Source organism: Heptranchias perlo, chromosome 31 (assembly GCF_035084215.1).
Source record: "Heptranchias perlo isolate sHepPer1 chromosome 31, sHepPer1.hap1, whole genome shotgun sequence".
NCBI lineage: Eukaryota > Metazoa > Chordata > Chondrichthyes > Hexanchiformes > Hexanchidae > Heptranchias > Heptranchias perlo.
The window spans coordinates 30,048,346-30,336,703 of record NC_090355.1 but is presented as its reverse complement, the minus strand read 5'-3'; the positions used below and the strand labels follow the sequence as shown (position 1 = coordinate 30,336,703).

Sequence of the window (288,358 nt, the reverse complement as noted above, 5' to 3'; positions counted from 1 at the left end):
TTTGTCAAATAAATATAGGCATAGAGTACAAAAGCAAGAAAGTTATGCTAAGCCTTTATAAAACGCTGGTTAGGCCTCAGCTGGAGTATTGTGTCCAATTCTGGGCACCACACTTTAGGAAGGATGTCAAGGCCTTGGAGAGGGTGCAGAGGAGATTTACTAGAATGGTACTGGGGATGAGGGACTTCAGTTATGTGGAGAGACTGGAGAGGTTCTGGTGACCGCACTTGCGCAGTCAAACGCGGAAATCAGGAACTTGCTCTTCCTGGTTCACTGGTGACCTGAAAACTTCATGTTAAAGGGACCTCGCGGCTGCAATCAACAGACCTGCGTCAACTTGCTGCACTTCCCAGCTGGAAACGAACTAATCTCGCCACAAAAACAGGTACACTGATTTTTTTTTAAGGTCTAAACAAAGTTTTAACAGCGTGGTGATTGTTAATGACTGCCAAACAACCTTTCTGACATTGAAAATTAAATTTAAAAAATATGGAGTCTCATTCATTGCGATTTTGATAGTTGAAAATTTTTTTTAAAGATTTAAAATGTAAAATTTTTTTTAAAAAACTTTTTCATTCTGTCTCTTTTATCTCTGTCTTTTAATCCGTTATTTCTTACCCTCTCTTTATTTCGCTTTCTGTAATTGTTTTTACAATTGATTGGTCAAGGGGAGATAGCGATCCTTTCGTTGCCCACATAGGTCCTAGGCTCGCGGGAGTTGACGCTGGACTCTTTTCATTGGAGGACGTTCCCGCAGTAAAGACAATATGGGTAAATTAATATTCCGAGTCCCTTGTTTCTGATGCTGACAGCACCGACCTTCATCTCCAGCAGTTTGGTGTTTTATTTCTGCAGTACCTGTTTCCAGCAGCAGATGGCACAGCTGCCCTGCAAAGTAGTGTTTTGCTCTACACAACACCACCATCTGCTGGTCCAAAAATGGTAATGCAGGAATAAATATTGAGAGTTACATTTTAGACTGCCCTTAGGATTAAATTGCATTTATGTAATGCCTTTTGCATCCTTAGGACACCCCAAAGTACTTTGTAGCCAACGAGTCACTTTTTAAACTAGTTCTTACATAGGCAAACGCAGCAGCCAATTTGCACACAAGTAAGGACCTACGAACAGGTCAGATAAATGACCGGTTAATGTGCTTTGATGGTGTTAGTTGAAGAGTGAATGTTGGCCAAGATACCAGGAAAACTGGCTGCTCTTCTCCGGATAGCATGTGCAGCTGAACAGGCAGACTCATTCCAAAGACAGCACTTCCGCTCTCACAGCACTCGCTCAGTGCTGCTCTGAAGTGTCAGTTTAGATTACGTGCTCAAGTCCCAGCGTGAAAACCACGACTTTTGTCTCAGACACGAGTGCCATTAATGAACCGAGGCTGATCCTAATAGAACAGATAGCCATCTCAGACAGTGCAACGTGCAGTGGGCGGACCTGAGTTACACTGTTGGCTGCGCAGTGCTTCCGAGTGACTTTAAAATAAAAATCACTAATGGATAAGAAAAAGGATTTCACTTTTCTCCAAACATTAAAAGTATAATTTCCTTGAAGTAGCAATGTGCCTTCTCGCCAGGCCAGAGTTATACTATACCTGGTGGCCAGCCCAAGTGATGCAGGACAACCTGCTAGAAGCATCATCATTTGTCTTCCTTCAGCGCTCAAGTCAGATTGCTGGCCTGACTCCAGAATTACATTACATTGAATTAACAGCACAGAAACAGGCCGTCCGTGCTGGTGTTTATGCTCCACACGAGCCTCCTCCCTCCCTACTTCATCTAACCCTATCAGCATATCCTTCTAATCCTTTCTCCCTCATAGATTTATCTAGCTTCCCCTTAAATGTATCTATTCCCCTCGACTGCTCCTTGTGATGGCGAGTTCCACATTCTCACCACTCTCTGGATAAAGAAATGTCTCCTGAATTCCTTATTGGATTTACTGGTGACTATCTTGTATTTATGGCCCCGAGTTTTGGACTCCCCCACAAGTGGAAACATCTTCTCTACATCTACCCTATGGACCCAGAAACCCCCTTCATAATTTTAAAGACCTCTATTAGATCACCCCTCAGCCTTCTCTTTGCTAGAGGTCAGATAAATGACCGGTTAAAGAGACACCGCACCTTATGGGGAATCTATTGGCGAAGCTATGACAAGCCCGGATTGAAAACTCGATTTGACATCAGCCTCTATCTTAACCTTCAGATCACACTTCCTGTAACTTCTCAATATACATTTAAGTTGCTAACAGACAGTTTTTTAAAAATTATCTAATTTAACAACAGGTGAAACAGATTCAATAGTAACTTCCAAAAGGGAATTGGATAAAGACTTGAAAAGGAAATAAAAATTGCAGGGCTATGGGGAAAGGGCAGGGGGAGTGGGACTAATTGGGTCGCTCTTTCAAAGAGCCGACACAGGCACGATGGGCCGAATGGCCTCCTTCTGTGCTGTAAGATTCTATGATATGCTTCAATAACATTATTGTGCACGCCTCCGTTTACAAATCTGGGACAGCAGTGAGACCCACACTATTCAAATTCAGTAATCTCTTTTCAATGGCCAACGAAGGGAACGGCAATTCCTCTTTTCTCCTCAGGAGCTGCTTTGCTGGACCATAAATCAGAAATCGATTAGCTTTAGCTAGAGATATTAAGCAAATCAATGGGAGCATGGATTTAAATTTTGTATGTGGCCCCCAAGGCTCCATTAAACGCACCGTATGGGCCATGAAAATAGCTGGAACTCCACCGTCCTTTGTTAATATTGTACCATTAACAAAATTAATTTGCTAGAAGCATTAAACTGCGGCAACAGCTTGTAAATAATTCATTGCTTTTATTATCAGTATGTTATAATTATAACAAGTGAACAGCGAGCAACGAGCAAACCTTGTGCCATCTAAACCTGACAGCAGAGAACCGCCTCTGGATTCAGCATTTCCTCCATCAGACGACTGGATCTGTGGTTCTGTTTAGCTGGGGATGCAGAGTAAAAAAAAGAACTGTCCAATTCACCCAACTGGGTGCCAGGATAAGCAATTGCAGGGCACGGTATTTGTGTTATGTTGGGGCACAGGCAGGTCCTTTGTGGGTACAGGAGTGACACCAGCCAGAAGAAGGGAAGCACTCCTGGATTTGGACAAACTGCTTACATCGGTGAAGGGTTCTGAATACCAGAAGATTGGTATATTATAAATCTGGAAGCTGAGAGTAGAAGGAAAAGTCAAGCAGAACGCTTCCACCCAATGGATAATAAGAGCTGTGGGATCAAGTTGCCAGAGAAAAGCACCGAATTGGACAATACAAATGGGTCCAAGAGATACATTTCTGGAGAGAGAAGGGATTGAGGGATGTGGCAAGAAGTCCAGTCTTGTTGGGCCTTTACTGTTCCGTAAAATTTCTTTGGGTAAAGATAATAAAGAGAAATCACTCTGAATTACAGAAATGTTAGTCTCATTGGACCCATATCCATTTCTGGGGGGGGGGGGGGTTTAGGGGGATGTGAGGAGCGATTATATCACACACAGCTCGAGGTCACCAGTTAAATCCCACCTCAACACGACCTGTCCAACACCGCAGAAAACCTGGTGTGTCGGAGAGGCAATTAACCAGACGTCAGGATCTAAAATTCCTTTCCCCAGCAGGATTATAAACCGCAGAGTGTTCGTCAAAGGGAACAATTCAGTATTACTTTACCGCAAGTAAAACCAACGTATGCAGACAGCGAAATGCTGCTGCTCATTCAAACGGAGTCATTAAAAGTTTACTCCTCACACACACCCAGCGATGAACTTGAAGCTTTATCAAAGGGACAGGGTTCTGAACTGATTAAAAACTTTGGGAGTGAAATTCGTCTTTATCAGAAGCGCAAACTGGGCGCCAGGGCATCACATCACCATTCCATTTTACACTCTGCTCGATTTTCTTTCCCACCGGGAGTGTAAAAGAAACGGCCGAGACTCTGGTGCCCGCTTTGCGCTACTGGCCGAGAGAGATTTTACCCCCGCTGTTCTCACTGTCCACTGATGGTCCGAGAGGGAGGGGAGAAGGAAGGCAAGGGCACTCCTATAATCACATCTCTCGAATATTAGGGTGACCAACGCTCCAGGATTGTCCTGGAATCTCCAGGAATTAAAGATTAATCTCCTGGACACTGATACAAGCAAAACCCGGGAGAAAAATCATAGGGGAATTCAAAATAATTGTACGTGTATCTCATTTTCTCTGAATACTTTTGTTTAATAGTTATAAAAATATTGGAGATGGGGGGGGGATGAAGGCTGTTTGACTGGGCGGGGCAGTTGAGAGGCGGGAGGTCATGTGATGCAACCTCCAGGAATACGTCCCAACCAGAGTTGGCAATCCTACTCAAATGTCTCAAAGTGTGTCATATCTAATGAATTTCATTGAAGTGTTGGAAACCATTCAAAATCATGTTTCATTGATGAATGCCGAAAATAACCCAGTTAACGAGCTGTAATGGTGCAAATAGCTCTCTGCATCTCATCAAACTCCTATACGGTACTCGTTAAACATAAGAAATAGGAGCAGGAGTAGGATTCACAACCCCTCGAGCCTGCTCCACCATTCATTAAGATCACGGCTGATCTTCCACCTCAACTCCACTTTCCCGCCCGATCCCTTGATTCCCTTAGTCTCCAAAAATCTATCGATCTCAGTCGACCTCTTAAAATAAGAGATCTAGGTGAGGGACCAGGGCTCATGGTGCACAGTGCAGCAGAGCACCGAGGTTAGAAGAGTCAGGGAAGGCGACAAGGTGAATCAGGAAGCAGTGAGTAGGTGACACTAAGTTTGGGTTTTAAAAGTTTTAGATTGTACGAGGAAGGGAAGACTAGGGAGGGATTCTACTGTTTTGAGGTGCTGGTAAAAAAAAAAGTAAAGAAAGAAGAACCTGCATTTATATAGGACCTATCACGACCTCAGGATGCTCCAAAGCATTTTTACAACCAACGAAGTGCTTTTGAAGGTGTGGTCACCGTTGTAAGGTTGCGAAACCCACTAGTCAATTTGCGCACAGCAAGATCCCACAAACAGCAATGTGATAATGACCAGGTAATCAATGAGTAATGAACGAGTTAGAGTGGGCCTCTCAATTTCAACACAGCAAAGATGCAGGGAACAGGAAGAGCAAGGTGTAGGAAGGTATATATCCAGCTCAAGAGGCACGAGAGAGGAAAGGGGCCATATTAGTGTTGATTAAAAAGAGAGAAAGACTTCAACAGAGAGCAAGAGGTCGGAGGTTAGAGGTGAGAGAAGGATCAGCTATCAGATAACAAAAAACGTGCTGGTAATTGGGAAAAAAAAAACTAGCCAGACTGGAAGGGAAAGCCAAATTCTAGCAATTTTCTCACAGATCACTAATTGATTTAACTCCTGGTGGACAAATAATATTTCACGGGTTAGTTTAAATTTAGGAAAGTACCCATTTTAAAATTAAAGGCCAGCCTGATGGTGGCTAATTAAAAGTGGTAAATGCTGAATCTACTGTGAGTGATAAATCACGTGGCCTCCCCGCTCTTTGTATGTGGGGTGTCGCTCAGCATATTATGGGATGTTACTGCTGTCGGGTGAGATGCAGCATGACATCGTCAGCACAGCACTTAACGGAGAGCATGGCAAGAACATTCAAGATATTTATTTACTTTTTATACACAAACATTTTAAACATTTGCATTTAATAACGTTGATTATGCCTTTAGTCTGTCACTTAGGCCAGAAGTTACTCGAAAGAATTAATGGAGAAACAATGAATTGACTCATTAAAATGGATTCTCTAAGTACATGTGACACTGCCTTTCAGCCAATCAACATGACATGAATTTTAAACATCGTTAATATACAGTATAAAAATATAGATTATGCACAGTATTCATCTAAAAGGGAAACTTTGGCAAATTTACTCTTAAGCTTTGAAAGCCAAATTTAAAATACTGTGCAAGAGGACTGACGATTTCTTTGCAAGTGAAGAGTTGTCCTCTCTCCCCCAGTAGGGGCTGGTTACCCCTCCTGTACCTCATGTCAAGTGGTCACTCATCACGCCTGAGCCTAAGCGGCAAAGGTCAGCACACTCTGAACCCCCCTCTCCCCCCCCCCCCCCCTCCCAAAACAAGGCAGAGAAAGGAGGCGGGGGAAAGAGAGGTGGAGCAAAGGAGAAGACCACGCCCCAAGTCTGACCCTGTCCTCATCGTTGCATAATTTATCCGTTAGTTACATTTTTCAAGCACAAAACACCTCCTGTTTTGTGCTTGAAAAATGTTTTATTTAAACTGCTTTCAGCAGGCGTTCCCGGATAACATTCAGGGGTGGGAACCTTGGACCGTTCTGTTCAGTCTTCTCCAGTTCAGGGGTGTCCTGACCCACTGAAGCGTTCTGACTGACCCTCCCCAGCCAAGATCAGCTAACCCAGCACTGACCACTGATTGGAAACAGGGACGGAGCCCTCCTTGCTCAGTATCACACCATCCTGTGCATTTTTTTTTTCCAAACTGCTATTTTGAAGGCATCCATTGATGATTCAATCACGATTAGTACGTTCACAGAATGCTTTTGAAGAGGCTTTTCATTGTAATGAGTTTGAAATATGGATAGAGTCACCAATACTCAGAAGACATTTGATAAACTTGCATTAACAGGTTTCTACTAACCATCCATAAGCAGAGGACCATGCTTCTTGATTGAGGGCAATTCACAGAGCTTATAATTACATGGGCTGAAAGCTTGGGAGAAAAGTCCTTCTGGTTTGGACCAATGGCCCCCTCCCTTGCCCAGGGAAACTCCCGCACCCCTCCCGCTCAAGTGATATAAATCTTATTTCCTTACCAAATATTGAAAAACTTGGCATTTCACCATTAAAAACATATTTACCAATGTTCCCTGCATAAGAGTGTTAAAATGCAATTTTTTTTTGCACAATATCCCATGATTACCGTGTCCTATTTAAAAAATTTGGAAACAAACAGATTGCAAAATAGTCAATATCTAAAAATATTTTAAGTAGATGCAACCTTTCCCCATCATGGAGTTTTACCAGAATTGCATTCTTCACTCCAGGCCCATAATCATTTGCAGCGTCCAGCCACCTCACACTAGAACATGACACTAAGCTTATACTTAGTGACCCTTCTACTGGTGCAGTGTCTTGGATTACGCTCAAAGCTGGATCACATCTTCTCTCTGCTGAGTACATACATTGACCATCCTTCTGTCAGAAAAGTATAAAACTCTGTTTGCTGGATTTACTTTTCATTTTAGAAAGGGCACTTCCCACACCGCAGCCTGTGCTGGAAAGGGTTAATTGCGGGGAGTTACAGCAGACCGTGTGTGGGAGGGAATTCTAGTTCAGCTTCCTAAAACGGGCCACTGTGTTTCTCAGAACACAATCAGTGTTGGAAAAAGTTTTTAAAAAATGATTTGCCTGTTAGCATCTGCACAAGAGATATATGGGTGAGGAATTGGCTATAGGGGCTCTCTTAGCTTGCCCATCCTACAGCGCCCCATCACTGCATTCAATTGTTTCTTCAATCTTTCCAAGGTTTTTGTATCTGCTATCCAGGACCTTCCCAATCTGTAATCACGTACAACATACTTTCACTGGAGAAAATAGATCCTCAAAAGGAACAAGATGTAGCTTTGGTACAGGCAAAACGAGTTAGTATGATATTGTATCTAGAGCTGTAACAGGGCACAAAGGATCAGGTAGAACAGGAAATGTGGAACTGAGGGCTGCCATGGGTTTTCAACTCTCTGGGAGCAGATCCAAACCTGGCCCAGGCTAGTGTCAGCCAGTCTTGAGAATCCCAAGTTAATTGAGTTTGAGCATCATGGTGGATACAAGTGCACAGTGGGCACGGGCCCGGGCCCACGATTCACAGTGAATATACGAGTCCACAGCACAAAACTGCCCACAGTGGATCAGTCACTGGCAGTGTCAGAAAGACACAAAGGGTGACGGGCATGCAAGATGTCACACTGGTGCAGTAGAGGATGCCCTTCAGGGATTGGGGATTAAGGCACGTTATTTGGGCAGAATACAGGAAGTTTTACTATGCATCCAGCCCATACTACACCCGACCTAGGAATACTCAATGGACACCACTGTATGTTAAAAAAGTGTTACAGTATTGGCAAAAAAAATAATTCCAAACCAATATAACAGGAAGATCGGAGGGAGAAAAAAAACTTAAAAGTTGCATTGAAGGCAAAAATTTACATCAATGCAAGAGAGAAAATTGTTCCATCTGCGTGCAAAAACTGGAACAAACTCACCCAAGTCCAAAACTGGACAAAAGGCTTGGAGGAGATGGGATTATGGTTGAGTTGTGATCTTTGCCAGTGATGCAAAATTCACTGAAGACCCCACCGTGACATCATGGAGTGGGGAAATAGGATTTCTATTTTAAAATAGTCAAGAACTTTTGGTGGCTGGTTTGCATTTCAGAAATTTGCAGTCTGCCCATTTGAAAAATCGGAACAAGGTGGCAATGCCAGCTGAGAAACGGAGAAGCCCAGGGCCGGGCTCAAATCCAAAAAAAACGGATTCACTGTCATTACAGAGTCTACAATTGGTCATTCTCAGCAACCGGCTCATCAGACTACAAGAGGGAATGGTCACGGTCACGGTCACGGTCACAGCAGACAACAACATTTTGAACCCATCGGCCTTGCATAACTGGAATTGCCCATTACAATCATAGAATGATCCGGAATTGATTTGGGTAGTGATGTCAAAGCGGCAGTGTTACCCAGAGTGCATCTGGTCAGTTGATATGGACTTTCTCACTAATCTAACCTGTTTACATGCGGGGTATATCCTCCCCCATATAAACGTTAGTGAAAACTCAGCCCGAGTATAAAACAGGTGAAGCAGTGCCGTCTAGTTTATCCTTAAACAACAGTCTTGTATCTAAGAACATAAGAAACAGGAGCAGGAGTAGGCCATACAGCCCCTCGAGCCTGCCCCGTCATTCAATAAGATCATGGCTAATCTCCGACCTCAACTCCACTTTCCTGCCCGATCCCCATATCCCTTGATTCCGCTAGAGTCCAAAAATCCATCGGTCTCAGCCTTGAATATACTCAATGACTGAGCATCCACAGCCCTCTGGGGTAGAGAATTCCAAAGATTCACAACCCTCAGTGAAGAAATTCCTCCTCGTCTCAGTCTTAAATGGTGGACCCCTTATCCTGAGACTATGCCCCCTAGTTCTAGACTCTCTAGCCAGGGGAAACAGCCCCTCAGCATCTACTCTGTCAAGCCCCCTCAGAATCTTACATGTTTCAATTAGATCACCTCTCATTCTTCTAAACTCCAGAGAGTATAGGCCCATTCTACTCAATTTCTCATAGGACAACCCTCTCATCCCAGGAATCAATCTAGTGAACCTTCATTGCACCGCCTCCAAGGCAAGTAAGCCCTTCTTTAGATAAGGAGGCCAAAACTGTACACATTACTCCAGGTGAGGTCTCACCAAAGCCCTGTACAATTGTAGCAAGACTTCCTTACTCTTGTACTCCAACCTCCTTGCAATAAAGGGCAACATACCATTTGCCTTCCCAATTGCTTGCTGTACCTGCATGCTAACTTTTTGTCTTTCTTGTACGAGGACACCCAAGTCTCTCTGAACACCAGCATTTAATAGTTTCTCATCATTTAAAAAATATTCTGTTTTTCTATTCTTCCTACCGAAGCGAATAACCTCACATTTCCCCATTCTCCATCTGCCACCTTCTTGCCCACTCATTTAACCTGTTAATCTCTTAAATATGGCTCAGTTTTGGAGGTCCTGACATCCAATGAATACAGCAACTCAAAAATCCCAGCTCCCAATTCAGCCACAAACCGACACCAACGACGACGATACAATGTTGCCCCAATCCTTTGAACAATGTTATCAGACAACTCGATGCCTCTTTCACAGAGGTTTCTTCTTGAAGGAACCTGCAACACCCAGTGAAGAGGAGAGACCAATTATTCAGGGGCAGGTTTATCAGATGTGACGATCAGGAGGTTGGAAAAGCATAAAGCGTATTCTCAGAGGTCAAACACACTTCTAATCCTGCACGATCATTGTTAGGTGGTTCCAGGCGTTCAGTGTTGTCACTAGTCCAGTTGCAGAAACAGTCACCGGATCTAAATAGGAACTCGATGCATTTTGCGAATTAGGCCACAGACTGGTCACTAATGGACAGTTTCACCTTCATGGAAATAGGATTACTAGCCCATACTTTACCTTTCAGAATTTCCTGTTAAACTAACCTTGGGTTAATGTTAAGGACAGACCAGTGCTACTAATCTGGTCTGTTCCAGTTCATTTTATAGTCAGCAGCAGCGCTGTCAGAGTCCAGCAGGGCAACCACAGCCGGAGCTGCAACAACTTCACCCTGCACCTGTGACCCTGGTGTCCAAAGGTACGCTGCAAATGTCCGTGACCCGAGCATCCCCCCCGCCCATCGTCACTACATGTCTGTGAGACGTAGCGTTGCATCGATGTCGGAACAGCTTAGTTTCCAAGCTACGTACGCGGAAGTTCAGAAAACATAAGGGCAGCACAGGTTCAGGGTGTGAGCCCCGAGTAGCAGGAACGCGTCACCAGCTGGGGTTCGAGAAGGAGATGTTGTAGAGTTTCGCCCACTGTGCAAACACGTCCTTCTCGGTGATGAAACGATGGTGATTCCCCTTCCTGGCATTTTCGTTCCCGACGAATGTCATACACTCATCGGGACCTTTCGGCTCATAATAATGATAGGGCATACGCTTGTGGTTAGCTTTCCTATTCATAACAAAAAAAACCCACAAAATTAGTTTTTCAATGTAAACACAAAAATGGCCCATTTTAAATGTTGTTCCCCACCCCCCCCCCCCCAAGTGTTCGGGCCAATAGTTACAGGAGCAAATATATTTTTTACTCCTCCCCAGCCTTGATGAGATACCATTCCATGGGCCTCAGTACCTTTTTCAAGTGGCCATGCATGGGCCCCAAGAGAGAGTGTTGGCTGCCTACTACAACACGAACAGCATCACAGCCAAACCCAGTCCACTCCCCACTCAACCTCTACGCTCGTGCCCTTTGGTACAGGGGTCACGCCAGCATGGGATCACTGGGTGATTTCCACCCCCGCCCCCCACCTCCCTGGCCTAGAGGGAGGGCACTGCGACCCCTTCACTGCTGCTTCAACGGAGATCAGCATCCGAGTGCAGACCAGGGATGGAACCTGGTCCATCCGACTTTGATGGGATAAACACACGACCTGCCATTCCTGGCGCACCACACCGGGAGGAAGCATCACTAAAAGGTAATGTTGATGTGAAAAGACTGGGTTAGGTCATCGCAAGGACCTCCGCTCATTTGCCAGTTCGTGGGGCAAACGGTTTATCACTCAAGACAACCGCACTCTTGCTGCCTCCAGGATGTTTTGATAACAAATTGCGGTCTTGGTCAGCAAATCGTGCCAGTTGCAGGAAGCTTGAAATGTCTGCAATTCATTCGCAGGCGATGCACAAATCACTTCCCCATTAATGGTGTAGGAGGGACGTGTGCAGTAGCTACAGATTAAGGAGTTGCAGTCTACCCAGAGAAATTACCAATTACATTAACGCTCAACTTACTGCCCTCAAATTTCAGCACTCTTACAAGGAAAGGAATGAAGAGAAGTGCTGGCATTGGCCCTTCAAATGAAAAATACTGGTGCTTCGCTGCAGTTATGCTGGTAACGTCACAAGGCTGCGGTAAGTTGCCACCTTGCAAAAGGACTTTCATTTATATAGTGCTTTTCACAACCTCAGGACGTCCCAAAGCGCTTTACAGCCAATGAAGTATTTTTGAAGTGTAGTCACTGTTGTAATGTTGGAAACACTGCAGCCAATTTGCCCACAGCAAGGTCGCACAAACAGCAATGTGATACCAGATAATCTGTTTTTAAATGATGTTGGTAGGAATAACATCATAGCCTTCTAGGGGTGGGGCAGGAGGGGGGAGGTGGTGGAGGTCTACATGAGGAGAGAGAGAAAGCTGAGGATTTGATGTTAAAATGAATGGGGAGAAATGGCACGCATCTGAGTGACGGGTTAGATTTTCCCGGTTTTAACAAAATCTCAAACATGGGTGAAAAGCACATGTTTTACAATTTCACTACAAAACCAAACAGAAGAAATCTCAGCACCCCCCCTCTCCCATCCAAGAGGTTAATAAGCACGACAGGATGGACACCAGTCACACTCAATCTCTTCCCTGCACCCCCACCCCCCAAGTTTGGTCTCTGCTCCCGGTGTAAAAAGCTCCGAAGTGAAGCACGTACCTGCAATGATTGGAAGAGACCATTCCATACACCTGGATACTGTCGCAATGTTGAATGGCTATCACCATGGTGAACCAGCCCGTGCTCAGCCAGGAATGGGATTTCCGTCTTCACAGCCAAGCAAGAAGGAAAAGGAAAACCCGTTAATAATAACGTGCGAGGTAACTGTATCTAGGGAGCGTCATGAGAGCTTCCCTCCACTAATCACCCGAAATCGCAGCTGTCGAAGAACTGGACGTATTGCAAGAGCAAGCTTGAAGACCAGCGAGCGATCCAACTCCCAACTTCAGCCTCCACCCTCTAATGTACGGGGCTCAATTTAAGAGGGAGCGCAATAGTTTTTTTTTGTATTGTAGACTGTCTCGAGGCATAGGGGGCAATTTTAATCTCACCCGCCCCTCGGGAAACCGATGGGATCGGGTGCAACCCTGGATTCAAAGGAAGTCAACGGGCAGTGACATCGGGCAGAGTGTAAAACCAGCATTCCACCCGGTCGCACGGGCGAGTTAAGATTATCCCCATAGACTCTAGAGGGGTGGTGGGGGGGTGCATGGGGGGAGGGATGGAAAATGGTCAACCCATCAATTCCCTTCGGCTCCATGCTCAGAGAGTCCCCAGCCCTCTCCAAGGCCTCCTGCTGTCCTTCCTCCTCCAGCAAAAATATTTAAAAAGCACTTTTAAATAAAAATTTAAAGTTCTGTAATGGTGCGTAGGAGAGCTCTAAGACCAGGGTTCAAATCTCCGATCTGCACTCAGGAGTTTTAAAAGTAATGTGATTTTGCAGCTTATTATTTTGCCCAGTAATGAGTTATCTCTGGAGGGAAACGGCTATTTTTTTATACATAGAAGTTACTAACAGATCTCTTTGGCATTGCTCAGGGCGAGTATCGAATGCGCTGTTTCACAACATGCGTGTTATGCACAATGCACCATTAGGTCAGTGACTGATGATGACTGAACAAGGCTAATTTTTTTTTGTAGCTGGTATTTTGGAATTTTTAAATAAATTTTTTTGGAATTGAATTCCACAACTGTTCACTTTTCTGTGAAATCTATACACCAGTTGCTTTGATTATTCTTAGATTCATACAAAATAAAATAACTTATTTCAAATGTTCCTTACCTACATATTCAATCTTTATCCCTTACCGTTTTAAAAGCTGGGCAAACACACAATGGGGCACTCGCTATCACATGGAGTAGTTGAGGCGAATAGCATAGATGCAATTAAGGGAAAGCTTGATAAGTACATGAGGGAGAAAGGAATAGAAGGATATGCTGATAGGGTGAGATGACGTAGGGAGGGAGGAGGCTCGCGTGGAGCATAAACACCAGCATAGACCTGTTGGACTGAATGGCCTGTTTCTGTGCGGTAATATTCTATGTAATTCTATGTAATATTATGCACGATGTTCCAGGTTAGAGATAGGTACCTGCTGTTTCGCAGTGCTGAGGAGAGGGGCTCTCGGGGTTTAGCAGCCCTGGGAGCACAGTCCGAAGCTTTGGTAGCACTAGGGTGGGGATCGTGAGACATAGCAGCATTGGGGGGGGGGGGGGGGTGGGGTAGTTCTGCGGTTTATCACGACTGTGTCAGGAACCTGGGGTTCAGCAGAGCCTGGGGGGGTTGGCGGTGGTGGTGGTGGAGAGATGAAACGTGGGGTTTGTCTGATGATGTGCTGAGGTCTGTCAGCAGTGGGGAAAGAAACAAAGGGCAAGTATCTGACCAGCATATTGACCGGGGTGAGGGGGGCGGGGAGATCGAGCATTCCAGGTCTGGTGGAACTAATTTGTAAGTTTATAATGGATCTTTGAAAAACACTGAATTAATTGTTTTGTGATTGGCACCTGGAAAACTACTGTGAAATAAGTATCATAATTGCATAAATAAATTTACAGATTGCTTCCTCTCTCTGTGTCTCCCTCTCGAGATTGGTAAGTAAACACATAGCTGCTTTCATAAAATTGATACTTATTTTCAACGAGCAAAATTCAGTCAGTAATTTTATTCATCTCTTGAAAAATGTGTGGGAGGGGGTTCAGCTTGCGAGAAATCAGCCAGAGTTCCCACTCCTGGGGGGTAATTTTAACCCCGAAGAACGGGTGGGTTGGGGGAGCAGGTTAAGGTGGCAGCTTTAACCCAGATGCATTAGGATGCGCGTGTGCAAGAGAAACCCAGAAGTCCCGTCCCCGACTTAAAGCCGGCGGGCCGATATTTAAAGGCCCAATTCAGGTAGTTGAAACACTTTAGGTACTTAACTTTTTGTGGATTCTGCAATAGGATCGAATTTACTTAATCCCCCGGCTCCTGCAACACACCATTAAAACGGAGGCGAGTTGCAGCCGAAGCTCATTTGGCCCTTGAAACCAGTGATTGACACATCTCAATAAAAGGTGAGATATTGCAGCTGGGCACTCAATTCTCTCAAACGTTTGGCTGGGAGTTTTGTGTTTAGACTGAGGTTTCTTTGTTGAGATTGAGATTTTTTGTGTTCAGACAAATTTACCTACGTTTTGGAGCCCCTCAAACCGACAGGATCAGGAGGAGGAAAATGAAGATGGGGAACCCATCGCCAGAGCAGCCGCGCACTGCTGCCCACGATGCCTGAGATTCCCTCATCACTAACGAGTTCTCGTAATGACTTGGGCTAATTGGTGACTTTGAAATACTCAGGCCACCTAGAACAACTATCATCACCAACCTTACCCCGACTTTGTACAAAACAGTCCTTCAGCCAAACGTACACTCCATTGCACACACACCCAATGGGTGGCATCATGTCTTGGCATTCATGAAGCAAATGAAAGGGCGAATTCACAAAAGGGACTCAATAACAGCCAAGATACGGGAGTGGTGGTGGTAATGATTAAATTTAATGCGCCATAACAAAAAAATATATAAATTAACACCCTTGTGCATACCCTAGGTGAATTACAATTGCTTAGCCTTTCTCTTTCTAGCGCTTCTACATGGTATATCCATTGTGGCTTCATCCGGCCAATTACCGCCCCATCAGTCTACTCTCAATCATCAGCAAAGTGATGGAAGGTGTCGTCGACAGTGCTATCAAGCGGCACTTACTCACCAATAACCTGCTCACCGATGCTCAGTTTGGGTTCCGCCAGGACCACTCGGCTCCAGACCTCATTACAGCCTCGGTCCAAACATGGACAAAAGAGCTGAATTCCAGAGGTGAGGTGAGAGTGACTTCCCTTGACATCAAGGCAGCATTTGACCGAGTGTGGCACCAAGGAGCCCTTGTAAAATTGAAGTCAATCGGAATCGGGGGAAAACTCTCCAGTGGCTGGAGTCATACCTAGCACAAAGGAAGATGGTAGTGGTTGTTGGAGGCCAATCATCTCAGCCCCAGGACATTGCTGCAGGAGTTCCTCAGGGCAGTGTCCTAGGCCCAACCATCTGCAGCTGCTTCATCAATGACCTTCCCTCCATCATAAGGTCAGAAATGGGGATGCTCGCTGATGACTGCACAGTGTTCAGTTCCATTCGCAACCCCTCAAATAATGAAGCAGTCCGAGCCCGCATGCAGCAAGACCTGGACAACATCCAGGCTTGGGCTCATAAGTGGCAAGTAACATTCGCGCCAGACAAGTGCCAGGCAATGACCATCTCCAACAAGAGAGAGTCTAACCACCTCCCCTTGACATTCAACGGCATTACCATCGTCGAATCCCCCACCATCAACATCCTGGGGGGTCACCATTGACCAGAAACTTAACTGGACCAGCCATATAAATACTGTGGCTACCAGAGCAGGTCAGAGGCTGGGTATTCTGCGGCGAGAGACTCACCTCCTGACTCCCCAAAGCCTTTCCACCATCTACAAGGCACAAGTCAGGAGTGTGATGGAATACTCTCCACTTGCTTGGATGAGTGCAGCTCCAACAACACTCCAGAAGCTCGACACAATCCAAGATAAAGCAGCCCGTTTGATTGGCACCCCATCCACCACCCTAAACATTCACTCCCTCCACCACCGGCGCACTGTGGCTGCAGTGTGTACCATCCACAGGATGCACTGCAGCAACTCACCAAGGCTTCTTCGACAGCACCTCCCAAACCCGCGACCTCTACCACCTAGAAGGACAAGAGCAGCAGGCACATAGGAACAACACCACCTGCACGTTCCCCTCCAAGTCACACACCATCCCGACTTGGAAATATATCACCGTTCCTTCATTGTCGCTGGGTCAAAATCCTGGAACTCCCTTCCTAACAGCACTGTGGGAGAACCGTCACCACATGGACTGCAGCAGTTCAAGAAGGCGGCTCACCACCACCTTCTCGAGGGCAATTAGGGATGGGCAATAAATGCTGGCCTCGCCAGCGACGCCCACATCCTGTGAACGAATAAAAAAAAAGCAGAGGTGGTGGCAGATTGCTCAGATCCCTCCCCTAACTGCTGAGATACTCTCGGCCTATGACCTCTGGGTTGTGGAGCCAGTGAGGGCCACGCCAAAGACTGCTCCACCTGCACCCTGTGCAGGGGCAGACTCGGGCCCTCAGGAGAAGAGGCAACACTGTGGGTACCGGTTCAGGAGGGGGCAACGGGTGAGGTATGGGAGCGTTTTGAGTGGAGTTCCCACTTCCATGTCCCCTTTCGCCATCATCCCTCTCCCGGGCCAGCGCAATTATCACTTCCACCACTCTGCTGGACAGCAGGTTGATGAGTAGATGTACCACATTGTACGGCCAAGGCTAAAGTATCTGCCTGCCTGTTGAAAACAGCAGACATGTTGGCATTCAGAGCCCGCACAGCCGTTATCATGGCCTGCATGGACGCATTTGAGAACCGTGACTGAAACTCAATGGAGAATACTATTCTCTCCATCGCAGACATTCTCACACTAACCTGCGCTACCAATCCACTAGCGATGGAGTTGGACTCCTCCATCCTCTCCGCTATTGTGGAGAGTGTGCGTGGCACGTTTTCCACTACCTACCTCGCAAAGTTGCTGCTGCACCTCAATCATTCACCTCAATGATGGCTCCTGGGGTTCAGCATCTAAGTCCAGCTAAGCAGAGCTTGGAGAGGAGTGTGCCCTCCGACACGGACTCTCCACAGCTGCCCCTGCCACCGGTGTCTGTTCGTGCTCACTTGTGAGTGGTGGAATCCCCAGGTGACAACCCAACTAACTGTCCATCAGGACCGATCGAAGTGCGGGTATCTGTGCTGGTGCATGGCTGTATGTCCTGTGACGGTGCACCCTCAAATGGAACGAGCTCCTCTGTGGAATCACTTTCTTCCATTTCTGCTGATTCCTCGTGAAGGCCCTGGAAAACAACAGAAAGCGATCTTAATGTTTCATCGCAAAAGTGACAATCTTTCCAATGACCACACTGAGATCTGGCACGGTTACATCATTGATAAAATCAATTCATCATGTGTGTGAAAGATGTTAACATTCTGTCACCAGCCATCTGCGGGTTGCCAGTCTCTCCATCTCCGATGGATAAGCATGCGACGGTCCGGCTTATTTCCATGGTCTCCTCCTCCACATCTGTCATCTCCACCACATGTGGTGGGCCACCTCCAGTTCTGTTCCTCTCCCTGAGTTTTACGCTCTCTTCCCCTACAAGGGGAGAATGAACAGACATGTGAGTGACTGAAGGTGACATGTTCACCCAATGGATGCATTGCTTGGGGTAAGGCTAACCATGAAGGAGGTGCATCAGAGGGTGACTATCAGACAGATACATCACATTGCATCAGGATTGGCGTGAGTGGCAGTGGTGGGTGAATAAATGGGCAGTAGAGGAATTGCACAGAAGGTGAAGGATGGCTGCTGCTGCTATTTAAGTGGGTGTGAGGAATAATGTGATGGGGTAAGTGTGCCAACATAGAGTGACTGGGGTGGGGGGTGTTGAACAACACAGGATGTGGGTGAATCAGCAATTGTACTCACTTTTCCCGACCTGGTTAGGTCATTAAAATGCTTCTTGCACTGAACCCAAGACCTGGGCACCATGCGCCTGCTGCTCATCTCTTCTGCCACCTCCAGCCAATGCATTTTTGATTACAGAGCCAGGTTTCTTCCGTTGGAAACATTACCTCCCTCCTGGCTCTCACTGCAGCCAACAGTACATCCAGGGAGGCATCATTAAATCTTTGATTTCCTGGACTCCATTTCTCCTGCAAAATCCATTCTCGGACTGGCCCTTTTAAATAGCGGGCTTTAAATCGCGTCATTCGGGTGGGCAATAGGCCCGCATGGAGACGCAAAACCCAGAAGCAAAAATAATTCAAGTTGCGACCGCAGATTGAAACGCGCACGCTTTACTTCTGGGTTCACCACGTGCAAATCCACGTTAAAATCCAGGCCCTGATCACTATGTAGTGCCAATGTGCAGACACTGGGTGACACAGGCTGTGGAACAACCATTGTCTGGCCTCATGCTCAAAGAATGGCCAGTGGGGCAACGGAATCAGGCAAGAGAACAGAGCCTTCAGGAAAATAAGGGGTGAAGATTGTGGAGGGGTTGGGGGAGGGGGGGGCAGATGCACAAATGTATCAGCCACATATTCCTTTTTAATAAATAATTGTTGACTTTACATCGGTACTGTACCTGTCTCTCCCAGTTTCTCTCTGAAATAAATCGTCAAACTGCTGCATTCTCTTAGGAGCAATAATAAACGGAGAGAGGTTTGAGAATGTCAAGCTCACTCGGTGAATCAGTCTGTAAGTGCTCCCTCTTCTGCTCTTCTGCATTTTCTGAGGGGGCCCCCAGAAGATTAAGACCGTTTCCTGGCTTTTGTTGAGGAACTCCTGGGGTTTCCGCAGCAAGCGGAAAATGCTGGAATGGGCCACGACCCTCAACGTTGTTTTGCTGCCTACGTCCTTCTCGTATCCAGTCGTGGGCGCATCGTTCATGCGGATGGTGCACTCGGTCTTGTCGATTTCTGACCCCATCTCACTGCCCAGTAAGTGGCTGGAACTTGTGATGAGAGCGCACTGCCCACAGTGAAGGTGCATTGTCTGAAACAGGAATAGCATTGTGTCATTAAAATTAAAAGCGACAATCGGTACTGTACCTGTCTCTCCAGCTCCCATCATACGAAGGCAAGTGGATTGACCGTTAACATGTGCACGGTCCATGTGATCTCCTGGACTGAATTCAATCACTTGAGGGGGTCGGAGAGGAATTTTCCAGATTTTTTTCCCCCCTTATTGGCCCTGGGAGGTTTATTGCTGATTTTTTTTGCCTCTCCCAGGTGATTACATGGCTGAGGGGGTGGGGGTAGAAAGTGTCTAGTTATGATGCTCCAGGCATCATGAGTTTGGGGGGGGGTGCGGGGCAGGCTTGATGGGCCAGGTAGTCTTTTCCATTATGTTTTTACATGATTTTTTCCCCCATATATTTGTTAGCCCCTCTAGTAGATCAGTGTGGTACAGAGACAGACCTGAAGGGACCTATCCCCAATCCCAGATAGCTGATCTCAGAGTCATACAGCACAGGAGGCCATTTGGCCCATCGTGCCTGTACCAGCTCTTTGCAAGAGCTATTCAATTAGTCCCACACCATTGCCCTTTCCCCACAGCCCTATAAATTTTTCCCGTTCACGAATTTATCCAATTCCCTTTTGAAAGTTATTATTGAATCTGCTCCCACTAACCCTTCAGGCAGTAGATTCCAGCTCATAACTCGCTGCATAAAAAAATTTCTCCTCATCTGGCCTCTGGTTCTTCTGCCAATTATCTCGTCCCCGTTGCTGCTCTGACCATTCCAATTGCCATTAAATGAACCTTGGAAGAGGGGGTTAATACTCAGCCAGGGTTTTTGCTCCTGATGGTTATACTGCTGGAAAGCACGTGTGCCCGTCAGGCGAGGGCAGGATGAGGTGCAGTGACATCGCCCGCCGTCACTCGTACATAGAAATGGTGCTTAGTTGGTGCATTGGAGGCTCCTGGGAACTACTCCCAATGCAAAGGTTTCTTCAGGAGAGGAGAGAAAACTGGGGCAAAATGTAAAATAAGCTATGCAAGTTAAAGATTTAATGACTCACTATTATTAATGTAGTGAAACAGTCTACTGTTTTGAGAGATGAATAACTGAATGTTGTAACACATTAAACATTCTTACAATGCCATCGCTTCCTTGCGCTGCGTGTATTGATGATTTTTGCACAGTAATTGGGTTCTGTCATGCTAAATCAACTCCAGCTCATTCATTTAAAACGAATGTCAAACAGCCAGATTTTTTTTGGTTTATTGCTGAATTAACATTCATGTCCACATTACAACACAATATAAAAGACTGGCAGTGTAATGAATAAAGCCACAGCCCAGCAGAGTGGATGATTTTCAGTCCCACGTAGGGAACAAGCACCAAATCTGAAGCATGAATGGGAGTTGGCGGAGAATAGTTTGCTAAAAGCCCTACCTTTCGACTTCAGAAGCTCCCATCTTATTAGCCTCTTAAATTAACAGGGCGCACCGTTATTCCAATGCAGATGGCAGAGGAACTTCTGGCCACCGCACATGCGCAGTTAAACGTGGAAATACGGAAGTTCCTCTACCAGATGCCCTGCTCCTCCAGAAACTTCCTGGGAAGGACATCTCGCCAGCGGGCTCCCCAGTGAAACAAATGGACCAGCTCGAAGTTGGAAATAAACTAATCTCTCCAGAAAAAGATACACTCAGTTTATTAGGTCTAAGCTAACTTTTAATGGCGTGGTAAGTCCTAATGACTGCCAAACAACCTCTGAAAATTAACTTTTAAAAACGTGTAGTCTCATTCCTTCTGATTTTAATTGCTGTTGGACATTCTAAAAAAAATTTTTAAAATTTTTATTTTTTTTACTTTTTCTTTATCTCATTTATCTGTCTTTTAATTCAGTATTTCTAACCTTCTCTTTATTTCGCTTTCTCTAACTGATTTTATGTTGAATTTACTGTTCTAGCTTGCACTTCCTGGTTCTCGCTCTGGGCGGCTTGTTATGGATGCTTCAATCTGATTGGTTATGGGGACAGACAGTTCCTTGCCCCTGCTCCCCATTGGAGAGATGGCTGAGAACGGCAGGAATGGTACCAGCAATCCCTTGTGGGATTGGACTTGAACTGCAGCCCAGTGGATATATTTGTTCATAGGTGTTAAATCACTTCACAAAATAAAAAAGGGGTAGAAAGGTTTTCTCACCTTGTTTCCAATAGCTGGAAAGTAACTATCGTCGGTAGCCCATTTCTTTAAATTTAATGGTGCCCGACTCAGAACGCTGTCGGCAGAACCCACTTTGTAACCAACAGAGTAATTGACACTGCTGGAGCTGTACAGTATCAACAGAGTTGTCAACACGAAGACCACTGTAGCAACCACATATCTGTCAGCCTGCAAAGAAATTGAGCAAAAGAATGACTTTGACAAGGCGTATATAGAATTCTGGGCGCACAGTTGTAATCAAGGATGACCATTTTTCCCTACAGGCAGATATTCAATTGATCATTGGGCGTGAATTGTTTTAGGGGAAAGTGGCGGGGCGGGGGCTATGTCTGATACAGTCCTCTAATTTCTCTTTCCACCCACACACATGGAAGATTAAGGTTCGTAATCCTCATAAAACCCTCCACATATTAGATTCAAAATAGTAAATTCAGCTCCTTCAGTCTTGAACCTCCATTTCAAAATCTACACAGCTGGTGGTCTGTGAATCTACAAGACTACAACAACTTGCATTTATATAGCGCCTTTAATGTAGTAAATCATCCCAAGGCATTTCACAGGAGCACCATCAAACTAAACATGACATGAGCCACATAGGAGATATTTAGGACAAGTGACCAAAAGCTTGGTCAAAGGGATAGGTTTTAAGGAGGATCTTAAAGGAGGAGAGAGGGGTAGAGAGGCAGAGAGGTTTAGGGAGGGAATTCCAGGAGCTTAGGGCCTAGGCAGCTGAAGGCACGGCCGCCAATGGTGGAGCGACGAAAATTGAGGATGCGCAAGAGACCAGAATTGGAAGCATGCAGAGATCTCGGAGGGTTGTTGGGCTGGAGGAGGTTACACAGGTAGGGAGGGGCAAGGCCACGGAAAGATTTGAAAACAAGGTTGAGAATTTTAATATCGAGGCGTTGCTGGACCGGGAGCCAATGAAGGTCAGCGAGCACAGGGGTGATGGGTGAACGGGACTTGGTGCGAGCTAGGATACGGGCAGCAGAGTTTTGGATGAGCTCGAGTTTACAGAGGCTGCCTAGTGGGAGATTGGCCTGGAATAGTCGAGTCTAGAGGTAACAAAGGCGTGGATGAATTAAAAGGAATATATTCAGAACCATAGAGGATTACTATATTCACAGCATTCATTACTACTTATAAAAATGTTTAGTGACCACCTTAATCACTTGTTCAATTAATACCAGCAATTATAATAGTGAGAAAAAGAATTGTTAATGCAGGAAATCTGAAATAAAAAAACAACTGTTGGCAATACAAAGACCAGCATGTGCAAAACAAGTTAACATAAAACATGAACTTCTCTTTCAGATGACCCGCTGCCTGCATGTAGCTCCAGCAGTTGCTATTTTAGAAGCAGTAAACAGCTCACCGTAGTTTTCATGTCTTTTGAATCTGGCAGCAGCACTAGTTCTGTGAATACTGCATCCTCACTTTAAAACATGCCTGGAATTAAATAAAACAAGGTCTGAATTCACACCACGGAAATTCTGAAGACTTGGCCTACAATTGATTGAATCAAGCAAACAGAGAAAAGGGGAGATAAGGATCAGCCCTCGGTGCAACCCTCCCTCCATTCAGTACACGCTGCAATCTCATTTGGGTAATGAGGAAAGTTCACCAAAGAGTTGCTCAATAGACTAAAGGTACTTCTACCTTAAGCGTCTGTACAAACTTGCATTTAGAAAGTGCCTTTCACGCTCTTGGAATTTTCAAAAGCGCTGCACAGCCAACGAAGCGCTTCTCAGGTTTAGTCACTTCCTTTCTAGGCAAACAAAGGTAGCCAACTTACGCACAAACAACAATGAGATTGGTGGGCAGCTAAATCAGATTTGATGCTGTCGGTTGAGCTATGAAGTTTGGATTGCAGCAGTGGAACATCCGTGCGCTGGCTCTCCGCATTTACACTGGTAAAACATGCTATACCTTATCTCACCAGCAGAATAGTAGACCCACGAAAATGGACTCTGAAAGGACGGTCTAATCTGGAATTTATAGGGCCAAGTTTGAGGATGCATGCTGTCAGGGAACCTTGCGCACATTGAGGACTCGCCATATTAGAATTGCTTCTACTCGATGGAGTTGTGTGTTATGCTGAAGCTCCTGGTGCAATGGAATCCACCCCCATTTACATTGTTGGGCAAATTCCTACGGCAACAGTGGCAACACAAAAACTGCGAGTTGCAGACTTTTCGTGGCCTGATAAAACACTTCAGCACCCGTTACTTCTGGGGTTTTCAGAAATGTAAACCATTCCCCAACCTGGAGCAGGTTAAGATATCACCGCCCCGACAGGCACCGTATTCTGCAAAAGCTGGGATCATTATGGGCAGCTTGTGTTGTATACTCACATCATCAAATCTCAGAACTGGCCTGAAAGAGAAAAATGCACAGAATCCTGGCTCATAATAATTAATTACCTTCTACTTGTAAGCCAAAATTCTCTAGAATGCTTTACAGCCCAACTTCAAACCACAAACTAATAACAATGAGCTTATCCTCTCCAGAAGAGGGGGAGATGCTATAATATCCCTTGGTGACCTAGTTGCTTTCCATGAAGTAAAAGGAATGGAACTCCTCTATATATTGTCTTATTTCAGAAGATAACGCAAATATAAAAAGGTCAGCACTGGACCACAGCACACCAAAGCCCGTGTCATCCATGGCTCAGTTGGCAGCACTCATGCCTCCGAGTCAGAAGGTTGTGGGTTCAAGTCCCACTCCAGAGACTTGAGCACATAACCTAGGCCGACAGCTCAGTACAGTACTGAGGGATTGTCAGAGGTGCTGTCTTTCGGATGAGACCTTAAACCGAGGTCCCATAAAAGATCCCATGGCCACTATTTCAAAGAAGGGCTGGGGAGTTTCTCCCCGGTGTCCTGACCAATATTTATCCCTCAACCGACATCACTAAAAAAGATTATCTGGTCATTATCACATTGTTGTTTGTGGGATCTTGCTGTGTGTAAATTGGCTGCCGCATTACAACAGTGGTTACACTTCAAAAAGTATTTCATTGGCTGTAAAGTGCTTTGGGACGTTCAGAGGTCGTGAAACATGCTAGTTAAATGCACGTCTTTCTTTTTCTGACCATCACTATGCCACATACCGGTTCCTGAGCTCAACTGTTCTATTGAGGGGCGAGCAGAAGCCAAAGCTTCCCCAAGGGAACAGAGGCAGCAAGAACGAGAGGGAAACAAATTGGTCCACTTTTGCACACCCCCTGAACCCAACCGCAGATTCAGTGGGCAAGAGGTAAGACCCCGGCATCTCCTGTCAGGGAAGATCCACAAAAGGAAAAGGGGATTAAAAAAAAATTATTGGAAAACAAATAAAAAAAAGAGAGGACTTCCTCTTTAGAGATGCAAGTGAATAGGGACAACAGACCATTGAGGGTAGGCTGGATAATTAAATAATTAAGGACAAGTCAGTCAGCTGGTAGTCTCAAACGGGCAAAACAATACAAACATGAAGACATTATTGCTTAATTAAAATAAATAACTTTAAGGCTTTTCTTTAAAGGGAATGCTTAGGGTAAACAAAGGGGCTGAACTTGGTCTACTCGAGTAGCGTAAAACAGGCTCATAGACAATCGGCATTGGCGAAGGTTCATTTCGCCCCCAAAATCTCCAGGTTTAAATTTTAGAATCGTCACCATAAATCCAGTGAACTTGATGGTGCAGCACAACCAAGCTGGAAAAGGAAAAAGTTAGCACTCAACGGGTTCGGTTTTGAAAACCACCAAATTAAACCAGTTCAGCGAATTCATGCAGTGATCAAGCAAATCTTTTGTACGCTTTTAACGTGCAAAAGGTTCCATCGGTCTTGGTTTCAGTCCTACTCAAAGTAGACCACACTATAAAGCAAGGTAGACTCAAGAATAACTGATAGTAATGTGCTTGAGTGTCAGCATTGACACACAGTGCTTACAGGTTGAAATCCCGTCCTCACAGCGGTCAAATCCTAGGTGTGGGATTTTCTGTCACAAGACATGTACCAGAGGTGTCCCTTGCATCAAAAAAAAATCCATCAACATGGGTAAAAGCAAATGTTCCCATCACATGGAGGGCAGCCAAGTGCTATCCATGTATTTTTTCTTCCCTTCTCTATCACTTTCCCCCGTCTTTCTCCTCATCTTGTTCCTCTTTCTCTTTGTCCAGCAAAAGATCTACCAGAAATTGCCATACACGTGTGAGATTACAATCCCAAAACAAGATCAGGTTCTCACACAAGACTGTTCATGAATGCGGGAGAGTCGGTAGGCCCACATCCTGCACTTCCTACGTCCGCCACCATAACTAGAAATCTTTCCTCATGAAATACTGTCGCTACGATGTTCCAGGCTATCTCCCTACCCCACATTCTGCCTGCTATGAAATCTCTCTCTCTCTCTCACTTGCTCACAAACACCCTCTTTCTAATGGTCTGTCACTTTCTCCATTGAAGTGTAAGGTCATCCACTTTGGACCTAAGAAAGATAGATCAGAGTGTATTCTAAATGGTGAGAATCTAGGAACTGTGGATGAGCAGAGAGATTTGGGGGTCCAAGTGCAGAAATCACTAAAAGCCAATGGACAGGTACAAAAAATAATTTAAAAGGCTAATGGAATGTTGGCCTTTATCTCAGGAGAGCTGGAAATTATATTACAGCTGAACAGAGCTCTGGTTAGACCCCATCGGGAATACTGCACCTCAGGAAGGATATATTGGCCTTGGAGGGGGTGCAGCACAGTTTCATCAGAATGATACATGTGCTAAAATGGTTAAATTATGAGGACAGGTTGCACAGACTAGGCTTATATTCCCTTGAATATAGAATGATGTGGAGATATAGAAGGTTAAGGAGTGATCTAATTGAAGTGTTTAAGATGATTGAAGGATTTGATAGGGTAGATTGAGAGAAACTATTTCCTCTGGTGGGAAAGTCCAGAACAAGGGGGCATAACCCCTTAAAATTCAAGATAGGCCATTCAGGGATGATGTCAGAAAGCACTTCTTTACACAAAAGGGTAGTGTAAATATGGATCTCTTCCCCCAAAAAGCTGTTGAGACTGGGGGTCAATTGAAAATGTCAAAACTGAGATTGATAGATTTTTGTTAGGCAAGGGTATTAAGGGCTACGGAACCAAGGCGGGTAGATGGAGTTAAGATACAGATCAGCCATGATCTAATTGAATGGCGGAACAGGCTCAAGGGGCTGAATGGCCTACTCCTATGTCCCTATTATCACTTACTGACCTCAGGATTTCTTGACTTTAGCATCTTAGAATCATAAAGAATATTACTGAAAGAGGGCATCAAGAACTGTTTTTCTCCACAAGCTACCTAGTCTAATCCCACTCTCCCGATCGTTCCCCATACCCATAAAAATTCTTATTTTTCAAGCAACTATCTAATTCCCTTCTAAAAGTACTTATGGGTGTTGCTTCAACAACAGTTTGTGGCAGAGATTTTCATATTCTAACCACCCTCTGTTAAAAAATATTTTTTTAACCTCACCGTTTAATTCTTTTTGTGATTATCTTAAAATTTATGCTATTCTGTTATCATTTCGCTGGCCAACGAAAATAATTGGATTATTTATCCAATCACAATCTTGAAGAGGTCCATCAGGTTATTTTTCAATCTTCTCAACGCTAGTATGAAAACCACCAATTTCTCAAGTCTTTTTTCTTAACTGTAATCCTTCACCCTTAGTAACGCCCTCATGCATCTACACTGCATCTTTTCTGCTACTTCCCTGACAACAGTGATATTTCAATGTCCTAACACATTAGATAACAGTTTTCACAAACAGCACATAGTGTTCCTTGGAAAAAATCTCAGGGAATATTTTTTGTAACTTGAAGATAATTGTGCTTGTGTGGGTGTGAGGAGAGAATCATTTTAATGTGTTAGAAAAAGCAAAGTTTCCATAAACGCCTTAATGTAAATAAATCTACACCTATATAAATTCAAAATCATTTTCAGTATCAAGACAGTCACTCTTTAAAAAGCAATGTTTCTTACACACATTTGCTGGAAGAAGGCAAAGTGATGGGATATTCCCACAGCATAATGCTAGGGAGTTTAAAAAAAGAGTGCAGGTCCATGACTGGAGTTATACTGTGCTATCGATCTCAAGTTGGGAGATTTCCCGACATGCAGCCCCTTCTGGGAGCGTAGGATAGCAGAATCACTCTTTATTTTACAGCCTCATAATAGAATTATACAACATAGAACAAGGCCATTCAGTCCATCGTGCCTGTGCCGGCTCTTTGAAAGAGCTATCCAATTAGTCCCACTCTCCCTGCTCTTTCCCCATAGCCCTGCAAATGTTTCTTTTTCAAGTATTATCCAATTCCCATTTGAAAATTACTATTGAATCTGCTTCCACCACCCTTTCAGACTGTACATTCCAGATTATAACAACTTCCTGCATTAAAAAAAAATTCTCCTCATCTCCCCCCTGGTTCTTTTGCCAATTATTTTAAATCTGTGTCCTCTGGTCCTCTGGTCCACCTGCCATTGGAAACAGTTTCTCCCTATCTACCCTATCAAAATGTCTCAATGTAATGAAATAAAAATGGATTATTCCAACAACTCTACTCCCATAACACTAAAAAACATGAACGTCAAACGGGACAAATTGCTATGGACAAATTAGAGTGATCGGAAAAACAAAAAAAATATATATTTATGTACCATAAAATATCAGGTTCTGTGGAGTCAAACATTCTCATAGTTTATGACTTCACTGGAGCACATCATCAGATTTACAGCTCTACAACTTCCTCCACAAAACCCATTAATGTCCACGTACACGGCAATTCCATGATTGAGCTTTTACAAAGCGTCTCATTTTAATCAGAGCTAGCTACAAACCCAGAACAAAGCCTGGCCGGGAAAACCTTAATGCTGCTTGGCTGTTACCATATATTGGGGTACCTGCAAGGCAAGAAAACAACTGAGCTCCACTTACCCGAGGACTCCCTCAAACCTGTGCTAGTGTGAAGCTGAGAATCAGGATTGCAATTAAAATAATTGAAATCTCTTTCAGACAGCATAATCCAAAGGTCGGGACAATTATCCTATTTAATGGCCCAATAAATCCCAAGGATTCATTTAATGCAATAGGCCAATTTAACCCTGGTATAGCACAGCACTTATTTCAAGATCTGATTGCAGTGGGAGGGTAGGGAGTGGGGTAAGAGACTAAACGACTACTTGGAGAAGTTTACCCCAGCAGAAAGCTGAAATGCGCCCCAAAGTTGAAAGTATTTCAACGTGAAGCTAACGCATCCGTACACCTCATAGCAGCTGGTTCAAAGAGGCATTGGCTGAGGACTCAGAGCAGGCCTTCATCCCGTGATAAAAAGCAAAATACTGCGGACGCTGGAAATCTGAAATAGAAAATGCTGGAAATACTCAGCAAGTCAGGCAGCATCTGTGGAGAAAGAAACAGAGTTAACGTTTCAGGTTAACGTTGTCATTTAATCACTCCTGCCCTCCACCCAAATCAGAGGCCTTCCCTCTGTAAATTTTAACTCTGTTTCTTTCCTTCCCTTCCTCTCCCCACTTTCCCTGGCTCTGTACTTGCTTGAAAACTGTTTAATCTTCAACTTCTTCCAGTTCTGACGAAGGGTCATCGATCTGAAACGCTAACTCTCTTTCTTTCTCCACAGATGCTGCCTGACTCGCTGAGTATTTCCAGCATTTTCTGTTTTTTTTTTCCCTTCCTGTGATAAATGGCCCAGGAAAACTGAAGAGAAAATAAAGATTCAGACTCTCAAAAGGAAAAGGAGTTCAGGGTGGGGGGAATGTATTAGCAGAAACTGTATGTAGAAACCTCTTTACTGTATCAGAAGATAAAGCAAGTTTAATTTTTGGTGGTTATGGTGCTTGATTTCCTATGGTGACCACTGCATCTCCACAGATAGCCCACAAGACAAATGGGACTTTTTAAAAAGCAAGTTTCAAATTTACGTTTTACATAGAATTGCACAGAATTTTGCAGCACAGAAACAGGCCATTTGGCCCAACAGGTCTGTGCCGGTGTTTATGCTCCACACGAGTCTCCTCCCACCTTACTTCAACTCACCCTATCAACATATCAATACTCATTTGCTAATTTGGCTGCTGGGAGTTTGGATTCAGTGACATCACTAAAGATCCTGGTCAAATTTAAAATGCAAAGCACTTTAAAAAAAGGCAAAGTTACAATTTCTGAATTTTGTTATCTCAGTCCAAAAAAAACTTAAGATGCTCTTTATGGTCCTGCTCAACTCGGTTTCCTTTTGAGGCTATGAATCTCTATTTTCTCTTCGGTTTCTCTGGGCTATTTATTACAAATGTAAGGAATCTTACAACACCAGGTTATAGTCCAACAGTTTTATTTGAAAATCACAAGCTTTCGGAGGCTTTCTCCTTCGTCAGGTGACGAAGGAGAAAGCCTCCGAAAGCTTGTGATTTTCAAATAAAACTGTTGGACTATAACCTGGTGTTGTAAGATTCCTTACATTTGTACACCCCAGTCCATCACCGGCATCTCCACATCATGGCTATTTATTACAGGCAGGAGACTTGCTCTGAAGCCTCTGCCAATGCCACTTTGAGCCAGCTGATGTGATGTGTATCAGCACAGCTGGGTGGGGGAGGCCTCTGCCTTTGATTATGTCCTCTCCTCCCCTCGTGCCTCTCCATAGCATCATGGCTGAGATCAGGAGCACAGAGTCACAGTAGGTGGGTGTGGAAAGCAGAGAACTGCACATGTATCCCATCACTGCTGTACTGCTGGGATAAACACACAGACGTAAAGATCTAAAGAAAATTGTAAAGAATATTCAGCAGCTCATCCATATCCCTTTATCTCTTTGTTCGCACATATCACAGGAACTCTGGAAGCCCTTTTCAACTTTCAAAGTATTCCCACCTTCTCTTTCATGTAACATCTAAAGCAAAATGATTTCCTGCAGGGGAACAGGCAAAGTGATGGCACATTTCTTAAATCAAAATATTCTACAACTTTACGGGCACAGATGTACGGGGAGGAGCAGAAGGGCAGTGATATTTCACCTACTCCCGAGGGAAATGGGTGTTCCAAATCAAAGTCTCTTCTTTTGAAGGTGTGTATCTCCACTGGTTCAGTAGGTAAATGCACTGCAAGTTGCAGTACTGAGCCATATAGACCAGGAAGGTCTCAGGTTTAATTCCTGATCCTGTTCTGAGGGCAGTGTCGGGCACCACCACTGGCCTCAGTGCCTCTAGGAACTCACACTCACACGCACGTGCGCGCACACACACACACACACACGTGCGCGCGCACACACACGTGCGCACACACACGTGCGCACACACACACACACGTGCGCACACACACACACACGTGCGCACACACACACACACGTGCGCACACACACGTGCGCACACACACACCATGGCTGACCTGCACCTCAACTCCATTTAATCCTGCTTTGCTCCATATCCCTCGATACCCTTACCTAACAAAAATCTCCCAATCTCAGTCTTGAAAGCTCCAAATGTCCCCCAGCATCCACAGCCTTTTGGTCTAAAGAAGAGAGAAAAAGAAAGCAATTAACTTGGGTTCCCACTCCTGATCACCATCCAGCGACCCTCTGGTGAAAAAGCACACACGTGGAGGTCAGATGAGGACAGGATTGAGCTCAGCTCTGATACCTCCCACAGCCAAGAAGCCTGATGACACTGTCATGATCGCAGATGAGGAGTAGGCATTTAGGTGAGGGACCAGAGTGGCTCTCTGTGCCTGTGGGACCATATCCCAGCACGAGTCACTGCTTAGGAGAGAAGATAGAAAATGTTGGGAAGGGGTTATTTTGATATCAAGCTCTGTGGAAAGGATGGGACTCATGGCCTCCTAAATGGCTTAAGTGATTTCTTGAAAATCTGATGCAAAAACCATTCTGCAGTCAAAACGTTAAAGCATCTTTGTGGAAGGAACATGACCTCCCCAGCTCATTGATGTTGGCGTCTATAATACTGATCCAGATTACAGTCTTAATGATTTTATTTCATGCTCATCAAGATGAGAGATATTAATGTAGTAATGGAGGGCATCAACATCCAAAATACTGAATCATGAAGCAGTAAGATCCAACTTCTCTCCCATAATCCCCGCCCCTCCCAAAATGTTGACATTCCAGTCAGGTTAGGATGAGAGCCAGCAGGAGTAAAATGCTTTCCTATGAGGAGGGGGGAAATTCTGCAAGTTATAAACATATACCTAATGAATTATTAATCACCACTGCCCTCAGCCTTTGAAAAAACTGCTACAATCAATTTTCTTCTTTGGAGGTTTTGTATCAGTTTTTTTTTTGCTTTAAAAGTCTCAACTTCTTGAAAGTGGCAGAGAATATTAGAACACTGTCCTTTCCTCTTCTGGGGTCCAAGTTTGAAACCCAGCCAGTCGAATGGGATGCAACTCTCCTCTCTACTGGCTCTAAAGGTCCTCAGTGAAATGACATTGGGTAGTTTTAACCCCAGTTGTAACAAGTACACATGCACACCACAAACCTGTCCTACATTTAACTTTAACTGACACCAACTCAGCAGTCACAAGGACAGCTGGTGTGAGGGAAGGAAATGTCATTGTAGTGCAGTAGGTGGCAGGCACTCTACTGAGACAAAAAGAAAAACTGAAATCAAAACAGAAAATTCTAGAAATGCACATTAGGTCCGTCAGCATTGGAAGGGAAAAGACACGTTAATGTTTCATGGCAAAGACCCTTCATCAGCTGACAGGTGATACGTTGTTGAGGTACAGTGTAGGGAGCTTTACCCTGCATTTGACTACACTACACCCTAATGCCAAAACTGTGCCCAGCGTGGAAATATGCTCAATTCCTCAGCATTGTTATCTCTTTGCCTTGATAAGCAAAAAGCACCAAAAAAGTCTAAATTTAGAAAACTAAAGTTGGATTTTTATATATGTTGTTTACCCAATTTTCGTAAAAGTCCCCACTTTGATATTCTTTCACTTACAGTTTAGAACAAGACACTTTCACTATTTACTTATTGACAATTGCTGTTAAATGATTCCATGTCTGGCAAAGAAGGCTAGATTTGCAGGCCTGCACTGATTTAGTGTGTGTACCCGTGTATGTGCGCACACGTGTGTGTATGTGTGCGCTCGCGTGTATGTGCGCGCCCGCCGTGTGTACCTCTCTCCCTCTACCTCACCCCACTACCAAAGATGAATCATTTCACCACTGCAAGGTCCATCACGCAGGAAACAGTAAACACATGCGCATTATGCAGCCAGATCATCAGAGGGCAGCAGGTTTGAACGCTGAGTTCAATACCCAGCCTGACCTTAGGCTGCAGTGCACCGCTCCAATTCTCAACTCAATTCAATCTTTGTAATGAGTGCATTATGATTAGCTGAGAAAAAAAAATAATGAACAAAAGAGTTTTCACAGAATAATGGAGCTGCACTTTCATTTCAGAGGCAATCATCACACACAACTAACAGGAAATCAAAGGAGCAGGTGGTGCGGAGGAAGGGAGTCTGCAGAAACATGGCTGTCCTGGGATTACTAATGTGGTTATTAAAGGGACAGCACCTCTTTCTATCTCTTTACATTTCCCCATTGTGATGAGCTTGATCTACTTGTTGCTGATTTTGGTCTATAAAATATTAACTACATATAAATGGGCTAGATTTTTTAAAAAAAAATATTTGACTAGATTTATAAAAACAAGCATTTTTTTTTATGAACAGAAAAAGGCAATTAGGTCTAACAAGTCTGAGCGTTTCTTTGGATCAACTAAATCAACCTGCCTTCTCGCCATATCCCTCAGTCAGTCCCTTTACTCTCCAGCAAAATATCTAATGACTCCTTCAACAAATTTATACTGTTGTCTTCAATATTCTTCCATTAACTTATTCCCCAACTGTACTGCAGTTGGGGTGAGAAAGTTCTGCTCGATTACCCCTCCTCCATAGTGAATAATTTGCCAACTTTGTCAATTCTCTTCATAATCTTCGAAACCTCAACTAGATAAACAATACTCTGAAACAAAAAAGCTATTTTCGGTCAAAAGCAACCCCTCCACGTAACACGGTTAGAAAATGTGTTTACAGTTTCTCTCCGAGATTCAAGATTCACACATTTTTGTACTCAACAAGGTAAGGGATGTCAGTGCTGGGAACACCTTGCTATTGTAGACACCCAATATGCATCAAGTGATGGATTACTCTCCACTTGCCTGACTGGGTGCAGCTCAACACCATCCAGGATAAAGCAGTCTGCTTGATCAGCACCGGCTTAAACATCCACTCCCTCTACCAGTGACGGACCATGACTGCAGTGTGTACTATCTACAGGATGCACTGCAGCAAGTTGCCAAGGCTTCTTCGGCAGCACCTCCTAGACCCGTGACCTCCGCCACGTAGAAGGACAAGGCTAGCAGATGCATTGGAACACCATCACCTCCAAGTTCCCCTCCAAGTCACACACCATCCTGACTTGGACATACATCACCGTCCCTTCATCGTCGCTGGGTCAAAATCCAGGAAATCCCTACCTAACGGCACTGAGGGAGTACCTACACCACATGGACGGCAGCGATTCAAGAAGGCGTCCCACCACCACCTTCTCAAGGGCAAATAGCGACGGGCATTGTCAGTGACACCTATATCCCGAGAATGAATATAAAAAAAAGTACTGCCAGGTCAGATGTAGCACAGCCAACCATGGCGTAAAGATACACCTATGCTGCCTTAACAATGATCCCCAGTTTCTGAGGAGCACCAATTTTTTAATATTTGTTTTCAGGATGTGAGCAATGTTGGCAAGGTCATATTAATTGTCCATCCCTAGTTGCCTTGAGGGCATTAGGAGTCAATCCTAATGTGGACAGAATCACGGATAGGCCAGACCCAGGAGGAATTAAAGAGATTAATGAACCTGTTGGGTTTTTAACGATAATATAGCTGCTTTCATGGTCATTTTTCTGGTGCTAGCAGATTTACCATAATTTACCAGATATATTGAACTCAGTTTCATGACTTACCATGCTCGCATTTAAACTCATGACCTCTGAATTGTTGGTGCAGCACACTAACCGATACACTAGTGTCCAAACTTTTTAATTGCACTCGTGCGAATCTTTTCCATTTCCCCAGAACAGCCATGAATATGGCTTCTCTGAGCGAGATTGAGAGAGAGCGAGAGTGCTGAATTCTGGGCAGTTTTACACTGCAAAACTACACCCAATAGAACCTACATTGAGATGGCGGCAAAATCATTTCCATTACAACCAGTGGAGAGAGATGTTAGTTCCCTCAGTCTGGATTTAAACCCATGTATTGGAAGTGAAAGGACAGTGTTCTGACCCACTGCACCATCCATCCCCCTTGTTAATGAACTCTTTCCCCCCCACCCCTCATCACCAATTTTCTCCCCTAATTTTTCTGCCCCTTCCCTCAGGATGGGTACAGTCCACTGGCACCAGTCCCCTCTAGTACCTTGCCTGTTATAATCTAGAGAGCCCAGTGGTGAAGGATAGAACACTACAGCCTGGTCTTCAGTTGCTTCCAAGCCTTTATTCACAGAGCTCCACATTACACACCACACCCTAGATAAGCTCTCTTATAAATGGATACAAGAGAGTCCCCAATTGATACCCACCACCTGAATACAATCAACACTAATTGATATAAATCACATGGATACGATTAACATTGCCCACACAGCCATCATTCATACATGAGCCTTGCCGGTGAATGTTGGCAGGCAGTTTGAGCACCGGGGATTTTACAGCCAAACCCGAACCCATCTTCACACATTCACATTCCCAGCAGGGGCCCTAGTTTTGGTCTCCCCAATAAGTGGAAACATCTTCTCTATGTCTAACATATCAAACCCCTTCATAATTTTAAAGACCTCTATTAGGTCACCCCTCGCCTTCTCTTTTCTAGAGAAAAGAGCCCTAATCGGTTCCACCTTTCTTGATAATTATAGCCTCTCAGTTCTGGTATCATCCTTATAAATCTATTTTGCACCTTCTCCAGTGCATCTATGTAAAAGGCTAATGGAACGTTAGCCTTCATAACTGGAGGGCTAGAATATATAGGGGAGGAAGTTTTGCTACAGCTGTACAAATCCCTGGTTAGACCACATCTGGGAGTACTGTGTGCAGTTCTGGGCACCGCACCTTAGAAAGGATATACTGGACTTGGAAGGAGTGCAACACAGATTCACCAGAATGTTACCAGGGCTCCATGGGTTAGATTATGAGGAGAGATTATATAAACTAGGCTTGTATTCCCTGGAATATAGGTTAGGGGTGATTGGATTGAGGTTTTTAGGATTTTGAAAGGAATCGATAGGATAGATAGATAGAATTTTTTCTGCTGGTGGGGGAGTCTAGGACAAGGGGACTTAAAACCAGAGCCAGGCCATTCAGGAGAGAAGTTGGGAAACACTTCTTCACACAAAGAATGGTAGAAGTGTGGGATTCTCTCCCACAAAAAGCAGTAGATGCTAGCTCAATTAATCATTTTAAATCTGAGATCGATAGATTTTTGCTAGCTAAGGGTATTAAGGAATATGGAGCCAAGGCGCGTAAATGGAGTTAGGATACAGATCAGCCATGATCTCATTGAATGGAAGTACAGGCTTGAGGGGCTGAATGGCCTACTCCTGTTTCTATCCTTTTTTGTAATATGTAGACCAGAACTGTGCATAGTACTCTAATAGTAACTTTTCTCTCCCCAGACAATTGCACCAGACCAGTGCCAGGCAATGACCATCTCCAACAAGAGAGAATCTAACCACCTCCCCTTGACATTCAACAGCATTACCATCGCCGAATCCCCCACCATCAACATCCTGGGGATCACCGTTGGCCAGAAATTTAACTGGACCAGCCATATAAATACTGTGGCTACAAGAGCAGGTCAGAGGCTGGGTATTCTGCGGCGAGTGACTCACCAACTGACTCCCGAAAGCCTTTCCACCATCTACAAGGCAAAAGTCAGGAGTGTGATGGAATATTCTCCACTTGCCTGGATGAGTGCAGCTCCAACAACACTCAAGAAGCTCGAAACCATCCAGGACAAAGCAGCCCGCTTGATTGGCACCCCATCCACCACCCTAAACATTCACTCCCTCCAACATCGGCGCACTGTGGCTGCAATGTGCACCATCCACAGGATGCACTGCAGCAACTCGCCAAGGCTTCTTCGACAGCACCTCCCAAACCCGCGACCTCTACCACCTAAAAGGACAAGGGGAGCAAGCACATGGGAACACCACCACCTGCACGTTCCCCTCCAAATTACATACCATCCCGACTTGGAAATATATCGCCGTTCCTTCATCGTTGCTGGGTCAAAATCCTGGAACTCCCTTCCTAACAGCACTGAGAGAGAACCTTCACCACACGGACTGCGGCGGTTCAAGAAGGCTGCTCACCACCACCTTCTCAAGGGCAATTAGGGATGGGCAATAAATGCTGGCCTCGCCAGTGACACCCACATCCCATGAACGAATAAAAAAAAAGCCTCGCCAGTGACACCCACATCCCATGAACGAATAAAAAAAAAAGACCAGAAGCACTGAGCACCTTCCTGGTCTGGGTGGAGGGAGAAGGAAGCCGTTAATTAACATTTTGTGTTGCAATGCAGACCTGCGATCAATACCCAGGACTAAGAGAGCGAAGCAGTATCAAAAAAGGACACAAATAAACAAACCACATCGATGCCAAATGACTCCAAGTAGAAGCAACAGGAAGCTTTTCTGTGAGACTCGGAAGCGCAGTCCCTCAAGTAATAAACTGAAATAAAGCAAAGCTTTTGCTAATCGATAACAACGCCAGATGTACATACAAAAAAAAATCTGAACTTTAAGCAGCTTATCTTGTTCCAGAGAGAAAGCAAGTTCTGTGGATCAAAAATACTTGTAATACATTCCAGCTCTGGTACGACAGGCAACATCCATATCCAGTTCTCCCCTGACCCAGATTCAATTAAATACCGTGGGCTTCACTCCAAAACTGGAACAAAACAGAGTGGCAAGACAGCTGCTTTGCAAAGTTTGTGAAATTTATACAGTTTGCTCGTATACATATGCATACATTCCTCCTCGGTTACATAAAATATATCGCTACTCAAAGATTTCAATGCACGGGTACTTGGGGGTCAATATCCACAGAACTAAAGCCCCCGCGCTGTGTTGGGGACGGGGGTCAAGCGACAAGCTTCTGCGGTCATGCCGGCGAGAGACCAAGGCCATTTTAACCCCTGGGTCTCATCACCACAATTCAAGTGAGACTCCTGCCCAGAACCCCAGCTGGAATCACTACCTGGCTGACGGGCGAGAGGGGGACTTTGGGTGGCAGGAGGCCGCCGTCAAGGACCCGGGGAACGGTCCCCGGCACTAAGGTAAGTCGCGATCGCGGGGGGGGAAGTGAAAGCCGGCGGCAGGTGACACCAAGATATCCTCATGGAGCCCAAAAGGAGAAATCATGCTTCTCCTGGCCCACAAGGAATCTATGAAAAGTTTACAACATCGTACAACAACAATTTGAATTTATACAGCACCTTAAAAAGGTTGTAAAACCTCCCAATACGCTTCACAGGAGCGATTATCAAACAAAATTTGACACCGAGCCACATTAGGTGATATTAGGACAGGTGACCAAAAGTTTGGTCAAAGAGGTAGGTTTTAAGGAGCATCTTAAAGGAGGAGAGAGAGGCGGAGAGACTTAAGGAGCTTCGGGCCTGGGCAACTGAAGGCACCACTGCCAAGGGTGGAGCGATGAAATTCGGGGACGTGCAACAGGCCAGAATTGGAAGAGTGCCGAGATCAGGAAGGGTCGTAGGGCTGGAGGGGGTGACCTTGCTGGGTTTCTTCTGGACCAGGATTTATTTGGCGACAACTTTCCTCGGCGCGATCGTCACTATGCGCTGCTCGTGTTTAAAACTGTGTCGGGATCCAAAGGAAGTCACTGGACCCCGACTTTTGAATAGTTATGAGGCCCTTGCCACAGGCAAGACATGGCCTCTCACGCCTCCCGAAGCTCAGCTGCTAAAACAGCGGCTGATAAGAGTTCAGCGCGAACTGGGAGGTAAGTATTCTGGCCCCTATTTAAACCACCGTACGCCCCATTCTCATCGGGTGTTGGGGGGGGGGGGGAGGAGTTAAAATCAGGGCTTAAGTCTCCATTGGACACATACATGCCTGGATGCGGTGCTAATCTCCTTTTCCATTGCTAAACAGCCAGGAATGTCTCAGAACGGATACTGGGACATTGGACAAGTACTATGCTCAGTCACTTGCATCCTCCCCACACCCTAAGATGTAGTCTCCCTTTTATCCTACTCAGATGGATAAAAGACTAAGTGAATCCTGTTTGGATTCAAGCCCTTGTGTGGCCATCAACCAATTGCTCAGGTACCTGCGAGAGGGTGGGGGGACCTATACCATCAAGAAAACAGGCGCTCTGATTACTTAACAAGCTCGTTGTTTTACACAGAATAACACACAGGTAAGTAACATCCTTTACCTCAGTAGGAAGCTCTTCTCTATTCGAGCCTTAGGGCTTTGTACGATCACCTCTCCCGAAATCGAACTCATTCATGCAAAACAGATTTCTTCTCTCCTTTTCCTCCTTTGGGCAGAGAATTTGTTTGTACCAATGTCAGCAACGCTGATCTAATAGATTTCTCCTTTCTGGACTCGTATCCTAATTGAATAGAAAATGATAAACCATTCTGATGCATCCCAGGGTTCAGGCATGTTCTTCTGTCCGCAGCACAGATTGAATCAGTCCCAGCTGCTGCTCCCTCGATACAGCAATCCCAAACTCCCTGCATGCAAATTCTGACAGGTCAAGTACTGAGAGTACCAGGCAACCCTGTCACTCTATTATTACATTATCTTTTTGTAAATCTGTTGCTTGGATGTTATCTGATCCCTGGATACTGTGTCAGTTCTGCAGTCTGGATACAAATTTGATTTTTGAGCGTGCGCACATCAGACTGACGTGCACACACTCAATAATCAAATTTGTAGGAAATAGCTGACAAATTGCAGATGCCCCTTCTCTAATCTTACAAAATTCTCTTGATTCAGGAACTGTCCCTCTAGATTGGAAAACTGCACGTCACTCCGCTATTTAATAAAAGGTGAGAGAGGGAAACCAGGGAATTATAGACCAGTTAGCCTAACATCTGTTGTCGGGAAATTACTAGAGTCTATCATTAAGGATAGATTGACTGAACACCTTGAAAATTTTCAGCTGATCAGAGAGAGCCAGCGTGGATTTGTAAAGGGTAGGTCATGCCTGACGAACCTGATTGAATTTTTTTTGAAGAGGTGACTGAAGTAGCGTACAGGGGAATGTCTATGGATGTTGTTTATATGGACTTCCGCAAGGCATTCGATAAAGTCCCTCATATGAGACTGTTAGCTAAAGTTGAAGCTCGTGGAATTGAGGGTTAGGAAATTGGCTGAGTGGCAGCAGACAGAGAGTAGGGATAATGGGCAGGTACTCAAATTGGCAGAATGTGATTAGTGGCGTCCCATAAGGATGTGTATTGGGGCTTCAACTATTCACTGTATTTATTAACGACTTAGACGACGGGATAGAGAGCCACATATATAAGTTTGCCGATGACACAAAGATAGGCAGCATTGCAAGCAGCGTAGATGGAAGCATAAAATTACAGAGCTATTAATAGATTAAGTGAATGGGCAAAACTGTGGCAAATGGATTTCGATGTAGGCAAGTGTGAGGTCATCCACTTTGGACCTAAGAAGGATAGATCAAAGTACTTTCTAAATGGTGAAAAGCTCGAAAGTGAAAAGCTCAAAATAGTTGAGGTCCAAAGAGAGTTAGGGGTCCATGATTCTATGTACATAGATCATTAAAATGTCATGGACAGGTACAGAAAATAATCAAAAAGGCTAATGGAATGCTGGCCTTTATATCTAGAGGACTAGAATACAAGGGGGTAGAACTTATGCTACAGCTATACAAAGCCCTGGTTGGACCACACCTGGAGTACTGTGTTCGGTTCTGGGCACCACGCCTTAGGAAGGATATATTGGCCTGGAGGGAGTACAGCGTAGATATACTAGAATGATACCTGGAATTCAAAGGTTAAATTATGAGGCAAGTTTACACAAATTAGGGTTGGGTTCCCTGGAACTTAGAAGAAGGGAACCCAAGTTTTCAAGATATTAAGGAGAACTGATAGGCTAAATAGACAGAAAGTATTTCCGCTGGTTGGGGAGTCTAGGACTAGGGGACGTAGTCTAAAAATTAGAGCCAGGACTTTCAGGAGTGAAGTTAGGAAACACTTCTACACGCAAAGGGTGGTAGAAGTTTGGAACACTCTTCTGCAAACGGCAGTTGATGCTAGCTCAATTGTTAATTTTAAATCTGCGATTGATAGATTTTTGTTAACCAAAGGTATTAAGGGATATGGGGCTATGGCGGGTATGTGGAGTTAGGTCACAGATCAGCCATGATCTCAGTGAATGGTGGAACAAGCTCAAGGGACTAAACGCCTAATCCTGTTCCTGTTCCTGTTTTCCTATGTTCCTATGTTCAGTGCTTTAGCCATATTAAACTAGAATTGATCGAAGCTGAACCCGGTTAGACTATATTGCAACATTTTCCTCCTCATTCCCCCATTGATGCTTCTGACCCATCTTTACTTTTTTAATATACCTAGTTTATATAGGGTCACAGTGATGAATTAAAAAATGCATCATAGGATTAAAAATAATAACTTGCCTCAATCAGGGTAAAATCAGAGCATTTATCTACATTATTAAAAATCGTGGAGAACTGATCAGTACAGAGATATTATAAACAGATTAAAAACAAACATGTTTAGAGCATCTCTACACAGCAGCTAAAATTATTCTCTCCGCACCCCCCCCCACCCCCCCCCCCCACCACCCCACCAACTTGTGTTGGAAACAATCCCCTAATGAGCCTCTATCACTGCTTACTGATCAATGCCTATCATGACACTACAGGCCAAATGAGGCCAATGGGAGAAAAGTTTCAAGTACCATGATACTTCCCTGTTCCCTCATCCAACTCCTCCATTCTTGTCCCATTAATCCTACACCCCAGCAATTTTATCCATTCTGCCCGACCTCTTCTACACTCCCAAGTTCAGTGTCGTCCTACAATCCACACCCTCCGAAGCTCACTCAACATGACCCTGCCGCAGCAGTCAACCTGTTGTGAAATCCCTGGGATGTCCATTGTAATTGAAGCAACACTTCAGATCAAGGACCATCTTACAGAATAGCCCGCCATGGTTTCCAAGATTGCTGTTGTCTATTGTATGCTCCGTAGCTTTGCTGTACAAAGAGGTATAATCATGGAGGAAGAGGCCAACCCAAAATCAAGGCCAGAGCACGACACAGACACTGTTCAAGAGAATGTAGCTTCAGAAACACTGTGCAGTCAGGCATACATTAAAGATTAACTGTGTAAGTGCCTGAGTTACCCCTTTAAGGACCCGTTCTGTCCACATTAACACTGAAAAAGTGGCTCAAAGCACCTTCTGGAACATTATCCTCTCCACTAACATTAATGATGAGCATTTGGGGTACAACTATGTTATTCTTCTCAGTCAGAAAGATACTCCTTGGATATTTACCAGAATGGTACCAGGGATGAGGGACTTCAGTTATGCGGAGAGACTGGAGAAGCTGGGATTGTTCTCCTTAGAGTAGAGAAGGTTAAGGGAAGATTTAATAGAGTTGTTCAAAATTATGAGGGGTTTTGATGGAGTAAATAAGGAGAAACTGTTTCCACTGGCAGGAGGACACGGATTTGACAGAATTGGCAAAAAGCCAGAGAGGATGGGGAGAAATGTTTTTAAGCAACGAGTTGTTACGATCCGGAATGCAGTGCCTGAAAAGGTGATGGAAGCAGATTCAATAGTAACTTTCAAAAGGGAATTGGATAAATACTTTAAAAGAAAAAATTTGCAGGGCTATGAGGAAAAAGCAGGGGATTGGGATCGTTGGATAACCCTTTCAAAGAGCCGGCACAGGCATAATGGGCCGAATGGCCTCCTTCTGTGCTATATCATTCTAAAGTTCTAAAGCTCCCTGGCATCGCCGATCTCAAGCGTACAAGCCAGCTCCCTGCCCACCGCAAGCTTGACTCGGCTCACAACCCAACCCGACCCGACCCTGACCGCAACACTCGGCTCCCCGGCCAGCCCGACCCCGACGCCGGCCGCAACGCTCGTCTCCCCGCCCAGCCCGACCCCGGCCGCAACGCTCGTCTCCCCGCCCAGCCCGACCCCGGCCGCAACGCTCGTCTCCCCGCCCAGCCCGACCCCGACGCCGGCCGCAACACTCGGCTCCCCGCCCAGCCCGACCCCGACGCCGGCCGCAACACTCGGCTCCCCGCCCAGCCCGACCCCGGCCGCAACGCTCGTCTCCCCGCCCAGCCCGACCCCGACGCCGGCCGCAACGCTCGTCTCCCCGCCCAGCCCGACCCCGGCCGCAACGCTCGTCTCCCCGCCCAGCCCGACCCCGGCCGCAATGCTCGTCTCCCCGCCCAGCCCGACCCTGACCCTGACCGCAACGCTCGTCTCCCCGCCCGACCCTGACCGCAGCGCTCGTCTCCCCGCCGGACCCTGACCGCAGCGCTCGTCTCCCCGCCCGACCCTGACCGCAGCGCTCGTCTCCCCGCCGGACCCTGACCGCAGCGCTCGTCTCCCCGCCCGACCCTGACTGCAATACTCAGCTCACAACCCAACCTGATCCCGGCTGCAGTAGCTGGTTTCCACCCCAACCGAAGCACACGTGGAGCCAGCTTCCTGGTCCCACCCAAAGCCAAGGTAGGCGAGGAATAAACTTTGGGTAAGTAATCTAGACGCTTGTGTTGATTAGTCAAAGTCTTTCGGTGGTGCATTAGGTATTACCGCTGCAATCACGGGATGGCTGCTGGGGGGCAAAGGATACCCTCATCCGATGTGGCTGACGTCAACCCGCTGCAATCCCACGATGCCTGAGCAACACTGAGATAGTCAAAGCCAGGGGACCACCAGGATAATTATTGAGCACACCACAGGGATGCTGAAGAGGTTCAGGTGTCTCGACAGGTCTGGAGGCCTTCCACATGTGCATCACAGCACTATATACTGCACAACCTCGCCATACAGAGGCCTGCATCCCTCCAGCGATGTATCACAAAACCTTGGGGGGGGGGGGGGGGGGGGGGGCAGCCCTCCTACTCATCTGTGCTGCCAAATTATTTTGAAGCGTTCTTCCAGCAAAAATGAAAGCAGGGAATGTGCAACCTCGCTTCAAGAGGCACATCCCAGCTTTACATAGGCCACGGGAGTGGCGCTGGAAATTGTGCACGTCGTATGTGCGGGCTGCCTGACAACCAATGTGATCAGATGGGGCAGCACATCAGTCAAATGGATACGAGGCTCAGGGGTTAATAATGCCTGAGCCTCACGCAGATGATGTCATGGGAACTACTACCTGCCCATTTCAGTGGTTCACGTGAATGCTAAAGATCCCATGGTACTTTTTGAAGAAGAGCATGAGTTCTCCCAGTGTCCTGGCCAACAACAACAACTTGCATTTATATAGCGCCTTTAACATAGTAAAACATCCCAAGGCGCTTCACAGCAGCGTTAGCAAACAAAATTTGTCACCGAGCCACATAAGAAAACATTAGCTCAGGTGACCAAAAGCTTGGTCAAATAGATAGGTTTTAAGGAACATCTTAAAAGGAGAGAGAGGTAGAGAGGTTTAGGGAGGGAATTCCGGAGCTTAGGGCCTAGGCAGCTGAAGGCACGGCCTCCAATGGTGGAGCGAAGAAAATCAAGGATGCGCAAGAGACCAGAACTGGATGAGTGCAGAGATCTCGGAGGGTTGTAGAGCTGGAGGAGGTTAGAGAGATAGGGAGGGCAAGTCCATGGAGGGATTTGAAAATAAGGATGAGAATTTTTAAAATCGAGGTGTTGCCGGACCAGGTGCCAATGTAGGTCGGCGAGCACAAGGTTGGTGGGCGAACAGGACTTGGTGTGAGTTAGTATACGGGCAGCAGAGTTTTGGATCATTCCTCCCTCAAGCAATACTACCAAAAGCAGATGAATTGGTCCTTCATCTCATTGCTGTTTGTGGGACATTGCTGGCACAGAATGGCTGCTGCTTCTGCCTACATAACAACAGTCACTACACGTCCAAGTGTTCCCTTGTATGTGAAATGCTTTGAGATATTTCCCAGATGTGATAAGGTGTAATTTAAATGCAAAGTTTCTTTCATGTAAAATGACAATTATTTTAATGCCATCAACAAATTACTGACGCCTCTTATTCTGCTCTTCCTGGCAAATAAACAGACCCTGTGAGTTTATTGCAAACAAAAAGGAAATCATGCATAATGTCAAGCCACAGTGACTTATTTTTCCATAATAACTGCCCACAGGACATTTCAATTTAACATGCGCATACCATTTAGTGTGGGTTTGATGAGAAAATTATTCATTCTCCTCCTTCCATTCCCCACGTACTGAAATCAAGATTCATGTTGCAGCTTCCTACTTTAACTCATTCTTCCCCAAGACCTCAAAACTGTGGTACTCTATCTTCATCAGTCCATCCTCTTATAATTTACATGCTTTTGAGACCCCAATCTTGGCACCACCTTTACTTTTTGATTCATTCCATTTTCTCCAGCCTTGGTAGCGATGGGCCTTGGTTCTTCTCCCAGGTTTCTCAATGATAAAAAAAAAATGCGGAACGACGATCATTTTGGTGTTGAAGTTGGGAGGTAAGACTCGGGGTAATCTTGACTTTAGACAATAGCGTAAAACGCGAGACATGAGCTCGGCTCGGCCGTTAAACATCTCTCCTGATTTTCCTTTCCATTGAAGTTAATGAAAGCGGAAGAGATGTTTAATGGGCAGCTGAGCCGATAGCTTGCTTTTTACACTATCGTCCAAAGTCAAAATTACCCCCCGAGCCTTTGGGATGAGAGGTAACAGAACAAAGGCAGTTTTCTTTTGCCTAGTCTTATGGCTGATAGCATTGTGTAAGAGATGAAGTTGTCAGTAAATGTACGCATTCCACTAATAGTCCCACTCAAAGTGAAGGTGTGAGGAATTTAGTTGTAAAAATATGTTACTGGTTACAATTTAGAATCACAGAAGTTTACAGCAGAGAAAGAGGCCGTTCGGCCCATCATGTCTGTGCAGGCCCTTTGCTAGAGCAATCCAAAATTAAGCCTCACTGTCTTGCTTTCTTCCCGAGGAACTATACATTATTCTGTTTCAAATATTTATCCAATTTTCCCGTCAAAGAAGCAGTGGTCTCTGCTTCAACCAGTCCCAGTGACAAAGCATTCCATGCTCCAACAAACCCCTGCTTAAAAAAATTCTCCTTGCTTCAATCTTCACTCTCAAAGACCATTTTAATTTGATGTTTAAGACGCTCCTTAAAACCTACCTCTTTGACCAAGCTTTTGATCACCTGTCCTAATATGCGGCTCGGTGTCAAATTTTGTTCGCTAATATTCCTTGGAAGCGCCTTGGGACGTTTTACTATGTTAAAGGTGCTATATAAATGCAAGTTGTTAGTGTTGTTGTTGATGCATTCATCGCAGACTCCCCAACCAGAGCTGTGTTTGTATAGCTGAACTGTACCTTTTTAAATTATTTATGCCAATAGATTATGTCAGATTGTCTGAAGTGATGTTACCATTGGAGCTTAAGGTACTTACAGTTGAACATGATTTACCTAAGTTAGAAATTTTTAGCAAGGTTGTTTGGAAGTTGAGTATTTTGAAACATCAGAGATCATTGGAAAGGTCCAGCTGAAGAACAGAGCAAGTACAATAATATACAAGTAAACGCAAAGTGCTCGAAGACTTTAGTGAAAGGTGATTCACAATGGGCTTGGTCGACACACAAAATGACTCGATAAAGGTGGATCCCCAGAGGCTGAAACCAATGTACTGCAGAAGAGGACTAAAGTCATATGTTTTTATAAGTAACATCACCTAAGTGACTGGAAGGCAACTGAGCTACCTGGCAATAGAGATTACAAAAGTTACCCTTGCCAAGCATATATTTCAATCTTGGAAGTTGAATATAAATCAGTTATACTGTTAAAATGAACCCAAATAATACTGTGTAATTGTTATATTTATTACTGTGCTTTTGATGAGTTAGAGTCTGTTTCTCAATGTTAAGTATCAGTCAGCTTTTTGGAACTAGAAAAATAAACTTGCATTTATATAGCAACTTTCACGACCACAGGACATCCCAAAGAACTCCACAGCCAAATAAGTACTTTTGAATTTTTGACTGTTGTAATGAAGGGAAACGCGGCAGCCAATTTGCGCGCAGCAAGGTCCCACAAACAGCAGTGTTATAAATTAGATGGCCAGGTGGTGAAGGATGGAATACTCGAGCCTGGTCTTCAGTTGCTTCCAAGTCTTTATTCACAGAGATCCACTTACACACACCACACCCTGAATAAGCTCTCATATCAAAAGGATACATGAGCGTCCCCAATTGGCACACACCGCCTGAATACAATTAACACTAATTGCTATAAATCACATGATACAATTAACAAGCAGTGGATAAAAGACCAATTAAGCTGTTCTAATGATACTGATTTAAGCCAGGACACCGGGAAAACTCCTCTGCTGTTCTTCAAATCGGATCTTTTATATCCACTCAAGAGAGCAGATGGGACCTCGGTTTAATGTCTCCTCTGAAAGACAGCACCTTCAACACTTCAGCACAGCACTCCCTCAGTACTGCACTGGAGTGTCAGCTGAGATTATGTGCTCAAGTCCTGGAGTAGAGATTGAACCCATGATCTTCTGATGCGAAAGTGCTACCACTGAGCCAACTATGCTTCTGCAATTCTAAATCTCATGATCAAGAAAGAAAGACAGACTTTTATTTATATAGTGCTATTCAGATCCTGAGGATGCCCCAAATCAATTACTTTTGAAGTGTAGTCACTGTTGTCTTGTAGACAAACTGTTCTGTGCTTTTGGCAGAAAAATTTAAAGAGTCACAGAACACGACCTCCAAAACACTGGTGAAAATCTAGTAAACCCTTGAAATAAAAAAGGAATTTGACTTATTCAGTCACCATTGGCCCTAACTATAAACAGTCCGAATCGCAAAACACTATCCCCAATACATCGATAGAAGTCCCAGAATCCCACGTAATAAAAACAAAGCTTGATTTATTTTGTCACCAATAAAACAGTGGCACTCCCTAATGTGATCGATGTAGTTAAATAAAGCAGTCACTAGTAATATACTAATTGTGTCCTGTCAGTCACTGGTGTCTCTAAAGCGAGCCAAGAGTTAAATGGCACTTCAGCCAATGTTGTGCTGCATTCCTGATGATGCCTGGGCTTTTTAATTTGATTTGTTTCAGTGGGTTGACTCAAAAGCCAACTTAAGCCTCCTGTACATAAACTCTCAACAAACATAAATCCCAACCAAATTTTTCTTCCTGGGTGAAGTGGTCCACAGAATATGTGCAGATAAATCTGGATTAGTTTGAAAACCCAGGGCTGTATCACGTAATCCAAATTCTGGTGAATTTAGAAACATTGTTGTGTTTGTCTATCTCGCCATGACAAAGTTCAAAAATTACCAAAAAGCAAAATACTGCAGATGCTAGAAACCTGAAATAAAAGCTGCACCTGCTTATCTTCCTTCTGCCACATTCCTGGGCCACAGGAGATTTCTCTGCTTTGCCAGATTTTTCCATACATCCCCCCGCACCCATCCCGCCGCCTCCGCCCTCCTCTGCTATTCTGTTGTAACCATTCACACATCCTCTGGACGCTTTTATTTAGCCACTTTCTCTCATTATCGCCTACTTTTATTTTGCACCATCATGACTTCTGTCGTTTAATATCTCCTGTCCTGCACCCAATCACAGACCTTTCCTTTTCCTGCCCCCTTTTTCCCTGGCTTGGTACCTGCTTATAAACCGTTCAACTGTAAAATCTTCCGGTTCGAACAAAAGGTCACTGACCTGAAACGTTAATTCTGTTTTTCTCTCTCCACAGATGCTGTCTGACTGGCTGAGTGTTTAACATTTTCTGTTTTTTTATTTCAAAAAATACCTTACCCCTCAATTCCTTTCTCTGCCAAATATCTATCCAGCTCCCCTTTTAACAACATCACCCACCTCCACTGCCTCCCAGGCACTCTTATGTAAAGTAGTTAAATCTGTTCACCTTCCTTCTTCACATCTGGAGACAGTGATTACTTGTTGTAAAGTATGACAAATATACTAGGGGTCAATTGACTTACACCTATTAGATTTAATAGCTCGATAAGATCCCACCCCCGCTCCCCTACACCCCAAGATTTCTCTTTTCCAGTGATAGTATTCCCAGTTTCCATAGCCACTTCTCATGATTATCAGTTTAGTTACTCTTCACTTTACACTCTCCAGTGCTGGATGTTCCTACTCTACTACACAATACTCCATCTGGGCCAGACCAGTGCTTTCCCTAAGTTCACCAACACTTCATAAGAAATAGGAACAGGACTAGGCCATACAGCCCCTCGAGCCTGCTCCGCCATTCAATAAGATCATGGCTGAACTTCTACCTCAACTCCACTTTCCTGCCTTATCCCTTGATGTCCAAAAACTACTTGATGGCATTCTCCACTTCCTGGTGGCATCCTCGCTCATTCTCTATGTACCCCAAGGTAACAGCCCAAACAATATTTCTCACTTGTGTTCACTTCATTGCTGTAGAAACATATAATTTCCATTCATTCCCCCGGCATCCCCCACCACACTGGAGATCACAATGAAGCAAGTTAGGATAGCATCGATCAGATGCAGAGCATAGCTCTATCTCTGGTCAAAATACTTTACCCCAGCCTCAGAAGAGCACCCAACTACTGCAGTGTAACATTCCCGTTTGAGCAGCAATCTTTGTGACCTTTCTGAGCCAGTCTGACAATTCAGCGCCAGACTTTGACCCAGTTAAGAACAGGACTGGCAATGTTCAAACTAATTTCACGTAAGATTCCTGCAGCTATCAATGAAATGAATATTCATCTCACATCAGCATTTGAAATCATGTGCCACAGAAACAAAAAGATTGAATTTCCAGTCCCCCTTGCTGATTTGTGTACAGTGGGTCAGAAGTTACATATCGCAAAAGGAGTTATGGGAAGGATCTAAATAATTTGGATAAAGATTTGCAAAAGATCTCCTCACGGGTGTACAGGAACTATTCTGCTGCTGGGAGCTGAAACACTCTCATCTCGACATCAAGGTCTAGAACTCACTATGGAGGTGGGGGGGGGGGAATGAACAACAAACATTAAAAATACAACTCAGTAAACAACACCTCTCATCTAGAACACTAAAAATACAACTCAGTAAACACTAGCCCCTCTCATCTAGAACATTAAAAATACAACTCAGTAAACACTAGCCCCTCTCATCTAGAACACTAAATGTACAACTCAGTAAACACTAGCCCCTCTCAGCTAGAACATTAAAAATACAACTCAGTAAACACTAGCCCCTCTCATCTAGAACACTATATGTACAACTCAGTAAACACTAGCCCCTCTCATCTAGAACATTAAAAATACAACTCAGTAAACACTAGCCCCTCTCATCTAGAACACTATATCTACAACTCAGTAAACACTAGCCCCTCTCATCTAGAACACTAAAAACACAACTCAGTAAACACTAGCCCCTCTCATCTAGAACACTAAATGTACAACTCAGTAAACACTAGCCCCTCTCATCTAGAACACTAAATGTACAGCACAGTAAACACTAGCCCCTCTCATCTAGAACACTATATCTACAACTCAGTAAACACTAGCCCCTCTCATCTAGAACACTAAAAACACAACTCAGTAAACACTAGCCCCTCTCATCTAGAACACTAAATGTACAACTCAGTAAACACTAGCCCCTCTCATCTAGAACACTATATCTACAACTCAGTAAACACTAGCCCCTCTCATCTAGAACACTAAATGTACAGCACAGTAAACACTAGCCCCTCTCATCTAGAACACTAAATGTACAGCACAGTAAACACTAGCCCCTCTCATCTAGAACATTAAAAATACAACTCAGTAAACACTAGCCCCTCTCATCTAGAACACTAAATGTACAGCACAGTAAACACTAGCCCCTCTCATCTAGAACACTAAATGTACAGCACAGTAAACACTAGCCCCTCTCATCTAGAACATTAAAAATACAACTCAGTAAACACTAGCCCCTCTCATCTAGAACACTATATCTACAACTCAGTAAACACTAGCCCCTCTCATCTAGAACACTAAAAACACAACTCAGTAAACACTAGCCCCTCTCATCTAGAACACTAAATGTACAACTCAGTAAACACTAGCCCCTCTCATCTAGAACACTATATCTACAACTCAGTAAACACTAGCCCCTCTCATCTAGAACACTAAATGTACAGCACAGTAAACACTAGCCCCTCTCATCTAGAACACTAAATGTACAGCACAGTAAACACTAGCCCCTCTCATCTAGAACATTAAAAATACAACTCAGTAAACACTAGCCCCTCTCATCTAGAACACTAAATGTACAGCACAGTAAACACTAGCCCCTCTCATCTAGAACACTAAATGTACAGCACAGTAAACACTAGCCCCTCTCATCTAGAACATTAAAAATACAACTCAGTAAACACTAGCCCCTCTCATCTAGAACACTAAATGTACAGCACAGTAAACACTAGCCCCTCTCATCTAGAACACTATATCTACAACTCAGTAAACACTAGCCCCTCTCATCTAGAACACTAAATGTACAGCACAGTAAACACTAGCCCCTCTCATCTAGAACATTAAAAATACAACTCAGTAAACACTAGCCCCTCTCATCTAGAACACTATATCTACAACTCAGTAAACACTAGCCCCTCTCATCTAGAACACTAAAAACACAACTCAGTAAACACTAGCCCCTCTCATCTAGAACACTAAATGTACAACTCAGTAAACACTAGCCCCTCTCATCTAGAACACTAAATGTACAGCACAGTAAACACTAGCCCCTCTCATCTAGAACACTAAATGTACAACTCAGTAAACACTAGCCCCTCTCATCTAGAACACTATATCTACAACTCAGTAAACACTAGCCCCTCTCATCTAGAACACTAAATGTACAACTCAGTAAACACTAGCCCCTCTCATCTAGAACACTAAATGTACAACTCAGTAAACACTAGCCCCTCTCATCTAGAACACTATATCTACAACTCAGTAAACACTAGCCCCTCTCATCTAGAACACTAAATGTACAGCACAGTAAACACTAGCCCCTCTCATCTAGAACACTAAATGTACAGCACAGTAAACACTAGCCCCTCTCATCTAGAACATTAAAAATACAACTCAGTAAACACTAGCCCCTCTCATCTAGAACACTAAATGTACAGCACAGTAAACACTAGCCCCTCTCATCTAGAACACTATATCTACAACTCAGTAAACACTAGCCCCTCTCATCTAGAACACTAAATGTACAGCACAGTAAACACTAGCCCCTCTCATCTAGAACACTATATCTACAACTCAGTAAACACTAGCCCCTCTCATCTAGAACACTAAATGTACAACTCAGTAAACACTAGCCCCTCTCATCTAGAACACTAAAAATACAACTCAGTAAACACTAGCCCCTCTCATCTAGAACACTATATCTACAACTCAGTAAACACTAGCCCTCCCATCTAGATGCTAAAAGTAGTCCAGTAATGTGCACTGTGTGCCATGTCAGTCTGGCAGACCGCTGCCCGTGCTTGCGGCTCACCATGCCCGTTGCGAATAGCGGATCAGCTACGGGTCCATCCCCGCTGTTACAATGTATCGTTCCTGTGACTGGCGCCCACCCGCTGGCCGGACGGTTACTGTATCCATTCGCCCGCTTTGTATCTTTTCTCCCTTTCTCAGCTCCTTGGCCCGGCCGCGCGCACTCGCCCCTTTTGCCACCACCGGAGCGATCGACTCGCACCCCCGCGCAGACTCACAGCACCGCTTTCCGCGTGACCGCGCCTCTGCTCGTATCCGGGCAAGCGCGCACTTTGCCCCGCCCCCCCCCAAGCGTGTGGACTTCGCAATGTGCGCACGCGCCTTACCATAGGCATTGGCGAGTAAACCACATCCATTGCAGCAATGTTCTAGGGCATTTGCAACACCTTTACACAGGATGTTATTGACCGAGATGGAACTCATTTAAAAAAATAACTTCTAGAAAAATATTTAATTGGAGGAGGGGTGGATGGACAGTTGCAAATATACCAGCACTTAATTGTTCGTAAACTCGGTGCACTATTTGACCTGGCACTGAGTTTTGACCCCATATCCATTGCATCGCGACAATTGTCTGCTTCCATCTCTGTAATATCGCCCGTCCTCCACCCCTGCCCTAGCCCATCTGCCCTAAAACCCTCAGCCATGCCTTCGTCACCTCCAGACTCAACTATTCCAATGATCTCCTGGTCGGCCTCCCGTCCTCCACTCTCGGTAAACTTCAACTGATTCAAAATTCTGCTGCCTGTGTCCATTTCTACACCAAATCCCGCTCACTCGTCACCCCCGTTCTCGCTGGCCTACATTGGCTTCCAGCCCTCCAATGGCTCAAGTTTTAAAATTCTCATCCTCGTATTGAAATACACCATGGCCTCGCCCCTCCCTATCTCTGTAACCTCCTCGTGCCCTACAACCCACCGAGATCTCTTGTGTTCCTCCAATTCTGGACTCTTGCACATCCCTGATTTTCTTGCCTCCACCATTGGCGGCCTTGCCTTCAGCTGCCTAGTCCCTAAGCTCTAGAATTCCCTCTGTCTCTCTACTTCTCTCCTCTTTTAAGACGCTCCTTAAAACCTGCCTCTTTGACCAAGCTTTTGGTCACCTATCCTAATATCTCCTTTTATGACTCTGTGTCAAATTTTGTTTAATAATTGCTCCAGTGAAGCACCTTGAGACGTTTTACTATGTTAAAGGCGCTATATAAATGGCGGTTGTTGTTGTCGTTGTCAGTATTTTAAGGGAGCAGTACAAAAAGAAGGTCTTAATGAAAAAATTGCTTGTAAATGTATTTCTGCCAGCACATAATGTAAGTTATGTTGAAACACCATTATCGTATCATGTGCACGATAGTATCAGAACAAAAATCAGATTCAGTTCTTCTGACTCTTCTTCCTCAAGCAAAACAGAAGTTTGCCAATTTATTTTGTGCGTGAAGAAATGTTTAATAGAGGTGTTCAAGATGAGGGTAATTGATAGAGTAGATAGGGATAAATTGTTTCCACCGTAGGAGGGTCGGTAACCAGAAGAAACAGATTTAAAAGAATTGGCAAAAAAGCCGGGGGGAGATGAGGAGGAATGTTTTTACTCAGCGAGTTGTTATGGTCTGGAATTCACTGCCTGAACGGGTGGTGGAAGCAGATTCAATAGTAACTTTCAAAAGGGAATTGGATATAAAAAGGAAAGATTTGCTGGGCAGTAGGGAAAGAGCAAGGGAGTGAGGCTAATTGGTAGCTCTTTCAGAGAGCCGACACAAGTACGATGGACAGAATGGCCTTCTTCTTTGCTGTAAGATTCTATGTTTCTCTAAAATCTCCCTCTAAACAAGAGTTAGAGAATTTTGTGAAACTCTTAAGAGCAGCCGACTGTGTAAACACCATTTAAAATCATGCATGTTAGCGACTGGCCAAACTTCATGCCACATCTTGCAGCATTTTTACAATGCTGTTCTCCAACTTTGTTTTTCTATTCCAAACTTAAATCTAGAAATTTCAATTTAATGCCTAAGTTAAAATAACAGACAAAGGAATTTAATGCGAACATGTTAAGCATTCATCCATTATATCCTCCAATTCTTGCCACTTACACATCCCTGATTTTAATCGCTCCGCCATTGGCGGCCATGCTTTCAGCTGCCTAGGCCCTAAGCTCTGGAATTCCCTCCCTAAGCCTCTCCGCCTCTCTACCTCTTTCTCCTCCCTTCAGAAGCTCCTTAAAACCTACCTCTTTGACCAAGCATTTGGTCACCTGTCCTAATATCTCCTTATGTGGCTCGGTGTCAAATTTTGTTTGATAATCGCTCCTGTGAAGCATATTGGGAGGTTTTACTATCTTAAAGGTGCTATATAAATGCAAGTTGTTGTTGTTGTATCGGTAACGATAGGTTTTAAACTTCTAAAGGTACAACAGAAATATATAATTTGGAGCACCAGATGTGGTTACTGGCAAAAATAATTCATCATTGAAATACCTAAGTAAAGGGTCAAGACCCATATGATGTCCTGTACTCCTGATGTCCTGATGGAACCCTCACAGAGATGCTTAACAAGAGGGCAACTCGTAACAAGTCTTCCAAGAGCTTGGTAGCCCTTTGAATCTCGGAAGATTTTATTGTCCTCTCCACCCCATTCCTAACTTAGGTGTGCTTAGTGAAACCTTTGGTCTCATTTTGGCTTTATTACCATACGTTATTTCTTGAAAGGGTTATATGGTTTACGTAGGCATGTGAGTTTGTGTTCATGTGTAACCATAGTTATTGCATACATTTACTGGTTAAAGTGTACACATGCATTTGTCTGAATTTTTCTTTTAAACAGGTTGGTACATTCTTTCCAACTCTGATTAAACAGAGGCATTGCAGTAGGGTTTACACTATTTGTGAGTTGCCAATCACCCCACCCAATTGAATAGAAACCGTATCAGTACCGAGAAATATATATATTGCAGTCATATGAAATACTGCTTCATCTTAAATTTAACCCTGTCTAGTGACAAAGCTGAGCTCCCAGGGCAGCCAGCAAGAGTGATTTGGGTTTTGACCCCAGTGACGACAGCTTGTTGAAAGACAACATTTAGCTGATGAAAGGCAGAACTAGAAGAACAAACTTGAATCTTTCATGCCCTCAAGACATCCCAAAGTGCATCACAACCAATGGGTTACTTTCAAAATCCCAGTGTTGCTATGCAGGCAGCCACTTTGCACACAGCAAGATCTCACAATCAACAATGAGATGAATGATCAGTTAATCTGTTCTTGATGGTGTTGGTTGAGGGATGAATGTTGGCCAAGGACACTGGGAGAACTCTCTGCCCTTCCTCAAAAGAGAGCTATGGCATTCTTTTGTGCCCACGTGAACAGTCGGATGGAGCCTTTGTTTGACATCTCATCTAAAACTCTGATTCTCCCTCAGTACTGCACTGGAGTCAGCCTGGATTATACAAACATACAAAATTGACAGGCGGGAAAAGACCAGCTGGTCCATCAAGCCTGCCCCACACCATGATGGCTGGAGCATCATAACTAAACACTCCCTCCCCTCAACCCCGGCAGCCATGTAATCTCCTGGGAGAGGCAGAAAACACCCAGGGCCAATAAGGGAAAAAATACTCTGGAAAATTCCTCAGGCGATCGAAACCAGTCCAGGAGATCATATGGACCAAATGTTATCTAAAAAGACATTTATCTTCTATATGATACGATCTCTGCCCCAGTCAAGAACCGATCCAGCTCCCTCTTGAAGACATACAGAGATTCAGCACCCACCACACCAGCCGGCAATGTATTCCAGAGGCTCACTGCTCTCTGGGAAAAAGTGCTAGTGTCGTGGAGCCTGAACCCACATCCTTCTGACACAGAGGTAAGAGTGCTACCACTGAACCAAGCTGACTGCGGCTAACAGATCAATTCCAGACAGCCTAGCTGAGAGGAAGGTGCATCACATTCCAATCCTGTGTCGAAGAGGAGACAATACCAATATTAGAAAGCTCATTTCACTTCATTGCAGGAGATTACCCACCACAGCATTGAGATGTTGTGATTGTATATCTCTGAACATTTCAGACTTTGCAAGCCTTGTTATGAGAGAGAACTAAAGAGTTGTGCAGCCAATCTTTGAAATTTACATCCCAGAGGGACACGACAGAAATTATAGAGAAATTATTCGTAATTAAGACCACATTTTATTTCTGCAAAGGGTTTTTATGTGTTTGCTTTGTGTAACCGTAATTACTGTATATCTTTACATAAAAATGAATGCATGCAAACAGTTTGATTATAGAATAATATTTACATTTTTTGCCATGTAAATTTAAGTTGTTAAAAGTTATTTTAATTTGTTACTCAGGAAGAGGAAAGGGAAATTGAGGAAAAGACATAGAAGGATCGGTGAAAAGAGCAAAAGTGTCAGTCAGGAAACACAAGTAGTAGAATGGTATTTATGAACAGTTATTTTAGTTGTCACAGTAAAATTATTGGGATGTGATTTGTCAGTGGGGAGGGCTTAATTTGCAGATGCTGAGGAGAGGGTGAATGGACTCATGGTCAGCGATTGACGCTCCAGTGTCCTGTGATCCGGTGGTTTGATGGAGGTGTTTAAAATTATGAAGGATCCAACAGAATAGATAGAAACAGACCATTTCCATTAACTGAGGAGTCTAGAACGAGAGGACGTAGAAAGAAGATTAAATGTAAAAGATTTGGGACAAAGGGCAGGAGAACGTTTTTACACAGAGGGTTGTGGGGCTGTGGAATGCACTAGTGGACTTAATGATTGAAGCAGAGACTATGTCAACGTTTAAGAATAGGCTAGATCGGTGGTTGAAGGAAAGGGGGATAAAGGGCAGACACATGAGATAAGGACTGCGACTCGTGTGGAGCATAAATACCAACATGGACTGTTTGGGACAAACAGCCTGTTTCCATTGTTGTAAATCTATGATGATAGTCCAGATGAGAATTAATGGCATAGAGAAAAAGCAAGCGAAGGCGCCCAGAGGTAGGGCTGAGCAAGAAAATGAAAGAGGGGATATAAGAGCTATGCATTTTGGGTTATTACAGGTCTTTGCAAAGGGGAGAGAAAACACAAATGGAGCCATGAAGTAGAAAGAGTGGCAAGCTGGTTGGTGTTGGTTTAATAAATAACTGAGTAAATCAGTTTGACACAAAAAAGACAGCTGCATCTAAACAGGATTGGATCAGAAAGCTTAGCTATTTATATAGTGGAAGGAATTGAGATTCATTTGAACTAGATATGGAGGGGATATGACTGTAGTTATAGATAAACAGAATTTGGGGAGTGGGCTACAGGAGGGAGATTAAAGGAAAAAGTTAAGGACATGCATTTATATACCACCTTTCATAACCTCAGGACATCCCAAAGCACTTTTCAGCCAATGAAGTACTTGTTGACGTGTAGACGCTGTTGTAAAGTAGGAAATGCAGCAGCCAATTTGCGCTCATCAAGGTCCCTCAAACAGCAATGAGATAACGACCAGCTAATCTGTTTTCAGTGATTTTGGTTGCGGGATAAATGTTAAAAATTGGATAGCCAAGTGGTGAAGGATAGAATACTAGAGCATGGTCTTCAGTTGCTTCCAAGCCTTTATTCACAGAGATTCCCCTTACACACACGCCACACCTTAGATAAGGTCTCATATGAAAAGGATACATGAGCGTCCCCAATTGACACACACCACCTGAATACAATTAATACTAATTGATATAAATCACATGATACAATTAACCATAAATATTGGAAAGGACAATGGGAGAACTCCCCTGTTCTTCTTCAAATAGTGCCGTGGGATCTTTTACGTCCACCTGAGAGGGCAGACCCAAAAGACGGCATCTCCGACAGTACAGCACTCCTTCGTACTGCACTGAGGTGTCAGCCTGCATTATGTACTCAAGTCTCTGAAGTAGGTCAGAAGATCATGACCCTCTGACTCAGAGGCGAGAGAGCTACCACTGAGCCAAGGCTGTAACATAAGAGAGAGAGTAACATAAAGCAGAAAATAAATCCAGGCAAAATAAACAAACAAGGACACTAAACAAACTAAAACAAAAGTTAGGACTGAAGTTAAGGGGCCGATAGGAATCGTATTCCATGGGTCGCTGCACATGCTGACAGAGTAGAGTGCTAGCTTTTCCAGATATTGCAAGCCTTGCCTAGTTCCCAATGCCACTAGTGCCTTGTACAAGGAGCATGACTGTGTTGAAAGGGAGGAAATCACAAGATGCCGCCACTAAAAAAGAAGTGGCTACATCTGTGACTAAAGAAATAGTGATACTTCTTAAAGGGTGCAAAAAAGCTGCAGCCTTTGGTAAGGCTGGATGCATGGGGCAGGGGTGGGTGAGGGGAGTAGTAATGGGCGAGGCCAAAAGGAAGGAAAAGCACAAAATGGAATCTGTACACAAATGACTGAATTTCACACCTGGAGAAGAGTATGTGGTGCTGCAAGAGCTGGGTGCAAAGTTAACTCTCTTATGCACTCCAGGGCCTCGCCTCCCCCTCCCCTCCACCACCACCCAGAGGTTGGCAGTACACCATGTACAACAAGAAAGACATGGAAGAGGTTGCTACCTCTCGTTGCAGTGTCACATCAGACCAAACTAGCTGGTCTCTCAAAGGACTGGAGAAACACCATGTAGCAGGCAGGATCAGACAGCCTATACATTATGAGATGTGGCGCGAGCAGTTGCAGGACCATCTCGTGAACCTAAACAGAGAGGGACATGTACAGCCTGCCACTGGGGAACACCCAGAAGGAGCAGAAATAGACAGCATGCACTATACAGATTACCAAGGAGGAGAAACATTAGTGGAAGTGAGGAGATAGAATCAGAACTAATGAATGTGGTATAGATGTTTCTTTGACCCAGCATGTTACGGACCCCATTAGAGAGTAATTCCTATCTAGACCTTAGTCTAGAAATTATTGTCAGTGATATTATTGTACGAACATGGTCAAATCAAGCTCCATTCTCTGCTTTTTTACAGAGGCATTAACCCATTTAAAATTTTAATGGATTAACAGCTCCATATAAAATAGCACAAAGAGGAATTTGATATGAACACATTAATCATTCATATGATAGCATCAGTGACAGTCATTTTCAGGCTCCAGTTCTTGCAAGTGACTGGGATAATGTTCATTCTATAGAAGTGGTGGAGCCTTTCAGGAGAGTGGCAACAGAAAATAGTTTAATTTAAGATTACTTGGCAATCAGGACCTGGGCAAAAGTATATAAACTTCGAAGGAATGGAGGATGAGCTGAAAGGAATCAACAGAGAAATACTGCAGAAGGAAAGCGCAGTCTGGACACACTTTTAAACCTGCAATGGTGAACATGGATGTATCCACGAAAAATAAATGTAAAGAGTCTCCAAAATGGGTAAGTCGAGCAATTAAAATGGGAATTTAAAAAAAGATTGTAAAATCTACAAAGAAAGAGAAGGGGGAGAGCTCAGGGAGGAGTACAGAAATTTGCTTCAAAAGGATATTAGAGGTGCAAAAAGATGAACATAGCAAAAGATGTTTAGGGTAATCCTAAAACGTTCTATCAGTGTTGCATTTAAAGAGTAGTTAGAGAGGAAGTTAGAATTCGAAAGGAAATAGCACTGAATATTATAGTAGGGGCCATGTCCTCCTGTCCTCTGGGCACAGATGGTGCTTGAATGTTCGTAATTCTGTAGATGTGTAATAAAAATATCGCCAGGACATGCAGTGACGTTGTTAGAGAATGAAGTGAACGAGCCAAGCACAGTTACTCTCTTTTATATTTGTGCCCAGACTGATTCTGAAGCGTGCAGGCTGAACTGTATTTTTAAAGACTGCACAGAGGTTTCCAGGTACTTCAGCTGCTCATGTCACTTTTACACCAACGCCTGCACCAATGGGAATGCAAATGAGCACAGTTCCAGGAAAGTTGCGTGTACCTCCCTCTATAGACTACCAGCATATGCAACACTTCCTTTTTTAAAGGTGCAACTCATTTTGTGGAAATTCCAGGCCGTGGGTTTGTTTTTGAACTTCACGGTTGGTGGTTTCCGTTAACGCTCCCTACATTCTTGATTATTGCATTCACTAAATGTTCAATTGTGATTTGTTGCTATTTTATCAACATGACATTTGAGCCTATCATGTGCAAGTGGGACACAGAAACTGGCATCTATACGGGAGTGACACCTAAAGTGTGACAGACAAAAAGTGCACTAGATGCAATATTTTTATATATGTCATTAATTCCCAGCCCTCACTTCTACTTTTTCGAGGACTGCTGCAGACCACACACAAGTTAATTAAAACAAACCAAAAAGAATGACAACTTCTAGTCTTAAAGGGACACACACCTACTTTCTAGTTTACATGGCAAAATGTTCCTGTTCTTATAAAACAGCACATCCTCTGACTTACATGAGCTGGGCCTCTGGAGAGTCACTAATCTATAATAGATTAAAAATCTTAAATCTACACAAACTTCCCATCTACAAAATGTTACTTCCTGTTGTCATGTTTTCTGTCTCATTTTTGTGTCAACTTATTTTGATTATAAATACATACGTTCACATTTGTAATGGAATCTGCCACGGTAAACCTGATGCGCTGTAATTACAGCCTCCCACCAATGGCGGTGCTCTCGTGCCTCAATTTTGCATCTCCCAGCTCCTCAACCTGTATTGCAGAGGAACTCCTGTGCTCCAACCAACTCTGTTTCTCTCCTTCCCAAAATGCCATAAGTTTTACTATTTAACTATAAAGGATAATCTGAACTCAAAGTATTTTATAAAATTAGGGGCAGAATGTATGACTTTACAATGAGTCTGTGTGTCCTGGTCCAATTATCCCTTCCCCCTGATACCACGTCAACTGAACACAATACTTGATCTTGACTTCCCATGTGTAATGCCATGGGAGTTCAACTAGTTTTTTAAAATTTGTTTATGGGATGTGGGCATCGCTGGCGAGGCTGGCATTTATTGCCTATTCCTAACTGCCCTAGTAATGTATCAAAAACAGCAGCCTAGAATTTCCACTCTTATTTGGGGTAGATGTCGGGCTTCTCAGGAGTGGAGGGGCTAAAATCTGGGGTGGAACTCTTTCCCACCATGTTTCTGCGTCTTTCTCAGTCCCACAGTAACTTCCAACAGTAGGTGCTTCTTCTGCCCAGACGCCCTCTGTGCCTATGTCATTTTTAAGGAATCTTACAACACCAGGTTATAGTCCAACGGACTATAACCTGGTGTTGTAAGATTCCTTACATTTGTCCACCCCAGTCCATCACCGGCATCTCCATGTTATGTCATTTTTGGGGGCAATGTCCAGCAGGAATTCGGGCTTCCCCAGAAATCCCGAATCTGTGGGTTAAATTCCAGGGAGTAGCAGAAGAAGCAGTTTGAAAACTTCAAGTCTTTGGCCGGACTTGCCCATTCACCGGCCCTACCACCCCCCCACCCACCCCCCATTAGCACTGGAAGGAGTCACTCCAACATCCCCCTAGATCGGTGGGTTGGTTGTCCACCCCTAATATGTAAGTGGCCTCATCCACAGGGTTTGGGATGGGGTCACAGTGGGGACAGACCAGAGGGCAGAAGTTATGACCTGCCGGAATTTCTTACCTCTAGCGCACACTTCCCTGTCTCAAGTGTCCCAAGACATATTTACGTTTCACAGTTTCAAAAAAGTTTAAAGGAACAAAGGCGGATCTGCAATGTGCTGGGCTTCGATAGCACTGGGAGCTGGTTCTGGTTCTGGGTTTTGAAAGAACTGGGGGCATTGGGGAAAGATAGTGGAGTGGAGGATCCTATGGGTTTAACAGTACTGGGAGAATGATCATGTCTGGGAGCAGCATGGATTGGGGCCTCCCATGCCTAGGAGACCAAGGTCTGGGAGTACTGGGGAGAGGGGGGTCTTGAGGTTTCAGAGGGCCCCAGATAAAAGGCAGGTCAGAGGGCACCAGAGTCAGATTCTCCCGGCTTCGCCTCGCTCAAAGCTGCCAAATCCCAAACTTCTCCTCAGCAGGAGACACATAGCAAATGTATTGTTTTTATAACATGATAAATAGATGGATATTAAAAAAAAGGCCTAAAACTGATTCCTAGGATGCAACGATCAGAATCTTTTTCCAGCCAGCTACCATCCACTTATTATTAAGCCAATTATCTACCTAGTAGCACACTTTTCACTGATGCTATGACTCTTCACCTTGACCAGTAATTGCAGCGGTGGAACCTTGTCAAAAGCTTTAAGAAATGACCAAATCATTCACAGGACACAAAGGTACCTTGTGTTGTTAAGGGTGGGGGAGGGGAAAGTTTGTCTGTGGAGATGCAGCAAGAATAGATTGAATCATGAGGATGTTCTGTTTTATAACAGGAATGATTAACGAATGTAGAACTTATTAACATGCGTGAATCCATCCCTTATCAATTGGGTGATTAGATGCACTTACAATGTAAATAACACACACTACCACTGTCAGTCCTAAACATGCTTTGTTTTTGTAAAGATTTTCCGGCAAATTTTGTGCTCATCAAGGTTTGGGATTTTAGCCCTGCGAAACGGAACATTTGCCGATTTCGGGCACCAGCATCAAGCACTCCCGGGTCATTTATATTATACACAGTGCATAGCTCCCTGTACTCTGACTTAATAATGTGTTTTGACCCCTGACTTCAGGTTGCCAACCCTCCAGGATATCCTGGCCTCTCCAGGAATTAAAGATTAATCTCCTGGACACTGCTGCGAGCAACACCTGGGAGAAAAATCATAGGTGCATTAAAAAAAAAATTTTTTTCATTTACTTTGAACACTTTTATTAGGTTATAAAAAATATTGGAGATGGGGGGAAGAAAGGCTGTTTGACTGGGTGGGACGGTTGGAGGCAGGAGATCATGAAACCTCCAGGAAGACATCCAACTAGAGTTGGCAACCCTAGGCAAGCACCCTTTGCTGCACTAGTGTGTTATTTTCCGTCTCCCAAACAGGGATTCTGAATTAAGCATCAGTTTCACACTGTAGGCCTGTACCCACTAGGAACTGGGTTGAGACTACTCAAATTAGGACTCTTACAGCCAGCAGGTAAAGAAGGCTTTTGTTCTATAAGTCTGGACTGGATTTCAACTTAAGTTGCAGAGGTAACAGGCCAGCATCTGACCCACTGTAAAACAGTCCCTACAGCGTGTTCTATATGTTGCAATGCTGCTGAAGACCTGTGCTCCAGAACTAGCCGCGCCTCTAGCCAAGCTGTTCCACGACAGCTACAACACCGGCATCTACCCATCAAAGCAGAAAATTGCCCAGGTTATGTCCTATCCACAAAAAGCAGGGCAAATCCAACTCATTCATATCAGAAACTTGTGTTCTGACATGCCCTGACTGCATGAGGCGCGCAGCTGGTGATCTGACTGAGGAGCTGTGAGTGTCTCTTAATGCAGTACTAGAGACTGTACTGTCCATTAAATGGGAAGAAAAGTCCAGGGAGAGTACTTTAAGGGGTCCTAGACACCACTGGTACTTTAAGGCCATTTCCTTTTACAGGGATTTGAATATTGACCGTACAGTAATAACGATAGATTTTTGGACTCTAGGGGAATCAAGGGATATGGGGATGGGCGTGTAAGTGGAGTTGAGGTCGAAGATCAGCCATGATCTTATTGAATGGCGGAGCAGGCTCCTGGGGCTCTATGACCTACTCCTGCTCCTATTTCTTATGTTCTTATATTCTTATTAACAGTCCTGGTGTACCAAAGGCTTGGCTGCACACATTACTTTTACAGCAATGTAATAACTTTCATTCATACAGAGGCTCTCAGAGCAATAAAACATTTTATTCCATTAATGAATCCATGCCTGAAAATCAAATAGAGCAGAAGGAGGCCATTCAGCCCATTGTGCCTATGGCGGCTCTTTGAAAGAGCTATCCAATTAGTTCCACTGCCCTGCACTATCCCCGTAGCCCTGAAAATTTTTCCTTTTCTCGAATATATCCAATTATCTTTTGAAACTTACTATTGAATCTGCTTCCACCACCCTTTCAGGCAGTCCATTCCAGATCACAACAACCAGCTGTGTAAAAAAGAATTCTCCTCATCTTCCCTCTGGTTCTTTTGCAAATTATCTTAAATCTGTGCCCTCTGGTTACCAACCCTCCTGCCAGTGGAAACAGTTTCTCCTTATTTACTTTATCAAAACCCTTCATAATTTTGAACACCTCTATTAAATCTCCCCTTAACCTCCTCTGCTCCAGCAATCCCAGCTTCTCCAGTCTCTCCAATTGACCTTCATTGTAAAGGTCCCATAACTTGCATTTTTAATAACTCCAATATTTGTTGATATATTTGTCTGATGCTAATTCTGAGAGACCTGCTTAGAAGGAAGCTTCAGTGGCTTTGCTTAATAGGAAAGTATAATTGCAGTTTCAGTTAAAAATTCTTGTAGGTGGCAACCTGGCATTGCTTCAATCTGGCTTCGTGGTGTAAATTTTATCTGTGTAATGTTTGCTTGAGGCCGATGGGAAAAGAGACTTTCTAGTCACTTAATGGAGAAAGATGTCAGAATCAAACAGGCTCAGCATTTATCTACACTAGTCTTTCAGTATCTCATTAGATGACCTTGTTAGGCTGTTATTATGTCTCCCACATACTAACACGGAAGTTGGGACGGGAGGAGAAACAAGCACTTGGACTTTTCTTTTTAATGTAATTTATAAAACAAACAAAATCCGAAACAAAAAGCAAACATTGCAGATGCTGGAAATCTGAAATAAAAACAGTAAGTGCTGGAAATACTCAGCAGGTGAGGCAGCATCTGTGGAGTGAGAAATGTAGGGTTAACGTTTGGTTAGAACAGAAAATTCGAAATACCTCAGTTGTACCTTTAACAAAATCATTGTGTGAATTTGGAAGATGCAATTAGTGGGCATCTCATTGTTGGAAAATATCCACCAATATACAGCTGGTTCCAGAAGGCAGCAATGGTTAAATACAGACAGGAGCAGACTGGAATGACAAAGGAACCTAGTTACCTCACCTCCCATCTAAACCAGACCCACCTGACACATTTCATGTTATAAATCTGTTTGCTGAATTCTCACACTGATTTTGAGAATCTGAACTTTGAAGGTGGTTCAGTGGGTAGCACTCTATCCAGTAGCAGCAGCATGTGCGCAGGGACACAGACGTAGCCAAGTCACATTGCAGGACGTAGCAGCTCTGTTCCAACATAAAAATCACACAACTGGCTTTTCACAACACCGCCCAAAAGTACCAAGACACCACCAACTCAGGCAAAAGGTACCCCTGCCACTTACTCGTGCATCTACACCTGTATCATAGGACCTTAGCTAATTGGTTAAGGAGACACCAACCATTTCTACTCCCTCATTCAGAGGAGCACATAGTCCGGTACATCACATAATGGAAGCTCTTGGGCTGAACAGCGAAAGAGAAAGTTTGAAGAGGGACCACATCCACCTTAGAACACAGGAAACAAATATAAATTTACCCCACGTTCACTGTAGGCGATATTAGTACACGAACGCTTGACATGTTCGAATGACTTTGCTCAGTCTTCTGTTCTAGCTGAGGCTTTAACCCATTTCTTTTTAAACAGATCATCGCACTCAATTAAATTAGCGGATGGAGGAATGTGATGTGAATGTGTGTTAGCATTCGTCCGCTAATATCACCAATAGTCATTTCTGTCCTGATAGAATAGGAATTCCAATGGGCGAACCTCACCTATGAATGGGTAACATGGTCCCACTGATCTACTATTTTTATGCAGGTGTTAACCCATTTAAGATAAATCAATCAGTTAACAGCCATGCAAAGATAGTGTGCACAGGGACGTGGTACGAACGTGTACATGAAGTCTGCCGGTCGGAATCTCTGCCCTTTGCTGCTGAAGATCAGTCCTGTTCACCTCTCCAAAAGTAGGAAGCTGTGATATTCTCCCACACCTCTCTGCCTGCCCATGGCGCCCGCTGTATGACTGGAGACTCTTCATTTTCCCTCTCACGCATATCTTGGAGTTACTGTTCACCACTAAAGTCCACTGTAAGCCTTCGATCAACATGGAGCAGACAGTAGTAATTTTTCCTATCTATAGTGGAGTGCCTCCCTCATCCTATCCCCACCCAACAATCAGTCAAGTGATCTGAACCTTTATTTCCTCAGTTAAGACCCTCTGTTCTTGTCTGATAGTATCTTGACTGTGCTTCTCTATATATGGGGATTGAGAGCGACAGTCAGTCATGGCTTCACTGTGTATCTCAGGCCTACAAGAAACAATCCTTAAATTCTTCCTCCTACTTCAGACGGGTCACATTGAATTGGAGCAAAATGATTGAATCATGCATAATATTGGGAACCCTTACATTCATGTGAATTATTCTCACGTTGGAGCTGCACACCATTTGCACAGTAATGACAATCCTTTCAATTAACGTCTGTGTCTGGATTATTTGGTGGTTATATGTCTGCAGGCAATTGTGCCTTGCACATTAGGGAAGTCTCCAAGGAGATAAAACTACAGCTGTCTGTCATTGATGCTGGTGTGGCTACTCAAGTCAATGTATCTCCATGTGGTGAAACAGGGCTTCAGTCTCATCCTTAATACAGCAACTAACCTTAGGTCGACTGCGTCTTGACAGGTATCCCGAGGGTGCCAGCTACGTACTCGAGCCTACTCCGCCATTCAATAAGATCATGGCTTTAAAATTCAAAGAAGTGCTGACTTTCATCTCCACTGAAAGGACAATGCTGACACTTGACTATGGCAGCAATCACAATGAACCAAGGTAGTAGATCCCTCTCACTCCATCCATACTAGACCTCACTCCATCATGAGGCGCAGATACCTTGGACAATTCCTGACTGTGAGCTTCTCCTATGCGCTCTGCGTTCCCTCTCCACATCCTTCTCCACCTGCGGCTCCACTGTTTCATTACTGATCACTGCCCCATTCTCCATAGTGTTTGCAATGAGATGGTTCATAATTAACCATTGGCAAAGCGCTATGCTGCCACTTAGAGAGTTAAAGCTTGTTTTTTGCTGAGTGTTTCAACAACAATGTGGTTGACTCTTAACAGCCCTTCTGAAGTGGCCTAGCAAGTCAGTCAGTTGTATTAAACCTTTACAAAAACAGGGCGACTAGGGATGGGCAATAAATGCCAGCGTATTCCAGTGTAGTTTTTCCTGAGTTTTTTCTCTGTATTTTGCCTCTTCCAGGAGATCACATCGCTGCGGGGAGGGGGAGGAGGGACTGTAGGAAGTGTCTAGTCAAGATGCACCTGCCATCACGAGTGTGGGGCAGGCTTGATGGACGAGCTGGTCTTTCCCTGCCCGTCAATTTCGTATGGTCAGGTGTTTTATCCACATTACAGGTGCTGTATAAACGCAAGTTGTTGTTGTCCATACCCGATGAGAGACTGAACTTTAATAGCGTTGAACATCCAATCAATTTGAGCTCAGCCCACATTACATTTAACTTCGACAAACCACCCAAGGAATTGGAACTTCAACCTTGGAAAACAATTAACATGAATGGGCTGGGTGTACAATGCAAATAGTCTGAATAAGGTTAACTGTATGTTATATATTTCTCTTTGCGAGCTTTGCACTCAGGAAGGTGAGGGATGTTATTGCTGGGCAAATGGAACACTTTCTCGTTTGGTTGCCTGTTTGTCAGGTATAGCACGGTCAGGTTTAAGGGCATATGTTACAGATTTGAGCTCTCAGTATGGGAGTAAGTCATCCTATGAGTCAATTTCATTCCAATCAATACTGTATTAAGGATAATTCTGTGGTGCCAGCCATACGTACCAGGAACTGGGTCGAAAGTGCCCAGGAAAGTACATTTCTGTTACATATTTCACAAAACTTTGGCCTCTTTGCCAAGGAAGCATTAGTAGACTGTACTTTAACCCACCTCACCAATCATCCCACACAGTAGGCCAAGCTTTTGCAGTTTATTACCTGCTCAAGCTCGGTCCCATTCGTTCTTATGGTGAACTAAATACATAAGAAATGCATTTATATAGCACCTTTCACAACCTCAGGACATCCCAAAGCACCTTACAGCCAATTAAGTACTTTAGAAGTGCAGGCACTGTTGTAATGTAGGAAACTCGGCAGCCAATTTGTGCACAGAGAAATCCAATTTTGTACATGACCAAATAAAACTTATATAATCAGGAGCTGTTGAACTGATCCCTTTCTTTAAAAAAAAAGAGTAAAGTCCAATGAAAATCAAAATAATGAAGCCATCCAGTACTTCTGCTTCACTTTATTGGGGTTGGGCTGTTTGCAACAAGACTTTATTGGTGCCACTTTTAAGACTTTGAACAAGTTGGAATTGTTTTGATGCGTGCGAGACGAGTCACAAGGAAAATCCATATTTCCTCAATTTAAATGCCTTGACTAGCACCAGGGTATGAGTACTTCATCCATCGACGACCCGCATGGGTGGGATGGCGACCAACTGCCCTTATTTCTGAACTCGGCAGTGTCAGTGCTGTGCGTTCTCTGAACTCGGCAGTGTCAGTGCTGTGCGTTCTCTGAACTCGGCAGTGTCAGTGCTGTGCGTTCTCTGAACTCGGCAGTGTCAGTGCTGTGCGTTCTCTGAACTCGGCAGTGTCAGTGCTGTGCGTTCTCTGAACTCGGCAGTGTCAGTGCTGTGCGTTCTCTGAACTCGGTAGTGTCAGCAGTGTGCTTTGTCTGAAATCTGTAACCTGCCTGACAATGACTGGATCAAATTATGATGTGGAGATGCTGGTGATGGACTGGGGTTGACAATTGTAAACAATTTTACAACACCAAGTTATAGTCCAGCAATTTTATTTTAAATTCACAAGCTTTCGGAGGCTTCCTCCTTCCTCAGGTGAAGGAGGTTAGCCTCCACATCGTTCACCTGAGGAAGGAGGTAGCCTCCGAAAGCTTGTGAATTTAAAATAAAATTGCTGGACTATAACTTGGTGTTGTAAAATTGTTTACAATGGATCAAATTACATAGTGCAGAAAACTTGAATTACTCTACAGCAGACTGGATGAAATTACACATTCCAGTCAAAGGGTTGGGTGAGTGTAATCCTCCCACTTCTTGTCAGTGATGATAGCAAATTATCTTAGCTCCATCACAATGGTGGTAATAGACGTTACTCAATTTACATTGCAATTGTAAAGAATCTTACAACACCAGGTTATAGTCCAATCTTCTTGGATATCCTCTCCACTGTGAGCCGGCAGTTTGTGGTGTCGATAGTAGCCATGATGAGGAGATGGTTCTCCATGATTCTCCACATACATTGCAATTCACAGTGCCAGTCAATAAAAGTAAAACAAGCTTCCTTCTCTCTGCATAACTCAATCTGGTTTCAAAAGTAGAAAGTCAGGTTTTTAGCATTTCTCGATCACTTTACAAGACTTGCTCAGCCCATTATATTAGTTGGCTCCAGTAACATACAAACCCTACCAACGAAACCACTTTAATTGTCTTCAAAAGAAAACTTCAGATTGGCCAATCTATTTCTCACACCCAGGAAGTACATTGGGAGTTCAACAATGGAAGCATTGGCCTCAATTTTATGTGAACCCCCAGGTCTCTCTGTTCCTACACCCCCTTTAAAATTATAACAGTTAGTTTATCCTCATTTTTCTTTCAAAATGCATCACTTCACACTTCTCTGCATTTATCAATAGTTTAAGATAATTAAAAATGAATTTCTCTTTACAATCATGTTTTAGGAGGATCCTGAATGCCTCGATTAAATTCCAGGCTGTAACATAAGAACATAAGGACATAAGGAATAGGAGCAGGAATAGGCCATATGTCTCTTCGAGCCTGGACCACCAATCAATAAGATCATGGCAGATCTTCGACCTCAACTCTACTTTCCCACCCTATCCCCATATCCCTTGATTCCCTTAGAGTCCAAAAATCTATCGATCTCAGTCTTGAATATACTCAACAACTGAACATCCCTCTGGGGTAGAGAATTCCAAATATTCACAACCCTCTGAGTGAAGAAATTTCTTCTCATCTCAGTCCTAAATGGCCAGCCCCTTATCCTGAGACTATGCCCCCTAGTTCTAGACACTCCAGCTAGGGGAAACAGCCTCGCAGCATCTACCCTGTCATGCTCTCTCAGAATCTTATGTGTGAATGAGAGCACCTCTCATTCTTCTAAACTCTAGAGTACAGGCCCATTCTACTCAACCTCTCCTCATAGGACAACCCTCTCATCCCAGGAATCAATCTAGTGATCCTCTGTTGCACCGCTTCTAAGGCAAGTATATCTTTCCTTAGGTAAGGAGACCAAAACTGCACACAGTACTCCAGGTGTGGTCTCACCAAAGCTCTGTACAATTGCAGCAAGACTTCCTTTCTCTTGTATTCCAACCCCCTTCAATAAAGGCCAACATACCATTTGCTTTCCTAATTGCTTGCTGTACCTGCATATTAAATTTCTGTGTTTCGTGTGCAAGACACCCAAATCACTCTGAACACCAACATTTAATAGTTTCTCACCATTTAAAAAATATTCTGTTTTCTATTCTTTCTACCAAAGTGAATAACCTCACATTTCCCCACATTATACTCCATCTGCCACCTTCTTGCCCACTCACTTAACCTGTCTATATCCCTTTGCAGCCTCTTTGCATCCTCCTCACAGCTTGCTTTCCCACCTAGCTTTGTACCGTCAGCAAACTTGGATACATTATACTCAGTCCCTTCCTCTAAGTCATTAATATAGATGGTAAATAGCTGAGGCCCAAGCATTGATCCTCATGGCACCCCACTAGTTACAGCCTGCCAGCCTGAAAATGACCCATTTATTCCTACCCTCTGTTTTCTGTCCATTAACTAATCCGCTATCCATGCTAATATATTACCCCCAACCCCATGAACCCTTATCTGGTGTAACAGCTTTGCAGGGCTATGGGGAAAGGGCAGGGGAGTTGGACTAGCTGGATTGCTGTTGCAGAGAGCTGGTATGGACTTAATGGGTCGAATGGCCTCCTTTTGTGCTGTAACCATTCTATGATTCTATGAACAGCCTTGCGTGTGGCACCTTATCGAATTCCTTTTGAAAATCCACAGATACTACATCCACTGGTTCCCCTTTATCTACGCTACTAGTGACATCCTCAAAAAACTCTAATAGATTTGTCAAACATGATTTCCCCTTCATAAAACCGTGTTGACTCTGCCTAATTATATTATGATTTCCTAAGTGCCCCATTACCATGTCCTTGATAATAGATTCCAGCATTTTCCTGACTGCTGATGTCAGGCTAACTGGCCTGTAGTTCCCTGTTTTCTCTCTCCCTCCTTTCTTGAATAGCGGGGTTACATTTGCTACCTTCCAATCCACTGGGACCGTTCTAGAATCTAGGCAATTTTGGAATATCAGAACCAATGCATCCACTATCTCTGCAGCCACCTCTTTTAGAAGCCTATGATGTAGGCCATCATGCCCAGGGGATTTGTTGGCTTTTAGTCCCATTAATTTCTCCAGTATTTTTTCTTTACTAAAATTAATTACATTAAGTTCCTCACTCTCATTAGACCCTTGGTTCCCCACTATTTCTGGAATGTGATTATGTCTTCTCCTGTGAAGACAAATACAAAATATTTGTTTAAAGTCTTTCCATTTCCTTATTCCCCATTATAATTTCTCCTGTCTCAGCCTCTAAGGGACCTACGTTTACTTTCACTACTCTCTTCCTTTTTACATTCTTCTAGAAGCTCTTAAACACTCTTGGGTATTTATTATTCAATATATAAACCAGTCAAACCATTCGATTAGATTCCAGCCTGTAACTCATTCCTGAGTATCTATTATTTTCTGTATAGGGTGCAACTCTGTCATTCTTTTTTTCAGTAAAAAAATGCATGGCTGGAGAGATGGTGCTGGAGGGAGGGCTTTATATTCCAGGGGCACTGGGACCAGTTCTGGGGGAAGTGGGACCTATACAGGCCGGACAGGTTGCACCTCAACAGAGCTGGGACCAATGTCCTTGGGGGGAGTTTCACTAATTCCGTGGGGGAGGGTTTAAACTAATTTGGCAGGGGGCTGGGCACCAGGATGTAGCATTGGAAAGGAGAAACAAGGTGCACAAAGGATTGAGAGAGATAGTTGGCACTAGAGTAAGAAACAGTACAGTATTAGATGGGATCAGACTAAGAGAGAATACAAGAAGTTCTAAGATGGGTTTACACTGCATGTGTGTAAATGCACGAAGCACAGTAAACAAGGTTGGTGAGCTGCAGGCGCAAATAGCCACATGGGAATGTGATGTTGTGGCGATAACGGAGACCTGGCTCAAAAAAAGGGCAGGATTGGTTACTAAATATTCCTGGATTAAAGGTGTTCAGGAAAGATAGGGAAGGAAAGAAAGGGGGGGGGGGGTCGGCAGTATTGATTAAGGAGAATATTGCAGTGCTGGAGAGAGAAGATGTCCTGAAGGGGTCAAGGACAGAATCTATTCGATTAGAGTTAAGAAACAATAGAGGTGCCATTACACTACTGGGTGTATTCTATAGGCCATCAACTAGTGGGAAGGATATACAGGAGCAAATTTGCAAGAACCATAGAGTAGTGATAATGGAGGACTTCAACTATCTCAATATAGACTGGGATAGTAATAGCGTAAGGGGCAAAGAGGGGGAGGAATTTTTGAAGTGTGCTCAGGAGAACTTTCTTGACCAGTACGTTTCTGGCCCAACGAGGAAGGAGGCATTGCTGGAACTGGTTCTGGGGAATGAGGTGGGCCAAGTGGAGCAAGTGTCAGTGAGGGAACATTTCGGGAACAGTGATCATAGTATCATAAGGTTTAGATTAGCTATGGAAAAGGACAAGGACCACTCTAAAGTAAAAATTCTCAATTGGAGGAGGGCCAATTTCAGCACGATGAGAACGAACCTGGCCCGGGTAAATTGGAATCAAAGATTGGCAGGTAAAACTGTAAATAAACAATGAGCAGCCTTTAAAGAGGAGATGCTTTGGGTACAGTCTAGATACATTCCCACGAGGGGGAAAGGTAGAGCAGCTAAAACCAGATGAAGCAGAAAAATGGGGTGTACGACAGATGTCAGGTTGATAATACAAGTGAGAACCAGGCTGAATAGAGAAAATTCAGAGGGGAGGTGAGAAAGGAAATAAGAGGGGCAAAGAGAGAGTATGAGAATAGACTGGCAGCTAACATAAAAGAGAATCCAAAAGTCTTCTATAGGCATATAAACAGTAAACGGTTAGGAAGAGGAGGGGTGGGATCGATTAGGGACCAAAAAGGAGATCTACACATGGAGGCAGAGGGCATGGCTGAGTTACTAAATGAGTACTTTGCATCTGTCTTTACCAAAGAAGAAGATGCTGCCAAAATCACAGTAAGTGAAGAGGTAATTGAGATACTGGATGGGCTAAAAATTGATAAAGAGGAGGTACTAGAAAGGCTATCTGTAGATAAGTCCCCCGGTCCGGATGGAATGCATCCAAGGTTGCTGAGGGAAGCAAGGATGGAAATTGCGGAGGTACTGGCCGTAATCATCCTTAGATATGGGGGTGGTGCCAGGGGACTGGAGAATTGCAAATGTTACACCCTTGTTCGAGAAAGGTTGTAATGATAAAGCCAGCAACTACAGGCCAGCCAGTTTAACCTCGGTAGTGGGGAACTTTTAGAAACAATAATCTGGGACAAAATCAACAGTCACTTGGACAAGTGTGGATTGATTAGGGAAAGCCAGCACGGATTTGTTAAAGGCAAATGTGTTTAACCAACTTGATTGAATTTTTTGATGAGGTAACAGAGAGGGTCGATAAGGGCAATGCAGTTGATGTGGTGTATATGGACTTCCAAAAGGCGTTTGATAAAGTGCAGGATAATAAGCTTGTCATCAAAGTTGAAGCCCACGAATTAAAGGGGGCAGAGGCAGCATGGATACAAAATTGGCTAAATAATAGGAAACAGAGAGTAGTGAACGGTTGTTTTCCAGACTGGAGAGAAGTATACAGTGGTGTTCCCCAGGGGTCGGTACGAGGACCATTGCTTTTTTTGATATATATTAATGACTTGGACTTGGGTGTACAGGGCACCATTTCAAAATTTGCAGATGGCACAAAACTTGGAAGGGTGGTGAACAGTGAGGAGGATAGTGATAGACTTCAAGAGGACATAGACAGGCTGATGGAATGGGCGGACGCGTGGCAGATGAAATTCCATGCAGAAAAGTGTGAAGTGATACATTTTGGTAGGAAGAACAAGGAGAGGCAACATAAACTAAAAGGGTACAATTCTAAAAGGGTTGCAGAACAGAGATATCTGGGGGTATATGTGCACAAATCGTTGAAGGTGGCAGGGCAGGTTGAGAAAGTGGTTAAGAAAGCATACGGGATCCTGGGCCATATAAATAGAGGCATAGACTACAAAAGCAAGGAGGTTATGATGAACCTTTATAAAACACTGTTTCAGCCACAACTGGAGTATTGTGTCCAGTTCTGGGCACCGCACTTTAGGAAGGAAGTGCAGAAGAGATTTACTAGAATGATTCCAGGGATGAGGGACTTCAGTTACGTGGATAGACTGGAGAAGCTGGGGTTGTTCTCCTTAGAGCAGAGAAGGTTGAGAGGAGATTTGATAGAGGTTTTCAAAATCATGAAGGGTCTGGACAGAGTTGATAGAGAGAAAGTGTTCCCATTGGCGGAAGGGTCAAGAACCAGAGGCCATAGATTTAAGGTGATTGGCAAAAGAACCAAAGGTGAGATGAGAAAAAACTTTTTTACACAGTGGTTGTGATCTGGAATGCACTGCCCGAGGGGGTGTTGGAGGCAGATTCAATCGTGGCTTTCAAAAGGGAATTGGATAAATACTTGAAGGGAAAAAATTTGCAGGGCTACTAGGATAGGGCAGGGGAGTGGGACTAGCTGGATTGCTCTTGCAGAGAGGCGACACGGACTCGACGGTCCGAATGGCCTCCATCCATGCTGTAACCATTCTATGATTCCATGATTCTATGAAACACTTCAGCGATCCTATTCCATGAGCTTTTCATCCAACATCTGTCATCACTACTGTAGCTTTATGTTGCTTTAACATGTTACACAATTTTGCATAATATTCAAGTGCAGTTTTGATCTCTTATGAAATCGAGGACTCACAGCACAGGGAGGGTTCAGACTTTTAATTTCCATCTGTTTAATCTGAAAGGGATTAAAAATTCCATGGTGAACCTTGATTCAACATTTTAAAGCTGCTTTTGCATTTATTCAAACAGATGGTACTCTGCTCACACTTGTCCCACTTTAATAGTGTTTTTAAAGTAACCACAAACCGTCTTTATTCATCTGTTATTAAAACTACAGGATTTATTTTCCTCAGCCATTTCAAGACTGGAGAGATTGACTCTGATACAAAGGTATGACAAATGGTCGCTATTGTCTACAGTGTATGATATTCTGATCCAAGCCAAACATTTTGCAGTAAATTAGTTACATTTATCACGGTTCAGTTACTGTGGTCAGGTGTTAGTTCTGTTGACTAGAATGTTCCCATGGTATCCAGAGGTAGGCAAGTAAAGCATTGTGCAGTGTCAGTACAGCCATCTTCCACCCTCAACTCTGAACCCCTCATCTGTGCCTCAGCGCTGCTCCCATCTCCAGCCCTATGCTCCAGTCCAGCCCAGACATTGCTACTCACTCTCTTGGCATTGCCACTCACTCCCTTACCTCCCTGACTGCACACACACTCCCTGGGCATTGCCACTCGCTACCTGCCCTCTCTCCTGACTGCACACACACTCCCTGGGCATTGCCACTCGCTACCTGCCCTCTCTCCTGACTGCACACACACTCCCTGGGCATTGCCACTCCGTTACCTGCCCTCTCTCCTGACTGCACACACACTCCCTGGGCATTGCCACTCGCTACCTGCCCTCTCTCCTGACTGCACACACACTCCCTGGATGAGCTGCCTCTGGGGCCGCAACTCTCACCCACAGCTCACCGGTGATAAACAAACGAGGCCAGCAGACCAACGACAAGCTGTTGTCCCGAACAGTCGAACCAGAGGACACGGCCTGAGCCTGAAGAGAGGGTTAATTCCAAACTAATCTGCGTAAACTTTGTGTCAGTGAGCGAGTGGTCAATCTAAGGAACAGGCTCCCTCGGGAGATGGTGAAAGCAGAAAGTGTTGATTCAGTCAAATGCAAATTAGATAGATTTCTTTCAGAAAATAACATTTTGGGATAAAGTATATGAGTAATTTGAGACACAACGTGTGGTCTTGGGATGTTTTGCTACGGAAAAGGCGCTATATAAATGCAAGTTGTTGTTGTAGCATGCTTGGGAGGAACAGGTGACTTTAGACCTCTGGTTCCCAAGTTTTTCCACCACTGGGGTTTTCCTTGGCTCGTGGTCTGGGTCTGTTGTGGACTAATTGACAGAGATTGATTGCCATGATTAGTCAACAACTCCATTATCGTATCATGCAACTACTAGGATGGTAGAAGGCCAACTGGATGGACCTTGGTCTATTTTTTGTTTAGTAATTGCTATGTTCCTAATTTTGCTTGGTCCTGCCACCAGCCTCATTAGGCGCGTGCAGCGTGCCCTACGCCGGGATCTTTTATAGTTTGTTACTAACTGAATATAATAGCATACACCACCTGGTGTCACAAGTAATGCATTCAGGTGAAATTCCTCTGCCCTTCATTTTAAGAAAGGCACAAATTCAACCAAAAAACAAATCAGAATATTTTCTTAATGGCGAGAGACTAGGAGCTGTGGAGGAGCAAAGGGATTTAGGTGTCCATTATACACGAATCACTAAAAGCTAGTGCACAGGTACAAAAAGTAAAAGCACAGCGCAGATTCACCAGAATGATACCAAGAATATTTAAAGGGTAAAATTGTGAAGACAGGTTGCCTAAACTTGGGTTTATTCACTCGAGTTTAGAAGGTTGAGGGGTGATCTAATCATGGGGCCCGATATCAGGAGGGCGGCGGGTTGGCAGCGGGGGGGGGGGGGGGGTCACTGGGCGCGTGGGTAACGCGCCCAGTGAAATCGGGTTGCTCCGCACGCGATCGCAGCTTGATTGAAGCCACTTACCTTTGCTTCCGGGTTTCGCGCTGGAAAGCCGCGCAGCGGGCGGACTGCGCATGCGCAGCATAGGCTGTCAGCTGGAGGAGCCCTATTTAAAGGGGTAGTCCTCCACTGACTAATGCTGCATAAAATAGGCAAAATTACAGCATGGAGCAGCCCAGGGGAAAGGCTGCTCCCAGGTTTAATGATGCCTCACTCCAGGTCTTATTGCATGGGGTGAGTAGGAGGGAGAGGACAGAGATCTTCTCCCCGGCGGGCGGGAATAAGTGGCCTGCCTCTGCCACCAAGAAGGCCTGGCTCGAGGTGGCAGAGGAGGTCACCTGCACCACCAACATATCGCCCACCTGCATACAGTGCAGGAGGCGCTTCAATGACCTAAGTAGGTCAGCCGAAATGAGTACGCTTACTCATTCCCCTACACTCCGTCTGCCACATCACCGCCCCCACCCCACATCTCCTTCTGCACTGCCAACTCTACTCTATCACATCACTCCTATGTCAGCACATCACTGGGGAACCCGGAAGTGGGCGGGTTGGAGACGGGCACCGGACCTGCCCCGGGAATCCCCGATTTTCGGAGCCCCCCCCGCCACAAACGCACCCGCTCGGGGGTGCGAAAATCGAGCCCATGGTGTTTAAAATGACAAAGAGAGTCAATAGGGTAGATACAGAGAAACTATTTCCTCTTGCCAGAACAAGAGGGCATAATCAAAATTAGAGCTGGACCATTCAGGAGTGAAATCAGGAAGCATGTTTTATTGACATACTATGGAGACATGATTTAAAACCATACCTCGTCTACTTCCTCATGCTGTCAGACCTTTACATTGTTGAAGTTACAGAGATCTCAGTCAGACTCCGTCTCTCCTCCTCCCCCCAGCTCTCACCAAAAAAAGTCTACTTCCACCATTCACCATTTTTTTTGGTGAACAACTGTCACTACACTTGAGTGAGGCACTTTAAGATGTTTCGAGCTGATAAGGCATCCTATCACTCACCACCCCTGTGCTCGCTGACCTGCATTGGCTCCTGGTCCACCAACACCTCAAATTTAAAATTCTCATCCTTGTTTTCAAATCCCTCCATGGCCTCGTCCCTCCCTATCTCTGTAACCTCCTCCAGCCCTATAATCTTCCGAGATCTCTGTGTTCCTCAAATTCTGGCCTCTTTTTTGCATCCCCAACTTCGTTCTCCCCACCATTGGTGGCCGTGCCTTTAGCTGCCCAGGCCCCAAGCTCTGGAATTCCCTCCCCAAACCTCTCCACATCTCCACCTTTCTCTCTCCCCTTTTAAGACGCTCATTAAAACCTACCTCTTTGACCAAGCTTTGGGTCACCTGTCCTAAAGTCTCCTTCTCTGGCTTATTGTCAATTTTTATCTCATTACGCTCCTGTGAAGTGCCTTGGGATGTTTTTCCTACGTTAAAGGCACTATATAAATCCAAGATGTGGAGATGCCGGTGATGGACTGGGGTGGACAAATGTAAGGAATCTTCATCTGACGAAGGAGATAATCTCCGAAAGCTTGTGATTTTAAAATAAATTTGTTGGACTATAACCTGGTGTTGTAAGATTCCTTACATATATAAATCCAAGTTATTGTTGTATAAACCCAAGTATTATCATCTTCCATTGAACCAATCCTCCTGTAGGTCACTCTGTGGTAGCAAGCCTCTGCTTCACCGTCCTAGTCACATGAAGCCCTTTGTAATCAGCTCTGTGAAAAATATCGCTGGAAATAAAAAAACATGTTTCTACAAGTTGGCATGTCATCAAAAGAAATACTTTAAGCAATTTCCTCAATGGTACAAAATTGACTTCCTTCTCGAGTTGAAAATATGCGAGTGTTGCAACACCTCATGGCCAGGACTGCAGACTTTGCAAATCACCTCATTTCCAAACCATCGATGACATTTGTTAGATACACATACACATATAGAACCATACAGTACAGAAGGAGGCCGTTCGACCCATCGTGCCTGTGCCGGCTCTTTGAAAGAGCCATCCAATTAGTAGCTCTATATCTCATTCCTTACCGGCCATGTGTAGTTACCTCACCACCACCGCCCACCCCCGACCATGTGTAGTACCGTAAACCCCCCCCCCCACTCCCCGACCATGTGTAGTACCGTAAACCCCCCCCCCTCCAACTCCCCGACCATGTGTAGTACCGTAAACCCCCCCCCCTCCAACTCCCCGACCATGTGTAGTACCATAAACCCCCCCCCCCACTCCCCGGCCATGTGTAGTACCGTAAACCCCCCCCCCCCACTCCCCGACCATGTGTAGTACCATAAACCCCCCCCCCCACTCCCCGACCATGTGTAGTACCATAAAACCCCCCCCCCCACTCCCCGACCATGTGTAGTACCGTAAACCCCCCCCCCTCCAACTCCCCGACCATGTGTAGTACCGTAAACCCCCCCCCCCCCCACTCCCCGACCATGTGTAGGACCGTAAACCCCCCCCCCACTCCCCGACCATGTGTAGTACCGTAAACCCCCCCCCCCCCCCACTCCCCGGCCATGTGTAGTACCATAAACCCCCCCCCCCACTCCCCGACCATGTGTAGTACCGTAAACCCCCCCCCACCAACTCCCCGACCATGTGTAGTACCATAACCCCCCTCCCCACCACTCCCCGGCCATGTGTAGTACCGTAAACCCCCCTCCCCACCACTCCCCGGCCATGTTTATTACACTTCTCCTACTTTTCTTCAGCAAATATTTGGGGGGAAATTTTTATCACTTTAGATAGATTTTAAAATCGATGTATATCCGTCCTCCCCATATTTGGAATTTTTAAATTTTTAGCCAGGGATCCTATTTGAAGAATTACAGTGGTTCACTGGTCCATTTTCTATTCAGAAGGATAATTGAAGGGTTTGTGACAACCCGAAAGCTCTGAGGGGGGGGTCCAAAGCCTCTTGAACCCCCAGAAAATGTGGCTGCCCCCTCAGGCCTTGGGCACCTGGCTGGGTCTTGGCCCTCAGGTGAGAAGGCCTGGGGGGTTCGGGACTCCCACTGGACACAACGTGTCCGGGTCGCTGGTCTTCTGACTTCACCCCATTCACGCCCTGCGGCGACGGAACCCAGAGCACCCACCTGCAACATCGCAGCAACCGCGAGTGTGCCAATCGTGTGGGCCCCGTGAAGTAGTTTCATTGCTCCCACACCGTGCTATACCCATAGGACACAATTCACACTTGTTAGTTTTAAATGCTACACCGCCCACTCACAGCACAACTCACACATGACCATTCTGTGCACTTGCCCTTAACACCCAAAAAAAACCAACCCTCATGGGTTTGGAGTCACTCACTCTGGTTTAAAAACTTCACCGAGTTTGACATCTCTCCCTCTTGGGTTGAAGTCAGGCTGCGCTGTATTGATACAGAATTCACAACATTTTCCTTTTGAAATTCCTGTCAGTTACAATAGACTCCGGTTCTGGCGATCGATTTGGCCGGTCACCATTACCACCGGTTGGTCATTACCACCGATTCTCCATGTGCACTGCTGCTCAGCGCCGAGTGGCCCTTTAAACAGGTACTCGCCCACTCCTCTCATCCTCTCCACATCAGTGCTTTCAATATCACCTGTTGCTATCAGGTGTTAATAACACCTGCTCCAGATAACACTGTTAAACTGGCTCGGTAAGCAGGACACTGCTCTGCTAATGGGTGTTTTAAAGAGCTGGGCTCTTTGGATCATAAATCTTATCCCAGATATATGAAGATTACATAGATTCGGTAGATGGATATTTTTTCCCCCCATCTCCAATATTTTTACAACTAATAAAAGTGGTCAAAGAAAATGAAACAAAAAACAATTTGTTTCGAATGATTATTCTCCCTTGCTGCAGTTTCCAGGAGATTGACCTTTAATTCCTGGAGAGTCCAGGACAATCCTGGAGGGTTGGCGACCCTAACACCGACACCGACTGTTTGGGCTGAATGGCCTGTTTCTATGTTGTTCCTAAACTCGTGCGTCCCCTACTTCCTTCGCCTCACCATTGGTGGAGGTACCTTCAGCCCCTAGGCCCTAAGCTCTGGAATTCCCTCCCATAACCTTTCCGTCCCTCTCCTCCTTTAAGACACTCCTTAAAACCTACCTCTTTGACCAAGCTTTCAGTCACCCATCCTAATATCTCCTTTTTTGGCTCGGTGTCAATCTTTGTCTGATAATGCTCCTGTGAACTGCCTTGGGACATTAAAGGTGCTAAATAAAGGCAAGTTGTTGTTGTTGTAGCTTCTATGTACCTCCATCTAAAGCAATATTACACTCAATCTGCGGGACACTTAAATAATTACATCATATAAGCTTAAATACAACACCAGTGGCTGCTGTCACCTGCTGTTCTTTAACCTCAAGCCCCGGCTGTGCCTGTAGTGGTTTTATTTCTTGCAGGCTCTGAGACATAAGGCCCCGAGCTCATGAGATTGGAAACAGGACCGAGATTCCATGGCCGGGGATCTGGTGGTCTCTGAAGCTGCAGGTGCCCCAGGACTGACGCTGCCCCTCAGGTTCCTGTCGCCCCCTAAGACCCCCCCTCCCCCCAGGTTCCTGTTGCCCCTCAGCCCCCTTCCCCCAGGTTCCTGTTTCCCTCAGGCCCCTCCCCCCAGTTTCCTGTTGCCCCTCAGCCCCCTTCCCCCAGGTACCACCCCCGCCTGGTTGCTGTTGCCCCTCAGGCCCCTGGATCTCACTGCCCCTTTACATAGAATTACATGGAATATACAGCACAGAAACAGGCCATTCGGCCCTACTGGTCTATGCCAGTGTTTATGCTCCACATGAGCCTCTTCCCTCCCCTCTTCATCTCACCCTATCAGCATAATCTCCGATTCCTTTCTCCCTTAAATGCATCTTTGTGTACCTTTGTTGCTTTTGATAACTCTCCCAGTCTTCTGGATTTTCATTTTTCCATGCACTTGTGTTAGCTTTCTCTTTCATCTTGATAGTGCCCCTTACCTCTTCTCTCTCTCAGACATATTTCCTGTTTTTACTTTAGATTCCCCTGTGTTCCTGCTTTTTCCCCCCCCCCTTATTTTCTTTTTAAATCACCGCCTCGTCACACCCCATCGATCAATCTCACTGCACATCAGGTCTGCAGGGAGCATTGCAAGGTCCCGTGTCAGGAAAAATGAGAGGAAATAAAACGAAAGTCATAGCTCACTAGCCTCCACAAGGACACAGCTTTATTTAAATAAAGGAGACTTTGATTACACAGATATGTCATCTTGTATTTGCCACAGGTCACTTTCAAAGCATAAATACACCATTAACATCAGATTGAATTTATTTCACCAGAAATGTCATATACACAGATTTCCAATCAAATGCCTGTATACCATATATTTATTGTATTAATATACACCATCACGGTTTGATTTAAACTAAAACTCTACACAAAAGCATGACTGGTTCGTTTTTCTCCCTGAAACGCACGCCAACACACTGACGATAGGTACATTGTGTCACTGTTACCGAATGGTTCTTACAGAGAGCAATAAAAAAAGATTAAGAATTATACAGCGGGAGCAACATTTCCTGGATATGTGCAACAGCTAATTTATGCAGACATTAAAGCACGTAATATATATATTTATATCGTTTCATTTCAGGGCAGACAGAATGCTGAACGGACTCGACACACAGCAGCTAAAACAGACCAGAATTCCAAAGAGGGCACTGGGTTCTCAGGCATCAGGGGGCTGCCACTTAGTTTGCCTGAAAATAAGAGAAAGAGGGAGAGAAAAAGAGGGAGACAGAGAGAGAGAGAGAGAGAAAAATAATCAAGCCAGTAATGGTTGGTTAAGCAGTCAAATAAGTACAAGGCAAGCTGGAAAAACAATAGACTAGGGGGTGGGAAGAAGTTACGTACAGGAATGTGAGCGATTTTATTAAAAGGATAATGTGGGAAAATTGCCATATTTTCACTCCTGGTTCTAAAAGGTTTTTTGTTTGGGAATGAATTTTGTTCTCATTTGCGGAGGGCGGCGGGGGAAGAGGGGTGAAATTACTCCTGTCGATAATTTTCTCAAAAACATTAGCTCGAGCTCACTGTCTTTTCTGCGATAATTGTTAGAAGCTGGGGAAGGAAACACTTCCCCAGGTATCAGCACCCAGTGTCGGTCTCGAACGCCCTCGGGTCAGGCAAAGCACCACTAGACGGAGAGTTAAAAAAAACCTTTACCTGCCCCCCCCCCCCGACCCCACACCGGCTCAATCCTACTGCACCAGCGAGGCTTTCTTCCATTTCCCAGTCATCCTGAGGCCTCTTGGAGTGAGGTTACCTATTTAAGGCCAGTTTTGTGCCCATGCTCACCAGGAGCTGGGCTGAGACCGTCCAATTGTTTATGTTTTTATAAAAAAGAAAAGATATTTCGGCAAAATTCTAAAGGACCTTTTACCAGCAGTAGTTAAAAAGAAAAAAGCAAAACGCTCATTTGGGCATCGATCAACCAAGTACAACAATCTAAATCTTCTGGGTCACTCGAGCACAGTGAATACTGGACAATCGGGAAGCTTGGACTGCACACTTGTAAAGGACTCCCTGCCCCCAATCTTCCTCCATGTAAATGAATGGAAGGAAAATCGGACAGATTCCTTTCGAGGTGGGGGCTCCAACCCACTCAATCCTCCGATAGTCGCTGTGTCACCCAGATGATCAGTGCCCCTGGGCACAGTGTGTATAAATTTTTACTGAAAAAGATCAACTCTGTATCCCGCATTTACCATCTGGTCAAAAGCAACAAAGTTATGCTAAACCTTTCTAAATCATCGGCTTAGGCCTGAGCTGGAGTATTGTGTCCAATTCTGGGCCTCAGACTTTAGGAAGGATGTCAAGGCCTTGGAGATGGTGCAGAGGAGATTTACCAGAATGGTATCAGGGAGGAGGGACTTCAGTTATGTGGAGAGTCCAGAGAAGCTGGGGTTGTTCTCCTTACAGCAAGGCAGGTTAAGGTTAATAGAGGTGTTCAAAGTTATGAAGGGTTTTGAGAGACTAATTTGGGAGAAGCTGACAGGAGGACACAGATTTAAGTAAATTGGCAAAAGAACCAAAGGGGAAATAAGAAGAGGAGAATTTTTTTTCACAGTGAGTTGTAATGATCTGGAATGTGCTGCCTGAAAGGGCGGTGGAAGCAGATTCAATAGTAACTTTCAAAACGGAATTGGATAAATACTTGAAGGGAAATAAATTGCAGGGCTATGGGGAAAAAGCAGGGGAGTGGGACTAATTGGATAGCTCTTTCAAAGAGCCAGCACAGGCACAATGGGCCGAATGGCCTCCTGCTGTGCTGTATGATTCTTTGAACAGGGGAAGTTGGTGAATTTCCTACCAGATCCTGGATTGTTAACTTTCCTCTCTCTCAGACTTGGGGGCAGACACCATAAAGAGATCCAAGAAAACATTTTCAAAAAACAAAACATGACAAGAATGTGGAATGTTTTTTTTTTAACAGTCTCAGATTTTCTACAAACAAATACAGGAATATCAAAACCATCGACTAGTCAAGATCGGAAGCTTACGAAGGCAGCTTTACAGAGCAAACGTTTTAGAGTACAGGAAAAGGTGAGCAACAGGCTAACACATCTGTCTAAGGGACAGCATTCTCACGCGTAACAGCACCATAATATGATCCGCTGGTTATAACCACAACCATGTCAACAATTGCCAGTCCATGGATTGATCACGACGGAAGGAATGGTCATCACTGGTTACAATTTGGTTGCAGTACCCATGATACGTTACTGTAAATTGCGTGCAAAAGACAGAGAAAGAGAGAGAGGGAGAGCGGGGGCGAGAGGTCGGAGCAATCTCTCGGTGAATTGCTCGACAGTGGGGGGGGCGGGCAGGTTTTATTTGAGGGAGACAAACACTCAGTGCCTTGCGCCAGATCAAACACTGCGGCGGTGCACGCAGGGCGAGGCGTGTTTACACGGTTAACGCTGTCGTGCCGTCGCTTGTCGAAGAAGCCTTGACATTTCTTTCGTTAAGGCCGTGCCCGCACATTTTTTTTAAAAATAAAAACTAATTTTTAAAAAATCACCTAAGAAGCCGCCGTGAAAACAAATCAGATTTACTTAACGCAAGCTGGAATTCAGATGAGAGAATTGCACCGTTGGAGTGTTAACAGGGCCTGTAGGATAAGAAAAAAAAATGCTTCTTTCTTTAAATCTGCAAGGTATATTTTTTTATATTGTGGGTGTGGGTTTTTTTGATACATTAACATACATATACAAATTGACAGTACAGTCGACTAGCTGAGAGATCACATTATAAGAATCTACATCTATTCTACACTGATACATTGTTGGGGGGTGGGAGTGGGGATGGATAACTGCAGCACGCAGCAGCCTCGGGCCTGCTCTAAGAGGCTCGGCTCGGTCGGTCGGACAATGGCGGGTCGGGTAGGCGAAGCAGGAACTCTCCTGTTGCGAAACAGAAAAAAATCACCACACACACAAAAAAAAAAAAAACGGAAGAAGAAAGAGAGAAAACAAAACAAATCAAACTCACGGCATCGGTCAACCGTCAACAACACAATGCAAGATTCACCTGCCTGGGTTCACAAAATGGGCACAAAGTGATTGGGGAGATCTTAAAAAAAAAAATACCGAACATCTGCCTCTTGGTGTGAGTAATTTGCAGATTCGAACTCCGCCTGTTCGCCCCCTCCTTCGTTTGGTCGGTCTGATAAAGGGGCTTCACAGGTCAAACCACACTAATTCTGATGGCGGTTTTAGAGTGCAGCAGAAGGCTAACACATTTGTCCAAACGGACAGCATTCTCACACCATACGGTGATCCGCTGGTTATAGCCGCAGCCGTTGTCAACAATCACCAGTCCGTGGATTTTAGCAGTGGGTCGACCACGCAGGAAGGAATGGTGACCCATGATACATTACTGTAAATTGCATTGTCCTATCTTTCTCTTTCAGATGCTGACTGACCTGCTGTGCTTTTCCAGCTCTTTTTTTTTAAATATAAACTGGCGAGGTCTTTCCCTGTCCCAGTCCCTAGTTGCCCCAAATGGAGGCTTTATCATGGGCCTAAGGTAGCACCTCACAGTCGCTCCAAGGAACATAGTATTTGTTCTGTGTGTCGGAGGGAGAGGAGGTCAGGTGGGCATAGGTTCAGGCTCACCGGACTTACCTTTGGGGTCTGTGTGACACAGAGGTTACCCAAATCCCTGAGCTACTAATTATTCTCATTGATCAAACTAAGCATCAGAGGCAAAATAAAGATGACACTGAGACTTAGACGGACAGACACGGATACACCTGGCTCAAGTTTAGGGTACCGATCAATTCCAGGAAGCTTAGAGAACATAGGAACATAGGAATATAGGAACAGGAGTGGGCCATTCAGCCCCTCGAGCCTGCTCCGCCATTTGATAAGATCATGGCTGATCTGTGATCTAACTCCACATACCTGCCTTTGGCCCATATCCCTTAATGCCTTTGGTTGCCAAAAAGCTATCTATCTCAGATTTAAATTTAGCAATTAAGCTAGTATCAATTGCCATTTGCGGAAGAGAGTTCCAAACTTCTACAACCCTTTGTGTGTAGAAATGTTTTCTAATCTCACTCCTGAAAGGTCTGGCTCTAATTTTTAGACTGTGCCCCCTACTCCTAGAATCCCCAACCAGCGGAAATAGTTTCTCTCTATCCACCATATCTGTTCCCCTTAACATCTTATAAACTTCGATCAGATCACCCCTTAACCTTCAAAACTCCAGAGAATACAACCCCAATTTGTGTAATCTCTCCTCGTAACTTAACCCTTGAAGTCTGGTTATCATTCTAGTAAACCTACGCTGCACTCCCTCCAAGGCCAATATGTCCTTCTGAAGGTGCGGTGCCCAGAACTGCTCACAGTACTCCCGGTGCAGTCTAAACAGGGTTTTGTATAGCTGCAGCATAACCTCTGCCCCCTTGTACTCTAGCCCTCTAGATATAAAGGCCAGCATTCCATTAGCCTTATTGATTATTTTCTGCACCTGTAAATGACACTTCAATGATCTATGTACCTGAACCCCTAAGTCCCTTTGGACATCCACTGTTTTTAACTTTTTACCATTTAGAAAGTACCCTATTCTATCCTTTTTTGGTTCAAAGTGGATGACCTCACATTTGCCTACATTGAATTCCATTTGCCACAGTTTTGCCCATTCACCTAATCTATCAATATCCCTTTGTAATTTTATGTTTTCATCTACACTGCTTACAATCTTTGTGTCATCGGCAACCCTTTTCCTTTTCTATGCAGTTATCTCCCTTCTATCCTGAAAGCGTTGACTGGAGTCAGGTTCCATGCATCCCAGCAGTCCTCCAGCACCTCATGCACATGGCCAATCCATTCGACCGTGAGAAGCATCACAACCATGCCCAAAAATGTCCCACAGTATTAAAAACACACTATTAGATTAAGGGTGTCTTATTAATGACAAAACAGCACGAACCCAGCATGAAGATTTTACAAAGCCCTTTGCAGCCTTAGGTTGTGACCACATAGCCCAATTAAACAAGCCTCTATTCTTGTGCCTCTAGAGTGACTGTCCATTAACTCTGTGTCTACTTGTTCCCTTCTGCGTGCACTGGTATAATATCATTTTAGAAATTTGCTGGTTTTTTGATTACTAAATGTAGTGCAGGTATTCATCTTCAGATCAGTGAGAGTGAAACTCAGACCCATTTGGGGGAAAACTCCCTTCAACTGCATCAATGTCTCTGTGTGGACTTTGATCCAGGATTATTATAGTGTAGGGTTACCCCGACAGAAAGATCTTTTAGTATTCATTTATACAGTGTGAAATGAAGATGAAGTTTATACGACTGTACAGGATGGCATACCACTGAGCACGTGAGGAGATATTCCCACAGGAGAATGAACTGTGACACATACAGTCACGGTTAATTTAACTAGGCCTAAGGCAGTGAGCTTGGTCAAGGCGGCTTCATCTCCAGAGCTTGGCTTGAGATTCACCCAGCCACAGCCGATACCGAATGATCATTAGTTCCTAAAATGGTACCAGCCTCATGTTACCCATTATCATCGCCATTAGATAATATCTGTCATGTGGATCAAGTTATCTGGTTACTCGGGTACTTCAGCCTCGGGCCTCATTTAACAGCAGCTGGTAACCAAAAGCTTGGTCGAAGAGATGGGCTTTAAGGAGGGTCTTAAAGGGGGAAGAGGGAGATGTAGAGGCAAAGGGGATTAGTGAGGTAATTCCAGAGTGTGGAGCCTAGACGGCTGAAGGCAAAGCTGCCAATGGTGGGGGAAAAGATGCACAAGAGGCCAGAGTCAGAGGAACAGAGAGTCCTGGGAGTTGTAGGGTTGGAGGATGTTACAGAGATAGGAAAGGGCAAGGCCATGGAGGGATATAAATACAAGGATGAGAATATTAAATCTGAGGTGTTGGAGGGACCGGGAGCCAATGTTGGTCAGCGAGGACAGGAGTGATTGGTGAGTGGGACTTAGTGCAGGATAGGATACAGGCAGCAGAGTTTTGGATGAGCTGAAGTTTATGGAGGGTGGAGGATGGGAAGCCAGCCAGGACAGCACTGGAGTATCTAGTCTGGAGATGACGAAGACCTAGATGAGGATTTCAGCAGCAGGTGGGCTGAGGCAGGGGTGGAGGCGGACGATGATCCAGAGTTGCAAGTAGGTGGTGTTTGTGATGGAGACGATATGGGAATGGAAACTTATCTCAGGGTTGAATAGGACACTGAGGCAGTCTGGTTCAGTCAGATGCAGTGGCGAGGGCGGGGCTAGAATTGATAGCAAGGGTACAGAGTTTGTGTAGGAGCCCAAATACAATGGCTTCGGTCTTGCCAATGTTTAGCTGGAGGAAATTGTGGTTTATCCAAAACATGGATGTCAGACAAGCCATCAGACAACATAAATGGATGTCATCAGCATACATGTGAAAGCAAGTCTTCAGAGGATGTTGCCAAGGGGGCAACATTTAGATAAGGATGAAAAGGGGACCAAGGATAGATCCTCGGGGGAACCTGGAGGTAATGCTAGGGAGTGGGAAGAAAAGCCATTGCTGGAGATACTCTGGTTAAGATTGAATAAGTAAGAATGGAATCAAGGGAGGGCAGTCCCACTGAGCTGGGCAACAGAGCAGGATGATGTGGTCGACCTTGTCAAAGGCCACAGAGAGGTTGAGGAGGGATGATGCACCACGGTCACAGTCACAGAGGATAACATCTGTGACTGATTAGGACCGTTTCAGTACTGTGGCAGGGGTAGAAACCTAATTGGAGAGACACAAACAGGAAGTTGCAGGAAACATGGTCACAGTTTTGGGAAACGACAACATGTTGAAGGACCTTGGAGAGGAAATGAAGATTGGAGATGGGGCGGGAGTTTGTAAGGACAGCGAGGTCAAGTTGGACTTTTTGAGATGTGAGGGTGATTACCGTGGTTTTGAGAGGGAGGGAGACAGTACCGTTTTTATAATATTCATTCTCGGGATGTGGGCGTAGCTAGTAAAGCTGGCATTTATTACCTATCCCTAGATGCCCTTGAGAAGGTGGTGGTGGGCCTTCACCACATGGACTCGCCATGTGGTGAAGGGTACTCCCACAGTGCTGTTAGGTAGGGAGTTCCAGGATTTTGACCCAGTGACGATGAAGGAACGGTGATATATGTCCAAGGGGGGTCTGGTGTGTTACTTAAGGGGGAGACCTGGAGGTGATGGTGTTCCCATACACCTGTTTCCCTTGTCCTTCAAGATGGTGAAAGCCGTGGGTTTGGGAGGTGCTGTCGAAGAAGCCTTGGCGAGTTGCTGCAGTGCATCCTGAGGATAGAGAACCATTTACAATGAAGGCTAGCATGTGGGTCAGGAAAGGAAGTTGGGTGGTCAGCGGTTTAGTGGGAGTGGGATCAAGGGAGTAGGAGGCAGGTCTCATGGATGAGATGAGTTTGGAGAGGGCATTAGGTGGAGATGGGGGAGAAACTAGAGAGAATTGCGGGTTCACTACAAGGGTAGAATTGAAGAAATCGTTTGGCTGTTACTTTGATCCCATCGGGCACCAGAAAAGGAAGGGAATCTTCATCTTTCTCCGGAGTGGATTCAAACTGAGGTTTGCAGGTTCAGAACAAGTAAAATATTACAAATGACATCTGTCAAAAAAATCGTTGTCAATCTATTAAAAACATCCCATGTGATTGCCATCGCTCACTGATATTATGCTGGGCTCATGGTTTATGGTCATGAATAAAATACCATTAATGTGTATTTGATACTTTAATATGATTCCAAGTGCTAAGATGTCTGTCCTCCTTTTCCTGAGGTAAAAATGTTTAAGGAGTGAGTTTGAGTCTCGTTCCTCCCTTCTCTCCCCCCTCACTCCCCCTTCTCTCTTTTTCCCTCTGAAAACACTGACTGTGATTCCTTAAACAAGAATGGGCCGGGGACGGGGAGGGCAACTAAAGCTCAAAGCAGCTGTCTCACCGTGAATGCTTAGTAGACTGTGAGTGTGAACAGGATGTCCTGTGTGTGTGTGTGTGTGCGTTTTTTTAAGTATGTGGACAGAATATATTTTGCAAAACAACAGTATTTGAGGGAAAGGACTTGAGACTCCTGTTCGATTTAGCTCCATGAGCTCACTGAAGAAATCACAGGACAATGACACATAAAATGCCTGCTCCCAGCCCTGAACAGGGGAATATTTTTATGGGGGCTGGGCTGGGGGTGGGTGGGATGGGCGGGGGGGGGAAGGAGGAGGGGTGCAGAAATATCCAAGTGTTATCTGAAATAATGGATCTTCATTGGGCACTCGTGATGGAAAATGTCTTAAGAGATTTCTTGCACACCTCCTGGCAAATCTCTTGCACACCTCCTGGCAAATCTCTTGCACACCTCCTCCCTTCCCTCCTCCCCACCCCACTCATCGAGGTGCATGCCGATTATCCAGAGAGTTCACCACAACGTTGGAGCATTGAAGCAGAACGTGACAGTGCAACCGTTTCATTTTGGGAAATCCCTGATTTTTTTTTCTCTCATTCCCTGTGCTTAACTCCCGCCTTTGGAGGCCACCGTGCTGTAACAGAAATGGTATAAAACGCACAATCGCTACTCTCATATTTACCATGGTGTTTAAACAAACACCATGGACCGACTGTCGACAATGAATAGGTCCATTTCAGTCCAGGACCCTGTGGGAGCATGAATACTTTCAAAGTCCAACATGTTGAGAGAGAGAGACAGATTATACACGGGACACGTAAAGAACACGCATGCGTCGTACGGGGAGAGGGGCAATGGCGGGAAACCACTAAGGGGTTGAATGCAGTCAACACAACACAACGAAAGTCAAGAAAGTTGCCATTAAGGTTCTGTTTTATGTATTATTGTCAAAATTGGCTCATTCCTTGAGGAAATGCTTTCTTTTTTTGTGCTACTCGCTAGATATTGTGTGAAGTGATCACTCCTTTATTTTTTTTGTTGTACTGCAGAGTATTGTTTTGGACATCTTTTAAAACCCCACTTTCTCACCCTTTGGTTTGAAGGCACTGACTCTTGCTAGGGGCTGGTTCCGTGGGTCTTGGCCTCCATCCGGTACCTCACCCAAGTGGCCATTCTTCATGTGTGGCCCAGCCAGTGAGTAGCAGCTGGATATTGGACTGATGGGGGCATCACAGGCGAGTCCAACCAAGCCCTTACCTGATATCGGCTCCACACAGGAGGTACTTTGACTTTGTGCGAGAACGTAAAACAAGCGATGTGTGTGCTGATGCCAGCTGAGGGCATGATCGCCTTGGGACCTTTTACTATGTTAAAGGCGCTATATAAATGAAAGTTGTTGTTATTTGATCAGACTCGCCTTGAAGTCCGTGGAAATAAAAATCGGGAGAGATGTAAACCAGGCCGCTGATTTGTTATTACCCGTTTTACACTCACGCACAAAGTCAAAATTACCCTCACGCAGTTTCCAGCAACAGCCACCAGATAGTAAAGTGTGTGCCTGATTTCTCCTCTCCCTAGCTCAGTTACAGCACTCCAACTGTTGGTCCAGCTGAAATCAGCAAACTCAGCCCAGAGCAGGGATTGAAATTGGGATCTTCCTGGTCAGTGCCGTGCTGGGCACTGGCTGTTTACCAATTCAAAGAGCCCCCCAATGAGCCTGAACCCCCAAACTTGGAAGAGCCCCCTCTGCCTCTGCCACCATAAATGGCATTTTCCATTTTCTACCCAGTCAATGTCGTCACCTCTGAGTGCAAGTGCCAGATTATGGACAGTTTAGTGATGTGGGCTCTCAAGGCCTTGTTTACTGTATTGAGATTGCCCTAAAGTCAGCTGACTCACATCACAGAGAGAGCGAGGAAATTTTTATCCAATCTAGATTGGATCCAAGCTCCCCCCTCCAAGTGACTGAGCATTGTTTAGTAGTCAGTCTATGGGGACCTTCTCTTGGTGTATGGAACAGCAAGTTCAGTTGACTGTGCAAGCTCACCCCACATTACAATAGTACTCCCACTCCCCCGGCCCCCTTTATACGGGTTCGTTTCTTGAAAGCAACTGAACGGAGGGTCTGTTGCTAAGTACCACTTCAGCGGGCTGCCGACGCAGCTAGTGATGGTAACCCTTTCAAATAGGTGTCTGCCACGTCTTTGCCCCATTAGTACTGAATCTTACACAGCGTTACAGGAGGAAATTTCGTTTTGCTTACATTCATTGGCAATATTCTGCACTGTGCTTTCTTTTTGCAGTGAGCTACAAAGGTGCAGCGGGCACTGAACTGTTTTGCTTTGCTCCAACTGGTTGTCCAAACACCAATGCTGAGATCACACATAGTCAGAGTAGGAATGGCAGGAATCCCTCTGGAATGACTCAGTGCCAAGAGCCTTCAAACCACAGCCCTACTTTATATAAAGTCACTGGGCCGTGCCAAACTTGCTGCTGACTAGTTCTCTTTCTGTTTTCTCTTTCTGGTTTTTCTTTTGTGTGTGGGCAATTTAGCGCTCTGCGAAATGGACCACATTTCCATTCAGACCTCTATCGTAAGTACAAGATTTCCCAGGTCGTTTATTTCATGGCTAGCTATGGAGGAAAGCTCTCTCTACCCAGCCCCAACAACGTACCTCAGCCAGAACCTCCGAGGAGCACCCCCACTGCACCAGTAGCTTTTCCCACACCAGCCGCCTTGTGACCCGAGTGCCAATGTTAACGGCAGTTAGTTTTAGTTTCAACCTTTGTGCCTATGCCACTGGGTTGAAATTGCTTAAAATTTATTTCGCTTAGGCCCCATTACAGTCACCATCCGTACAGTATGGAATTGTACCCAAGTCCCAGAGGTGGAAACCAAGACCTAATGCTCTGATTTCTTGTTTTAATAACAAACATATGATGTTAAAGGATGGTTTACCCTCAGTTGAGTTAAGATCAGGCAATGTGCTGCCATCGTCCCTGGAAACCAGTCAGACGAATTGCGAGAAAATAGCCGTTTGCCAACAAATGGTGGAAATGAGTAAATAAGCGGAATTTGTGGCAGAGATTGGGAATTAGATTTTCCAGTGGAGCCGAAGACATTAGGGAAACTCGTTGCCAGCTGGGCTGAGTCGCAGCACGAGAGGGATGGGCTCAAGGGGCTGAATGGCCTTTTCTCATCCTTGACTTTGTCTTATGTTGTGTTTCTGGTGTATGCATACACCACTAAGAGCTATACAAAATGAGCAGAACAATTCACTGACCGCTGTCACAGTTACATTCAAACCATTCCGAGATACAGACACTGTTGACCTCACATACAGAGAGTGTCAATGCACTGATAGCGTTCTCTGCAATATTCTCTTTTCTTTGGTACTGGTTGACGTTTGTGAAATTGTAATCCCTTTCCAGTCTTTCCCAGTTGTCTCTGCAAATCAGTAGTATACATGCAAACTTGAACTGTCCTCAACAGGCTGTTGATGAGGAGATTCGGCTTTGGTTTTCTTATCGCCCTGTCCAGACAGATGGGGGTGTCTGATGGCCATTTGGGCTATTAAGTAGCATAAGTGAGGGCGAGTTTCCAAATGATACCCATCCACAAATGGGCAACTGTTGCCATAATGCATCAATGGTGCCACACATAGGTTCCTGGAGTGGGAGGACACGGCTTTTCATGGTCATACCATCGTGGGGATGTCGGGTGCGTAATCACAGGTGGGGATATCGTCAGGTGGGTTAATCTGAGCTGTTTTCACACATTGCTGGTGAATGAAGAGGAGCGTGGGAAGGGGGGGGGTGGGGGGTGGGGATGGGCGTGGCTGAGAGCAAACCTTAGACCTGAACTCTCAGCCGAGCACTGCGCAGGGAGAGCAACTGTGGAGGAACTAAACGTCAACGGTTACCAAAGAAAAGAGAAACATCGACAGAAGGCACAAGCAAGTTTGAACATTATAATCAACAAAACTTATTAATAATTCCAGTTTTCTGAATCATAAAGTGTTGTCCACATACTGTACTATCACTGGGATAGGTGGCAATAGCTCAGTGGAAGGTATGTTTAAAGGTACTGCCTTTATCGGTGGGGAGGGGGAATTTGCGACAAAGCTTCTCTGACATATTTTCATGACGCTGTGGACACAATTTGCGAAATCACGCTACAAGCTTGCCCACCACCTCTCGATAAAAGCAGTGCCCCTTTGAAATGACTAAGCCTACATGGAGATGTGAGGAATGGTGGTACAGGAGTCATGCAAAGCACGGCGGAGGAGGCGGTGTTAATGAGCAGCGGCACGTACCAGTCTAGGGTTAATGTCCTCAAGGGTCACTTATTGTTATTCTGAAAGATAATATCAAATAAAGATGGCAGACGGGCAAGGTCAAAGGTTACAAAAATCATGAAGACAAAAGCGCACACGAAGAGCGCTCCCCTTTCTCTGGTCAAATTTTCCATCGCACAAACAAGCACAAACCAAGGCCTCACGAGCAAAAGGCAGGAAGTACAGGTGCCTAGAGAGGACAGACATTCATTGCCTGAACCAGTGTTATTCACAAACTTATCGTCGAGCGCCACAATCCCAAGCAGTTTCCTGCTCCACGGCTACACGAAAGAACGCTCCCACACGACCCAATGTCTGCGCCCGTGACTCTCCGCACGCTCAGCCCGATTCCCAGCCAAGTGGGGGCCAAGCACTCTCCCGAGGGGAGTGCGTGGGGTGTGGGCAGGGGTGGGCGAACTACAGGACTGATAGTTCTATCAAACTATAGGTCCTCCAGCTTTCATGTAGCCTTTTCACCTGTTCTCTGGATGCTGGGGTAGTCCTGCCTTTAGGTCGTGTTCTCACTCAACAGCTAGGGAGAGAGAGAGAGAGGGGTGGGGGGAGGAGGAGGCAAGGTCCTGAGCATCAACTCCAGCAACATCTCACAGCCAAGCGGGCTGTGAAAGGAGGCCCCAGAGAAACATACAGAGTCTGCTGGCGACCGCAGGTGAAGGGAGATGGGTTGCAAGTGCCTCCCCCCTCTCCCAAGGCTGTGTTATGAATCCCACTGGTCTAGACATTGCTTGCCTTTTTTGCAAGTTTTGGTGATGTGTGTCAATGTTTCCTTATATGATGATGCACATTACGAATCAAGGCAATTTACAGAACCTGGATGTTTGTCCCCTGTAGGAACCCGTACAGGTCCTAGAGCAGTTCAGTTCGGGTCAGTTAGAACCCCTGACGGTCCCTGCAAAAACAAAAGTTGGGTTATTACTAACACCGGCCATTTGATAATTCATGATGCTCTCCTCTCCTACATTTCCCCCTGTCCTCACTCTCCTCCCCACTCCCCCAACCTCTCCGGAAGGCATTAACTCCTCGAGTGAGGATGGGCTCCAGGACCTAGCTGCCTTCTGTTCCCTTTGCCCAAGTGGCCACTGCTCATGCAGAAGATTGACAGCAAGTGTTATGCAGGCCCTTTAACCAGAGGGGTTACCGCCGTCAAGCTTAATCCCGTCCTGTTGTCCGCACACTTGTACCTGTGGCAGCAGGGCCGCAATCAGGAGTGGGAACCGTGACCCCCGCAGGGGCTCTGAGCCCAACTGTAGCAACCCTATTCCCCCCACCCGCCTGCTGAGACTAGTCAGCACTGACCGCGGATTGAACCTGGCATCTTCCTGTCCGGATAGCTCAGCTACTCGCTGAATAAACTCAGAGAGTCATCGGGTGAGCTGTGCAACACCCTGCTCGAGAACATTGCCTTAAACAAGCACATAAACTCATACTTTAAAAGTTAATCAGTGCATTTTGTCACAGATCCCCAAACACGGGTTACAATTACCGTAAAATCCAGAGTTTAAGGCACACCTTCATGTCACGTTTTCATGTTCTGTGCTTTACACACTAATAACCCCCCAACTGACCGCAGTGATTGGCCTGGACCATTTATTCCCGCCCCTCCTCTTTTCGTTTGCCCCTCACCTAACGGCACAGATTCAAGCCGGCTATGGTTCCATTGTCGTCGACTACACTGCATGTACCTCACCCACAAGTGGCCATGCTTCACGTGTCAGTGGGTTATTTGACCATGGGATGCATCACAGCTGAGCCTAATCCTACCCCCGCCCAATGTCCAGACACACACACACACACACACACTTTCTAGCAGGGCTTGGTGGAAAGCAATCAATCAGGCCGATTTTTCCCTCCAACCCCACCTGGAATGCAATGCCTAAAAGGGTGGTGGAAGGAGATTCGATAATAACTTTCAAAAGGGAATTGGATAAATACTTGAAGGGGGAAAAATTTGCAGGGCAATGGGGAAAGAGCAGGGGGAATAGGACTAATTGGATAGCTCTTTCAAAGAGCCAGCACAGGCACGATGGGCCAAATGGCCTCCTTCTGTGCTGTATCGTTCTATGATTCGATGTTGTTGCCATGGCAGCACCCCTTTTATTACTCACTGTCCCCCTTCCATCTCCCCTCAATCGCTACTGCCTGATGAACCTCTTCTCTCCTATTCTTTCCAGCCTGGTTGATGCACTGCACCTAAGCTTCTCAATTAAAATAAAAGGCTGTGGGGTGAGTTGCAGACGGCAAGCGGCTGCACTGAGGCTGTTTTAACTCAGTGCGGTGAAAAGGAGTCCATCTAAATGTGTGTGAAGTGGCTCCCGTGAGCTCGTTACATTTTGACGTGCCCGTGTTTCACATCAGCTGCTGTAAGTTTTAATACTTCCTCCTGGTGTACACACATTAGTCGCAGAGTGAGAGTTTCAGGGCAATGAGATGCACCCTTTATATAAAATCTCATAATACACCAAACACTTAACGTCATTCATCATTTCATTGCAAAACTCGGCTACACTGGAAGTTCCCCCCCACCACTAGCACGAGCCTAAATATCTGGGACTTAAATTAAACCTTTATTTCCCCCCCCACCCCCCATGCGGGGACTGGCAGGAATTGACAGATAGTGGATGGGAAAAGCAAATTGAGAACAATTGGACTGTCCGTTTAAAAATAAATGACAGGTTTTTCTTAATGCCTAAGTGACAGATGTCAGTTCTGGGGAATGCCAACACTGTCTGCATCCTGTGTCAGCATCAAGCCCTTTCGGATCAGATGCAGAGTAAAACTCCCCCAACTTTGTCCCACCAATATCCCTCAATTTGTCCATCAGCAGAGCTCCCTGTACTGCACTGGTGGGACATTTTTTCCATTTCCCACACTAGCAATCCTTACTCCCTCTTTCAGTGATGGACTGGGGTTGATAATTGTAAACAATTTTACAACACCAAGTTATAGTCCAGCAATTTTATTTTAAATTCACAAGCTTTCGGAGGCTACCTCCTTCCTCAGGTGAACGATTTGGAAATGAAATCCTCGAAATGAAGTCGCATTTATAATTCACAGAACAATGCTTGGTGAGTACAGACAGTTTTTTAAACTGTCAGTGAGCTGCTAATTTAGTGCCAATTGGTATTGACTTAGGGACAGTTGTGTTTTGTGAGCCCATTCCACTGGGAGCTGCATCGAGACTGCTCCAAACGCCCTTCGTTTAGGAGTTTTACGAGAGAGAGGAGATTTTCATCCACTCAGCCAGGGCTGGATTTGAACCAAGGTCCCAGAAGGTCAAAGGGCAGCAAGCTGAGCCACTGCACCACCCAGTTCCCCAGTTAATTGCAGTTTTCTCACAAAGCATGAACCCTTGTGTTTGAGTTGGATATTAAAGAGAGGGAAGAGGAGGATTAAACATTTCGACAAGCTCTGGATTTTAACCTGGGTGGATGGACTCTGTGGGACTTGTGTGTACTGACCACTGGGTGGCAGTGTTACAGCGGACTGGGTTTTAATTCACTGGGAACAACCAAAACCAGATGATGGTGTGGGACTCAGTACCTCAGGCAGGTGCGGCAGGCATGCAGTCAAGTAAAACTTACTAATATCGAGTCCTGAATTATGTGCCAAATAAAAAAGTGAGTAATAGAATTCTTCTGCCAGTTAAACAGAGCCTGAATCACTCGTCCTTCTACACCTCCATCAGGATGGAACCCAGCCATGGAGGGTTGGGATAAGCGATTGATACCGCAATTACAGAAAGGTCTTTACAAGACTCGAGTACTGCTCCCGTATCTCCCGTATTGAAAAAGTACCTGCACCTAAAGTGCTGTAAGCTGCAGGGCTGCGGACCGGGTGCTGGAAGGTGGGATTAGAATGGGCACCTGGTTGTTCTTCGAGCCGGCGCGGACACGATGGGCCGAACGGCCCCCTTCTGTGCCGTATCTTTTCTACGGTTCTATCTCAGGGGCTGCTCGAGCACCTCTCTCGCACTCTTCGGAGAAGATACAAGAAAGACTTTGTCATCTGATGAGCAATCCTTCTCGCAGGGTCGATCGCCCATCCTCTCTTGCTCCATCACAACCGTTGTTATCCTTCACTATTTTATCAATGCCGCAATGGCCATTGCTCCTCGGAACATACGGACAGGAGTAGGCCATTCAGCCCCTTGAGCCTGTCCCGCCATTCAATTAGATCATGGCTGATATGTATCTTAACTCCATTTACCCACCTTGGTTCCATATCCTTACCCAATAAAAATCTCTTAATCTCAGTTTTGAAATTTTCAATTGACCCCCTGCCTCAACAGCTTTTTTTTTGGGGGGGTGGGGGGGGAAAAGAGAGTTCCAGACTTCCACTACCCTTTGTGTGAAGAAATGCTTCCTGACATCACCCATGAACGACCTAGCTCAGACCTTCCCTTCCTTATTCTTCTGAAACTCCATCCTACATTCTCACCGAGACTCACTCATCGACTCCTAAATATTCCTTCCCAGAGCCTCGACACTCTGGAACTCCTTCCCTCTCTTGGCCTCCTCTTTCTCCTTGAAGGTACAGGCTTTTAAAACCAAGCTCAGCATCACCTGATCACTACCTGATTGACCTCATCTTCCCTACTATTCTTCACAACCTTGGTGGTGAGCTGCCTCATGGGCCTTCATCTATGTTTCTCAGTTCTAAAAAAAACAAGTCCTGTATGTAGTCACATCATCCAGCATCTTTTTTTACATCCTCTGGATATGGAGGGAGTTTTCTCACACTGGTGTGACTGACGGCACATTTACTGAAATGCAGATCATAAGATCGGGCTGCGACTTATGTACAAGTGCGACTTATACGTCAGATTTAACTGTAGCCGTTTCTGAACTTGAGCGCAGTAATTGCTTGTGTGTCTAAAAATGGGCCAGAAGCACACCCAAGAAAGAATCGCAGCGGTCAGCCTTTCAATAGTCATTAAGGACACACCATTCAATTTTACTGCCTCTAATAGCACACTACTGTATGTAAGAATCTATCTCCTTCACCCCCTGCTCCCAGGGAACTTCTGTTTCTCACCACTACTGACATCTTCACTGCTACACTTGGCATTGTCACCACGGCAACACGTCGTCACAAATGGACCGTTTATGGAAAGGAGCGCAGTGGTGGAACCACAGAGGCAGTGTGACATAGGTTAATGGGCAGCGAAGGGGACAGCATGCCCTGAAGGCACAGGTGACTGTAAAACTATAGTAACACAAGGTTTTATTTGCCAGCAGGTGAGCAGAAGATAAACTGGACACCGCAAATGAGCGCCCGGGGCTGATCACAAGGCGCCCGCCTCGCCAACAGGCTCCGACCACAGTGCAAACTGTAACGGTGAAGCCTGGCTGCTTTTCCCTCCAATGTTCTCCCCTCCTCCTCTGAAGGAGTTGACTGTTGCTAGGGTGTGGATTCCACTGGCATACCCAGGCAATAGTGAAGGCTTTCAGGAGAGGAGGGAGGAAATGGTCACTTGGGAGAAGTACTGTGGAACCCAAAAACCGTTCTTCATGTGTAAGCCTAGACAGTGAGTGTCAGCAAGCTATTCCTCCATGGGGGCATTGCGGTAATTTCCATTAGCGCTCACTGGAGAGCGATCAGGACCAGGAACCCTGGCTAATTTTCCTTTCCCTAGCCCAGGGGTCTTTGAGGACAATTGCAGCACCCCAACCATTGCCTCAGCCGAGGCCCTGCTAACTCAACACAGACCAGGATTGGATTTGAGGGGGTCTGGTCTGTATGCTTCACTGGGCACGGCATTTCCCGACTAAGCCTCAACTCACTCGCTGTACCGGCCTCTTCTACAGCACCTCCCAAACCCGCGACCCCCATTACCTAGCAGGACAAGGGGCAGCAGGAGCATGGGAACACCACCACCTCACACACCATCCCGACTTGGAAATATAGCACCATTCCTTCATCGTCGCTGGGTCAAAATCCCGGAACTCCCTACCTAACGGCGCTGTGGGAGAACCTTCACCACACGGGACTGCAGTGGTTCAAGAAGGCGGCGGCTCATCACCACCTTCTCAAGGGCAATTAGGGGATGGGCCGCCCTTGGCAGTGACGATCACATCGTGAGATTGAATCTTTAAACACTGGGTCCTGACTGAGCCAAGCTAACAGGAAGTTCTCACAGAGGGAATCCCCACCCCTGGCTCCACCCACCTGACAACATTTGCCCAGCTGGAGGTAGGTGAGGGTTCCGTTCCTCACACACGTCCGAATCTTCTGGAAACGGCGGAGACCCCCACCTCGCAACCCCCCCAACACACCACAAGGATTTTCGGGCCCACCACTTTCATCTCCGTCTTTGCTACAGTGAGGCAGACCAACGATTTTAAATCATTTAAAAGCAGAGCTTTGCGTAGAAGAGCAGAGCTAATTCCAGGCTCCATCTGAACCAGTCATTATCTTCTGTATCATCACTGATGTAAATTAAAGGCTGCACAGCCACTCAGGTTTAGGCCAGTGGAATAATGCAGTACTCTAGTATAATTACAGGGACAACAAACCGGGGAAGTCGTGCAAGACCACCTTCATAGAGAGGTCTCTGCTATATAAATTACGGGGCCCTTCAATGGGTGAGACTCCCTCTCCAAACACTGGAGTAAGTTTTGAAACACTGCATGGCATGAAGTCGCCCTGCGATATAAAAATGTATCCCATCCATTTCATCTCCACTTTTTGTGTTGTATACGCACAAAATAATAAATACTGGGATAAGATGGAATGTAAGCAAGGGGTCGGATGGTTTACATGTAGAGTAAAGGATGTCAGTTACAGGCTGGAATCTCATCAAAAGCGTTTAGCCGACTGCTGAAGCCCAAGTGAATGAAGCTCCAGCAGTTTGTAACCAAACTGAGGATGACCAAGGTGAGGCCTGCTGGCTAAATGTGGCCTGTGAGTCCCCTCTGACCCAGCCGGCAAGTCTCGAGAAGCCCCTGATGGTCCCTCTCCCTTTGAGCTGGTGCACACACCCGACTTCATCAGCTCTTTAAAATGGAAGGGGAAACGTCGCACCCTCATTGGTCAAAATTCATCAAATAGGTAAGCAGCTTTTTCTAGTCTTCCAGGCCTTGGGACGTTAAAGAGACAAAATTTCCACGTTTTCTGGCTGCAGGGAGGGAGTGATGGAGACCTGTACTTTTCGTGTAAGGGGGTCTCGCTAGTTTCGTGTAAGGGGGTCTCGCTAGTTTCGTGTAAGGGGGTCTCGCTAGTTTCGTGTAAGGGGGTCTCGCTAGTTTCGTGTAAGGGGGTCTCGCTAGTTTTGTGTAAGGGGGTCTCGCTAGTTTCGTGTAAGGGGGTCTCGCTAGTTTCGTGTAAGGGGGTCTCGCCAGTTTTTGTATATGGGGAACTCACATTCCTGTGTAATTATATGGAGCCCACTCTCTGGTTTTGACACGTTTATCCGACTCCAGCTCCAAAACGTTGGACATCCCAATTCTAAATCCTAAAATGAAATTAGAATATGGGGATAACACTAGAGTATCATTACATTCCTGGGATTACATTAGGGTATCTATTACAGCCCTGGGATTACACTAGGGTATCTATTACAGTCCTGGGATTACACTAGGGTATCTATTACTGTCCTGGGATTACATTAGGGTATCTATTACAGCCCTGGGATTACACTAGGGTATCTATTACAGTCCTGGGATTACACTAGGGTATCTATTACTGTCCTGGGATTATACCAGGGTATCTATTACTGTCCTGGGATTACACCAGGGTATCTATTACTGTCCTGGGATTACACCCGGGTATCTATTACTCTCCTGGGATTACACCAGGGTATCTATTACTGTCCTGGGATTACACCACAGTATCTATTACTGTCCTGGGATTACACCACAGTATCTATTACTGTCCTGGGATTACACCAGGGTATCTATTACTGTCCTGGGATTACACCAGGGTATCTACTACTGTTCTAGGATTACACCACAGTATCTATTACTGTCCTGGGATTACACTAGGGTATCTATTACAGTCCTGGGATTACACGAGGGTGTCTATTACTGTCCTGGGATTATTTTAGGGTATCTATTACTGTCCTGGGATTACACCAGGGTATCTATTACTGTCCTGGGGTTACACCATGGTATCTATTACTGTCCTGGGATTACATTAGGGTATCTATTACTGTCCTGGGATTACATCAGGGTATATATTACAGTCCTGGGATTACACTAGGGTATCTATTACTGTCCTGGGATTACATTAGGGTATCTATTACTGTCCTGGGATTGCACCAGGGTATCTACTACTGTTCTAGGATTACACCACAGTATCTATTACTGTCCTGGGATTACACCAGGGTATCTATTACTGTCCTGGGATTACACCAGGGTATCTATTACTGTCCTGGGATTACAGTAGGGTGTCTATTACTTTCCTGGGATTATTTTAGGCTATCTATTACTGTCCTGGGATTACACCAGGGTATCTATTATTGTCCTGGGATTACACCAGGGTATCTATTACTGCCCTGGGATTACACCAGGGTATCTATTACTGTCCTGGGATTACACCAGGGTATCTATTACTGTCCTGGGATTACACCAGGGTATCTATTACAGTCCTGGGATTACACCAGGGTATCTATTACTGTCCTGGGATTACACCAGGGTATCTATTACTGTCCTGGAATTACACCAGGGTATCTATTACTCTCCTGGAATTACACCAGGGTATCTATTACTGTCCTGGGATTACACCAGGGTATCTATTACTGTCCCGGGATTGCACCAGGGTATCTATTACTGTCCTGGGATTACACCCGGGTATCTATTACTGTCCTGGGATTACACCAGGGTATCTATTACTGTCCTGGGATTACACCAGGGTATCTATTACTGTCCTGGGATTACACCAGGGTATATATTACTGTCCTGGGATTGCACCAGGGTATCTATTACTGTCCTGGGATTACACCAGGGTATCTATTACTGAACTGGGATTACACCAGGGTATCTATTACTGTCCTGGGATTGCACCAGGGTATCTATTACTGTCCTGGGATTACACCAGGGTATCTATTACTGTCCTGGGATTACACCAGGGTATCTATTACTGTCCTGGGATTACACCAGGGTATCTATTACTGAACTGGGATTACACCAGGGTATCTATTACTGTCCTGGGATTGCACCAGGGTATCTATTACTGTCCTGGGATTACACCAGGGTATATATTACTGTCCTGGGATTACACCAGGTTATCTATTACTGTCCTGGGATTACACCAGGGTATCTATTACTGTCCTGGGATTACACCAGGTTATCTATTACTGTCCTGGGATTACACCAGGGTATCTATTACTGTCCTGGGATTACACCAGGGTATCTATTACTGAACTGGGATTACATCAGGTTATCCATTACTGCCTATAATGGATGTTGAAATTTCCTGGGGTGGATGATTTTATTAAATTTGGGATCACAAAAGTTTGAAATAAAGACTATTATTTTTTTAAGGGGTGTTGAGTCCGAGGTGATATTTAAGCTCAATATTTCGGGGGTTGGTGCTCTTCACAACTTTCCTCTTTGGTTCCTCCAATGCTGTAAATACACTATCCCGCAAATACACTGTCCTGCAAATGCACTGTCCTGCAAATACACTGTCCTGCAAATACACTATCCTGCACATACACTGTCCTGCACATACACTGTCCTGCACATACACTGTCCTGCACACTCTCCCTCTTCCCCACATCTTTGCTCTGTTGAAATCAAGACTCATTTCCTGCTCTACGTGAATTTATTCCCAGGCCCTCAAAACTGTGAAAATCCTTACCATTCCAACCCTATCCTTCCTGCTACAACCTAGAGACGTCTAAAAACCAAGCTTTGTGTCTCCTAAATCCCTATGTCCTGATTTGCTTTGTCTTCCCTTCTACTCTTTTCGATCTTGGTGCTATCCTGCACTAACAGAACTTGGCCCTTCGTCTAGATTTCTCGACTTACAGTGGATGGCCTCTGGGCTAGTGAAGCTGTGATGTGGCTGGTGCGTTCATTTTACAGCCTCTTGCGCATCCCCGATTTTCATCGCTCCACCATTGGCGGCCATGCCTTCAGCTGCCTCGGCCCTAGGCTCTGGAATCCCCTCCGCCTCTCTCTCTCTCTACCTCTACCTCTCCCTCCTCCTTTAAGATGCTCCTTAAAACCTACCTCTTTGACCAAGCTTTCGGTCACCTGTCCTAAAACCTCCTTACGTGGCTCGGTGTCAAATTTTTGTTTGGTAAACGGTTCCTGCGAGACACAAGTTGTTGTTGTTGCTGCCGCCAACCTCTCTCTTTCATTCTGCCCAGTTGCTGCTGCACCTACCAATTATACCTGGTCTTTAGAGAAACCTTCGAGGGAAATAAAAAAGAGTTCAGCCGTGGATCAGGAATGTGAGTGGGTTGGTTTCAGGCTGGTGAATGGCCTCAGTGTTTCGCTGTGACTCTGTGGTGAATGGGGCCACACAGGCCAGACTGCTGCTTCCTCCTTCGACAGACATGGCAACGAGCACACCAATTTCACCAGGAGCCACCCTGTAGCTGTGCCCCAGGTAGCTTTTAAAAATCGACTGCTCGACTGCATTCACATGTCGCACTCTCTTTGAATTTAAACAATTTGTATGCACGTGTTTTACAAAGAGAGAGTTAGAGAGAGAGAGAGAGAGAGAGTCACACACAACTAGACAGAGAAAGACAGACAGGGAGAGGGAAAGAGAGAGAAAGAGACACAACTAGACAGAGAGAGATAGACGGGTAAAGAGAGGGAGACAGAGAGAGACAGATAGGAAAAGAGAAACAGAAAGAAAGATACTTAACTAGACAGAGAGAGACAGACAACTAGACAGGAAGAGAGAAGGAGAGCAAGAGAAAGAGAGAGAGTCACACACAAATAGTCAGAGAGAGACAGATGGGGAGAGGGAAAGAGACACAGCTAGACAGACATGGCAAGAGAAAGAGAGAGAAAGTTACACATGTAGACAGAGAGAGATAGACGGGAAAAGAGAAAGAGAGGGAGAGAGAGGGAGGGGGAGAGAGAGAGAGGAAGAGAGAGAGAGACACAACTGGACAGAGAGGCAGATAGACAGCTAGACAGGAAGAGAGAAAGAGAGAAAGAATTAAACTGTGGTGAAGTTTTCCACTTAGCTTTTCTCAATTGCTCCTCCAAATACACCATCCTACAGACTCTTTCTCGCTGCGTTCACACAGTGTTGAAATCAAGGCTCCTTGTATCAGCTCCTACTTTTAACTCATTCTTTCTCAGGATTTCAGAACTCTCCCTCAGCCTTTCCTTCCTCTTACACTCTACCAGTTTTTGAAATCCAATTCCTGGCATCGCCTAACCCCTGGTTCTTGATATACCTCATCTTTTCTCCTACTCTTTTCTTTGGTGGAGTCCCGCACTATGGGTCTTCAATCTTCATGGAAGTTTCTAAATGGAAAAGAAAGACTCAGCAGAATTTGCAGGGCTATGGGGAAAGAGCAGGGGAGTGGGACTAATCGGATAGTTCTTTCAAAGAGCCAGCACGGGCACGATGGGCCGAATGGCCTCCTCCTGTGCTGTAAGATTCTATAATCCTTTGATTCTATATAGCTGCACTGAACGTCAGCACTGTATACACTGCTGACGTTCAGATACAGTAACACTACAAGCTCACTGCTGGAGATCAGCATTTGCAATCAAAGATCCTGGCAGCCATTACTGTAGATTTCAGACGTGGCTCAGTAGATAGCACTCATGCCTCTGCCTCTGAGTCAGAAGGTTGTGGGTTCAAGTCCCACTTCAGAGGCTTGAGCATAAAATCTAGGCTGACCATCCAGTGCAGTACTGAGGGAGTGCTGCACTGTCGGAGATGCCGCCTCTCAGGTGAGATGTTAAACCGAGGCCCCGTTTGCTCTCTCAGGTGGATGTAAAAGATCCCATGGCACTATTTGACGAAGAGCAGGGGAATTCTCCCTGGTGTCTTGGCCAATATTTATCCCTCAACTAACATCACTAAAACAGAATATCTGGTCATTAACTCATTGCTGTTTTGGGACCTCGCTGTGTGCAAATTGACTGCTGCATTTCCTATATTACAACAGTGACTACACTTTAAATGCACTTCATTGGCTGTAAAGCGCTTTGGGACGTCCTGAGGTCGTGAAAGGCACTGTATAAATGCAAGTTCTTTTTTTAATTAAATGGCCCTGTGGTAGTGGCCCGCTTTTCCTTTTGTCTGTGGCCCTCAGCAGACGTGCAGCTCCCTCAGGCCTCCAGGCCTCCATTCATGGCTTGGCAATGGAATTCTTTTCCCTCTCCTCTTCCTGCAAAAGGCGCCAAGGCAATGCTGCCATGGTTATCCCAGCTTCCACACAGCAAGCAAAAGGGCCCTATTTAAATAAAAGTCATGGAACTATTGGGCCTACTGTTCTTTTTGCTCCTGCCGCAGGAAAGTACCTGGCAATGACCCGCGGTATCACAGAATCATAGAATGATACAGCACAGAAGGAGGCCATTCGGCCCATCATGCCTGTGCCGGCTCTTTGAAAGAGCTATCAAATTAGTCCCACTCCCCCTGCCCCTTCCCCACAGCCCTGCAATGTTTTCCCCCTTCAAGTATTTATCCAATTCCCTTTTGAAAGTTACTTTTGAATCAGCTTCCACCGCCCTTTCAGGCAACGCATTCCAGATCATTACAACTCACTGCATAAAAAAAAAATTTCCTCATCTCCCCTCTGGTTCTTTTGGCAATTACCTTAAATCTGTGCCCTCTGGTTACCGAGCAGTGGAAACAGTTTCTCCTTATTTACTCTGTTAAAATCCCCTCATAATTTTGAGCACCTCTATTAAATCTCCCCTTAACTTTCTCTGCTCTAACGTTAACGAGGCCCCCGCCTGCCTCTTGCGGGAGCCTCGCTGGAGGCCTGATTTGTAGCGGTAAAAAATTTAAACGGCCTGAAAATTCAAACGGTTAGAGGCGGGAGGTAGAATTTTTACATTTTAACCCCATCCCCTGCACCACTCCCACCGGACCGGGGTGGGGGGGGGGGGGAGGGGGGGGGAGGGAGGGGATGGGGGGCTTGTGGTGGAGGGGGGGTTACAATCGGGGCCATGGTGTCTCAGAATATTTCACCCACAATATACCAAAAAAATATAGGGATATACAAAAGAAAAAAGAAAAAAAGAAACGCTGGAAATTAGAAAATAATAGACAAAAAAATGGTGGAAATACACAGCGAGTCTGTCAGCATGTGAGGGAGATGGGCTTCCAGTGGGACCCTCCAACAGAACTCATGTATTAATCAATCTCTCTTCCTTTGGCACTGATGGCTCTGCTGTAGCACTTTCTGTAAATATATCTTTTTTTAAATTAAAATTTCACACGGCAGGCAGGAGACAAAAGAAAGAACTTGCATTTTATACAGTGCCTTCTATGACCTCAGGACGTCCCAAAGCACTTTACAGCCAATGAAGTACTTTTTGAAGTGTAGTCACTGTTGTAATGTAGGAAACGTGACAGCCAATTTGCGAACAGCAAGGTCCCACAAACAGCAATGAGATAAATGACCAGATAATCTGTTTTTTTTTTAAAGTGATGTTGGCTGAGGGCTAAATATTGGCCAGGACACCAGGGATCTAAAGCAGGGTCTAAAGGACAGGGGGAGGTTGGGGGGGAGCTATGAAGTCTACCCCACAACGGAGTCACTCTGCACAACACCCTGCCTTACCAACTGGAGCCAAGCATTTCACCAGCTGTGAGATACAGGCCTGAACTGTCAGCTCCTCACCCTTGGGTGGTCACTGGTAACCCAGTGGATGTCACTTGTTCCACTCCCAACTTTCTCCCTCCTGCTCACTTGAGGACGCGGGGCCACTTGGTGGTATCTTGCCATGGTTCCAATGGTCCTCTAGTATCTCACGGCAGGTGACCATTCTTCAACAGTGAGCTTGTAGAGAACCTGACGCCGGGCTTTTGGGCGCAACTGACCAGAGACGGTAAATCTGGAACATTACTTCAAATTGAACCACAGCTGCAGGACACGGTGAGGTGGAGGGGGGGGGGCAGGCGGGAGATTCAGGTTCAAACTGATGAAGGACAAATTAGAACTGATGTCAGTAAGATCTTCACACGTGGGATGAATCTTCGGGCAGGGTACCAGAGGCAAAGGGGGCAATTTGAACTGATGGGATCGGGTGGAACCTGGATTTAAACCCCTGCCGTTTTTACTCTCCACAAAGCGCAATATTGGGCGAGGTGTAAAACCAGAGTTCCACCCGATCCCGTGGGTTTCCTGCCTGGTGAGTTCGGTTAAAATTACCCCCAAAGCATCTGGAACCACTTAAGAGATGCAGCTCGATGCTACTATGATAGTTGGGTGTGGGGGGAGGTTGGTGGGGGAGGGAAGAGAAGGGGAACTGTCAGGTCTTTAAGCGGATGAGTTATGGTGGAATGAATACCCTTCCTGATCTGTATCGACCTTTTGGTCCTTTCCTCAACCCCCCCAAAAAATATAAAGAGGATACTACCTGATTTACAACAGAGTGGGGTTAGTAATAGCGCACTCATAGAATAGGTGGATAGGAGGACTGGTCTTGCCCAAATCAATAAGAGCCTGAATTACCGAAGGACTAAAGACAAAAAAAGGACAAGTTGGTCTCCTGGTCCACCCTGAATGCTGCTGAATCTTTCTGTTACTGCAAGGTAGAAATGAAATGGTGTCAGCGGCTATATTAACATAGCACAGAGAGGAACTTGGTATGAGTGTTTGTACGAGAACGGTGCCAATAGTAACTCCTATTTTTAGCTCTTTCTCATCCCATCTAAGTGTGCAGACCACTGTTTCTGTTCATACAGTGGGGATAGCACCACGTTGATATATTTGCATGGATCTGATTTTCCGAACGCCAAAACTACACTCTGTTCTCTTGCAACATGCGCTCGCTCCCAATTCAAGAAATACTTACCTTGGGACACCAGGAGGAGCCCGGTTGGGCCTGGAGGGGACCTGAGGCGGAGCCCCGAATGGATCTGGAGAGGCACCGGGCCTAGAGGGAATTGGCGGGGCGCTACCGGGGGGTCCTTGAGGAGGGGGTCCAGAAGGTGGTGGAGGACCTGGGGCAGGGCCTCGAGACAGAGGCCTGACCGGAGGAACTGCAGGAGCTCTCCTTTGTGGTGTAGGACTTGAGGTTGGAGACCTAGGGGGGGGGGAGGAGAAAAAAATAATAATTAGTTAAGTGTGTATTAATCACAGCCAGATATCATAGATGTGGAGATGCCGGTGATGGACTGGGGTTGACCCAGTCCATCACCAGATATCATAGAACCATAGAAGGTTACAACACAGAAGGAGGCCAGTCAGCCCATCACTTCTGTGCCAGCTCTTTGCTAGAGCAATCCAAAACTAATTCCACTGCCCCGCACTCTCCCCACAGGCCTGTATTCCTCTGCTTCAAATATTTATCTGCTCTTCCCTGATCATATGCAATGGTCTCTGCCTCAACTACTCCCCCTGGCAACGTGTTCCAACGCTCAACAACAACTTGCATTTACATAGCGCCTTTAACATAGAAAAAGGTCTCACGGCGCTTCACAGAAGCATTATCAGACAAAAATTGATACTGAGCCAAAGGAGGAGATATTAGAAGAGGTGACTAAAAGCTTGGTCAAAGAGGTGGTTATTAAGGAGATTCTTAAAGGAGTTGAGAGAGTTGAAGAGGTTTAGGGAGGGCACTCAAGAGCTTAGGGCCTAAACGGCTGAAAGCACATCTGCTAATGGTTAGACGATGGGAGTGGGGGATGCACAAGAGGCTAGAATTGGAGGAATGCAGAGTTCTCGGGCTGGAGGAGATTACAGAGATAGGGAAGTCTTTTCAACATGAAGATGAGAACTTTAAATTGGTGACATTTGGGGACTGGGAGTTAATGTGGGTCAGCAAGCACAGGGGTGATGGGGGAGCAGGATTTAGTGCTGGATAGGATACGAGCAGCAGAGTTTTTGGTGAGCTGAAGTTTATGGAGGGTGGAAGGCCGGCCAGGAGAGCATTGATGACCGCCTCAACACTGATTCCCCAGCCAGAATAAATAGTCTTTCCCAATAACTCTATCAAACCCTTCATAACTTTAAAAGTCTATTAAATCTCCTCTTAGCCTTTCTGCTCCAATGGAAATAGTCCCAGTCTCTCCTCATGGCTATAGTTTCTCATCCTGGTATCAACCTGATAAACTGAACTGATATTTTCTACTGCTTTGATGTCCTATCTATAATGGGACACCCAAAACCGCACAGAGCACAGAAACTCAGCACAGACTAGGGATTGAGCCCAATACTTCCTAGATTGTACGACTCATTCTACACCAGGCAATGCAGTTACCAATTCCGCAACTGGAGAGCCAATGGTTGAGAATATCTAGAAAATGGGGGGGGGGGGTTAATTTTAAGCTAACTCGCCGGGTGAGAATCCCACGGGATTGGGTGGAACTCCTGTTTTACACACCACCCAATATTACTCTCCGCTGACTTCGATGGGAAGTAAAATCGGGCGAGGTGTGAAACCAGTGTTGCGCCCGATCCCGTGGGTTTCCCGACGGGCGGATGAGGTTAAAATTGCCCCCAACGACTTTAATGCAGATTATACCAGGCGAGGGCTCACGTTTATACATGAGCCTGAGCTCCAGCCTTACACACCTTCGCCCGGATGGTATTTCCCTGACTCCCAGCCAGGAGTCGTCTACTGGTGGTGGTAAAGGAGTGCTGCTCGTAGTGGTATTGATGTCCCCGATGATATTTAAGGCTTCTTTCAGGGCGTGGTACATTCGTAACATGTCGTCGCGGCGCTGTGCCTGCTCGGGAGATTCCTCCATCAGGATGTTCTGGTCTGCACACGAGTAGAGTTGGGCCAGTAGCTCGGAGTGAATAAAGTCTTTTGTCTGTTGGGGTAAGTGAAGAAATAGGATTCCCGTTAGTCCTGGACAGTGCTTTAACCCTTTTATAAATAACAGCCATTCTACCCAACTGCAATGCAAACAGGCTGGGCCTCTGGCCCCAGGCCCAGGTCCAGCCTGGGGCCTCCCATGTGTCAAGGCCTGCCAGCATGAGCTTCTCTTGGCTCAGGCACTTCCAAGTTGGCCTCCAAGCCAGTCCGAAGCACCAGCTAGAATAAATTAAGCCACTCCAGACTTTGCACGGCCCACCCACCCCAGAATATAGGCCTCCAGCAGAGGTCAGGATGCCAGCAGTGGTCCAAAATGGCAGGTCGCCAGGCCCTCACAAAACAAAAGGATTCTTCTACACCAGCTTCTCTTGCTATTGCCTCCTCTTCTGAATAGAAGCGGCCCAGAACCAGCGAAGACCTGGACTTTCCTGGGTCTCACAAGCTGCTGTCAGCTCTACGTGTGGAACTAGAATCCCGGGAATTTCAGGCCTCCGGTTTCCAACAGGAGCAGCAGATAAAATAAAACAAGGGGCAGCAGTACATGGAGCTCACAGGTCTCTGAATGCCAATCTCTGGTTGGGGGGGCCTTAGAAAGTGTTACACACCGTAAAATATCTTGTAACATGTAGGAGACACCTTATTTATTGTTTTCAATACAAACATGAAAGCACTTTGTATAGACGCTACCCTCTCCTTTAAAATTCAACATATATTAAGGCAGATCCAACAATGGCAACGATCTAGGCTTGGCACCTTTTGGCAATAAGAAAGACTTGCATTTATACAGCGCCTTTCATGACCTCACGACATCCCAACATGCTTTACAGCCAATGAATTACTTTCTTGAAGTGCAATCGCTGCCATAATGTAGGAAATGCGGCAGCCAGTTTGCACACAGCAAGATCCCGGAAACAGCGATGTGATAACGACCAGATAATCTGTTTTTAAGGTGTTGGTTGAGGGATAAATATTGACCAGGACACCGGGGAGAACACCCCCTGCTCTTCTCCAAAATAGTGGCGTGGGATCTTTTACGTCCACCTGAGAAGGCAGACGGGGCCTCAGTGTAACGTCTCATCTGAAAAAGAGCACCCTCCAACAGTGCAGCATTCCTCAGTACTGCACCGGGGTGTCAGCCTAGATTTTGTGCTCAAGTCCTTGGAGACTTAACCCACAACCTTCTGATTCAGAGGTGAGAGTGCTACTCATTGACCATGGTTGATACTTTAACAAAGAGTCATTAATTACATGAAGTCCTTTGAGACGTTTTGAGTACGCAATAAGGCTCTTTACATAGTATCATAGTAGGATACAGCATAAAAGGAGGCCATTCGGCCCATCATGCCCGTGCCGGCTCTTTGGTAGAGCTATCCAATTAGTCCCATAAATATGAGTATTTGATTTTCCATTTTAAAAAGTTCAGTCTCATACCGTTTGTCACTGACTGCAGAGGAGAGGGGAAACACAAACACACAGGCACAATTAAGTTGGAAAGAAAACTTCACACTTGATAGGAGCATGACTCATGACTCAGCCCACCACACGACAGTAATATCTGTCAGTATTCGGACCCCATGGAACAGCACCAGCACAGGAACAGTTAACATTCCTGGTTTGTGAGATCAGTCAGGGTCACATCCGAGTCGCAATCAGTATTTGTTTATTTTATTTCAATTAGTGATGCGTGTTGTGGGCTCGTGCTGAAGGAAAATGGAGCATCTGCCAGAGCAACAAGACACCACTTCATTTATTTGGCCCAGGTACAAACATAGTTCCTCGAACTATGCTCTCCCCCCGCCCCTCCGCCACTAGTCAAAGGGAGGGGGGAGCATTAAAGGGACGTTGAATCGAAAGCAAAATACTGCAGATGCTGGAAATCTGAAATAGAAACAGAAAATGCTGTTTCCAGCATTTTCTGTTTTTATTAAAGGGACATTGTCTTTCTTAAAATAAATGTCCAACAAGCCGGGTTTTTTTTTTACTTATATAGTTGGGGAAAGAAAAAAATTACTGAGCAGTGAACGGTTATTTTTCAGACTGGAGGGAAGTATACAGTGGTGTTCCCCCTAGGGTCGGTATTAGGACCACTGCTCTTTTTGATATACATTAATGACCTGGACTTGGGTACAGGGGACATAATTTCAAAGTTTGCAGATGACACAAAGCGTGGAAATGTAGTAAACAGTGAGGAAGATAGTAACAGACTCCAGACAGACTGGTGAAATGGGCGGATACGTGGCAGATGAAATTTAATGCAGAGAAGTGTGAAGTGGTGCATTTTGTTAGGAAGAATGAGAAGAGGCAATATAAACTAAACGGTACAATTTTAAAGGGAGAGCAGGAACAGAGAGACCTGGGGGTTCACATACTCCAAAAAAATCTTTGAAGGTGGCAGGACAATTTGATAAAGCTGTTAAAAAAACACACGGTGTCCTGGGCTTTATGAGTAGAGGCATAGAGTACAAAAGCAAGGAAGTTATGGTAAACCTTTATAAATCACTGGTTAGACCTCAGTTGGAGTATTGTGTCCAATTGTGGGCACCACACTTCAGGAAGGATGTCAAGGCCTTGGATAGGGTGCAGAAGAGATTTACCTGAATGGTACCAGGGATGTGGGAATTCAGTTATTTGAAGACACTGGAGAAGCTGAGATTGTTCTCCTTAGAGCAGAGAAGGTTAAGGGGAGATTTAATAGAGTTGTTATGATCGGGAATGCACTGCCTGAAAGGGTGGTGGAAGCAGATTCAATAGTAACTTCCAAAAAAAAATTGGATATATACTTGAAAAGGAAAAATTTGCAGGGCTATGGGGAAAGAACAGTGGTGTCAGGCTAATGGTTGTTCTTTCAGAGAGCTGGCACGGACATAATGTGCTGCATGATTCTATAATGCACTTCCCCATGTGGGATTGGGCCACATCCACCAGGAAAGGTCCCCAGCTCTTCCCAGATGTGCGCTGAGTCAGCAGGTGTGGGAGCTGGGTCAGTGAATTGGTCTCAGTGCGCTCGGGCTAAGGAAGGGAAAAATGAAATCATCCAGGTTTTCCAGCTTCCGTTTGCAATCCAGCCGGAAAGCGTTTGGGCGTCAGGCAGGGGTAGGATTGTGATGCCCCACAATCGAATAGCCTGTGAAGACCCACCGTCTGGGCTCCCACAGGAAGAACGCCCAGGCACGAGAGGGCTGCCAGTGCCTGCAAAGTCATACTTGGCACCTTCAGATGAGGAGAGCAAAACGGGAGCAAGAAAAGGAATTACGGGTCATTGTGATGGTCATTATTTCACACAAAAAATGACGGAAAGGCAGAGTTTTGATGAGATTCACCTCGCTGCGGAATGCGTTTATTACTACTGCGACTTGCATTCATGTAGCCACCTTCAATGCAGAAGACACTTCACGGAGACCTAAAGGGGGGAAAGAACTGAGACCAAGACAAAGGAGGAGAGATTAGGAGAAGTGATCAAAAGGTTCAAGAGCTTTTAAGGAGGTTGTTTGAGACGTACAGAGGATCAGGGAGGGAATTCCAGAGCCTGGGTTTTAGGTGGCTGCAGGCACGGCCGCCGATGGTGGGGAGAAGTGGAGGGGGATGCACAAGAGACCAGAGTCAGAGGAACGGGGAGTTCAGGGGGGCTCAAGGGGTTGGAGGAGGTTACAGAGAGTGGGGGGGAGCAAAAGATTTAAACATGAGGATGAGAATTTTGACGGTGAGGCTTTGGAAGACCGGAAGCCAAAGTAGGTGAGTGAGGACAAGGGTGATAGGTGAACAGAGCCTGGTACAGGACAGGATACAGGCAGCAGAGTTTTGGGTGAGCTGAAATTTTTTTTTTTATTCGTTCATGGCATGTGGGCGTCGCTGGCGATGCCGGCATTTATTGCCCATCCCTAATTGCCCTTGAGAAGGTGGTGGTGAGCCGCCTTCTTGAACCGCTGCAGTCCGTGTGGTGAAGGTTCTCCCACAGTGCTGTTAGGAAGGGAGTTCCAGGATTTTGACCCAGCGACGATGAAGGAACGGCGATATATTTCCAAGTCGGGATGGTGTGTGACTTGGAGGGGAACGTGCAGGTGGTGTTGTTCCCATGTACCTGCTGCTCTTGTCCTTCTAGGTGGTAGAGGTCGTGGGTTTGGGAGGTGCTGTCGAAGAAGCCTTGGTGAGTTACTGCAGTGCATCCTGTGGATGGTACACACTGCAGCCACGATGCGCCGGTGGTGAAGGGAGTGAATGTTTAGGGTGGTGGATGGGGTGCCAATCAAGCGGGCTGCTTTGTCCTGGATGGTGTCGAGCTTCTTGAGTGTTGTTGGAGCTGCACTCATCCAGGCAAGTGGAGAGTATTCCATCACACTCCTAACTTGTGCCTTGTAGATGGTGGAAAGGCTTTGGGGAGTCAGGAGGTGAGTCACTCGCCGCCGAATACCCAGCCTCTGACCTGCTCTTGTAGCCATAGTATTTATATGGCTGGTCCAGTTAAGTTTCTGGTCAATGGTGACCCCCAGGATGTTGATGGTGGGGGATTCAGCGATGGTAATGCCGTTGAATGTCATGGGGAGGTGGTTACACTCTCTTGTTTATGGAGAGTAGAGGCCAGGAGAGCATTGGAATAGTAAAAATCATCACCTCTAAGTTTTACTCCAAGTCACACACCATCCTGATTTGGAAATATATCGGCCGTTCCTTCATCGATGCTGGGTCAAAATCCTGAACTCCCTACCTAACAGCATTTTGGAAGCACCCTTACCACACGGACTGCAGTGGTTCAAGGTGGCAACCCACCACCACCACCACCTTCTCAAGGGGCAACTAGGGGACGGTCAATAAATGCCGACTTTGCCAGCCACACCCACATCCCGAGAACGAATGAAAAAAAAGTCGAGTGACAAAGGCATGAATGAAAGTTTCAGTCCCCCAAAAAAAAACTAAAATGAAGGTCGGCAAAATACTTGTTTCACAAAAAGTCTCCGTTAGAAAGAAGCTCACACATTTATCGAGGGGATGCAGGAAGCTGGCTCTGGTACTTACATTAATAATCATGAGATGCATGATTGTCTTGGGCATGAGGTCCCGGATTGTCTTGTTGACGATTCCCATGTACGAGTCAACCAGGTTGCGGATGGTCTCCACCTGTCGCTCCAGCTGAGGGTCCATCGAGTGCATGAAGTTGTCCCCGGAGCCGTTCTCCTCATTCTCACTTTGCTGATCGTTGCGAAATTAAAGGAGATGTCAGCTCACCGCCAGAGACGGAGCGAAAACTTATTTTTTTAAACAAGACTCTACATTATGCAAAGGCCCTCAAGAGACGGGATCTACTCTCTATTTGGGACTGCTGGGCCACTTGGTGCAAACAATCTCCACGCTCTGGAAGTTGATTCTTCCAGAAACTTGGTGAGGTTCGGATTCGAGCGACTGAAAATACTTTTAAAAGGAGCTTTACGCTTTGGGGCCAATCTAAGGCTTTTTAAAGCAGAGGTTTTCAAACTCTTCTGTGTAGGAGACCCCCCTCCCCCCACCCTGCCACTCGCCCCCTACAAATATTCATACAGTCCCATCACCCCCTACAAATATCCAGGGACCGCCTGAAAATATTTACAGTCCTGGGATCCCCTGAAAGTATTTACACAGTCCCAAGGACTTCCTGAAAATATTTACACACTTCCAAACACCCTTTGCCAATGTGCAACAGATATTATGTGCTAGCACCACAAATACAGAAGAAAGTTGAAGACAGAATTATCAAGACATAGTGCTCAAGGTTAGTGCCCACTCCAAGAAGGGCTGCAGACCCCAGTTTGAAAATCTACATTTCAAACTAAAGGAATCACTGAAGCCACTTTCTCATCAATGTTTTCTAAAAGCAGAAGGGCTTTTTTTGAAGCAATATTAAAATATTTTTTTATTTTAAAAATGTAGCTTGCACCAGATGCAGGATGACCCCACTCTTTGGAAGCTTAAAGTGACAGACCTGACCTTTGCTGAGGAGAGGTCAAACCACAAGATTTTTTTTCTCAATATAGATTTTTTTGGGGGGGCAAAGTTTCAAGAAACATAAAGCACGGAACAAGAATAGCTCATTCAACCCATCAAGCCAGCTAGTTCCACAGTCCATGTACAACCTTACCTTCTCATGGACTCGAGCCAAAATATTTACTCTCCTGGGGGAAAGTTCTGCGTAAATAGTCCCTGATCCCCACAGGAAGTCCAGCACAATATTCAACCACCCTCAATCTCCACTCTTCCACCCTGACTTGCTGCCCCTTCCCCCCAGGGAACATCTCTCCTTCTCCATCCCACTCAGGAACCAATGTGTCCTGTGGAACATTTGATTATCTCAGTCTGAACCCCACCCCTGCAAGCCTCAATCCCAACCCCATCCAGATATTTATCCAGCTCCTTTTTGAAAGTGTTAATGGACTCAGCCTCAACTTTTGTTCAGCTCCTTCCTTATCCATTTCTTCAACTTCCTACTCTCACTTCTTAATGCTAAACTGCGTCCTCTAGTTCTGAGCCAAGTCTTAGTCAAACAGCCTGCTCATAAAGACAAAAACATCCACCTCTCCACACCTGGGCGTCAATTGATTGATTGTAAGAAAGGCAAAGAGCTTCTTCCAAAAACAACAACTTGCATTTATACAGCGCCTTTAATGTAGTAAAACATCCCAAGGCACTTCACTGGACCGATTATCAAACAAAATTTGACACCGAGCCACATAAGGAGATATTAGGACAGGTGACCAAAAGCTTGGTCAAAGAGGTAGATTTTAAGGAGCGTCTTAAAGGAGGAGAGAGAGGTAGAGAGGGGGAGAGGTTTAGGGAGGGAATTCCAGAGCTTAGGGCCCAGGCAGCTGAAGGCAAATAAAACACTAACAACATATATGTATTTGGAAATCACTGAAGGAATGCATTCATTTTCCTCAACGCACTAGAAGCCTAGGGAAAACCCCAGAGAATGAATAGGGTCTCTTAAAGGTAGGTGCAGACTCAGGTAATTGTGTATTCCGAGTTCTCAGACAGCGACTGCACCAGGGTGAGCCTCAGAAATAGTCGGGGAAAAACACACAGAATCGTTTCATAGCCCCACAGTACTTCTGAAACTTTTTTGTGACATCACTAGCCAGCGTTTCTTGCTGGAAAGTGCACGAGTTTGGACGCTGGGTCCCATTGTGGTCGAAAAGTCGATTGACATTCATTGTCCTAACTTATTGGTGAAGAAAGGCCACTTGAGTGAGGTACTGGGAGGCTGCTGGTACCTGTACTCTCGTACCCCAGCAAGAGCCACCCTCTCCAGGAGAGGAAAGCATGGACCATTTGGCTAAACAATGGAGCTGTTGCGGTGGAGGATGGTGTGGTCTCAGAGCACACGATACCAGCGTTGTCCAATACATTAGTTACTAGCCACATGTGGCTAATTGAGAATCCAGATGTGGTTGATTGCATTTCTGATTCGTAAATAAAAAAATGGAGTAATAGACACCGTAATTGGGCATGCGATCTCATTCGCACGGCGTATGCAAGTGAACTTTAACCTTTTTATGCCTTTGTTGGTAAAATGGTAAGATGAAAAGAAGAATGTGCAAGTGTTTTTTTGATCGCGGTGACTGCCTTACTTCTTTGGTTACTGAATAGATGTGAAGTAAATAAACACACGTGAAGTACGTTTACCTGAATTGCATGGAAGGTGTTTGCAACTAAAATTAGTGCTTGTGGCTAAAACAGTGTTGCCATAGCCACACCCGAGGCTAGTTAGCAATTTCTATTGGACAACACTGCTCTATATCAATGATGCACAGTATGGTCAAGGACACATATAAAATCATGCACTGAGTAATGAGCATGCAGCAAATCAGAGGCTGTGATGACTTCAAATAGGCAAACACCACACAAGTGTCAAAAACAGTGCAAAAAAAAAGTGAATTCAAAATCATGCAAATTTAATATAGACATGCAAAAAACAAGGATTAAAATGCTGGGAATGGAAGGAGACTAACTGTAAGAAACTCGGAAAACCAGAAAGAGGGAAAATCTAGCTCCTTTTCAGAGGGAAGAGGTGCTTTTTGAGACAGATGAACCTACTTACATTTTCTTTATCCTGGGTCAGAGGTGAAGCAAATTAAACCAATATAAGGAAGAAGAAAATTAATTTATTGAATTAGTCACTCGTTTAGCAACTAGGGGCAAAACAAAAATGAAAGGAAAAGCACTGCATTGTAAGAGGCACTGGAAACAAACCACAGTTCACCTCACCAAGTAAAACAAAGGCTTAAAAAATGAACAATCGCCACCTCAAATTCAGTCCAAACTATTCTAAATGACTGCAGCCAACGTCACTCGTCCCTTATCTTCCATTTCTGTCGATGTTCCGAAATACTTTGTCCCTTCAGCTTTCTCTCCTCTTTCCCTGAATTGCCCACTCCGCAGTGCTACAAGCGGCTGCTTCTCAGGTGAGGCTATTTTACCATGGAGGGCATCGCAGCTGAGCCCAATCCCGCCCTCTCCGCCCCTAATGTCGACACGGCTGCTCTCTTTTCAACAGGAGCCAATGGCTAATGATCAAGTGAGAGAGAACCCTGGGTGAATTTTCCCCTCTTGGCCTCAACTGTTCTCTTGGTTGAGATCAGCTAATTCAGCAGAGACTGGGGGGGTGGGTCGGTCACACCTGGGATCTTCCCATCTCACTTTCTCTTACACCATCTGGTTCAGTGACACCCAATAGCCAGATCTCCCTCCCCCCACCCCCACCCCCACCGCAGCAATGTCGTCAATATTCGCCAGCTAAAAAAAATCAAAGACAGACAGAAGAAGGATGTCAAAGTTTATCGTAATTCTAGTGCGCTTCAACTGTTAAAAGATAGAGGACATTCTCCCTTTAAACAGGACTCTGTCAATGTTACAACAGAGAATCTAATGAAAGCCCTGGTCTCACCACAGGGAATTGTGAGAGCTATTTGGGATCAGCCTTCTTATTTTTGTGAATCTTTGTGCGCAGATGCTGCCTGACCTGCTGAGTCTTTCCAGCATTTTCCATTTTTTTTATTTTAGATTTCCAGCATCCGCGATATTTTAAAGAAACATTTAAAGAATCATTTCAATATTCTCAACGAATATACATTCCATTGAGATATAAAACTCCACGGGAAAAGTGATTCGTCAGTGGCTAACTAAAGAAGCTAAGGATAGTAATAGATTAAAAGAAGAGGCCTATAATGTTGTGAAGAAGAGTAGTAAGCCTGAGGGTTGGGAGAGTTTTAGAAACCAGCAAAGGATGACCAAAAAATTGATTAAGAGGGCGAAAATAGAATGAGAGTAAACTAGCAAGAAATATAAAAACGGATTGTAAGAGCTTCTCCAAGTATGTAAAAAGGAAGAGAGTAGCAAAAGTAAATGTTGGTCCCTTAGAGGCTGAGACAGGAGAAATTATAATGGGGAATAAGGAAATGGCAGAGACGTTAAACAAATATTTTGTATCTGTCTTCACAGTAGAAGACACACAAAGCATACCAGAAATACAAAGGGTCTAATGAGAGTGAGGAACTTAAAGTAATTAATATCAGTAGAGAAAAAGTACTGGAGAAACTAATAGGACTAAAAGCCAACAAATCCCCTGGGCCTGATGGCCTACATCCTAGGGTTCTAAAAGAGGTGGCTGCAGAGATAGTGAATGCATTGGTTGTGATCTTCCAAAATTCCCTAGATTCTAGAACGGTCCCAGTGGATTGGAAGGTAGCAAATGTAACACCGCTATTCAAGAAAGGAGGGAGAGAGAAAACAGAGAACTACAGGCCAGTTAGCTTGACATCGGTCGTCGGGAAAATGCTAGAATCCACTATTACGGAAGTGGTAACAGGGCGTTTAGAAAATCATAATATGATTCGGCAGTGTCAACATGGTTTTATGAAAGGGAAATTGTGTTTGACAAATTTATTAGAGTTTTTTGAGGATGTAACTACCAGGGTAGATAAAGGAGAATCAGAAGATGTAGTATATTTGGATTTTCAAAAGGCATTCGATAAGGTGCCACATAAAAAGTTGTTATGCAAGATAAGGGCTCATGGGGTTAGGGGTAATATATTAGCATGGATAGAGGATTGGTTAACGGACAGAAAACAGAGAGTAGGGATAAACGGGTCATTTTCAGGTTGGCAGGCTGTAACTAGTGGGGTGCCGCAAGGATCGGTGCTTGGGCCTCGGCTATTTACAATCGATATTAATTACTTGGATGAAGGGACCGAGTGGAATGTATCCAGGTTTGCTGACGATACAAAGCTAGGTGGGAAAGTAAACTGTGAGGAGGACACAAAGGGCTCAATTTTGAAATGGTGGCGGGTTGGCAGCGGGGGAGGAGGGTGAAGGTGAACGTGGCAAACCTGAATAAAAAAAAAACTACCTTTTCCGACGCAATCATGATGTTATTGATGGTGATTAAAGATCTTTCTGGGTTTCGCGCCCGGCAGCCAGCCTGTTGACAGGAGCTGGAACGCCGAGGGTGGGGGAGAGAAAGAGAGAGAGCGCGAGACGTCATCCAGCGCTGGAACTGAAGATCGGGAGGGGGAGAGGGGAAGATCGGGCGGACATCGGAGGGGGAGGAAGTGGGGGGGGTTTGGAGAGGGACATTGGGGGAAGAGGGGGAGATCAGAGAAGGAGACATCGGGGGCTGAGAGGGGCATCAGAGAGGGAGACATCAGACATCAGAGCAGGGTGGAAAGGTAGGTTGATTTTGTGTTTTAACTTTGTGCAATGGTTTTTTATTTAATTTATTACGTTCATTTTTGCCTGATCCGGCCCTTCACACCTGGTTTCACCAGGCGTGAATCGGAAGCCGTGGGAAAGCCGCCCAGGTAAGTTAAAAATCGTTCTAACTACCTAATATGTCACAAGTAAAGTACCTTAAGTATCTCAATGAGGTACATTTGGTTCTTTAACTATCATCCCACCGGCTTTAATTGCCGGCGGAACTTCCGGATTCGGGAAGCACACGCACACAGATGCGTCTGTGGGGAACTCGGAAGTCGGCGGGATGGAGCCGGCTTCCAAATCCGTCTGCATTTTTGCAATTTTCGCAGCCCCCTGCCCCCAATGCAGCTGCAATTTAAATTTAAAATTGAGCCCAAAGAGTCTGCAAAGGGATATAGACAGGTTAAGTGAGTGGGCAAGAAGGCGGCAGATGGAGTATAATGTGGAGACATGTGAGGTTATTCACTTTGGTAGGAAGAATAGAAAAACAGAATATTTTTTAAATGGTGAGAAACTATTAAATGTTGGTGTTCAGAGGGATTTGGGTATCCTCGTACAAGAAACACAAAAAGTTAACATGCAGGTACAGCAAGCAATTAGGAAGGCAAATGGCATGTTGGCCTTTATTTCAAGGGGGTTGGAGTACAAGAGTAAGGAAGTCTTACCACAATTGTACAGGGCTTTGGTGAGACTACACCTGGAGTATTGAGTATAGTTTTGGTCTCCTTATCTAAGGAAGAATAAACTTGCCTTAGAGGCGGTGCAGCAAAGGTTCACTAGATTGATTCCTGGGGTGAGAGGATTGTCCTGAGGAGAGATTGGGTAGAATGGGCCTATACTCTCTGGAGTTTAGAAGAATGAGAGATTATCTCATTGGAACATGTAAAATTCTAAGGGGGCTTGACAGGGTAGATGTTGAGAGGTTGTTTCCCCTGGCTGGAGAGTCTAGAATTAGCGGGCATAGTCTCAGGATAAGGGGTCGGCCATTTAGGACCGAGATGAGGAGGAATTTCTTCACTCAGAGGGTTGTGGATCTTTGGAATTCTCTACCCCAGAGGGCTGTGGATGCTGAGTCATTGAATATATTCAAGACTGAGATCGATAGAATTTTGGACTCTAGGGAAATCAAGGGATATGGGGATTGGGCGGGAAAGTGGAGTTGAGATCGAAGATCAGCCATGATCTGATTGAATGGTGGAGCAGGCTCCAGGGGCCATATGGTCTACTCCTATTACTATTTCTTATGCTCTTATTTTGCTTTAGGTACAGCACAGTGTTAGATTCTGAGTGATGCTCCATCTGCACTACCTCAGCAATGTGCTCTACCCCCACCCATCCTCCCCCTTTCCCACCAATTATATCTGAATGACATTTCCCATTACCAGCTATCACCGTGGTCTCTCTCTCTGAGAGAGATCCCCAAGTTAATGCTGTATTTAGGGATTTGTGCTGCGGATTTGAAACCAGAAGGGACTGGGTCGAATTTGGCCAAACTCATTTCATTTGAACCAAGAGAAAGACTTTCATCCCATTATTCCGATTGGATTTGAACATAAATCCCACAGGTGGATGGGCAGTATTCTGACCCACTGCACCACCCGGGGCCCAGGATCTTACTCAGCCATCGGGATATTCCTATCAATTGTAATTCATGTGATTTTTGGTACTTGCTCCTATTTTTGCTTCTGTAAAATTTTTCACAGCACTCGTGTTCAAAGTTCTCTAGCTATGGTCGCTATGGACATGGGTTAACAGCATAAATTCCAGGCCTCTTGTCTGCTAAACAAGAGCACCTTCTGACTCTGGGTCCTGGAAAAGTAATTTGAACAAATATCGACAAGTTTTTACATACTAGATAATAAATGGTTTCCGTCAGCCTGTAACACACTCTCCAAATCCATCCAATGCTTATAAACCTTTCCTGTTCAAATGGATGGTATCATGGCCTCAGAGAACATCATGGGACCTGGATCCAAATTGAGCTCAATGGGATGGAAACCTTGCCCTCTCTATGAGCTGAGAGGGGTTTTATGTTTCTTTATTATTATTTTTTTTTCTTGGGATTTGGGGAATGCTGGCATGGCTACATTTATTGCCCATCTCTAGTTGCCCTTAGTGGCTTGCTAGACCATTTCAGAGCGCATTAAGAGTCAACTATATAGTGCGAGACTGGAGTCACGAGTAGGTCGGACTGGGTAGGGATGGCAAACTCCCTTCCTTGAGAGAAATTAATGAACCAGTGGGTTTTTACAACAATCTGGCAGCTTTAATGGTCATTACCCAGAATTTGGCATTAATTGACATTGTGAAATGAAAACACAAAGATCAGGTCTGTTGTGATCTGAGAGAGAGAGAGAGAGAGAGAGAAAGAAAGAAAGAAAGAAAGAAAGAAAGAAAGAAAGAAAGAAAGAAAGAAAGATACAGAAAGATACAGAAAGATAGAGAGAGAAAAAAAGAAAGAGAAATTAAAAGAGAGAAAAGAAAGAGAGATGGAAGAGAGATAGAAAAAAAGAAATACTTGCATTTATATAGCACCTTTCACGGCCTCATGACGTTCCAAAGCGCTTTACAATCCAATGAAGTACTTTTTGAAGTGTAGTCACTGTTGTAATGTAGGAAAGAGAAAGAGATAGAGAAAGAGAAAAGAGAGAAAGAGTAAGAGAGAGAAAGATAGAGAAAAAGAGAGTAAGAGAGAGAGAAAGTTGGAAAATAAAAGACAGAAAAAAGAGAGAGAGATTGAGACAGAGAGAAAAAAGAAAATGAAAAAAGGGAAAGGAGAAAAAGGAGAAAGAAAAAAGAATGGAAAGACAGAGAGAGAAAGAGAAATCGATTAACATTTCGGGTGGGACTTTTTAAATCAGAACCGGCCAGCTAGGTCCTGCCCTGTCTTTCTCTTTCAGAGGCTGACAGGCCTGCAATGTGTTTCCAGCATTTTCTGTTTTTATTTAATGTGAGTTGTGTGTGTTTCCACTTTTTTTTAAACTAACATAACAGAAAAGTCTGTCCCTTTCATCATTGTTTACTGGTTGCCTTTGTGCTGAAATGAAGTAGTGATGTGGACAGGACTGTGGTCTACCAGATGTAAGCAACTGAACCTCATGGAAAGAATGACAGAGTTTCCTATTGTGCAGAGAGACCCAGGCTCAAAAATTTAAGAGGGACGCTGCCAGATTTCAATCAGCAACATCATTTAACATTAGAAAAAGGGAAGGTCACAGGGGAGATGGGGGGGCTACTGATTTACAAATATTTGCATATAAATTCTTAAGCAGCGGGTATGCATGTCTGACCAACACTAAATGTTTTCCCTGTTGAGCGTGGCCCTGCCTTCGCTCCAGACACTTTTACAGCCAGTCCCAAGGTGAGGATTTTGGAAAGATCTCTCACAAAGTAAAAAGTCAAGAGCCATAACAGGCTCACCCCCTGACTCCAACCTACCGACAAACTGCTTGCCAATCGATAAACAAATAGAAAGTACTTCTGAAATAAAAGTTAAATGATTCGTAAAATTTTTAACATTAACAGCTCTCCTCGCAACCCCCCCACCTCCCTCTCCCACCCCCCCCCGAAAGCCCTGCCTTCAGATTATTGCCTCCATCTATTGAAGAAAAGAATGAACCTACATTTATACAGTGCCTTTCAGGACGTCTCAAAGTGTTTTACAGCCACTTTATGAAGTGTAATCACTGTTGTAATGCAGGAAATGTGGCAGCCATGTTTGTGCACAGCATGATCCCATAAATAGCAATGCGATAAAATGACCAGATAATCTGTTTTTAGTGATGTTTGTTGAGGAATAAATATTGACCAGGACACCAGGGAGAACTCCCCTGCTCTTCAAAATAGTGCCATGGGATCTTTTATGTCCACCTGAGAGGGTAGACGGGGCCTTTCTCATCCAAAAGACAGCACTTCTGACAATGCAGCACTCCCTCAGAAGTGCACTAGAGTATCAGCTCAATTTGCTGGAATGGGACTTGAACCAATAACCTTCTGACTCAGAGGCGAGACTGCTACCCACTGAGCCACGGCTGACACATAAATTAAAGAGGAATTACTCTGAGCTTTGGCCCTTTTTTTCCCATGAAGTTTCACTGATTTTTTCTCACTTGTTTTCTTCTGTTTTTCCTGGATAAATGGACTACTTAGATCCAAGAGGAAGAGTAGGTGACCTGCTCCTGAGCTTCTCACCAATCCCCCACTGAAGCCTTCTGTTAAAATTTAGCGCAGGAAGTAAATATACTGCCCAGTGGGGCAAGGTCCCAGGTCTGTGCTGAGTTAAGCTAGAGTGACAGGAAGAATGCTACAATTGGCCTCAGTACCAATATCCTCCCGCCGCCATCAAGGTGAACCAAAAGGTAAATCAGCAAAGGTTCCTGCTCCCGATTGTGATCCACTGCTTCTTCTGGAAGGTGTGAACGTGCAGACATCAGATGGATTGGGCTCAGCCGTGATGCCCTCTCAGTCAAATAACCTGCCGACACACATCGTCCATGCTCACAGATGAAAAATGGGGACTTGGGTTACGTACCAGACTTATACTGCAGTCAGAATTGGTCTTCAGGGGAGGAGAGTAAAATGTCGGGGAAGGGGGCCAGAAGCAATAAAAGAAATATGCACAAGAGTCAAGTGATGACTCACCCCCTCATTTTCCCTCCCACCAGAGGGGAGCCTGATCACAGATCAGTATCTTGCCATGGGACGCTCTGCGGCACCACCCACTGGTTATTTAAACACACTACACTATCCCTACGCTGCCGAGATTGGGAACTCAGCAGAACAGGGGGAACTGAACACTCCTTTTGCCTTTCAATTAATGCTAGTGGCACAATCCCAATGCCTTGGATGTTCTATTAACAGAAAAAAACCCTCTAGCTCACAGAAGCTAGATACTATCTTAACCCGAGACAGGATTTTTTTTTCCTCGAGTCTTTCATGCCTATAGAATGAAAACTTTTAAAATAATGATTTTTGAGGCACTTTGACACACCAAAGTCAGATTTATTATGGCTTTTCCATTGTAAACATAAACACACATATACACATAAAATATATATTTACACACACATATATATATGACATATATGTGCATATATAACATATATATACACACATATAAATAATATACACACATATATATACACACGCATCTATAATGAATGTGTATACATGCACATATATATAGTATGTGTATGCACACGCATATATGTATATATAATGCGTGCACCCATACATAGTATGTGCACACACAAATATATATGTATGCATACACTCGTGTATATAGACACATATATGTATACACACACACACTCAGCATAGATCTTTATACATACTCGTTATATATGTATACACATACATGCATAATGTATATGTATACACTATATATACATATATGCACGCACACACAATACATACACTTACACACATATACAAACGTATAAAATGTGTATATACACACACACTTGTAATATATATGTATATATACACACATGCTAAAACATACATATACACAGATATAATGGACACACACACACACACACACACACAGACACACACATATTTGAGGACACATACCCCGACTCTCTCTGGATAGACACCTGCTCGAAGGAATGAAGCCTTCCAGCTATCCACCTCCTCCTGGGTCTCGCAAGCCAGCTCCAGCTGGCGGTAATCCTTGTAAACATTCCTGCAGGAAAAGATGAAAAAAATAGCTACAGATTGGGGAGACTGGGAACAGTAAAATAAAATACCATTAGGAGTCTGGAGCATTGCACACGGTGAATACTGAGGAAGTTCTGGTTGTCATTGTTAATGCTGTTGGGTGTGTGAGTCAGAATGCACATCTGAATCAGGCAGGTTAAAGAAAGATTGTGTTGAACAGAAAGGTGAGCAGGCTCTTGTAAATCAAGAGAGAGGCATAAGTGAACTCAGCCTCATTTCAAACCAACTCAAGTCCACTTAACTCACAGTCAGAACATACTAAGCTCTGTTGTTGTCTAAAGGCTAAACTTTAAGGCAGAGCCAATGTATGGGGAATATACAAAGAATGGATGACATTAAGGCTCCTTTTCCATCTCCTTCTCCCTCAGCCTAAAGGGACCTCCAGTCTAAGCCAATTTTTTTTTAACATGTAGATTATTAATGAGATATCTAGTTGAAGAGCAAAGACCCACAGTGCAGGGTTGAAAAGAGTTGGATGGTCGATGAGATCAATCAAGTAGTAGTGGCTTTTAGATTATAGGAGCCTAAATTAGGGGGAACAATATGGAAAGATGATACAGTAGACAATTTATAATTTTGGGATTGTTAGCTATGCTTCTATGATTGTCACTATTCTGCAATGGAAACAATAAATGCGTAAGGCCCAGGCTTTGGCCTGGAAGTATTACAGCTTTTTCCTTTTATAATGTACAACAAATCAATTTATAGGGACAAATGTACGTTTAACGGACAATTTTTTTCTGAAAGTAGGAAGGTGTTTGAAGCACGGCAGCAGCTCTTTCAAAGCCCTTGACAATGTTCCACATGAGAGGCTTTTAGTTAAGCTAAAAGTGGTGGGAATTGAGGGTAAATTGTGGGTGTGGATAAGAAATTGTCTGAAGGAAAGGAAACAAAGGGTACTTTTTAAGAGGAGTTATGTCATGGTAGAGGAACTGAGAAATGTTGAGTGAGTTTGCCCCAGGCAGTTGAGTTAGAGCCACTACTGTTCCTAATTTACATTAATGAATTGGACTCAGAAACCCAATTCAAATTGGCCAAGTTTGCAGATGGTGCCAAACTAGCAGGGGCAGTGGAATTGGAGCGCGGAAGTTACTGGATGATTTGGACAAAATTCATGAGTCGGCAGAACAATGGCAGATGAGGTTTAATACAGAAAAGTGTAACGTACTGTGCGTAAGAAGAATAGATAAAACACATACTCTACAAATGTTGTTGTAATAGCCGAGGAAAAAGCCCTAGGAATCTTTGACTCGATGGTCAATATATCAATCAATGCAGAGGAGCAATCAATAAAGCCAATAGAATGTTGAACCATATAGCCAAAAGAGTAGAATATAAGTCAGGCCACACCTGGAGCATAGTCACAAGTTCTGGACACTGAGACACAATGGAGACACTCAAATATCGGAGGCAGTGCAGAGAAAGGCCATGAGAATGACCCCAAGTCTTAGAGGTCTGAGTTATGGGGAAAGAATTTGGGCTTTTCAGCTTCAAAAGGAGACTTCTGTGAAATGATCTTAGAGGTATAAGATTGTAAATGGTATGGAAATGGCAATTCTGGAAAATTTCTTTATATTAAATCACAAGAATAGGACAATGAGACACAAGTTCAAACTAGTTAAAGGTAAATTTAGGACTGATACCAGGAGGTTATTCTTTACACAAAGAGTGATGAAAACTCTCGAGTAGAGTCCATGGAATCATTTAAGAAACAATTGGATGCTGGAATGGAGAGATGTGAGGGTAAGTCTGGATGGAGGAATCAAGATGGGCTGAATATCCTTTCTCATTCACAATTATCTCGTGATATTTTGAACCATGGCTTTCTTCAATTGAAGGAATTGCTAGAATGACCTTTAGTCAATTTTTAGGTAATCTTATCAATCACATTTCTAAAAAAAATTAAAAACAAAGAATAGGGTGATGCAAATCCATACTGGGATAGGCTAGATGTTTGAAGTCCTGAATTAAAAAGGGTGGACAGCACAGTAATTAAAGTTTGAACTTTTGAGCCATATTTTGTCACCATGTTATACAGTCGATATTTTTGCATCCAGATTCCTGAGCCAATGGAAAAAAAACAATAATCCTTTTGGTCATTTGTTTTTTGTGTATTGGTGTAAAATTATTCATGGTGCACAGATAATATCACATCTTTTCCTAGGCTTTATCTTAGCTTTTTTTTCCTTTTAGGGCGATTGAGGGATTCGAGTCTGGAGGAAAAAGATCGAATTCCTAGCTGCAAAGGGCATTGATCCCAGTCTGGTTGGAGCAACATTCCCCCCTACTCAAAGCTATGGCACCAGCGATTTAGCACTCGGACTGGAGAAAGGACATCCACAATCAGTTGAAGACTCGTCATGTATTTGTCTGGGCCATCGGCACTATTTGTCCAACGACCCATGATTCAAAGTTGGGTCACATTAAATTGGGCAGCCATTTCCTTTCCCCCACTTCCACCCCCCTCACCCAAGTGCAGAACCACACGGCTAACCAGAAGTGGACTGGGACACACCTCATGTACAAGGCTCACAAAACCCAAGGATTAGCTCTGCCTTAGCAGAACCGATTTGAAACAATTCAACCTAATCTACTAAGGCCAAGATTACCTACCTAATGCCGCTTCCGGGTGCATGGAAAACAAGAGATGTCACCAACAAATGGCCAATGTTCATAGTTACAAACGGAGCCTGTTGTTCGAAATTTCAAAAATGGAGCTTGGTGTACTTATCTCCATTTAAGAATTCAGCACACCAAGCTCCATTTTTGCATATTAAAATGGATGCTGGTACAATGAGAGGCACGGTAGAGCACACCTACAGCACCACTGCTGCCGCAACAGATCAATCATTCATGTGTCGGTTGTTATATTTTAAGTATATTTCCCTTTGCCGTGTGCAAGTCTCCTGATGTCACAGCTGAGACAGAGCAGTGAAAGGCTCTGAATCTGAATGAAATGGTGACTTTAACGCTGTCTTCACAGTGGTCCTAAATGAATCAGAGTCTCCTTTTATTGACCGTGTCTAAGCATGAATCAAACCTGTTCTTAACCCCGTCCTTAATGGAAATGCTACCTGAGAAAGTACAGATGATCGTAATGATTCAAACTTGTTAAACTCATGGTTATTTATTTTCACTGATGGGCCTTGATGTCCTTTACATTTTTTTTCTTGCCTTCTCCAACTTTGACCTATCATTTCCTGCACAGAACCAGCTGAGATTTGCATTCCTCTGAATTATGGGCCCTTCGCCCATTGTAAAAGTCCCTCTGTGTCACCATACTTTTTAACTCCTCGTAGATCCTTCCAGTGATATCCAGTACGGTATTTTGTTAGTGCTTGTTGCAGTACACTGTTCTTTTGACAAGTTTGGACCTTTACTGTATTTAAAGCATGGCTGAAATCCGGAGTCATGAGTTCAAATCCTGCCATGGCAGCTGGGGAATTTGAATTCAATTAATTAAATTCAGTTAATTAAATAAAAATCTGGAATTAAAATACTGGTATCAGTAATGGTGGCCATGAAACAACCGGATTGTCGTAAAAACCCATCTGGTTCACTAATGTCCTTCAGGGAAGGAAACCTGCCGTCCTTACCCGGTCTGGCCTAAATGTGACTCCAGACCCACAGCAATGTGGTTGATTCTTAATTGCCCTCTGAAATGGCCTTGCAAGCCACTCAGTTGTAAAGGTGGCTCACCACCACCTTCTCAAGGGCAATCAGGGATGGGCAATAAATGCCGGCCTCGCCAGCGACACCCACATCCCATGAACGAATAAAAAAAAACTATTTTTTTGTCACTTCAGTCTTAGATATACTGACAGGTTACAGACATTTCAGGATGGGGGGAGAGTGACTTCATTTTCCATCTACGCTATTCTTAGCACACTGTGTGACATATTAGACCCCTGTCTGGAGTATCATAACAGAGTTATTAACCCCCTTTTAAGGTAAACAAGTCAACAAGTGCACTAAAATGGTGCAGAGAGGAAGTTAACACAGATGTGTTAGCTAACTTGCTAAACACAGCGCAGAGTGGAGAAAAACCCCTGGGTCCCATAACTCGGAGTCCTGCACTCAACTTTCCATCTTGTTTTTTTAATACAAACTATTTTTTTCTGCTGGTCATTCTCACAATTGCATTGTCCTCACTCTGTCCACTATTTTATCCAACTTCAGCTGTTTTTTTTTGCTCCTTGGCCTTTTTTTCTCTTTGACCACCTCTCTAATTCATTCCTCTCAGGATCTCACTTTCTAATTAAGCGTGGTACACTTGTTAAGAACGTTAGCTGCACATGCAGGTATGGATTTCTCACAAGGTGGCTAACACAGAACTAACCGGCAGTGAAATTACAGCCACATTCTTCAAACTGGTGTCTACAAATAGCTGACAGGAAATCTTTGCCCTTCATTTGCAGCCTGATAACTCTAAAGTGCAACTTGTATTCATCCATAGTGCAATATAGTGCAGCACATAATACGCTGCAATTATCTACTGCGCTCATCAAGAGCAAAGGCTCATTTCCTTTTGTGGCCTCAAGGAGTCTCGCATAGGGCATGGGTGTGGGTCCAAGTTCAATATACCCCTGCCTACTTTGCAAATCACATCACCTTTCCACAGGCCTCTCAATTTGAAAGGTGCAGTGGGTTAAAACTGTGCTGTCAGACACTAGTAACAGGTTGGTATGAAATTCCTTTGCCGGCTAATTTAGCAAAGGTGTCGATCCGTCCAAAACTCACAAAAAAAAATCCGACTGCTTACTCCAGAGGTTCACCTTATCCAGGTTCCATCTCCTTTGCTTCTAGTGATACCACAGGATCGTAGTGATGTGGGGCTGCTGTATATTTCAATGGCTTTATGATGTACATGCCACTTGTGCTGATGGCAACTGTCCGCTTGTGACTCAGTGAGGTTGACTTCTGTAGGGATGCCATACGGACTTCTCCCACACAGCTGCAGTAATGGGGCAGAAATTCCAACCAACAAGGTTCTATACAAACGCTTAATGTGCTCAGGCTGCATCCTTGCGTGCATTATCTTTATATCAGTTTTAAATAGGCGAGTTAACACCTGGGTAAAAACAGCAAACGCACAAGAATGTATTCCAAGTTCATTAAGTGTTTGTGCGTGGACTTCACCGGTCGGAATTTCTACCCTAATGTTTCCTTCACCTCAAACACTGAGGTCCCACTGCACTAACGCCAATGTCCACACGAGCGCCAATGTCCAGTTAGACGTCAAAAAGATGCCGAACCAAATCTCTCAAGTTCCCCACCCGGATCCAGAATCACCTCAGTACAACTTCAATCACCTCTGTGATATCTAAATCTTGGACGTTTTTGTGGGAAAGCTTAATTTCCAATTGGGATCTACCACCATCAGTGATCTGGTAGGACGCCCCAAATATTCTAGTGCCTACTAATTTAAACAGAAGGGTTGCAGCAATGTTACAAAGCAAATAAACCACACTTTGTAGCATTTTGTGACATACAAATACTTAAAGAGCCAAAATGGGTCTTTCAGCCATAAGCAGTGTCCATCAGTTCATACTCATGACATTTGAATTGCTTCCAATGCCTGCAGGTAAATTCAATCCTGATTGCCATTACCACTAAAATATGAATAAAGATTAAGACTCAAATATAAAATGGTTACCAGACATAATTTTATCCAAATCGTGAGAATTTGCCAGTGAAGGTCATTTGCCAACTGGTTTAGATGGAGTGCCCTTCTTTGTTTTGTAATTTTCCATTTATTCCATCTCTTCCTGTGAGTGAAATATCCTCTTCCAGCAGGTTGGAATGGCCTCAGCCATAGACCTCCCCAAACCAATAATCAATGCCAGGTCACATCGGCTAAAAGGCGGTTTCCCCTTCCCCAATCCATGCAGATATACAACTCAGAGGGGATTGCATCCAGAAAACTGACCGAGGATCAGTGCGACTCATCCATGGGATGGAGGGTAACCAAGACTGAATGGCAGTGAACTTTGTCATTCAACCTTGGCCCTCAGTCTGGGAGGCCAGTTTTCCTTCACAGCCAGTTTTGTCCTTTCTTTTCTTTTTCCTCCCCATTATCAAATCTTTAATCTTCAACACATAGAGTGACAGATAGATGGAGACAACATACCTCTGTTCCGTGTTGAAGAGAGCAAAGATGTGTTTGCTGGACATAAATCCCTTCTCTATGTCTCGCAGCTTCAGGTTATCAAGCGGCAACATGTATTTCTTCTCTTTCTCCTGCAAGACATTGATGTGGTGTAATTAAACATCTTACTTTGTGTTACCGGGGAGGGGGGCAGGAAGAACTGAAGTGCTGCTCCCTGGAACATGCACAAAACATGAATGTGAAAAGAAATCTTATTACAATTTTGAAAAAATTCTACAAGCTCATCCAACAAAACAGAAATAGATGAAGGGTATTGCCCCAAGGGGAAGGTTAATATTGACAATTTCTTTCATTGAGGGACCTAGTCCAGGGCACCATCAAGATTGAAAAGCGATGAAGAAAGATAGAAAAACAAAGAAAAAGAACTTGCATTTATAGAACGCCTTTCACATCCTTAGGACATCCCAAAATACCTCACAGCAATGGTGTGTAGTCACTGTTATGTAGGCAAATATGGCAGCCAATGTGTGCATAGCAAGGTCCCACAAACAACAACGAGATAAATGGCCAGTTAATCTGTTCTTAATGGCGTTGGTTGAGGGATAAATGTTGGCCAGGACACCGGGAGAATTCCCCCTGCTCTTCATCGAATATTGCTAAGGGATCTTTTACATCCAACTGAGAGGGCAGAAGGTGCCTCAGATTAATGTCTAATCCAAAAGGCAGCACTTCTGACAGTGCAGGACTCCCTCAGTGTTGTACTGAGGTGTCAGCCTAGATTGTGTGCTCAAGTTTCTGGAGTGGGGGATGGTCCCAGGACCTCTGGCTCAGAGGCGAGAGTGCTATGAACTGAACTGACACTTCAGTGTAGCATTGAGGTAAACCAAGAAGCAGTATTTAGGTTTGGGTTTTAAAAGCCAGTGGATTGCAGGAGGAATGCAGGCTGAGACACTGCCCAGTGTTGGGGTCCTGGAAATAAATGAGTTAGAGTAGGACATGATGCCGTGAGTTTTGATTTCAAAACATTAGCAGAATTCGTTCTTTTACTAAGAAGAGCTTGTGAGCAACATTAGCTCCACTAAATACAAACAATAAACATACCCACACATATATCATGTCATCATTTTTCACCCCTCCAGCCTGGGTATACTTCCAAGTGACTCACTATTAGATAAACTTTCATCCAGCAAATCTATTCAGGGTCAGGATGTTCTCCCTGATGGGTTGAAGATGCTCAAATGGAAAATATTTTCTGTGTTTATAAGATGTCCTCTCCAGATGGATTTGATTTGGAAAGGAAGTCAGCCCCTGCCAGTTAGTGTCATGCGAGAAATTCTACCCCATACCAATCAGCCACTTGGCTTCCACCAATGAGGCTCTCTCTCTGATATACTGGGCTTACAGCCAGACTTCCCCAGGGGTACAGTAAAGTAAAAGAGGTCACTCTGCTGCTTCCAGCGGCAATTAGACCCTCTTAATGAGGTTAACTGGCACCTCCAGAGGCGACACTGGTATATATAATAGCCGCCACTGGGGGCAGAGTCCACAGAGAGCACACAGCTGGTCTGAATGAGTCAGCTTTTAGAATCATAGGACTAGAAACTGGTCCGCGCAGGGTCCATTTTTCTGGGCGCTCCTCCGACTGCCAAAGCCCCGATATGGCGGGCAAGAAGCGTGTGCATATTTCCGGCCCGAAGTGCGCCGGCCACCATATTGGAAAAAAAAAACTATGCGTCCTTTACCCACGCCTGGGGCAGGCATTAGGCCCTTTGCATCTGCAAATAAGGGGCCTAATGCCTGTTTATGGTCCCCACGTTCCAAGATTGGTTTGCCCTGAGGATGACCTAATTCATTCTCAGGACGTGGGTGTCGCTGGCAAAGCCGGCATTTATTGCGCATCCCTAGTTGTCCTGAGAAGGTGGTGATACGATTTGATACAACCGAGTGGCTTGCTAGGCCACCTCAGAGGGTAGCTAAGAGACAATCACGTTGGTGTGAGTCTGGAGTCACATATGGGCCAGACCAGGTGAGGACGGCAGGTTTCCTTCCCTAAAGGACATTAGTGAACCAGTTGGGTTTTTGACAATCCAACAGCTTCATGGTCACTTTTTACTGGTACCAGCTTTTTATTGCCAGATTTTTTTTTTGACCGAATTCAAATTCTCAAACTACCACGGTGAAATTTGAACTTAAGTTCTCTGGCTTCTTAGGCCAGGCCTATTGATTACTAGTCCAGCAGCATAACCACTACTCCATCGTACCCCATTTGGCTGTGATCTCCATGATTGAACTGGCTGTTGGCACTCAGTTGGTATTTGGGTGAATTTCCAGAGGCCTGACGTACCCCAGCAAGAGTCAGGAGGAGGAGAGAGAGCATAAAATGTGTCAGCTGCGGCTCCATTGATAGCACTCTCATCTCTGTGTCAGCAGGATGTGGGTTCGAGTCCCAGTCAGGAAACTTGAGCACGTAACCCAGGCTGACACTTCAGTGCAGTACTGAGGGAATGCTGCCCTGTTGGAGGTGCCATCTTTTGGTTTAGACGTTAAAGCAGACGTCGGCCTTCTCAGATGGATGTAAAAGATCCCATGGCACTATTTCGAAGAAGAACCCGGGAGTCCTCCCTGGTGTCCTGGCTAATATTTATCCCTCAACCGACTTCACTAAAAACACAGATGATCTGGTCATTATCACATTGCTGTTTGTGGGATCTTGCTGTGCGCAAATTGGCTGTCCCGTTTTCTACATTACAACAGTGACGACACTTCAAAAAGTATTTCATTGGCTGTAAAGCGCTTTGGGACGTCCTGGGGTCGAGAAAGACGCTACAGAAATGCAAGTTCCTTCCTTCTTTAAAAAGTGAGCAAGACTGTCGCTGAAGCTAGATTGAAATCGAGCCCTTTAATCCTTTTCGAGAAGCTGTATAGACCGTACAGCAATGTCACGCTGCCAAGTCAGCACACTCTTAACTGCAGGGGTGCAAAAGTTTAAAATTTCCTATCGTCTAGCCAAATGACGCACCCTCCACAGATCCTACAACAAGCAGAATGAAGCTCAAAATGACAGGATCATGACTTATAGCTCGGATCCAAACAGGCTTTCTCATCTAACTAACTCAATTCTCAAACAAGTCGTATTTTTTTTTAATGCTCTGCAGAGGTTTAGTCTGGAGGTGAAGCAGCTCTTAAACTACATTGAGAATTCCAATTTCCTTCAAAGGGCCTGCCTAATATTGGTAACATCTGGTGCTAATAACGTAATTCACTGAACTGTCTGCTCCGTTTCATTATCAGAACTGCTGAATCCGCAAAAACAAAATATATCCAGCTGCACTATTTTAAGCAACGCAATTAAACAAAAACAGTTTTGGGACTGTTTGTAAATTTGGCTTTTTTTTTTCTCAATCTGCGCTTCTCCCAGTTTATTCAAGCTCTGTTATAAAAAAGGGCCTCAGACGGCAGCCAACAGCATCTCCCTGCCAGGTCGGGTTGAGAGGGGAACGTCGCTAACCACAGAGAGTCCACGCTGGAGCCCCTGGGGGACGTGAAGATTAATGGTGGGTTTACCCTGCGGTTCCTCCACGAGTTAATGCCGTCGGTGCCGTTTTGCAAAAGGGACGCAGGTTTTAGAGCAGCAGCAGCGACACTGAGGCAAACGCCCATGTGCCAACTGGTCCAAAAAAAAAAGCGGCCCTCTCGGTTAGCAACAGGAGTAGGCCATTCAGCCCCCTCGAGGGGGCTGAATGGCCTACTCCTGTTGCTAACCGATTCAATTAGATCATGGTCAATCTGTAACCCAACTCCAATTCACCTCCTTAGCTCCATATCCCCTGATACCCTTCCCAGACAAAAATCTATTGACCTCAGTCTTGAAAGCTCCAATTGTCCCCCAGCGTCCACAGCCTTTCCGGGGGAGAGAATTCCAGATTTCCACTACCCTTTGTGTGAAAAAGGTGTTTCCTGATTTCCCTCAGCAGAACCAGCTCCAATTTTTAAGATTATGTCCCCTTGTTCTCGATGCTGCCACTTGTGGGGGAGACCAGAACTAGGGGATGGTAAATATAAGATTGTCACTATCTAGCCTATCGAATCCTTTTAATGTTTCAATCAGCTCTTTTCTGCCCCTTGCTCCTTCCCTCGGTGTGTGTGTGTGTGTGTGTGTGTGTGTGGGGGCGGGCAGAGAGATCACAACCAGTTATATAAAAAAAACAAATGGCAGCCGGTGATGCCCGGCGCATTTGAAGCAGCCATTTCTGACCGTAATCGGCAGATCTGCTGCTAGCTTGGCAACCCGACCCACGAGAGGCCCCATCACCGTCTCAAAAAGCAGCTACAATAAGCTCACACGTGACTGAGTATTCTTAAGGGCCAGTTTTCCGCTGCCAGTGCGTAATCGGCGAAGCACAGGTGCGCCGTCCGCCATTTTCCAGCCAGGGGGAGCCGCCATTTCCCGAGTCTGGAAGGGCAAAACTCCCGGCACGGCAGCCCGAACTCGGAAAATTACCCTCGTCACCTTCGAACAGTTACCAGTGAAAAGAATTATCCAAGTGCTTTATTTTATTGTTAAGTTAATAATAAAAAGCAAAAATAGAAAGACTTGCATTTATATCATGCCTTTCATGACCTCAGGACGTCCCAAAGCGTTTTACAGCTCATTAAGTACCTTTGAAATGTAGTCACCGTTTCAATGTTAGGAACCGCGCCAGCCAAGAAGCGCACAACAAGATCCCACAAACATCAATGAAATAAATGACCAGATCATCTGTTTTAGATGTTGGTTGAAGGATAAATATTGGCCAGGACACCCGGGAGAACTCTTCTTTGAAATGGTGCCATGGGATTTTTTACGTCCACCTGAGAGGGCAGATGGGACTTCGGTTTAAAAGCTCCTCCAAAAGACGGATGATGTTAAACGAACAAGTGAAATCCCTCCCCTTGCTGTGCATTTTTATGTTCATTGAGGTCAGGGACGTCCATGAAGGGGAGTGGAATATGCCCTTGCTTTTTTGCACTGATTGTAAGCATCAAGCACTCTCAGGGTAGGTACACAGGGTAACGCTTCCTTCTTTGTCTGTAGCAAAATTGTAACCAGAAGCGAATACCCACTAAAAATCATACATCTGTGTGTATTGCCTATCAACTTTTACTATTATAAATTCCTATGTGCACATTTATAATGGAAACTGCCTATGTAAACTTGTCACATTGTAATTGCACCTTCCCGCCAGTGGAGATGCTGCATTCCCACCACTGGCAGCAGAATGTAACAATGTGACAGGTTTACATAGGCAGCTTCCATTATAAATGCAGACATAAGAATTCAAGATGTTAATATAAAAATAAGGACAGAATATGCGATTTTAAAACGGGGACTGAATTACCTCTGTGAATCCTGATCCAATTATCCCCTGTTCCACAACTCTGCCTCACCTAAAGACTACGCTTGGTTTTGACTCCCTGTGTGACTCCCCACTAGTAACATAATAATGTTTTGGGCAGGGGAAGACCATTGGTCCATCTAACCAGCCCTTTCCAACCTCCCATAGGATTCCTTACTGTGCTTCTAGAACTAATAATCTTAGGCTGCAAAGAATTTATCCAGTCCATTTTCAAACCCTCCCATGACTTTCTGTTCCACTGCCCCTCCTGGTAATCTGCCCCGCAATTCAATTGCTCTTTTAGTGGGAAAAAAAATTGGCTAGCTGAACATTTTTTTCATTTCTCACACCAGTCATCTTGTGACCTCTCCCAGAAGCTGCCAACATTGTGTCAAGTTGTGGGGAGTTTGTGCAGTGAGCTCAAGCCCACAAGGAACGAGGTCGAGCCCGTTCTATCTTCGCTTCGGACACTTACATCTAGCAGAGAGAGGGAACTTTCATCCCATCAGTTTGGTCTGGATTTAAAGCCAGGCTCCAGAAATGAAAGGGTAATGTGATAATCCATCTCCCCGCACCCCTCCCCCCTCCCAAATGAAGAAAATCCCATCAAACGGGATAGTTTTACACTAATAACATTCCACACACGGGTGGTTGCTGGAAAGTTCCTTGCTAATTAGAGCAAACTTAGCAGTCTCTCTCAGAGAAGCTAACGGGATGGCTGATGTGGGAAATGATACAGTTAATGTTTTACACATGAAGCGACCATGAAACCAAACCGTGGTGGTCCCAGTATGATGCTGCTCCCACACGTTGTAGCCATGGCTGAAGTTCCCAGGAAAATTACATCGGGATTTGGGAAGGGCAAGGAGCCAATTGGAGCCAGGTGATTACCCACAGGGAGGGCGACTAAGCCAACGCTTGGGAGGAGGCCGTCAGTCTGCCTTCTTGGCCAAGGAATGGAGAAGGGAGACAAAAAGAGGAGTGTTTTTAAAGCGGCACACAAAAAGGAGGGGTGGGGAGATTTGAGCTGCTCTGACTGCGAAGTGTAAGAAAGGTCTGGATCTGACAGCTATCATCAAAATGACTACAGTCTGAGATACTTCCTACAACGTAACTTGGACTGACAGATCCACACACTAAAATGACCAACTAATGTAGAACCTGCAACTAGTGCCTCCGAAGGGAAAGCAAACAGCTCCAGTCAAATTTGTGAGAGCGAGAATGGGAGAGTGAGGGCGGGAGAGAGCGAGGGTGCGAGAGAGTCGGGGCGAGAGAGCGAGGGTGCGAGAGAGCGAGGGTGCGAGAGAGCGAGGGTGCGAGAGTATGTGTACAAGAGAGCATGGACGAGTGAGAGTGGGTGCGAGAGCACGGGTGTGAGGGCACCGAGTGAGACAGAGACCAAGTGATACAGTTTGGTAAATAAAAAGATCAAAGAGAGCAGCAGTGAGCTGAGGTCACATTGATACGAATGGAAGAGAAAGTTTCCAGACAGGTCAAAACTGGAGATCAAGAGCAGTAAAATCTGAAGGAAGAAGTTTGGAGTAATTAATCCTGATCCAGTGATAATATACAAGAGTCAGTTTGAGAGACAGTGAAAGAATACAGACTCGAGAGAGAGGAAGAGAAGCAGGAAATGATTTTTAAAAATTACTTCAGAAATAAAATGAATCAGAAGAAAAAAAAAACAAGAATTTAAAGTGCTAGTGGTTTTGTTTTTTTCAGGGTTTTAATTTTTATTTTCTATTAATTTCTAGAGTGCAGCAATCACAATCGGTAACTGGAGGTTTTTGGCACCTCCCAATGCAATGCTTATGAGCTCACATCCCTGCCCGCCACAATCCAACAAATGTTGGGAGTCTCATACTTAACTAATTCAAGGACTCTGGAATCCAATGAAGACGTTGCATTCTCTTGGTTGTGAGCCTGATCTGAACTTCAATGCATATTCTGCTAAAGGGATATGTTTCAGAGTCTGACCATTTCCTGACTCGGAACCCGAATGAATGGAGTTTTTTTTCCACCCTGCAAGTATTTTGTGACCAATGTCTGAGTTTTATTGATCTGCAAGGGTTTTGGTCCACAAAATGGAGGCTCAGTGCAAAGATATGTGGCGCTAAGCCATGCAGCCCTGCAAAGTCCCAAGTTTGAGCCTCAGCTTATGTCGCACATCAGCTGACCTCCCCTTGAGCGGTGGTGGAAGTGACAGCATTTGCTCACTGCCCTTGGGCTAGGGAGGAGCAGGGAGAAAAAAAAAATCTGCTGTGGTTTTGGCTCCTGATCATTAGCGATTCCTTTTAGAAAGTGCATGCATGAAGACACTGGACAAGGAAAAAGAAAAGAAAGAACTTGCATTTATACAGTGTCTTTCACGACCTCCGGACATCCCAAAGAGCTTTACAGCCAATGAAGTACTTTTTGGAAGTGTAGTCACTGTTGTAATGTAGGCAACATGCAGCCAATTTGCCCACAGCAAGCTCCCCCAAACAGCAATGTAATAATGGCCAGATCATCTGTTTTTAGTGGTGTTGATTGGGGGATAAATGTTGGTCAGGACACCAAGGAGAACTCCCCTGCTCTTCTTTGAGATGGCACCAAGGGGTCTTTTACGTCTACCTGAGAAGGCAGATGGGGCCTTGGTTTAACAGCTCACCCCAAAGACAGCACCTCCGACAGCGCAGCACTCCCTCAGTACTGCACTGGGAAGTGTCAGCCTGGATTTTGTGCTCAAGTCTCTGGAGTGGGACTTGAACCCACGACCTTCTGACTCAGAGGCAAAAGTGCTACCTCATTGACAAGGGAAGGTCCATTGCTTTGCCCCCTTACTGTCGGACAGCTGCCGGAGCTCAACAGGATAACTTTTTTCTTGGAGACTCGGCTCCCAAATTGGAGTCTTCCTCGACAGGAACGCAAACTGGAGAATCAGACGGGCCCGATTCAAGAGGCTTCCGATTTTCCGATCGTCTGTCTCGATGGACGGAAAAATCAGGAGTGGCGCAGATCGGGCGCCCTGACCACTGCGCCTGAACCTCTGGTGCACATTCCCCTCACATCAGGAGTGGGACACACACACACACACACACAAACACACAAAAAGAAAACGGTTCCTTGAGTAAGGGCAGACTGCGTCCGTGGAACCAAACCCTGTGCATGAGTCAGTGCCTTTGTGACAGAAAGGAGGGAAAAGAATATACCGCCCTAACCAGAAAAAAAAATGATCACAAGTTTCATTTGAACAGCTGTAACAACATGCTTCCCCCACAAGCAAGAGAGAGCTCTCTCAGCGTTTGTCACTTTGCCATTAGGATCTTGCACTCACGATACAAATTTTTTTCCTGCTTCACCGTGCTCAAAATTAGTACCTGGACCCTAAACGCAAACAAGACGAATTTGGTCGATGGAGGGAGCGACTTTATTAAACCCCACCACCATCGCCCACCCCCCCCCCACAACCCCACAGGAAAGCAGTTAACATATTTTACAGAACTCTGCACGTGGTCTGTCTCTCTGTCGGTTTGATTTCCTCTGTCTCTAACCCCAGTAAAGGCTGACCTTGTCATAACTGATGCTGAAGTGCTACTTCTGGGGCCCTCTGGAGATTTATGAAAGCACTGTTGCTTTTTTTTTTCTTTCAATTCAGGAAACGAAGGAACTGGAGCCATAAAGGAAATGTCTTATGTGGAAACTCTTTCACTTTCTTCCTTCGACATGGCAGTAACAAGGGGAGCAAGCTAGGAGGGCAAACCAAGCTCAAGAATGTCCAAACCGGGTCAGGGGTTCACCTCTGCTCCTCAGCAAACCTCACTGACGTTATCCCAGGGGGAAATATTCGATATAAAATGCTTATTCCCAGGCTGTGTTTGACCAGAAGTTTAAAAACACAGAACATGGGAGCAAAGGAGGGGGAGAGGAATGGAGAGAGAGGGAGAGGTCAGAGAAAGAGAGAGAGGGAGATCAGTGAGAGTGGAGGGAGGGAGAGGTCAGAGCAAGGGAGAACGAGGGAGAGAGGAAAAAAGATATGACTTTTTCTTCATACAATGTTACTTCGATTAATAAAAAAATACCAGTTTTATTTTGAAGCCACATTATTATTTGTATTATTTATTAACATTCCCCTGCAATACCAGACATCGAACCAACATTGAGACAGACTGTGCGCAGAACTCTAAAGTATGTTAACTGCTTTCCTGCAGGTTTTTTTAAAATAAAGTTCCTCCCTCCATCAACCAAATCCATTTTGTTTGCTGTTTATGGTCTAGTTACAAATTTTGAGCATGGTCAAACAGGAAGAAAATTGTATCATGAGCGCAAGATCCTAATGGCAAAGTGACAAAAGCTGAGTGAACTCTCTCTTGTTTGTGGGGGAATTTATTGGCAGTTAGAAAAGGTCAGTCCTAATAGCTTACACTTATGAGAGAGATTCTAACTTCTAACACCTACGAAACAGAGAGAGAAATACAGTCAGACAGAGACACAGAGAAAAAAAAGACAGAATTGGAGAGAAAGGCAGAGAGGCAGTTTCTTTCCTCATTCTAATTTGATTTGTTAAAAAAAACAAATTGAATTTTGAAGCAAACAAAGCCTCCGAAGTTAATAGATAGGTGGGGTAGGGTAGCAGGGGAGGGGAGGAGGGGGAAACTAGTTGAGCGTAAGGGTGTTTCTGGCCTCTTGACATTTGCCCTTGTCAGCATCAAGTAGGAATGGGGAATGTTTGAAGGGTTAAGGATGAGGTGAATGAGAACAGAGTAAGGGGAAGGGGACGATAAATGGATTGAGCAGATAGCTCAAAAGGGTTGAGGATGTGGTAGGTAGGGGGAATGGGTCACAATGTAAGGTGGAAAGGAAGGGGCACACTTTCCCCGAAACACCCACGCAAAATGCAGTTTGCAGCCATTGATAGCACCACAACAGAAACAGAGCTAACATTTCAGGTCGAAGACCTTTCCTAGAAAGGTCCTGGAAAGGTCTGAAACGTTAACTTTGTTTCTTTCTCCACAGATGCTGCCTGACTTGCTCAGCATTTTCAGTTTTTACCTCTGTCACTGTACTTGGCAAATGGAGTCATCGGGGAGAGAAAACATAGTTCTAGTCGACTTAGCTCAGCTAAACACAAAATGGCTGCTGCAGGATGGCAGAAATGCTCATATTTAAAAAAGATATAAACTTAGTACATAGATGGTGGAAAAACATCAATGTTACAGACCATCAACAAAACTGTGAATTAAGGGATAATGTCCCGTTAGGTTCTTTAATCTTTTCTTTCTTCAATTCCTGTAAATGGCATGTTGCCCTTTATTGCAAGGGGGTTGGAGTACAAGAGTAAGGAAGTCTTGCTACAATTGTACAGGGCTTTGGTGAGACCTCACCTGGAGTACTGTGTACAGTTTTTGTCTCCTTATCTAAAGGAAGGATATACTTGCCTTAGAGGGGGTGCAATGAAGGTTCGCCAGATTAATTCCTGGGATGAGAGGGTTATCCTACGAGGAGAGATTGAGCAGAATGGGCCTATAGTCTCTGGAGTTTAGAAGAATGAGAGGTGATCTCATTGAAACATACAAGATTCTGAGGGGGCTTGACAGGGTAGATTCTGAGAGGTTGTTTCCCCTGGCTGGAGAGTCTGGAACTAGGGGGCGTAGTCGCAGGATAAGGGATCGTCCATTTAAGACTGAGATGAGGAGGAATTTCTTCACACAGAGGGTCGTGAATCTTTGGAATTCTCTACCCTAGAGCTGTGGCTGCTGAATCGTTGAATATATTCAAGGCTGAGAACAATATGTTTTCGGACTCTAGGGGAATCAAGGGATATGGAGATCGGGCGGGAAAGTGGAGTTGAGGGCGAAGATCAGCCATGATGTTATTGAATGGCGGAGCAGGCTCGAGGGGCCGTATGGCCTACTCCTGCTCCTATTTCTTATGTCCTTATGCTCTAATTCTTTATGCAGTACAGATCTGAGACTAAATCTGTGTTCATTGCTTCCACGTTAAAAGTCGTTTTTAACTTAGTAAAATGTCCCAAGGCACTTCACAGGAACGTTATCAGACAAAATTTGACACTAAGCCACATAAGGAGATATTAGGACAAGCAACCAAAAGCTTGGTCAAAGAGGTAGGTATTAAGGAGCGTCTTAAAGGAGGAGAGAGGGGTGGAGGGACAGAGAGATTTACGGAGGAAATTTCAGAGCGTAGAGCCTAGGCAGCTGAAGGCCGCCAACAGAGGAGTGAAGGAAATTGAGGATGCACAAGAGGCCAGAATTGGAGTAACACCAAGTTCTCGGAGGGTTGTAGAGCTGGAGGAGGTTACAGAGATAGGGAGGGACAAGGCCATGGAGGGACGTGAACACAAGAATGAGAATTTTAAATTTGAGGCGTTGCTGGACTGGGAGCCAATGTAGGTCAGCGAGCACAAGGGTGACGGGTGAAAGAGACTTGGTGCGAGTTAGGATATGGGCAGCAGAACTTAGGATGAGCTCAAGTGTACGGAGGGTGGAAGATAGGGGAGGCCAGCCAGGAGAGCATTGGAATAGTAGAGTCTGGAGGGTAACAAAAGCACGGATCAGGGTTTCAGAAGCAGATGGGCAGAGGCAGGGGCGGAGACAGGTCATGTTACGGAGGTAGAAGTAGGCGGTCTTGGTGTTGGAGAGGACATGGGGTCGGAAGCTCAACTCAGGGTCAAATAGAACGCCAAGGTTGCGAACAGTCTGGTTCAGCCCGAGACAGTGGCCAGGGAGGGGGATTACAGCCTAACAATAGACCCACTGTGATCCATTGGACATCAAGCCATCCACACTTGCAACCACCTGTGCTCCTCCAATATTTTGAACGCAGACTGAGAAACACGGTAAGATAAGGGCTGATATGAATCATTAAGCTGCTTTATTTCACTGAAAGCTGGTGAATATTGAGTAACGGTCAAAGCAAATTCCTCTTATTTGGTTCTATCTTGCTTCTCCAGGCAAAATAACCCACGCACTCTGTCCCTGCTCATGGGCTAACTTATTAGTTTTTGGCATCACCTTTCTTTCAAAATACTTCTAACCTCAAGAACTAACATCCTGCATTGTTAGATTCCAGTCCTGGGCCAAGGGCTGTGTTCTGCAGTCCTCAGTTCAAAATCTCACTGCTCATGTGTACCTGCACGTGTCCCCAGCCAGGAGGTGGGAGGGCTGGCACACTGACTTCCTCCTCATAATGATTTGCCAGTAGGCCTGCCAATAAAACTGGTTATCTCCATTCCGCCCCCCTCCCCCCGTTGTTCTCAAGATGAATGGGGACCACCCAGACCAACAGGCCCAGGATCAAACAACTGGCATTCATTGCATCACTTGTGAATTCCACAAACTGGCCCATCTGGCTTCAATACACATATTCAATACCTGCAGCCTCTGGCCTTTCTTTTTAAACCTGTCCAGATGAATTATGTTTTAAAACACCAATGCTAAGCATAAACCCAAATCCCACAATCCTTTTTTTGAGAAGAGAACAAAAATTCCAAAACGTGACAGCTGCCACGACTCAATTGTAAAGAAAAAAGGATGAACAGACTTGCATTTATATAACGCCTTTCACAACCTCAGTACGTCTCAAAGTGCTTTACATCCAATGAAGTACTTATGAAGTGTAGCCACTGTTGTAATATAGGAAACATGGCAGCCAATTTGCACACAGCAAGATCCCATAAACAGCAATGTGATTATGACCCCAGATAATCTGTTTTAGAGGTGTTGATTGAGGGATAAATATTGGCCAGGACACCGGGGAGAACTCCCCTGCTCTTCTAGGAAATAGTGCCTTGGCATCTTTTATATCCACTTGAGGGGGCAGACAGGGCCTCAGTTTAATGTTTCATTCAAAAGGCGGTACCTCCGACAGTGCAGCACTCCCTCAGTATGGCACTGAAGTGTCAGCGTAGGTTTTATGCTCAAGTCTCCGGAGTGGCAAGAGTGCTACCAACTGAGCCACGGCAAATTCACTAGTCCACCTTCATCACTTTCCAAATTCATGTTTATCTGTGCCTTAAACAATATTTGTCCTGTTGCTGCAGCCTAACCAACAGCCAGTTTTTCCAGTCAAGACTTAATTAAGCACCAGCCAACTTCATAACTGTAGTTCCAGATAAAGAAAAATTAAGGCAGAATTCCTGATTCTGGCCTAGAGCTATTTTCCTGCTCTGGCCACATACACAAATGTTATTAAAAGCCAGACTACTTTGAAATGGGACTTGTAACTGGCTGCATTATTGAGCCATATCTGATGATAAAAGAACTGTCCTGCTGGAAGCAGAGTAAAGACTGTAGTTAATTTTCCTTCCCCCCCTCCCCTCCACTCCCCACCCCTATATGCCTAGGGGGCAACGACTGTGAAAAATCAGTATAATAAGAGACAGGGAAAGAGAACAAGGGAACTGCTCAAAAAGTTGGAATTACTCTATTTTCAGCCATGTCGCCAATCAACATGGCGGAGGGTGTCGGTTTTATTGGAGCTGTTTTGTCAAATCCGTCAATCGTGGAGCACCTGTGATAATGTTTATTTCACACCTTTGAGCAGAGACACTGTAATGTGTCTAATTGGGAGGGGGGGAACGGAAAGAGAGATGGAGAGGGTGAAAGAGAGAGAGGGAATGAAAGAGAAAAAGAGAAAGAGGAAAGAAAAAGGTCAAAAAAGAAATCTCCCAATTTTCTGTTATTTTTTGAACGCTGGATCCCTGAACCTGTAAAACATCCGCTGGCATCAAATTCCAAGCGAATAATCGTTAGGATCCCACAGCTTAGCTACAGGGCCAGTGGCAACAGGGAGTCAAACAACACCGTGAGTAGACCAGGGTTCGAGGAGTTTAATCACCATCAAAAGAAACACACCCCATTATCTGGCGAATCTGTCAAACTTTGTTTTTTAAAAAGTTTGTTGTGGGACTTCATTTTGACCAAGATTAACTTGTACAAAAAAAAACTCAATTGACTGTTAACCTATAAAATACCTGGGGGGGGAGAGGGGGGAGGAAGGTGAGGGGAGAGAATCTGATAACAGGATTCAAATATTAGACCTGCTGAAAGCAAGTCAAACAAACATTCAGTTGAAAGCTGGATTTTCTAAAAAGTTAAATATTCTCCCAAGGATAATTTTGCGTTTATCGTGATCTTATTTACATAATACAATGATAAAATTTGACATAACATATATATTATACATACACACCTTTGGGTCAAATTTTTGAATGTATGTGTGGGCAATTTTTAGAATATCGAGTATGAAACTTCATATTGCAAACGCTTAATGGAGCAAATTCTTTAAACCTTTCTGAAGGAAATTAAGTTTCTTTATTTTTAATTTTTTTTCTCTCTCTCTCTCTGTAGCTGCAAGGTCTCTTTTTTTGCCAGTGGGGAATCACATCCAGATAATACTCTCTTTATTGAGCCTGCAGGACAGGAAAAGGGAAGCAAGCAACCCATATGGGTGACCAGAAAACATATGGAACCTTTACAAGCGCAGAGAGTGCCAAGAAAATCTAACATTCCACAGTTTCTATATCCACAGTTTTTGGAACTCCAATCCCCATGGGATGACCTTTCCCTTATACGGCTCATGTACCTTCACCTTTAACCCTTTTACCACCAGTCAGCGCCTCCTCCAGCTCTCTTTCTTCCTCTCTCTCGCCCTCCCACTCCCCCCCCCCCCCCACCCGCCTGCCCGCTCCCCCCCCCCCCCCCAATCATAGATCACTTGAGACTGCCACGTCAATCCTTGCAGAAGTGAAGGAAACGAGGGAAGAGCTGGTGCTACAGAGAGAACAGTTGTCTGCGCTCTTAAGGCGGCTGGGAGACCCAGAGAGTCTAGCCTGTGTGGGAAAAAAAAAAGACTACAATCCCGCTCTGTCTCCCCAGTGTTCAGACTACCTGTTCAGGTCGATGCTATTGTACAGTAGTCTGCACATTGGTTAGACTGTGTGTGGAAAAATCTTCGAGCTTCTTTTACACATCGGCCGAAGACCTCGACAGTTCTTATTCTGACCCAAACTTGCTTCAGTCAATAGCCTGACCTTCGCGGAGACTGCCTTTAATTGCCCATGTGCTTGTTAGTGGCACCCAGGTAATGCAGTAGATTTTGATTCCTTTAAACAATTGTGTAGAATTCTTCTGCAAACCACTTCTGCTTAACTGTGCATATGGTTCCAGTTTATATTTTCTGTTATTTGGCAGCCGTATGCCTCTTATCTCTGTCGCTGCATGCTCTTTCACTGATTATTTAATGCCATTCTACCTCAATGTTTAAAAGGCAACTGCTCACAATGGTCAATATGCCACTGATTAACAATATGGGCTAATTACAATCAGGGATAACCCCATAGCATGTTACGATATACTGCTGTGCATAACGTTCACTGGTTTTAATGTAAGTTTTGTATATAATGAATAAAAGAATAAATATTCTGGTAAATGCATCTCAGCTATTGTCTGTATTTCCATCACTCCTCAATATTAAATACAGGAAGAATGATTTTTTTGGGGTACTTTGCTGCTATCATGAATACAGAGTCTCAACTAGCTCAGTGTGGATGAACTAGGTAGAAAGACATAAATGGGGCACTTTTACTCCGATTATATTAATAACCATCTAAGGATAATGTACTAATTTTTGTTAAATTATTGGGACTTTAAAAAAAATTGTTTCTTTAAGGCAGACTCAGCCATGATGTTTCTGTAGTCGAATAGCCCAACATGAACTGTCGAAACTCACATAAAAATAGTCACTGAGCGAGGTGTTTTTTTCTTTTTGGGGGGGGGGGGGAGGGGGGTGAGATTGTCCATGGAACTAGAACTTAGCACCAGTCAACGTCTTTAGGTAATGAGGAAGGGTGAAGTGGGGCAGGGAGGAGAAGCAAATACAGAGGAGGATCCCAATGAAGAAACCAGCGCTTAACTCCTGCCGTCTAACCATGCACAATATTTCCACCCTGATTCCTTCTTTCTTTCCCCCAGGTGTTTTTATACCACAAGATAAATCCTTCACCTCCCGAGCACAGTTTAAGAGCAGCTGAGAGATATTCAGCCCCTGAGGATTCACGGGCCACTTCCTCTCGGAGATTCCAACCCCACCTTCAGAACGCAACCCCGGTCATTTCAATGAAATGAATTTTATTTTTAAAAAATGTCGACGTTAAGACTGTGTAAGAGAGAGTAGAACAGGTCAAATTTTTTCTTTTTAGCCCTCTTGAGTACCAGATAACCTTTGAACTCACAGCCAACATCCTCTATCTGGTCTGTCAAACATTCAGCGCTTCCCCTATTTTGCTGAGCATCAGACAAAAGCAGTATCTTACTCGACTCAAATTCAAAACCCCAAGTTAAGAAAAAAGAAAGAAAGCCAGAGCGAGAGAGAGAGAGATCTCTGCCACCCAATCCCCAGTAACCATTGCAGCGTTAAACGTCTGCCGTTAATTCCTCTTCCTTTCATCCTTATTGCAGAGCAGATGACACTAATGTAAAACAGATTTTACTATTACAACAGTTTACAAAAATAAAATGGCTGTCCCTCACAACGTGTTCAATGCCAACACTTCGGGGGAGGGGAGAATTCAGTCAGCTTTTGACTTTCACGAATTAAAAAACAGTTTATCATTTTGTATTTCATACCAACTGAGCAAAATCCTTTACAAACAAACAAGTAATACCTAAGGCCGTACACCAACGGCACCGACATGTTTTACTAAAAGCACCATCTCATAAAATCCAACGACGTTTATTTTTGTTGCTGCGGTTCCCTTGCGTAGCCGTATCTTGTTGAAAGCAGCGTTAAGTATATTAACCCTTTCACAAACACATGCCTCCGATCAGCTTCAAATAAAATGCTCCGAGGACTGGACGTTGACCTGGATTCCTTTGAACTCTGCTCCTCGTTTTTTTAAATATTTAAATTAACTCTTGACAACGATCCACATTTTATAAAAAAAAAAAGTATATATATTTTCCTTTCCCTCCCCACTCCATTCTGAAGCTGCAAATCATTCCTTCGCTGATCAGACTTGGTCGCAGGCCTCTTCCTATTCTATTTTGTCAGCGGCCCTCAGCGTAGGCCCGGGTAGGAGGTTGCCAACCATCCAGGATTGTCCGGAGGTCTCCAGGAACGAAAAATTAATCTCCCGGACACTGCGACACGCAAGACCCGGGAGAAAAAGCATCGGGGCATTCAACAAAAATTGCATGGATTTTTTTTTTCCATTTTCTTTGAACACTTTCGTTTATAGTTAGTTATTAGTTATAAAAATATTGAAGACGGGACAAAGGCTGTTTGACGGGGCGGGGCGGTTGGAGGCGGGAGGTCACGGATTATGTCCAACCAGAGTTGGTGAGCCTCGGCCCAGGGTGACTCATTCCCATCTCTCCCCTTTCCTCCTCCTCCACCCCCCCCCTCATTTCCACTCACTATTTCCCCTTTGAATCCTAACTGGGATCAAGGCCTCATCACCGAATGAGAATTGAGGGCCCGACCACCTCTACCCAGCACAATGGCACTCTGCCCGGACCTCTCCCCTACCCATTAATTCAAAGATAAACCACCAAAATTAAAGAAAAACCTCAAATCATCGAGAACGAGCAATTGTAGATTATCATGACGACCAGATCACCACTCTGCTCCCAGAGTCTCGAGGCGACCAGAGCTGGTTGGTGAAAGGTCAAAGGGTAAAGGGTTATCTTCTTATGCTGTCTTTTCTGGTCTGATGCATAACTACTTAAGTTTATTTTAAGGGGCCACTGTATCTAGGAAAGGCATTTGCAATAACTCTGTTTGATACTTGTCGAATAAAGATCTTAAAGAATAAATGTAGCGTCAGAGCTCAAAACCAACAGATCACCACAGCGAGGGAGGTCTTTGGATCAGTGAAATTTAGGGGTGAACAAAACGCATTATTACCACATTCCTCCGTGTGCTATTTTTAAGCTCACGTTAACACACATGTGCGAAGTGGTCCTCCCTGAATTTTGCAAAATGCACAGAACAGAACATAGTACTAAGTGCTCGAAACTGAACCTCACGAATGGGAAGATCTGCCCTATATTTATAAATAAAATTTAATATCTTTATAAAAGTTATTCTTTTGTTATTTTAAAGATTCTCCCCTCGATCTTCCCATGATTAATATCTTCCGGTTTAAAGAGCTGAGCTACAAAGATGTGAACACAGAGAACAACAATAACTTGCATTTATATAGCGTGTTCATAGAATCATAGAAAGTTACGGCACAGAAGGAGGCCATTCGGCCCATCGTGTCCGTGCCGGCCGAGAAAGAGCTATCCAGCTTAATCCCACTTTCCAGCATTTGGTCCGTAGCCCTGTAGGATACAGCACTTCAAGTCACATCCAAGTACTTTTTAAACGAGTTGAGGGTTTCTGCCTCTACCACCCTTTCAGGCAGTGAGTTCCAGACCCCCACCACCCTCTGGGTGAAACAATTTCTCCTCAGCTCCCCTCTAATCCTTCTACCAATTACTTTAAATCTATGCCTCCCGGTCACTGACCTCTCTGCTAAGGGAAATAGGTCCTCCCTATCCACTCTATCTAGTCCCGCCATCATTTTATATACCTCAATTAAATCTCCTCTCAGCCTCCTTTGTTCCAAGGAAAACAACCCCAGCCTATCCAATCTTTTCTCATTGCTAAAATCCTCCAGTCCTGGCAACATCCTCGTAAATCTCCTCTGCACCCTCTCTCGTGCAATCACATCTTTCCTGTAATGTGGTGACCAGAACTGTACACAGTACTCAAGCTGTGGCCTAACCAATGTTTTATACAGTTCTAGCGTAGCCTCCCTGCTCTTATATTCTATGCCTCGGCTAATAAAGGAAAGAAGTAGTAAAACGTCCCGAGGCGCTTCACAGGACCGATTATCAAAATTTGACACCGAGCCACATAAGGAGATATTAGGACAGGTGACCAAAAGCTTGGTCAAAGAGGTGGGTTTTCAGGAGCGTCTTAAAAGAGAAAAGAGAGGTGGAGAGGTAAAGAGGTTTAGAGAAGGAATTCCAGAACTTAGGGCCTAGGCAGCTGAAGGCACGGCCGCCAATGGTGGAGTGATTAAAATCACGGATGCACAAGAGGAAAGGTTTCAATCTAATATATTCCGATAACTATTCCCACTTTTAATTAATAATTCCACAAGTGCAACACGCTAAGTGAGGACATTATCAGGCTTGGCGAGTGGATTTTGGCTACAGCTCTGGAGCTTCTGTCCTGTCTCTTCCCCTTCCTGTCGCCCTGTCATAGCACCTTTGATTTCTCCCCTCTTGGGTACTTTGCCTCCGACCCCAACCCATCACTAGTCCTCATCCCCCCTACTCTCCTGCTCCTCAGGAACGGAGTTTGCCTTTGCACCAGGCCCCGATTCACGATCATGAAAAGGCATGTTTACAAGAGGTAATATAAAATAGTCGATAAAATGATCAAGGATCAGTTATTACTGTTGCGTGGGTATCCTTCCAGTGCGTCAGTTTGAAGCCCCGTGCAATTGCATGCATTGTACTGTCATAATGCCGCCCCTTCCCGCTGCCGTTCCAGGCTCGAATCCCCCTCGGAGAAGCCCACAGCTACCCTTTGTGCCTCTCGTGTCATTATCCAAAGTGGCCCATCAAGGCACTCGTCACTGTCTCCTTATGAGTAACAACCCCGACCTTACCATCCTGCTCTCTCGCCCATCTTCACGCCCAGCGCACCTGCTGGGGGGGGGGGCTAACATTGCCAACCTTTCTCTCATCCTGCTCATCGCACCCACCATCAACCCCCCCCCCGGATTCTGCCAGAAGCTCAGTCACCACTCCCTCCACATTTCCCTCCAGAATGCCCATTCGTTCTTTACCCAGGCCCTTGCCCTCCACGACCTTATTGCGGATGATTTCATTGACCGCTTGGTTTTGACTGAAACTTGGCTCAAGGGTGGCGGCATCTTGCCCCTTATGAAAGTCTCCCTGCCCGGCTATACATCCCACCACCTACCCCACCCAAACCACCAGGGTGGCAGTGTGGCCCTCGTTACCAAGTCACATCATAGTCTCTTCCCCTAACTATTCTTGGACCTTCTCCTCCGTTGAGCACCTCAACTCGTTCCATCCTTCTTTAAAATCCTCCTTGTCTACCACATGTCCAAGTCCCACCCTAAGTCCCAACCAACATATCCTCCCACCCTTGCTCCATCTGCCTCTGCACTGAGTGATGACTCAGCCCCAGTGATTACAACCTCCTCAGCTCACCTTGCCCTCTCAATTCACTGCCCGCCTGTCCTCTCCCACCATACAAACTCTCACCCATATTCATAGACACCACCTCGACCTTCCCCATCTCCCGTGGCTTCCTTACCCCCTTGGTCTCAATCGCTGACAAAAGCCATCTCTGACCACTTGCTCCTTTCCCTCACCACCCCTGTCCTCGCTGAACTACAACTGGCACCAGCAAAATGGCTGAAAACAGGTTCCTTCCTCCTCCCCACCCTTATAAACTAGATAGCCCAGTGATGAAGGATAGAACACTAGAGCCTGGTCTTCAGTTGCTTCCAAGCCTTTATTCACAGAGCTCCACATTACACACCACACCCTAGAACAGGCTCTCTTATAAATGGATACAAGAGAGTCCCCAATTGATACACACCACCTGAACACAATTAACACTAATTGATATAAATCACATGAATACAATTAACACCCCCACCCCCAGACTCTCACTCAATGATATGCAAATAGCGTGGGGATATGGGAGGGGGTGGAAGAGCAATGCGAAAGAGAACACATTTTTACTGGTGAACTCTCCAACTGCAGCATTTTTGGATTAGATTTTTTTTATATATATATATATATATATATATATATATATATATATATAGATATAAAAATGTTCTCCTGATGCAATGGCTTATGCTGAGGTCTATCTCCTCAGGCACCTGGACCCTTCCTCCAAGTGGCCCCATTGTTAATATACAAGCTTAGGAAGGGAGCGTTGGCAGAGAAAGTGACTGCGGGGGGTCCCTATAGCTGTGCCCACTATAATCCACACCTAAGGTCCTTTCACTCACTGTTGATAACAAACCCTGTGCCTGAATAATGCTCAGGGGCAGGAACCCCTTGGCTAAATGTTATCCATCGTTAGCCCCCAAGGCTTGAAGGCAATTGCAGTGCCCCCCTACTGCCAGCTAACTAAGCGCAGAGTGTGGGAGGTTCTTTGTTCATTTAGTTTGCTTGTTCACAAGATGTGGGTGACACTGGCGAGGCTGGTATTTATTGCCCATCCCTCGTTGCCCTCAGAAGGTGGTGGTAGACCACCCTCTGGACCGACGCAGACCCTGTGGTAACGCTGCGCCCATGATGGGATGCAACCATTCAAGGCAACTAGGGACAAGCGTTAAATGCAAGTTTGCCACATCCCGCGAACAATTTAAAAAGAAAATTCCCAGACTCCACATTACTGGGCGTCTTCCTGGTCTTGGCTCAGGACTGTGCATTTACGACTGCCCAGGACTACTGTACATTTATGACTGAAGCATCACGGATTTGTTTCCTGATTAAGAAAACTCACCATCACCTTCCCTCCGTGGCTCACTGAGTTTGTCCAACGAATGGACGAGTCACAAGACCAGGGGAAGTCCCCCAGGGTCAATCCCTGTTCCGCGCCCCGTTAACAGATCGCAGGTGGAGCGGGCGCTATCGTTGGCTCCAGCGTCCTTGGGTTAGGGGCGGGAAAACCAGCAACGGCTCTTTCTCCTGATCACCAACCAACGACGGCTGGTGGAAGCCCCCACGTGTGGCTTTCAGTGGAGGACAGGATTCGGTTTGGCAGTGATCCGCCTGTGGTTGAATAGCCCGAGACGCTCAACGCCAAGGGGCGCACGGCAATAATAATGGGCAACAGTACTGGGGGCATCTGAGACTGAAGCATGACATGAGGTCAATGCCAGGAGAGGGAAGGAGAGCAGATAAGCTAATGAGAAACTCCGTTAACTTAGCACCTTCTGCGCAAATACCTCTACAGGAACCTCTACAAAATGATTATTAATCCGTGCAGAAACCTGGTTTCCCTCCCACCCAGCCTTCCTGATTTTCTAGCAGCCTGTAGTGGGTTATGCTCATTAAAGCAAAACGTTCTCACTTCCAAAGCAGGCCGTTTCGAGTTAATCAGCACACAGGCCTTACACTGGAGCACAGTGTGTTGTTTTCATTGAAAGTTAAAGCCCTTGGCTTTCCAGCACCTGGCAGACGGGGAATATGAAGCAGCCAAGGGGCGGATTAATTTGTTAACTAACCCCCTCCTTTCAGTTGAATGAGCGAATTAAAAGCGCCACACAGTAAGATGTTAGTACCTCACTACACGTTTGGGATCTTGATCTCTCTCTTTTTGCTGACATTCTTTGCAGCAGGCGAGATGATAGATTGCCCCCCCCACCTCCAATCCCCTTCCCCCTCAGCTGGAGCTCATTTGCTGCTTGCACTCTCCTGCCAGTCCATAAAACTATCCTGGTGATCAAAATGAACGTCTGAAAACCAGTGCTCCCCAGATGTGAGGCAGTCTGCTTAACCCTTGAAACGCTGCATTCCTTTCTCAGACGACGAAAGTGCCCTTGAGCCGACGGTGAAGTGTGGCTAAAGAACCAGCCGAGGAGTCTGCCTTGCCTCGGTGGGTGGCACTCTCGCCACTGAGCCAGAAAGTTGTGGGTCCGAGACCCACTCCGGAGACTTGAGCACAAAATCTAGGCTGAGGGAGTGCTGCAGTGTCAGAGGTGCCATCTTTCGGATGAGGCGTTAAACCAAGGTCCCGTCTACCCTCTCAGGTGGACGTAAAAGATCCCACGGTATTATTTCGAAGAAGAGCAGGGGGGAGTTCTCCCCGGCGTCCTGGCCAAAATTTATCCCTCAACCAACATCATTAAAAAAACAGATTATCTGATCATTATCTCATTGCTGTTTGTGGGAGCTTGCTGTGTGCAAATTGGCTGCTGCGTTTCCTAATTACAACAGTGACTACACTTCAAAAGTACTTCATTGGCTGTAAAGCACTTTGAGACGCCCTAAGGCACTATATAAATGCAGGTTCTTCCTTTCTTTCTAAAAGCACCGACAGAAGGCTCCCACTTCTATCCCCGGCCTGTGCCCATTTAGCTGATCTCAGACCAGACAGGAATCAGAGCGCTACAACTGGACCCAAGCTCCTGGGCCTGGGAGAAGAAAACACACCAAGGGCTCCCACTCCTGATCACTATCCGGTGAGCTTTGCCAGGTGTCCGACACATGCAAGGTGCCAGGTGTCCAGCCCGGCTGAAGAGTCTCCGAACCAAACTGCAGCAACACCAACAACTACTTGCATTTATATAGCGCCTTTAACAAACTAAACGTCCCAAGGTGCTTCACAGGAACGATTATCGAACAAAATTTGACACCAAGCCACACGAGGAGATATTAGGACAGGAAAGGGGTTAGGTTTGTAGGAGCTTCTTAAAAGGAGGAGAGGTGGAGAGGGGCGGAGAGGGTTAGGGAGGGAATTCCGGAGCTTAGGGCCTAGGCAGCTGAAGGCACGGCCGCCAATGGTGGAGCGAAGAAAATCAGGGATGCACAAGAGGCCTGAATTGGAAGAGAAGCTACAGAGAAATCCAAACCAGTAGAGATCCTGCTTGCCCAATCTGGAGTGCACACACTCTTCATAGGGGCACACCTTACCTAAGTCCAGGCAGTATAGGTGCAGCTAAAGCTTAGGGCCCCCCAAGTGTGCTCAGGATTACTGCTGGAGATGAAGCAGCTAAAACCAGGCAGCCTGTTTTTTTTTTAATTCATTCATGGGATGTGGGCGTCGCTGGCAAGGCCGGCATTTATTGCCCGTCCCGAATTGCCCTTGAGATGGTGGTGGCGAGCCGCCTTCTTGAACCGCTGGTTCTTTAGCCGCACTTGACCAGCCTGCCAGCTGGTAAGCGTCAGGTGAGGGGTAGGACCATGCTCAGCTGTGGTGCCCTCCGTGGCCAAGAAGCTTGCTGACACTCGGGAGAGGGTGGAGCAAGGAGAGGGCAACTGTCCGAGTTTGCGCTACTTGGTATGGGAGCCACACATATTGCTGGGTGGGCCGGCCACAATGACCGAGGTACCGGAGGGCTGACAGTGCCCATGGAACTGGATCCCAGCAAGAACCGGCCGCTTTGAGAGGGGAGGGAAGTCGACCGGGGAGTTAAAAGGTGTACATGAAAATAGAAAGTCTTTCCATGCTTCGCCGTAGTTGCTGAGTAACTTCTGAAACATTGAAAAACAGAGGCCAGCTCAACAGATAAATCATCTCGGAAGTGACTCTTCTCTGGGGTTTGAGAGTGTGTACAGAATTGGCCAATGGATTCCAAACCTCACATGACCGTTTAAAATTCCTGGTAGAATGCGACAAACTATGAGCCATCAGTTAGTGTACAAAATAATTCAATGGCCCAACCACATCTGAAGAGGCTGATGAATATCAGTGGAACGAATCAACTGGGAGTCAACTTTCAAAGGGTTGTTATTTGAAAGACTACGAGCTCCCACCGTGGCTCAGTCGGTGAATGCACTGGCTGGTGCAGCACTAAGTCGTGCAGACCAGCGATATCTCAGGCTCGGTTCCAGGTTCTGTGCTGACTTAACTAATCTCAGCTAGAGTGGCAGGTGCGTTGCTACAATTGGTCTCAGGGCTCCTGGTTTTAGTGGTGGAGGAAAGCTGGTGGTGGGGGGGGGAACGTGGGAGGGAACGTAGGAAGGAAAATAGGAACATGAGTAGGCCATTCAGCCCCTCGAGCCTGTTCTGCCATTCAATGCGATCGTGGCTGATCTGTATCCTAATTCCGTCCACCCTGGGAAATCATCCAGGGTTCCCATTCTCGATCGAAACTGAGCTTACATGTTTTTTTTTTATTCGTTCATGGGATGTGGGCGTCGCTGGCGAGGCCAGCATTTATTGCCCATCCCTAATTGCCCTCGAGAAGGTGGTGGTGAGCCGCCTTCTTGAACCGCTGCAGTCCGTGTGGTGACGGTTCTCCCACAGTGCTGTTAGGTAGGGAGTTCCAGGATTTTGACCCAGCGACAATGAAGGAACGGTGATATATTTCCAAGTCGGGATGGTGTGTGACTTGGAGGGGAACGTGCAGGTGGTGTTGTTCCCATGTGCCTGCTGCTCTTGTCCTTCTAGGGGGATCGGGTTTACATGTGATCCTCCCAGGGTGGAATAGCTCACTAACATTCAGGGTCTGCATTGGCCCATGAAGAATGGCCACTTGCGAGAGGTACTGGAGAACTGCGGGTGCCTGTGGAATCATACCCCAGACGGCAGTGCCTTCAGAATTGGAGGGAGATAAGATGACAAGACCAACAAACAATTTTTTTCCCTGTGACTCCTACTGTTATGAGGGGGGGGGGGGGGGGGGGGGGGGGGTTGGGGAAGAGCTGGAGAGTCAAGAGTGTAACATCATGTTTTGGTACAGATAGGTTTTCCGGCGGGTTGCCGTGGAGTTCAGTGGTGATGGATAATCCGAGGGATACCAGGGTTAACGAACAATGACGGACGGCAAAAGACCTATCCATCCATCCAGCCCGTCCCACACAAATGTGATGTCGTGCATCGCAATACAGACACTCCCCCACCCCGTGTCATCTGGGAGAGGCATCAAAAGAAAAACATATAAAAACCCAGAGTGGTGAGAATGTGGAGCTCGCTACCACAAGGAGTAGTTGAGGTGAATATCATAGATGGATTTAAGGGGAAGCTCCATAAGTACATGAGGGAGAAAGAAATAGAAGGATATGATGATGGGGTGAGATGAGGTAGGGAGGGAGAGGCTCATGTGGAGCATAAACACCAGCATAGACCAGTTGGGCCGAATGGCCTGTTTCTGTGCTGCACATTTTATGTACTTCTAGGCCAATTGGGAACAAAAAAATCTGGAAAATTCCTCTCTGACCACCACCCCCCCACCCTTACGCAATCAAAACTAGTCCAGGAGATCACTCTGTCCCAAGAGTTCAATTGTGTGCCAGAATCAGACGGAGCAGCAGTAATAATCGGGGCTGATCGGCAGACTATTCCATGGCTCCTTGCTCCTGTTCCAGTTGGAATTAGTCACGTTCTATACAGTGGCCTATTGCAGCACTGAAGGAGAACCATCAGGACTGGAGATACATCTATTTCAATGCAGCAGCCTGCGGTGACTAGGGCACTCGTGGAGATCCAACTCACGCAGCCAGGCAAGTCCATTTGTCCCTTATTCATCCCAGCCGCTGTATTTTGTGCACATCACTGACTAATTTGCAGGGCAATGGGGAAAAAGCTGGGGTGTGGGACTAAATTGGACAGCTCTTTCAAAGAGCTGGCACAGGTACAACGGGCCGAATGGCCTCCTTCTATGTTATAAGACCTCCCACCTCCAACCAGTCCACCCAGCCTTTTTGTCCCATTTTCAGTATTTTTACAACAAATAAATAAAAGCGTTGAAAGAAAGCGAATAAAACACACAATTTTTTTTTTGACGCCCCTAAGTTTTTTTTTGTTTGTTCACAACAGTGTCCGGGAGATTAATCTTCCATCGCTGGAGACTCCAGGACAATCCAGGAAGGGTTGGCATGTGCCTGTGGAGGAGGGAGAATCACTGAGGGCCATGTGGCTGGATAGAAGAGAGGCAGAGGGGCGGGGAGGCCTATCCTGCTCGAATCTTGCTTTAACTAATCAGCCGATGCCAAAATCTGGCCCTGGTTTCTGAGTCTAAGCTTCTTCTAAATGTTTCAATCACAGTTTGACTCTCTAAAGATACCTGTGTGTTTGACGCACACTCTGGGGGTAATTTTCTAACTTACCGCTGGAACATAAAAGTGGTGTTACAGGTCAGGAGCCCATTGCAGAAACCACCCAATTAATGTTTTCTATTGTTCGAAGGGAAAATTGGACAGTTCCCATAACGGGAGCCCGACCCACAACACTGGTTTGATGTTCCAGCAGTAAGTTGAAAACTATCCCCTCTGTTTCTCAATCATTCTCTTTCTCAGCTTCTGTCTCAATCGTTCTTCATCGGTCTCCTTCTCTTCCCGATCTTTGTGTTTCGATCTCTCAGCCTCTTTGTTCCTCTCCCGCCTCTTTTTTTTTTGTTTGAAAAAGTGTTTGTCTCTTCCTCTGCATTACAATCGTGAGAACCTCTCTCTCTCTCTCTCTCTCTGTGTCTCTTTGAGAAAGACAAGGAGAGGAACGGAGGTGGAGATTGAGAAAGTGAGCTGGGCCATCTTTGTGTATCACGGTTTCGGTTTCTCAGTCCGTTTTGTACCTCAGCACTTTTCTCTCACTCAATCTCTGCTCTCAGCTCCTGTGACTCAATCTCCCTGCTAATGTTAACACACAGAACCATGTGGGCCCACAACATCTGGATCTATTAACTGGCTCAGTAGTGACTTCCTGCAGATGTAGAAGTATTCCATAGATCAACAGAATGAGGCAAATGACTGGCATGCTAAAGACTACAATTATAGACAAGAAAGCACATTCTTTTTCATTAACCCTCCAATTGCCAACATCTGTTACTCTTTAAATCACACAGTATCCCCTATTGTGGAGCAAGGGTTGCTAAGTACTGAGATTATAATTTCTTACACATTTGAAACAGTGTCGGTAACTGGTCCTTTTTATGTGTGGCTCTGAACTGCTACATTGAGCTGCTATTTCTGTGCCCGTATAATGGATTCTAAAACCTGTAAAGACAGGCCTGCTCGCGGTTAAAAAAATGAATCCAGATGCCCGCCATTCCCCACGCATCGAGTCCTGAGCCATTGTGGGGGGGTGAGGGGACCCTAGGCAGAGACCAGACACTGCCCCACGGAGAGAAAGCAGGCTCCCTCCTCGGGCTCCTCTCGCTCGGCCACATTTTTTGAGAGTAGCGCTGGCAGGGGCTTGGCAGAAGGTGCCCGCCCCTTTCAGCTGCTCAAGCTGCGTGGCACAGGAGACGGTCAGATCGGGCACGGGGCAAAAAGGAATATTTTAAGAACAAATACTGGCCCTAATTAAAATCACTGGAATTTAAAGAGGCCAGTGCAGTAACTCACAAAACCCCACGACCTTCTCGTTTTGCACCACTATGCAAACCTTATTCTGCAGCAGTGTTAAATTTTACACAGCAAGCTTTTCTGCATTAATGTCAATTTAGAAAAAAATTAAAACCCAAACAAGAATAAATACATAGCTGGAGAACCAATATGTTGCCAATCTCAGTGTGTTAACGCCATAAAGTATCTTAAGAGAACAATTTACCCTGACAATAAAGACCTTTTTTTATGAAACAGATTGCCTATACAGAGTTTAAAGGAGCTCTATGCCATATTTTTTTTAATACTAAAGACATTAACATTTCAATGCCAAGCCTTGGCTTGAGCAAAATGTGTTTTCAGTTTCTTGGGGAGCCATTTTGGAATCAGGCCTGCACGCAGCTAGGCTATCCCATCATGCATTGAGTGCAGCACCACGGTAACTAATGTTTTTCTTCAAATAACAATTAAAATAGTTCCTCCCACTGGTGAGGAATGCAGCAATAATGTTAGTTTAAGAAGCTAGGCCCAAATTAATGCAGTCATCTCCTCCAATGGCGGCTTTTTGCTACTCCTGTGAGGGAACAGTAAGCGGGCGGGAACAGTAAACGCCATTTTTCTTCTTGTGGCTCAGGATGAGGTCACGCACAAGGAACAAGACATGAGGAGGATGTTAAACACAATGGCCTCAGGCATGGCAGGGCAGAACTCTAGAATGTCTGCATAAATCTAAAAGGGCAGGACTGTTTCGTTGGGCAACTCAAGCGGTACTTTTCCCAGAGTAGAAACCTTTAGGAAATATAATAAAAATTCTACGACAGCAAATGTGTCAACTGCCAGATCTGGGTGGAAACGTGTTTCGCACAAATCTAACAGATTTTATTTTTTTGGCAAAATAAAAAATTTCCTTTAAGGCAGACAGGTGGCTCTGAAACTCAGCCAAGACGTTACTGCGGCCCACTGCGCAGATTTCAGATACTTCCACTTTACGCCGTATCTCGGAACGAAGACCAGGCTGAGCCTCTGCTACTGGTGCCAGCACTCTACACAATGAAAAGGCCTTTCCAAAAAGCTGTTTGTGCATGAGAGAGAAAGAGAAAGAGAAGAGAGAGAAAGAGAAAGAGAAAGAGAAAGAGAAGAGAGAGAAAGAGAGAGAGAGAGATAAAGAGAAAGAGAGAGAGAGAAAAGGAGAGAGAAAGAGAAAGAGAAAAGGAGAGAGAAAAGGAGAGAGAAAGAGAAAGAAAGAGAAGAGAGAGGAAAAAAGAGAAAGGAGAGAAAGAGAAAGAGAAAGAGGAAAAAAGAGAAAGGAGAGAGAGGAAACGAGAGAGAGAGGAAAAGAGAGAGAGAGAGAGAAGAAAAGAAGGAACTTGCCTTTTTTTTGTGCCTTTCACGACCTCAGGACGTCCCAAAGCGCTTTACAGCCAATGAAGTATTTTTGAAGTATAGACACTGTTGTAATGTAGGGAAACGCAGCAGCCAATTTGCGCGCAGCAAGCTCCCACAAATAGCAATGAGATGGTGACCAGACATTCTGAGATTTTGCTGGGATGATAAAAGAGTGGATGGAGCTTTAAGACTAGTTTCACTAAGGAGCCATCTTAGAACCTGTTAGAGGAGAGGTTTGGGTCAGGTAACAGGGGGCGGAGGAATCACAGCCTGAGTTCTGTTTGATCTGCTGCTCATGAAAAGTCTCCGAAACTTCAAAACTGCCACGGTGAGACTAAGCGGGGAAATTGGAAAGCCAGGCATTTGGTGTCCAGTTTACGTTTTAGAAAATTCACGACAGTCCACTCCAAAAACGGACGGGTGAGAACACAGTCAGGGGAGATTTTCCTTAGCGTCGCACCTGGAGAATGATCAGCTAAGAAGAAAAGGGCGACGGAGATCAAATCTCTGCACCCCCCCCCACCCACCCCCCACAGGGTACCGCCCTCAGGTTTCCAGGAAATTTCCTAAATCGGGCGATACCGGGCCTGCACCTGATAGGTGCAAACGAGGCAAGACTGAGTGAGGCGTACCTGGTCCTCCTGCCTCACTTACCTCTTCGTCCACCCAAATAGAAGGGCGCCCCAAAAATGGTGGCGGTGGGGGTTTGTGCCTGGACACTGGCCGGGGGAAGGGGAGGGGAAAGATCCTGGGTGTACCCCAGAGTTGGAGCCTGGCAGGGGGTGACTTTATTTCCATATCTCTTTTTGCAGGTGGATCTTCAAGCCCCTGGTCCAGGAAAATCAGGCCACATCGCACTGTGGTTAAGCTGCTTCAGTCCGGCTCTCGTTAAAGAGGGAAAATTGGCCCTGATCAGCAGGAGGTTTGAGATGAGATGCGATTTTATGGCAGTGGAAATCTGGAACTCTCCTCCTCCCAAAAAGCTGCTGAGGCTGTGGGGGATGGGGGGGGAAGTCAATTGGAAATTTCAAAACTGAGATTGATAGATTTTTGTTAGGTAAGGGTATTAATGGTTATGGAACCAAGACGGGTAGATGGAGTTAAGATACAGATCAGCCATGATCTAATTGAATGGCAGAACAGGCTTGAGGGGCTGAATGGCCTCCTCCTGCTCCTATGGTTTTATCACATGGAGAGGGAACAAAGTAGAGGAAGCTTTTGCCCAAATGTACCTCGTAATAAAGCCTAAATGGTCATATTCTGAACTCTTTGTTGCTATGGAGACAAGAGTTGGTGATCGATTTTGCGAGGCCTGGTACAATAATAATGCTAGGCCGGAGTTGCCCATCAAGGACACAGACTGGCACCAGAGTTGGTGGCACCATCTGGCACTGAAGAGTCAGATAGATGACGAGAGGGTATGCCTCTAGCTTCCTGCCAGCCCGCCAGAGAAAATTAGACATATGGCCACCATCACAACGATAGCTACTCAGATGCAGACCAATCAGACAAGGTCAACAGAGCACCAAGCAGACCAGAGCCAGCGCAGGAAGGAGAGCGAGATTTGAAATCAAAAAAACGGACACGGAGAGTGTGGGTTCATTTTGAGAGCACAGTACATCACAAATCGGGATGGTCTTTTAAAAATCAATCTCACTCCAAATGACGGAGGCCTGACCAACAAGGATCAGCACGCTGCACCGCACTAAAAGAGAAACCCGTGCGCAGGCACGAGTGGGGAAAAAAAATCCAAAAAAACGGCCAATAACCACTCTTTGGAGGACTCTCCGCCCTCCAGCTTCCAACCCCTCACTTTGTTGACAGAAGCAAAATGGGGCCACACTCCCACAGAGGGTTACAAATTCAACAGGCAATGCTGGTTGGATGAATGGTATTTTTTTTTTAATTAAAAAAGGGACAGGCGTCTCTGTATCCAAACTGGATTTTGTCCCAAATAAATCTGATCGGATCCGTTTGGATTCCTCTTTGAAGCTGGTGTTCCTCCTTATGGAGCACTACAAAAGGAGAGAGAGATTGTTTTCCTTTTTTTAAAAAAAAAAGACATAAACAAAAAGAGGCCAGTCTGTGTTATGCGTTTCTGTACGAAATGTAAAAAAAAGTGTTCTCAAAAGGGACACACTCCCGAGTTTAGCAGACTGCCCCTCGAGGAGTCAAGCAGAGGAAAAGGAGGGAAAGTCACTTGGCATAAAAAGGCAATTCTATTGTCGGTCGGGGTTGCCAGCCCTCCAGGAACGCCCTGGAGTCTCCAGGAATTAAAGATTAACCTCCTGGACACTGCTGCGAGCAACCCCTGGGAGAGAAAAATCACAGGGGCATTAAAAAAAAATTTTTTTTTTTTTAAAAAGTTATAAAATATTGGAGATGGGGGAAAACATTAGCTGTTTGGCGGGGTGGGGCGGTTAGAGGCGGGACGTCACGTGATGAAACCTGCAGAATGGGCGTAGCCATTAGCAACTGAACAGAGCAGGACGAGAGAAAATGGAAAGGAGCGTGGAGATGGAGAAAGGAAAATATCCCTTCGTGAAAATCGGGTCATGTGTTCTGCCATCGTGACGGAACGTTCCAAAATGGCTGAAAACTAGTGATCCTTCAAGGCAATGTGACATCTAAAAAAAAGTGTAAGAGGCTGAACATTCGGATTTTCAAACGGCCTTCGATAAGGTACCGCATTGTAGACTCATGACTAAGGTCAGAGCACGTGGAGTCAGGGGACCCGTAGCAGAATGGATAGCAAGCTGGCTACAAAACAGAAAACAGAGAGTAGGGGTTAAGGGTAGCTACTCAGACTGGCAAAAGGTGGGAAGTGGTGTTCCACAGGGATCGGTGCTGAGACCACTGTTGTTCACAATTTACATTAACGATTTGGACTTGGGAATTGGAAGTACAATTTCAAAATTTGCGGACGACACCAAATTGGGGGTTATAGTTAATACAAAGGAAGAATGCGTCAAAATGCAAGAGGCCATTAATAAACTTGCAGAATAGGCGTGTAATTGGCAAATGAATATCAATATAGATAAGTGTGAGATGGTGCATTTTGGGACAATAAGGAGGCCACATACTGCTTGGATAATAAGAGTCTAAATGGGATGGAGGAGCAAAGGGATCTCGGGGTCATAGAGTCATAGAGTTATACAGCACGGATAGAGGCCCTTCGGCCCATCGTGTCCGCGCCGGCCATCAAGCCCAGTCTAATCTAATCCCATATTCCAGCATTTGGTCCGTAGCCTTGTATGCTATGGCATTTCAAGTGCTCATCCAAATGCTTCTTGAATGTTGTGAGGGGTACAGTTACACAAATCACAAAGTAGTGACACAGGTTAATAAGGCCATAAAAAGACAAACCAAGCATTGGCGTGCATTTCTAGAGGGATAGAATTGAAAAGCAAAGAAGTTATGTTATACTTGTATAGAACCTTGGTTAGACCACACTTGGAGTACCGTTCACAATTCTGGTCTCCACATTATAGAAAGGATATAGATGCATTTGAGAGGATTCAAAAAAATATTCACAAGGATGATACCACAACTGAGAGGATATCCTTATCAGGAAAGGCCGAACAGGCTAAGGCTCTTCCCTCTCGAAAAGAGAAGGCTGAGAGGTGACTTGAAAGAGGTTTTTAAGATAATGAAAGGGTTTGATAGGGTAGACATAGAGAAAATGTTTCCACTTGTGGGGCAGTCCAAAACTAGAGGTCATAAATATAAAATAGTCGCTAATAAATCCAATAGGGAATTCAGGAGAAACTTCTTTACCCAAAGAGTGGTGAGAATGTGGAACTCGCTTCCACAAGTAGTCGAGCCAATAAGCATTGATGCATTTTAGGGGAAACTAGATAAGCACGTGGGGGAGAAAGGAATAGAAGGGTATGCTGATAGGGGTAGATGAAGTAAGGAGGAAGGAGGCTCGTGTGGAGCATAAACACTGGCATAGACCTGTTGGGCCGAATGGCCTGTTTCTGTGCTGTAGTTTCGATGTAACTCGATGAACAATTTTATTTGTAACCACTAGATGGAGCAAGAGGCCCCTGCTGGCCTCGCTATGTACTCAGATGTACAGTAGTTCAACACATCAACCAACGTACCCAAGCCAAGCCACGAGATACTTAGGAAATGTTTCTGATGGAGTCCCCCCTCAAGTTACATTTTTGATAAAGGAGTAAATTGCTTTCAACTTAAAAACATTTGGCACAAATTTTAGTCTTCATTTTCAGTCGGTTCCCGTCCAGTGTTCCCTTGTTCCTTCCAAGTTACTTTTCTCCTCATACAAAATATTTTATGCCTGTAACTCTATACCCAAAATGGTAATAAACTGCAGCTCGAAGTCAGTCCTTGTGGCTCCTCGTTTCCGCAGGTCCTGATCTCTCGATATGAAACACCGACACAGAGGTCTTTGTGCTACGTAGCAGTTCATCTGGCTTTTAGACCTCGCGGGCACTGTCCGTAAAAGTGCTCCGCAAAAGAGGATATCGGGTGGCGGTGCCCTGTTAACAAGACCATCTCGGAGAAGTGGGCGTGCTCTGGGAAGAATGCCCATTGGCAACAACATGAAAGCAACTGGTGTGGAAGTCTAGCAAAAGGAAAGATTCTGGCAGCATTCTGGACGGCCTTTCACACCAATTATCAGCAACTTCTTGCATTTATTTAGCACCTTTAGCATAGTAAACCGTTCCAAGGCGCTTCAGAGGAGCGATTATCAAACAAAATTTGACACCGAGCCACGTAAGGAGATATTAGGACAGGTGACCAAAAGCTTGGTCAAAGCGATAGGTTTTAAGGAGTGTCTTAAAAGGAGGAGAGAGCGCGATGGAGAAAAGGTCACCACCCAGTCAGAGGTCAGTCAGCAGCCCTCTGTGCAAACACAGGGCCTCTGCCACTGACAAGGCTATGATGACGTATACCATTATGAACATACGACCTGTCCCACACCCCTCAGTACAATACAACAGTGCTATGGGTTGCATCTTAACCGACATTTACAATAACTATAACATAACTTTTATTCATAAGTTACCAACAGGACGCAGCATGGCACAGTTCAACATGGTATATTGTCAAAGTATAAGTACAAGATGGTTATGTTATTTTAACCCAACATTTGAATCAGTCAACAGCTGATCTTAGAACAGGTAAGTGGAAATAATAGTTCTGAACCTCACCTTGAAGTGGAAATGAAGTAGCCGTGCAGAGTTAATCAAACAAATTCCTTAAAATATTGAATTTGTGACTTATGTTAAAATGAAAGGCAAGTATATAAATGGCTCTAATTTACCAATGGCTAATTAGCAGAGCAACCCCTCCGTTGCTCCGGATTGATGGTTGGCATGGAAATACAGGTTGGCTATCTTTGACAATTCCGATCGACAGATTTGTGAGTGCACCTCTCTCTTCCCCCATCCCCCACCCCGCCAACTCTGCTTAACGCTCTCTCTCTCTTTCTTGCCCGCTCCTCTTTCACGGAGTGCATCAAATCCAGCCTGAGGCCTCTGACCGCCAACGTTTCCCATCCAACATCTGCTTGTCGGCACTTGCTGACCAAAATCGGTGAGGGGATTTACACATCCCGTGCTGTCCAGATTCGCCCCAGATGTTGGCCCCTGAGCTCTTCAGCGCATACACATCTGCATTTATTGGGCGAGGTTGAGACTAGGCCCCTGAGAGGCCCAGCATTCAACTGTCTCACTCAATTCCATAGTTTCTATCAAGGCCATTGAAAGTTTAGTAAGTCAACTTTTGTGTAAGTGCATCATTTTGTCATTTTAATCTACAAATTGTCTGGTGCAGTCAGTATTTTGCTTCCAAGCTACTGTAAGGTTAAACTTGAACCAGATGTGAGCCTTGAATGAGTTCCCTTTTCTTTAGTTGAAAGGAGGCAAGGGCCGGAGCAGTGTTGGGGGGGGGTTACAGGTCCTCTGGAAACTCAAAGGTGCCAGGCCATCAGAATTGTCAGAGGTTATTCAATTTAGTCGCTCAAGTCCCAGTCCTGAGATTTTCTGCCCCACATTTCCATTGACTTTTTTGACAATCACAAATTCAGTTTTGTAGTTCTCTAAGTTAGTGTGTCGTATGTCTGACGATGAACCATATGTATGAAATTAGCAGTGATCTATGCTGGAGCCGTAGCGAGAGAACCAAGTCAGATGTTAAGGAAACAAATCTATGTTCCCTCGGAGCATTCTTATTTTTTATATTTATATATATATATATATATATATTAGTAGATCTCCTGTGGCAATGCACAGAAAGTCAAGACCGTGCAGTCTTCAGGGGAGGGGGAGGGTTAAAGAGCAGGGGGGATATTTGGACCAGGATGCAAAGAGGTAATTCAGTTCCCATTTTTAAGTCAAGCATTCTGTCCTTATTTGTATACAATACTTAGATTTTATGTTATACATTTATAGTCAAAAAGCAAAACTTAGGGCAGTTCGGGGAGAAGTTGAGTTGTTTGCAGCACAAGAGTTTCCCTGCAGTAGTGAGGATTTTGGGAGATGCAGAACTGAGGTGCTACGTCACCACCATTGGCTGGAGGGTGTAATTACAGCGTGACAAGTTTACATAGGCAGTTTCCATTACAAACAGTGCGACAAGAACATGACGACGGGAAGTAAGGTTTTGTAGGCAAGCAGTGCGCACAGATGCGAGATTACTTTTGCAGATAATATGTATGATTAATAATCTAAGTTTCCACTGCTACGAAAGAGGAGTAAGGGAGAGGGGTAGAAGTTAACAGCATAAAATTATGGGACAAGAAAGGAGTAGCTTGTCAAGTCTGTTCTTTTCACAGTCCTCATGTAACCTATCCTATAGTGGACTCGTCCCTAACCTTTTCCTCCCTGAGGGAAACTTCAGCAAAAAGTTTTCCCAGGCCTCACCCCTTAATTAAGGCGAGATTTGAATATCTGTCTAATCTTACAAACTACCTCAGTCAGCCCTAGCTAGTTGCTTTCCACACACTGGCCTCATTATCTGCATGAATGTTAGCACGTAGACGCCAACCAACACTCAGTGTTTCGATAATCCACTGTAAACTTCAAAATGTTGGAAAATGGACTGAATAAAGTAGCTATAAAAACATGTTGTGGAGGAGGGGCACGCTCCCAGACCCCCCAAAAGTAAATGCTGCACCTCAGCCCTTTCAAGCTTTCATGTACCTAAGTTCTCTTCCTCCAGTATGAGTGAGGGAATGTCGGGTATACCCATCGCTTAAGTTACAACAAGCCCCTAGTGTACTTTCAGTGTAACTCCTCGTCTATGTTCTGGGTCATCTTTAAGTTGTCAGTTTTTTGGGGGCTATGTCAAACTTTGGTAGTTTTCTAGGTTGGTTCAAGGGGTCCAACTTGGGCCTAGGTTGTGAATACATGCGGGAATATCACATTGAGCCTCAGTGGCTTGGCATAAGAAGTCAATATACAATAGGATAGCATATATTAAGTGACAGAAGTAAATTGGTTACTTGCTGTGGGCTTGTTGAACTGCCTCCAAGAAGTTTGGTTTCCTCATGCATGCCAATTTTTTTTCTTTTACCCTCAACATCCCAACTCTCTATGAAGCATAAATCTCTCCAAATACCACGCCCACATCAGGTGAAGCTCTTTTTCACTTCTGGATAGGATGCAAGAAAAATGTCCTTGTTTGATCGGCCCTCCTTCTCTAGCCTCAAAATGTCACTCTCGCTCCCTCTTATGGCCATTGTACCTCTGATTTCTCCTAAAGTCCAAACGTCATCCTTCATGGTCCCCCTCCTCCCTGCATCTCCACTGTGTCGAAATCAAGGCTCCCTGCATTCCAGCTCATTCTATCCCCAACAACTGCAAAACTGTAGCACCTCCTTTGATCCTTCTTTCTCCCCACAATCTACAGACTTTTAAAACTCTTAGCTTGGCATCACCTAAACATATAAAATTCTAACAGGACTAGACGGACTAAATGCAGGGGGGGATGTTCCCGCTGGCCGGGGAGTCCAGAACCAGGGGTCACAGTCTCAGGATATGGGGCATGCCATTTAGAACAGAGATGAGGAGAAATTTCTTCACTCAGAGGGTGGTGAACCTGTGGAATTCTCTACCACAGAAGGCAGTGGAGGCCAAGTCATTAGATGTATTCAAGAAGGAGATAGATTTTTTTTAATGCTAAAGGGATCAAGGGATATGGGGGAAAAGTGGGAACAGGGTACTGAGTTAGACGATCAGCCATGATCATTTTGAATGGTGGAGCAGGCCCGAAGGGCCGAATGGCCAACTCTTGCTCCTATTTTCTATGTAAACGCTACTTCCCGTTCTACCTCGTCTTCTCGCTTACTTTTTCCATCCTTGGTGGGATTCTCCGCTGTGTGCCTTCGCCCTACCACCAAGGTTTCTCCGTTTGAAAAGTCAAACATTTTTTCGTTCCTGCTACCAATGCATTCAAAGACGAAAGAAAATTACGAACTGACCTCATCATCCTTGTACCAGGAAAGATTCTCTGCCGTCATCACGAACCAGTACTCTTTGGCACCTCCTTTCATGATGCCAATGTTATTGATGGTGAGCCAGCCCTTCCTGATCACCTGAAACAAATATGAGAGTTATTGCACAGAAAGCAGATTAGTAACTATAATCTCTCACATATAACACACAGCTTGACTTCACGCACAACTTCCAATGTAAATCAGTGCGTCTTCGAGCAGAGTTATATGCAAAAAATTACAGCATCTCTTTTCTATAGAAAATGGGTAGTTTATTAAGAGGTTGGAATCTACTTGAGGGGTTTAGATGCCAAGATCAATCATGAGAGTGGAACCTGAGCAGTTTATAATCGTCATACCCTACCATTCCCCGAGATTAACTTCCAGTCTCAAACTCGCCCCCTGCATAATATTGAAGGGGAGCAAGAGTCAGATAGAGGTGGGGGAATATTTTGAACAGAAAATATTCCCCCTAGACTTTCCTTCCCATTTAAATTTCTACTTTGGGGGCAGGAAGAGATGGGCCTCTGACAAATGGGGAAATAATGATCAATATTTGTATTTATCATGCTGGAAAGGTACCAATTATTGTTATGTGCTTTTCCAGCAGGAGGGGTTTGGCAATGAGCCCAGAATACCAGGAAACGTAGAGAATGGCCTCCACAAAGCAGAGCGATTGTACTTTACAGGTATTGTAGGTGGCAGTCAGTTTCACACCAACAGCAAACGGCTGGAATTCCGAAAATCCAAATGGACTAAAACAAGGCTCCACGCAGGCCATGTGGATTGATGATTGGATGACCCCATGTGACTGAAGTGTAGAAGCCTCCTCCCCTACACTGTATTTTCACTGCCTTTTCCAGTAGAAGCCAAAAGAGTTTTAGTTGGAAGTCACAGAGAATCGCCATCTTCAAAACGATGAACCAATTCAAATTTCCCCAATTTCATCCACTTAGATTTACATTTAAAACAAAATTTCAGCTCAATACTGAAACCTAAAAAAAAAACAACCACTCCCCATGGAAACACAAGGCATCAAGGGGTCAGGGGGTCAAAAGTCAATCTTATGAAAAGCTAAAGCTAAAACAAAATGGATAGAGAGAAAAAAGAACAGCAACATGCAACGGAACGAAGGGACGAGAGCCAAAGACTATCAGCTCAAGCTACGTAACTAAACACACAAAACGCATGGTCAAGAGGATGTACATCTGGGTTTAGTCAGGAACAGAAACAAGATCAATGCTGCGACACATTGGCTCTTTTTTTAAAAAAAAAGTAGGGTCACAGCAATCGGCTAAAGGGAAACGCCATGATTCAATCAAATTATGTATTGGTTGCCACTCATTTACCAGCATTACCAAATAGTAAAAGCTATGAGAGAAGATTAGTCAATATTTTATTTCTTCAGAACATGTTGATGATATGAATGAGTTGGACTACTGTTTGGGAGGCAGGGGGATGGAGGAGAGGCACTACCATGTCAGAGATTCCTCTTTAACCTTGCTCAATAAGGAGCGTCATCACTGATGAAGTCACAGCCAATTAACTCACAAAGTGGCCACTTGCAGCAATGGACAAAGACAATATTTTATTCCAGAATTTGTGGGCTCATTTTTCAGAGATTGGCAGACAGTTTTAGGAACCTACTTCTCCTCCCTCCCATTGAAGAAATAGTTCAATACTGGAACGGGAAGATGGCAACGTTGATATCCTGCAAGGATGAGATCCAATGGACCGAAGACCTTCTCCATCCAATTTTTTACAAGAATATAGGAACAGGAGTAGGCCATTCAGCCCCTTGAGCCTGTTCCATCATTCAATTAGATCATGGATGATCTGTACCTCAAATCCACTTACCCATCTTTGATCCATATCCCTTACTCAACAAAACTAACGATCTGAGCTTGAAAATCCCCCAGCATCCACAGCCTTTTGGGAAAAGAGTTCCAGATTTCCGCTACCCTTTTGTATGAAAAGGTGCTTCCTGATTTCCCTCCTAAATAGGCTAGCTCTAATTTTATTACGCCCCCTTGTTCTGGATTCCCCCACCAGTGGGGATGGTTTCTCTATCTATCCCATCAAATCCCTTTATTTATTTTAAAGATCTTGATTAGGTCACCCCTCAATCTTCTAAACTCAAGGGAATACAAACCAAGTTTATGCAAACTGTCCTCATAATTTAACCTTTTAAGCCCTGGTATCATTCTACTGAATTTGCACTGTATTCCCCCCTTGACCGATATATTATTACTGCCCAAAACTGAACAGTGTTCTAGATGGGATCTGATCACGGCTCTGTACAACTGAACCATCACTTCCTCAGTTCTGTATTCCAACCCTCTTGAGGTAAAGGCCAACATTCGATTAGCCTTTTGATGACTTTTTGTACCTGTGCTCTAGCTTTTAGTGATTTGAGTACATGGACACCTAAATCCCTTTGCTCCTCCACAGCTCCTAGTCTCAAACCATATTCCAATTTGTCTTTCTCAGATCCAAATCGGATGACCTCACACATCCCCACATTGAACTCCATCTGCCACAGTTTTGCCCATCCATTTCGTCTGTCAATGTCCCTTTGTAAGTTCCTGTTCCCATTGATACAGCCTTGTGATCCTGTGAAGCGAAAGGTGGCAATTGAAACTAGTATTATAAAGTTGTGGGGGGGGGATTTTCCGCTGTGGCACTCCCAGCATGGAAATGCACCCATCGGGAGCTCACTTGCAGAAACATCGCCCCACTCCCACCTGAACCTCAACTTTGGACTGTACAACTCGCCCAGATGTAGCTCCAGCACTTAACCCGCGTTTCCACGGCAACGATATACTCACCATAATTTCATCCTTCACAGAGTAACCATAGCAGATGTAAAGAAGCCAAGCAGAGGAGTGGCAAGAGGTGGAAGGTTCAATAAAAAAAAAGAATATAAATGAGCCTGATTATTACACTAGTATAATGGATGGCATTTGCTTACAGTACAATCCACTTACAGCAAATACTACACACCTATCTTCACAGCTCATTCAAGCTTACAGCCACCGTGATTTATGGCTGTTTTATAGCAGTGATTTAAAGCTGCTGTAGTTTTGGAAATTGGACTTCAAAAAAAAAACATTCGTGTTCAATGAAAAACAAAACTGAGATCTGAAAAATTCATGGTGAAATAAATGTTAAATGAAAAATTTCTGAGATTTCAAAAGTTCTTGAGGGAAACTGGTCCAAATTTACTGACTTTTGCTGTTGGCTCAATCATCCAATAAGTTTGATTTTAATAATTTGCTGCTTGTACTGATATGAAATATTTTTTTTAAATTGTGCCTCTCGAATGAGCTTCATTATTGTAAACGTTACCTAGATGAGAAAAGAAAACGGAAATCGCATAAAAAGCAATAAACAAAATAAGACCAGCGTAGTTGAATGAAGCTCTTAAAGGGGAAGGTAGCTGTAGAATTCCTCCCATTTCTTCTTCCAAGATTTCACGGTGGCAATAATCATTGCTCGCCAGACTCCTGGTGCGAATGTGACACTTCTTTTCCACAGAATGAAGAAGTTCTGGTTACTGTTTTCAGACAGACTGATCGGGGTCACGTTCTGGGGATTTCCCTCACCCCAAACACGACCGAGTCTCCAGCTCAGCTTTAGCCGGATGCTAAAATTTACCTTCCCCTTTACACTCAAAACCATTTGCAGCCCAGCCAATGACAGGCAGGCAGAGAGAGAGCACGAGAGAGAGAGAGAGAGAGAGATAGATAGAGAGATAGACAGGCAGCACTGTAGCAAGCTCAGCCAATAAGGAGCAATCAGGATTCACAAGACCTGTGTACTCATCCCTAAAATGTTTGCCTGTAACAAAAAAAATTAAAAGTGAGGTCCTGAGGTTGACGATGTGTTGAAGCCACTGTGGAACTGAGCTGTGCAGACTAGGAAGAGCCCAGGTTCAACCTTTGCTTATTTCAACAACTTGCGCCTTTAATGTAGTAAAATGTCCCAAGGCACTTCGCAGGAGCGATTATCAAACAAAATTTGACACCGAACCACATAAGGAGATATTGGACCAGGTGACCAACAGCTTGGTCAAAGAGATAGGTTTTGAGAAGAGAGGGGCGGAGAAATTTAGGGAGGGAATTCCACAGCTTAGGGCCTAGACGGCTGAAACGCGGCCGCCAATGGTGGAGCGATGAAAATCGGGGATGCGCAAAAGGCAAGAATTGGAGGAGCGCAGAGATCTCTGAGGGTTGTAGGGTTGGAGGAGGTTACAGAGAGAGGGAGAGGCGAGACCACGGAGGGATTTGAAAACAAGGATGAGAATTTTTTTTTTTAAATCGAGGCGTTCCCGGACCGGGAGCCAATATAGGTCAGCGAGTGTCGTCTACAATTGGCCCGCTGAGTTAGAGAATGGAAAAATCAGCCAGGGTTCCTCCTTCCAATTGCTGTCCAGGGATTTCTGCTTAAAAGTGTGTGTGTTTGTGTGTGGACATCGGGGAAGAACGGGATCAGGCTTGACTGTAACCCTCCACCACCACCCCCCCACCCCACCCCATGACTGTATAAATGCCCTACTGATATTCACTGTCCAGACTCACACGTGAAGACCAGTCACTTGTGTGAAATACAGGAAGGAGGCCATCAGCCATGAAACTGTGCCCCAGTAAGAGACAGCAAGGGAGGGGGGGGGGGGGGGGGGGGGCGGAGGGGGGAGGGGTGAACTTGGACGGGTCAGCGAAGTATCGCTTCAGCCTCCTGTTATACGCTTCCCCCGATTCCAATAGCTACTGAATATTGGCCGTGTCGTATAACGGGCGGGCGATGCGATTCCGCCTGCTTTGTGTCCCCGCCATTGTCCAATTTCACGCCCATTGCCTTCGAGTGAGAAAATTGGAATTCAAATTTTTTTTTTTTTTAAAAACACACAAATGGAGAAATCCCTAAAGAGAAAACGCAAGTAACACTCTGGACCAGCAGCTGATGAAGTTTATTTACCACCATGTGAGGTGAGTGTGTAATTCAGGTAGAAAGGGTACAACTGGTGTTGGAAAATATTGCACAAGAAAACCATCACGCTGTTTGGGCCTATTTTATTCACTCAGCCTCCCCAAAGACCAGACACTGAACCTGGGACCTTGCTGGTCTGTTATGACTCAGTGCTACACTGGACAGATCATTTACTCACTCAGCCACTGGGAGATGATATCTTTCTCCATCCCACCCCCCCCCACCCACTTCGCACTTTAAAACGGGGCTACTGATTTACATAATTGTCTACGGAGGGATAGCATGTGTGAACAGGGGGTGCACAGTCCAAGATCTGCCCATTTCAGGCCACAGTAAAGGCCAAGAGACCACAGTGAAAGGTCAGCATCAGTCCTTGAGGGGACACAGGCTGAATTCGGAATTCAGCCTGTGCGGGCCAACAGCTAGGCTTTACCCTTCCACCCAATCACATACAACAGCCTGACTGTATCCAAAGTAATCAGTTGCTCCCGGTTACCCATCCAATACCTGATTGCCGGCAGCCTTCTTCTTACTGGTCTGACTGCTCCTCTGTTGTGCGCTGTAAGTAAAACAGATACAAGGAATTGCAGTAAAGGAATCTTTATCAGTGAAAGAATTTGATAAAATAAAACTATCTGGAGAATTCCCTTACTATTGACACTACCTGCTCAGTGAGGTACAAGTCACACCTTTGATGCAGGTCATCAATAGCGTTTAAATGCAGCTTATTGGCTTCTAATCACCTACAAATAAAGTGTTCCCTCCCCCCCTCCTAAAGGCACTGATTCATGGTGGGATAGGGTTCCTCAGGAGCCCCTCTGTTAATTGGCCTAAGCGGCCATTCTTCACGAGCAAGCCTTGCTAGTAGGCTGTCAACAAGCTGTTTAACCATGAGGAGCATCACAACTGAGCCCCATCCTGTTCTCACCCAACATTCTTACACACGTGCCCATAAGCACACACAGACACACACACACAAGGACACAGACGTGTCCCACCAGGTGTTACCAGGAATGCTGGCTGATTTTGCCCCTCTAGAGCTCAGAGATGCCAAGGCTAATTGTAAAACCCTCATCCCAATCACTGTGAAGATGCTACAATTTGGCCTCAGCACCTCCGGGCAATAAAGGACTGAGAAGCAGCATCGACCAGGCATTGAAACTGCAGCCGTCCTGACTGGTATGGCTGAGGATGCCACACTGGGTTGGCACATTTCACCCGCTAAACCATCGGAGAAGCCTCAAATTGAATTGCTTTTCACCAAACTGTCAATCACAATATAGAGGACGGGTCTTATATATGGGTACGATTTATGCAGATTATATATTAAGTATTTCACTTACTTGGCAAACCCAATGAAATCCTCGTGGTTTGTATTCATGTAGGATAACTCAATGTCTATCAGCAGCATGACCTGGAGGGAAAAAGGACAGTCACTGAGCCCGGCTTTTAAGAAGAATGCAGTACGTTATGTGGCAAGGGACAAAACAGAGCTGAAACAAGAGGTCACGATACTGCATGACAAAGCTTTGTCCATGCCGGACGCCCCCCAGAAACTCTGGATTCACGCAGAGGGGACACCGCTGTAAACCCAAACCATTACCTTGCACCAAAAAGTGGTTAAACGCAGCAAGCTGCCTCCGTCATTCGGGGGGTTTGGGGTTCGGTTAATCGGAGTTTGCTGCCCTTCAGTTGTCACTGGAGCAATCAACTCAAGTCTGCTGGTAACTATGAGAAGCTTTCAGATACCAGTCAGGTATCAAGCAGCGTATAGAATATTTTTTTTCTGATCTGTTTTTCTCCCCTGAAGTCATGGACTCCTCCAATGGCTAGAGGCACCCTGCAGTACCTCACCCAACTGAGCCAGCTGAAGTAAGAAGACTTGGACTTAAATGGAATTGGATCATGTCTACCAACTTAAAGAGCTTCACATCCAAACAATTACTTTGAAGTACATTGACTTGTCTTGAAAAGCATTTTGCACAAAGAAAGATCCCACAAACAGCAAAATGAGACAAATTATCAGTTCATTTGTTTTTGGTGGTATTAGATAAGGGAAGTATGTTGGCCAGGAAACCAGGGGAACTCCCTACTCTTCTTCAAATCTTGTTGTGGGATCACCTGAACCATGGCGCCAGCCAAACATCTCATCTGAAGGGCGTCACCTCTGAAAACGCACCTCGGTGGTGCACTGGTGCGTCAGCCTAGAGTAGGTGCTGTAATCATGGAGTGAGGCTTGAATTTACAACCGAGTGACTCAGAGACAAGAGTCACTCCATCACATCCAGGCAGGAATCTGGATTTGAACTATTTCATCAATCAGAAAGCTAGAATTTTGTTGTTACAATCATCCGATTGGCTATTTTGAAAACGGAACAGTTCCAATAGAAGTGCTGGAGCTTAATCCCACTCTACCAATCCGAGCCATTACACAGGAAAGACAAATCACTCTGCCTATTCCGGATTCCATACCTGCTCTTTTGTTCTTCCCTCCCGATCTCGGATGTGAGTAGTCACAATCCGGTCCATTTCTTCCCGTAAATGCGGGTACTGTCCCAACTGCAACAAAGAACCAGGCAGACAAGTGGAAAATAGCCCAATGCATTTCCCCCGTTAACGTCCAACACTCGAACAGCAGCACATTGCAGTACATTACGGCATTAAATTAGTGCATTCAGTCAGGTTCGGTTCGGCCTGGATTCTACTGACAGTGCCAGACATGCGTTGGGATTACAGCACAGAGAAAGCTGTGGCCGATTCATTTTTATTAACACTTCGAACATGAGCCACTAACAAATTCAAACAGTTTTAATGAAATCAAATTGATGGCGGACAAAATTGGTAAGAGTTTGCTAAATTCAAAATTCCAGTATAACTGGGGAACTCGCCGAACTAATTTGATTGAGTCCTGTGAATAGACAAAACATAAAAATTCAAGGATTTAAAACATTCTCCTCCTCCGCCCCCCAAAACATAATTTCCAAGATTCCTCCCCGATACAGGCAGTGGCTGAGAGAATATACCAGGTCCACAGCTGCATTGCCACAGGAAGGCTGGCAATGAAAGGTAGGATGAAAGTTTGTTCCAACAGTTCCTGCTCTCAATCGGAGCAAGGGCTCGGGCATCTCCACACTCGGAGTATGCAAACTGTGTCTTTCCTCCGCCCTCCTCCTCCTCCTCCTCCTCTCCAGCCATGCTCACGACCAGCCAGCTACCCAGTAACAATGATGATGAGGGGGACTGAATAAGCCGCCTGCTCAGAATCTTAGCTGGAGAACAGCAGATGAGTTCGGAAGACTTCTAGGGAACAGAAGAAATTATTTAAAAATAAATCAATACAATAAATATTTGAAAAGGATCCAGTTGCTCAAATGCCATTGTTCAAAAGGACTGATCCAGCTCTGAGGGCAGCACTATGGGTATAAACATGGACCTTAGCCCACAGTTGTAACAGAACTTTCATTACTTTTCATTTATCAACCATCTGCAGCAACTATGTTATCTGTACTAATGCAGTACTGTAGAGCAATATGCATTTCCAGTGTTCACCATAGATTATATTTCCATTTTAAAAGAAACACACAGGCAGCCATGCAAGCTACAGAGAGTAACACTTGGGGAGTAAACAGGAGAGGAACATGTTAGTACACAATGTGGAAAAATGACAACAAATAGAAGATTGAGGTACATTTGAAAAAAGGCAATATTGGCCCTACAACCATAAGTAGAATTTGTTTTCAAGTTTTCTCCCCCCTTTTTTGGAACCCAATGAGGTAAATGAGGCTGTAGATTGAAATATTTTCCCTTCTTTGCATCCAATGACCGGTCTAAGCACTCGAGGTGAGGTATGGACAGGTAAGCAGCAAAGCTGGGCTCCCTTACACTGCCCTAGGCTGGCATTCTCTTCACAATGGTCAAATCTGTTACTAAACGCCAATGTTTCATATGTCCCTTCCCAAACCCTTTATCCAGGATCAAAAACAGAGCTGAGCAGGCCAGTCAGTAGGCCCCCTCACACACACACACCCCCATTTTATCACTCTGACAGGAGGTACTTATTCAAAAGATCTAGGACATTCCACCCTCCGAGGTGAACTAAAATGATGCAATTATCCCGCACCCGTCACTAAAGGTCCCTGCCTGCTGTTCTGACTAGTTGTTAACTGTACTCCGGTCTCTCACCACTGCATTGGGAGCCATGTTGATTTTCAAACTAAGGCCTCTCAGAGCAGATGCTATCAAGGAAGCTTCCGAACAGAGGTCTTTTGCATGGAGAGACAATTACAATGGGTTTGATTGACGGCTTTGTTCAAGTGAGAGGCCAGATTATCCTCCTCTGCACAGGACAACAGCATGCATTCAATTAACACAAGGTTTAATCAAGGTTTTCCACTCTGATAAAAATGCCTAATTATTAATAAAACCACCAATTATTCATTGTCTGAAATTAATGAGTTGAGGTGAAACAGCCAACATTTGGCAAAAACAATAATTTTTACTGTTCTAAATGCTGAACTGTGTAGAATGTGAGCCTAGAAATTACTAGTGGACAAATGCCTTCAGATGGCAGTCCTTTGTTGGTGCTTTAATGGAGTCATTAGAATATTTGAAATAAAAAAAGCGTTAGCAACTCCAATGAAGTAAGAGAGAGGAATGTTTCATAAAGATGTTAGGCGGCCATCCGCCATATCTCCAGCATTAGTATCCAGGCTTCAATTCTCTCATTAAAATTAGGGCTGCATTAATATTTTCAATGATCCCACATTGAAATATGAAGGGACTTGTTTGCGCGCGATGCAAGAAATGGTAGGCAAATTCTAAGTTTTATTTTAAATGCATCTTGCTGTGGAACAATCATGCCATTATTTCCTTTGTACAATTAGGACCAAACTTTGGGTAAAACAGGAAGTAATAGAAATACAGAGCTGGTTCATCAGCATCTGAAAGAGAAAGGGATGGAGTGTCACCCGTCATCAGATGGGCAGGGATCAAGGTTTAGAGAACAGCCATTAACAGCAAGAGTCAGGGCATGCACAAGAAAACAAAGAGGGGCAGGGGAGATCTAGAATTCAAAGTCTAGAAATTGCTCTTTGCGACATTAGTGGATGAACACTTGACGCATACATGGTAATCCACTTAAAAATCAACATAAACTACTCGTATTAAACCAGAGAAATGTCATATGAATGTGTTTGGTTCATCTGCTAACATCAGCAACAGGTTGATATAGACTCAAACCTCCTGCAAACTTTCACAAGCAAGGTCCTCTGCCTGTTTGTCCTTTCCTTACTTTCCTTCATGCTTTGGTCAGTTCTATACAGAGGCTGTCCTGACTGACTATGCCAACCCTAATGAGGAAGGGTTACGCCAAAACTTTTGCCCATCTTTCCCTTTCAGATGCTGATAGGCCGCTATGCATTGCCACCATTTTTATTTCAGTTTTCCAACCTTCACAGTTTTTCTTTTGATGACATAACTTTGAGGGGTCTTCCCTCCGCCCCCCCCCCCCACTTTAAGTTACAATTTTAATTTTAACTTGAAATACGCTGGGCAACTAGAAACCCACATCGTAGACTCCATAGGTCTATATACTTCCCCCTTTTCAAGTGGAAACGAAACAATTCTCTCCAACTCCCAATGCAACAGATTACATGCCTGCTCAGGCAATAGCCAACCATGCCGTAACCAATTCTCTAACTTTGGTACCAATTTATTAACATTTCTGACAATTTATCACGCAACTCTAGTGAAACAACCAAGCAAATCAGTTGCAACCCTTTACTTCAGTGCTGGTTGCTGGCATCAATGACGATCTTTGCCAATGGGAATAAAACAGGAGGTTTGTTTTTCAGGCTAATGACCTTGCTTGCCCTTCACTTTTCTCATCCACCATGTGGCTGGAAGGCTGGGTATAGAACTAGTTCTGTGGTGCTGCTCGGAACCATCAGGGGGCATACCAGCACAGCTTAATGGTGTTGGGATATGGCGCCCAGAAACTTATTTACGAGAGGATAACAAAAAACGCCAAGGGACAGAACTTCAGTCTCTCTACTTTGATCACTTGGATCCAATACTAAACTTCTGAACGCTCGACATGGGAATTTTTTTTTGGCGTTTTTAATGTAACTTCTTCCCCCTCACGTTGCGCCCTATCTTCTCAGGCCTATCTGTCTGTGCCAGTAGAAGAGCAGGTCACAGTTGCCACCCAGACTATCACCACCACCACCAATGGCTGCCTTTGGCCAGCAGGCAGATACTACTATCTAACCAGTCCCTACCTTGAGGTTTTTTAGGTCTCTTTCAGGCGATGCCACAGCCTCTTCTCAACATGGCTCTGAAGAGAACTGGGATCGAACTTACATCTGGCTCAGCCCTTGGTACCTGCGCATCAATACTTAAAGCACCCAATGCCACCCCATGACATGCGAACCTATTCAACTCTTAACTTTAGAGGATTATAGCTTTAATAGCAATGAAACGGCTTGTGAAGTCATAATTAGAACACTAAATTAGCATCAATGCCACAAGTTAAGCATAAAATTGGTCAACTTAGTATTGATGAATAATAAATGAGGATCCTAAGAATATATAAGACTTATTTTGTAAAACTCTGGAGAGCTCATTTAAACTCATTATTGTAGACTGCAATTGAAAGATCTACAGAAGGCCAATATTTCCTTTTCAAACCACTACAGCCCTTCTGAGCAAAGAAGCAGGGATGTGAAAAAAAAGACTTTAGCATGAAGCGATCAGTTAGTCTCATCGGTGCAATACTGAACTACAGCAGAACAAGACAACTAAACAAGGAGGTGTCAGTTAATCTGGACAGAGAGGCTGCAAATCAAGGATAACCAAAATAAATCAATCAAAACTGCCAATTACTTGCTTTGTTGGTTTAAAGTGCTTTCTCATAAGATGTCAGCTGTGAGGCTACAGTGATAACACACCAGCCACGAATGGACCTCAGCTCCTTATCAGACCCCAGCCGCTGCTGATGAATTGGGCCCAAAATTGGGTGCAGTGACAAACATAGGAACAGGAGTAGGCCATTCAGCCCCTCGAGCCTGTTCCGCCTTTCAATTAGATCTTGTCTGATCTGTATCTCAACTACATTTACCCGCCTTGGTTCCATATCTCTTAATACCCTTGCCTAACAAAAATCTATCAATCTCATTTTTGAAGTTTTCAACTGACCCCCAGCCTCAACAGCTTTTTGGGGGTCATTACAGATTTCCACTACCCTTTGTGTGAATAAGTGAGTCCTGACATCACCTCTAAATGGCTGAGTTCTAATTTTAAGGGGTTATACCCCCTTGTTCTTGACTCCCCCACCAGAGGAAGTAGTCTCCCTCTATCCACCCTATTAAATGCTTTAATCATCTTCAACACCTCAATTGGATCACCCCTTAATCTTCTATACTCGAGGGAATACAAACCTAGTCTATGCAACCTGTCCTCATAATGTAATCATTTTAGCCCCGGTATCGTTCTGGTGAATCTGCGCTGCACGCCCTCTAAGGCCAATATATCCTTCCTGAGGTGCAGTGCCTTGAGCTAAACACAATACTCCAGATCTGGTCTCACCAGAGCTTTATACAACTATAGCAGAACCCCTTTGTATTCCAGCCCCCTTGAGATAAAGACTAGCATTCCATTAGCCTTTTAAATTATTTTTGTACCTTTTCATTAGTTTTTAAATGATTTCTGTACATGGACCCCGAAATCTCTCTGCTCCTCAACAGTTTCTAGCTTCTCACCATTTAGAAAAGACTCAACTATCTTTCTTAGGTCCAAAGTGGCTGACATAAGAACATAACAAATAGGTGCAGGAGTAGGCCATACGGCCCCTCGAGCCTGCTCCGCCATTCAATAAGATCATGGCTGATCTTCGACCTCAACTCTACTCTCCTGCCCGATCCCCATATCCCTTAAAGTCCAAAAATCGATCGACCTCAGCCTTGAATATACTCAATGACTGAGCATCCACAACCCTCTGGGGTGGAGAATTCCAAAGATTCACAACCCTCTGAGGGAAGAAATTCCTCCTCATCTCAGTCCTAAACGGCTGACCTCTTATCCTGAGACTATGCCCCCTAGTTCTAGACACTCTAGCCGGGGAAACAGCCTCTCAGCATCTACCCTGTCAAGCCCTCTCAGAATTTTACACATTTCAATGAGATCACCTCTCATTCTTCTAAATTCCAGAGAATATAGGCCCATTTTACTCAATCTCTCCTCATAGGACAACCCTCTCATCCTAGGAATCAATCTAGTGAACCTTCATTGCACCGCCTCTAAGGCGAGTATATCCTTCCTTAGGTAAGGAGACCAAAACTGTGGACAGCACTCCAGGTGAGGTCTCACCAAAGCCCTGCACAATTGTAGCAGGACTTCTTTACTCTTGTACTCCAACACCCTTGCAATAAAGGTCGACTTACTATTTGCCTTCCTAATTGCTTGCTGTACCTGCATGTTAACTTTCTGTGTTTCGTGTACAAGGACACTCAAAAGGACATCCATGACCTCACACTTCCCCACATTGAACTCCATCTGCCACAGTTTTGCCCACTCACTTTGCAACTTTCTGCTCCCATCAACACTACTTACGATGCCACCTAACTTAGTGTCATCAGCAAACTTGTTATATACAGCTCTCTATTCCTTCATCGAAGTCATTTATAAATGCAATGAAAAGCTGAGAGCTTAGTAAAAGACCCGTGGTGGACACCAATGGTCAAATCCTGCCAATTGACGTATATACCCATTAATCCTCCTCTCTGTCTCCTACTGTCTAACCAGTTCCTGTACCTCTCCAATGCAGTCTGCTCTAATATTTTCTTTCTTTCCCCAAACCTTCCTTCTTTCCTTTCCTGACGGCTCCGACTCGCAAATCCACAAGTGCTGCCAACACTCCTGCACCTCACCCGAGTGAGTATCGGAAGGACATCAACCATGAAGGCGCGACACAAACGAGGGTGATTTGGATCTCACCCAACACCCACAGATGCTTTTCAGAAAAGGAGATGGGGGAGGTGCAAGTCACAGGATAGTGTTTATGAGCATGACGCTGATTGATTTTTCCCCTCTCTAATCCAGGTTTTCTTCCCTCATCTCTTGTATATTCAGCTGTTCTGTAGAGAGGCACGCTTTAATATTCAATGTGAAGCAAGGTCAACACCACACTATAAAGGAAGCCACAAGGATCTCTGTGTGATACTCCATTCCTGGGAGCGCAAACAAGCCCATAACACGTCAACAGCAAAGTCAAGAGCGTGTAACATCTGGCCTGGTCCGTGAGCTGTAAATCTGTGGGATCACACAGATATCAGTGTGGTGTCCTGTTTACACTTTGGTTTACTTATTGTGACAGTGTTTTCTTTAAAAAAGTTGGGGGGGGGGGGGGGTGGTAGTGGGGAAGGAAGAGGGGCGATTCCCCATTTCCCATTGTTCTCCAGCAGTGGATGAATGCAGCCCCTCCAGTCACATGACACAGTGCTTAAGGACAAGAGAGATGGATGGAGAACGAGAAAATTCAAAATGGAAAAATGCAGAGGGGATAAGGCAGCATTAGAGTAGAGATGAAGAGAACGCGTGAAGGAAAATGAACAAATGAGGGGAACATAGGAACAGGAGCAGGCCATTCAGCCCCTCGAGCCTGTTCCGCCATTCAATTAGATCATGGATGATCTGTACCTTAACTCCATCTACCCGCCCTGGGACCGCAACCCAAGGAAAAAAGAGCAAACAGAAAATAATAAAAATGATGCAGATCTCAAGGGATTTTTACTTGCCGGAGATTAGGGCAAGTGAGACCTGGAATATGAATTTTGACTTCTAAAAAAAAACACAAATTAAAATTTCCAGACTGACATCAGCACAAGACAACCCCTCCAAAAAACATAGAAAACTGATATGTTTATTCCAAAACACGGCCAGCAGACTGCAAGGCAGACATGGTCAAACATGTTGTCTTTGCAAGATACTTAGTTGTGCATGCCTCGATTATAAAATTCTCATCCTTGTGTACAAATCCCACCATGGCCTCTTCCCTCCCTATCTCTGTAACCTCCTCCAGCCCTTCAGCCCTCAGAGATCTCTGCGCTCCTCCAATTCTGGCCTCTTGCACATCCCGATTTGCATCGCTCCACCATTGACAGCCGTGCCTTTAGCTACCAAGGCCTTAAGTTCTGGGATTCCCCCCATAACCCTCTCCGCCTCTCTACCTCTATCTATCTCCTCCTTTAAGCTGCTCCTTAAAACCTATCTCTTTGACCAAGCTTTTGGTCACCTGTCCTAATATCTTCTTATGTGGTTGGGTGTCCATTTTTGTTTGATAACATTCCCATGAAGTGCCTGGGGATGTTTTACTATGTTAAAGGTGCCAAACAAATGCAAGTTGTTGTTGTTGTCTTTGTTGCACATAGAGCCTTTAAATGAATGTGCCCAACAATTTGAATATAGTGGAGTTGCCGGGAGCAACGGATCTGGGGGCCTATATTAGTTAGCAGTCCAAAGCAGTCACATTTCTGTGGTGCGTGACTCTAAGCAGTTAACAAAGACCACAGGCTAACTAAGTTACATAGAATTTACAGCACAGAAACAGGCCATTCTGCCCAACAGGTCCATGCCAGTGTTTATGCTCCACATGAGCCTCCTCCCACCCCTCTTCATCTAACCCTATCAGCATATCCTTCTATTCCTTTCTCCCTCATGTACTTATCTAGCTTTCTCTTAAATGCATCTATGCTATTCACTTCGCCCACAGCATTTGGTAAGTGAGTTCCACATTCTAACCACTCTCTGGATAAAGAAGTTTCTCCTGAATTCCTTGTTGGATTTGTTAGTGACTATCTTATATTTATGGCCCCTAGTTTTGGACTCCCCAAGTGGAAACATCTTCTCCATGTTTACCCTATCGAACCCCTTCATAATTTTAAAGACCTTTATCAGGTCACCTCGCAGGCTTCTCTTTCTTAGAAGAAAAGAGCCCCAGCCTATCCTGTTAATTATTGCTGCCCTTGCAAAATATGAGTTCCCAATATGAACCAAACAGTCTGGGAAAGGCACCGTGTGGAATCAAAGTTTTCTCCCATAGGATTGCAAGGAAAATTGGAAGTTGACTTAACCTGGCCTACTCTCTCAAGCATCATAGCGGCCAGGCATAAAAGTAGAATAGTTAAAAGACCTTGGAACAAGCTGTATCTCTTCCTTCGAAATGATGTGGTGCACAAAGATGTGAAGGACGGGAAGTGTGGAAAAAAAATGGTCTCCAACAACGTGACTAAATTTTAACACCTCTTCGGAAGTGAAGGGCATGAGGTATCAAAGTGCTCGCATTTTTATAAGTTCCACAAGTTTGCCCTCATGAAGTAGGGCTACAGCCCTGAACCAAAGACTTAGTTTTAAACATTGGTTCGAGTACAAAGGTAACAATCAGCAGGGAAAAAATGGGAAGGTGGGACTGGGCAATAATGTACTGGAAAAAACACTGTTTACTTCTATAAAAGTTCTGAAATTAAAGGGGTCCAGATTGACCCAGCGTCTGTCTACTGAACTACAGCTTACTCACATATCCCAAATAAAGAACTCCAGGTCCAATCCAACAGCTGACATTCTTTTGAGTAGCAAACTGAAATTTGAAGCTCGCGTTCAACAGGAAATCTTAGTCAGCATTGCCTTCGAATGAAAAAGGCACCAGTTTAATTTTGAGTTAAATAAATTAATGGAGCAAAGGCGGGGTTCAAAGAAAGGGTTTGACCTTTTACCTTTTCGGTACACTTTCTGATGGTGCCAGTGAGTTCGTTCACCACCATATCTACGCACTTCAAACTTGGCTCCTTCAGCTTTTGGATTTGCTTTTTCACTATAGCCTCAAAAGCAAGGTCAGGAGTGAAGAGCCCAGTTCTGCATTGCATCGTGGGAGGAGAATGACAAGAAGGAGGGCGAGGGAAGAAGGTGGGGAGCAGCAAGGTGTGGGAATGAAAACATGGGGGAGGACATAAAGCAAAAGGAAGAGTAAGACCACGGTTACCTATAATGGCTTTCAAACTGGGATTGGGAGGGGGTGGAGGGAGAGGGCGGGAGCACAAGTTCCAGCTGACAAACAAGTACTCAAAACATCCAAATATTGATTGCATAACAAAATTGGAGTCTTTAAACTGTCACCGGGCACCAAAAAGCTTTTGGTGCTAAATTAAGAATTAAAAGCCACGTTAAAGGAATTGTTGACTCACCCGTACCCAAGGAATCCACTGAGTTCATGCCAAAACCGAGAGGCATGTTTGTCAATACGGTGTAATATAATTCATTTTGGCCAATGGTGATTGGACAGAGCAGCTCGGGATCCAATTGGTAAATTTGGCTGCAAGTTGACATGACCAATCTCAACCTCAGTGTTAATATTAACAAACACCATTAGGATGCCTGCACTTGCACTAACAGCAGTCAACACCACAGCTATGTTATACTGCTCGCGTTAAATCCTGTACAACACCATCTGCGAGAAAGGCAGTGGTACTAACGGTGTTCATTTTGCCTTCTTCACTTGTCCTCTGCTTTATGTCAGAAAAACAACTTTCCTTTGATAACGCAAACAGGATTCTCCCACCTGGAATGTGCTTCTGGCAGGTCAGTGAGACTCCTGTGCCATCGTCGGGCTAATTATGATAGCACGGAAATGTTCTATTTTGTTAGCTCTTTGCTTTGGAGCTCGCTCCCTAAACCTCTCCGCCTCTCTCTCCTCCTTTAAGACACTCGTTAAAACCTACCCCTTTGACCAAGTCTGTCCTAATGTCTCCTTATGTGGCTCAGTATCAAATTTTGTTGGATAAAACTCCTGTGAATCAGCCTTGGGACATTTTAGTACATTAAATGCACCATAGAAATGCAAGTTGTTAGAATCATAGAATGATTGGCCTCCTTCTGTGCACTTTAATGCCTATTGTGCCTGAGCCAGCTCTTTGAAAGAGCTATCCAATTAGTCCCACTCCCCTGCTCTTTCCCCATAGCCCTGTACATTTTTCCCTTTCAAGTATTTATCCAATTCCCTTTTGAAAGTTACTATTGAATCTGCTTCCACCACCCTTTCAGACAGTGCATTCCAGATCATAACAACTCGCTGCGTAAAATTTTTTTTCCTCGTGTCGCCTCTGGTTCTTTGGCCAATTACCTTAAATCTGTGTCCTCTGGTTACTGACCCTTCTGCCACTGGAAACAGTTTCTCCTTATTTACTCTATCAAAACCCTTGTGACTATAGAGGAAAGGAGCAGCAATACAGACATTGTGTAAAAGGGTGAATGTCTGCTAATCCTGACCTGTGACTGCAAAAATCTAGGAGAGTTTCCTTGTACATCTCTCATGGAGTGTAAAAGATCACATTCTGCCCCTCCCCATATTCAATGTGCCAAAGTTACATTTCTCATGTGCTGTCTACACAACTTGTGACTCATTTAGGGATTGCTTTCATGCAGTTTGCTCTTACACACTAAGCGACTGACTGAGAATGCCCAAACTCATGTCATTTTAAGACCTATACGAAAGGTCTTCATACATTTGCTTGGTTTTGGGGTTTCACCGTATATCTTGCAACAGTTAACGTGGCAGAGAGAGCATCCATTCTAGGTTAAATGGCCCCAGCTCGTTGGGTCTAACAATTAAATATATAAATCTGAACTATCCATTCAGGGTGCTGCAATGCTTTGGAGTTTGTCCGTTCAGTGTCATGAAGTGGTGGGATACAGGTTAGATTCCATATGCCACTAAGAGAAAGGCTGAGCAAAAGCATCCTCACATGCAAGGGGGGAAAATTGGATGGAATCTCCTCCGTAAGCTACCTTCATAGACCTCTTAGCAGCCAATTCAGGGAAGCATTGTTGGAGGTGTATAAGCAGTCAATCTCCACTCTCTATAATATCCAAGTTCATCTTTAGCATCTGTAACTCACATCTGGACAGCAGGCAAGAAAAGCCTTTCCGTCTGATAGATGGACTTCCTCCCATCTCTAATCTCTAGCCTCTCTCTCTCTCTCTTTCTCTCTCGCAGTCTTTCCTGTTTTGGTTTTATTGATGCTCTGATGAACTTCTGTCTCCCGTTTCTCCAAGCTCCAAAAACTGGACCCTCCTTCTCTCTGCATCCTCACTAACTTGAAATAATACCTTAGTACACCGACTCGTACTCTAATTCATTGTTTCCCATGAATTCCAAACTGCGAAACTCCTTACTCCTCAGGCTTTCCCTTCCACCTACAATCTACAAGCTTTGAGAGTCCAAGCTTGGCATCTCAACAATCAATTCTTGCCCAACCTCAACCTCTCCCATCTCCCATCTCTTTTCAAAAGTTAATTTGCACTATGGTCCTTGGCTCTTCACTTAAGTTTCTCAACAAACAATGAAAAGTTGTACTTGATCCAGCAAAAAAAAATTGAGCTGGCTTATAAATTATCCAGCTGTCCCGTCATTCTGCCAGGTTAAATTGTTATAAGGTATAGAGATGAACGACCATAGTATAACTACTAGACTATCAATCAGACCTTTTATTTTTAAGTTAAATTAGTTTTAAAAGTCAACCTACACTCCGCTAAACATTTAGTTGCGACACTTTTTCAGGCATAACTTGTCAACAATTAGAAGTTAATACTTATCTAAAAAAGGGGCAGATTTTGACCTCAGTTGTTATGTGCATTACAGGAATACCTGTACTCTACTCAAACAGAGCCATGGGGAAGCACATACACATATTGGTGAGGCTGTGGCACCACGGAGCTCACCGCAAATGCATTCCAGGTGGTGCTGAAGGCCGTGGGAATGTCCACCTGCGTTACCAAAGCCAACTCACCGTACAGATAAAGAGCCGCCACGCAAACCAGCACAAAGTTCTCCAATAGTTGGGGATAAAGTAGATCAGTGGACTGTTAAACACTTGTTTGTCAGGTGCCTGCGCCCATCCCCCATAATGAATTCCAGGAAATCACCATGTTTACAGGTGCCATTTTAAACCCAAAAGTTAGCATCAGCTGAAAACGAGGGTCAAACGAAGGACTCGTGAAACAGTTTTTGACTCAATAACTTTTACAGATGCCATCCATCTGCTTTCGGATCAGGCGGTCTGATTTTGAGTCTGGAAATCTGAAAAAAGAAAACCCAAGGCTGATTCCTTCTCTTCCCCTTCCCCCAAGAGAAGTCCCATTTCTTCCCCCCACCCCGCCCCCCACTTGCTTTTGTGCCTCATGATGTGCACAGGATTAGGTTCTAAACGTTTTCAAAACAAAGCAATATATCAGAACTCAAGCCATGATTCCACACCCTATCCTGTTCCCCTGTCCAATTTTGGACCTTCCAAAGTTAGCAGTGGTATTTAATTTTCCAATTTGAGGCCCACTTTAGGCATCTCCCTTCCCCACTTCATTCCTATTTCATACTGTTATCACAAAGTGGAAGATAGGCCATGTTATTTCCAGCTGGCACTTTGGGGTGTAAACAGCTGTTCAGAGGCGTTTGGACTTAGAGTGCTAAGTAACGTGGCTAACTGGTCTTGTTTGGGAAAAAAATAATCAAGACAATGTAAACTTGACCTAATGAGTAAAGAAACTCCAAACTTTGTATGAATACCTTGGTTTATAGTTCGCAATTACGTGCAACCCCATGTTCAAATCCTCCACGGCCTCGCCCCTCCCCATCCCTGTAACCTCCTCCAGACCTACAACCCTCCGAGATCTCTGCATTCCTCCAATTCTGGCCTCTTGCACATCCCCGATTTCCTTCGTCCCACCATTGGCGGCTGTGCCTTCAGCTGTCTAGGCCCTAAGCTCAGGAATTCCCTCCTTAAACCTCTGCACCTCTCTCTCATCCTTTAAGATGCTCCTTAAAACCTGCCTCTGTCACTTGTCCTAACGACTCCTTCTTTGGCTCTGTGTCAATTTTTGTCTGATTACGCTCCTGTGAAGCGCCTTGGGACGTTTTACAAGGTAAAAGGCGCTATATAAATGCAAGTTGTTGTATAATTAGCAGATAAAGGGACTTGTTAGGAAAACATTGTGTGCATACAATAATATCATTCACTGTCATTTTCAGCATTTCTTTAAGCAATCAATATTAACCTAATCCTTTATGTTAAAAATTCTGCATGAAGGTTAATATTTCATCTGGAAACAGAGATGAATATTAATTAAGGTGGCTGTGTTGTGTGTGATCATGCGTGATAAATATTAACTAGCATCTGCAGCCAGGTTACTGTAGGTTGCTAAGCCCAAACATCCAAAGCCCATTCTGAGGAGAACTTTCTGAAGATCCAAGTGCAGGCAGCAAGTTTTCAGGACTCCCGTGCGGTAGTGAATTACCTTCTTGGTACACTGCCTAACCGTACTGATTAACTCATTGATAACCATGTCCACACATTTGACGCACGGCTCTTTGATCTTCAAGATCTGCTTTTTCACAATCGTTTCAAATGCCATGTCAGGAGTGAAAAGACCCGTTCTATCAAAGTGGGGAAAGACGTCAAAGTATTGAACATCAATCATTTTTTTTCAAACACAAAAAAAAAATACAACCTTAGAAAATAAAGAGACCAATTTGGACAACAGAATTCTCAAGAGCTTAGCTAACCCCTTTGAGTCTCTCTTATTTCTCGGGACATTCGTGGGCTCATCGAGGTGAGGGATTATAAGTGTCGGGGAATGGAACACTTTGATGGAACTGGTGTCGGCATCAAGTACCTTTCAGGTAGGTACGGCATGAGTTAGGTACAGAGTTGAATGCTCTCTAATCCACCAAGCAATGCAGTTTAGCCTTAGCCTCAGAACAACGCCCCCTGCTCCCACTAGATTTCCATTTCCCTTGACAGCTGTCCTCGCACTGAGATAGTCAATTCACGCTCGTTTTTTTGTAAAAAGCAGTCGGCTCACATCCACCAGGAATTGGGTTGAATCTGTCCCAAACCCGTGTCACGTAAGAACCCTTGCAGCCAGCAAGAGAGAGGGAGCCTTCATCCCATCAGTCTGGGCTGGATTGAAACCCAGCCCTTAAGAAGTAAAAGGCCAATGTGCTCACCTATCCGCGAAATATTTTATTAAACTAACAAAAAAAAATGACTAAGTAAATTTCTTTATAAAACTGAAAATTAGAATCTTATTCACAGGAATAAATAAAATATTGTCTTGTATCAGGTGAACATCTTCTTAGGAATTGAAGGTTTGAATCTGAACATCCAGTCAGGCCCAAAGCAAACAATTGTAATAACAAGAGATTTGTGACAACAGTGCAGTACATCAAGCCCCAGTGTTCAGGGAGATAGCCTCGCCTGTAATAATTTAGCAGAACCAGTGATATGCTAGTCTGTAAGCACTAGTTAGAGCCATGTTAATGAAGAGTTCGTAATAAGGACGTTTAAATTTATTATTATGTGTTGGTATCGAAATGCTATTGGAGGACTCAATGGGTAAACAGATTTTTATATAAATCTCCTCCAATTTCTGTACCAGAAGCGATGTCATTTAAAATGGCGGTGGCTGTACTTTGCAACACTTTGATATAAAACATTAATATTTTATTTCACTTCCTTCACCCCCCCCCCTCCCTCCGCCCACCAGAAAAAAAGTGGCTCTTGGCTCCACACAAACCTCCTTCAATGGAGAAGGCAAGACAGGATAAATAGCAGATCACCTCTTCTGCCAATGGGAAGTGTGCTTGTAGCGAGGGAGGAAAGCCGCACTGGTCCCTCTGCCCTTCGAGGTACGATATTAATAGAATACAGCAAACAGATTCCTCTCCTTCTCCCCCTCCTACCGCCTCCTCTAATGGAAGCCCTCCCAAACCATGGCAGGCAGACTAGGGTGACAGGACCATTACTGATAGGGCACAGTGCTAGACACACTTGAGAATTTCTTCAACTGTGGCAACCGTGGGTGATTTTCCTCTCTGGGAATGGAGATCAGCAGGGACCTCCCTGATCTGCAGGACTCAGTAACACACTGAGCAGCAACTTCCATTTACACATTGAAGCTCGGAGCTAATGCACTGACATGAAAACTCGCAGTAATCACACTACAGCTACTTGGGTTTAGCAAACTCTACTGTGGCTGTTTTCCACATCAGCAGAAGGACTGATAATTTCACATTCCTGGCTTGCAAGCCAGAACACATGGTTACAGCCATCCAATGAGATGTCCATACTCCTGTTCATGTGAGTTAGGGTTGCCAACTCCAGTTGGGCGTATTCCTGGAGGTTTCATCACATGACCTCCTGCCTCCAACTGCCCCGCCCCCACCACTGGTTGGCCAACACGTCCATCCTCGGGACGCACCGCCTTCCCACGGCCAATTGGAAAGCGAAATGAATCTTATTAACCAATTGGATGATTCTTGACGGTCAGTCAAACAGCCTCTTTCGCACCTCCAATATTTTTATAACCAATAAACAGAAGTGTTCAAAGAAAAGTTGGCTCTCTTGCTGGCTGTGGACACTAAAAGATGGTGTCCCCCGTGAGACTGTCACCATGGAAACAGCCTCACCTACTCCAGGCTGCTCCACATCGACATTATTCCATCTCAAGTCACCACCAAAATTTTCAACAGAAGGAAGGCCTTTAAAAAAATCACTAAAATGACACATTAGAGTGACAGAAGTTTTTCCACCAGCTCTCATCTCCCTGTAGTAATGCCACAGACTTCCCACAGTGAAACCGCTGGAGGACTGATGGTAGATTTACAGGGTGAAAATTATTTAAGGGCAGTAGCAGATCGCTTCTCTTCACTTTACGTCTTGGGGATAAAGGTTTGCAAAGTGTCAATTCTTCCCTTCGCGAACAGGACTCCTCACCACATATCCAACAATGGGTTTTCAGAGCGAAAAGGTTCTCCAACTGTCGTGATCTCTAAAGTGCCCGTCTGAACTGCAGTAAACTTCAAAAACAAAAAAAAGGAACTCAAGGGTTATAATAGGGGAATATTTCCAACTCTCAGTGTGGAGGAGTATTCTTTTATCTGGACTGAACCCTCCTTTACATATACGTTTACTGGCTAGCAATGTTCACGGACAAAATGAAAAATCTTTCCTGACTGTGTCAGAGTTTATGGAAAACACAACACACCAACAAAATGTTCATTCTTTTTAAGGGAAGTACAAAAGATTGTGCTGAAGGTTGATGTGTTAAGCAAGTTTGTAGCCACCTATTTTTCTCCTTGATGGGCATACCCCTGTGCAGATGAGAAGACGACAGCCAGGCAGCCTGCTCCCAGGTCACCAACAGCTGTCTGACCTGGCTACCACGATGCACACAGCAGGAAAAAACTCTTGGATTAATCCCGCCGCCTCCAATCAAAATTAGCAGCCCAGCTAATATCGGGAAGTCTGCAACTGGGGGAAACCACATTGTGGTGATGTACACAGAGAGAGAGAGAGAGAGAGAAAAGAGAGAGAAGAGAGAAGAGAGAGAGAAGAGAGAGAGAGAGAGAGAGAAGACAGGGAAAGAGAGAGAGAGAGAAGAGAGAGAGAGAAGAGAAGAGAAGAGAGAGAGAGAGAGAAGAGAGGGAAAAAGAGAGAGAGAGAGAGAGAGAGAGAAGAGAAGAGAGAAGAGAGAGAGGAGAGAGAGAGAGAGAGGAGAGAGAAGACAAGGAAAGAGAGAAGAAAAAAAGACAGCGACAGAGAGAAACAGAGACAGAGAGACAAAGACAGATGGAGAGAGAGAAAAGAGGAAAAAAGGGAAAGAGGCAGGTGCTAAATCCGATGCTGAATGTTTTCTTGTAAGCCTGTCCAGTCGTGTACCAGATATACTGGGAGCCTCCTCGGATTTGGGGAGTGGAAGCAGCTCGCCATGAAACTCTTCAGGTTCTTTGCACTCTTTGCCATTGGAGGAGGCATTTAAAAATGTCACGAAAGCAGCCATTTAATGAGTACAGTAAATACTTCAGGACCAACCTGAAGTTCTTCATCTTTGTCACCAAGCCGCCGATACAGGCAGCTCGGTGACAAAGATGAAGAACTTCACACTTCAGCTCCTCAAAAAATGAGCTCAAAAAAAGAAAGCGACCTTCATTTTTGAAGAAGATTATTAATGGACCTGAGCACGGCTTCTAGCAACGGACGGGTGTGGTGCAGAATCTAATGAATCTGAATTTCAGATCAGCTCCGAAATGGCTGCTTGCTGAGGCACTTTCCACACTGTGCAATATCAAAATGTAGAAAAAAAGGGGAATGTGGCCACGGGAACCTCTCTTTTTAAAAAGAGGGAGCCTTACGCACTGAGCTACCCTTTTCATCGAGGGAGCTCGCCCCACCTTTGAGGGATGGAGCCTCCACATCACGCCCCTCTCATTATATATCAAACGTATATATTAAATCTGCTATGTAGGTCACACACTCCTTATTTGGGCATCACCTTTCTGTCGCGCCTCTATGTTGCGCCTCAAAGGTTTTCCAATTATAAAGCTCCCTGTCACGCAGTCACGCCTGCACTTCATACCTTTCCCACTAGATGGAGCTTCATAAGCTCCAGTGGCTGCAGATCCCCATCTATACCAACAGCATCACTTGTGCACTGGGGGAAATTTGCTTTGTCCTGACGGGAGATTCAAATAATTATGGACTTCTCACTGGGAAATGGAGCATTCTCCTATTTAGGCCCATATCAAGCACTCCCAGGTCAGGTATAGCAGAGTTTCCTCTACTTTGCCCTGCCGAGCAACTCATAATGCACCTACCTGATGTTTACAGTTGGCCTCTTGTGCCAAATCAGGTTGTGTCTTGCACCTAGGAACTGGATCAGGACTGGTCCCAAGCTCATTTAATATTGGATCCGTAGTCCCAATGGACTTTCATCCTGTCAGTCCGGGCTGAATTGATCAGAGGCCATAGAGATGGATAGGTCAGAATGTCTTGCCCACTACACCACCCAGTCCTCTTCCTCCTCCTCCCCCTTCACATCACTCTTTATTAGTTACGGTGCTGAAAGGATCAGTTCTAATTATTCAGTCCAGACATAAAGCTGTAAAGCCAACAGGCTCATTCAATCCAGAGTCACTGAGGAGAGGAAATAGGGTTTCACATTATTTTACTTTGGCTCCAATGAGACGTTCTACTGGAGAGGACAGATATCGTCGTCCAAAAGGACCTTCTACTAGGAACATAGGAACAGGAGGAGGACATTCAGCCTCTCAAGCCTGTTCCACCATTCAATTAGGTCACGGCAAATCTGTATCTTAAATCCGTTTACCTGCCTTCGTTCCATAACCCTTAATACCCTTGCCTAACAAAAATCTATCAATCTCAGCTTTGAAATGTCCAATTGACCCCCAGCCTACAAACCAGCACAGGAAAGCTTCAGTACTAGTTATCAAATTTTACTCTTTAGCAGATTCACTAATCCGCACATACTTCATTTTAAGATATATTAGAAGCAATTGTCTTTAAAATAGGCCTGGTATAATTCAAAAGTTGAAAATTCAAATCTGTAAGTAACAGAGCAGAGCAGAGCAGGCTCTTTTAAAGTGTTTCAGTCCCCTTGAAAATTATTAGGTAATTTTTAAAAACATTTCTCAGTTACAGTCCAATTAAACGCTCCTGATCTTGAGCGGGGCATAAAGGAGGAGGGGCAAGCGGAAAATCAAATGATGGGTCCTGGTGATTTCTCCATATGTGTTAGTCTAATCTCAGTCTTCTCCTCATGCAGCTGTGCCAAGTGGATGCCAGACACGTCCCCCAAAGGACGGAGGAAACAAGAGGAGGAGGGGGTGGGGGGAAAAGTAATCGGAGGGACAGTCACCTCAGGGTGATTTTCCGTCCTCCTAGTAGGGGTTTCAAAAACGGCAAATGACTAGGAGGCTTAGTCTAGTCGCCCGGCAACCCGGCCAAGAAGGGTGCACAGAACAGGGAGAGACCAAGAAACATTAAGCAAATACGGAGTCAATTCAGGCCTTTCTTTCTCAAACCGCCTAACATTTCAATCCAATACCAAATTTGGGAGATACTCAAGATCAACACCCCTCTGCCCCTTGTTTGGGAGGGGTGGGGTGGGGGGAGGGGGGTAAAGACAGAGATATCTTGTTGGGTGAGAAAGGAAAGGCAGAAATATCCTGGTTGGCGGGGGTGGGGGGGCGCAATAAAAATTAGAAATACTTGAAAGTAAATTCATTTCAGTCTCAAAGTTCTACAGATACATGCCTGATTCCATGGATGTTCTTGATGGCGTAACTAATCTCTCGTCGCAGCTCCTTCTCATCAAACTCCATCTGTCACAGAAGAAAATAACATGAGGAGACTCTTAATGGGGCCATCCATATGGCAAGCAAGAACCCCGTCTCCAACTGTAACTACAATCTCCCCCAGAAGACGATACCCACAATACTGTTTTGTAAAAACATTATTCTCCTCAGTACTCCTTTCTCCGTGTATGCAATAAGGATCATCTCATTTATCAACCAGCCTCTCATCATGGGGCATGAGTGACACCTCAACACCAAGAGAAACTTTAGGAATTTTGTTCAAGTTTTTATTTTTTGGTTGATACCCACAGACCCAACATGACACCCTCCCCCCCCGGTTACAGTGGTCCCACATTGTGATCCTTCTTATTGCACACATGGGGAGTAGAAGAAGAAACATCAAACTTGCATTTATACAGTGCCTTACACAACCTCAGGATGTCCCAAAGCACTTTACAGCCAATGAAGTACTTTTGAAGTGTAGTCACTGTTGTAATGTAGGAAACGCAGCAACCAATTTGCTCACAGCAAGGTCCCACAAAAAGCAATGAAAAAAATGACCGGACAATCTGTTTTTTAAGTGATATTGGTTGAGGGATAAATATTGGCCAGGACACGGGGAGAACTCCCCTGCTCCTCTTTGAAGTAGTGCAGTGGGATCTTCTACGTCCACCCGAGAGGGCAGATGGGGCCTTGGTTTAATGTCTGATCCGAAAGAAGAGTGAACAATGGTTTGATGAAACATTTATTTGTTGAGAGGGTCAGGGAATGGAGAGACTGCTGATTGACTCAACTGAGCTGGACTATTGTCAGTAAAATCATAGGCTAAAAAGAACTGTATGAGTACGTAGCAGAATGGGATTGAAGGAGAAGTTCAGAATGAGTTGGGTGAAATACTTTATAGGAGATGTTTGTTCAAAGGATCCAAGGAGTAAAGGATATGTCAGCATTGGAAAACCACCAGACAGTATTCAATAATGGAGGTGCAAAGATAGATTTTCCAAAGTTTGCTCAACTATCATTTGAGCTAAATGGGACTTTTGCAGAACTTTCCCCTAGGATGTTAAGTAAATGGGGCAGAGTGCATACAAGGATAGATTGTAGATGGTCTACAGCATGGGTGAGCATGGTGGACTGAATGGTCTTTTTGTTCCACTGTATGATTTTTGGTGAATGGAAAAGTGTAGATTTTTATATTTCAGCCACTGGTGGACCCCTACACTCGGGGTGGGTGGGGTGGGGGGGGGGGGGGAGGGGGAAGCCTGTCATTTCTACAAAAGCTTCAGCAACTGTTATCTAGGACCATTTTCCTGGCATTTCCCTTTAAAGGTATCTGAAATATAGCACAAATTATGGGCAGATTTGTGCTATGGAGTCATGGAACTGGGTGAAATTGGCCCAAACTAACTTCATCTGATATCTTTACACCAACAGAAAGACTTCCATTCCATCAGTACTAACCCACCTCTCACCACTGGGTTCAAATGAAGCCCAGACTGATGGGATGTAAGTCTTGGTGGTGGTGTGACCCACTGTGCTACCTCATCCATAAGGGTGGGTACGAGAGAATCTCACCTGTACACGGCATATGGACCTGTCTGGTGAAACTAGTAACACAGCAGAAGCATTAAATAAACCCAACAAGAAAATAAACAATGACACTTTTTGCTTGTAGTTTTAGAATCATAGAATCTTACAGCACAGAAGGAGGTCATTTGACCCATTGTGCCTGTGCTAAAGTGCTAATTGTTGCAGTATTAATGACTTATCAGTATGATGTTTACTGGGTCAAAGCCAGAGCAGTTGTTGCTGCTCCAACCCCACCACTTTAACTGATGGACCCTGTGCATCTAGCAGCACCACACTGCGGCCTCACTGTACACCTCGACCAGTGAAAGTGGCAACGCATTTACCTCATCGACCCAGAGTATTATCCGCAGGGTTCAAAACCGTTACTTAACATCAGTACCACATGGAAGCAGCAGGGATTCAGTTTGAAATTAGTGGCAGTCAAACTGCTGCAGATCAACCATTTCCAAGGAGGTGCCAAGTCTCCAGTTACCTTGACAAGTTCAAAGGGAAACCTCTCGTGGAAGATCCGGTTTATTCTCGCACCGCCCGACAGCTCGTACGTGTCGATCTGATCTCCCGATCCTTCAATGCGCTTCTCGAAATCAACCGCAAACTGCTGAACCATCCTGTCAAAGAACAAAAAGTTTAGATCAACACATAGGAACAGCAGTAGGCCATTCATCCCCTCGAGCCTGCTCCATCATTCAATTAGATCATGGCTGATCTGTATCTCAACTCCATTTTCCTGCCTTAGCTCCATATCCCTGGATAACTCTACCCAACTAAAATCTATCGATCTCAGTCTTGAAAGCTTCAATTTTCCCCCAATATCCACAGCCTTTTGTGGGGAACGAGTTTTCCAGATTTCCACTACCCTTTGTACGAAAAAGTGCTTCCCAATTTCACTCCTAAATGGCTGCGCCCTAATTTTTAAAGATTATGTCTCCTCGTTCTTGATTTCCCCCACCAAAAAGGAAATAGTTTCCCTGTATCTACCCTATCAAATCCTTTTAATGTTTTAAACACCTCGATCAGATCACCGCTCAATCTTCTAAACTCAAGGGAATACATGCTAAGTTTATACAAGATAGTACACAGCGAGCATGGGCAAAACAATGTGATTTGAAGCAGGACCCCAGGCTCCCCTGCCTGATAAGGGCTCAACAACATTTTGCATTTATATAGCACCTTTAACATGGGAAAACGTCCCAAGGTAATAAGACAAAAATTGACACTGAGCCAAAGAAGGAGATATTAGAGCAGGTGACTAAAAGCTTGGTCAAAGAGGTATGTTTTAAGGAGGGTCTTAAAGCAGGAGTGAGAGGTGGAGAGGTTTAGGGAGGGAATTCCAGAGCTTAGGGCCTAGACGACCGAAGGCACGGCCGCCAATGGTGAGGCGAAGGGAGTGGGGGATGCACGAGTCCAGAGTTGGAGGAACGCAGAGATCTTGGAGGGTTGCAGGGCTGGAAGAGGTTACAGAGATAGGGAGGGGGCGAGGCCGTGGAAGGATTTGAACGTGAGGATGATTTAAAAAAGGACATTCAAAAAAAAATCTTCTATGAATGAATCTCCAGCATTGGCAACGATGCATTATGTGAGCAGTACTCACTGGAGCAAGGCTTTGGTTTTCCTGGATGGATCATCAGGTCGGAAGTTCTTGTATTCATCCACCTCTTTCTCAATGGAGAGCAGCTGGCTTTGTAGCTTGTTGCGGAGGGCGGGCAGTGTGTCCCTGATATGGTTTGTCAATTGCTGTTAAAAGGGAGAGCGATAAGGGAAATAATGGGTACCAACCAACATTGAGAACAGGCCTAACAGGATTTGTGCTAACGCCTGTGGCAGCCCAGTCTGACATTATCTACTGATTTTATTCAAAATTAGGTCCCACACTACAGTTGCCAACACTGGTTAGACGTATTCCTGGAGGGTTCATCATATCTCCTCCAGCCTCCAATCCCCGGCCAGTTAAACTGCCTCTCCCATTTACAATATTTTCATAACTTTTAAATTAAAGTGTACAAAGAAATTGAAAGAAAACAATTTTTTATAATGCCACTTATTATTTTTCTCCAGGGTTGCTTGCAGCAGTGTCCATGAGATCAATTTTTAATTGCTGGAGACTCCAGGATAATCCTGGAGGGTTGGCAACCCCCTACACTCCCCTGTGCCCACCAAGAGGGCACAGCAGGCTGACTCTGCATGGGCCTCTGGAGTTGTCAAGTAAATGAGGCTGGCATTACCTGGTTGAGGACCTTCTGCAGGTAAGGTGTCCCCATGCGATCAGCCATGTGCCGGTAAGCTGGGTGCGAAAGGAAGAATTTTCTCTCAGCAGCCAGGGCCGCTTGTATGTCCTTTCTCCCATCGATGTCCTTCTGACTTCTGTTCACGACACCGATGTAACCTAAAAATGGACAGGAGGGCAGGAAGTCAAGGCCAGGCCAGTCTCGTCCCTACTTGCTTTCTGCTGTCTTCCTTTCGTAGAGCGAGCCTTTAGTTTAGTGGTAATGTTCCTGCCTCAGAGTCACAAGATACAGGGTTCAAAACTCACTCTCGACAGTCCTGGCGAGTGGAGACCAAAACTCCAACTCTGAATTCTGGGTTGACTTCCAGTGGAATACTCACATCTGGTGTGTGTGTGTGTGTGTGTGTGTGCGTGGCCCCAACCCCCCACCATGGTATGGGTTGTGGGAGCCCTCCCAAAGTATAGGGCTAACCACCTTATCGGCTGATCATGGCCATGGGAGGATTGTTCACATCACAGACTGTTAATCAGCTTGTGAGTTCTTCTCCAGGGGAAGATACAACAACCGTCTTCCTGAATCAATTATAGTCCGTGACCAGAGGAGACGGATGAACTTCTGCCAATGAGTCTCTGTAAGTGGCTGCTAAACAGGGCATGAGAGCAGATCAAGGATGGCTTTCTCACAGATATTTCCTTACTTTCTGGAGAATGGCTTTTGCTCCACAGCAGCATAGAAATTAGCAACCCAGTGTTTGAGGAAGAGCCACAGACCTGAATCCATTTTATAATTTGGTACAATGGTGTGCCAAGGCATTGCACCATTACCAGAGGGTAATCTAGAACCAATGCTGATGTTTTGGCGGACCTGCTATACTTTGGTCTCCTGGCCTCCCATTCCCAGCCCGAAGGCTGTAGAGTTTGGCCAGTAGGATGTGATTCAGCTACACTCCCTCTCCACCACCACATGTCCAGTGTTTTTATCTCAGCCCGTTCCCCCGGGGAAATGTCTAGCCTCCACTTTGCGACTTCACCAGGTGCCATGTTTGAAATCGGAAGGAAAAGATTGAAGGAACTCTCAACGCAGAGATGTGTTTAATGAACCCATGGAGCAAGGACCATGCTCAGGATTGCTGCGCTCAACAAAAAGTGGGGGCCCTCAAGAAGTGTCTCTACACGACACACCAGCAGACCTGCTGTATAAATTCTAACTTTCGGTTTTCACTTCAGTGAATAATGCCGACCAAGTCTTGCCATTTCTGACATGTTTACATTTCTACAGTCCTCTGAGCATAAACGCTGACATATGATGTGTATTTGCTGCATTTGATTATGACAAGTTAGAAATTGCAAATAGGACTGCAAATTGTTTTTAATGAGAGGCTGCTCCAGCAAGCTTGGGTAATTTTGGCAGATGCGTCATATGTTGTGTTAAAACACAATTTACAGCTAACTTGGGCCTAAAGATGCTGAAGCATCTGACAGAGACAGAGACTGGAGGGATTAATTCAGGCAAGAGAAAAATACTCAGTAGTGTTGGATTACAATCAACAATTTTTCATTTGGTAATTCCTGCCCTGCACCCCCCCAATTCCTTTAGGTCTCATTGTGTCATGTGCTCTAACTTGAGAAAAGAGAGAGAGAGAACAGAGCAAGCCAGCCGGGAGTGGGATAAATAGATAGATATAGAGGCAGGTGTGAGAGAGACACACACAGACAGTGAGACAGACCCAGTGAGACAAAGAGAGTTAGAAAGAACAAAGGAGGAACAGTAAAGAGAAAAATGGAAGGACCAAGACGAGCAGAGAGAGCAAACAGCATAGTTGTTCTCTCGCACAGGTTTAATACATTTCTGCAAGCACTCAAATCAGAACACAAAATTGGGGGGGGGGGAAGGGCGGGGTGGAGATTTAAAACAAAATAAATTCTCGTAGCATTCACCTCGTCTAAGGGGTAACAGCTTGTTTTCCAAGATTTCACGAGCGTCTGTTCCTTCGTCCATCAGGTCCAGCTTTGTGATGACTCCGATTGTACGCAAGCCTGGAGTAGAAAGAACAGTTTTCAGTCAGAAAGCACATCCCAGGCAGGTGGAACCACAGGACGTGGCCCCGTAGAGTAACCCCACCCACCCCCTCACCACGTGCACAGGCCCTTACTTCCGTCGCACCATCACGGGGAGGTGGCACTCGAGGGCCAGGTACTTTCATGGTGGGAAGGAGGAGGGAAATTATTAGCTACTCCTGTCCACCTCCAAGTGGCCACGTTATGGACTGACACTTACAAAGGCCTCAAAAAGGTGGTCTCCGGCCTGTTTTCTGGGCTGGGAAAGCAAGTGATGCAGGGTGACTTAGAAAAATCTCAAAGAAATACACCCGATATGGGCCCCAATCTCATCAAGGATAGCACTGGATCCATTTGACTGCATCCCCGTGTGACGCAAAGATTAACACATCAATGCAAATATATTTAAGGTGCATCTTAGCTACTAGCTGGTTGAAAGTGTACATTTGGGACATTTTATTTCATAACACTTCACCAAACCATATCTTAAAGGGGCAACGTTCTACGGCAGCAGCAGAGGTGCTACAATTGGCCTCGTTGCCAAGGGAAAAATATCAGCCAGCACTCCCATTCCTTGTCACTATCCAGCAATCCCTCATGGAAGGTCTGGACAATGGGCGAGGGCAGGGTTGGGATCAGCTATGATGTCCCTCCATGATTAAATGGTCAGTCGACACTCACACAGTCGAGGTCCATCCAGGAAGTGTGAGCTAGCGGAGTGTTACTGTGGATCTGTGCCCCCGGCAGGAGAGAACTCGAGAAAACAGGAGGAGGAACTGTCTCATCACTTGGACAGACTCAGTCCTTGGACGAGCCTGCTCTGAAATCTCTGCCCTGGAGCTGGCATGTCAGGAGCACATCAAGAACTGCGCCTGCTACAACACAAATTTATTCCAATGTTGCTTCTTTCTTAAATGTTTAGATCTATTCTACTGCTTGTGTACATGTGCCATCCTGCAGCACAAAAACTGCCCACAGTTTGGGCATCACATTGTGTACTTCACCCAGAGGGCAAACGTAGAGCTGATGTGGAAGTGGAATTGTCACCCGAGGATGCTCCTCTGGGGTCACAGTTCAGACGCACTGTAGGCAGCAGAGTAGAGGGAGCCTTACCCTGAATCTAACCTAGGGTATATCCACCTGGCATTGCATGATGCCAACTGTGCCCAACAGTAGGGAGAAAAAAAAAACTCAATTTCCACCACAAACGCTCAAAGATAAATTATTCCATTTTTTTCAGTGATAAATTGCAGATGATGTGTAGTTAACAATATTCCAATACCAACTAAGGCTGCTTATTTCAGTGATTTGCCCAATTTTGTGCCACTGTGATTCCTATAACACCATAAATCTACAGACAACTTAGAACCAGCGAATGCAGTAAAGCCAACTTATTTCTGAAGTTGCTTTTGGCAAACAAGAAAAGAAAACTGCCCAATTACTAATTTGCAATCAGTGAATCCAGTGACACAAACTGCAACACGCATTTATGAAACAGCTCATATGTGTTGGGTGCGCTGTTCATTAGGCCATCTCCTGCAACCATCTGTTCCTCGCTCACACACCACACTCTGTACTCCTTCCTCTCAGTCCCATAATCTGGAATAAATACGTCCACAAAGCCAAGGGATGCATCGCAAAAAACACGGACTGGAGCTAATCCAAAAATCAAGCACGGAGCCATGTCCAAAAACACAGACCGAAGGTAAGTCTTAACGTGAAATGGAATAATCTCACAAAAACGTGAACTGGAATAATTTCCCAAATACATGAAATGAATAATCTCCAAACAAAAACGTGAAATGGAATCATCTCCAAAAAATCGTGAATGGAGCCATCCCTGAATCCAGGACTGCATGCAACTCAAGACTGCAGCTATACTAAAAAAAACATTCCCCCAAATACATGCAGGAGCCATCTACCCGCACATCTTGCAGATGTATCAAAGGTGAGGACTGTGTCCAGGCCCAACGAGTGGGAATGGAGGAGTACAACAAATTTTGCAGAGCTAATTTCTGAACAGAAAAGGGTTGTAACAAAAAGATGGCGAGTACCTTGAGGGTCGACTTCTTTGGCTATTTTCAGGGCATCGGAGTTAGCCAGGTCAGTGTTGGCGGGGGACACTGCTAAGACCAGACAGTTTTCCTTGGTGACGAACTGCATAAGCATTTCTCTGATCTGGAACTCGATGTCCACAGGCTGGTCACCTACTGCAATCTTGGTCATTCCCGGGAGGTCAATCAACGTCAAGTTAAGGACTGTAGAGAGAGCAGACAACTTGGCTTAGTTTGTATCTTTATGATGTCTTGATTTTTAGAATTTTGCTAGCATTCTACTCAAGTGATTTAGCTGAAACTTGATAAGCCTGGCTGCAACGTGGCCCATTTATGCTTTGGTTAAAACATTAAGAGAAAGATAACAAAACGTTAGACGAGATTGCACCAATTAAATTTAACACCATAACTAACTCTCTTCGCTATTTCCCCACTTAGACGCATGAAGCTTGGTTAGAAATGATTTCAGGAAATAAAGATCAGCTCTGCAGTGTTGAAAAATAGATGAATAAATTTTATCCAAGTTTTGAGATGAGTCCGTCACATTTCAGATGTCACATTTTGTCACACGTGTAAATTTCTGTGTTTGGAAAAAAAAAAGACGAAGAAAGCCAATCATGTCAAAACTTGCATCGCAACAGAAACATTCTCTAACTGACCTCAGGATGTCCCTAAAAGACAATTCACCTCTAACTGACCTCAGGCTGTTACAGCAATTAGATCCTGTGGCCTTGAAGGTCACTCACATTACACACAAGCCCTTAGCAACAGAATACTACATGGTGTGTAATATGGTATCAAACTCCTGTCATTATAAAATAAACGCATTATCCCATTTACCATAAGCAACGGCACAGGGATCCACTAGATTATCACAGAGTCATAGAATCTTACAGCACAGAAGGAGGCCATTCGGCCCATCGTGCCTGTGCCGGCTCTTTGAAAGAGCTATCCAATTAATCTCACTCCCCCAACACCCCCCCCTCCCCCCAATATCACACTGAGTGTGGTGCATTTAACAACTGAGCCATGGGGGCACCTTTAAAACATCTCGGATTGTGTGGCATCTCGGTAAAACACACCTTCCTTGTTTAAGCCTTCTGGAAACAGGTTTACCTTTTAATCTCACGATCTCCACAGCAGGAGATCATTCCTTCTGCATCACTACACCTACCATTTGGCGAATAGACTCGCAAATTGATTGGGATAGACGAGATCCCCTTGTTGCTGCCTGTCACCCGGTCGGTCTCCTGCTCGATTTCCTGGCGCACTTCGTCAAAGTCTGTGAACTTCTTCCCTTTGCAATGTAAAAACTCTGCATATTCTAACAGATGGACAGAACAAAATAAAGCATAAGATACGAACCGAAAAAAAAGAGACAGAACAGTCTTAGCCAGAAGATCTGGTGTTTCCTTTTCGTTTCACCGAAACTTTCCCCACTAATCTTGCAACTCCCACTCCCCCCACCACCCCCCCCTCCCACTCCCTCCCAAAAGTGCTTAATTCCTTGCTGAGGCAGAGGCCCACAAACCCACACAGGCCTCCACATCCTTTCCCAATGCCCATTCTTCATGCAGTGAGCGTCAGCAGGGTATTCGACAATTGGGGGCAGGGTGAGGCCAGCCTCACAACCAAGCATGAAGCAACGTTTTACTATGTAAAAAGGCGCTATATAAATGCACGTTGATGATGTTGTTGTTGCTGATGCTGTCCTCACCCTTTGCCTGCGCACTTTCCAACAGGGGTTCCTGTGCAGCGCTTGAAGGCACCCTGGCCGATTTTCCACTCTAAGCCAGGAGTGCTGAGGACAATGGTAGAGCTCGTACTGCCATCCAGGCAGGAATCCACATGGGTCCGCCATGGGACAATATGGCTTAGCTTTACCCTGTCTAAATCAGCTGAGCCATCCGCTCTTACGGTTTGAACAAAATCCTACATCATATAAAAATCTAATGATATTTTTACGTAATTTTACACATGATATATCAGGAAAAACTGAACAGGCAGGGGCTCTTTTTCTCTAGAAAAGGCAGGGGGTGGGGAGTGGGCTGATTGAGGTCTTTAAGATTATGAAAGGGTAGACGTAGAGAAGATGTTTCCATTTGTGAGATAGTCCAAAAGTAGAGGCCATAAATATAAAATAGTCACCAATAAATCCAATAGGGAATTCAGGTGAAACTTCTTTGCCCAGAGAGTGGTGAGAATGTGGAACTCGCTACCACAAGGAGTAGTTGAGGCAAATAGCATAGATGTATTTAAGGGGAAGCTGGATAAACACATGAGAGAGAAAGCAATAGAAGGTTATGCTGATAGGGTTAGATAAAGTAGAGTGGGAGGAGCTTCGTGTGCAGCATAAACACCGGCATGGACCAGTTGGGCCGAATGGCCTATTTCTATGCTGTAAATTCTGTGTGATATAAATAGAATGCAAGTCAGTGGGTTTGGGCTATAAGAGCTGTGCAACAAGAATCTAAACACCAGCATGTTCTCCCGAGTTTAAGAGAGCAGCTTCTACTCCAATTTGTAAGTGAAGTACTGAACTCAAGAATCAGAAAGACTTGGTCCTGTGCTGCTGTTGGTGCAGCTACCCTGGGTCAGATACAGTGATAATGGGCCCAACCCTTCCACATCTGAAGGTGTAGCACGAGTTGCTATGGAAATGGGAGTCAGGCTTCTTGGCCTTGTGGAAGCCACAATGGGAGAAAAGCAGGGGTCAGTGAAAAGACTAGAGAGGGTAACATGTCCTCATTTGAAAAAAAAATTGCAACCAAGCAACGATGCCCCAATTTTTGTACATCCTTAATTCCTAGAATTTATCCTGGAACTATATCCTGCTCTTGGTTTCCAGTCATAACTGACTCACAGCTCAGTCACTGATGAATTATGGACAAGACTTTCCACATCACTGCTCCCCAGACTGTGCTTTTCTGCGTATTAAAATAAATGGGCGGAAAATAGTGAACTGGAGAGCGCTTTTACTGTAATTGGCACCTAACCAATGTTTTGTACAAATGTATTATTTCTTTATTCTTGTACTCTGTGTCCCTCTTTATAAAATACAAAATACTGTTGGATTTTTTTTTTTAAATGGGTTTTTCTACTTTTAGGGAATTATATTTTTGACACCCTCGCCTCCAGGTCTCTCTACTCATCTACTCCTTTCAGTATCTTTCCATTGAGTTTACACTTCCATTTGTTGTTTTATTTTCCCCCCCAAAGTGCATTACCTCAGATTTAAGCCTTTAAAACCTACCTCTTTGGCCAAGCTTTTGGTCACCTGTCCTAATGCCACCTTCTTTGGCTCAGTGTCAATTTTTGTCCGATTACACTCCTGTGAAGCGCCTTGGGACGTTTTACTACATTAAAAAGGTTCTATATAAATACGAGTTGTTGCTGTTAAATTGTATCTGCCACCTGTCTGCCCACACCACTAGCTCATGTCTTCCTAAACTCATTTACAATCCTTGTTGTTTGCCAAACCCTCTCCTCTTGTGCCATCAGCAAATTTCAAGATTGTGCTCCCTATACCCATGTTTAAATCATCTATATACACCATGGACAAAAGTGGATCCAGCACTGACCCCTGGGGTACACCTCTTCCAACCTTTCTCCAATCAGAGCAACACCAACTTGCCTTTACTCCGTTACCTGTCCATCAACAAAGCATCTCTCCACGCAGTTATAGTCCCTCTTACACCACACGCACAAACAAGCACGAACAATACTTTTGGAAATACCAGGAGAAACGGAGCAAGGGTCCCCTTGCAAGGGCTGCAAACGGCAAATTTAGGGCAGATGCCACGTGGAGGAAGTTCAACAGAAGGGAGTTCAACAACAGGAACAGTTTACGAGGAAGAGTGGTTGAGGCCAGGCTCATTTAAGAAACAACCAGATTCTGTAATGGGGAAGACAGAAGGATGAGATCAAAATGGACTGAAGGGCTTTCTTCATTCAAACCCGATCTTAAAATCAGTACGGTTTTCATTTGAGCGTGCATTTATGAAAAATTATAAGCAAATAGGCAGAAGGTGATGGGCTTAATCCTGTCCATTGTGCTTTGGCTCCCACATAAATCAGAAACAATGCAGAATCAGAATGTTTATGCTGCAAGCATCCCTTTCAAATAGATAAACTCTCACAGTTTGCAGAGACATCCAAACCCAATTACAGCCTTGCGTCTCAAGCCTGGCCTTCTTTAAGCCTACACCTCGCATGTCTCCTGATCGATCAGAGAGAGGGTGGAGGATTGCTGTTGCTTTAGTTCTCAGCTCCAGTTTTGCAGGTTAGTTCTCCAAGTCCACTGCATCACACACGGCAAAGCTCACAATTGACTTGAAAGCTATATGATTCAATATATAAAAACAACAGCATGGGATTTTAAGACTGAGGGGTGACCTGATAGAGGTCTTTAAGATTATGAAGGGGTTTGATAGAGTAGACGTAGAGAAGATGTTTCCACTTGCAGGGGAGACCAGAACTAGGGGCCATAAATATAAGATAGTCACTAATAAATCCAATAAGGAATTCAGGAGGAACTTCTTTACTCAGAGAGTGGAACTCACTACCACATGGAGTAGTTGAGGCGAATAGTATAGATGTATTTAAGCAGAACCTAGATAAACACATGAGGGAGAAGGGAATAGAAGGATATACTGATAGGGGTAGATGAAGTAGGGAGGGAGGAGGCTCGTGTGGAGCTTAAACACCGGCATAGACCTGTTGGGCCGAATGGCCTGTTTCTCTGCTGTACATTCTATGTAATTCTATTTAAAGGCCTCTTTTTTTCACAAATGAGAAAATAATGCTGGTCTAATCATTTGATGTAAATGTTTCCATGGTAACAGAAAAGGGTCCAGATTCGACAGCACCTCCGAAACCCGCGACCTCTACCACCTAGAAGGACAAGGGCAGCAAGCACATGGGAACAACACCACCTGCACGTTCCCCTCCAAGTCACACACCATCCCGACTTGGAAATATGTCGCCGTTCCTTCATCGTCGCTGGGTCAAAATCCTGGAACTCCCTTCCTAACAGCACTGTGGGAGAACCTTCACCACACGGACTGCAGCGGTTCAAGAAGGCGGCTCACCGCCACCTTCTCAAGGGCAATTAGGGATGGGCAATAAATGCTGGCCTCACCAGCAGCACGCACACATCCCATGAACGGATTAAAAAAAAAGCAAAAGGCACAAGACATTGAGAGGGTGAAAGGCAACACTCTCTTAACGTAACAAAAAAAGGACGTGTGTGTTTGCCAGGACAGGTTCACACTCACAATTCTCTGTATACCGAGTTCCTGATTTCAGTCTCACTGCCACGGGAAGGCATTAAGCACAGGGAGGGAGTGGGAATATAAATAAATCAGAGCACAAACATAGTGTCTGGAGTCTGGTAAGGTAATGGGAACTGCACTCGAGCAAGAGTCAACACCTTCAGGGCAGGAAAACCGGGAAGGAAAAAAATTCTTCATGTCCGTAATCCATCCAGTGATTCATGGTTCACCCTGAAGCCCGCCCACTCTCAGGTTAGTGTGTAACGCACGACTGCTCCGAACTCTAGCAGCTGGCAGGGTTGCTGCTGAAAGTTTAGAGGAGCAGGCACAAGGCCAGGGGGCAGGGGGGAGCTTGGGCAGCTTGTGGTTCCAGTGATGTGGAACGCGACAAGTAATACCAGACTTCAGGGAAAAAAAACAGAAAACGTGACTAATGGATTTGTGTAATTAGGGCCCAGTGCACAGGGCCAACTTTAAAGCCCTGAAGGCAGACCGTGAAAAAAAATAATAAAACAACTTGAAACACAAGCAGAGGTGTCGCAGTGAACAGCTGGGCCCCAACGTACTGAGTCTAGGGATAAAACACGGCTTAACTTCCCACTCCGAGGTCCCATAGGAGATGTCAAGAATGAGAAAAGGCCACTCTGCCCATTCATCTTGTAACCCAACTCTCCCATTCAGCCTCACCCTGAATGTCCAAAACATTTGTGACTCTGTTAAAGGAAGAAATTGTATCTGCATAGCAACTCATTGCATCTCAGGGAAAAACAAACACAGGATGCAATGAAATATTTCGAAGTGCAGTCACTGCGTTTTGCTGGCAAACGCAGCAGCCATTTTACACACAGCAAGGCCCCACAATCGGAAACGAGGCAAGTGACCAGTTCATTGAACCAGAGCATTGGCTCTTCAAACAGTACCACAGAGTCCTTAACATCCACCAGAACAAGCAGATGGGGTCTTTGTTTAATGTCTCATCTGAAAGGCAGCCCCTCTAAGAATGCAGCACTCCCACAGGAGCATCAGCTTAGATTACATTCTCTCATCCTGTGGTGCAGCTCGAACCCACAGCCTTCTGATCCAGGGGAAAGGAGTACTAACACCTGAGCCAAACTGATATCTACTACACCCCAACCACCATCGCTCTCCTTTCACTTGGCCTTGAGTAAAGAAAGAGGTTCTCCGCAGTATAGGTTTTAAAACTATTTCTCGCTCAATTATATTTATGTCCCATGGTCCTAAGTGCCCAACTTAATTTGACGTTATATCCTGATTTGCTCTAACCATACTAATTCATATTTTATGCAACTCAAATGAGGTTTTCTCTTCCTTAACTGCCTTCTCCCTATATTGTAGGTCTTAGCCATTTTGCCACAGTTGGAACAGGAACAGTAGCAAATGGAGGTGATGGGAAGGAAAGGGAAAAAAAATAAGTGATGGATACTTACTTGCCACTCCCAATTTGTGCAGCTTCCCCACATTTCAAGAGCAGTAATAGAAACCTGGAAAGGTTATCCATTTGGTCTTTGAGCCACAGCTTACACTGTGGCCACAGCCACACAGTGAGGAGGCACTCTCACTTCTGGATCAGAAGGCTGTGAGTACAAGTCCCACTCCATGGTCCTGAGCACATAATCCAGGCTGACACTACAGTGCAGTACTGAGGGAGTGCTACGCTGTCAGAAATGCCGTGTTTCGGATGAGACGTTAAACCGAGGCCCCACCTGCCCTCTTGGATGGACTTAAAAGATCCCATGGCACTATTCGAAATAGAGCAGGGGAGTGCTTCCCGGTATCCTGGCCAACATTTATCCCTCAACCAACACCTAAAACAGACGAGCTGGTCATCGATTTCATCGTTATTTGTGGGAGCTTGCTGCGCACAAATTGGCTGCCGCATTTCCCTAAATTACAACAGTGACTACACTTCAAAAGTACTTCATTGACTGTAAAGCGCTTTGGGGCACCCGGAGATCATGAAAGGCGCAATATAAATCCAAGTCCTACTTTTTATAGGTTATTGGACAGCAATCAAGAGCAGGGATCCTGGCAGAATGTCTTTCCCATTCCCACAGGTGCCGAGACATAATACAGCTCACTAACTACCACCCCAACTGAGATCAGCTACTTCAGCAAGGATCAAACCTGGGATCTTTCTGGTCAGTAGAAATGTTTACCCACCAGGGAGAGCTGAAAAGAAATGATCTTGCCAGTAGACTCCAGTCCTGTGTAGCTGAAACCCTAGCTGGTGCTTAAAAAAAAAAGTCAGCTAGGCACAATTATATAAAGGACTCATGGAAGACATAATATTGGTCTGGAAATAGAATCAACTACAGTACTTGTACCATCCTCTCCAGGTGTCTTTCCATTCAGGAGAAGAAAAATCACTGCTTTCTTCTGGACAGAGTATAGCCTTAGTTATCTCAAATCAATAAACAGAAAGAGGCGCACCATCTGGTGGACAACACAATCCCCAAAGCATCCTGGGAAATGGGTCAATCAGCAGCAGAATAAAATGGTAGAGAGTGTTCAGGAAGGAGTCTTCCAGAGGCCCAAGTTAAAAGGCCTACAGCACAGCTGTTCTGGGAGATAGAGTGCTCAGTTCTCCTCAGCACTGCAAGGCACAAAAGGATAGTGTCTTCACACTGGAAAAGGCCTCTCTGTTGTGTGTCTCAACGGCTAGTGTTTCTGCTGTGCAGGCAGTTTTATCACAGCTTTGCAGTCAACACTGAATGGGCATGGGGAAATTCTGCAGCTCAATATTAGTAATAATAATCTTTACACGTGAATATGAAATTAAGGGAGTGCCAAACCAGTCAGTCAGAGTTCAGCACTAAATTGGCGATCTGACATAGAGAGAGAAGCAAAATTGGCTAGTGTGGGAAATGGAAATATTACATGAAGTGGGGGGATTTGCCCTTGCGAGGCAGAGGTTAAGACGTATTGTTGGGGCCCAGTAGAGGGAGCTTTGTTCTGCATCTGGCCTGTAGTTTTCCAATATGGCTTCCAACATAAGAATGGGAGCTTAGTGTAGATGATCTGTGCCAAAATCAATACAAAAAAGGACCTTTTTATAATAAAACTGCACTTACAACTACGAAAAGTTTAATTTGCTGCAGAACTGCTTATTAAGAGTTCCTGTTGGCTCCGCGGCTCTTTAAGGAATTGTGCATTGGCTTTTTGTTCAAGCTGTGAATGCAATAAACAGACACGTACACACGACAGGATATAGAAGGAGCAACATCTCACCATGCTGAGGCTCCACAGAGAATCAATCACTACAATCAGCCATTCCCCTTAACCCTTTGAAGACCAAAAGACTTTCACCCCACCAGAAGTGTGTGTGGAGCCCATGTCTGTTCTGACTGTTACATCGATGCAGTCAGGGTTCCGGAGTTCATGAGTAAAGGCCTTGAGTGCTTCCAAAGTCTAGTTTAATTGGATAAAAATTGTTTTATAGGAACAGGAGCAGGCCATTCGGCCCCTTGAGCCTGTTCCGTCATTCAATTAGATGATGGCTTATCTGTATCTTAACTCCATCTAAGTCGACTTGGTTCCGTAACCCTTGCCTAACAAAAACCTATCAATCTCAGCTTTTTGGGGGACGAGAGTTCCAGATTTCCACTACCCTTTTTGTGAAGAAGTGCTCCCTGACATCACCCCTGAATGGCCTAGCTCTAATTTAAAGGTTATGCTCCGTTGTTGTGAACTCCCCACTAGTGGAAATAGTTTGTTCTACGTAGCCTACAAAATGCTTTAATGATGTTAAAGACCTCACATCCACATCCACACACTTTTCCAGATTCACTGCATAGAGAACAGGAGCAGAAACACCACCTGAGATCCTCCCCCCACCCTTAGTCCAGGAATGCAGAGACCAATTATAGCACTCCTATTGACTGACACCAGCTACCTCACACTGACCGCGGATCGACTTGGCAAATCTCCGGTGTCTGCGACACGGTACAGTGCCCAACGGTTATAGGGGGCGCATTGGCGCTAATGAGATTTGCTCGCTATACGTGTTGGACGATTTACATGACCACAAGGTATGGCAACCTTGGAAAGGATTTTAAAAATTCCTTCAGGAGAACTATTGGCATTGGTACTTTGCGTAGAAAAGGCACTCTCTGATTTAATCTGCATTGCTTGTGTGCTGTAGCTTTCTCCTCTCACAATGATTGCATAAGAACATAAGAAATAGGAGCAGGAGTAGGCCACACGGCCCCTCGAGCCTGCTCCGCCATTCAATAAGATCATGGCTGATCTTCGACCTCAACTCCACTTTCCTGCACTATCCCCATATTCCTTAGAGTCCAAAAATCTATTGATCTAATTCTTGAATATACTCCAACGACTGAGTATCCACAGCCCTCTGGGGTAGAGAATTCCAAAGATTCACAACCCTCTGAAGAAATTTTTTCTCCTGAATGGAGAAATGGTCCTAAATGGCCGACCCCTTATCTTGAGACTATGACCTCTAGTTCTAGACACTTTAGCCGGGGAAACAGCCTCTCAGCATTTACCCTGTCAAGCCCTCTAAGAATTTTCTACGTTTCAATGAGATCACCTCTCATTCTTCTGAACTCCAGAATATATAGGCCTATTTTACTCAATCTCTCCTCATAGGACAACCCTCTCATCCCAGGAATCAGTCTAGTGAACTTTCGTTGCACCCCCTCTAAGGCAAGTATATCCTTCCTTAGGTAAGGAGACCAAAACTGTATATAGTATTCCAGATGTGGTCTCATCAGAGCCCTATATAATTGCAGCAAGACCTCCTTACCCTTATACTCCAATCCCCTTGCAATAAAGGCTAAAACACCATTTGCATTCCTAATTGCTTGCTGTACCTGCATGTTAACTTTCTGTGATTCATGTACAAAGACACCCAAATCTCTCTGACTACCAAAATCTCTTAGTCTCCCACTTTTAAAAAATATTCTGCTTTTCTATTCTTCCTGCCAAAGTGGATAATTTCACATTTCCCCACATTATACTCCATCTGCAACCTTCTCACCCACTCATGTGACTTGTCTATATTTCTTTGCAGCCTCTGTGTCCTCCTCACTTTCCCACCTAGCTTTGTATCATCAGCAAACTTGGGTACATTACACTTGGTCCCCTCATCTAAGTCATTGATTATAGATTGTAAACAGCTGAGGCCCAAGCACTGATCCTTGCATAAGAACATCAGGGACAGTAACACCAGAGGAACTTGGACTTCACTCACGGGCGGGAGCAGATGACCAACAAATACCAAAGATAAAAATTGTCTATTATAAAAAGCTGGGTTGGATTAGCTGCACCTGAACTGCTCCGTCGGGTTACTGTCATGTAATTTACTTAGAACTACACCTTAATGAGGTGCGACTACCCACTGAACATCTGTTTCTGCCTGAAACAGCTGGTACGCTCAACACAAAAAAGTCTCCCTTTTGTACATTCCCTGCCCCCCCCTTTTACCTGGCTGCACTTGCTTAAAAGCTATTCATCTCTTCCAGTTCTGGCAAAGGTCATTGGCCTAAAACGTTAACTCTGTGTCTCTCTCCACAGATGCTGACTGACCTGCTGAGTGTTTCCAGCATTCTCCTTTTTTTATTTCAGATTTCCGGCATCCGCAGTATTTTGCTTTTTGTTATAACGGTAATGGAAATTGGTTAGCGCTATTTGCCCGATTGATACGTGGGTGGTTTAAACAGTGGGGACATTCATGAATTGAACGATCAGCAGAGCTTTAATACATTGGCCACTTTAGGTTTGTCCATGCGGCATACCATCCTCGGGCTGGAACGATGACCTGCTCGGGTGACCTGCTCGTGCCACCCTGTAAATGGCACTGGGAGGAGTCCCAAGAAGAGGGTATTTTAACACCCTCTATATGGAAGGGTTGTCTTATGAGGAAAGATTGAACAGGTTGGGTCTATACTCATTGGAGTTTAGAAGAATGAGAGGAGATCTTATTGAAACACACAAGATTCTGAGCGGACTCGATAGATGCTGAGAGGATGTTACCCCTCATGGGGGAATCTAAAACTAGGGGGCATAGTCTCAGAATAAGGGGTCGCCCATTTAAGACGGAAATGAGAAGGAATTTCTTCTCCCAGAGGGTCGTGAATCTTTGGAATTCTTTACCCCAAAAGCTGTAGAGGCTGAGTCATTGAATACATTCAAGGCTGAGTTAGACAAATTTTGATCAGCAAGGGAGTCAAAGGATATGGGGAAAGGGCGGGAAAGTGGAGTTGAGGTAAAAATCAGATCAGCCATGATCTCACTAAATGGCGGAGCAGGCTCGAAGGGCCAAATGGCCTACTCCTATCTTCTTATGGTCTAATGTAGCACATAGGATGTAAGGTATGGTGATGTAGTCACAGCAATGGGATGTCCCATAGAATGGTGGGACATGGGATTGAATCAATTCTCCTCATGCTTTGATATTACAGTCTCCGGTTTACCACAGTGGTCACTTAGCAAGGACCACCCTGCAGAGAGATTAAATCAGTGAAACCAGAGGGAGCCTCGCAGTGTGTGCAGGTGTTAGTGGACAGTTTCAGAACAACAGTGGGGGCATAGGAATGCAACACAGGCAATGAGACAAAAGGGAGAAACTACTTCACATGGGATGCAATACTCATCTCTCTTCACTCCATACCTGTCGGAGAGTTAATCAGCTGCAGAACGAGAGGTCGCCTGGTGACAATCCCAGATCCACGGGGAAGAAAGTCCCTGAAATAGAGAATTGGATCCATTTCACACAAAGTCACAGATGGGAAGAAAAATGCGACAAAAACAATCAAAACTGTAAAAGTTCTTGGGACTAACCCTGATCATTGACCACACCGGTTAGGATTTTTAGAATATCAATCCAGTTGATATGATTTCCACACAAAAGTTTCATTACGTTTAACGTTTTGTATGGATTATGTCTCTTACATAAAAGTTATTCTCTCTCTGAATTACACACCAACTATAATTAGAGAGCAATAGAAAAGCCTGCTTACAAGCCTCTGTCAATGTAACTCAACTCTGAAACCGGCCGTGAGGAAAGACATGACCCAGCGAGGCATCCCCAGATACCCAGGCCCCTCTGATTGACCCACACAGTGGGAAAGTAGCTGGTCCCCATTCTTGGCGCTTCCCCACTGCAATGCACAAGGTGAAGATAGAGATGGAGAAAGCACGGAGTGGGGGCAATTTTGATTTTGTGCAATAGTGCAAAACGGGCGATAGCGAATCGGCAGCCTGTTCTACATCTCTCCCGATTTTTATTTCCATTGACCTCAAGAGGTCAGAACCGCCATTTTATTCCACTTGCAAGTAAGATCTTCATAGCCCACCATATCTGTATGCGTCTCAGCCGCTGGTCAGGAGACGGACTTAGATGTTATGCTGCACGAGACGGTGGAGATCCGTGACCAGTGCCGCAATGTTATATTACAAAAGAAAATAGGGTGTTTTGTTGTATTGCCAGGACAATTAAACATAAAACAAGAAATACTAGGAAGGGAGGAGGCTGGTGTGGAGCATAACCCAGCATAGACCAATTGAGCCAAATGGCCAGTTTCTGTGCTGTAGTTTCGATGTACTATTCTTTCTCTGTATCAGGCCTTGGGCAGGCCTCATCTAGAATACGGTGTCCAGTTTTGGTCACCTTACATGACAGGAGAATATGGAGGCCTTGGACAAGGTTCCGAGGAGGGCAACTAGATTGATATCTAGTTTAAGGGCCTCAGTTACCAAGTTAGGCTGAGAGAGATGGAGCTTGTCACTCTAGAAAAGTATAGACCGAGAAGATTTGATTGAAGTTTGATTAAAAAAATGAAAGCATTAGACTCTGTCCAAATGGATACCCTATTTTAGCTGGATATATTAAGGAGGACCAAAGGATACAAGTGTAAGTTGTGTAAGCACAGAACTAGATTAGATGCTAGGAGGTACTTTTCGCAGCGAGTTGACAACCTGTACAAGAAGTTGCCGGTATATGCAACGAGTGCTGATTCACTGCAAACATTCAAAAGGAAGATGGATGAGTTCCTGAGCGCGGCCAACGTAACTGCATATAGAAAGTAGGTGGGTCATTGGGGAATGTGTCACCCGGTCCCTGTGGTCTCCTTGAACTTGTCTGATTGCCATCGGGGGTTGGGCAGGAATTTCCCAGAGTTTTTTTCCTAAACTGGCTTACGTTTTTTTCCGGCTCTCCCAGGAAATTGTGTGACTGGTGGGCGGGTGGGGGCAGTGGGTTGGAAACGGCCGAGGGATGTGACAATGTGCAGAAGTTACATCAAGACAGTAGGAAGAATGGAAAACAGAATATATTAAACAGAAAATGGTGAGAATCTATTAAATGTTGGTGCCGAGAGAGACTTGGGTGTCCTGGGTACAAGAAACACAAAAGGTTAGCATGCAGGTACAACAGGCAATTAGGAAAGCAAATGGCATGTTGGCCTTTATTGCAAGGGGGTTGGAGTACAAGAATAAGGAAGTCTTCCTACAATTGTACAGGGCTTTGGTGAAACCTCACTTGGAATACCATGTACAATTCTGATCTCCTTATCTAAGGAAGCATATACTTGCCTTAGAGGCGGTGCAACGAAGGTTCAATAGATTGATTCCTGGGATGAGAGATTGTCCTAGGGGAGAAGTGGAGTAGAATGGGCCTATACTCTCTGGAATTTAGCAGAATGAGAGGTGATCTCATTGAAACATATAAGATTCTGAGGGGGCTTGACAGGGTAGATGCTGAGAGGTTGTTTCCCCTGGCTGGAGAGTCTAGAACTAGAGGGCATAGTCGCAGGATAAGGGGTCAGCCATTTAAAGACTGAGATGATGAGGAATTTCTTCACTCAGACAGTTGTGAATCTTTGGAATTTTCTACCCCAGAGGGCTGTGGATGCTCAGTTGTTGAGTTTATTCAAGGCTGAGATGTAGATTTTTGGACTCTAGGGGAATCAAGGGATATGAGAATCAGGCAGGAAAGTGGAGTTGAGATTGAAGATCAGCCATTGATTTTATTGAATGGCGAAGCAGGCTCAAATGGCCATATGGCCTACTCCTGCTCCTATTTCTTATGTCAGTATTGGACCAGCTCGATGGACCAGCTGGTCTTTGCCTGTCCTTCTCTGCAGGTTCCACCTGTAACCCCCCCAAACTTATCCTACAATCCATGAGTTGGAAATTAATGAGTTGAGAGACTGGCTATGGGGGCCCTGTTTATATTATTTGTTGGTATAGGCCTGGATTTAAGTAGGGCACTAATGGAGAGTTCTCCCTAAGTGGTTTGCATCCTTCAAGACTGGTCTATCCAGTGTATGCTCTTGCAAGCACTGTGCAAATATGGAAACTATCTCCCAAAATATGGATACGTAAAATCATAGACTCTTACAGCACAGAAGGAGGCCATTCGGCCCATCATGCCTGTTCCAGGTCTTTGAAAGAGCTATCCAGTTAGTCCCACTCCCCTGCTTTTTTCTCTCCATAGCCCTAAAAATGTTTCCTTTTAAAAAAGTATTTATCCAATTCCTTTTTGAAAGTTACTGTTGAATCTGCTTCCACCACCCTTTCAGGCAGTGAATTCCAGATCATAACAACTCGCTGCGTAAAAAATTCTCCTCATCTCCCCTCTGGCTCTTTTGCCAATTATCTTAAATCTGTGTCCTCTGGTTACCATCCCCACTGCCAGTGGAAACAGTTTCTCCTTATTTACTCAAATCAAAACCCCTCATAATTTTGAACACCTCTGTTAAATCTCCCATTATCCTCTTCTCCTCCAAGGAGAACAATCCCAGCTTCTCCAATCTCTCCATTGGTCCCTCACCCTGCAACTATGGCAGAGTCCATACATGTGCGAGATCACAATCCTCAGGTGGGAAGGGTGGGAGATTGTGAGCCTCTTACCAAATGCAGGACAGTTTTTTTGGCCTGATAAAGAATACCAAGAAGGCCCCAGGTGCCATGGGATTAACAGCAATGGATGGGGGACATTTTTGAATGATGACGTCTTGCCATCAGGCAAGAAAGGAACCAAAGGCCTCCCATCCGTCACCACGGCAACGGGAAACAGTGATCTGCCTACAGGCTTTCGGTTAGTCAGCAGACTAAAGCTGGGGCCCTACCTTTAGGGCTTGAACACAAGATGATTTTGCATCACACATTATAATAGCAGCTGCCAGAACTCATTTGCAAAGACAGTTTAATTGCAAGGACCTGCTTTTGGCTACAGGCCAAGGAAAAGACAGCTTACAGGGCTTACTCCCAGCTCACCTGCCTCTCGTATCGCCATCACTCGAGCAGACAGCTGCGTTTCAACATTTCAGAGAATCACAGAAAAGTTACAGCACGGAAGGAGGCCATTCGGCCCGTCGAATCCACGCCAGCTCTACGCAAGAGCAATCCAGCTAGTCCCACTCCCCCGCCCCATCCCCATAGCCCTGCAAATTTTTTCCTTTCAAGTACTTATCCAGTTCCCTTTTGAAGGCCATGATTGAATCTGCCTCCACCACCCCCTCGGGCAGTGCATTCCAGATCCTAACCGCTCATTGTGTAAAAAGGTTTTTCCTCATGTCACCTTTGGTTCTTTTGCCAATCACCTTAAACCTACGTCCTCTGGTTCTTGACCCTTCCGCCAATGGGAACAGTTTCTCTCTATCTACTCTGTCTAGACCCTTCATGATTTTGAATACTTCTAGCAAATCTCCTCACAACCTTCTCTGTTCCAAGGAGAACAACCCCAGCTTCTCCAGTCTATCCACGTAACTAAAGCCCCTCATCCCTGGAATCCTTGGAATTCGTATACCTCCAGCAGATTTTGCTATTAAACTCCCCACCCCCCACCTCCCTCCCAACTCCTGAAGGCTCCAACCTATGCATCACAACTGAACCTGATCCTGCCCTCACCAGACAGCCACATGTCTGCGATTTCCAGTCACTGGAAAAGCGATCAAGGGCAGGATCCCTGGCTGATTTTTCACTCTCTTATACAGGGACACTTAGGCCAATTACAGTATCCCTACCCCCCAAGTTGTTAGAAGTCGGCACAAAGCAACATGGAAAGCTGGGACCTTGCTGGCCTTTACTGTCCACACCCCACACCAGGGTGGTGTACTTTCCCCAGACACAAACTCAAAGTATTGAAGGGTCGCCACCTTCACGCAGGAAAGCCTGCCAAGCAGGTCACCATGTCAACTGTGCACAATCTCACTTTGGTTTAGATACTGAGGCACCACTTTCACCTTAAAAGAATGTTTGCCAGCATTTCATGGGAACAAGAGTAGGCCATTCTGCCATTCAGTTAGACCGCGGCTGATCTGTACGTCAACTCCACTTACCCATCTTTGAAAACTTAGCTAAAAAAATCTGTCAATCTGAGTCTTGAATATTTCAATTAACCACCAGCATCCACAGCCTTCTGGGAAAAGAGTTGCCGATTTCCACTGCCCTTTGTGAAAAAATGCTTCCTGATTTCACTGCTAAATGTCCTAGCTCTAATTATAACATAATGTCCCCTTGTTCTGGACTCCCCCACTAAAGATTTCTCTGTAGCTACCTCATCGAATCCCTTTATCATTTTAAACACCTCGATCAGATCACTCCTCAACCTTCTAAACGCAAGAGAATACAAGTTTATGCAATCTGTCATAATTTAAACCTTTTAGCCCCGGTATCATTCTGGATGAATCTGCGCTGCACCCCCTCTGAGGCCAATATATCCATCCGGAGGTATGGTGCCCAGAACTGAACACAATACTCCTGATGGGGTCTGACCTCTTCTTTAGGAGGAAATAGCAACAACCTAATAGGAACTCGGTTTTGACACAGAGAAACCAAATCTGTCCAGGACAATGGAAGATGAGCATCTCTGAGGGGAAGGCTGCACACAACTACTGAACAAGCAGATGTGCAAAAGCTTGTACTTAACCTTACGTCTGGCTGTGTCCACCACCTCACCCCCTGGCCCGGCCAGATTTATACAAGTCAATAACCACGGCTTTTAACAGGAATTTAGATTTCTTATGACATCAGGGGTCTAGAATACCTCTGCTGTCGCCAGGCTGGAGGAGAAAGGTCTGTTCCACGTCTTAGTCACGTCATAAACAGAGAGGGAAGGTTCCCTAACTTCCCTGTTCCTGGCACAATCAAAGCATTCAAAAAACTAGAAATAGTAACCAGGGGAAATCATCCCCCCTCAGCAACCCCCATGGAATTTTAATATAAATCTAGCACAGTACAGACTAGGATCCTTTCAACCCAAGATTTCAGGTCCAACCTGGGCCCAAACAGGGCTGATTACTGATCTTGCTTATTGTATTAATGCACCGATGTACCGTGGAACGACAGGTTTGATCCTCAGGTCGTTCAGCCGCCAATGTTGCGGCAGTTTCTATCAGCTGCCAGTGTCTTTGCCCTCTGGAGTTCAGAGGCCACAGCAGGGCATCAGTGCCCTGGTGATCAAAAGCTTGGTCAAAGAGGTGGGTTTTAAGGAGCGTCTTAAAAGGAGGAGAGAGAGAGAGAGAGAGAGAGAGGTAGAGGCGGAGCGGTTTAGGGAGGGAATTCCAGGGCTTAGGGTCCAGGCAGCTGAAGGCAGGACCACCAATGGTGGAACAATTAAAATCAATGATTGGAGAAGTGCAGAGATCTCAGAGGGTTGTAGGACTGGAGGAGGCGGGGAAGATATCGGGGAGGGGCGAGGCAGTAAGGGATTTGAAAAGAAGGATGAGAATCTTAAAATCGAGGCGTTATTGGACCGGGAGCCAATGTAGGTCACTCCAGTGCAGTGCTGAGGGAGTGCTGCATTGCCGAAAGGCGGCATCCTTTGATTGAGGTGTTAAACCCTGGCTTTGCCTGCCTTGTTCCAGTGGTTTAGAGAAACAACCCACTACTCAAAAGGAAAAAGGGCAGGGGAGTTCTCCCGGGGTCCTGACCAATACCACCACCACCACCCCTACCCCCCCAAACGCATGTAATACCACCATAAACACAGATTAACAGATCATTCATCTTGTTGCTGTTTTTTGAGACATCGCCAGGACAGAGTACATGCCATGTTCTACTACATAACAGTCACTGCACTCCAAAGCACGTGGAGATGTTTCTACTTGACAAGGTGCTGTGTAAGTACAAGCATTATGACCACAGGCCCCGCCTACTGTGGGCAGGTGCTTCCCAGATGAAAGGAGAGACGCGGCCATCCCAAACCGAGGAGGGGAGCAAGAGGACAGTGGCTCAGGACCATTTTGGTGGGGTGGGGGGGCCGAGATGCCAAAATACAGGCCCTGGCTGTTCTCATACGCTTGCTCATGGCTGGTTCAACCACCAAAGCCTGAGAACAGGCCTCCTGCCAGCCACGCTCCCCCTCCCTCACCCCCACCATCTCCGGACTGCACTCAAGACCCACAAAGGCCCTGTCCCCAGACTCTGGTCAGTGCTGATCTGAATCAGCTGTGAGTAAGTGTGCAACAATTGTCCCAGGACAGGGCCATATTTAGGCAGATTGGTCATAGATCAAGAAAAGCCCCCATCCCACCAACCAGCCCCAAGTTTTCCTCTCTCCCCGCCCCCACCCCACCACCAATTTGGGACGACTGCCCCCTGCCATCATGTTACAAAGAATTACAAATAATGTACAGCATAGAAACAGGCCATTCGGCCCACCAGGTCCATGCGGTGTTTATGCTCCACGTGAGCCTCCTCCCACCCCTCTTCATCTAACCCCATCAACATACCCTTCTATTCCTTTCTCCCTCATGTATTTATCTAGTTTCCCCTTAAATGCATCTTTGCCATTCACCAAAACTACTCCCTGTGGTAACAAGTTCCACATTCCTGTCACTCTCTGGGTAAAGGAATTTCTCCTGAATTCCCTATTGGATTTGTTAGTGAATATCTTATATTTATGGCCCCCGGTTCTGGTCTCCCCCACAAGTGGAAACATCTTCTCTACGTCTACCCTATCAAACCCTTTCATAATCTTAAAGACCTCTATCAGGTCACCCTTCAGTCTTCTCTTTTCTAGATAAAAGCGCCCCAGCCTGCTCAATCTTTCCTGATAGGTATAACCTCTCGGTTCTAGAATCATCCTCACCAGTGCCTCTATATCCTTTTTATAGTGTGGAGACCAGAACTGTTCACAGTACTCAGAGTATGGTCTAACCAAGTTTAGCATAACTTCTGTGCTTTTCAATTCTATAAAAAGGATATGGAGGCACTGGAGAAGGTGACCTGATAAAGGTCTTTAAGATTGTGAAAGGGTTTGATCGGGTAGACATAGAGATGTTTCCACTTGAGGTGAGAGACCAGAACTAGGAGCCATAAATATAAAATAGTCACTAATAAATCCAATAGGGATTCAGGAGAAACTTCTTTACCCAGAGAGTGGTTAGAATGTGGAACTTGCTACCACAAGGAGTAGTTGAGGCGAATAGCATTAATGCATTTAAGGGGAAGCTGGATAAACACATGAGGGAGAAAGCAATAGAAGGATATGTTGACGGGGTTAGATGAGGAAGGGTGGGAGGAGGTACGTGTGGAGCATAAACGCCAGCATGGACCTGTTGGGCCGAATGGCCTGTTTCTGTGCTGTACATTCTATGTAATTCTGGTGCCCCCACGACTGCCCCGGCTGAAATCAGCTAACGGAGCACAGACCAGGGATCGAAGCCTGAATCCTCCTGCTCCGTATGGCTCAGCACCACATAGGGTAAAGCGTTTACACCCACAACAGCAACCCGGGGGTGGGTGGGTGGGTGGGTTGGTTCCTGGTTTATTTTAAAAAGGTCATGGAATGTATCGTAGATGTCAGGAAGACGACCAACGCTGAGGCGCAGACATCTCCTTTGAGAGAAAAGAAAACACAAACAAACAATGTCACAAACGCGCTTTGAAAGCACAAAGTATTCGCCCCAAATGGCTTTTGATGTGAGCGGAAACAATTAACAATGGCCCAAAAAGATCAAAGAGGTTACTGACCAAAGTCGTCACGCACACATCGCTGCAGACTCTCCTGGTACTGCAGTATTTAACAAGTCAACGTTGCTCAGTGGCAGGCAGCTGGCCAGTTGGGTTCTGGCAGTTTTTGCCTTCATCACTTTAAGCTGGAGGCCGTTCTCCTGGTGCTGACTACACAAGCAACATTTTAAAGCACGTCAAATTAAATCAAATGGTATTTTCCTCTGAACATTCCAACCCGCTCAACATCAAGGATTTATGACTTGCAAGCCTGAAATGCCTGAAACAGCACAGCTGGGGTGGGGAGGGGGGGGGAGGGAAAGCTTTTTGCAAAGTGTTACAACCCCTCTTCACCACCCCTCCCGCAGGGCTTAGGAAGCGACCGTCTAGCTTATCCACATCCCTTAGCGGCTGATGTAGAGTCTAGTTACCACTGAGCAGATGAACAGAGATCTTCATCCAAGACCTCAATATCCGTAAGCTTGAGGACCTCTCGTGCCAGCTCTTGTACGCTCAGAATGCCACTGGAGTTTGCCCTCAGGAACTTAACTGGACCAGGCATATAAATACTGTGGCTACAAGAGCAGGTCAGGGGCTGGGTATTCAGCGACGAGTGACTCACCTCCTGACTCCCCAAAGCCTTTCCACCATCTACAAGGCACAAATCAGGAGTGTGATGGAATACTCTCCACTTGCCTGGATGAGTGCAGCTCCAACAACACTCAAGAAGCTCGACACCATCCAGGACAAAGCAGCCCGCTTGATTGGTACCCCATCCACCACACTAAACATTCACTCCCTTCACAACCGGCGCACAGTGGCTGCAGTGTGTACCATCCACAGGATGCACTGCAGCAACTCGCCAAGGTTTCTTTGACAGCACTTCCCAAACCCGCGACCTCTACCACCTAGAAGGACAAGAGCAGCAGGCACATGGGAACAACACCACCTGCACGTTTCCCTCCAAGTCACACACCATCCTGACTTGGAAATATATCGCTGTTCCTGCATCGTCGCTGGGTCAAAATCCTGGAACTCCCTTCCTAACAGCACTGTGGGAGAACCTTCACCACACTGCAGTGGTTCAAGAAGGCGGCTCACCACCACCTTCTCAAGGGCAATAAATGCTGGCCTCACCAGCGACGCCCACATCCCATGAACGAATAAAAAAAACTCTCCACTTCCTTCAAAACCCTCCTTAAAACCTACCTCTTTGACCAAGCTTTTGGTCACCTTTTTTTTTCATCTTATGTGGCTTGGTGTCAAATTTTGTCTGCTTTACGCTCCTATGAAGCGCCTTGGGACATTTTACTACATTAAAGGCGCTATATAAATGCAAATTTTCATGTTGCAGGGATTGTGCCCCCTAGGCAACTGGAATCTGAAGAATTTGGCATTTGTACGACCAATCTCACGGGCATGCCAACTCCAGCGATGGCGGCTGGTGCCAACTGCCATCTTATGTGTACCTGCTGCGTGAGGGTGGAGAGGGAGGGGAGAGAGGGGGGCACACATTCCCAACCCCCTCCAGGAAAACGCAATCATTCTAAATAGCACACTGACCAAAAGGGAAACAATGCTCATCTCAAGCTTAACTGACAGGTTCTAATTGAAGGCAGCCCCGAGAATCCAGCCGTACAGGAAATTACAGAGAAAGTCTCGGGGGATGGGGGAGGAAACTGACACCAGGTTGAAGCTGCCAAAATATTTTCAACAAATCTGAAAAAAAAACATTTTTTCACTTACATTTGTGGCAGGTTTATAGCAGGATGAGGGATGTTAGTGGTAGAAATGTTTCTCCAATTCGATCACCCAGTGTTAGGGTTGCCAACTCTGGAGACGGGAGATTACGTGATGAAACCTCCAGGAATAAGTCTAACCAGCCAACCTGTCTTTCTTTCCCCCCCCCCATCTCCAATATTTTTGAGACAGAATATAAAAAACAGCAAAGAATGACAAAAAAAAAAAATGAGGGAGAAATTAGAGTACGAGAGAAAGCTCGCTAGAAATATGAAAAGATAGTAAGAGTTTCTACAGGTATTTAAAGAGGAAAAAAGTAAATAAAGTGAGCGTTGGTCCTGTAGAGAGAGATTCTGGGGAATTAATAATGGAGAATAAGGAAATGGCGGATGAATTGAACAGATATTTTGCATCCATCTTCAATGTAGACGATACAAATAACATGCCAGAAATAATCGTGAATCAAGAGGTGAAAGGGAGGGAGGAACTTAAAACATTTACAATCACCAGGGAAAGGGTTCTGAAAAAAATATTGGAACTAAAAGCTGACAAGTCCCCAGGTCCCGACACACTTCATCCTAGGGTCTTAAAAGAAGTGGCTGCAGAGATAATAGATGCATTGGTATTAATTTTCCAAAATTCCCTAGATTCTGGAAGAGTCCCATCAGATTGGAAAATAGCGAATGTAACTCCTCTATTCAAGAAAGGAGAGAGACAGAAAGGGAACTACAGGCCAGTTAGCTTAACATCGGTCATAGAGAAAATGCTAGAATCTATTATTAAGGAGGTTATAGCAGGGCACTTAGAAAATCTCAATGCAATCAGGCAGAGTCAACACGGCTTTGTGAAATAGAAATTGTGTTTGACTAATTTATTAGAGTTCTTTGAGGAAGTAACAAGCAACATGGATAAAGGGGATCCTGTGGATGTGGTGTACTTGGATTTCCAGAAGGCTTTTGACAAGGTGCCATATCAAAGGCTACTACACAAAATAAGCGCTCATGGTGTAGGGGGTAACATATTAGCATGGATAAAGGATTGGTTAGCTAACAGGAAACAGAGAGTAGGCATAAATGGATCATTTTCAGGTTGGCAAGATGTAACGAGTGACATGCCACAGGGATCAGTGCTTGGGCCTCAACTATTTACAATCTATATCAATGACTTGGATAAAAGGGACCGAATGTATGGTTGCTAAATTTGCTGATGACACAAAGGTAGGTAGGAAAGTAAGTTGTGAAGAGGACATAAGGAATCTGCAAAGGGATATAGATAGGTTAAGTGAGTGGGCAAAAATTTGGCAGATGGAGTATAATGTGGGAAAATGTGAATTTGTCCACTTTGGCAGGAGGAATAGAAAAGCAGTATATTATTTAAATGGAGAGAGATTGCAGAACTCTGAGGTACAGAGGGATCTGGGTGTCCTAGTACATGAATCACAAAAAGTTAGCATGGAGCTACAGCAAGTGAATAGGAAGGCAAAATGGTATGTTGTCATTTATTGCAAGGGGAATGGAATATAAAAGTAGAGCTGTTTTGCTACAGTTGTACAGGACATTGGTGAGACCACATCTAGAATACTGTGTGCAGTTTTGGACTCCTTATTTAAGAACATAATTGCTTTGGAGGCGGTTCAGAGAAGGTTCACTTGGCTGATTTCTGGGAAGAGGGGGTTATCTTTTGAGGAAAGGTTGGACAATTTGGGCCTGTGTACATTGGAGTTTAGAAGAATGAGAGGTGATCTTATTGAAGCACATAAGATCCTGAGGGGACCAGAAGGGGTAGATGCTGAGAGGATGTTTCCTCTTGCAGGAGAGACTAGAACTAGGGGCCACAGTTTAAAAATAAGGGGTCTCCCATTTAAGAGGGAGATGAAGAGAAATTTTTTCTCTCAGAGGATTGTGAGTCTGTGGAATTCCCTTCCCCAGAGAGCGGTGGAGGCAGGGTCATTGAATATTTTTAAGGCTGAGTTAGATAGATTCCTGATTATAGTAAGTTATAGTAGGTAGATGAGAAAGTAGGGTTGAGGTCACAATCAGAGCAGCCATGACCTTATCAAATGGCAGAGCAGGCTCGAGGGGCCGAATGGCCTACTCCCGCTCTTAATTCGTATGTTAATAACTAAAGCATTCAAAGTAAATCAAAAAACTTTTTTTTAATGCCCCCATGATTTTTCTCCTGGGTTACACACAGCAGCATCCAGGAGATTAATCATTAATTCCTGGAGACTCCAGGACAATTCTGGAGGGTTGGCAACCCTGCCCAGTATCCAGGGCACAGTGTTACGCTCCCTCTGCTCTGTCCCGACCATGGGCTTCAGCCCCAACCCAAGAAGTGCGCCCCCTACTGCATCACAGTCAGCTCTGCTATTTCCCACACCAGCCATCCTCGTGCCCATCTCTGAACCCCCTTTACAACATGGGCTGGAGACCACCCTGCTTTGTAAACAGCTCAAAAAAAATCAGGGGCCGGGGTGGGGGGGAACCTGTTCCCCCCCCCCCTCCCCACCCCCACATTAAAAAAAACTGGCATGGGTTTTGTCTCCCTCTGTTCCTTGTTCCACATTCTTTTCCTCAATGACGCCCCTACTTTTTATATAGATTTGCATCTCTTCCTGTGACCAAAACTGCTACCTACATATGAAAGCAGTTGACGTCATTTTGCATCAGGTTGCCATTTTGTATTTAGCCATGGACAGGCTGACACCTCGGCCCATCAGGCCAGGCCAGCTGTGTGCCTTTACTATCCTGGTCTGTCTGGACCAGCTCTTCTCGTCCCTCACCCTAATACTGAAGGCCATTCTTCACATTTCCTTCTGGACAGGCGCTGCTCTAATATGGATGGTGCAGGCTCTCTTTCCCCCAGTTACACCATCCAGAGTGTAGACAAACTCAAAACAGCTCTTCAAGTTGCAAAAACATAACCGGGCTCAGCACTCGTGCACAAACAGGCTAGTGACTCTCACCAAACTTCACACTATGGTAAATCCCTAACTCGCACCAAGTCCCGTTCACCCATCACCCTGTGCTCACTGACCTACATTGGTCCCGGTTCCCGAACGCCACCATTTTAAAATTCTCATCCTTGTTTTCAAATTCCTCCACGGCCTCGCCCCTTCCTCTCTCTGTAACCTCCTCCAGCTCTACAACCCTCCGAGAACTCTGCGTTCCTCCAATTCTGCCCTCTTGTGCATCCCCCACTTCCTTCGCCCCACCATTGACGGCTGCGCCTTTAGCTGCCTAGGCCCTAAGCTCGAGAAATCCCTCCCTAATCTTTTCCGCCTTTCTCCTCTTTTAGGACAATCCTTAAAACCTACCTCTTTGACCAAGCTTTCGGTCACCTATCCTAATATCTCCTTACATGGCACAGTGCCATTTTTTTTGTCTGATTATGCTGCTGTGAAGCACCTTGGGATGTTTTACTATATTAAAGGCGCTATATAAATGCAAGTCGTTATTGTTATGGGAATCTCAGCCAATTGGTTTTTTTTTTGTTAAACATTACGGTGAAACTCATCGCTGTTTCAACCACACCATTTTATTTTCAAAACCTGGAAATTCCACAACTGAAGCGATGGAAATTCTCACACAAGGCAAGTTAATGCATTCACATCAGGAAGCATTCGCTTAAAATTCTCTTCATATCGAAAATGGAGAAGGCAATCAGTCTTGAAGAAAATAAATCTTCTGCGCTAAATTCAAGACCAGATCGCTGAGATAAAGACAATAACCACTTAATCCTGTCCATCCTATTTTTAAATCCAGTTATGTAGACCTTTCTCAAGAGGCCAAAATTCCATAAGATGTTTAGTTTTTGTAGCTATAATTTCATTTTTTATATAATATATATAATTAGCTTTGCATTGCAAGCTTTTCAAACAACTGCAGTACCTTTAAACGTCTTCTGATGGCGCTGCTGAGCTTCTTGAAGAAGCGTCTGGCCTCAACAGCACCATCAGTGGAGACTTGCTGGTACTGCAGCTTAGCGTCCCATTTGCTCCTTGCGACTTTTCCAGGCTAATTTTGCAAAATGAGAAATATTTGAGCCCACAACATTCATGGAGTCTGATAATCAGATAAATCTGCAGGGTCCCAAATTCTGAAAATCGATATTCAACGTGAAACTGAGCCGCACTTTGTCCTAGCAACACACAAACCACATTAGTCCCTTCCATCTGTAGAGTTGACTAGTTATAGAGTCACATTGCAGTAGGAACGACACAGATTTAACATGGGAGGCACCGGTTTTGGCATCTGCAAGACAAGTGTTATTGGAAAAAGAGCAGTCTGAATAAAACTAACCTCAAGAAGTTGGTTATGATAGTTAAAAAACCACAAGCTGGCCAAGAGTGACTGAGAGACTATTCTTGTCACAGCAACAACAACTTGCACTTCTATAGCATCGTTAACACTCCTGTGAAGCGCCTTGGGATGTTATCTAAACTAAATTTAACACCCGGCCACACAGGGAGATATTGGGATAGGTGACCACTTGGTCAAAGAGGTATGTTGTAAAGAGCATCTTAAAGGAGGAAAGAGAGGTAGAGAGTCAGAGGGGAGGGAATTCGAGAACTTAGGGCCTAGGCAGCTGAAGGCACGGCCGCCAATGGTGGAGTGATTAAAACGGGGATGCGCAAGAGGCCAGAATTGGAGGAGCGCAGAGATCTTTGAGGGGTGTAGGGCTGGAGCAGGTTACGGAGATAGGGAGGGGCGAGGGCCATGGAGAGATTTGAAAACAAGGATGAGAATTTTAAATTCGAGGCGCTGCTGACGATAGTTATAACTTGCTCCTTGATGTGACGACCTGATTATAGGCAACTTTTTGGCAAGGGTTATGTCCCAGGTCTCTCCTCCCCCAAGCTGCAAATCCCACAATTGGTACCAATGTCCCCCAGCTTTTATATAATGGTTCAAGATCTATTACCTACTCTTTGAAGTTGAATATTGACCCCACCATCACACTTTTCATTTCCAGTGTTTAATATTAAAATACAGCTCACTTTAAAAAAAAATCTCTGAATTGGATTGAATTTTCAGTGAGATATTTGCCAATTTGCACCTCAGTCACCGCCATTTTGAAACCGCTCTGTGGGCGATCGTTTACACTCTGTGATTGGAAGGAAGAAGTGGCAAAGAGTAGGAATCACCACCATTTAAAAACAGAACCATTCATCCTTTCAACATTAAAAACAAAGAAACTGGTGCCTCCGGTGGCTCGGCAGAGTTAGCCGATAAATAGCTGAATCACACGGACCAGGATCTGTCGCCCAACTCATGCTGGGTTAGCCATTCCCTGGTGGTGATGGGTGAGCTACAATTAAGCTTTGGGTAAATGGGGGATAGAAAAATCAGTCAGTGTTCCCGCTGATCACTATCCAATGACTCCAGTTGTAACGTGCATGTGTGTGGATATCAGGCGAGGATAAGGATAGGAACAGTGGTGCTGCCTCCCGTGGTAGAATATCATACCAAAACTCGCCGTTGAGGCTCATGCATCAATATGGCCCTTGGGCAAAGTACCAGAGGGAAACTAAAGGCTGTGAAGCGGTACCTTGACAAGTATGACAACCATGTCTTGAAAGCGCAGTGGGACGTTTCACTATGTTAACGACGCTATATAAATGCACCTTGTTGTTGTCGGAAGTAGTCAATTCCTTTGGGCAGTGGTGTACGTGGGCACACTGTACACGGTGTAACTTTCTAGTAAGGGTTTGCTTTAGATTAAATTTAGATTTTTGATGCTTTATTTGGTGCGAACAAGAGACCGAGCTGGGCACAAAACAAACTGCAACCGAGTAAACGTGTACACAGGAAATTCAATAACAAAACAATACTCTTTTCTTGACTCCTAGGAGTAGTTCCTTGATAAACGTTTTGAACCCGGAAATTACTGTAGATGATATGAGCAGAGAAAGTTTTAATCGCATTTAGTAGATGTTCCTTTGTGCATTATTTTACTCCATTTATTTTGAACAGTTCTACAAGCCGACGGAGACATGTTGTGGAAATGCGTTGAGCCAAAGAAAGAAGAACGAACTTGCATTTATATAGCGCCTTTCACGACCTCAAAACGTCCCAAAGCGCGTTACAGCCAATGAAATACTTTTGAAGTGCAGTCGCTGTTGTAATGTAGGAAATGCGGCAGCTAATTTGCGCACAGCAAGCTCCCACAAATGGCAACATGATAATGGCCAGATAATCTGTTTTTAGTGATGTTGGTTGAGGGATAAATATCGGTCAGGGCACCGGACGGAACTCCCCCATTCTTCTTCGAAATAGTACCATGGGATCCTTTTCGTCCACCTGAGGGGGTAGATGGGGCCTGGGTTTAACATCTCATCTGAAAAAGGGCATCTCTGACCATGCAGCACTCCCTCGTACTGCACTGGAATGCCAGCCTAGATTATGTTCTCAAGTCTCTAAAGTGGGACTTGGACCCACAACCTTTTGACTTAGATGGGAGTGCTACCCACTGAGTCACAGCTGACATCATCCACTAAGCTGTAATTTTGAGGTTTGGTCCCAAAATGAATCACTGATTATATAATTGTACAGAGTCTACTCCTCTCAATTCACAATTATCTGATAATTCAATGTTTAGCACTGAATTCCCACTCTGCTGTGTTACTTGCATTGCCTAACTCAAATTATTGGAGAGTTCAAATTCACTTAGCACAAAATGACTGAATTTACCAGGAGTAGATCATATGAAAATAAATAGCTGACCGCCACCGAACCTAATGAACTTCATCAGAAGATGGCTCCCTGGATCACCTAGACTTGTACAATTTGTCTTCTTGCACGTGGAGACAGAATCTGATGTATTTGTTTGGATCCCACAAGGGAAGAGATTGTCCATTCAGGATCACGTGTTCAAGATGTGCCTTTTCTATTGCAATTTCTCTTTTATCATTAATCATCTAAAGCAGGAATGACTTCGACACGTTTGGAGTGGCGGGTGGCCAGTGCAGTTATACGGACTCCAAACAAAGCTTTCAAAAGAGGCACTGGATCAATCCCCAATTCAGTAATGGGGTAGAGGGGTCAGGGTCTGGAGGAGGATCCTCATCAGATTGAATCGGGAAATAACAACAGGAGAAGCGGAGTAACTTTCTCCCACTCCTACATACAAGAAATTCAAGTCTTTTACAGGGAAAAAGCAACATTTCGTGTAATCGCAGTTTCTGCAAGGGATGCTGAAACATTTACAGAAGGGCCCCTGGGGAAAGCTAGCTAAGGTGGTTGGAAGTACAGAGAGGCTCATCATGCCACCAAATCATCCCCTCCAGTTCTTCTATAATGAGTTCCTCTATAACTCCAGCACCAATTTGCAGGAGTCGCTGAGCCTGACTGCGTGAGGGAGTTGAATTACATATCAACGAGAGTTATAGTCATTAACCCGTGTGTCGACCGTACTACCTCAGCTCCTTCATGCAGGTGGGCTCAGTAATGTCTCCAAGCTAGTGGCAGCAGACAATTTTGAATATTTTTTAGATTAATTATTTTTTTAAATTAAAAAAGGGCTGAGGCATAAAAGTTAAATTAATACTCTCAGTTGGATAATCGAGTTGCATTCAACAGTTCCTGTCGGCGACGGTAGCCGTTCTGTCAAGTCCAGATATATAAGCCTCGGGTGCGTTCGTGGGCAAGCTCATGCTTCTTCGAGGAGCCACTCGATTTCTATTCCCAGTCTCTGCTCGGTTAGCTGATCACAACTGGAATGGGGTGAGGGGGGGGGAGCAGGCTTTTGTATCCCCAGGCTGGAGAAGGGAAAAGTTTGGCCAAGGTCCCCGCTTCCAGAGGTGAGAAAGTACGCACATGTGGACATTGGATGAAGACAGGCCCGGGGCTCGGATGTGACGCTTCCTCCCCCCTATAGTGAGCGTCAGCAGTGCGTTCAGCTAAGTTACGGTCACTTGTGGCAAGGTATAGAAGGACAGCCAGGGGCCTGTGGAACCATACTAAGCACAGGTCAGTGCCAAGACATGACTGGCAAACTTCCTGCCAACCCTCCTGGGAGAAAGTCATGTTTCTTTTCAGCAAAATAGCATCACGTGAAAGTGACATAAAGATCCTGTGTTGCACTGAATGTGCCTTTACCAGCGTCACTCACATCCTGTGAGCAAACAATTTTTTTTTTTAAAAAGTGACCTGGGTCCTACTGGGACTATTTTTTTTAAACCTCATTCAGACAATCACTGAGGTGGGCTTACACAAGATTTGAAACCCATTCTGAAATACTCATAGGAACCCAATGCACACAAGTACGAAACCTGCTCAAGGCTATGGGTACCATTGATCTAAATAGGAGATGTTAAAATGAAGTTCTCCTCACTGCTTTATCTTCAGTCTCAGTCGATTCAAGTCTATGAAAAAGAAGTGTTCGAACCAAAACTGCAGCCAATCGATGTACGGGGGACACCATCACTCCAAGTTCCCCTCCGAGTCTCTCAGCATCCTGACTAGGACAAAGATATCGCCATCCCTTCATAGTCACTGGGTCAAAATCCTGGAACTCCCTACCCAATAGCACTGTGGGAGCACCTTCACCAAACAGGACTGCAGTGGTTCGAATAGAAAGCCCACCACCAACTTCTCAAGGCACGGTCAAAAAGAGGCTTTTGAAGGAGAGGAAAGAATTAGAAAGGGCGTTCCAGGTGTAGGCTCTGCGACCGAAGGTGCAATGAAAGAGGATGGATGGAAAAGCAGAGACTAAAAGCTGGTACATTGGACTGGGAGTTTGAAAACAAGGACAAGGATTTTGAAATCAATGCACAGCCAGTGGGGGGTTGACAATGCAGAGGTGATAGAGGTACAGGAATTGATGCAGGTTAGGAATTGGGCAGCGCATTTTTGGATGAGTTATAGTGTACGTAGGATGGAACAATGGAGGCTGGCCAGTGTTTCAAAGATAAGTCTGGAGGAATGGAAGTGGGCTATCAAGTTATGATGAACCTTTATAAAACACTGGCTCAGCCACAACTGGAGTATTGTGTCCAGTTCTGGGCACCGCACTTTAGGAAGAATGTGAAGGCCTTAGAGAGGGTGCAGAAGAGATTTACTAGAATGATTCCAGGGATGAGGGACTTTAGTTACGTGCATAGACTGGAGAAACTGGGGTTGTTCTCCTTGGAACAGAGAAGGTTGTGAGGAGATTTGATAGAGGTATTGAAAATCATGAAAGGTCTAGACAGAGCAGATAGAGAGAAACTTCCCATTGGTGAAAGGGTCAAGATCCAGAGGACACAGATTTGAGGTGATTGGCAAAAGAACCAAAGGTGACATGAGGAAAAACTTTTTTACACAGCGAGTGGTTAGGATCTGGAATGCACTGCCCAAGGGGGTGGTGGAGCCAGATTCAATCATGGCCTTCAAAAGGGAACTGGATAAGTACTTGAAAGGAAAAAATTTGCAGGGCTATGGGGATAGGGCGGGAGAGTGGGACTAGCTGAATTGCTCTTGCATAGAGCCGGCGCGGACTCGATGGGCCGAATGGCCTCCTTCCATGCTGTAACCTTTCTATGATTCTATCTCTGAAACCTCTTCCAGCCCTACAACCCTCCGAGATCTCTGCGCTCCTCCAATTCAGGCCTCTTGATAACCCCCGATTTCTGTCGCTCCACCATTGGTGGCCGTGCCTTCAGCTGCCTAGACCCTAAGCTCTAGAATTCCCTCCCTAAACCTCTTTCCCGTTTCTTTTAAGACGCTTCTTAAAACCTACCTCTTTGACCAAGTTTTTGGTCACCTGTCATAATACCTCATGTGGCTCAGTGTCAAATTTTGTTTGATAACACTCCTGTGAAGCCCCTTGGGATGTTTTACTACGTTAAAGGTGATACATAAATGCAAGTTGTTGCTGTCGTTTCCATGGGCAGTCTTGGAGAGAGACGGGATGTGGGGCTCATCATTGTGATTTATAGAGTGCCTTCAATATATAAAATTATCCCACGGTGCTGTACAGAGGAGTGTGAGGAAAAGATTGGATGGCAGAGGAGAAGGTTATCGAAGAGATGACCAAAAACTTGGTCAAAGAGGTGGGTTTTTAAGGAGGGCCTTAAAAAAAATAAGAGGGAGGTGGAGAAGCAGAGGGGTTAAGGAAGGGGATTCCAGAGTGTAGGGTCTAGGCATCTGAAGGCACGGCGAGGGAATGCAAAAGAGGCCAGAGTGAGATGAATGTCGGGTTTGGAGGAGAGGGGTGTCATGCTGGAGGAAGTTAGAGATAGGAATGGGTAAGCCCATGGAAGGATTGAAACACAAGGATGAGAATTTGAGGCAATGGGGGACTGGGAAACTCTGCAGATCAGCAATGGGTGACCAGGACTTGGTGCGAGATAGGATACAGGCAACAGAATTTTGGAAGAGCTGAAGTTTAGGGAGGGTGGCTGCTCCCCCTATGGCCTGAGGGTCATCCTGGTGTGATACTAAGTCGTACAGACCAAAAGGTCCCAGGTTTAATACCAGGTATGTGCTGAGCTAGCTGTTTGTAGTTGGGGTGTGAGAATTGGCCTCAGAACCCTAGCCGGGGGGGGGGGGTGCAGAGGAAAAAGAAAAATCAATCAAGGTTCCTGCTAGATTACTATCCAGCAAACTCTGCTGGAAAACACATGTGTGGGAACATCAGGCAAGAACAGGATCAGGCACTGATGCCTCCTGTAGTTGAATAGTTGGGTGACCAGCACCATCTGGGGGGGGGGGGGGGTCACACGAGCAATGAAAGGCACAGATATCCACGAGACCATGTCTAAATAAGAGTCAGCACCTTTGGTCCGGGGTGGGGGGGGGGGTGAAGAGGGGGCAAAAGCAAAAAAAAAAAAGCAAAGGAAAAACAAACACTCAAAAACGGACTGAGCACAGCGAATGTACGAAGGCACAAAGTGCGGAAACCTCTCGTCAGAGAATGCCAAAAGATTGGAGGCTTTAGAATTCCCCGATTTAAAAACACCCTTCAGCAGAAGCTGTGTCCCAAAGGAAGAGCTAAGTAGATATTAGCGTAAAAACTAATAGCTTTCCTGTGGGCTGTGGGACTTGGAACACTCATGAAATTTTTGAACACTCATTAAAAGTTGATTAACTGCACTGGCTGCACAATAATGTGTAGGAACTGTTGGCAGCCTGGCATCCCAGAATGGCACACTCACTGCTGTCAGTGTCGCTCAGGAGGAAAAGGTCACAACCCACAGTGTAACGGGATGCTGTCTGTGTGACTCCGTGTGTGTGTGTGTGTGTGTGTGTGTGTGTGTGTGTGTGTACACACATCTACCCTTACACATTGGCTGTACCTCAGTGTGTGTGTGCATGCCCGCCTGTCTACATCTCCCACCTGTCCGGGTGTCAATATTCCAGGAAGGATGCCCATCTCACCCACTTTTTCCCCTTTCCTTCAGCACAGTAAAGGGCTAAACAGCAGCCAGTAGAACGAGACAGCTCACCCAGTGTGTGCTCTGCAGTAGAGCAATGCTTTGATCCTTGGGTGTTTTTTATTAAAAACGCAACATAAAACTACAGGGCAGCAGGTGGGCATGGAGTAGTTACTGAGGCCGCCAGTCTCGACGCTGGGGTCCTGGTCTCCAAGGAATGAAGGGAAACACAGATCTGGATGACTTGTTGCCTCAAAATATAAAATAGCGACTCCCGTCCAAGCAGGAACATGTCTCAAGTCGATTTCAGATATTGAAATGTCGAGTCGATTTCAGATGTTGAGTTTCCATGTGCATGGGGGCTGAACCAGGCAGCGTGAGAGGATGACATCAGTTGCCATGGATTCGGTGTTTAGGGATAGGGGAGAAAGACAATTTCAGAATATAACATGGCTGGCTCCATGATGGCCTACAGGGTGTAGCACCAAGTCAGGCAGGGCAGGAGGTCCCAGGTTCAGTTCCTGGTCTGTGCTGAGATCAGTTAACTCAGTACAGGCCACCGACTGGGGTATGAGAAAGAGAGAGAGAAAAAAAAGAGCAAGAAAGAGAAAGAACACGAGAAAATAAATCAGCCAGTGTTCTCGCCCATAATTGCAAGTCTGGCTACCAGATAACGGCAGGATTGGGCTCAGATGTGAGGCTCTCAATGCTGAATAGACTATCAACTTAAGATATTTACTAATAAATCCAATACGGAATTCAGGAGAAACTTCTTTATCCAGGGAGTGGTTAGAATGTGGAACTCGCTCCCCCAAGGGGTAGTTGAGGCGAACAGTATAGATACATTTAAGGGGAACATAGATAAACACATGAGGGAGAAAGGAATAGAAGGATATGCTGATAGGGTGAGATGAAGTAGGGAGGGAGGAGGCTCGTGTGGAGCATAAACACCGGCATGGACCTGCTGGGCCGAATGGCCTGTTTCTGTGCTCTACATTCTATATAACATTCACTTTCAGCTCCGACATGAATGACCATTTGGACGAAGTGCCCGTGGACCCGAACACCAGACAGAGTTAGTGCCTTTCAGTAGAGGAGGAGAGGAAACTGCAAACATCCTGAGGATTCCTCATTGGGTCACTGGGAAAGTTATCTATAAATTGTGGAAATAAGCCATACAGGACAGGAAGGGTGCCAGTCTGATTTAGCCAGTCGCTGCGAGGCAATCATGGACTGGCGAGGTGTGTGTGTGTGTGTGTGTGAACAAAATGTTCCTGCTCCTGATTGTTATTGGTGACACCTGCTGGAAAGAAGCTGTGTATGAACATTGGGTCAGAGAGACACACACACACACAGAGGCAGAGACAGAGAGAGGCACACACACACACAGAGACAGAGAGACAGACAGACACACACAGACAGAGAGGCAGACACACACGCACACAGACAGAGACAGACAAGACCAGAGAGAGAGAGAGACAAAAAATAAATAAAAACAGACACAAAGCAGACAGGTTGAATCAGCTCCTTCAGGAAAGAGGAGAAAATACACTGCACAGAAAGCAGAAAGACACAAAATGAAGATAAAATGAACGCCTCCTAAAAAGGGAGATGACAGACAAGTCAGTTTGTGATGAACCAGAATCGGACAAACAGAAATGCGTCCAGATATTTGACACACATCATTCACTACAGATCAGCTTCACGATGACAGCCCATGTTTATTAGGAAGCGGTCTGTGAAGGAGGGCTGCAACACTGGGTAACCTGACACTAGTCGAGTGACTGGTGCATTGCAGCACACTAGACCTTCAGAAAGGAGCATCCTGACAATAACATCCTGCAGGGGGCTTGTCCCTTTTACAGAAGAAGGAAATATTTTTTTAAAAAGGAGAACGTCGTATCACATCAACATGTGCAGCATCCGCAATTGCAGATTAAAACAGACAACCTGAAGAGATTGCTGAAGGGTAATTAATCTGCAATAAATCCATCAGCAGCTTCTGGTTGAATGAGGCATCTTATATTCTCTGCACCACAAAACAACTGTTTGGTACAACACAGTAGAAAACATCATAGCTTTTATTTTAAGAGTTGCACAAATAGTTTCTCCTCATCTCTCCCGAAGCAGTTGCCCCTTACTGGGATACAGTTCATCATGGTACACAGATTATAGCACCTTTAAAATGTAGTGAAGTGTCCCAAATTGCCCCACGGGAGGTGTAAGTAGACACTGAGTTGTGGTGGGGTGCAGATCGCAGATGCAAGGTGTCCTCTGACCCTCAGGCGCAGATGCTGGGAGGCATTATTTGATGGACAAGGTCACTATCGGCAGTTCCTGCTGACTCCCCTCATTCTTACCTGCTCCTGTGGACCTCCCAGGTGAGGGTTATCGAGTAGCTTTGACAGAGTCGAGGTGGTTTGGGGGGGGCGGGGGGGCGCGATGGAGAGAGGGAAGGGGATTCAGGTCAGTTGGCACACCCCCAAAGGTAGGTCACCTGCTGTGGGGACAATTAAGGTGTTAAAGGGTTGCACGGCAGGGATTAATAGCAGTCAGTGTCCTTCAAAAGTAAGTCAGTAGCCCTGACTTTGGCAGTCAGGCAAAATGGGGCCATTCTAGTCAATCACGCAGACTCGTCTACACCGGTAGCTCGGGAGATGAGCCACTTCAAATTTTGCGGCAAGATCTCCGCTCCCTACCGACACAAGGAGGAAAAAGAAGTAGTTTGTCCCGAGAGCTTGACATGTGGCTGAGGAGCACAAAATCCAGCTGGACAGCAGCTTTTAAAGGGCTGCAGCTCACCATTAAGCGGGAAGTCGTGTCAGTGGCAGAAGAATGGACCAACTGTTTGCAATGACACAGCGGAGACATGTGGGCAACTCTGCTACCTTTGATGCTGAAGACTTGGGAGATCCTGCTACAGGAGAAGAGCACCAGGGGCTGGGAGGGGGGGGGGCGGGGGGCAGCTCTATTTGGGGCTGAAGGCCAATCACCAGTCAAAGCACAGACGCAAGCTACAAGGAGGGAGGTTTCTGACTGAACCAGTGCCGTCACTCAAGCTCCCATGTACCTGGCTCCAAACGAGGAAGAGGATTGACCAGGGTATTGCCCCCAAGGTAGACGGCGTATTTTTCGTGGAAGGTGGAGGTGGCAAGAAACAGCAAACAGATGCTGAGATGTCCAGGAGTGAGTTGCTCCATTGCTGATAGGTGGGGGGGAGGGGGGCGGTTCCTCCGTGCAGTCGGCAGCGGTGGATGTAGAGGGTAGCCCTGTAATTCCAAGATCTATCCATCCAGTGTTTCTACTTCTTCAATGCACTGTGGGATGGCGCAGAATAAGGGCATCATGGCGGTGTCCTATACAACGGCCACTGCCACGTAGAATGATGTTTCTATGGTCAGATATCATCTGAACAGTAATTGGAGTGCAAACCCTTTCTGTTCATAATGACCATGGGATTAACATGAAGAAGCCTGATGTCCACATGGGCGCCTTGTATGACAGAACCCTGCCACTCAGCAAAATACGTGTACCTTGTCCAGAGAACGCCCTCGTCCCATGGGATGGATTGGGGGCTGGGCGAGGAGGGGGGGCTAAGTAATGAACTGTTGCCTCCTGTGCAAACATGTGTTGGTCACTTGAGGTCAGGGTAGAGTGGAAGAGGCTGTACTGTGTAGCATACAGCACTGTGCCTGAACTGGGAGTGTTTGATGGGACAGTTTGGAAGGAGCTTTATTCTGTAGCGGTGAATTTCTGCAATGGGGCAGCTGAGAGGGGGGGGTCTCCTGCTCGGCCACCTTAACATCGACAGAAGAGCCACGGAAACTAATGGCGTACCTAGGGCAGACCAGCAAATGAACCCCTGCGGAAATTTAATCCTTGTGTCCAACAGTGCGGTGCTTGACCTAGGGACGGATAGGACGATTTAGAATCTGTACGCTGTATCTTAATGAAAAAGGGCTCCACTCCCAACACCCTTCACCTTGAGAGAATAGTCAACTAAAAATCCTCTGTTAAATGGTCTGAATCTGTCCATCACATACTTAAAAAAGGAGTCTCACAGCTCACTCAACCTTCGTATTCAATGTGTCTCACTCTTCATTAAGAGCTGACCTCAAAATCTCTCAAAACTGAAGAAGTCATTTGCTGAATAAATCCCCCGTCATGTTATTGAATATTATGTAAAGTGACAACATTGATACCAAAACCAGCCTCTGCTTTACCTGCAGTGCTGTTCAGGTCCCCCCTCCCACTGGGGGAAGGTCCATAGCCAGAATTAAAGTCTTGACGCCTGACTTTTAAACACACACACACTTTTCAAATTGTTCTGGTGTTGTGGAACCTGCCCTACAATTTACATGGGGCAGATTCCCAGCTCAGGGTTGCCAACTCTGGTTGGACATAGTCGGGGGAGATATCACATGACCTCCTGCCTCCAACCACCCCACCCCTACACTCCCGCCATTGGGCGCCCAACATGTCCATCGTCGCAGCGCGCTGCCTTCCCACACCAATCGGAAAGTGAATAGACTCTTCGTTACCTGATTCACTGACGGTCAAGAATGATCCAAACGGCCCTTTCCCCCCCATGTCTGATATTTTTATAACAAAGTGTTCAAGGAAAATTTTCAAAAGTACAATTTTTTAATGCCCCTATGATTTTTCTCCCTGGGTTGCTTGCAGTAGTGTCCCAGAGATTAGTCTTTAATACAAAGAGACTCCAGGGCAGTCCTGGAGGGTTGGCAACCCTATCCCCAGCACAAGGAGCCTTAAAGATGGCAGATCTGCTCCTCCTAGAAAGTTCCTGATTCCAGCTTGTCAGCAATGGTGGAAATGAGAGAGTGAGGGGGCGAGAGATGGATCAAGCTCAGGAGAATACCCTCTCCCCCCTCCTCCCCACCCATCCCCCGCAGTCAAATACCGTCAACACTCACTGCTCAAACTCAAGGAACGACCAATGGGACAAGGTTCCAGCATCCGTGGAACTATACCCCAGCGAGGAGGGGGAAGAGGAAGGGAGAGTAGGAGAGGAAATTGGCAGGAGGAGCAAATGGGTTCCATTGTGTGGAAAGAAATGATACGGAGGCAGACGAGCTCAGCGCCAATATGTGGAATAGCAGAAGAGGGCTTCCTGATCTCGATGACTCAGTCACACACTGGAGTCTGTGCCTGCAGCAGAGCAGGGAGGAATACTGAAGAGAGAGAAAAAATGCACAAAACAGCAACCCTACAAACACAGACTCAAACACTGTGACATTGTGTGCTGCAGGACTATGGTCACACACGTTAGTCATTGGGTGGTGTGGGATCAGCACACCCATCTGGCAGGAAGGGGGGAAAAGAGAAGAGGTAAAAGGGGATAGGACAGCAGGTGGCAGGTGACGGGAGGAATTTGCCCCTATTGGAGGGCAATGTACTCAGAAACCAAAATCCCAGCATTTTCAAGTACAAAATGGCTACCTTGGCGGATACAAATCAAGAGAAATCGCAACTGAATGGGTTAATGCCGACAGAATCCTGATCACATTTTATTCAAAGATCTTACTTCACAATAAATCAACATATTTCAACCGGAACTCAAAACATAACCTCCAAGCACGGAATTAAAAACCGGGAAACTGAATCAGCTGTTTCCGTGGCAACTTGATCGCTACAGGATGTGACTGGAGGTCAATTGGATTGTGTACATCTTGATAATAAATGACCCTTTAGAGTAACCTGTCAGAATGGTGTAGAGAGCCCCTTGGACCTGTCTCACTTTGAAGAATTTCTCTTCATTATCTTCAGTAAAAAACACAGAACTGTAAAATTCTATGATTCTAACTTTTTAAAATTGTGAAATCAAGGCAGTGAAAAGCCAGGGCCCATAAAGCAGGACGGGGTGTCCAGCCAGACGGGGTGTCCAGACCACGTCCCCAGGGCTATATGCAATCAGCCTCAACCCATTTGTGCTTATATTTCTCATTTGGTGGGTTGCACCATTCAAATTTTGTAGGTTTGGAAAGGGTTGTTTTTTTTTAAAAAAAGAGTTGCCTCATCGTACCCTGTCTCACAGTTACAAGAAACTCAAGGGAGCTGGCGAGTGCCATTTTCTCCCTCCTGTGCCAGCACCAAACACAGGTTAGCTGCACACGGTGAAGGCCCCCACTCCTCTGCTGCAATTTTGTGGACGTTTGTCATGGTGTGGGACGTTAATGTTGGGAAAATGCTCTCTCTGTGGACACTCAGCATCAAACAATCCCAAGTCAGGCAGAACATTGGTCAGATGCGACGCGAAGCTCCTTCTCCTTTGCCCCAACAAGATCATAGAATGATGCAGCACAGAAGGAGGCCATTCGGCCCATCGTGCCTGTGCCGGTTCTTCTGAAAGAGCTATCCAATTAGTCCCACTCCCCTGCTCTTTCCCCATAGCCCTGCAAATTTTCTCCCTTCAAGTACATATCCAATTTCCTTTTGAAAGTTACTATTCCCTCTGGTTCTTTTGCCAATCACCTTAAATCTGTATCCTCTAATTACTGATCCTTCTGGAAACAGTTTCTCTTTATTTACTCTAGCAAAACCCTTCATGATTTTGAATACCTCTATCAAATCTCCTCTTAACCTTCTCTGTTCTAAGGAGAACAACCCCAGCATCTCCTGTCTCTCCACTTAACTGAAGTCCCTCATCCCTGGTAACATTCTGGTAAACCTCCAATCACCTCAGAAGAGCATCCCCTCGTTGAATCAGCATGACATTTTGTTCATTCCGTTTGCCAGGGGTCTCGGAGAGAGACTGCCAACCTTCGGCGCTGACCGGGGGGGGCAGTTTTGCCCAGTGAACCAATGCTTCAATGTCACCAGGTGAGAAATTTGTTCCCACCTCCCACTCAAGTTAAAATTTTCTCCGCTCGATGACAGTAAAACGAAAAAGTTAGCATCAGCCACTTTCACCGGGAGAATGTCAGGGATCAGTGGTCTGGAGATAAACCCACCCCCCACCCCCCAAACCTCCCATCAACTAAAGAAAAGTTGGCTCCTAATGTCTCCCCTATGGGGTTTGCTTAAAGTTTGGTGTCAGGCTCAGAGCTTTGTGGGGAAGAGGTTGCAATTTTGGATTGGACGTTAACACAAAACAATGAAGGGAATGGGCGATTCCATGGTTCTTGGGCTGGCCTGCTCCTTCAGAGTGCCTGCAACCATGGTCCAGAAAAGGAGAAGGGTTTTCATAGCAACTCATTGGTTTATGGCAGTGGCCAGATGAACCATATAGACTCCAGAAAGTCCCAGATTTAATCACTGGTCTCCTGCTGAATTGGTTGCTCTCATGCAGTGGGCCTCAGTGCCCTTGGTTCACACGCCTATCTGTTATCCTGTGACTTCTGCTGAAAATGCTCGTATGGTTGCTGTGTGAGGACAAGCTTGGACTGGGATATGATACCAACACTCAGTCTGAGCTCTCAAGTGAAGAGCTCTCCTGTGAGAGGTCCCAGAATATCAGCACTAGTGGAACCGAAATCCAAACCCATTACTTAGAATCATACAGCACAGAAGGAGGCCATTCGGCCCATCGTGCCTGTGCCGGCTCTTTGAAAGAGCTATCCAATTAGTCCCACTCCCCTGCTCTTTCCCCATAGCCCTGCAAATTTTTCCTTTTCAAGTATATATCCAATTCCCTTTGAAAGTTACTATTGAATCTGTTTCCACCGCCCTTTCAGGCAGCGCATTCCAGATCATAACTCACTGCATAAAAATTTCTCCTCATCTCCCCTCTGGTTCTTTTGCCAATTATCTTAAGTCAGTGTCCTCTGGTTACCAACCACCCTGTCAGTGGAAACAGTTTCTCCCTACATCAAAACTACTTCCATAAACCAAGTGGCTTGAATGGAATCAACCAGTGGTAACATAGTGCCCCTTTGGGTTAACCATCGTGAACAGCCACTAGAACATTATCTGCCACTGCACATGAGAATAAGTCCTCCTGAAAGCACAGTCCAAACAAGCTCAGCACTGGAGGTCAATCACAACACTGCCATTGACCCACTCGGAGGCAGAGATCTGGTCTGGTGCCAGAGCCTGCCAAGTCCACAAAAGACAAAAAGGAGATGGCCAATCTCCACAGCACAGCTACACTTTCAACTGTTAACCAGAAAGCCTATCCCGGGTTGCAGGTTTCATAAGGGGGAGGGAGAAAAACCTAAAGCTAGAAGGAGAAGGAAAACAAAACTCCTGGAAACAGGAGTGAACTAGGCCCCAACTGTTCAGAATGATGTAATCGAAAACCTGAAAAAAAAATGAAATCCTCCTCCTCAAATAAATACATCCGAGGCAGCCATCTTTTATCTAGGGTCGTCTTCTATCTGAACCAAAAAATAGTTAAATCGGTTTAGCAAACGTCAACCCTTGCTTGAGCCATAGCAAGTGATTACAGTGAAGGGCCACTGTCACCATGGTAACGGGCCTCACAGGTTCTTTTACCGTGTTTGTACACAGAGCAAAGTACAATGTGTTCACATCATCGATTGTGTGTGGGCAGGACAAGGGAATCGAGGCGTTTATAATATGGTTACTGCAGATTTCGGACAAGAAGGACTGAAGCATTTAATGGAAGGTTAACCTCTATTCTCTTTTGCCTCTTCCTTAGTCTCCTTGTGCTGGGTGTACCTTCCACGGCAAGGAACAGGCCAGCAGATTCAGGTAGATTCAGGAACCCTGCGCTTAAGGCAACGCAGTACAATTCAAGCCCAGAACAAACAAATAAGTTGACAAGGAATTATTAAGAAAGGCAAAATAATGGCTCAGTGGATAAGTACATGATGGTGGTGTGGCACTGTCCCATACAAACCAGGAGGTTCCAGGTGCAACTGCAACACTCTCAAGTTTGGTGATCCCAACCACTGTAGCAGCAGAGTTGCTACAAATGGCCTCAGTGCCCACTGACTAGAACATCACTCCCAATCACTGCCCATTGACTCCTATTGCGAGAATACCCACGCATGGATGTTGGGGACAGACAGAAAATCGGGCTCAACTGTGACGCCCACCACAGTCAAATAGCCTGCTGACACACGGTCTAGAATCAGATGATAAATAGGCAATTGATTGGGAGTACTGTGAACTTGCTTGCAGCCCATCAGCCACACCCCAAAATGAATCACGGCCTTTAGGAGAGAAGAGAAGCTGGAGATTGCAGCAATAGCTCGTGATGTAACCAAATGAAAGTGCAGGAAAAGGTAAGTAGAAAGGAGTGAAGCAGCAAGTTCCCCATTAATAATATTTTATTCAGCCGTCAAACGAACTCCCTCAGCCATGTCAGAACCCCTGCCATCCTGTTTCTCCAGTCTGCTCCGGATGAACATGTCTCCAGGACAGATGCTGTAACACATCAGGGTTGGGGAATTCCTACAAGGTGAGCAGCCAACAGACCTAGCGGAGGGAGCACAGCCCCATAGAGCAGGGGTCTGGGGCAGCCAACAGACCTAGCGGAGGGAGCACAGCCCCATAAAGCAGGGGTCTGGGGCAGCCAGCAAGCATTGCGGAGGGAGCACAGCCCCATAAAGCAGGGGTCTGGGGCAGCCAGCAAGCATTGCGGAGGGAGCACAGCCCCATAAAGCAGGGGTCTGGGGCAGCCAGCAAGCATTGCGGAGGGAGCACAGCCCCATAAAGCAGGGGTCTGGGGCAGCCAGCAAGCATTGCGGAGGGAGCACAGCCCCATAAAGCAGGGGTCTGGGGCAGCCAGCAAGCATTACGGAGGGAGCACAGCCCCATAGAGCAGGGGTCTGGGGCAGCCAGCAAGCATTGCGGAGGGAGCACAGCCCCATAAAGCAGGGGTCTGGGGCAGCCAGCAAGCATTGCGGAGGGAGCACAGCCCCATAAAGCAGGGGTCTGGGGCAGCCAGCAAGCATTGCGGAGGGAGCACAGCCCCATAGAGCAGGGGTCTGGGGCAGCCAGCAAGCATTGCGGAGGGAGCACAGCCCCATAGAGCAGGGGTCTGGGGCAGCCAGCATGCATTGCGGAGGGAGCACAGCCCCATAAAGCAGGGGTCTGGGGCAGCCAGCAGACCTAGCAGAGGGAGCACAGGCCGGTAAAGCAGGGGCCTGGGGCAGTCACTAGCAATTTGATTATTATTCCGCACACATCACATTTTAAAATGAAGCGTTGCAGACAGTGTACAAACGCATCAGTGCTCATTTGACACGCAGGACTTTACACTGAGCAACTGCAAATTTCCTGGACAAGTCTGCAGTTTATGGAGAGCATCGCTCCCTCCTCCGATCCCTGGGAAGGCTTCCTGTTGGGACAGCTGGCCCAGTTTGGCCTTACCATAAACTTACATAAAGAGTTCACGGTATAGAGGAAGGAAGAGGAAGAGGAAGGAAGGGACACGTACGCAAAGAGACATCAAGGCTTGGGGGGGTTGGGAGATTGTTGACTGACCCTCCACCTCACATGTTGAAAAGTCGGCTTATGAAGCATAACTCGAGCCCTCCCTGGCTTGTAAGTCTCGATAGGTCACAGGGCAGAGCATGAACCAATTGTGCCATTGGGAAAGGAGACGGGGTCATTTTGGAATGAATATGACTACCTGTGAACCATTTAAATGAGGTATTCTGTGACCCATTAAAAAGTAACTCGATCCTCACCTCAACTTTAACTGAATTAAGACGTCAGCCGTGGCTCAGTGGGCAGCACTCTCACCTGGGAGTCCGAAGGTTGAGAGTTCATAATCCCACTTGAAAGACTTGAGCACAAAATCTAGGCTGACACTCAGTGCAGTACTGAGGGAGTGCTGCACTGTCAGAGGCACCGTCTTTTGGATGGGATGTCAAACCAAGGCCCCGTCTGCCCTCTCAGGTGGATGCAAAACATCCCATGGCACTATTTCGAAGAAGAGCGGGGGGGGTGGGTTCCGATGTCCTGGGCAATATTTATCCCTCAACCAACATCACTAAAAACAGATTATCTGGTCATTACCACTTTGCTGTTTGTGGGGCCTTGCTGTGCGCAGATTGGCTGCCTTGTTTCCTACATTGCAACAGTGACTACACTTCATTGGCTGTAAAGCGCTTTGGGACATCCCGAGGGGGTGAAAGGCACTATATAAATGCAAGTTCTTTCTTTTTAAATGTCAGGCGATTTTGTCCATCTTGCATAACACTGCACAATATCAATTAAGGTTGGCATTCGACCCCGAGGATAGCAGGGTTCAAGTGGCTGTCGCCGTAATGCATCCGATTTTTTTTTCCAGAGTTAACATGGACAGTGGTTAGTAGGCAGATGGGCTAATCCCAGGATCCCTGGACAGGCAGTGTGTTGGACAGCTGGCCCAGTTGGTCTTCACCATAAGCTTGTTACTTAAAACAGCTCACAAGATGGAGGGGGAGGGGTAAGAGAGAGACACACACAGACACTGACTGCACAAGAGAGAGAGGCAAGCGATGTACTGTCACAACCCATTGCAATGTAAGAGAAACAAGGACACTCAACCTGGAAACAAAAGTACACTCAGGTGGGCCTTAGGCTCAGTAGTTTCGTAATTAAAGCTACAACACCTCTTCAGCCGAGCTCACAGTCAAGAACAGATAAAATACAGGTTTCTTGGCTAATCCCCACGGGGTTTAAAATGTATGAAATAAAAAGATTGGAGAGACTAGAGGAGCTGGGATTGTTCTCCTTAGAGCAAAGAAGGTCAAGAGGAGATTTAATAGAGGTGCTCAAAGTTCTGAGGGTTTTTGAGAGAGTAGATAGGGAGAAACTGTTTTCACTGGCAGGAGGGTCGGTAACCAGAGGACACAGATTTAAGATAATTGGCAAAAAAATCCAGGGCGGGGGGTGGTACATAAGAACATAAGAAATAGGAGCAGGTGTAGGCCAATCGGCCCCTCGAGCCTGCTCCGCCATTCAATAAGATCATGGCTGATCTGATCCTAACCTCAAATCTAAAGAGCACAAGAAGTAGGAGCAGGACCCGGCCACTCAGCCCCTGGTTGGTTGAGATGAGAATTTTTCTTGTAAACACAGCGAATTGTTATGATCTGGAATGCCCTGTCTGAAAAGGCAGTGGAAGCAGATTCAGCAATAACTTTCAAAAGGGAATGATATATATATATATATATACACACACACTTGAAAAAGGAACAATTTGCAGAGCTCTGGGGAAGCAGCAGTTGAGTGGGACTGATTGGTAGCTCTTTCAAAAGAGCTGGCACAGGCACGATGGGCCAAATGATCTCCAGCTGTGCTGTATGATTCTATGAAAGGGTTTGGGGCACAGATTGTACATGACAAATTGGATTCCCGTCTTTAGTGTCTGTGCAGGGCAAGAATAGTGGGAAAACGGCCGCTAGGCAGCCTGTTCCCTCTGCGAATATTGCTCTAGAACCAGCCAGTCAGTAGTGGCAGAGCAGGCCTTGGGAAAAACTCTTGTGTCTGGCACAAGCACATGGCATCAGGCTCTGTACAGCCGAGACCGGTAAATTTGCATCTGCAAAGTTTCAGACCTCACCCTTGTCCTACCACAGTGGCACTCCAGCGCGGCACAATTTAACCGGCGATAACTGGCAAGTGTGTCACTTCCATTGGGAACACTGGCACTAACCGCAGCACCTCCCCAGCACCATGGGAAACAGCACGGAGAAGTAGAAAAATCATTTAAGAAAGCGAACAAAAAAAAGAAAGTCACTTTTTAAAGCTCCTCCTCCCTGTTGATTGTATCCATGAGATTTATATCAATTAGTGTTAATTGTATTCAGGTGGTGGGTATCAATTGGGAAGGGTTGTGTGCACACGCACACACGGCCCAGGGGCATAGAAGAATTGACACAAGGCGCTCAGTCCCCAGTCAACGGAAGTGTCCTGTCAGCACTCGATAGCTAACTCCAGGCTCCAGCACACACAGGCTGCAGGCTGTTTATTTTAAATATGATTCAGAATAACAATCCAGTCCTTCCAGCAGTAGAGGGTGGCATGATTAAGAAGCCATGAAAAGCACAGAACTAAACAGCGGGATTCCCTGCCAACTCGCCACCCCCACCCCACATTAACGTACCTTAAAAGCGTCCACTTTTGAAAGAAAGACTTGTATTTATACAGCGCCTTTCATGAGGTCAGGACGTCCCAAAGCGCTGTACAGCCAATGAAGTGCTTTTTGAAGTGTAGTTACTGTTGTAATGTAAGAAACGCAGCAGCCAATATGCGCACAGCAAGATCCCACAAACAGCAATAAATAAGTGACCAGATAATCCCTTTTTGGTGCTGTTAAGTGAGAGATAAATATTGGCCAGGTCACTGGGGAGACCTCCACTGCTCTTTTTCGAAGTAGTGGCGGAAGATCTTTTACATCCACCCGAGAGGGCAGACTTGGCTTAACGTCTCATCCGAAGGACGGCACCTTCGACAGTGCAGCACTCCCTCAGTACTGCACTGGGAGTGTCAGCTTAGATACAGTTGAGGGCCTCATATGTATGTTTGATGGTTTAGGTTTAGGAATGATTCTTTCCTCAATAATTTCCATCCTCTCATGTCTGAAGGTGCTGACTCCTTGCTGGGATACAGTGTCATGGGTACTGAACACTGCCCTGGTACCTCACTGACAGCTAATCATGACAGTAAATGTTGAATTCCTTACATTACATCCATCATCACTATTTTGTTCTCCAAAAAAGTCATTATTCCCTGCAACACACTGCAGATTAAATTCCATATTTAGTCTTCCATGAAGGTTATCGCACAATGACTAAAATCATAGAATCATAAGCAAAGGAGGCCAATCGGCCCATCGTGCCTGTGCCATCTATCTAAAAGAGCTACCAATTAGTTCCATTCCCCTGCTCTTTCCCCATAGCCCTGCAATTTTTTCTTTTTTCAGTATATATCCAATTCCCTTTGGAAAGTTACTATTGTATCTGTGTCCATCACCCTCTCAGGCAGTGCATTCCAGATCATAAAAACTCTTCTTTAAAAAAAAGTTCTCCTCAGCTCCACCCTGGCTCTTTTGCTAATGAGCTTAAATCGGTGTCCTCGGGTTATCGACCCGCCTGCCAGTGGAAAGAGTTTCTCCTTATTTACTCTATCAAAAGCCCTCTATTAAATTTTCCCGTAACCTTCTCTGCTCTAAAGGAGAACAATCCCAGTCTCTCCACCGAACTGAATTCCCTCATCCCTGGTATCATTCTGATAAATCTCCTCTGCACCCTCTCCAAATGTTCCAGCCATTTTCCACTTATTGCACACTTCATGCCCTAACCTGCATTACTGTCCCTCACCAAGTGAGCCGAGGAGGACCAGCCTGTGCCAATGCTGTCCTTTGGGGTGTGAGAGTGGACTGCTCACTCCCTTGCTCACCCTGCAACATCCCCACCCTGTGAGGGAGGGTCTGTCACCATTGTTCCCCCTCCTTGGTCAGGCCAGAATCACAAAGCTGAGGCGTGTGAAATCAGGGATGCACTTGCCACTCTGTGGAACGGCGCTGGGAGTACAGACAGCAATCTGCTTTTGCATTCGTAAACCGTTGATCCGAGAGGCTTTCAGAACTCAGCAACGGCCGGTGTGCTGAAAGCAGATTATCCAAGCAACATCAAACAGTTGCCGTTAAAAGCAGGGTGGGGTTCGAAAACATGTACAATGGTTTCGTTTTAGTGATTTTATACTCTTTCCGATCAGTACAGCTGTAACCTTCTCCCCTGATAGGGTCTAACGGTAACAAGTGTGGCTATTTTTCACTCACTAACAAAAATTTTAATCCTCTGTTAATCCTGACTACAGAGCTAAGCAGCTTCCCCTAAACCAACCAGCATCAGACAACAGTGGACAGAGATACTGAGAGAACAGAATTAAACTCAAAACCTGCTGTCCTTACTATGGTACCACGAGGTAGTGCAATGTTGCAGCAGCCGGTCATGTGTGTTGTTGATATTTATTATTTACTTTGTGAATTCTAATACTCTGGTCTTCTCCAGTTATCTCCCCTCCTGTCCTGACGGCGCAGGTTCATGGCGGGGTCCAGAGTCACCTTCTGATACCTCACCACACCCGGTCATTGCCGCGTGTGAAACGGTTGGCACCACTGCCAAAGTACTGGCCAGTCCGCACCCGTCTGCCACACAAGTGCACCTTCCAGCAGGGGGCACTGGATAGCAATAACAAAGGGGGAACACGGGCTGATTTTCCACTCCCCATGGTTATGGAAGTTCAAATGCAATGCCTCTAGCACCACCCAGACTATCATCAGTTAACTCGGCACAGACCAGAGATTGAACCAGGCTCTCTCCATGTGGCTCAGCGGGTCGCACTCTTGCCTTAGAGTCATGAAGGTTGTGGGTTCAATTCCCACTCCAGAGACTTGAGCCTATACTCTAAGTTGGCACTACAGTACTGAGGGAATGCTGCACTGTCAGAGGTGCCGTATTTCAAATGCGATGCTAAACTGAGGCCCAGTCTATCCTCTCAGCTGGATGTAAAAGATATCACAGCACTACTTGGAGAAGAGAGGGTAATGATCCTTAGTGTCCTGGCCAATATTTACTCTTCAACCAACACCTAAAAACAGATTATCTGGTCATTATTACATTGCTGTTTGTGGGACCTTGCTGTGTGCAAATTGGTTGCTGTGTTTCCTATGTTACAACAATGTCTATGCTTCATTGACTGTAAAAGTTCTTTGGGACCTTGTGAAAGGTTGAACCCATGACAGTGCTACCAACTGAGCCATGGCTGACACCATTAGGTACCAACACTGAGTCAGAGGCCATTAATTCAGATCTTCTTTACATAAGAGGGGGGAAAAAAAGTGACATTTCAGAGGCACCAGTGGACTAAGCTCTGCTGTTAAACATGTAATAACCCACAAGGCCGTCCTGTAATCGATGGGCTCTTCCAATCGGCCCGAAGCCTGCATTTCTTTCACAATAGAAAGAGCATACTTTCAGAAACCACATTGGCACTTTTACAGGATTGTAGGAGTTTGTCCCTGGCAGTGACGGTGCCATATCACATGGACACATTCTGATGATTGGAATAAATCTAGGCCATATGTTAGCCTTAGGACTTAACGTGTCAGTGTAGGACCCTGCTGGTGTGCACAGCTGTGTTTGAGATTTTGAATATCACAATGACAAATTGAATGACAATTTCCATTTGAAAAAAAGACAGACTTGCATTTATATAGCACTTTTCATAACCTCAGGATGTCCCAAAGCACTTCACAACCAATGAAGGACTTTTGAAGTGTAGTCACTTGTGTAGTGTAGGAAACATGGCAGCCAATTTGCGCACAGCAAGCTCCCACAAACAGCAATGTGGTAATGACCAGATAATCTGTTTTAGTGATGTTGGTTGAGGGATAAATATTGCCCAGTGTTGCAGTTCCATGTTTCTAACACACTTGTTTACTGCTCTAGTTTCACCGTGTCCTTTTGTCATCATCTATGTCCCTCTGTCAACGTCCATCGCTAACCCATTTGCAGCAGTCGAACTCTACAAGAGGATGGCAAGGCGGGCAGTGGGGCACTGTGTGACCAGTCATACAAAGACATGGCACTCCCCCAAACGCTGAGTTGCTAAATGATTGCCCAGTGTGCAACAGACCAGGAAAATCTTCAGGGGCCATTCCCTAATCTCAGCCGACGACGCTACAACTGGTCTCAGTACCCCGGGTTATGGAAGGTAAAATTCAGCCACAATTCCCCCGCCAATTACTAAACAGTGACCCCTGCTGGAAGGTTTGTGCGCCACATGGAGAGGATAGGTCCTGGCCGTGATGCCCCTTCTGGTTTAATAGCTCATCAACCGTCAACATCCTAGTCACTTGAAGAAGGTGCAGGAGGACATTTGTGGACACCAAAAGGAGGCTTAACAAAAATCTACATTTCCATCCTTAAAAAAAAACGTGATCTTTAAACTCCCTTGTCAGGGACGTATTACTAATGATGCTACTTGGGAACTTCACTTACCTGGGAGAAAATAAACAACAAAGAGCCTCACAGACCAGGCTTGGTTGGAGCTTGAAATATCCATTACTCACCTTCACATAACCTTGGCTCCTGGTTGCTGTAGTATGACGACAAAGCGAGAATGGTGCTCAGTGCAGGAAGGTAAATTACTTTGACTATAAAAAGCAGTTTAGTTCCATTCTCCTTCAACATAGGAGAGAGATAAATGGGCCTTTGATTAGTACCTGTCTGCTCCATGCATCGACTGCTTGGGGTATTTAAGTGGGGACTGTAGTCATGCATGTCCTTGCATATTGGTAAGAATATGAGTGATTTAAATATATTTGGAAATTATTAGAAATGAGAGTACTGACTGAAGATTGCAAAGTAGCCAAAGTAAAAAGGGAAATTACAGGCTTGTGAGTCTTATACCTGTTGAAAATATTGAAAGGCATCCTGTAAGAGGGAATAATGATCAGCTGGATAGATACGGCAGAGAGGGAGTTGCATGGATTTATAGAAGGGGAATCTTATCTGGCAAGTTTACTGGAGATCTTGAAGGATATGAGGGACCCTGTTGACACAAGGAAATTCTGTGGAAGTGATGGATTTAAATTTTCAGCGTAGCTTTTGATATTTTGCCACACAGCGATTAGTCCACAAGACAGGAAGGTATGGGTTGGGAGACAAGCTTCAGAAAATTCTCCAAACCAGAGAACGATTGTGAATGGGGCTGCATTGACATGAAAAGGGGTCACGAGTGAGGGGCCACAACATTAGTGCTGGGACCAATGGTGTTTACTGTGTATATAAATAATTGTAGAATGGAGCTGTCCAAATTTGCAGATGACACCAGATTGGGAAGGAAGGAAGAAAGAAAAAGCAAAGCAAAAGGTTGGAACAGGATCTGGAAAGGTTGGGAAGGTGGGCTGACGGGTAGTAAATAGCATTTAACATGGATGAATGTATAGTAATGAGATTAGAGTGGGGGGGGGGAATAAACCAACAGTGAGAATATAAACTAAATGCTTCCAGGCTACAGGAAACAACACAGGAGAGACACCTGGGACATTGATGGACATCTCACTGAACCAGTGTAGCCACAGTCAGGGAAGCCAACTTAAGATGCATAACCAGAGGGATAGAGCACCAATCGAAGGTGGTGATAAAGACCGTACAAGGCACTGGTATGGCCACACTTGGAGAACCATGTACGATTCTGGTCACCATACCACAGCAAGGATATTGGAGGGCGCACAGAATAGGGCAGCCAAACCGATGCCCAGATCAAGGCAGGGATGTCCAAACTTTTGGAGCTGGGAGCCGGATAGTCAAAAAAAGTTAGAAGACAAAGCAACTATTAAAAGAAAAACTGCAACATAACTCCTGGTAGTGTTCAAGATGGCAGAGGTTGTCTAATTATGGGGCCTCTCCTGTACAAAGGCCTTTACTGGCACTTTAAACCCAAATGTGTGGAAGTCAATAGCATAATGGCTACTGGAAATGAAACCTGAAGTTCTCAGTAAATGAGTTTAGCTCATACCAGGAAGCATTGGATGTTCTCGCATGCGGAAACACAAATGCGAAGAAAGACTTGAAGGATTGGAGCTTTTCTCGTTACAACGACGCAGATTACGAGGCGATATGATAGAAGTGTTTAAAAAGGATGGAACAGAGTAGATAGATGCAGACTGTTTCCAGTAGTTGGAAGGCCTGGAACAAGGGGCCATAGATTCCTGATTAAAGGTAAGAGATTTAGCACAGAGGGCAGGAGAAACTTCTTTACACATCGCTGTGAGTTTGTGGAATTCACATGCAGGGTTTGTAGTTGAGGCAGAAACCGTCAACATTCAAGATTACATTGGATAGATGGATGAAGGAACAGGGCGTGAACAGAGTGGGTAAATGTGATTAAGACTTTTTGCTCTTGTGGACAATAAACACGGACAGTTGGGGCCAAATGGCCTGTTTCCATGTTGTATCTACTATATGTGTCCATGTATTAATAGATTCCCTCTTCCCCCAATGCAGATCTTCAGTCCGCGATGCTTTCAATAACCTTGACTGAAATCAGAGCTTTTCAGGCAGAATTTACCACCGTCAAACTGTTGAGGACCTTGAGAATACTGCAGAGATACTTGATCATTTTTACACCACTGAATGCTGTGTTGTGGAAAATGACCTGCCCCTAGAGAGCACACGGGGAGAGTGGGAGGGAAATATTTCAGCTCCCAACACTGCTACGCCTGGAGTGAGGGTCAGAGAATTAGAGCAGGCTGCTCCTTCACTGGTTACAATCCACCAATTAAGGAGCAGCCCTTTCTAGTCCTCCAGGTCTGGGAACGTTTAAACAGCTTGAAGGTGCCGACGTCAACATTGCACTCGAGCACAAAGAGGAGAACCAGGAGCTTTCCCAGGCTGGCTGATAGGACCCAGCCAGGCCAGATCTGGCCCATGGACGGACATCACTATCTTAGGGAATCTGAGCAATGAGGACAGGGGGAACAAGAAGGCTCAGAGGAATGTTATTCCAGATTCTTAAGGGAATCGATAAATGGAACCCTGATAATATCATAGAATGATACAGCACATGAGGAGGCCATTCAGCCCATCATTCCTGTACCAGTTCTTTGAAAGAGTTATCCAATTAGTCCCATTACCGTACTCTTTCCCCATAGCCCCGTAAAATTCCACCACCTCAAGTATTTATCCAATTCCCTTTTGAAAGTTACTACTGAATCTGCTTACACCACCTTTTTCAGGCAGTGCATTCCAGATCATTACAATTCGCAGCGTTAAAAAGAAGTTTCCTCACGTCGCCTCTGGCTCTTTTGCTGATCACCTTAAATCTGTGCCCTCTGGTTACCGACCCTTCTGCCACTGGAAACAGTTTCTCCTTATTTGCTCTATCAAAACCGTTCATGATTTTGAACACTTCTATCAAATCTCCCCTTAACCTTCTCTGCTCTAAGGAGAACAACCCCAGCTTCTCCAGTCTCTCCACATAAATGAAGTCCCTCATTCCTGGAACCATTCTAGTAAATCTCTTCTGCATCCTCTGTAAGGCCTTGACATCCTTCCTAAAGTGTGGTGCCCAGAATTGGACACAATACTACAGCTGAGACCTAACCAGTGTTTTAGAAATGCTTAGCATAACTTCCTTGCTTTTGTGCTCTATGCCTCCATTAGTAAAGCCCAGGATCCCAGATGCTTTTTTAAATAAATAAAAGCAGCCTTCTCGACTTGTCTTCAAAGATTTGTGCATGTGCACCTCTCTGTTCCTGCACCCCCTTTAAAATTGTACCATTTCGTTTATATTGCCTCTCCTCATTCCATAGTATGTTCAAGATTGCAGTAAACGCTAGAACCTGGGGAGTTGAGAAGAGGGAAGGTGCACAGAGAGTTCATTCTTAACCAGTTTATGCAGAGGGTGTGTGTCATTGTAAAGCTGCATATCATCTGATTTACAGTGAGCAATGCCACGGGGGTGGTAACTAGTGTCTATATATTAGAAGTCTGGTATATAACACGCACTTCCTGTAAATGTTACACTTACTTCCTGTAATGGGTGTCAGTGCTCTCCATCCCACCCAGTTTTCAATACCGAGGCATAAATTGCTGACTCAACTGTGTTATTTGAACACAACCATATGTTTACTGTTCCAGAGAGACAGGTAGCAGTTGTTGGATTGGAAGGTGGGGGATGAGGGGAGTATGGACTAATGCTGTATAATAATGTAGGGCTTTCTGAAGCAGGGAAGCAGTGTGGGAAATCTATTGGCTGCTGCACCTCTCCCACCACCCAAGATCCCATGCAGTGCACCATCAAAACAGATTATCTGGTCATTTGTCTCATTGTTGTTTGTGGGATCTTTCTGTGTAGCAAATTGGCTGCTGCATTTGCAACGATGACTGCATTTCAAAAAGTACCTCATTAGCTGTGAAGCACTTTGGGATGTCTCGAGGACATGGAAGGTCCAAACAAATGCAAGTTCTTTCTTTCCAAATGGACCTCAGTCAAACTGTTTGATACCCATCATACATGACATGGTCAGAATCCTGGAACTCCCTACCTAACAGCACTGTGGGAGAACCTTCACCACACGGACTGCAGCGGTTCAAGGCGGCGGCTCACCACCACCTTCTCAACGGCAACTATGGATGGACAATAAATGCCGGCCTTGCCAGCGACACCTACATCCCGAGAATGAATAAAAAACATTTTTTTAAAAAAAAACAGGACAACACACTGGCAGCACCTGCCATCAACAAAACAGAGCTAAAGACAAATTCTGAGCAGATCTGTACTGAGGAGAAATGTCGGGGCATTACCCTTATCTCAAGCTTCAGATGGATCAGAACTCCACAATGAGATTAGCTACACCTCTAATTACTCCCAGGTGAGTGTGTCATTCTCAGCGGAAACACACACCGGACGAGAATTTCCCAGAAGGCCACGACAGATTAGTTGTCAGTGAGCCTGTAGTAATTTGATCGCAAGTTGTAATTACCCTGGTTGAATGCCGTCACACTGGGCAACAGTCGGAGTCCGCATTGTGACAGCTGGTCTCAGTGTATGATCAGGCCAAAAACCCAGCATCAAACCCGACAGGAATCGGAACCTGTATAATACAACTACAACAACTTGCATTTATATAGCGCCTTTAATGTAGTAAAATGTCCCAAGGCGCTTCACGGGAGCGATTATCAAACAAAATTTGACACCGAGCCACATAAGGAGAGGGCAGGGGAAGGAGCATCTTAAAAAGGAGGAGAGAGAGGTAAAGAGGCAGAGGGGTTTAGGGAGAGAATCTCAGAGTCTAGGGCCTAGGCAGCTGAAGGCACGGCCGCCAATGGCGGAGCGATTAAAATCGGGGATGCGCAGGAGGCCAGAATTTAAGGAGCGCAGAGATCTCGGAGGGTTGCAGGGCTGGAGGAGGTTACAGAGATAGGGAGGGGCCAGGCCAAAGAGGGATTTGAAACCAAGGATAAGAATTTTAAAATGGAGGCGTCGCCGGACCGGGAGCCAACGTACGTCAGTGAGCACAGAGGTGATGGGTGAACGGGACTTGGTGCGAGTTAGGATACGGGCAGCAGGGTACATTATACATACAGGCACCAGGGAACGATTTCTGGTCTAATTCTGGGTGTTCGGGTGACAATAAGGCATTCGAGCCTCTCACTTGCAGTTTAGGTTGTCACAGTTAATGAGATTACTGCCTAGTAATTAATCCTTGCTGTTCCATGCACAAACTAACAAGCTATTATCACAAAGACCATCTCGTGAAGGTTAAAATAGTACAGGTGTTTATTAGCCTTCTGCTGCATGTAGTCACCTTATCACTTCCGTTTCGAATGTCAGAAATAATTACACCCAACAGAAAATGTGAGAATTCTTTCAAAGAAAGAACTTGCATTTATGTAGCAACTTTTGCTACCTCAGGACACCCCAAAGCGCTTCACCGTCAATTAAGTACTTTTGCAATGTGGTCACTGTTGTAATGTAGGAAACACAGCAGCCAATTTGCACGCAGCAAGGTCCCACAAACAGCAATGAGATAAGTCATGCTACACTCTTACTTCAACTGCTCCTCTCTCCCCTGCAACCTCTATCAATGAAGGACAAAAGCAGCAAAGTCATGGGAACATCCAACAAGGTCCACTCCAAGTCACACGTGACCCTGACTTGGGACACGTACCAGCGTTCCTTCATCGTTGCTGGATTAAAATCCTGGAATTCCCTCCCTAACACCATTAACACAAGGTGCAGCAGTTGAAGGCCCAACACCACCTTCTGAGGGCAACCAAAGATCGGCAATAAATGCGGCCTTGTCAACGACACCCACATCCCGAGAACAAAAAACATTCGCCAAGTGAAAATTTGGTGGATTTGTTTTGGGATGGCATGTCATAGCTTTATAAATAGAGAACAAAAGCAAGGAGGTTATGCTAAACCTTTACAAAACACTAGTTAGGCCTCAGCTGGAGTATTGTGTCCAATGCTGGGCACCACACTTTAGGAAAGATGTCAAGGCCTTAGAGAGGGTGCAGAGGAGCTTTACTGGAACGGTACCAGGGATGCGGGACTTCAGTTATGTGGAGAGACTGGAGAAGCTGGGGTTGTTCTTCGAGCAGAGAAGGTTAAGGGAAGATTTAATAGAGGTATTCAAAATTATGAAAGGTTTTGATAGGGAGAAACTGTTTCCACTGGCAGGAGGGTCGGTAACCAGAGGACCCATATAATTGGCAAAAAAAAAAGCCGGGGGAGGTGGAAGGGTTTGGTGAGATAGGTTTTCACACAGCGAGTGGTTATGACCTGGAGTGCACTGCCTGAAAAGTAACTTTCAAAAGGGAATTGGATATATACTTGAAAAAGATAAAAATTGCAGGGCAATGGGGAAAGTGTAGGGGAGTGGGACTAATCGGCTAGTTCTTTCAAAGAGCCTGCATAGGTACGGTGGGCCAAATCCTTCTGTGCTGTATCATTCTATAACTCATTCCAAACCACTTACCCAGTTATCAAAGTTGGAAAATACTGCAGGTCAGCCTACATACACTGCCATATCTTTCAGTTCTGGCAAAGGTTTACACCCAAAATATTAGTCTGCCTTTCGTCTATACAGGTTTCTGTTGGACCTGCTGTATATTTCCAGCATTTCCTGCCCAGTTATCACCTGTTCATTCTCAAATGGACACTCAGCAAGATCATTTGAACCACTCAAAGAGTCTTGTGTCATTATCAAATTCCTAATTTGGGTCTATAAAATGCAAGTTAATTTGTTACCTGCCACTCCCCCCCACCAAAAAAGGGAAAAGGCCCATTCTTTCCTCTAGTGGACACTTGACCTCGGCATGTTCCAATTAGTAGTCTTCTTACTCAAAAAACACACCAAATTCATCTATCTTGGGGTCAAACTGTTCTTTTCTCAATTCAGCCAATTAAATGCAATGAACAAGTCAAGAGCTCCACTGTCACAGAGTGTTCTCTGCAGCACCTGGTCAGTGGGATTAAAGCTTGTACTTATTTCAACTAAACTCTCAAACTGATGAGGTTTTACAGGCTCTGCAAAAGAATACTACATTAGGCAGTGGCTGGGAGTGTGCTACAGGTCTAACGTGCTCGAGAGTTTCATTTAGAGAAACCATGCAAGCTAGCTGTTTGTACCAGAACCTAGAAATGTGTTACATTCTTAACCCTATATGTTCAGATATTCATGTGCTATTAATTTAACAAAAATTCTCACCTTCCATTACCAGCACCAAGTTTTTTTTTGGCTAGTTCTCCATCATGCCCAAAAGTCTGTGTCCTAAGACATAACATTAGGTTTGGGGTTACAATGACAATGAGCTTTGCTGAAACCCAGCACTGCACAGATGTAAAATGCCCTAGGGTACATGATATAAAAATATAGACAAGGAGGGGCAGAATATGGAAACAGGGGCCTTCTGGTCACCAGGTCCATTCTCTCCTCCTCCCCCAATTTTCTCCTCTCCTAAAGTCACTGCCTCGTGCTAACAGACACCAGCAAACTTCAGTATCTTGTCCAAGGAGCTAGTCATCTGTAAGCCTAGGCAGTGAATTGTGGCAAGCTATTCAACTGCAGGGGTGCACCGCCAAGTCCAGTCATGGTCACACCTGATGCCCACATATATGTGGCACTTTCCAGTAGGTAGTGATCAGGAGCAGGAATCCTAGCTGATTTCCCCCCCCCCCAATATCTCTGTAGCCCAGTGACAAAGGCTAATTGTAGCACCTTACTGTTCCCCAACAGAAGTCAGCGAACTCAGTACAGATCAAGAGTTGAAATTGGGACTTTCTGTGCTGAGTACCATCCCCTGCAGCACTCACACACAAAGCCATCAGGGGAATTCCAAACTGGTGGGGGTTTGTGGTTAAATTATTTCTTTAGCAATCTTTCCTTATTGAATATTTAATATTTCAGATCAGTGGGGGGGCAGTTATAATCTGTTTTTTGGACATGGGGTTGTCATGACACCAGATTGGATGAATTGTAAACCAGAAGACAACACCCATGACATCAGCACTGCAAAGCTGCAGGAATTTAACCTGCAGTCAATCCTTGGGATATAAAATATAAAAGATCTTGAAAAATCCCCCAGTTCTGTAGAATTGTTTGTTGCTGGGACACTGGTCCCACAGAGTGTATTACAGGAGATTGAAGAGTTCTTAATATACAGACATATTGCATTTTCATCTGTGGGGGCATCAGAACAGTTCAAGAAGATGAAGGTAAAAGCTCATCAAGCCTCCTCCCTCCACAGCCCTTGTATAATCCTCCCATCATGGACTCTCTACCACCGATTTAATCAGGAAAGAACTCTTTCTCTCTCTCTCCCCCATACTCCTTGATCCTCAAATGGCGATGAAGCAAAACTCTAGAATCTTCATCCATCCTCACACCTTCACTATTCACCTTCCCTTCACAAACATCCTCCTTCCCAGGAACAGTAGCCAGCAAGTCCAGTAGACTATTTGATCATCTCAGGCTGCACATGTCCCTTTAACACCCAATTCTGTTCCCAAATATTTATCCAGCTCCTTTTTGAAGTTAAATGCCTCACCTTCCTTTACAATCCACTTGCAGTGAGAAGCAAGTGTTTGATTTAAATACCCCAATCTCCAGTTACAACATTTAATCAGCACATGCACCACTTACTGCCTCATACACTCCAAGATTCAACATTATTGTTTGAACACAATTAACTGTTCAGTACAGGCTGTGGGTTGACCAGAGATGCTTTTGGGGGAGAAAACACACATTTAGCCTTTATGGTGTTCACCCACATTGCAAAAATAAAAATCACATCACTGAAAAGAATCAGTGTAATTTTGGGGAAAAAAAAACTTACGTTTATATAGCACCTTATAATCTCAAAAAAAATCTCAAAACTCTTCACATACAACGAATTACAGTACTCCAAAGTGTGGTCACTGTTATGTCGGCAAATGCAGCAGCCGGTGTGCACACAGCAAGACTGGCCAAACAGGGAGACGAGTGACCAGTTAAATCTGGTTTTCACTGGTACTGGTGGAGGGAGGAAGCCAACATAGTGGGAGGATTCCCAACTCTTCCTCCAAAAAGTCCTCCCGGTGTGCTGGCCAATATTCTACGGAACCATCAGAACAGGCAGGTGGGACCCAAATTCAACGCCCCTCCGGGTGCAACAGCACTGCAGTGTCAACCCCTCCCATCATCCACTGATCGGAAAGAACACACAAATCCCAGTCACTGCAAACAGACACTTCTTTGCCGGTTTGACGAGACCTGTCGGTCCACATGGAAACTATGACACTCAACTCCAGGGCAGTCACAGGCTCACTTGTAGCACTGACTGAGCACTTTACAGCAAGTGCAGCGATCACCATCACTGCAACAGCACTGAGGGAAAGTGCAGCAAATCTGATGACATTCCATTTAGCGAATCAATTCAACAACGCTTATCATTTGTCCGAAGCATTTCCTTCTTTTATCTCGACAAAAAACAAACAAACATGCATTTCCTTCACTTCCCCCCCCCCACCCCCGCCGCGCCCCATTTCAATTGAAAGTCCATCCATTTTCATTTCTATTATCCGACCTTTAAATAGTCTTCGTTGTCGAGCATAATTGACCTGTTTTACTAGGTCTGTCAAAGCCATGCGATTACAGTGCATACTCGACAGTGAACAGTTTGGAGGCTAAATTATTTTATTTTTTTTTGTTTAAAAAAAATGGGAGAAACGCCTATTTTGTTTTAAATCAGCTTTACTGAAAAGTGCTCAGTCAGTGCTACAAGTGAGTCTGTGACTGCCCTTGAGTTGAGTGCCATAGCTTCCATGTGGTTCGACAGGTCTCGTCAAATCAGCTGCAATCAGGGAAAAAACCCTCCTGTAGAATGTAAAACTCAAATTGATGTAATGTACCTGTAATGAATCTGTAATGTACCTGTAACCAATAATCTGTATTGATTGTGATGCAATGAGGCACCCGAGAGTGTCATGAACTGTAATTATGTACAATGTGTTCATTGAACTGTACTTGATGTAACCAGCAAATTATATAATCTGTATTGTGTACGTTTGGAATTTGATATGACAACTGTATTGTATGTATTGTTGCAAATTTTATGTATAAAGTATATTTTTGGAAAAAAAATCAGGCGAACAAGTGTCTGTTTGCAGTGATGCGTGCCTCTTACCGCCTCTGCATTCCTGCTTCAGTCTCTCTTTTCCTCCGGTACATGTACCGGCCAACAGCCACTGCAGCTAAAACCTATGGTGCGTTATTCACTTCAGTCACTGCTCTGGTGATACTTCAGAATTTTCTTTCTCGCTAAAATCGCAAATGCCAGGTCTACTATCTGATCTTGAAATAATCAGACCCCGATTAAAATTCTGACCTTTTAAACGGGCCGTGGCACAGGTTCCTCGTCAACAATCTTAAAGCACAAATTGGCTTTTTCCTCTCGCTTTTCACTAATGCTCATTAGCCCATCAGGCGGGGTCAGGGGAGGGAGATGTTTAAGGATCCTCAACGTGACAAATAGTCCAGTGTGCTTCCTAACCATATTTTAACCACTTTTTAAACTCACGTCTACTAATTTTCTAAAGTCAGAAAGACGGGAATTTCATGCTCTTTGTGTTTTAACTTCACACAGATGCCTTTATGACCAGAGTGATCATAGATGGCACAAGATGGTAGGAAAGAAAATGGAATCCTTACTCAAAGATGTGATAGAAAAACATCAGAAACCAAAAATATAATAAAGAATAGTCAGCACGGATTTCAAAAGGGAAGGTCATGCTTGACAAACTTTATTAAATTCTTTGAAGTAACAGAAAGGGTAGAAAAGGGTAATGTAGTAGATGTAATATACTTGGATTTTCAAAAGGCCTTCGATAAGGTCCTGCATCGTAGACTCGTGACTAAGGTCAGAGAATGCGGAATCAGGGGGCAAATAGCAGAATGGATAGCAAGCTGGCTACAAAACAGAAGAGAGAGTAGGGGTTAAGGGTAGCTACTCAGACTGGCAAAAGGTGGGAAGTGGTGTTCCACAGGGATCAGTGCTGGGACCACTGTTGTTCACAATTTACATAAACAATTTGGACTTGGGAACCTGAAGTACAACCTCGAAATTTGGGGGTAACACCAAACTGGGGAGGGGCATGGTTAATACTGAGGAGGACTGCATCAAAATACAGGAAGACAAACTTGCAGAATGGGCGTGTAATTGGCAAATGAATTTCAATATAGGCAAGTGTGAGGTGGTACATTTTGGTAGGAAGAATAAGGAGGCCACATACCCCTTGGAAAATAAGAGTCTACATGGGGTAGAGGAGCAGAGAGATCTGGGGGTCCAGATACACAAATCACGAAGAGTAGTGATGCAGGTTAATAAGGCCATTAAAACAGTACTCTGGTTCATTTCTAGAGGGATAGAATTGAAAAGCAGAGAAGTTATGTTAAACTTGTAGAGAATCTTGGTTAGACCACACTTGGAGTACTGTGAACAGTTCTGGCTTCAGTGTTGTAAAAAGGATATAGAGGCACTGGCACTGAAAAATACAAATAAAAAAGTTTATATATCGTACACATGGTGATTTTCTTGGCTTTTCAAGCCATGACATCTCATTCCGACGGATCTTCACACAAACTTCAGATGTTCAGATGAGAAGGTGAAAAAAAGATTTACTAGGATCTGAGAGGTTGTACTTACCTGGAAAGACTGGACAGGCTGAGGCTCTATTCTCTAGAAAAAATACTGAGGGGTGACCTGATCGAGGTCTTTAAGATTATGAAGGGGTTTGAAAGGGTGGATGTAAAGAAGATGTTTCCACTTGTGAGGGAGACCAAAACTAGGGGCCATAAATATATAAGATCGTCACTAAAATCCAAACAGGGAATTCAGGAGAAACTTCTTTACCCAGAGAGTGGTTAGAATATGGAACCATAAGGAGTAGTTGAGGTGAATAGCATAGATGCATTTAAGGGGAAGTTAGATAAACACATGAGGGAGAAAAGAATAGAAGGATAGGTTGATAGGGTTAGATGAGGAAGAGTGGGAGGAGGCTCGTGTGGAGCATAAACACCGGCATGGACCTGTTGAGCTGAATGGCCTGTTTGTGTGCTGTACATTCTATGTAATTCTATGCAAGATCCCATCATTAAACTCACCCTTTCCCATTGTCACTCTTCATTACAGTAAGTAGTCCCACTTTCTCACCTGGTCTTTCCCCAGCTGGGACTGATTTGCAGCTGAATGGCTCACATGGCCTGTCCATTGTAATCTTCTCATGGTTAATATGTTGTGACTGTACACAAGCCACTCATTATTTCAGTGGTGGTTAGTCTGTATTAACAATAAGGGATGCAGAATAAACTGCTACAGAGTGGCCACTGATCAATGCTCCTCAGATAGAGATTTTCTCCTGCAGAAGAACAAATATGTAGGCAAATTTCTGAGTGCAAAAATAAGAGGGCAATAATAGTAGGGGACTTCAACTACCCTAACATCAACTGGGATTCAAACAATGTGAGGGGCACAGAGGGTACAAAATTCTTGATCGGTGCCCAAGAGAACTTTTTTAGCCAGTACGTGACAAGCCCAACAAGAGGGGATGCAATTCTAGATTTAGTCCTGGGAAATGAAGACGAGCAAGTGGGTGAAGTGACAGTGGGTGACCAAATTGGGGATAGTGACCACAATTCAGTTAGTTTTAGCATTATTATGGAAAAGGACAGAGTTAAATCAGGAGTAAATGTTTTAAATTGGGGAAGGCAAATTTTACAGAACTAAGAGGTGAACAGACAGAAGTGGACTGGACACAACTACTTGAGGAGAAATCAGTGGCAAGCCAGTGGGAGGCACTAAAAAGTGAAATTCTACGGGTACAATGCAGACACGGCCCCTCAAAGGAAAAGGGTGGCACTGCCAAATTTAGAGCCCCCTGGTTGTCTAGAAGTATATGGGGCAAGATAAAGCAGAAAAAGAAAGCTTATGACAGTCACAGAAAACTAAATACTGCAGAAAGCCTAGGGGAGTATAGAAAGTACAGGGATGACGTAAAAAAGGAAATAAGGAAAGCAAAGAGAGGGCATGAAAAAATATTAGCTAGTAAGATTAAAGAAAACCCAAAGATGTTTTATCAGTACATTAAGAACAAGAGGATAGCTAAGGAAAAGGTGGGACCTATCAGGGATGATAAGGGTAACTTGTGTGTAGAAGCAGAGGATGTGGGTAGGGTTCTAAATGAATATTTTGTCTCCGTATTCACAAGGGAAAGGGATGATCTGGATGTAGTAGTTAAAGAGGAGAGGTGTGAAATATTGGATAAGGTAAACATAACGAGAGGGGAAGTACTAGAGGGACTGGAATCCTTGAAAGTTGATAAGTCACCAGGGCCGGATGGATTGTTTCCTAGGCTATTGAAGGAAGCCAGGGAAGAAATAGCGGGTGATCTGAGGATCATTTTCCAATCCTCACTAGATACAGGGGAGGTACCGGAGGACTGGAAGACTGCAAACATAGTACCATTGTTTAAAAAGGGTACGAGGGAAAGAACGAACAATTATAGGCCGGTCTGTCTTACCTCGGTGGTGGGCAAACTATTAGAATCAATACTGAGAGATAGGATCAACCGTCACTTGGAAAGGCATGGTTTAATCAGGGATAGTCAACATGGATTTGTTCAGGGAAGGTCATGCCTTACAAATCTGATTGAATTCTTTGAGGAAGTGACAAGGAGGATTGATAAGGGTAGTGTAGTGGATGTTGTCTACATGGATTTTAGTAAGGCATTTGACAAGTCCCACATGGCAGACTGGTCAGAAAGGTAAAAGCCCACTGGATACAGGGAAATGTGGCGACTTGGATCCAAAATTGGCTCAGTAACAGGAAACAAAGGGTAAAAGTCAATGCATGTCTTTGCGAATAGAAATACGTTTCCAGTGGTGTGCCACAGGGCTCAGTGTTGGGTCCCTTGCTGTTTGTGGTATATATTAATAATTTGGACTTGAATGTAGGGGGCATGATTGGCAAATTTGCAGAAGACACAAAAATTGGCCGTGTAGTTGATAGTGAAGAGGATAGCTGTAGACTCCAAGAAGATATCAATGGGTTGGTGGAGTGGGCGGAAAAGTGACAAATGGAGTTCAACCCGGAGAAGTGTGAGGTAATGCACTTAGGGAGGGCAAACAGTAAAAGGGAATACGCAGTAAATGGGAATATATTTTGAGAGGGGTAGAGGAAGTGAGACACCTTGGAGTGCATGTGCACAAGTCCCTGAAGGTGGCAGTACAGGTAGATAAGGTTGTGAATGCTCTCCGTTATTAGCAGAGGTATAGAATACAAAAGCAGGGATGTAATGATGGAACTGTATAAAATGCTGGTAAGGCCACAGCTGGAATATTATGCGCAGTTCTGGTCACAACATTACAGGAAGGGTGTAATTGCTCTGGAGAGAGTGCAGAGAAGATTTACAAGAATGTTGCCAGGGCTTGAAAATTGCAGCTATGAGGAGAGATTGGATAGGATGGGGTTGTTTTCCTTGGAACAGAGGAGTCTGAGGGGAGACTTGATTGAAGTGTACAAAATTATGAGGGGCCCAGATAGAGTATAGGAGGAAGTATCTGTTTCCCCTAGCGGAGAGTTCAAGAACTAGAGGACATAGATTTAAGCTGATTGGCGGAAGGATTAGAGAGAACATGAGGAAAAACTTTTTTTTAACCCAGAGGGTGGTGGGTATATGGAATTCGCTGCCCGAATTGGTGGTAGAGGCAGGGACCCTCAACTCTTTTAAAAAGTACCTGGACCTGCACCTAAAGAGCTGTAAGCTGCAGGGCTACGGACCGGGTGTTGGAAGGTGGGATTAGAATGGGCACCTGGTTGTTCTTCGAGCCGGCGCGGACACAATGGGCCGAATGGCCCCGTTCTGTGCTGTATCTTTTCTATGGTTCTATGGTTCTATTCCATTTACCATCACCTTCTGGTTCCTATTTTCAATTCAGCTAGCTAATTTCCCGAGTAACTGCATCAATACACTAAGACGGGGCAGCTGAGACTGTACTTCAATGTCCTTGTCACCAACTGATCGAGGCTTCTTCACTACAGTACTCAAAAACAGATAACTGGAAGACGGTGCAAAACCAGTCGAGAAAGACGGATTCTGCGCTGCAGAATATAACAGCTACCTGATACCTGGGCTTAACCAGTCAAGCACCAATCATATAATGAACATAAAAGTACTAAAGAAAAGATCTATTTATTCCAACAGATCACATCCAATTTGCACACTCACCAATTTCACTGCCACAAGGCGGCAAATTAACAGCTAACACTAAGGTCAGAAGGAAGAACCTCAAAAGGCAAAAAAAAAACTCAACAATTTGAGATCAGACTATTGGAATCCACAAATGTTGTTTCTATGTTTAGAGAAGGATGGGAATCAGAATTCCACTGAGTGTTTCTTGATCTACGTCTACACTTATTCCATCAACCTCCAACCCTTACACTACCTGGGTTAACCACACCCTTGGTTATGTGCAAACTAATGCTAGCTCAAGACGGATTGGTATCACTTTGTAAAAATTGGTTTTGGATTTGTGACCATAATTGCACATTCAGTGCAAATCTCCTCCAGTCAGGGTGAGACTTGACTCCGGCCCGTTAAACCATTCAACAAAGAAATAGCCACACAAGTGACAATGCCTATAGATCGGCAAACATATTTCAAAGTGAACACAGGCCATACACCTCAAATCACACCCTGAATAAAAGTCGAGCCATTTTGAATTCCCAGCTAAGATACCTGTCCGACACTCTGGGCTACTGCTCCATAGTTCTCAGTGTCAAATACAGGGTTAATTAACCTTTCTTCCCCAGAAATTATGCAGTTGCACCCTGGACATCAGACATCACTCTGTCTAACAAACACTTCCTGTATGTGGAACAGTCAAAAAATGATGGAATTATTCACCTAAAAATTCTGTATTCATTAAACAAGATTGACTTGCACGAAACTATATTGAAGTAGCAAACTGCAAAATCAGCCATTGGTCACCATGACAGTTATATCATTATCCATCAACACACAGTTCAGACAGACTCAACGCATCTTTTCTGCACCAAATTTGCTCTGGCCTTTTGTCCATCCCTCACTTCCTTCATCCCACCATTGGCGGCCATGCCACCAGCCATCTAGGCCTTAGGTTCTGGAATTCCCTCTCTAAACCTCTCTTGACCCAATTTGTTGGTCACCTGTCCTAATGTCACTTTCTTTGGCTCAATGTCAATTCTTGTCTGATTACGCTCCTGTGAAGCAGCTTGGGATGTTTTACTACATTAAAGACACTACATAAATGCAAGTCGTCGTTTTTGTTTCAAGTTTCCAACATTGGCAGTTTTTCTTCCCCCACTTTTTGATTGCCGTGACAGTATAGGAGTGGTTCTTACATTACACATGGTTCCAATTATGGTGACTCCCCTTCGCTCTGTATTGTTCGCATACAGCAAGATACCTACACGTCCCTCTGCCCCTTGTGCCAAGTCCATGCAATAATTAGACTGAGCCCCGGAAAAGGAGTCCAGGATTGTGTGAAATCATTAAATCCAATAATAGTAGATGTCAGATTCCCCTCCCTGGGGCTGAAGTGTCATTACTCATTCTCCCATATTTCAATGATCAATTATCTGATTTAGATACACTTTCACACATCATTTCTTGCAGCCATCACTAAAAATACTTGGGAATTGTAATATCAGCAACCCTCATGCCAGATTCTGTGACTGGCCACTGAAAAGTCTTTTGTTTAGGTTTACATGGGGGTAAGGAGTCACCTTTGGAGCCTTGTTTCCTAAATCATTGTCCAAGACTATGCAAAATTATAGAATCCTATTCACTTTGCAAAGAGCCTGAGTAAAGTCATTGGCACCACGTAACCACTGCGCCATCCTACCCTTCCTCCTCCAGTGAGCTGAACTCAAGAGGTCTGGCTTGCAAAAATGACAGACCCTTCACCAGAATGATACCGGGGCTAAAAGGGTTAAAATTATGAGGCCAGGTTGGGTAGGCTAGGCTTGTATTCCTCTGAATATAGAAGATTAAGCAGTGATCCAATAGAGGTGGTTTAAGATGATCAAAAGAATTAATAGGGTAGGTAGAGAGAAACTATTTCCTCTGGTGGGGGAGTCAAGAACAAGGGGGCAAAACCTTAAAATTAAAACTAGGTCGTTCAAGGGTGATGTCAAAAAGCGTTTCTTCACACAAAGGGTAGTGGAAATCTGAATCTCTCTCTCCCAATAAACAGTTGAGGTTAGGACAATTGAAAATTTCAAAACTTAAATTGATAGATTTTTTGTTAGGCTCGGATATTAATGGTTACAGAACCAAAGTGGGTAGATGGAGTTAAGATACAGATCAGCCATGACCTAATTGAATGGAGGAACAGGCTCGAGGGGCTGAATGGCCTACTCCTCTTCCTATGTTCACATTTGAAAGCAGTAATATTAATTTGCAGGCAGAAATCTGGAATATCATGCAAAAGGAAACAGGAATGAAGATTCTTCCGTCGATGCATTGGGTTATCGCAGACCTGATGGGCATTGGGTCTGAATTGAATCTAGGGTGCTCACACCAAAAACAAATATCTTCTTGTCTAAACTCAGATAAAGTAGAGGGTTATTTAAATAAACTGCAGATTGCACCCTTAGTGCTGCTATTAATACAAAGGGGATAAAGGGACATCTGCTTTATTAGCAATAGGAGAGGGTGATTAATATGGAGATTAGAGCCAAGCAAATACCTCTCTCTCCCAGGGCCAGAAACCAAAGAAAAAAGCATTTATACAGAGCCTTTCACGACCTCAGGACGTCCCAAAGCACTTTACAATGCACTGAAGTACTTTTTGAAGTGTAGTCACTGTTGTAATGTAGGAAATGCGGCAGCCAATTTGCGCACAGCAAGGTCCCACAAACAGCAATGAGATCATGACCAGATAATCTATTTTTAGTTATGTTGGTTGAGGGATAAATATTAGCCAGGACACAGGGGAGAACTCTCCTGCTCTTCTTTGAAATTGTGCCATGGGATCATTTACATCCAAACGAAAAGGCAGACGGGGCCTCGGTTTAATGTCTCATCCCAAAGACGGCACCTCCGATAGTGCAGCATTCCCTCAGTACTGCACTGGGAGTGTCAGCCTGGATTTTGTGCTCAAGTCTCTGGGACAGCACAGGACCATGTAGTAACAGGAGTTTAGGAATGATTGAGAGCTTCAGTCATTCTCATTGTAGGGAGGCACAGCAGTCACAGACAAACAATAACAGACCCGAATGAGAGGAAGAGGAATATAATGAAGAACCAAAATGGCACTTGGCCCTCAATTAAATTCTCATGGTTTTGCATATGAATTATGAAATGTTATTAATTTCATAATGGTCAAATATGGAGCATTTCACATCCACAAGAAGCCTGCGTGTGAAGCAGTGCGATTTCATGGCTTCCAATCACTGCAATCATGTGTTCACAAGGTGATAATGTCTGGTTGTAGATTTTATTTTTAATATAAATATTTTCGTTTGCAGTCTCACCCAATGCAGGCGGTGATTTTGGAGGGGGTTGAGGGAGGCTCCAGATGATCAATTATTGATTAATAGGAGCCTGGAGGTTACTCACACCCCCCAAAAAAATGATATTTTAATATAGCCTGCGGTAAAAGACGGACACAATCGAGCTGCCTTGAAATGCCAAAAACTACAAAGATTTGGGAATCTAAGTGCGGAAGCGTTGAATTCTACAAATGTTATAGGATTTAGAGCCCTCGCTCGCTTTATAAAAGGTCACGCACACTCCTCCCACACACAATAACACGGCGCTGGCGGATGCACCCGTCGAATGCAGTGAAATTGGAAGATTGTTGATGCATTAACAGACGTGCAGCTGGGTTAGACATGATTTGCTCAGTGCTAAAGCAACTCCTGCACCAACTACCGGATCGCACCCAAGGTCAACAAGCTGGACGGAATTAAATTATTTAGCAGAAAACAGTTATTTACACCTCCTATTAATTTGACCCAGTTGTTTTCCCCCTTTACATACTATTAACATCCAGGATCGTGTGTGTGTGTGTGTTAAAAATGACAAGGTATTCGATTTAAGACTGCTAACATTTTAAAATAAATATTTTGCAAAGGGACCGTGATGCGCGGAAGGTCAAACCTGGATGTCACATCAGCTCAATTAATGTCACTGAATTGAACTAGTAAATACAGGCTCCCAATAATTCATTGCAAAACTGTGCTCGAAAATCGTCTTATTTACCCACTGCAGCCACATGAAGATTTAGGGCATGAATTCAGACACTGATGTATTGATTTTTTTTCCCCCCTGGATTTGCTGTTGCAGCGATTTAAAGACGCTGTCGGTTGTTTTTTTTAAAAAAAACATCAATAAATGAAAATGCAATGAATTGACTTACTTTCCGACGAAATTTTCCAGCACCGAGCTTTTACCCGCGCTTTGCCCCCCGACCACCCCGATCTGAGGCAGGTCCAGGTTGGCATTCTGACCGATCTGAGCGAAAGCATCCTGCATCTGATTGACCAGAGGGATCAGCTCCTCCATCCCACGGTTTCCCATCTTTAATCGCTTTCCTTCCCACTCAGAGAGAGAAAAAAATAATAAACCGGTGAATTAACTCTAATATATATATATATATTTATAATAAATAGATGATTGCAAATGGTTAGTTTAATTTGCAAAAAGTCCACATTTGGGGGGGGGAGGGGGGGGGGAAGGTTTGCAGTAAAAGAAGGCGAAAGCCCGGAGCCGCAGCCTCTCCGCTCTGCCCGCGCTCCGGCTCCGTCTCCTCGGATCCTGCTCCCCGTTACATGGGGCGATTTAAAGGGAAAACAGGCGCGCTCACTGCGCAGGCGCCCGTCGCGCTGCGCACGCCGGGACTTGTAGTCCCTTTCGCCGCACGTCACGTTGTAGGCGGCAGGGGACGCACTACAACTCCCAGAGCGCATCGCGGCCCCTGCCCAGCCGCCGCATCTGGACGTATGGATCTCCACTTTATATATATATATATAAAAATAAATATAAAAATAAAAGCCTACAGATTGGGTGAGTTTTCCCATTAGCAGTCAGTTAGCGCTCATGGTGGTCTGTCTGGCTATTTGTTATCCTCATATTTAGTTTTGCAAAAAGGAAGCTAATTCAAAAAAAAAATAGGCTTGAATCGATACTGAAAGGGACTCTAATTCCCCCCGCGATTGATGCATAGGCGCAAGTGTTGCAATGCAAACTGGAAGTTGTAGTCACTCCTTCTCTGATTCATTTCTGTGAACGCTGGAAACCACCAGCAGCAGCCTGATCTGATTAATGTCAGGCAAATTAGATGCAGTAAGCACACTGATACTTTTAAAGGGGCATGGTCACCATTAATGTTTGGGTGGCAGAGCGGTCAGGGTCTATAAGTGTAAACAATTTTACAACACCAAGTTATAGTCCAGCAATTTTATTTTAAATTCACAAGCTTTCGGAGGCTTCCTCCTTCGTCAGGTGAACGATGTGGAAAAAAAAATCGTTCACATCGTTCACCTGACGAAGGAGGAAGCCTCCGAAAGCTTGTGAATTTAAAATAAAATTGCTGGACTATAACTTGGTGTTGTAAAATTGTTTACAATTGTCAACCCCAGTCCATCACCGGCATCTCCACATCAGGGTCTATAAGGACAGGGCACACATTTCCTCCTCAATTGGAAAAACAGGACAAGTGATCTGTTGCAGCAAGTGATTGGTCATCCGTTCAGAAATGGATGGAGTGGGGGGGGGGGTTTAACGCAAAAATTGCGGTACGTGGACAGAAAACAAATTTGTAGGACTTGTGGTGGGATGTCACACTGCATCAAATCACTTGTCCCAGTGTTGAGGTAATACAATCAATATATCTATCTATCTATCTATTCCTTCTTCATCGCTGGGTCAAAATCCTGGAACTCCCTACCTAACAGCACTATGGGGGTTCCTTCACCACATGGACTGCAGTGGTTCAAGAAGGAGGCAGCCCACCACCACCTTCTCAAGGGCAATTAGGGATGGGCAATAAATGCAGGCCTTGCCCATGTCACCCATATACCGAAAATGAATTAAAACTATACATACACACACATATATATATATTATATATATATACACACACATTCTTCTCCAAATCCATAGAATGGTTACAGCACAGAAGGAGGCCATTCAGCCCATCGAGCCCATGCCAAATGACCCATAAAAGTGTATCACAAAAGTTTACCTTGCAGTTTTTTCACATTTTGCAACACAATCTTACCTGGTGCCCAATAAAATGGTTGAAAAACAGCATTTTTTGGGACAGGCTCCTCTTAGTTCTTTCGGGAGCTCAGCCTGCTACAGAAACACCAAGGTGGGCAACGCTGCCCCTAAAACTCTTATCCATTTAACGAAAAATGTAGACCTTTGTTTTTTTTAGTATTCATTTATAAATTTCAACAAGCACCATAAAAAAAATCAGATTACAATAAAGAGACAGTAACAACGAAAGTAATTAAGAATAGAATGCCGAGGAATCCCAAAGTAGGAACAGAACTGGAGGTCACAAACTCAGCTTGCACCCAATCGATACTGTCCAAGCTCATCAATTCCAGAGGAGCAGTCAAATGAAGAGAGGCGGACTAATAGGAGGCCAGAAAGACCCCCCAAGAACACAAGAAGTAAGGAGGTAACTGACAGCCAAAGCCAGCCCAGATTCAGTGTGCACTAAGAATGGAGAAAAGAAAGCATGGAAGATGCGAGATTGGACCACACACTACTTGAAAAAACTGTGAGCGAAAACAGAATCCAGAGAAGGAGAAAAAGAAACAAAGAGAAGCTTTTAATTGGATATTAAGTTTTGGAATATCCAGCTTATGTTTCAGAAGTGTCAAATTCCAAGAGATGATTGCAACGAGGTTCTCAGGACAAGCAAACTTCTCCCTTTGCTCCTCCTCCTCAGCTCAGTTATTCAGCATTGTTCACAGGCTTCACTGGGTGATTTCAGCAGCAAAGTTGCTAAATTGAAAACGTTATTATAAAAAAGTTAATTAGGTGGTGTAACACTGGGTCTTATAGGTTAGGAAGGTGCCATGTTCGATCCGGGGTGTGCGATGAGACAGCAATGGGCTAGGGAGGAGGGGGTTGAGGGAATCGGTCAAACCTCCCATTCCTGAATGCTATTAATGCTGAAAAGTAAGTGGGTGCGGATACCAGCTGAGCCTGGTTGTGATGCCCCTATAGTTGAATAGCCTGCCACTACTCATTGTCTAGGTTCACAAATTAGCCACTTGAGTGAAATGCTGTAGGGCTGATGCCACTCATGAAACCAGTGTGAGGAATGAAAATAACGGGAGAGGCGGGAGTGAGAGAATATGAATGGGCATTGAGCTGTAGGTTAGAGACTGGCTTCTCATCCCTGGGACCTGCTTTCAAATCCATCTCAGAGTGATAAGATGAAAGTCTCCTGAGTCTGCTGGCTATAAGGGTCCCATAGAATCATTGAAAATTTGCGGCACAGAGGGAGGCCGTTCGGCCCATCATGTCCGCGCCGGCCGAAAATGAGCCACCCAGCCTAATCCCACTTCCCAGCACTTGGTCCATAGCCTTGTAGGTCATGGCACTTCAGGTGCTCACCCAGGTACTTTTTAAATGAGTTGAGGGTTTCTGCCTCTTCCACCCTTTCAGGCAGTGAGTTCCAGACCCCACCACCCTCTGGGTGAAAACATTTTTCCTCAGCTCCCCTCTAATCCTTCGACCAATCACTTTAAATCTATGCCCCCTGGTTATTGACCTCTCTGCTAAGGGAAATAGGTCCTTCCTATCCACTCTATCTAGGTCCCTCATAATTTTATACATCTCAATTAAATCACCCCTCAGCCTCCTCTGTTCCAAAAAGAACAACCCCAGCCTATCCAATCTTTCCTCATAGCTAAAATTCTCCTGTCCTGGCAACAACCTCGTAAATCTCCTCTATACCCTCTCCAGTGCAATTACATCCTTCCTGTAATGTGGTGACCAGAACTGTACACAGTACTCAAGGTGTGGCCTAACCAGTGTTTTATACAGTTCTAGCATAACCTCCCTGCTCTTATATTCTATGCCTGGGCTAATAAAGGAAAGTATCCCATATACCTTCTTAACCACCTTATCTACCTGTCCTACTACCTTCAGGGATCTGTGGACATGCACTCCAAGGTCCCTCACTTCCTCTACACCTCTCAGTATCCTCCCATTTATTGTGTATTCCCTTGCCTTGTTTGCCTGCCCCAAATGCATTACCTCATTACTTCTCCGGATTGAATTCCATTTGCCATATTTCTGCCCACCTGATCAGTCCATTGATATCTTCCTGAAGTCTACAGCTTTCCTCCTCACTATCAACCACACGGCCAATTTTTGTATCATCTGCAAACTTCTTAATCATGCCCCCTACATTTAAGTCCAAATCATTAATATATATCACAAAAAGCAAGGGTCCTAGTACTGAGCCCTGTGGAACCCCACTGGAAACAGCCTTCCAGTCGCAAAAACACCCATCAACCATTACCCTTTGCTTCCTGCCACTGAGCCAATTTTGGATCCAATTTGCCACTTTCCCTTGGATCCCATGGGCTTGTACTTTTTTGACCAGTCTGCCATGTGGGGCCTTGTCAAAAGCCTTGCTAAAATCCATGTAGACTACATCAAATGCACTACCCTCATCGACCCTCCTTGTTACCTCCTCAAAAAATTCAATCAAGTTAGTCAGACACGACCTTCCCTTAACAAATCCACGCTGACTGTCCTTGATTATTCCATGCCTTTCTAAGTGACTGTTTATTCTGTCCCTCAGAATTGATTCCAATAATTTGCCCACCACCGAGGTTAGACTGACTGGCCTGTAATTACTCGGTCTATCCCTCGCTCCCTTTTTAAACAATGGTACAATGTTAGCAGTCCTCCAATCTTCTGGCACCACGCCTGTATCCAGTGAGGATTGGAAAATGATGCTGAGAACCTCCGTTATTTCCTCCCTGGCTTCTTTTAACAGCCTGGGATACATTTCATCTGGCCCTGGTGATTTATCTGCTTTCAAGGATGCTAAACTCTTTAATACTTCCTCTCTCACTAAGTTTATCCCATCCAATATTTCACACCTCCTCCTCTTTAACTACAATGTCTGCATCGTCCCCCTGTTTTATGAAGACAGATGCAAAGCATTAATTATGAACCATACCAACATCTTCTGCCTCCACACATAGGTTACCTTTTTGGTCTCTAATAGGCCCTACTCTTTCCTTAGTTATCCTCTTGCTCTTAATGTATTTATAAAACATCTTTGGGTTTTCCTTCATTTTTCTTGCCAATATTTTTTCATGCCCTCTCTTTGTTTTCCTGATTTCCTTTTTAATTTCACCCTTGCACTTTCTATATTCCTCTAGGCTTTCTGCAATATTGAGTTCTCGGTGTCTGACATAAGCTTTCCTTTTCTGCCTTATCTTACCCTGTATGCTCCTTGACATCCAGGGGGCTCCAGATTTGGCAGTCCCACCCTTTTTCTTTATTGGAACATGTTTACTCTGAACCCCTTGAATCTCCCCTTTGAACGCCTCCCACTGTTGTGACACTGATTTACCTTCAAGTAGCTGTTCCCAGTCCACTTTTGCTAAATCACTTCTTAGCTTAGTAGAATTGGCCTTTCCTCAGCTGAGAACTTTAACTGCTGTTCTATCTTTGTCCTTTTCCATAACTATGCTAAAATTAACTGAATTATGATCATTACCACTGAAATGCTCTCCCACTGATACTCCTTCCACCTGCCCAGCCTCATTTCCTAAAACTAAATCCAGAACTTGCTACATACTGGCTAAAAAAGTTCTCCTGAATACAATTTAAGAATTTTGGGCCCTCTATACCCTTCACACTTTTTGTGTCCAGTTAATATTAGGGTAGTTGAAATCCCCTATTGCTGCCCTACTGTTTTTGCACGTCTCAGAAATTTGCCTACATATTTGCTCTTCTATTTCCCTCTGACTGTTTGGGGATCTATAGTACACTCTCAGTAGTGTGACTGCCCCTTTTTTGTTCCTTAGCTCAACCCATATGGCCTCATTTGATGATCCTTCTAACATATCATCCCTCCTCACAGCTGTAATTGTTTCTTTAACCAAAATTGCCACCCTCCCCCTCCTTTTTTATCCTTTTCTCTATCTTGTCTGAAAACCCTGTAACCAGGAACGTTGAACTGCCATTTCTGCCCCTCTTTAAGCAATGTTTCTGTAATAGCTAAGCTATCGTACTGCCTCTTGTCTATCTGTGCCCTCAGCTCATCTGCTTTATTCACTATACTCCTTGTATTGACGTTTATACCTTTAAGCACTGCCAAACTCGCTTGCTGTTTATTTTCTAACCTTTGTTTCCTCTGCCTTCCTAAGTCACTTACTAATTTTCTGCCTTCTATCTCCAGTTCTGATTCTGTCTCATCTGAATCTACGCTCAGGTTCCCATCCTCCTACCACTCTAGTTTAAACCCTCCCCAACAGCACTAGCAAACCTCCCCGTGAGGATATTGGTCCCAGCCCTGTTGAGGTGCAACCCGTCCGGCTTGCGCAGGTCCCACCTCCTCCAGAACCGGTCCCAATGCCTCAGGAATCTAAAGCCCTCCCTCCTGCACCATCTCTCCAGCCACGCATTCATCTGCTCTATCCTCCTATTTCTATACTCACTAGACCGTAGTACCGGGAGTAATCCGGAGATTACTACCTTTGAGGTCCCGCTTTTTACTCTCTTTCCTAACTCCACGTGAAATGAGTTTGGGCTGTCTCAATGCTACCCCTAGTGGGCACAGGCCTACACCACAAAAACTCTCCCTAATTTGGCACTAATTGGCAATCTAATTCAGAGAGGCCACAGAATGGTTGGTCGGTGTGGATGACGTCATATTGGTACACTAGGGTGCACTTTTTGTAAGATTGGAGGATTTGTTGGGGCAGAGTGGAGGGAGCTTTACTCTGCGTCTAGCTGGGTTATATTTGACCTGGGAGCGCTAGATGCTGACAGCAGGTGCCTGAAATGGGAAGAGGTCCTTTCTTTAGCACTAACCGTCCTCACCTTAATGAGCACAAGATTTTAAAAAAGTGTCTGAACATTATTTATAGATCTATCCTCCAGTCATCACAAAGCTCTGGTGACATTGCACAATGCCAATTTAGTCGGGATTCAAATATTCAACTAAAAAGGTTCATTTAGAAAGGAGTAGATCTGATTTGGCCGATTCTTAAATCATCTGACGAATTTTCGCTATATTTAAGAGAACCTATTTTGGTTGTGAGGTGGTATGAATTTGTCTGGAAGGTGCAGGCCCGACCCCGTGACAGGTTCCTCGAATGAGATTGTGGAAATTTAACCACAACTCCCAGAATTCATTGTGACCCAGCAGCTGGGAATTATCGTGTCTTCCTTTACCTGAAAGGGATGTGTTTCAGGTCTCGGTGTCCCTCGCAGGTGTTGCTGTTAAATAATTATGAACGCTCGTAAAGTCTCCTAATGTCAGAGCGATCACCTTGAAATGAATGCAGCAAACCAAACAGAATCTGCCAGCATTATAATCCATTTATAAAGTTTTAACAAACCTTTACAAACTGCAAAATTAACTTCTGCATAGGTGGAAATTGACAAAACAATTCCCAAGTTCCCACTCAATTCAGTGAAAATTCCCAGCACTAGATCAGTGCCCTCTGGAGGACGGTCTCGGTATTGCTTCAATGAAACCAATTTGAAAACCCCAAGAGCGATGGGGCCGACTTTGCAGGTCCAACATTCCACACGGATACACAATTGACATTTGGTGGTTGATCTGATCTGGATTTTTAGGGTTTGTTCATAGGATGTGGGTGATGCTGGCAGGGCCACATATATCGCCCATCGCTACTTGCTTCAGGAAGGTGATGGTGGGCCTTCTCTTTGAACTGCTGCAGTCCCTGTGGTGATGGTGTTCCCACAATGGTATTAGGGAGGGAATTCCAGGATTTTGACCCAGTGACGATGAAGGAACGGCGATGTGTGTCCAAGTCAGGAAGGTGTGTGGCTTGGAGGGGAACGTGCAGCTGGTGGTGTTCCCATGATCTTGCTGCTCTTGCCCTTCTTGGTGGCAGAGGTTGCAGGGCTGGGAGGTGCTGACAAAGTGAGCTTGACAAATTGCTGATATAGTTGGAATTTATTTTGTAGAAGTCATATAATTAATCTGGTTGAAGATGCGGACATTTTTAAATAAATATGGAGATTTAGCTTTGCAAGGTTATTCACATTAAAAGGAGGGAAAGGGAGAAAAGAGGGAAACAGAAAAATACAAAAAAACTGATGATAAATGAGCTGGAGACTAAATGGAGGATGCGTCTTATGTTAAATGAGCTCTACGGTCATGAACAATATGTCTGGCTGTATCACCTTACATCAAGTACAACAGGACCCGATAGAGTATCAGGAAACAGGCTTGGTTTTCATGGAAAGTAGCTGGGCTCTCGGTCAGTGCCTGCATCAGATGCTGAATTAATATTTAAAGAGACACAGCCTTCATTAACAAATGCATGCCAGTCTGTCCTCGTTTCTTCACAAACACGATACTTTGATGTAAATCATGTCAAAACACATCATTGGGTCGCTTCAAAACTTCTTGCCATCTGAGTCGGAAGCTCACATGCAGGACTTGGGCATGTAATCCAGTGCACACTGAGGCAGCTCCGCTGCATTGTCAGAGATCATAACCTTTGGGTGAGACATTAAACAGAATCCCCATCTGCCTATTACGACAGTTCAGATGGATGTTAAAGTTCACCTGGTGACCTAGACAACATTCCTCCCTCAGCCAACACCACCAAAAGCAGATCAACTGGCAGTTCAGCTCACTACAGTTTGTGGGATCTTGCTGTGTGCAAAATGATTGCCGTGCTTGCCCACAACAGTTATTTCACTTCTAAATAGTTCATTGTATGTGAAGCACTTTGAGATATACAGGAGACATGATGAGATATAAATGTGCCTTTCTTTGATTTCGCATCAACATGTAGTGCATGTCAGGGTGATGAAAGGGAATTCTGAGGTTTTATGCCAAGAGCACAAGAGCTGCCCCTCTACATCAATCCAAGAATATCAGTATGAGCAAATAAGGCAAAACTGTTTCTACTGGGAACAGGGTCAGTAACCAGAGGACACAGATTTAAGGTAATTGGCAAAAGAGCCAAAGGGGAGATGAGGAGACATTTGTTTATGCAGCGAGTTGCTACAATCTGGAATGCGGTGCCTGAAAGGGCGGTGGAAGCAGATTCAACAGTAACTTTCAAAAGGGATTTGGATAATTACTTGAAAAGGAGAAATTTGCAGGGCTATGGAGAAAGAACAGGAGAGTGGGGCTAATTGGGTAGCTCTTTCAAAGAGCTAGCACAGGCACGATGGGCTGAATGGCCTCCTTCTGTGCTGTATGATTCTATGACATCCTGGCAGGGAAGCTCTTCCTACCTAAGCAACGCTGTCCCAGAGAATTATGTCACCTGGAACTCTCTCTCTTGTTAGCCATTGTTTGCTGATCCAGGATTATCAGAGCATGTGTCGGACTACAAGAAACCTTGGACTGGTTCACAGCACAAATCCTCAGATCGTTCTGTGATCCCGAGAACCAGTAGCAATTGTTTTATGAGCCGCCTGTCTCATTCTTAGAGATGTCTGTGGCTGTACTTAGTCACTTAATATGAAAAATACTTTTTTTCTTTTAAAAAGTTTTTTAAAACCAAATTGCTCCGCTCCTCTGCTCAGGAGTGCTGCCCCCTGCTGGAGTGTAGTCCAGCAGGTGTCAGCAGTCACAGTGGTGGCTAATCCACGTGCGAGCCCGGATGGTAAGTTGGGCAAGGTAATTGATCAGGCCCAATCCCGTCCTCACCCAATATCCAGTCACGTACGCCTTCCGGCAGCAGCCACTTGCCTGTTTCCCAACACCCGCCCAGGCACCGAAGCTAACTGTGGCCCCACAGCCCAAATCAGTTAACTCAGCGCAGAGAGAGCTGAACCAGGATGGCTCAGTACTACACCGAGTGGTACTGTTTATTCTCTCAGCCGGGGGTGGGCAAACCTTTCAGACCTCAAGAGGCAGAAAAAGAATATTTTACCTGACAAAAGAGCCACAAGTGTCCAGGCCCTTTTTACATTACAGCTCGAGTCCTGGGAGTGAAAAGCCCTGCGTGGGTCCCCACTGTCAACTTTACACAGGTCCTGTCGTTTATGTTCAGGGGTGCCGCCAACAGTATATCTGCAATCTATTGGGGTAAGAGTGTCGCAAGGTAAGGTATATCATGGTGCGGATATTTCCAGTCTAACCTAGGGCACATCATCTTGCTGACTAGAGTAGTTTAATTAAGGGTTATTAGTTTTCAAAAAAATGCAATAACAATTAACTAAAATTCAATAATTTCTGTTTAATAATGAAACACCATGAATAATGATACTCACACCTCATTAATAATCTCCTTGTAACTGCAATAAAAATACACATGTATTTCACAAGGTTCAGACAGGACCGGGAATCCGTGGCAGCTTGGTTCAGTGGTAACACTCCTGCTTTTAAAGTCAGAAGGCTGTGGGGCTTAATCATATAATCTAGGCTGTACTTACTCTCTCGGCACCCCTGGCTGCTCATCATGCTTCCTCCTTTGTAGAAAATGCCAGTCCCGGTCCCTGTTAAGCTGCAGTCCTGCTCTCTGCCGAGCGCCAGCCTTGCTCCCTTGAAGCCTCTTCTCCCAAAGAGAGTAACAATTTCCACTCCAAGTGTAGCCCCTGTGACTGACGCAGTCACATGACTGTCAATCGCATTGAAAGCTTTATTGCAGAAGGTGGCAATCTAGAGGGAGGTGAGGAGTTCCATGGTTTCGGGCTTCTTGGTTAAAAATGAGTTGGAGTAGAAATAGGTACAATGAGTCTTAATTTCAACACAAGTGAAAATGCAGAGAAGGGAAAACATGCTGGGAGAGACTTGCTGTTAAGAGGAGTACCTTACCCT

General features: G+C 45.0%; 2 protein-coding genes across 5 annotated transcripts; both read right to left on the bottom strand.

Moving 5' to 3' along the window:
• Nucleotides 1–5,654: 5,654 nt before the first annotated feature.
• st6galnac6 (ST6 (alpha-N-acetyl-neuraminyl-2,3-beta-galactosyl-1,3)-N-acetylgalactosaminide alpha-2,6-sialyltransferase 6) lies at nt 5,655–52,541 on the bottom strand. Of its 4 annotated transcripts, XM_067969872.1 has the most exons (9): nt 52,355–52,541; nt 39,036–39,215; nt 30,986–31,053; nt 28,727–28,932; nt 22,879–22,952; nt 21,483–21,671; nt 18,912–19,321; nt 12,329–12,436; nt 5,655–10,803 (listed from the first exon to the last, which is right to left on the bottom strand). In XM_067969872.1, exons 5-9 carry the CDS (start codon nt 22,888–22,890, stop codon nt 10,620–10,622), a joined length of 903 nt encoding a protein of 300 aa, XP_067825973.1. In that variant the 5' UTR covers nt 22,891–22,952; nt 28,727–28,932; nt 30,986–31,053; nt 39,036–39,215; nt 52,355–52,541; the 3' UTR covers nt 5,655–10,619. The 4 variants fall into 4 exon arrangements, with proteins under 4 accessions (XP_067825973.1, XP_067825974.1, XP_067825975.1 ...); XM_067969873.1 differs by lacking the exon at nt 28,727–28,932; XM_067969874.1 differs by lacking the exons at nt 28,727–28,932; nt 30,986–31,053.
• Nucleotides 52,542–92,464: 39,923 nt separating this feature from the next.
• LOC137300648 (dynamin-1) lies at nt 92,465–278,060 on the bottom strand. Its single transcript, XM_067969871.1, has 20 exons — nt 277,751–278,060; nt 219,988–220,061; nt 209,237–209,386; nt 208,063–208,266; nt 205,889–205,987; nt 203,949–204,109; nt 203,318–203,460; nt 202,199–202,334; nt 200,096–200,163; nt 194,277–194,415; nt 180,414–180,500; nt 179,285–179,355; nt 178,449–178,500; nt 172,941–173,054; nt 134,719–134,828; nt 128,442–128,553; nt 117,162–117,335; nt 111,905–112,146; nt 110,184–110,414; nt 92,465–96,121 (listed from the first exon to the last, which is right to left on the bottom strand). The coding sequence occupies exons 1-20, from the start codon at nt 277,909–277,911 to the stop codon at nt 96,103–96,105; spliced, it is 2,547 nt and encodes an 848-aa protein (XP_067825972.1). The 5' UTR covers nt 277,912–278,060; the 3' UTR covers nt 92,465–96,102.
• Between the last annotated feature and the right edge of the window lie 10,298 nt (nt 278,061–288,358).

Excerpts from the sequence above, each read along its gene's own strand:
- st6galnac6 (XM_067969872.1), bottom strand. Across the intron at positions 12,437-18,911 it reads AGAGAAACTGGGAGAGACAG|ACGGAAATCCCATTCCTGGC; the intron begins GTACAGTACCGA and ends TTGGCTGTGAAG. Across the intron at positions 10,804-12,328 it reads GTCTCTTCCAATCATTGCAG|GAAAGCTAACCACAAGCGTA; the intron begins GTACGTGCTTCA and ends TGTTATGAATAG.
- LOC137300648 (XM_067969871.1), bottom strand. The coding sequence starts at position 277,911 with ATGGGAAACCGTGGGATGGAGGAGCTGATCCCTCTGGTCAATCAGATG. Across the intron at positions 205,988-208,062 it reads CAAAGAAGTCGACCCTCAAG|GCTTGCGTACAATCGGAGTC; the intron begins GTACTCGCCATC and ends TTTCTACTCCAG. Across the intron at positions 202,335-203,317 it reads AAAACCAAAGCCTTGCTCCA|GATGGTTCAGCAGTTTGCGG; the intron begins GTGAGTACTGCT and ends GTTCTTTGACAG.